General features: G+C 45.6%; 9 protein-coding genes, 1 long non-coding RNA gene and 1 pseudogene across 40 annotated transcripts; 5 read left to right on the top strand and 6 right to left on the bottom strand.

Moving 5' to 3' along the window:
• Positions 1-7,811: 7,811 nt before the first annotated feature.
• CEP250 (centrosomal protein 250) lies at positions 7,812-57,003 on the top strand. 9 transcript variants are annotated; one of them, XM_067012299.1, is made up of 33 exons: positions 7,821-7,912; positions 15,709-16,004; positions 16,469-16,525; positions 17,645-17,727; positions 17,953-18,118; positions 18,851-18,957; positions 19,217-19,471; positions 22,092-22,188; positions 24,266-24,367; positions 24,890-25,051; positions 25,583-25,761; positions 26,069-26,251; positions 27,991-28,135; positions 28,983-29,129; positions 29,808-30,038; positions 30,910-31,088; positions 31,316-31,443; positions 31,629-31,798; positions 37,760-37,927; positions 38,284-38,418; positions 39,687-39,830; positions 40,462-40,595; positions 41,520-41,658; positions 42,605-42,947; positions 43,830-43,951; positions 44,942-45,062; positions 46,127-46,248; positions 46,724-49,339; positions 52,814-52,927; positions 53,110-53,265; positions 53,708-53,809; positions 54,759-54,821; positions 56,374-57,003. In XM_067012299.1, the coding sequence occupies exons 2-33, from the start codon at positions 15,819-15,821 to the stop codon at positions 56,635-56,637; spliced, it is 7,320 nt and encodes a 2,439-aa protein (XP_066868400.1). In that variant the 5' UTR covers positions 7,821-7,912; positions 15,709-15,818; the 3' UTR covers positions 56,638-57,003. The 9 variants fall into 9 exon arrangements, with proteins under 9 accessions (XP_066868403.1, XP_066868404.1, XP_066868400.1 ...); XM_067012297.1 differs by having other exon boundaries at positions 30,895-31,088; XM_059037952.2 differs by having other exon boundaries at positions 7,824-7,907; positions 30,895-31,088.
• An 8,422-nt stretch (positions 57,004-65,425) lies between these two features.
• On the bottom strand, positions 65,426-74,258 carry C14H20orf173 (chromosome 14 C20orf173 homolog). The gene is given in 5 exon segments (XM_059037553.1): positions 65,426-65,621; positions 65,702-65,877; positions 66,108-66,680; positions 66,682-66,761; positions 74,153-74,258. Coding segments are annotated over 5 exon segments (1,131 nt in total).
• On the top strand, positions 74,172-87,693 carry ERGIC3 (ERGIC and golgi 3). Of its 6 annotated transcripts, none has more exons than XM_059038071.2 (14): positions 74,172-74,344; positions 74,482-74,552; positions 74,673-74,760; positions 74,981-75,100; positions 79,118-79,211; positions 80,054-80,219; positions 80,345-80,402; positions 84,340-84,354; positions 84,996-85,027; positions 86,039-86,135; positions 86,212-86,276; positions 86,991-87,127; positions 87,206-87,261; positions 87,466-87,693. In XM_059038071.2, exons 1-14 carry the CDS (start codon positions 74,257-74,259, stop codon positions 87,543-87,545), a joined length of 1,167 nt encoding a protein of 388 aa, XP_058894054.1. In that variant the 5' UTR covers positions 74,172-74,256; the 3' UTR covers positions 87,546-87,693. The 6 variants fall into 6 exon arrangements, with proteins under 6 accessions (XP_058894054.1, XP_066868192.1, XP_058894055.1 ...); XM_067012091.1 differs by having other exon boundaries at positions 86,193-86,276; XM_059038072.2 differs by lacking the exon at positions 84,340-84,354.
• Positions 87,694-89,390: 1,697 nt separating this feature from the next.
• On the bottom strand, positions 89,391-135,487 carry LOC131741055 (fer-1-like protein 4; annotated as a pseudogene).
• Positions 135,488-137,916: 2,429 nt separating this feature from the next.
• Positions 137,917-142,255, top strand: SPAG4 (sperm associated antigen 4). Its single transcript, XM_059038120.2, has 12 exons — positions 137,917-138,242; positions 138,741-138,845; positions 139,181-139,247; positions 139,432-139,493; positions 139,745-139,788; positions 140,125-140,150; positions 140,253-140,361; positions 140,627-140,702; positions 140,854-140,969; positions 141,304-141,471; positions 141,909-141,998; positions 142,086-142,255. The coding sequence occupies exons 1-12, from the start codon at positions 137,933-137,935 to the stop codon at positions 142,233-142,235; spliced, it is 1,323 nt and encodes a 440-aa protein (XP_058894103.1). The 5' UTR covers positions 137,917-137,932; the 3' UTR covers positions 142,236-142,255.
• Positions 142,256-145,282: 3,027 nt separating this feature from the next.
• CPNE1 (copine 1) lies at positions 145,283-182,233 on the bottom strand. Of its 8 annotated transcripts, XM_067013415.1 has the most exons (18): positions 182,043-182,198; positions 176,630-176,714; positions 173,880-174,022; positions 152,734-152,862; positions 152,456-152,635; positions 152,228-152,302; positions 152,058-152,129; positions 151,839-151,919; positions 151,580-151,669; positions 151,376-151,462; positions 151,159-151,245; positions 151,006-151,065; positions 150,793-150,926; positions 150,633-150,687; positions 150,084-150,135; positions 146,217-146,350; positions 145,826-146,062; positions 145,283-145,620 (listed from the first exon to the last, which is right to left on the bottom strand). In XM_067013415.1, exons 4-18 carry the CDS (start codon positions 152,860-152,862, stop codon positions 145,480-145,482), a joined length of 1,614 nt encoding a protein of 537 aa, XP_066869516.1. In that variant the 5' UTR covers positions 173,880-174,022; positions 176,630-176,714; positions 182,043-182,198; the 3' UTR covers positions 145,283-145,479. The 8 variants fall into 8 exon arrangements, with proteins under 8 accessions (XP_066869516.1, XP_058893981.1, XP_058893979.1 ...); XM_059037998.2 differs by lacking the exon at positions 173,880-174,022 and having other exon boundaries at positions 176,630-176,682; positions 182,043-182,209; XM_059037996.2 differs by lacking the exon at positions 173,880-174,022 and having other exon boundaries at positions 182,043-182,197.
• Positions 170,675-174,000, bottom strand: RBM12 (RNA binding motif protein 12). The gene has a single exon (XM_067013414.1). It carries the CDS (start codon positions 173,998-174,000, stop codon positions 171,187-171,189), a length of 2,814 nt encoding a protein of 937 aa, XP_066869515.1. The 3' UTR covers positions 170,675-171,186.
• A 4,467-nt stretch (positions 182,234-186,700) lies between the features above and the next one.
• NFS1 (NFS1 cysteine desulfurase) lies at positions 186,701-205,751 on the bottom strand. Of its 2 annotated transcripts, none has more exons than XM_059038069.2 (13): positions 205,408-205,751; positions 204,682-204,791; positions 203,817-203,933; positions 202,744-202,827; positions 199,516-199,668; positions 196,962-197,055; positions 195,919-196,053; positions 193,226-193,383; positions 192,713-192,818; positions 192,552-192,633; positions 191,832-191,915; positions 191,104-191,193; positions 186,701-187,446 (listed from the first exon to the last, which is right to left on the bottom strand). In XM_059038069.2, exons 1-13 carry the CDS (start codon positions 205,505-205,507, stop codon positions 187,383-187,385), a joined length of 1,377 nt encoding a protein of 458 aa, XP_058894052.1. In that variant the 5' UTR covers positions 205,508-205,751; the 3' UTR covers positions 186,701-187,382. The 2 variants fall into 2 exon arrangements, with proteins under 2 accessions (XP_058894052.1, XP_066869514.1); XM_067013413.1 differs by having other exon boundaries at positions 205,396-205,575.
• On the top strand, positions 205,582-207,180 carry ROMO1 (reactive oxygen species modulator 1). The gene is made up of 3 exons (XM_059038116.2): positions 205,582-205,665; positions 205,853-205,983; positions 206,987-207,180. The coding sequence occupies exons 2-3, from the start codon at positions 205,853-205,855 to the stop codon at positions 207,093-207,095; spliced, it is 240 nt and encodes a 79-aa protein (XP_058894099.1). The 5' UTR covers positions 205,582-205,665; the 3' UTR covers positions 207,096-207,180.
• Positions 207,181-208,497: 1,317 nt separating this feature from the next.
• Positions 208,498-239,414, bottom strand: RBM39 (RNA binding motif protein 39). 10 transcript variants are annotated; one of them, XM_067013410.1, is made up of 18 exons: positions 238,956-239,258; positions 238,271-238,334; positions 236,479-236,528; positions 233,167-234,071; positions 231,706-231,900; positions 229,027-229,092; positions 228,877-228,930; positions 226,667-226,784; positions 225,999-226,151; positions 223,172-223,309; positions 221,346-221,411; positions 218,402-218,606; positions 217,774-217,851; positions 213,971-214,021; positions 211,812-211,893; positions 211,223-211,328; positions 210,378-210,456; positions 208,498-210,289 (listed from the first exon to the last, which is right to left on the bottom strand). In XM_067013410.1, exons 8-18 carry the CDS (start codon positions 226,727-226,729, stop codon positions 210,189-210,191), a joined length of 1,122 nt encoding a protein of 373 aa, XP_066869511.1. In that variant the 5' UTR covers positions 226,730-226,784; positions 228,877-228,930; positions 229,027-229,092; positions 231,706-231,900; positions 233,167-234,071; positions 236,479-236,528; positions 238,271-238,334; positions 238,956-239,258; the 3' UTR covers positions 208,498-210,188. The 10 variants fall into 10 exon arrangements, with proteins under 10 accessions (XP_066869511.1, XP_058894045.1, XP_058894048.1 ...); XM_059038062.2 differs by lacking the exon at positions 233,167-234,071 and having other exon boundaries at positions 238,956-239,414; XM_059038065.2 differs by lacking the exon at positions 233,167-234,071 and having other exon boundaries at positions 213,971-214,003; positions 238,956-239,293.
• A 243-nt stretch (positions 239,415-239,657) lies between these two features.
• LOC136792575 (uncharacterized) lies at positions 239,658-241,377 on the top strand. Its single transcript, XR_010836529.1, has 2 exons — positions 239,658-239,929; positions 241,238-241,377. It is a non-coding gene; the product is annotated as an uncharacterized lncRNA (long non-coding RNA).
• Positions 241,378-242,417: the final 1,040 nt, after the last annotated feature.

Below are 242,417 nucleotides of genomic sequence, written 5' to 3'. Positions count from 1 at the left end.
GGCAGTACAGATGGCAGCATTTACCCACAGTTTTTTTTATTTTATTAAACTTGTGGTGACCCAGAGACAGAAAAATATCAGTACCCACTACACCCCTCCCCCCAAATGCCGTTGACTGAGCTCAGATTGTTACTTCAGGCTTTGGGGACACTGCTGCCCTGAGCTCACTCCTTAGATGGAGGCAGGTCCAGAGTGTACCTCACTGCCACCCCAGCAAAGACAAACTCAGTTTTGTTGGGAGAGACTGGCTGAGTCCAGAGGTGGCAGCCCCAGCCTGGGGCAGCAGCGGCCCCTGCAGGAGGCTGGAAAAATGATTTCCCACACAGTGCTTTTCTGGTAGTTCTGGAAGAAGTCTCAATTCCAGCTGGACTCATGGAGGGAAACTGTTCCCTTTACCTGGAATACCCTCCTTTCACTCCCACAACGGGAGGAAGTCCTCCTCATCCTGAGAGCTTCAGCTGAAAATTTACCTCCTCCTTTCCTGGTTAAGAATCCGCCTGCCAATCCAGGGGGCAGGGGTTAGAGCCCTGGTCCGCGAAGATCCCACATGCCGCGGAGTAACTAAGCCCGTGCGCCACAGCTACTGAGCCTGCGCTCTAGAGCCCGCGAGCCACAACTGCTGAAGCCCACGCGCCTAGAGCCCGTGCTCCGCAACAAGAGAAGCCACTGCAAAGAGAAGCCCGAGCACCGCAACGAAGAGCAGCCCCGCTCGCCGCAACTTGAGAAAGCCCACATGCAGCAATGAAGACCCAAAGCAGCCCCCAAAAAAGTTTCACCTCCTCCAGGAAGCCTTCCCAGATCCCCAGACAGAGCCAATTACCCCTTCTTGAACGTTTTGCTACAACACCTGTCACACTGTGAGAGGTATAGCAGCAGTAGAAGCAGTCAGGTACGCTTCCTTCTTAATCCGAGATTCTTTGAGCCTACCCGGTAGAGATCTGTTAGTACACTAAGATTGGTTTCCCAGCACAACCTGGCACAGAGTAGAAGCTCAGTAAGCATTTGATGAATGAAAGAAGATGAAACTCACAGCCCGGGTGTCCAGGTGCTCAGCCAGACTTTTCATGGTGATACGTCCAGATCCTTGCTGATCTTCAGAGCACAGCTGCATAACTTGGCCATTTCAAGTTTCATCTGGTGCTCCTAGGTCAGAAACTCCAGGAGAGCTCTACCTCCCCATCTCAAGGATCAATACACCACCAGACACTCTTTAGGGGGAGCTTTAAGGAAGAGCTGAATTCCTTACTATTCCTCCGGTTGCCCAGATTCACAACACTTGGCTTCCCTTTTGACTTGTCTACTTAAGCAGTCATCTCTGGGGTTCCTTCATCCTCTCCATCCCCACCGCCTCACTGTCTCAGTCGTCCTCACGGCCTGTCCTAATATAATTCCCTTATAATTGGCTTCTAGGCCTCCCGGATCTCTCCGTTCCAACCCTCCCTCTCTCTAAAACCTGCCCATTGAAAAGTGCCAACTCATGTGCCCTCTCCTCCATGAAGCCTTCCCTCATTCACCAGAAAATACACACTCCTGATTTGCCATCACACATTTTCTGTGCCCCTTTCCATTTGGCAGCTCAAAGATTATCCAGTTCTGCCTCTGCCCCCCGTCTCCGACACAGTTCATTACTTCTACTCTGTGTACTTTTTTCATATTTAAAAAATCATAACGTAATTCCTTATAGCAGTAATAATTTATTTACATACCTGTCTCCCCCATGAGATTATGACTAGACGGCACCATATTTATCTTTCAATTATTCCCAGGCCTGGGCACAGGGCCCAGCACATAGCGGGTTCTCAGTGTGTCGTATGGATGAATGAATCTCTAACCGGCCCTTATATACAAAAGCCATCATTTTCTACTTTAAGGTATAGTTACTTGCAGACATGTCGTGCCTTCCCTCCTGGACTCTGAGTTCCTGAAAGGGAGGGATTCTCATCTTGCCACGAATTAGGTACTTTGTAAGCCTGAGTGAGTGAATAAATGAAGGGATGAATAAATCAAAAAAATCGGGAATTCTCTGGCGGTCCAGTGGTTAGGACTCCACGCTCTCACTGCAAGGGGCCCAGGTTCAATCCCTGGTCAGGGGAACTAAAATCCCACAAGCCGCGTGGCCAAAATAAACAAACAAATGAACAAAAATAAATCAAACAATCAAGATGTCCTTGAACATGGTTTTATAAAGAGTAAGGGCTCTTACAGGACAAACAGGCCTGGTTTTGAATTCTAGTTCTGTTATATGGTTTAGTATATTATATATCTTTGGAAGCCTCTAAACCTCTTTGAAACTCTGAACAGGAATCATGACAGTACCCACCTCACAGGGTGTTTGTGGGGATTCAATTAAATAAATTATAAAAAGTGATTAGCCTGGGCTTCCCTGGTGGCACAGTGGTTAAGAATCTGCCTGCCAATGCAGGGGACACAGGTTCGAGTCCTGGTCCGGGAAGAGCCCACGTACCGCAGAGCAGCTAAGCCCATATGCCGCAACTACTGAGCCTGCATACTGCAACTACTGAGCCCGCATTCTACAACTACTGAAGCCTGCGCACCTAGAGCCTGTGCTCTGCAACAAGAGAAGCCACCGCAGTGAGAAGCCCACGCACTGCAGCGAAGAGTAGCCCCCCCTCACTGCAACTAGAGAAAGCCTACACACAGCAACAAAGACCCAATGCAGCCAAAAATAAATAAATAAATTCATTTAAAAAAATAAGTGATTAGCCTGGTACCCGGCAAATAATAATAGCTTCTATTTATTGGGCATATACTGGAATAAACTAGACTCTGGCCTTTGTATTGCACTGCACTTTTATCTTATTTATCTTCACAAGAACCCTATGATGAAGTTACTCTCAGTACCCTGATTTTGCAGATGAAGAAACTGAAGTTCAGAAAGGTTAAATTACTTTTTAAGCCTAATTCCCACTCGGACACATTTTATCCCAAAGAATCCTAACCTAGCTTCTAGAAACACGAAAAGTGAAAGGGTGGTAGGGGGCAATTATGGTATTCTTGGCTTTTAGTCAAGGTCTCATCCAATGGGCTGGGACTTTGGGAACATGGAGGAGTCTCTGAGCAGGGCTATTATTTGAGGACCAGGGAACTCCAGAAATGGGGTGGGACTCGGGGAAAGGGACTCTGGGCTTGCTTAGAAGGCCCTCTCCAGGGAGGAGCCCAGGGGACTGGCCTGGCTCTCACTATAAAGGTGACTAATCACTTCGGTCCCCTCTGGTAATTGCAACCAGATGCTGCCACTGGCAGCACTTCAGTCACAACATGTTTAATTACTGGGACGGAGAGTCCCTTGCCCACCCCCCCATGTCCCCCTACCTCCCCTTCTCTTGTCAGCAATATTAATGTCAAACTCGAGGTAGAAGATGGGAGTCTTGGGAAGCCACTGGCATGGAAACAACCTTTACAGTCCTTTCTACCGTGTAGAGCCTTTAACTTTTTTACGTTTCCCTATCCATCTCACAGGCACTCCACAAAACATCCTCTTAAAGTCGGCAGGCCAGAGTATTTTTTATACCCATTTCACAGATGAGCAGTTAACTGAATCAGCAGCAGCAGCAGCAGCAGCAACATCATTTTCCAAACTCTTAGCAGTTTTCAAAGTGGCTTCACATTCTTTATGCTATCTGAATCTCCTAATTCTCGGAGTCAGTTCAGCATGGGTTAGAGCTGGCTAAGAGTATGGGTTCCAGGATCAAACAACTTGGTTTGTGTCCTGGCTCTGCCATTAACCAATTGGGTGACCTTGGGTATTCATTCATTTATGTAGTTAATTATCCATCAACTATACACTGGGTGTCTACCATGTGTTACATCCTGGGCCTCAGCACTGTATCTAACAGTGGACTACCAAGTCTGTGCTCACATTCTGGTGAAAAAGACAGACAAACAAGCAAACAAATGTATAATTTCAGAGAATACTAAGTGCTGTGAAGAAAAGCAGGGTCAAAGGGATGTCTATTTTAGATAGGAATGTCTCTTTGAGGGGGTGATGTTTGAGCAGAGATCTAGATGTAGTGAGGGAATGAGCCGTACAAAGGGCTGGGAGAAGATCATTCCTGGTGGAGGGAACAGCAAATGCAAAGGCCCTGTGGCATGAATGTGCTTGGCATATCTGAGGAACCAGGAGAAGCTGGTGTGACTGAAGCAGAGTGAGCATGGGGGAGGTGATAGAGAGGTCAAATCATGTCAGGACCACATTGAGAATGGCCTCGGAAACCAGAGAAAGGAAGTTGGATTTTATGTTTAGTGCAGTGGGAATTTTAGTGCAGAGTTTTAAGCAGGAGATTTGTCTAACATAATGATTAAGAGCTGGACTACCTGCCTTTAAGTCCTGGCTCCCTAATTTACCAGCTGTGTAATCTCAGGCCAATTATTTAAACTTTCTGTGCTTCAGTTTCCTCATATACAAAGTGAGGCTAATAATAATATACCTGCCTCAAGGTCGTTACAAATTTTTGTTGTAAGTTCTTAGAACAGTGTCTTATGCAAAGTAAGCGCTACATAAATGTTACCTATTATTGATATCTTTAAAAAAATCACTTCTCTGAACCTGTTTCTTTCCCTGTAAAATTAGAATAAAAATATCTGCTTCACAGAGTGCTTATAAGAACTAAATGTATTTACATATGTAGAGCACCTTTCTTTCAGTAACTATCATATAGTAGGTACTCCATAAATTATGGTTAAAAAAAAAAGTCAATTGTTAATATTGTCCTTGTTCACAAATGAGGAAATTGAGTCTCAGAGGAGTTAAGTGATTGACACAAGGCCACACAACCAGAAATGATCACGGTAGGACTCAACCCAAACTCATGACTCCGAATCCAGTGCTCTTCCCCACAGCAAGGAAGGATTGATCTTTCCTGGCATCACCTTATATGAAAGGGATTGCCTAGGAGGAGGGCCGGCAGCCCCTGGACCTCCATCTGTGCTTTTTATAATCTGTGGGGCATGGGCCATCCCCATCGAGGGAGCCCAGAGAGCCCCAGCAGGAGCAGAGCCGCCTAATCCTCCCCCGAATCCCCATCATCATTCCTGTTTGTGTTGTTTGAAACTTCCCAGGAGCTGCCAACTCCTCTAGGATCTTCTCCACCAAGCTCTCAATGGCTCCCCCAGCTGAGCTCCTTGGGAACTGCACCTTGTAAGAGCACGTGGGCACTCCAGCGAGGTCGGTCCCTCCTACTCCCTGCAGATAATATAATCTGGAAACTGCATGTGGGTGTATGTGTGTTTTTGCCTGTGGCAGGTGTGGTGCACAAACAAAGCAACCACACATTTTCACTTTTATTCTTTACTTAAACTATTTTTATTTTAAAACTTCTTAATATTTAAAAAATGGTTTTTAAAAATACAATACATTTCAAAGAAATGAGTCTCCTTGGATTTATAATTAGATAATTATAATATAATACAGAAAACATTCCCTGACAAATTCTGGGAGAGCAGGACAAGCCCAACACGGCAGCACTCTCCTGGGTCTGCCACCAAATCAGTTAGCAGACTTGTCTCTTGTTGATAGATTTCCTGGACAGGAGGTAGATCCGGTCATTATGCTCCCCAACTGCAATGGGGTTGGATGTGGTACCTCAAACCTTCCTGGAACTCCCCTCTTCTGATCACTTGGCTGAAGCGGTTACATCTTCCCCGAGAAGGGTAGGGACTCACAGCCAGAAATATCTACACACAAATTTTCTATCCTCCATTCTCTTGACACCATAGATAAAGGATTTAAGAACGTTAAAACAGATTTTAGGCTATTAGAAAAAATATATATAGATAGATATATATGGGTTTTTAGCCCATCGCTTTGAAATTTCACATATGTAAGTTTAAAAAGAAAGAAAGTTGGTCAGTCCAGGCAGCCTCTTGGTATGGGGCAGGGGGAATATCTATAAATAATGAGCAAGCCTGGGGTGCGGGATCCACTTTACAGTCCTGGAAAAGGGTTGAGATAAAAAGCATGTTCCCAGAGACGGAATTTAGGGCATAAAGAAAGAGCTCCAGTTCACTTGGAGGGGAACAGGGTTGGTTTTCTTTCAACTGATTCGTTGTCTCTCCCTCCAATCCAGCCTCCTTTGAGGCCTTCTCCCCACTCTAGTTAATCAGACAGGTTTGAACATGGCCAGACTCTAACTGTGGCTGGATTAAGTCTTTCCCTACAGGGCTCTTGGGCCCCAAGCAATTCAAGTGCTGTATATGAACACCTTTTTTTTTTTTTTGTCCCAAACATTCCTGGCACTTCATAGGATGTTTGAAGGCTGATGTACTCTCAAAGCCTACAGAATCTCTAGGGGGGATGCTACCCACTCTCACACCTCAGCTAACTCCACTTTCTCCTCTGGCCCAGACAAAATACCCAGTTGTACTACTTTATTATGTTTTAATACAATTTCCAACTTGTTGTTAATACATTGTATTATTATCCAATACTAGCACATAACAAATATTCCATAAATGTTTGTTGGATGAATGAGTGAATAAGGGAATGAATGAATGAATTCTCTTTTACAAAAATCAAAGATTACTGTTTGTTTTAATCCTCTTTGTTTATTCTTCATGGTCTTAAGGTGTATTTTGTAGTTTGTTGATGGATTTTATGTCATTAACCTTTGTAACACTGAGTCTGACTCCATTCATTCATTTCATGGATGCTTATTTAGCACCTACCTTGTGTCAGTCTCTGTGTTAAATGCTAAGAATAAGTCAGACATAGCCTCCTATTCTCATGAAGCTTAAATTTTCAAGGGGGAGAAAGATAATAGGTAAACCAAAATAAGTAAGTAAAAAGTACTATGAAAAGAGTACTGCAATAGGAAATGATAGGGTATTACTTTACATAGAATGATCAGGGAAGACCTAGCTGAGGAAGTACCATTTGAGACCTGAAGGAGGGGAAGTTGTCACCTAATCCAAGAGTTTGGGGTAAACTGGTTTAGGAGATGGCAAAGTATGCTAGAGATACACAATCTTATACAGTGTTTCTCAAAATATGTTCCCAACGCATCAGGAATCACCCAAGGTATTTGCTTGAATGCAGAGTCCCGGGCCCCACGCCTGGTTTACTGACTCTCTAGTGGGGGAATCAGAGAGTCTGCACTTTAAGAAGTTCCCCAGTTTTGTTTTTTTTAATCCCAACTAAAACTTTAGACCCACTGAATGGAGAAGAGAGGCAGGTGAATGAAAGTGCATTGATAATTTATGCACAAAACGCTATGGACAAAACGCCTCTAGAGTCCTCTGGAGAAAATCAGGTTTACGCACAAAATTGGACAAACTGCAGTTCTCCGGACGGATGCAGGACATTCAGGCAAAGGAAACACCCTGTTCAAAGCCATGTGTGTTCAAATGACACTGAGTAACTATGCTGTGAGTGTTGTGTTGCCTGAAGCTGTTTGGGGATCGGGGTCTGAAGATGAAGTTGTATCCCGACGAAGCGCCCTTGTTAATTGTACTCGGGTTTGTGGGTGGAACAGTGCGCAGGCGCACCTAGAACCAGGGACCATACACATGCGCAATGTGTAATCCCGAAGCCAAAAAAGGTATGATTGAGGGCAAGTTTTTTTCTGTTACTAAAAGTTCCCTTGCTCGAATCCAGCAAGCCTGGCTGTCCCCATTTCTGGCTAGGGAATCTAAATATCTCTTAATATTATCCCGTTTTTCCTTCTGGGCCACACTTTTAAGTCGGCTGCCAGTACTCAACATGGCGGAGGCCCCTAGGTGGAGCAGTCCGTCCTTAGGAGGGGCGGGGCCCTCCGAAAGGGCGGGAGTTTGAGGGGCGGGACCTGCGCCCCAGCCCCTTGGTGGGTCCCCGCCCTCGGTCGGGCCTTAGCTGCTGCTTCAGCCGGTGCGGCGCTGAGGAGCACCCGAGGAATCTGCGGGAGCCGAGTTTGGTGAGGTGGGGCCTCAAGGGCAGGCGGGAGGTGCCCGGGTTAACGGTCTGAGGCCCAGAGGCCGGCCCTCTTAGAGCGCCTTAGAGAATTCCGTTCGGGCAGCGGCCTCCAGTTCCCCAGGAGGAACTCGAGGCCCAGAGAGGGGCTGGGACCTGTCCTAGGCGGGTGCGTCCGCGTGCTGCTGCCGCCAACACTCTGCACTCCAGTCCGCGTAAAAAGGGATCTTCCCGAGCCCGGGGTTGTCCGATACGGCGCTGCGCTCTCCTAAGCGTCCCGCTCCTGGCTCCCAGAATTTTGCGGCTCTCTCTGCCCTTGGGGCTTTGCATGTAATCTGTCCGAAAGTCCAGTTCTACTCGCCACCCTACTCTGGAACGCTCATTCTTCGGGACCCACCTTAAATAGCACTTCCTCGGAAATCTTTTCCAACCGCCTTCTGAAAGCGCAGTTAGCTCGCTGCTGGGTTTTTAAACTCATTGCACCGAGTTACTTTTCCTGCTTCTCTTTTACAGCCCGTGCACTTGTTGGGGCGTTATGCCTTGCCTTTTTCATCTGTATCCCAGGGTCTAGCATGTGATGATCATAATAATAGCCAATATTTATTGAATAGTCACAAAGGTGCTACGAAATGCATTACCTGTAAAGGCCCATTTAATCCTCAGAGCAATTCCATAAGGTGGGTTCTATATCTTCACATTTTATGCGTGAAGAAGCTAAGGCACTCTTAGATCAATTTGCCTAGAGTCCCACAACTAATACGTGAGTGGAGCTGGGATACGAATTCTAGGCTGTCCGTCCCCAGAGCATGTAATAATTCCTAGATTGCCTTTGGGTTTGGTAAATGTCTGTTGAATTGGTGTTTACATTCGGTCCATGAGTTATGGAGGCCAAGATTATGATGCACATGAGAAAGCTTAGAAAGGAGAATTGATGTTCCCAAATGTACGGAGTGAGCTCATGAGGAGCTAGAACCTGGTGCTAGCCCTGTTCCTTCAGTCACACTCTACCTTTCTTTGGTCCTTTTCCATCAGAGAGCCAAAGACCTAGACCTCATCATTTCACACCCTTTAGAAAGTGTCCCTCCCAGAGCTGTGATTTCATATTTCATGATTTAGGGGGCAGCATTTTGTAATGGAAGGGTGTAAAGTTTGGAAGCAGATTGGGGTTCAGTATTTGCTCTGCCGCTGTCCAGTTTTACCCCTTCCGTGTTTTGAGCCTTAGTTTTCTTGTCCATAAAATGAAGGCAATAATTTCTTCTCAAAGTGTTTTTTATGAAGATTGCAAATAATTGTGAGAGAGTAAAGTGCTGTACAAACTATATGATCTGTTTCTTTTGGGGTTTTTTGTTTGTTTTTACCTTTTAGAAGGTTATAGAACTGTCAGCATTTTGCAAGACCTTTGATATGGATCATGTTGCCTAATGTTCTTATATCCATTCATTTAGTCATATATCTAATGAGTACCTGCTATATACCAGGCACTGTTTTAGGAGCTGAGAATACAGCAGTCAACAAAACAATATTCTTGCACTTGGGAAATTTATATTGGGTTAGATATAGTACACATAATACTCAGATAGGGACAGATGAAGCATGGTAAGATAAGTAGAAAAATACCAGGGACTTCTCTGGCAGCCGTGTAGTTAAGAGTCCCCGCTTCCACTGCAGGGGGCACGGGTTCAGTGCCTGGTTGGGGAACTAAGAGATCCTGCGTGCCACGTGGTGCGGCCAAAAAAAAAAAGAAAGAAAAGAAAAATACCAGTTTGTGTGGAGGGGTGGTGGTATTTTATATTGGGTGGTTAGGGAACAACTTACTGAGAAGGGGACATTTGAACAGAGAAGGTGGCAAGGGAGCCAGTCATGAGGATAACTGGAAGAAGAGGGCCTGGATGAGAGTGTGGCTTGGTGTGTTCCAAGCATGTACAGCAAGGAGGGCTGTGTGGCTGGAAGGATGTGAGCAAAGGGGAGAGGAGTAAGAAATGGAATTAAAACACTTGGAGGCTGGGATCAAATAATTAGGACCAGGTAAGCCAATACAGTGATTGTGGTTTTTACTCTTGATTAGCCACTGGAGGGTTCTGAGTGACCGAATCTGTCACTGTTTTAATATTTATTTATTTATTGCTTTATTTATTTATTTATTTATGCCACACCATATGGGATCTTAGTTCCCCAACCAGGGATTGAACCCATGCTCCCTACAGTGGAAGCTTGGAGTCTTAACCAATGTACGACTCAGGAAGTCCCTGTCACTGTTTTGAAAGGATCACTCTGACTATTCTGCTGAGAAAAAGCAAATTTTGAAAGCAAGGGTAGAAGCATTGCTACCGCCTAGGAAGCTTTTGCTGTTATCCAGGTGTATTAGTTATCTATTGCTATGCAAGAAATTACCCCAAAATTTAGCAGCTTGAAACAACAGTCATTTATTATCTCATATAGTTGTAGGTCTGAAATCTGGGAGCAGCTCAGCTGACTGTTCCTGGCTTAGGATCTCTCAGGAGATTGCAGTCAAACCGATGTCTGGTCTGCTCCCAAGATGTGATTCCTTACCACTGGGCCTCTTCACAGGGCTGCCTGGGTGTCCTCAGGACACAGCAGAGAGAGTGGGGAGAGAGCAAGAGATAGAGAGAGGGGAGGCCTTTTATGACCTTGTCTTGGAAGTCATTTCTACTTTATTCAGCTTCATTAACTCTATTCCAGATCATGCTCAAGGGGAGAGAGTTTAGGCTCCACCTCTTGAAGGGAGGAGTATCAAAGAATTTATGGGCATACCTTAAGCCACCACATAAGGCAAGAGTGGCTTGGCTCAGGATGATGGTGGGGGGGGGTCAGAAGCGATAGGAACTGGTAGAGCCAACAGGATTCGCTGATGGATTGGTTATAGGCTGTGGGAGAATGGAGTCAGTATAACTGTAAGGCTTTTGGGCTTGAGCAACCAGAAGGAGGGAATTAGCACGTACTGAAATGGGGAAGATTGGAGGAACAAGAGTTCATTTTTGGATGAGTTAACTTTGAGATGCCTGTTAGACATCTATATGGAGAAGTTAAATAAATGTTTGGATTTAGTATAGGAGTGTGATGTGCCAGATGGGCTGGAGATGTAACACTGGGAGTCATGGGTGTATAGGTACAGTTTTAAGCCATGAAACTGGATGAGATTATCTAGAAAATGAATGTAGGTGGAGAAGAGGTCTGAAGCCTGAGCCCTGGGGCCTCCAACCTTGAGATGGTGGGGAGGTGAGGAGGAGCCAGCAGTAGAGACTAAAGGGAGAGAGGCCTTAGAGGTAGGAGGAGGACTGAGAGAGAGACCCCACATACGAGATTTATATAAGGAGCTGTGTGCTAATTTCTTTTTTTTCTGGAATAAGAAACAAATTGTCTCTGCAGACAAATATATATATATACATATATGTATAGTTTCTTTGCTCAGGAAATAAACTGTCTGTGCCCTCAAGTGTTTTTTCTTTTTTGCTTTAAGTGATAAATTCTGTTTAATAATACCAGTTCTCCTCTTAGTCCTTGTAACATTTACACCTCTACTTCAAGTTTAGGTGGTGTTGCTGCTATTTTAAATTTATTTAAATACTCCTTTTGGAAGAATTTGGATGAGAGGAGACAAATATATAATTTATGTCACTCTTCTCTCACTCTTCACCCTAGGTTCAGAGGTCACTGCCCTTCCCAGTCTGGTTCCTAGCAAAAGTAGGAAGTCAGTCTTCCTCATTTCTGTAACACTGTGGCCAGTTACCTGATGCTAAGCTGGAATTCATGAGTGTTTACAGGATAAATTAACGTATAAAAGAAGTGAATCTTTTTCCTTTTCCTGTGGTAATGATAACATCTGTTCAGTGGTTTACAGTCTACAGAGCACACTGACATCCATTATTCTCATTGAATGCAATTCAGGCTGTTACCATTTGCCCTTTTCCTTTCCTGAGGGGCATTGAAACCTACCATTCTTTTGGAGCTATGCTATTTATTTATTCTCTGGCTGATCTGACAGTGTGTTAATGAAAGGTGCTGAACTGTATCTTGAGGAAGCTCAGAACTGAATCTCAATTTCAGAAAAATTCCTGATGTAATTTTTCTCTGTTCCCTCCATCTTTTTATTCCTGTTTTTTTTCTTTTGGCCGGGGGCGGGCGGGGGGGGGGCGTTAATCAAAAAACAATTCAAATCATTTTTAAAATAAACTTTATTTGTTAGAACAATTTTAGATTTACAGAACTTGCATGGTACAGCAAGTTCCTATATACCCTGCACCCAGTTGCCCCTGTTAGTAACATCTTACATTAGTATGGTACATTTTCTACAATTTCACATCATTTTTGAAGTAAATGGGGCATACCAATAAAATATGAACAAAATGAAGTTACTTCATCTCTGTAAGCCTCAGTTTCCTTATCTGTAAAATGAGAGGGTTGGACTAAATTTTTTTTTTTTTTTTTTTTTAGCGGTATACAGGCCTCTCACTGTTGTGGCCTCTCCCGTTGCGGAGCACAGGCTCCGGTCCGGATGCGCAGGCTCCAAGGCCATGGCTCAGGGGCCCAGCCGCTCCGCGGCATGTGGGATCTACCCGGACCAGGGCACAAACTCGTGTCCCCTGCATCGGCAGGCGGATTCTCAACCACTGCGCCACCAGGGAAGCCCTGGACTAAATTTTTAAATAGCTCTAAAATTTTTAAATTATCTGCTAAAGTAAAATAATCATATAATTCTAAAATAATTCCATTTTTTAACTGAAGTGTTACTATCATTTTCTAAAATAATGTATACACATTAACAACAGCCTAATTCTAAAAGAGGAGTTAGGGCTTCCCTGGTGGCGCAGTGGTTGAGAATCCGCCTGCCAATGCAGGGGACACGGGTTCGTGCCCTGGTCCGGGAAGATCCCACATGCCGCGGAGCGGCTGGGCCCGTGAGCCATGGCCGCTGAGCCTGTGCGTCCGGAGCCTGTGCTCCGCAACGGGAGAGGCCACAACAGTGAGGCCCGCATACCACAAAAAAAAATAATAAATAAAATAAATAAAATAAATAAAAATAAAAGAGGAGTTAGAGAATTCCCTGCCGGTCCAGTGGTTAGGATTCTTGAGCTTCCAACTGCAGGGGACGCAGATCAAACTAAGATGTTGCAAGCCACGAGGCGTGGCCAAAAATAAATAAATAAATAAATAAATTTAAAAAAAGAATAAAAGAGGATTTAATAGGAGAATTCCAGGAACTATGAGAGGGCTGCTTATATATTAGGTTTGTATAATATACATAAAATATATGATTATAAATATATATAATATTATATTAGGTTGAATTTCATGAAATTATTATTTTATTAGTTTAAAAAAAGGGCAGATATTGGCAATTTCATGGGGTTTAACCGAATGCTTTGGGGGGTAGGGATTCAAAGGAGGGTTAGGGAGCCTTTGGGGCCTCTGAGACTCTGCAAAAGCCTGGCCCATCCCTCACAGTGTTCAGAGAGAAAAGGCTCTTCAAGTCCCTTGAAGCATCTCAGAGCTACTCTTGTTGTTAGTCGTGTTGGCAATAAGAGCTATTTCCCAGCAGACTTGTGCCTCCAACCAGAAGAGAGAGATTGAGCCAGCATTTCACAGCTGTGGTGGAAAGGAAGGGCAGAAAGGGAGGACACTGGAAGTACTAACCCAGTTGATCAGCTAGGAAGAGGCAGCCTGGGGTGATGGTGCCACTATGCCTTTACTGGTGCCACTCTACTCTTCCTACTTTATGCCCTTTCCTTACTGTCTAGTATAAGCTCAGCAAACCCGGGTATCTGCAGTTGCCCAGGAGGTGATTAGTAAGCTGAGTTTTCCTCTGTAACTCTGTTATAAGAGAAACAATAGCACAAGTGCAATGACATGACAACTAAAATCTGCTATCAGTGTGAGGGAGAGGCTAGGCCAGGGCGGGGGCCTGAGACTAAGGTGAACTGGAGAGTATAAGCCTTATCTAAAGGGGGCAGACACTGTTTCACTGCAGCCTGTTGTCGCCTTGTGGGAACGTGGGTCAAGGGTCACTAGATACGCTGATTATCCAAAGGAGCCAGAAATATGAATTTTTATATGTATTTTGCCAATGGTAAATGTTGGCACCTAACTTAAGTTCTTAAAAACCATTGTATAGGCCACACAATGATTGAAAAGAACCCACAGGCTACATTTGTAACCTCTGGCCAAGGGTTTAGACCTGCCAGGAGTGAGGCCCACATGCATTTCTTCATTATGCATTGTTGACAAGCTACTAATGACCAAAATGAATTAGCTCCTGCCTTTGAGGAACTCACAGATTAGTGGAGAAGATAGACAAATAGTAATGATAAGATGTAACATAGACATTCTCTCTATACATTAAATATAAATATACATATATTGTATATATGGCTATAAAACTGATAAATTATTCCTGGATACATCTGGGGGGACCTGATAGGAAGTGGCATTTGAGCCAGGATGTAGAAGATCAACAGTTTGGTGCATTAAAGGGACATGGGGCCCCTGAAACTCCCACTGTATGTGCAAATGTTACATTTGCATTTGCTATATATGCCATTTTCTTCAGATTATGAGACTGATGCTGCCAAGAAGGCAGCTCTAATAGACCATTTTCTTGATAGGTAGCTGGAAATACAGACGCTCCTCAAACCTGCTGATGAGTGTCTCAGGGCTGATAAGATGAGAGAACTCTACCCCCCTCCTCTGCCCCCAGGTTATCGTGTGTTTTGGAGGCCTAAGAAACTCAGAGGTCATGGAGCTGGGCACCCTCATTTTTGGATGAGGAGCCTGAGGAAGTGGCGTGCTCGAGGTCCTAGAGCCCATTAGAGACAGAACTTGGACTAGCAGCCCAAACTCTTGATCATCTTGTCTCCCCATCTCCTGGGTGTCTCTGAAGTCACTGGTTAGTCTGGCCTCCCTCACCTGCCCCCATTGTCCTGTTCTGGCCCATCTCCTTGTGGGTGAGGAGGGTTTGCCATCCTGCTGAAGCTGGTTCCTTCTTCCCTCTGTGTTTTGGTTCCCCTGCCTGAAATGCCTGCTATTCTCTGTCAGAGAGTCAGATTGCTTTTATTCAAATCCCTAATCAACCAAATGCCAACTGTATGAACTAGGACAAATTGTCTAACCTTTCTGATTTCTCAACTAAGGCTTAGCCTTTGTAAGCTTCAGTTTCCTCATCCATATATAAAGAGTTAAAATAGTACCAATGCTGAAGTATGATAGGAAAGCATTGGAAGGTCTCAAGATTCTTGTGATGCCAAAATGACATGGTATGTGTAAAGCACTTCAAGTGACTGATCCATAGAAGCACTTAACAAGTATTAATTATGATGATGATGATTCACTGTTCACAGCCCCCCAGGTTGGGTTAAATGTCCTTCTGTTGTCTTCCCATACTATCCTGTGATGTCTCTGTTATTACTGCACAGACCACATTGTATTGTAATTGTGTCCATCTCCCCTGCTAGCCTAAAATCACCTTCAGTGATTCATTCAGCAGATGTTTATTAGGCACTGTGCCAGGCACTAGGGATGCAATGGTAAATTAGGAGCTCTTGGTCGAGTGCAGAGTTAAGAAAGTCATGCCAGGAAACACTAGTCCTGTGAGCTTGTGTCATGGTCCAATAAATTTGGGAAATGATGCTCATCACGTCCCCCACCCTTTAGAGATTAGGTCCATCTTAGTATTTGAAAAGCTCTGAGGAGTACTGTACTTTGTCCAACCCAATTTTACCGGACTTAATGAGTATTTGCTGAATAAATTTGAGTCATCTAGGGAGTTCTTTCAACTCCACTGTGTGCTTTAGTCCCCAGCTCAAGAGGAGGTCCAAGGGACACAGCAATGATTAGAGAGCCTGCTGGGAGCAAACAGCCTCTGGCTGCATAGGGACCTGTGGACTTACTGTCTGGTGCCCCCATGGAGACAGGGGGCCCTGGGTTGAACAATATGAAGCCCCGGTCACTGCAGCTGGTGCTGGAGGAGCAAGTGCTGGCGCTACAGCAGCAGATGGCAGAGAACCAAGCAGCCTCCTGGCGGAAGCTGAAGAGCTCCCAGGAGGCTCAGCAGAGGCAAGCAACCCTCGTGAGGAAGCTGCAGGCCAAGGTGAGGCAGCTGCCCTTTCAGGAAGGGGAAAGAGGAGAACACTTGGGGCTGGGGACTGAAGCGGGATGAGGTTTGCAGAAGATGGAGCCACGTGGTGGGAATGTCCTAAGCAGCTCTCCTTTGATGCCTACAACCTCTCCACTGGCCATCTATGATGTCCCCTTCAAAGGTGACCTTCATGAGGGTTAAGTTAGTTGTCTAGGTTTGCTCTCCTAGTCTAGAGCCAGGACCTGATCCTAGGTTTTCTGGTTCCAAAGTCCATGAACTTCCTTCTCCAATACAAGAGCTGTAGAGAACATATGATTAAATGACCAAATGGAAACTGTAAGATGTTATGGCCTCACTTCACTGTCATCACCCAGTCCCTCATTCACAGCGCGTTTGCCCATGACCCTTGGGGACCTTTGCTTTGGGCTGTTGGTACCAGCCATGCCCATTGCCGTGTCCTGCTCTGTTTGCCTCAGGTGTTGCAGTACCGGAGCTGGTGCCAAGAGCTGGAGAAGCGGCTGGAAGCCACTGGGGTGAGTGAGGCTCTTCTGTGCTCCTCCTGAGCCCTCAGGGAGTATAGTTAGGCCTCATTTGCTGACTGAGGGAGGGAGGCTGGAGTGTGATAAGGTGGTATTTGGAAGAAGCCTCTCTTTCGTCAGCCCCTGAGAGCTTCATCAGATACCTTCACAGGACCTAGCTATTCCTGCCCCATCAGACTCCAACCCTTGGCTCTCTAAGGACAAAATGAGCTTTAGGAGACTTAATATTACCAGATTGGAAGGGGTGTGGAATCCGAGAGAAGAGATGCATTTTTCCTCCAGGAGGTGTCAGTGTTTATCTGTCTTGGAGAGATGTGTGCTTTTGCAGGCCTGAAAAAACCGTGTTTGTGGCAGAGAGATTTCTTTGTGCTGTGGGCTGGGTAGAACTGGCTTTCAAAGACCTATCTGCCTTTCTTCCAGCTACCTCTCAGCATCTTCTCACATTACCCTCGGAAGAGTTCTCTCAGAGGAAGGAAAGGACAAGACTTAACTATGTACCGTTCTATGTAGGCCAGGCACCCTTAGGCATTGTCATAGAATTACGTCACTTAACCTGCAAAGCAACTTTCTCAGGGGAATGATACCACCTTCATTTTGGAGCTGAAGACTTTGTGGCTTAGAGAAGTTATAACTTCCCAAGGCCCAAAAATTAGTGTAGTAGAAGCCAAGACCATTAATGAAAGCTGTATTTTATACTTCTTAGGTCAAAAGTTCTTTTCACTACCAAATGCCATCTTTCAGGAGAAGTCACTGGTTTACATTTGGAGAGAGGGATGCAGTGGGTTTACTAGCAGAATGCAGTGATTGAGAAAAGAGACATATTTCTAACAAAGGGGAGAAAGAATAAAAAGAATGCTGGGGAATTCCTTGGCAGTCCAGTGGTTAGGACTCTGCGCTTTCACTGCTGGGGGGGGGGGGAGTAGTGGGGTTATCCCTGGTTGAGGAGGCTAAGATCCCACAAGCTGCTTGGCGTGGCCAAAAATAAAAATAAAACAAACGGATGAACTTAAAAAAAAAATAAGCAGGCTGCAGGAGAAGGGGGCATCAGGGAATTGGTCTGCGGGATGTTCTCTTTGGAGGTAAACAAAGAAAGCTTGCTTTTGTCTGGCTAAGGGACCGGTCCCTCAGAGGTGGGAAAGTGTGGAGGAGCCAAACCTGGAACAGCTGCTAACCCGATTGGAGGAGGAGCAACAGAGGTGACGGGCCCCAACTTTCTGGCCTGGGTGGTTGGCAGGAGGGTAGAGAAGGTTGATGGAAAACCTCTGTCTCGAGGGCTAACATGGATTAGAACCAAGGACTTCAGCCTTAGCCCTCCAGTTCCTGGCAATGGAAAGTTCCAGTGGTTGTCATCTTACTCCAAGAGGTCCAAGGGTTGGCTCAGACCTTTGTTTAGTACTTGCTCCTACCCCTCCCCAGTGCAGGTGTGAGAGTCTAGCGGAGGTGAACACCCAGCTTCGGCTGCACATGGAAAAAGCTGACGTGGTGAATAAAGCGCTTCGGGAAGATGTGGAAAAATTGACAGTAGACTGGAGCCGGGCCCGGGATGAGCTAATGAGGAAGGAGAGCCAGTGGCACATGGAGCAGGAGGTAAGAGAAACAGTGGGCAGGAGTGGTGAGAGGAGGACTTGCAGTCTGGGCACTGCCTGGTCAGTGCTGGAAGGGGTTAACTTCAGGACCTGGATGGAAACTGAGCTGTTGTTAAAGTCTCTGGCCGTCCTTACCGCTCACGCTGGCAGCTCTGCCCTGTTTGGGCTGTCACCTTAGTTCTGTCCTCACCTGCCCAGTCAGGGTTTTGCTGGCAGGTAGCATGACACTCAAAGCAACTCTGTTCCTGCATAGGTTTTAGATGGATCTTAAAGTTTACTGACCCTCCTCATCTGGAAGTCTGCAATCTAGATAGATGCTAAGGAGGTAGCTATTGAAATTAAATGGGGAAGAAATTTTCAGATCCCAGTTAAAGGACCTGGGCTGTTGCTTTGTGTCAGGCATTATGTTAGGTGATTTACATGTTATATCATTTAATCCTCATAAGTCTGTGGTGATGATGGTAATAGCTCCCATTTGTTGAGCAGCTACTGTTTATCCTTTTCTAATCTAGCTCAAAGAAGCCCATATACCATCCTAGGCCCTTTGACCTCTTGAATCCCACTGCTAACTTTACTAAACACTTCAGCATCGCCTGAACAGAGACACCCATTCATAAGCTATCTCCTTTAAGTCCCTCCACTTCCCCCCAATAGTCAGGAGGAATCCAAGACTCCTGTGTTGGCAAAAGATGTCCTCTGCCCTTTGATATGACCTGGGTTTCTGAACACACAGTTCTTCAAGGGCTACTTGAAAGGGGAGCATGGTCGCCTTCTCAGTCTGTGGCGGGAGGTGGTGACCTTCCGTCGCCACTTCCTGGAAATGAAGTCAGCCACTGACAGGTCAGTGTGGAGGTATGACGGGAGGAGGTTTGCCCCTACCAACTCTATTTGCATGACAGTGGGCTGCTATAGAAGGGAATCAGGTTGTGGGGCAAAGGCAGGGGTGGAGAGTTGGTGGGGAGGGTTGGAATTGTTGGATTGTTGGATTGAGATGACTTTTCCCAGACCTGCTCCTCAGGCTTCCCTGGGCCTGACCTCCATGCTCCCTTTCCTGTTCCTGGTCCCTGTTGGAGTCTGCTCTTTCTTTGCTTGTACTCAGAGACCTGACGGAGCTCAAGGCTGAGCATGTGAGGCTTTCAGGTTCCCTGTTGACCTGTTGTCTGCGCTTGACTGTGGGAGCACCACAGTCTCGGGAATCTGATGGATCTGGGAGACTGAATGGGAGCGAGCCATCCCAGTTGATGCTGCTACTAGCCAGGACCCAGGAGCTGGAGAAGGAAGCTCATGAAAGGAGTCAGGAGTTAACAGAGCTGAAGAGTCAAGGGCATCTGGAGAAGGCTGAGCTTCAGGATCGGTGAGATGGCCTGGGTCCTAGGAGGGGTTCGCTAAGAGAAAGTTGACTCCTTTAGGGAGTCAAGATAGGTGGGGGAGATGTGAAGAGCATTCCTCCCACAAGAGGGGAAGGAGATGTGCCAGAGGGAGTCTAGTTTGAACCCCAGTGCCACAGCTGGGGCCGTGTCACTGCCCTCTACCCTCTGACTATCTTGCAGCTCAGTTTCTCTCCTGTTGACTTACAGAGCTGGCTGTGACTCTCCTCTATCAATACCAAACTATTTGCCATTCCCAGAACAACCAAGTTCTTCCATGTTCCCTGCCTTTGTAGATGCTGGCCTTAGCCTGGAATGCCTCTCTCCCTTCTCTCTCTGCCTTATCCTTTAAGGCATAGTTAAATGTCACCTCTTCTATGACCTTGATAGCCTGTTACATTACTGTGCCCCCATATGGTCTTTTTTTTGTTGTTATACACATTTTTTTAAAAATTTATTTATTTATTTATTTATTTATTTTTGGCTGCATTGGGTCTTCATTGCTGCACGTGGGCTTTCTCTAGTTGCAGCGAGGGGGGGCTACTCTTCATTGCGGTGCCCAGGCTTCTCATTGGGGTGGCTTCTCTTGCTGCAGAGCATGGACTCTAGGTGCGCAGGCTTCAGTAGTTGTAGCACGCAGGCTCAGTAGCTGCGGCACGCTGGCTCCAGAGCGCAGGCTCAGTAGCTGTGGTGCACGGGCTTAATTGCTCCGCAGCATGTGGGATCTTCCCGGACCAGGGATCGAACCTGTGTCCCCTGCATTGGCAGGCGGATTCTTAACCACTGCGCCACCAGGGAAGTCCCTGAGTCACTTATTTGAAGCTTCACTCTCTGTTATCACACAGGACAAGACTAAGGACTAATCTGGCTTTTATGACCCATGCCCAAATCTTCCCTCCACTCTGGGGATGGCAGAGTTTGTTTTTAAATTTCACATTAATTCATTCAACAAACCATTAGTGAGCACCGTCAGTAAGGCACTGTGCTGGAAATCAGGAATCAGAAATCCAACTCAGTTGCAGCTCCAGTCCACCCAGGAAGACAAACACAAATATGAGAAGAGATATAGGAGCTCTAACAAAAGGCAAGGTGAGGGACAATCATCTGAAAGTCTCAATTTAATTCGACAATCTACTAAAGAATAAAAAAGAGTTCAAGACAGAAGCAGGAATTTAAAAGATTACATAAGAAGTACGTTTTTACTTCTCACAGGTTTGTTGGGTTTTTTTAAACTTTATTTTATTTATTTATTTATTTATTTTTGGCTGCGTTGGGTCTTCATTGCTGCACGCAGGCTTTCTCTGGTTGCGGCGAGCAGGGCTACTGTTCGTTGCGGAGCTCAGGCTTCTCGTTGTGGTGTCTTCTCTTGTTGCAGAGCGTGGGCTCTAGGCACACGGACTTCAGTAGTTGTGGCATATGGGCTCAGTTGTTGTGGCTCACGGGCTCCAGAATACAGGCCCAGTAGTTTCACACAGGCTTAGTTGCTCCGCGGCATGTGAGATCTTCCTGGACCAGGGATCGAACCTGTGTCCCCTGCATTGGCAGGCAGATTCTTAACCACTGTGCCACCAGGGAAGTCCCCCCTGTGGTCTTTTGACGTGCTTGTTACAGCATTGATCTCGTTGATTATTTAATGTTGTTTTGTTTTTGTTTTTTTTTTGGTTAGGCTCTTTTATTTTTTGGATTATAATAAAATAGATTTTTTAAAATTGATAAGAAGGGCAGGGACATAAGCAAAGAGCCCCATTTGAATCTTGGGGCAAAGTTCAGTTTATACCCCATGGCTAGGGTTGTGTCACCACCTATTGGTGGTGTATGTAAATTGCAGTTTGTTTGGGTTGTGAAGGCACTGGGAAACACAAGGACAGAGACCATGTCTTAGTAAGTTTTGTGTTCTAGTGCTTTGCACTTCACCTGTGATATAGTAGACACTTAGTAAATGTTGGTTGAAATATACAATAACTAAATGAATGACCATACAGTGAGTTAAAGCTCTTAAAGATGATACAGAATAAAGTTATGAAGACTTTGAAATAAAAAATTAAGCTCCTTGATAACTTCATTCAAGAAATATTTATTTAGCTACCTATATAACACCAGGTACTGAGCTCCAGGATATGGTGTTAGGTGATAAAGATGCCTGGTGATTTCCCTGAACTTTGAGGTTAGTATCAGGGAGGTTGACCATAATCTTTCCCAATTCGCCCTCCTTTTTCTCTATCAGAGTTAGAACCTTGGGCTTGAGGGACCTTGGGACTATCCCATGTGGCAATTCTGATGTTCTTGTTGGCTTCAGGGTGCTTGACTTCAAGATCAAGCGGGGTCTAGAAGGGCCTGGTCCAGGGCTTCCTTCAGCTCTCGGGCCCCCAAACACGTGTTCCAGTCTTGAGATGTGGTAAATCCCTGCATGCATCTGAGTGGCTTTTGGCTCCCCCTCCCCGAGTTCAAGGCTATAGCATCATGTGTTCAGGGAGTGCACGGGCTGGGGGCACCCAAGGGACTCTGGGGATGTGGCAGTTGGGGTGTCTGGCTTGGGTTAAGGTGTGCTGCATAGCTCTGTCCACATCAGTGGGTGCCCAGGTAACTGTGCTGTGCTCTTCTCTTCAGGGTGACCGAGCTCTCTGCCCTACTGACCCAGTCTCAGAAGCAAAATGAAGATTATGAAAAGATGGTAAAGGCTCTGAGAGAGACAATGGAGATCCTGGTACGTGATACTTTGTTCTGGGAGAGTTGGGAGTGGGCCTGTAGATTCCTGTCCTTTATGGACAGAGAGTGCAGGATACTAGTTAAATGTTCCTTAATGAAATCCCCTAAAGCTAAAAAATTAATTTTCGTTGAATCTGAAAATTAATTAACTCATTCATTTATCCATGTAATAAACATTAGCTGTCTACTGTCCCTACTATATTCCTAGGGAAACTACAGCAGTGCATGCATGCAGTGTGTCCTCCTCCGAGAGAGTGAGACACATGAAGAGGCACACTAGCCAAGTAGGAGGGGGGGATGTTTGGAGAGATTCAAAACTTAGTCATACGGGAAACACCTGAGGAGCATGAATGTGGTTAGCGTAGAGAAGGAGGACTTGAAGAAGACATGATAGCTGCCTTCACATAACTGAAGGACTGATACCAGGGGAGAGAGTTGGCTTGTTTAATGTTTGCCAGGGGGGCACAATCACTGCCAGTGACTGGAAGTTACAGGGTGGTAGAGCAGCTGGAGCTGCTCGGTAGTTGAACAGTCTGTCTTATGAAGGAGTGAGGTTTGTGTCACTGGCTTCACATCTGCCAGGGATGTTATCAAAGGGATTCTCTAAGTTTGGACGTTAGAACCTCTGGCTTGATCGCACGTTTCCTTTCATCTCTAGGGATTTTCAGATCTCTGATTTTAGGCAAATCCTGCACCCCCTATCCACATACATATCCCTAGTCTTCTCATCCAAGCTAGGATCAGCTGGGAGCTAGACATGCTTATGCCTTTTTGGTTTCTTTTTGTTCAGGAATTTGCAAATTCAGATATCCGCAGGGCCCAAGTAATATAAATGAATGAAGTGGGTTCAGCTGTAAGAATTCTGATTTTTCAGTGCTGTCATATTTAGTTTTCAGTATAACAGGGAACACTTGACCTCAATAGTAAGGAAACAGTGAGGAGTAGTGAGGACTGCAGGACCCTGAAGAATATATGTCCCATCTGGAGGAGGCATCCACTATTCAACTTCAGTAGATTATTGCCATGTAGGGATGGGGTGGCCCATATGTTAACTTTTTGAGAGAAGCCAGAAATTCAGATTTTTATGAATTTTTATGAATTTCTCAGCTCAGAAAAAAATCTCTCCATTTACAAATGTTGGTTCAAATTTTGTATAGGCCAAAAAAAAAAAAACCATAGCTGCAAATCTGCATCCTTAAGCCTTCACTAGCACAATAAGGTAGGAAGGAGGAGGGGACATTTTGAGAGTTCAAATTTATTGCTGGCCTTGGGGCTAGAAGTTCCTCTTGCCTTAAGTCTCAAGTGCCAATTTGCTGTTCAGAGACAGCAGCCATCCTTCATCCAATGATAGCTCACATTTAATGAACATTTGCTTTGTCACAGACACTGTTTTGAGTAATTGACATGCGGTTTTTTCATTCAAGCCTCAAAACAAATCTATGAAGTAGTTGCTGTTAATTATTCCTTTTTTTTTAAGTTTTTCCATTTTTAAAAAAATTTTTGGCTGCGTTGGGTCTTCATTGCTGCGCACGGGCTTTCTCTAGTTGCAGCAAGTGGGGGCTACTCTTCGTTGCGGTACACGGGCTTCTCATTGCAGTGCCTTCTCTTGTTGCGGAGCACAGGGTCTAGGTGCATGGGCTTCAGTAGTTGTGGCACATGGGTTTAGTTGCTCCGCGGCATGTGGGATCTTTCCAGACCGGGGCTCGAACCCTTGTCCCCTGCATTGGCAGGGGGATTCTTAACCACTGCACCACCAGGGAAGTCCCTTATTCCTATTTTAAAGAGAAGGAAGCTCAAAGAAGGAGTTGCCTAAGGTTACCAAGCTAGTAAATGATTGAGCAGGAACTGTTATCTAGGCAATCTGTTTTGGAGCTCTTAATCCCTTAATCTGAATTCTTAATCACCACATCACATTGTCTTCAGAATCCTGGGACAGTGTTAGCATTCACATGTGGTCAGGGGAAGAGTGGGATTGACAGAATAGACAGAATGAGACTCTGGTTAATTTGGGGCCTGGAATGATAAATTCTCTTCTGAGAGTTTGGCTTATAGGCTTTATTTGGTTCCCTGTCCAGGAGGCAAATCACGCAGAATTAATGGAACACGAGGCATCTCTAAGTAGGAATGCCCAAGAGGAGAAGCTTTCTTTACAGCAAATGATCAAGGACATAACCCAGGTACTGGTAAGCCTCCGGTTCACCGTAACCGGTCCAGCCTCACCCTCCCCAGACCTCCCCGTCCTCTCAGGTGTGCCTAGAGGAGTCTGGACTTAGGGTCTTGTGGGGAGGAATTGTCTGAGTATATTTGAAGACTGGAACCCTAAGGAGTAGCTAAGTTTTCGTGTGTTGGCACTGCCTGCTGAAATGCCCTCTTTCTTACTGCTAGCTGCAGTTCTCAGGCAGCAGCTGGATTCTGGCCTTTGCTACCTCAGCAACCTCTTCTTCCTTCATTTATTCCTTGGGTATTCAAGGGGTGCTAGTCTTGTTGCTCATTCTAGGTTTGGGTGACCGAAGGGGAAGAGTTGGTTTGAGGAGTTGAAGGAACCAACCCTTTTTGCTCTTAAGATACCCTCCTCCCACCCCCCAGGGAGAGGACCTGAGAGAGAAAGCATCAGGTTTGTCCAGGCTGGCATGTTAGTCCTCTACATGGATTCTAGGCCTTGGTCAGTAGGATGGTGACCCTGCTGTGTTGGATTTCAGGCCATGGTAGAAGAAGAGGACAATATGGCCCAAGGCTCTGGTCATGAGAGGTCCTTGGAGTTGGACCCTAGTGGCTTCTCCTCCCGGTTCGATTCCCAGGAGCCAGACAAGGCTCTTTCTCTGGTGCGTTCAGTGCTGACTCAGAGACGCCAGGCTGTGCAGGTGAGAACCCCAGCACTCCTCCTCAGCCACAGGGATGGGTGTCTAAACTGACTCAGGTCCCAGGTACCCTCCTAGCCCAGACTTCCCCTTTTGCTACGTTGACCAGTCACAAGGTGTTTTGTCAACACCCCGAAGTGCCCATTAGAATCTCTGTGTCTGCCCAGTTCTGCTCGTTGGGAGCAGGCACACTCTCTGTGCCACTGGCACGCTCCACTTTGATGCAGTCTTTACACAGCGCTGTGCAAAGTAGAGCCCCAGGGGAGTGTGGGTAAGCGTTCCCCAATTCTAAGGGTCCCAGCCACACTTACCACCCCCACCATTTTACATTTGAAGATGATGGACTCTGGGAGCCACAGAACCCAGTCATCTCTGATGCTCTGTCTCCTTGACTGGTCTCATCTCTTTTCTTAGCTTCCATTTGTTGCACCAGCCGCCAACCCCCTTGCCCAGCCCTACTTTCAGGCTTATGACACCCCTCCTCTGCCCTGCACTCTTGTTCACCACCTCACTTCTGATGCTCTCCCTCCGCAGGACCTAAGGCAGCAGCTGTCAGGCTGCCAGGAAGCTGTGAGCTCCTTGCAGCAGCAGCATCATCAGTGGGAGGAAGAGGGTGAGGCCCTGAGACAGCGGCTACAGCAGCTCACTGGGGAGCGGGACACCCTGGCAGGGCAGACTGTGGACCTGCAGGGGGAGGTGGACTCTCTCAGCAGGTGAGCGGGGGGCTGTTCATCCCCCCCTTCCTCCCAGGCTCAGTCCCTGCCCAGCCCATGTGTTTGGTGGGCTGACCCTGTTCTTCCCTAGACCCAGAGCTGCTCAGGGCTGCCTTGCTTTGTGTTCTGCTGGTTCCTGCTCACTCAGTTTTGGGTCTTTGTGATGATAAAAAAACAGTTTCCTGCCCAAAAGGGAAGATGAGATATTTAAAGGAAGCGTAAACCTCTCTCCTTTGACCCTGTACTGTCTGCTTCCAGGAGGGCTTTTAGGTTCCAGGGTTTCTGCTCATGTCTGGTCTCCTTCCAGGGAGCGAGAGCTCCTGCAGAAGACCAGGGAGGAGCTGCAGCAGCAGCTGGAGGTGCTGGAGCAGGAGGCATGGCGACTGCGGAGGACAAACATGGAGCTTCAGCTGCAGGGCGACTCTGCTCAGGGCGAGAAGGAGGGGCAGCAGGAGGAGCTGCACCTGGCCATCCGTGAACGGGAGCGCCTGTGCGTGCTTATGACAGTCCCTGCCCCCTCCCCACTCTGAGAAAGTGGAGTAAATTGAAGCCTGGTGTTCAGTGGGTTCAGATTAGCTTACTGCTCCGTCCTTTGCAGAAGGATGAAAACAGAAAGTTCATCCAAGCATTGCTGAACACCCAGAAGGGCCGAGGCCCCGTGGGGGGTACAGAAATAAATAAGACACAGGCTCTGATCTCAAGCAGTTTGCAGTATAATGGGGAAGTCAGACAAGTAAACCATGGCCAGATGAAGTATGAGCTAAAAAAGAGCTTCAAGGTAGGTCCTCTGGGAGAATAGGAGTAACAGTTAATTACTGAAAGCTTCATGGAGGAGAGGGTAGCCGTTGAGCTGGGCCTTGACATATTTTGATTGGTAGAGAGTGGGACAAGGGCTAAAGGAACAGATTAGCAAAGAAAAGGAGTCAGGAACGTTCATGGCATGTTCAGAGGAGGCCGAGCTGGCCAAAGTGTAGGACTGATCCTGGGAAGTAATGGGAAATGAGCTGGTCAAAGAAGGGAATTCCAGAGTAAAGGGACCCAGCTCATTTGTAGATTCCCCGATACGATGTCATAGGAAAAGCAAGGACTTTAGAGCTGGGATGAAGCTTGGTTTAAATTATGGCTCTGCCACTTGGACAGATTATTTGTAAAATGGGGCTGATAATATTTCCCTTGAAGGGTCTTTGGGGAGATTAAAGCAGTGTTTTGCAAAATGCCAGCACAGAGCCTGGCATATGGTAGGTCTTTAGTATCTGGTAGCAGGGGCTGTATCTTCTTTTTTTTTTTAAATTTATTTGTTTATTTTATTTTTGGCTGCATCACGTCTTAGTTGCGGCATGCGGGATCTTCATTGCAGCATGCGGGATCTTTTGTTGTGGCGCCCGAGCTTCTCTCTAGTTGTGGTGTGCGGGTTTTCTCCCTCCAGTTGTGGCGCACAGGCTCCAGAGCACGTGGGCTCTATAGTTTGTGGCACGCGGGCTCTCTAGTTGAGGCATGCAGGCTCAGTAGTTGTGGCGTGCGGGCTTAGTTGCCCCACGGCATGTGGGATCTTAGTTCCCTGACCAGGGATCGAACCCACGTCCCCTGCATTAGAAGGTTGATTCTTTACCACTGGACCACCAGGAAAGTCCCTGTGTCTTCTTCATCTTTGATGCATCCCCTCCTCACCTGCTCCCTAGCTCCTTCTGCCTGATAGGCACGAGTGATGGAATCTTGAATGACTGCTTTAAGCATCATGACTTGCACAAGGAGTGGTCTCCCCTCTACTAAGGAAAAGGAGAGACAATCCACAAAGATAGTTTTATGTTTTTAAATTTAATTTGTGTGACTCGATAATACACATTAATAGTTTATAATTCAAAAGTCAAAACTATTTTAAAAGGTATGCAGAGAGAAAGTACTACTTCCCTCTGCTTCATTCATCCCATATTCCTTCCTTCTGTTTGTAACCATTTAAATTAATTTCTTATTAATATGTCTAGTGCTGCTTTATGCAATATATGCATATATCCTTATTTCCCCCAATTTCTTGCATAAAAGATAGTGCACCACATATACTGTTCTGTGCCTTGCTTTTTTCATGTTATGTATCTTGGAGACCTCTCCTTATCAGTTTTTAGAGACCACCTTCATTCTTTTGCATCGCAAAAGCAGTTACATTCCTGTTATCTTTTGGGGTGTGGCCACTCCCTGAGATTTCCTCTAGCCCCCTTCTGTTTCCCATCTTAGTCAGGAGACGCTGGCAGGCCTGGAAGCCAAACAGTCAGAGTCACTCAGTGAACTGATCACCCTTCGGGAAGCCCTGGAGTCCAGTCGCCTGGAAGGGGAGTTGCTGAGACAAGAGCAAACAGAAGTGACTGCCGCACTGGCCAGGGTGCGTGGGCCTCCCCCTCTCTGGCTGGGTGGGGCGGGCGGCTTGGAAAGTTGTGTCTCCAGGTAAAAGGTGCGCAGCCTGCCTCGTTCTTCATCCTGCAAGTCATGGCCCTTCCTGTTTCTTGCCTCAATGCCTAGTTTCTGCTTTAGGGTTCTGTCCCTCCAAACAGACTCTCTGTATTGGAATTAGAATGGTTTTCTAAAGTGTAAATCTGGTCATGTCAGTCTCTTTCCTAAAACCATTCATTGGCTTCCCAGCTCCTTGGTACCACATTCAAAGCCCTCTGCCACCTGCCCCAAACTGTTTCTAGCCTCCTCTTCACTCCAGATCCCTGTCCTAACGCCTCATATACCTTCATTCCTGCCACATAGCACTAACTGCATTCTCAGTTTTACCTGTTCTTTCGTGATTTTAATACTTTGTATGTACTCTTCCCTTTGCCTGGACTGCTTCTTTCCTCCCCTTTTAACCGCAAACTGTTCCTCATCTCTCAATACCCAACTTAACTGTCGACTCTTCTACCAAGCATTTTTGATTCTCTCAAATTGAATTAATGCTTTGAGTTCCCAGAGCGCTTTGTGCTTACGTTGGCTATGGTGTCATCACAGTTGTAGTTGTTTATAAATCCTGATGTCTGGGCCTCTGTAATGTGAGTTCCTCTCTTACTCTCCAACGAATGAATGGGTAAGTGAATGAATAAATGAAGGGAAAAGCTGTTCAGAATGTAAGGGAAGGAATGAAGTGTTAACTGATCTCTGTACAAGGAAAGCGGCAGATGTTGGGGATGTGAGCTGTTCACTGTTGCAGGAAAACTGGAAAATGAAACTCTTTAACTCTCTGCTTTTAGGCAGAACAGTCTATTGTGGAGCTGTCGAGTTCTGAGAACAGCCTGAAGGCCGAGGTAGCTGATCTTCGGGCTGCAGCTGTCAAACTCAGTGCCTTAAATGAGGCTTTGGCCTTAGATAAAGTTGGGCTGAACCAGCAGCTTCTCCAGGTGAGCAAAGATTTCTCTGATCCACAGGGTAGGGCTGGGCCCTGACCGAGGGCAAGGGAGAGACCGACAAAGCTGATGCCTGTAACAAGGAACAGTTCTTAAATGGATCAGCCCAAGACAGATCAGCTCCCAATTGTAGTCCTGGAATGAGCAAAAGGAATATTTATAGTGCAAAGGAGAGCAAAGATTACAAGGCCTGGGCTCAGCCATTAAAAATAGACCCCTCCCACATCTACAGCAGAACTACCTTTGGGCTTTAGGGTAAAATCATCAGGGCAAGGCCCATGTCCTCTGGAAGGAAGACTGGGTTTTAATCCTGTTGTATGAGATAACAGCAATCACAGAAAAGGATCTGTTGAAGAGCCCAAGTCTCAGACTTTTCTCTAGAGGTTACAAATTTAACACGTCTCTTCACTACCCCGTTCCCTTGAGCCCCAGAAATGTTGTATGTTCCCTTATTCTGAATTCTTTAAGAGCAGGATTTTGCCTTTTTTCTCTCTGTCCCCAGCATCAACCCATCTAGTACCTGGAGTAAAGACCCCAGTGTGCATAGTCCTCCTCTCTCGTAAGCACTCCTGTGTTCATCTGTGGAGAACAGGTTCATATCTCACTTGGATTTCTGTCTCAGCACTTCATCTCTAAACCGTAACCCTTTGTCCTTCCCTTTTTGGCCAGTAGTTAGAACAGGAGAACCAGTCTGTGTGCAGGAGGATGGAAGCAGCAGAGCAGGCGAGAAACACTTTGCAGGTGGGCCTGACAGAGGCCGAGAGGAACAGGGAAGCCCTGTGGGACAAGAACACCCACCTGGAGGCTCAGCTGCAGAAAGTGGAGGAGACCAGGGCTGAGCTGCTTGCAGATCTCAGGGGCGTGCAAGACGAGAAGGAAGAAATTCAAGGGAAACTAAGCGAGGTGAGAAGACAAAACTGCTACCATCCCATTAAGGATGCTCACTGTACATGCTCATTGTACATACATGCTCACTGTAAAAAATGAAAACACTACAGAAATGATTCAGAAAGGGAAAATCACTTCCTAGAAATGACCAGTGTTACTAGTTTGGGGTATGTCTTCCAGTTTTTTTGAAAGAATTCCTAGAGGAATCCTTCACTGATTCTCCATTGCTTCACATCCATCAGTTTGAATTAGATGCCTCTCCTGTGTTTTCTGATAATACATCGTGTTTATTCAACCACCACACCCTTCATACTATATTATAATTATCTGTTTTATGTGTCTCCACCGTTAGACCAAAAGCTCCTTGAAGGCAAGACTATGTCTTATTTGTTTTTATAACTCCAGCTTTTAGCCCAGTGTGTAACACATAGCGAGGGGCTCAGTGAGTTTTTTCTGAACCAGTGCCCCAACTCAAAGGTCATCTTTCTTCTCTACCAAGCTTCTCATTGCCCTAGTAATTATACATAATCTCCCTTCCCAGAACCTTTTTCTCAGGGCACTGATCACTTTCTTCCTGGTATTAATGTGTGTGTCTTACCTCTCCTTAAGACTAAACACTCCTTAGAGGTAGATCTCTTGCAGCATAGCACAGGGTATTATTGCTCAAAGGAGAGCATGTTTCCTGGGCTGGGGACTCTGTGGGTTGATCAGGGGAATAGATAAATGGTACTTGGTGTGAGGTGTGAGTGGGCAGTGCTCAAGGCTCACAGAGCTGGGTCCAGAATCTTGAGGAACCCATGGCCCTAATCTGGTGATAGCAGCCTTGGGGGGATCCTGCCTCCCTCTGTATCCCATCAGTTCTTCCCCTCAGGCACATCACCAGCAGGAGGCAGCCTTAGCTCAGGTGGAGCAGCTGCATCAGGAGGCAAAGCGACAGGAAGAGGCGCTTGCCCGGGAAGTCCAGGAGAAGGAGGCTCTAGCGCGGGAAAAGGCAGCTCTCGAGGTGCGGCTGCAGGCTGTGGAGCGGGACCGGCAGGACCTCTCTGAACAACTGCTGGGGCTCAGGTAGGGTCCAGATCTGGTTCTGCCAAGGGCAGAGAGAGCTTTGCAAGGCAAGGGGGAGCCAACCTAAGTTCCTTGCCCGAAGTATATGGGGCCTAAATGAGTTATGAATTTGTAATTGCCCCCCGCCCCCGCTCCCAAATTCTCTCAGTGACCAGTAGTTAGGACCCAGTTCCTCTTAAGGAAGGGGCTTGATGGGTAAAAACTCTCCCAATTCCTGAACCTGACAGCTCAGCCAAGGAGCTACTGGAGAGCAGTCTGTTTGAGGCCCAGCAACAAAATTCTTTGATAGAGGTCACCAAGGGGCAGCTGGAGGTCCAGATTCAAACCATCACTCAAGCCAAGGAAGTAATCCAAGGTGAGAACCCAACTGGGATGGGTGCACTTCATTCCACAGGGTTCCTGAAAGCTAGGAAGACAGTGGAAAGCTATTGGAGCCAGGCCCAGGGCCTCTGAGATGGGAGTTCCTCCTGAGGTCTGGGGAGAGGGGTGAAAGATGGAGGGCAGAGGCTCAGAGACAAGATCCTGTCCCTGGCATCTTAGGGGAAGTGAAGTGCCTGCAGCTGGAACTGGACACTGAACGGAGCCGGGCAGAGCAGGCACGGGATGTGGCAGCCAGACAGCTGGCCCAGGCTGAGCAAGAGGAGCAGGCTGCCCTGCAGCAGCTGAAGTCAGCCCATGAGGAGGAGGTGAACCGGCTCCAGGAGAAATGGGTAGGTGGTGGTTGTGGCTAGGGGATGGGAGAGACAGACAGCAGCAGATATTCCTGCTTATAAAAGTGAAATCTGAACAGGACTAGCCTGGTTGGTCACCATGGTACAAAATCCAGCTTCTAGCCAGTAAATGAGTTAACATATGGAAAACACTAATAATAGTTCCTGGTATACGGTAAGCTCTATATTTGTGTGAGGTATTGTTGTTGTTGTTGTTTCTGTATATATAGAGACTTAAGAGTGGATTCTGGGATTTAGGATTGATAAACTGGCCCCAGGGTATAAAGGGAGCAGAGGAATGCCTTGGACCTATTATTGCCCAATTCAGAACTGTGTTTCTTTTGTCTTTTAATTATTTAATTTAGTCCATTTGCTTTTATTGTGATTATAGGCATATTTGGATTTATTTCCACCATCTTATGCTATTTGTCTTGCCTTTTTACATCTTTTGGGGAGGGGAATTCACCTTTCTTAACTTCTTTTAGAGGGTTATATCAGATTATTAAATTGTATTCTTTTCTCACCTCTTTTTTTCTCTCTACTACTTTGGATGATATGTACTCTATTTTTTATTCTTTTAGTTGCTCTTTAATATTTTAAAATACATACTTAATAAAATCTCAAGTTAATCAGTATATTTACCCTTTTCCTGAATGACACAAGGACCAGAGAACATTTTACCTGCATTCACTCCTCAACCTATCAACTGTATTTGTCATTGTGTTTAGTTATTACTAGTTGTTAACACCATACGTTATGTGTTTTGACTATTTTATACAGTCAATAATTGTTTAGATACACTGAAAATTTTATGAGGTTTTTTTTGCTCACCATTCCTCCTTGCGTGTCAGGCTTTCTATTTGGATTTGTTTTCCTTGAAGTAGAATTTCCTTTGGTGAGGTTATGTTGGTAGTTAATTGTCTGAAAATGTCTATTTTACTTTTATTCTTTTTTATAGCTTTTTCTTTTTTTAATTTTATTTTTTTATTGAAGTATAGTTGATTTACAATGTTGTGTTAGTTTCAGGTGTACAGCAAAGTGATTCAGTTGTACACATATATTATGTCTATTTTTTTTGCAGATTCTTTTCCCTTATAGGTTATTACAAAGTATTGAGTATAGTTCCCTGTGCTATATAATAGGTCTTTGTTATCTATTTTATATATAGTAGGTATATATGTTGATCCCAAACTCCTAATTTATCCCTCCCACTTTTATTCTTTTTTTAAAAAATAAATTTATTTATTTTATTTATTTATTTTTGTCTGCATTGGGTCTTCGTTGCTGCATGTGGGCTCTCCCTAGTTGCGGCAAGCGGGGGCCACTCTCTGCTGCAGTGTGTGGGCCTCTCACCGGGGTGGCCTCTCCTGCTGCGGAGCACCAGCTCCAGGCGCATGGGCTTCAGTAGTTGCAGCACGTGAGCTCAGTAGTTGTGGCTCACGGGCCCAGTCACTCCGCGGCATGTGGGATCCTCCCGGACCAGGGCTGGAACCCGCGTCCCCTGCATTGGCAGGCGGATTCCTAACCACTGCACCACCAGGGAAGCCCCGACTTTTATTCTTGAAAGATAGTTTCACTGGGTATGAAATTCAGGTACAAATTCTAAGGTAACCGTTATTTTCTGTCAGCACACTGATCATTCCGTTGTTGGTATTGAGAAGCCTCTAATTAGTTGTATGTTAGAACTTGGTGTAACCTTCAGATATCTTAACTTTCTGTCTTACATTTTCCATGTGTACTTTTTCTACACTGTATTCTGGGTGATGTTTTTTTAGATCCCTCTTCTATTCACTAATTTCCCTTTTCAACTGTGTCTTATCTGCTTTATAGTCTATTCACCAAGTTTTAAATTTTATTTATTAAATATTTTATTTCTCAACATTCTGTTTGGTTATTTTTTCAAATCTTCTTGGTCATTTTTTAGTGTCTTCTCCCTAATTTATATTTGCAGTCCCCTCTTTTATTCTTTAAACACGTGAAACATACTTTTATGCTGTCTAATAATTCCAACACCTAAAATATTTTTGGATCTCTGTTATATGTTGTTTCCCTTGGCTGTCACTGATGACCTTGGCCCCTATGTGTTTTGTGATTCCTGACTGTGAACTCATGTTCTCTGGAAATTTTTCTGTGGGAATCCTTTTAGGCCTGAGGCCAAGGAGATTTTCCTCAGAGATTTGCTTTTGCTTCTCTGAGGAAGCTGAAGGACTAGCATCCCAAGACCGCCTTAAAGTACAATTTCTGTTTAAAGTTTTTGGGCCACATTCAGGCCCTGAATCCACATGAAGACCAGCTTATGGTTATGAATTCTCAAGTGATATATATATATAACCCTTTGTGAAGGTTAAAACAAATTTTCTTGCTATTCCCTTCTGTACAGTGTTTTGTTTTCTCTCTCCCCCACTTTTTCTCTCTCCCTTTTTCTTCCCCTTTTCTCCCTCTCTCAGGTTTATCCATTTACTGAGGACTGTAGCCCAGGGATGGGGGGTGTTTTTCTGAAGAGCCACACTGGGCCTTGTAGACCATACAGTCTCTGTCACACTCACTCTTCTCTGCTGCTCTAGTGTAAAAGCAGCTGTAAACAACATGTATGTAAATGAGCATGGCTGTGTTCCAATAAAACTTTATGTATGGACACTGAAACTGAATTTCATATAATTTTCACATGTCACAAAGTCTTATTCTTCTTTTGACTTCTTATCAACCATTAAAAACATAAAAACCACTCTTAGCTCACGGGGCCAGGTTTGGCCCACGTGCCATAGTCTCCTCACCCCAGATAGCCCTTTGGAGGTCCAGCCTTATGTCCCCTATCAGGCTCCCCACCCTTTGTTTTCTGTTTTCTTTGCCCACATAGCCAGAAAATGAATTTCAAGGTTATTAGGTATAGTAAATACCTCCAGTGGAAAGCCTGTTCTGTGCTCATTTACCTCTTTAGATCACAAGTCTTCCTTTGATTTTGGCTCCAATGAAATTTTCATTATTTTCCTGCTGGCTCAGTGATACATTAAAATATATACTTAATAGTTAAATTGGCATTTTTTTTGTTTGTTAGTTTGTTTTGCCCTTTTACAGGTGGAGGGTTCAGAGAGCTTGTTTGTCAGATTTCTGGAAATGGAAGTTGACTTGTGCTTTGTGTGTATTTGTGGTTTGATAGTTATTACAAGGCAGACTTGTTGGCAAGATGGTAGCCAGAAGTTTGCCTCTTTTTAGAATTATGTGCCTAGATTATAGTAGGTACTTCAAAATATTTATTGAATGACCAGTGTCCAGAGGCAGTTCAGTTTCCCAGCAAGAATCAGGCATACCACCCACTGAAAACCCTACAAGTAAAAGAAGCTGTAAAACTTCTGAATGATATGCTACCACCTGACGTAGACTTGGTATCCGTGGAAGGACTGACCATCTCATGACCACACCTGAATCATGAGAAAGTCTCTTCCATCTTTTCTTTTCTTCTCAGTCAGATAATCCCCCTGACTTCTGATTGTCTGACTTCATGATCTCCCTACTGATTCAAAGGGTTGAAAGCCCTCATAACTCTTGAGAGTCTGTTAGTTTTTTGTTTTTTGGCCACACCACACAGCATGCAGGATCCTAGTTCCCTGACCAGGGATTGAACCCAGGCCCTTGGCAGAGTCCTAACCACTGGACCGCCAGGGAATTCCCAGAGAGTCTGTTAGTTTTAACAGTGCCTGCCTTGTCCTGGAATCCTACCAATTAGAAAAACTCCTCTTAGGGGTTATATTCTCCATTCTTCCATCTAGTGTCTGAATCCCCTTTAATAGCAGTGATAGTGGATACTTACTTACTGAGCACTCTCCCATGCCAGGTACCATGCTGAATGCTAGTCACGTTATTTCAGATAGCCTACACAACCACCTAGTGAGGAAACTGAGACTTAGAGAAGTCACTCAGGGTTACCTGGCTAAGAAGTGGTAGAGCAGGGATTAACCATTTCTTAGCATTTATGCTATGTCCACTTCTACAATATCCCTTCCAAGGGTTGCTTAGCTTCTGTTGTATTCCATCCATTGGCATGCCCATTTATTTTTAGATAGATCTAGTTATTAGAAAATTATTCCTTAAGTTGAGCCAAAATCTATTACCTGAAACAAATCAGCCTTAGATTTGCTTGAAATACCTCACCAACATGGTTGCTTTCCTCCAGGCATGATACACATCACTCATGAACCAGTGTGCAGAGTATTCTGATCCACAAACTAGGCAGCAATGCTTGACTGTTACTTCCTGGACATCACAGAATTAGCTCTTCTGGTAGCCATAACACACTTCTAACTCATATTGAGCAAATAGGTCAGTTTTGTTTTGTTTTGTTTTAACACTTAACTACTATTAAATTCATCTTTCCCATATTCTTACAGTTGGCTTTTTGAACCAGAGTGTATGATTTGATATTCATAGCTGTTCTATTAACTGTGGTATTATAGATCACTGTTCTTAAGCATCTTAATAGTCCAGTAGCTGAAATGTGATTCATTCAAGCAATGCTGAGTTCTTACTGTCTGCCAGGCACGATGCTGGCCATTGAGGATACAGCAGAGAGCAAAGGAGACATGGTTCTCCTGATGGAGCTTCAAGTCTTGGGGGAAGATAGGTATTAAATAAATTAATACATAAATGAGTAACTGATGATGGAAGTTCTATGAAGAAAAAGAACTGGGTGATAGAAGAAGAACAAAGCGGGACCGTTTTGAGCGTATGGTCTGGGAAGGCATCTGTGAGGAAGTGTCATTTAAGCCATGAGTGACGGTGGGGTGGGAAGAGCGGTCCAAGGAGAAGAAAAGCATGAGTCAAGGCCTTGAGGAATGGAGGTGTGTGGTATCCTCCAGGACCTGAAAGGAGGCCAGTGCAGCCAGAGTGTAGCGAGCGAGGGGAGAGTGCACAAGACAATGTTGGAAAGGGGTGAAACACTAGAGGCCTTCCCACTAAACGTGGATAACTACAGACTTACAAACTTTTTAAAGGAAAGGTGATGAAGATGATGAGAGCTATTGGCTACTGAATGCTTTCTGGGTGCTCAGCACCACTTAAAGTGCTTTACACGACTTTCTTCACTCGTGAGAACAACCCTAGGAGGACCCTGTTGTTATCCTCATTAAAAAAAAAATTTTTTTAATTTTATTATTATTTTTTACACAGGATTTATTTATTTATTTAGGCCACACCGTGCAGCTTGCGGGATCTTAGTTCCCGGACCAGGGACCAAACCTGCTCCCTCAGCAGTGAAAACGCAGAGCTCTAACCACTGGACCGCCGGGGAATTCCCTGTCCCCGTTTTTATAGATGAGGAAACTGAGGCACAGAGATGCGATAGAAATGAACTGAGGTCACACTAGTAGTACTGGGGTAAAGACTGTAACCTAGGCAGCCTGGCTCCAGTGCCCTTCACCACCATCCTGAGATACTAATAGAGGGGCTGGATTCGTCTAGGAGATCAGGGAAGGTGTCGGTCACTGATGGACCTCTGGGAGGACCGGGATGCCCCATCTGATACAACACTCTTGTATAGGAGACAGGCTTGGCCTGGCTTTTTGGGAGGCTAACCCTGTCACCCTGAGCAGGGGAAGGGGGGACAGCAGAGAGCGAGTCCGCCACCTCAGTTCGCTGTGACAGCCACCAGCCATGACGTGCTTGCTTTAAAATAACAGATATTTGTAGCTTATATGAAGGACAGTTGCGCTTTAGAAAACACCTTCCCATGTATTATATCATTTGATTTTTTTAAAATAAATCTCATTTGATCCTCGTAAAATTTGGCGAGATGGGCAAGGCAGGATGATTAGCCTCACCTCGCAGATGAGGAAGCAGGCTTGTCACGTGAGGCACCAGGGTCACACAGCTGGTGAGCAGTAGTAGGCTTCTTGCCCCAATCCGGCTCTCCTTGTGCCTCCTCTCCTCACCCCCGCGGCTCTGACGGTGCTTCCTTCGTACGACCAGGAGAGAGAGCGCTCCTGGCACCAGCAGGAACTGGATAAGGCTCTGGAGAGCCTGGAGAGGGAGAAAGTGGAGCTGGAAACGAGGCTGAGGGAACAGCAGGCAGAAACGGAGGCCATGCGGACACAGAGGGCAGAAGAACAGGCCGAGGCCGAGAGCGCCCTGTGCCAGGTGGGCAGCTGCGAGGACTGGGCTGCACGTCCACCCTGTGATCCCCCTACCTTGGGCCACTTCCTTTCCCACTCTGCTCCCCGTGAGCAGGTGATCGGTACCGTCAGCTGCACGGCCGGCGGTATGTCCTACTTCCTGAGGGAGGGCCGTCGTTTACCACATCCTGTCAGCTTGCAAACCAGCAGCAATCTTCGTACTTCCTGGCTCTCAGTCAGTGGGTCCAGGCCTTCCTTCGCCCTCAGCCCCAACCCCATTTGTTAGAAGAGCCCTAGAGCAGCTGGCCTGTACATGTGGCCTAGTGGGTGAGCATGGTGACCCCTAACCCAGCAAGCCCTCTCCCTCCTACCCCTCCACAGATGCAGCTTGAAACAGAGAAGGAGAGAGTGTCCCTCCTGGAGACACTGCTGCAGACCCAGAAGGAGCTGGCAGATGCCAGCCAACAGCTGGAGCGGCTGAGGCAGGACATGAAGGTTCAGCAGTTAAAGGAGCAGGTATGGAGGGTGGTCTGGGCAAGGGAGAAGAGGCAGCCTTGATTTATTCATTCACATTGACCTGCTCTTTGGCACTCCTTTGCACCGGGCCCTGCCTAGGTGCTGACATTTGACCAACAGAAAGATGTGGCACAACGGTGAACCTGACAGTCATGGAGTTCTAGTGGCAGAGCAGACACAGAATAAGTGAGATAATTACAGGTTGTGATAAGGGCTGTAAAGGAAATAAATAGGACGATGTAATTGAGAGTGATTCAAAGGAGGCCTCTTTGGACAAGGTGGTCATGGAGGGCCTCACTGAGAAAATGGCATTTGAGCTGAGCCATTAAGGTTGACGAGCCAGACCCGTAGAACAATAAGGATGAACCTTGAAAGCATTATGCTAAGTGAAAGAAGCCAGTTACAAGAAGCCACACAGTGTATGATTCCACTTGTAGGAAATATCCAAAACAGGCAAATCTACACAGACAGAAAGTAGGTGAGTAGTTGGGAGTGAGGATGGGGGATGGGGAGGGTACAGGATTTCTTTCTGGAGGTGATGCAAATGGTAAAAAATGATCATGGTGACAGTTGCACAACTCTGTGAATATACTAAAACCATTGAATTGTATGCTTTAAATGAGTAAATTGTAGGGTATGTGAATTGAATCTCAATAAAATCATTAAAAGGAAAAGAAAAGAAGCCAGCCACTTGAACAGTTTAGGCAGAGGATATAGCTATCATAAGGGCCTGGGACAGGCAGAAAGGGCCTGGGACAGTTCAGGACAGACAGGAGGCAGCACGATAAGCTTGGGGGCAGGAGCCCTTTGTCAGCCGTGGTAGGACCTTGGACTTTGTTCTAAGGGCAGTGGGAACATGCTGGATGGTATTTAAAAAGCAGAGTGGGGCATGATTTATTACATATATATTTTTAAAATACTTTAGCTGCCGAGGGGAGAAGTTTGTGTGTGTTTGTGTTTGCGTGTGGGCATGGTGGCATGCAGTGGAAGTAGGGACACCCAGCAGGAGGCTGCTGCAGTGGTCTGGGTAAGGGACCCTGGCCGAGAAAGCCTGGGTGAGCAGTGCACTTGGTGAGGGAGAAGAGGGAATAGGAGGTGAGGACTTGAGGTGACAGAGTATCATGGAAACAACGTGGATAGCTGGGCCCTGCCTCAGCTTTTGGCAACCCAACGAAAAAACCAGTATTTATACAACACGGATTTCTGTAACATGGATTTCAAGACCAAGGAAGCTTTCTTCTGCTCCCTGCTGTCTTCTCCCTTTGCAGGAGACCACTGGGATGCTGCAGACCCAGCTCCAGGAGGCTCGGCGGGAGCTGGAGCAGGCAGCCCAGCAGCACAGAGACAGCCTTGCTGCCCTCCAGGAAGAGGGCGGCACCCTGCTGCAGGATAAGATAGACCTGCAGAAGCAGGTCCCTGCTCCTCTCTCCCAGCCCAGCACCCTTCCCCAGCACAGCCAGGCTCTCCCACTCCCTCTGGCAGGACGGGGGAACCTTGGCTGCTTGAGCCTGGGAGGGGGAGGGGAAGCCCCAGTACTGAGTGGAAAAGTGAAGGGTGCTCAGAGCTGTGCACGTGCCTCCCAGATCCCTGGGGTAGTTAGTAACCTCTCTCAGTGGGCACCACAGACCTCATATTTTCTTGGCAGCCCCATAGATCCAGCCTCCCCATAGATCCAGTATTTTTATCCCAGATTGCTTTTCCTTCTCAAAATCCTATATCAGATGATGTTGGGGTTATTTATTTAAAAAAAAACACAATCACTTGCTCATCACTTGGCCTTTGGACAGAGCTACATTCAGCCAAGGTTTTTATTTGTGCCTGCCTCTATACAGCATATGCGAGGCTGGGGAGACAGGGGACTAGGCTGGATGGTACTGGCAGAGGGAGGTGGTTAAGAACAGCATGTAAGGGTTGGCAGAACCTGCAGAGCTTTGAGAATGGGCTGGTGACTCTGGTAAACCTTGAAGGACCCTAAAGCCCTAGGTGAGAAGCATCCTCCCACCAACCTTCCTGCCCTTGGTCCTCGTGCCCTTGACTTTCCAGGTGGAGGACTTGAAGTCTCAGCTGGTTTCCAAGGAAGACTCCCAGAGGTTGGTGGACCAGGAGGGTCAGGAGAAGCTGAGAGAGGCCCAGGAGTGTAGCCGAATTCAGAAGGAGCTGGAGAGAGAGAAAGCCAGGTAGCCTAGACAGGCTGTGGAGTTGGCTTTTGCCTGTCTGGGTCCAGGGGTCACTGTGAGGTTGACAGTTTGCTCAGGGCACCTAACCTCTCTTGTCTCCAGCTCTGGGTTGTACAGGTAGCTGTGTGGAGAGGGCACGGTCCTTGTCTCCAAAGCTCATGCTTCATTCATTTAGCAGATATTTAGAGAACACGTAGCGCGCACCAGACAGTATGCCAGGGGTTGGGGATATATTAAGACAATGGAGTCTCTGCCTCAGTAGAATTTATAGTTTTGTGGGGAAGACGTTAATCAAATAACCCCCAAAGGAAAGTATTGCAGATTATGTTCCCTGGAGTCTGAGGAGGGAGAAATCCTTTTGTTGATGAAACTAGAGGCGGGAAGACAAGGTAGGAGACTGGTACAATTGTCCAGATAAGAGAACTAAAGCTGAACCGAGGTAGGGTCGTAGGGAAGAGGAGGAGGGAAGTGGTTTAAAGGGTGTTAGGGGAGTTGGAATCAGTTATTTGTAGTCTTAGAGTGGACTCAGGTGGGATGAGGGGAGGATGCTGTGATGTGGTCAAGACTTCTAAGTGTGCATGGAGGTGCCATTCAGTGAGCTGGGGAACAGAGTAGGAGTGACTGGTGGGAGGGGAGGTGCAGAGGGGATGGGAAGAATTGGACATGTTGAATTTGAGGTATTGTATAGATATTCCTGGAATTTGCCAGAGAAGAATAAACTGAGGTTGAAATGAAATATTATATGCATGAAGGACTAGGAGCACTCAGTAGGTGCTCGGTATATGGAGGCTTTTATTGTTATCCTGGAATCATTATCATCACTGTTTCTATTAATTATTAATGCTGTGTTAGAGCAGTCAGATGAGAAGGTAGTTCTTCATTCCCTGAGAGAATGACCCAGCCCTCTGAACCCTCTCTTTTTAGCCTGACTCTGTCGCTGGCGGAAAAGGAACAGAGACTCCTTGTTTTACAAGAGGCTGACTCTGTTCGACAGCAAGAGCTGAGCTCCTTGCGCCAGGACATGCAGGAGGCCCAGGCAGGGCAGAAAGAGCTCAGCGCCCAGGTATTTCCCACCCCACAAAGAGCCCTCTTCCTTGGTGGAAACCTGCTTCTGGAGTCGGCAGGTGATTGCTCAGTCACACTGGGACCTCAGCAGCCCCGGCAGGAAGGGGAAGCCAGGACCGGGCTGGGTGGGGCTTGGGAACCTGACCCAGAGTTGAGAACGGACCCTGTGGGGAACCTGATGGCCAAGAACACAGTGCCCAGAGGGGCAGAACTCACGCAGGCCTGGTTCAAGCCCAGCCGCTGCCAAGTGTGCCTGGTCTGCCTGGCAAGACACAGCAGGGGGAACAAGTATTACTCCACATGGGGTCAGTGGCAGCCTCTTGCTTCCAGGGACTCGGTCTGCTCACAGCAGGACCCCAGACCTTGTGCACAGAGGAAAGATGGAACTGGGAGGAGAATAATGAGGGAGTAAGAGCTAGATGTAGACTGCGGCAGATGAGGACCCAGGTGTGCTTGTTAGACGGTCCTGGGTGTGACTCCCAGCTCTACTGCTTCCTGGTTGTGCAAACATCACTTTATTCAACCATAAAACAAGGATGATAATTCTTAATCATCACAGGAGTATATAAAGTGTCAGGAACACAGTAAGCATTCAATAAATGGTAGCCATTATTATCGTGACTGGTCTTTTAGGCTCAGTGTCAGCGTTTCAGGCAGATTTCTAATCATAGCAGGGGGCTGGCATAGTTGCCAGGGGGACCAGGGCCAAAGCCCATTTGCATAGCCCAGGCCCATGTGTCAGGAGTCTGTAGGTGGGCATGTAGGTTAGACCTAGGGTCACACTCACTCCGGAGCCCTCCCTTCCTGCCGGAGAGCTGAGCCTACTGAAATCCTCCCAGCCCCAGTCAAGGTTTACACAGGGATTGAGTGGGGTCAGGCCCGGGAGGGTCTGGGGAGAGGGTGTCCGTTCCCTGCTCAGAGTGACCATACTTCCTCTCTGGCAGGTGGAATTACTGAAGCAGGAGGTGAAGGAAAAGGAGGCTGACTTTCTGGCCCAGGAAGCACAGCTGCTAGAGGAGCTAGAGGCAGCTCGAGTGACAGAACAGCAGCTACAAGCTTCCTTGTGGGCCCAGGAAACCAAGGCAGCCCAACTACAGCTGCGACTGCGCAGCACGGAGAGCCAGCTGGAGGCCGTGGCAGCGGGACAGCAGCCTGGGCACCAGGCCCAGGTCCAGCTGGCCAGCCTCTGTTCTGTCTTGCAGCAGGCCCTGGGGTCTCCTTATGAGAGCAGGCTTGAGCTGAGTGGTGGGGGAGACTCAGCTTCCTCCCTCTGGTGCCCTGAGCCAGGTGAGGCAGCCATCCAGGAACTCAGTCCTTTGGTCAAAGCCAGGCCTAGCTCCCAGGGTAGAAGGAAAGGGAATGCAGTTCCTTAGGCAATACTCATCAAGGCCAAGGCCACAGACTCTGGGATTAATTCAATCAGAGTTTGAACCCCAGCTCGGCCATTTGCTAGATGTGTGCCCTTGGGCAAGTCACCTCTCCTCTTTGAATTTGATTTTCTCAACTATAAAATGAGGGTGTTAAAAGTACTTACCGGGACTTCCCTGGTTTCGCAGTGGTTAAGAATCCGCCTGCCAATGCAGGGGACACGGGTTCGACCCCTGGTCCAGGAAGATCCCACATGCCGCGGAGCAACTAAGCCCGTGCGCTGCAACTACTGAGCCTGTGCTCTGGAGCCTGCGAGCCACAACTACTGAACCCATGTGCCACAACTACTGAAGCCCACGCGCCTAGAGCCCATGCTCCGCAACAAGAGAAGCCACCGCAATGAGAAGCCCGCACACTGCAACAAAGAGCAGCCCCCTCCATCCGCAACTAGAAAAAGCCCGAGCGCAGCAACGGAGACCCAACGCAGCCAAAAAAAATAATTTTTTTTTAGAAAAAGTACTTACCTCTTGGGATTTTTTTAAGGAGTTAATGAGATGACAAATAAAATCGTTCACACAGTTCCTGGCACTTATTAAATGCCTAACAAATGATAGCATTTTCTAGTGCATATCACAGTGCCTGGCACGTAGGTATGCAGACAGGGCATGATGAACAAACTGCTGAGAAGGGGTTCTTTGAGGAGAAGAGGGATGGGTGGGAAGGCCAAGGCCAGGTCCGGGAGGTATGGCTGTTTCTTTTCATAGTGCAGCCAGGTCAGGAGGTGCTTCCTCATTTTTTCAGACCAGAATGGGGCTAGGATCCTCTTTAAGAGATGGCCCCTCCAGACGGCTCTCTCAGCTGAGGCGGTGGCATCTGCCCTCCAGAAGCTTCACCAAGACCTGTGGAAGACGCAGCGGGCCCGGGTACGTGTCTCTGTTCTCCTTCCTTAGGCTCTTAACCTACACTGAAAAAGACTTGTGAAGCACTTTGACCTGTTTTATTTCTGACGTAAAGTTGGGATGAGTTCCACCTCTATCACTTACTACCTGGCAACTGTGAATAAAGCATTTGGCTTCCTGGGCCTTGGTTTCACTAGTAAAGTAAGGCAAATCATGCCTGCCTCACAGGGCTGTGAGGAATAAATGAGTGAGGGACTCGAGTGAGCCCTGTAAACTGTGATACTCTGTGTAGGTCTGTGATACTGTTTTGCGTCATTTTCCTCTCAGCCGTGAATTGTTCTTGTGTGCCAAGACCTCCAAGAAAAACCTGACAAATTGGGGATCACTGAGGTTTGAAGTTGCCGTTCATAGGAACATTCTAGGCCTAAGACTGAACTGTCCCCCAGATCCTACCTCACAGTGAACCCATCAGTCAGTAAAAATTGAGTGTCACCTATATGCCAGCCACTCTGAGCTGGGGATACAAAAAGGAGAAAGACCTGCTCTCTGCCCTCAAGAAGGCTTGTGACAGGGCTGAGCAACCAGACTGCATCCTGAGATAAAGCAGAAATGATAGAAATAATTGGATCAGTAACAGATGTACATGATAATAATAGGAGGAAGGGACAATTGGGAGGGTCAGAAGGAGGGAAGCAATGACCTTTGAGCTAAGCTTTGAAGTAGGAGTTTGGGGAGAGGAGAGGTGACCCTGGGCTAAGACTTCAGCAGGAGTTCTGTTTCAAAGACAGACGAGTCAGAAGGGGAACCCTAGGCTCCAGCCAACTGGAGCAGAGCCTGCCATCCCTTCCAGGAGCCAAATGCACATGAGTTCAGAGGTAAACAACCCAGCAATCTGAGAGTAGGTCCGTGATGGCAGACCCTGACAGAGGCTGAGGAAAGAAAGGGATCGGGCCCTGAACTGGGGCGGCTTTGTGGACGATGAGGAACTTGAGTTCCACACCCTTTCTTTCCCAGGATGATCTGAGGGATCAGGCCCGGAAGCTGGAGCAGCGTCTCACTGATGCAGAGGCTGAGAAGAACCAGGTCCACACAGAATTGCAGGCTCTGCAGAGACAGCTCTCCCAGAACCAGGAAGGTGAGAAGTTTAAGGCAGGGGTGGGTTTGGGGGAGAAGAAAGAGGAAAAGCAGGAAGCCCAGAGGGGCGGGATCAGGCCTGGGAGCCACTCCTTACTGCTGACCCACAACTGTGAGATTTACCTAGAGGCGTCTCCAAAGGGGCGATGACCCCCGTGAACTATTTTTTGTACTTTGCTTGGCCTTTGAGAGCCGTCCTGGAAGAAGGGATTAGGAGGAACAGATTTGGTGAACTGAGGGAAGTTGCTAGCTAGGCTTCTGTTTTTTCTGTGAAGATTTAAAAACTGACAACCTAAGGTCAGGTCTATAAGAACACTAAAATTCTATATCTTTCATCATTTATCAGTGTGACTTATTTTGTTATCTCCAACTATGTTCTCAAATGATTAACCTTTTACAGCAGAAGGATTATGGGCTTGTTTGGGAGATAGGAAGAGGGGGGAATCTGGGGAGAAACTGCCACAGCCAAGGGCTAGGAAGGGTGGTGACTACTAGGAAAGGAAAGGAGAGGGGAGGGTCTTGTGACTCAAGGCTCAACTGTAGAAGGGAAGAAGACAGCGTGGGGAGTGGGTCTGGGTCTTAAAAGTATCCGAGATGGTTCCCTGAGAGCCACACACATACAGTTGGGTTCTGGTGCATTTTGCAGAAATGGAGGGTACCCAGCAGAGCAACCCTGGTTTCTAGGAACCTCTGCAAAATCATAGAATTAGGGACTGGAAAGGACCTCCAACATCATCTGGCTCAACCCTGTCTGGAATCCAAGGTTGAGAATCCGTGTGATCGGGATGGGAAGTGCTAGGATGATTGTCAGGCCCTGCTGGGCTGGGCTGGGCTGGGCTGGGCTGGGCTGGGCTGGGCAGCAGGTGCAGACACGAGTCTGGAAGCAGCAGGGAGCCTAGACAGACAGGAGCAGCTGGCAGACGGGTGATGCCTCTATGAAACTGGATGTAATTCTCTCCTTCTTGGCCTTTTCCTCCTTTGATTCTATTCCCCATCTTCCATCTGCCTCTACATCCCTCTTTTCCTCCAATCATGGTTCTTCCTCCACTACCTGTCTTCCCAAAGAGAAATCCAAGTGGGAAGGAAAACAGAACTCCCTAGAATCTGAGCTGAGGGAGCTGCGTGAAACTGTGACATCCTTCCAGAGTCTCCTACGGCAAGCAGAGCTCCAGGCAATAGAAGCCCAGGTAAGGTGTTTCTGGTTTGGGGGAGGGGTTGCTTCAGGAGTTAGTCCCTCAGGGCCCAGGATCGAGCCCATCCTGGCCCACGGTCATACCCCATCCATATGTAGTGTCCAGCTTCCTTCAGCAGTGTCTCTGTTTCTCTGGCTCTCTCCACATCCCTGAGGGCCATTATTAAGGCCCTAGTGAATCCTCCTTTAATTACTTTTTCTGAATTGAGGTTGAGATTTTTGTCCCTTTCCCTGAAGGACTAGAGTCTGGGATGACTCATTTGCACCAGGTTTTCCCCTCTGAGCACAGCAGAGCCCAGGGGTGTGGTAGGGATGTTCTTTTACAGTATCAGCTTTAGTGGAACACCCAGTTCCTTTTGCCCAAATCCTTGACAATGCTGGTGCCACAGAGGAAGGAAAGGAACGGCCTGTGTTGGAGTGACAGTTTCAGGGAAGTATAGTTGAAGGTGGTTTTGCATCTTGTTTTCCAGAATGAGCGAGAGTTACTGCAGGCGGCCAAGGAGAACCTGACTGCCCAGGTGGAACATCTCCAAGCATCTGTGGCAGAAGCCAGGGCTCAGGCAAGCGCTGCCGGGGTCCTGGAGGAAGACCTGAGAACTGTGCGCTCAGCACTGAAACTGAAAAACGAGGAGGTGGAGAGTGAGCGTGAGCGAGCCCAGGCCCTGCAGGAGCAGAGCAAGCTGAAGGTGGCCCAGGGGAAGGCTTTGCAGGAGAATCTGGCTCGCCTGGCCCAGACCCTATCTGAAAGAGAAGAGGAGGTGGAGACTCTGCAGGGAAAAATCCAGGCGCTGGAGAAGCAACGGGAAATGCAAAAGGCGGCTTTGGAAGTGCTGTCTCTGGACCTGAAGAAGAGGACCCAAGAGGTGGATCTGCAGCGAGGACAGATTCGGGAGCTGGAGGAGTGTAGGTCTGTTCTAGAGCATCTTCCCACGGCCGTCCAGGAGCGAGAGCAGAAGCTGACTCTGCAGAGGGAGCAGATCGAGGAGCTTGAGAAGGACCAGGAGGCACAGAAGAACGTCTTGGAGCATCAGCTTCTGGAACTTGAGAAGAAGGCCCAAGTGATTGAGTCCCAGAAAGGACAGATTGAGGACCTGAAGAAGCAGCTGGTTACAACGGAACGCCTGGCCCTGGAACTAGAGGAAAACCATCACAAAGTGGAATGCCAGCAAAAGGCGATCGAGGAGCTGGAGGGCCAGAGGGAAATGCAGAGGGTGGCTCTGACCCACCTTACACTGGACCTGGAGGAAAGGAGCCGGGAGCTGCAGGTGCAGGGCAGCCAGATCCAGGAGCTGGAGAGCCAGAGCACCCTCCTGGCAAGAGAGCTCCAGGAGAAGGACCGGGAGGTGACGTCCCAGCAAGACCAGATCAAGGAGCTGCAGAGGCAGAAAGAGCATCTGACTCAGGACCTGGAGAGGAGGGAGCAGGAGATGGTGCTGCTGAATGAAAGGATTCAGGTCCTGGAAGATCAGAGGACTCTGCAGACCAAGATCCTGGAGGAGGACCTGGAGCAGATCAAGCTGTCCTTGAGAGAACGAGGCCGGGAGCTGGCCTCTCAGAGGCAGCTGATGCAGGAGCGGGCAGAGGAAGGGAAGGGCCAGAGTAAAGCTCAGCGAGGGAGTCTGGAGCACATGAAGCTGATCCTGCGTGATAAGGAGAAGGAGTTGGAATGCCAGCAGGAGCGTATCCAGGAACTTGAGGAGTGCAAGGGCCAGCTGGAGCAGCAACTCCAGGGCCTCCACAGGAAGGTGGGTGAGACCAGCCTACTCCTGACCCAGCGGGAGCAGGATATAGTGGTCCTGCAGCGGCACCAGCAGGAAGCCAGGGAGCAGGGGGAGCTGAAAGAGCAGGCACTTCAGGGTCAGCTGGACGAGGCCCAGAGAGCCCTGGCCCAGAGGGCCCGGGAGCTCGAGGCCCTGCAGCACCAGCAGCAGCAGGCCCAGGGCCAGGAGGAGAGCGTGAAGGAACAGGCGGGCTCACTGCAGCGAGCTCTGGATCAGGCCCACGCCACACTGAAGGAGTGCCAGGCTGAGCTGGAGGACCACAAGGGACACGCGCGGAGGCTCCAGGAAGAGCTGGCAGTGGAGGGACAGCGGGTCCAGGCCCTGGAGGAGGTGCTGGGTGACCTAAGGGCTGAGTCGCGGGAGCAGGAGAAGGCTCTGCTGGCCCTCCAGCAACAGTGTGCCGAGCAGGCCCAGGAGCATGAGGCGGAGGCCAGGACCCTGCGGGACAGCTGGCTGCAGGCAGAGGTGCTGCTCCAGGAACGGGACCGGGAGCTGGAGGCCCTACGGGCAGATGGCCAGTCCTCCCAGTGTCGGGAGGAGGCTGCCTGGGGCCAGGCTGAGGCTCTGCAGGAGGCCCTCAGCAAGGCTCAGGCCACCCTGCAGGAGAAAGAGCAGCATCTCCTTGGGCAGGCAGAGCTGAGCCGCAGCCTGGAGGCCAGCACGGCCACCTTGCAGGCTGCCCTGGACTCCTGCCAGGCACAAGCCCAGCAGCTGAAGGAGGCCCTGAGGAAGCGGGAAGGTGAGATCGAAGACCAGGACCTCCGACACCAGGAGGCCGTGCGGCAGCTCCAGGAGGCACTTGCCCAGAGGGATGAAGAGCTGAGACACCAGAGGAGGCAGGGAGAGCTGCTGGAGAAGCCTCTGGCCCAGCGGGGCCTAGAGGATGCGACCCAAGAGAAGCAGGAGGCGAGGCACGAGAGAGAAGAGGAAGAGACGAGGGGCCTTCGTGAGAGCCTAAGGGAGCTACGGTGGACTCTAGCCCAAAAGGAAGAGGAGATCCTGGAGCTGAGGGAGGCCCAGCCAAGGAAGGGTCTGGAGGACTCGCCCCCCAGCCACAGAGCCTCCCCAGGGGAGGAGCCATCTTCCACACTTGATTCTTCAGGGCCCAGGCTGCAGCGGGAGCTGGAGCGACTGCAGGTGGCCCTGAGGCAGACGGAGGCCAGGGAGATCGAGTGGAGGGAGAAGGCCCAGGACCTGGCGCTGTCCCTGGCCCAGAGCAAGGCCAGCGTTAGCAGTCTGCAGGAGGTAGCCCTGTTCCTGCAAGCCTCTGTCCTGGAGCGGGACTCGGAACAGCAGAGACTGCAGGTGAGTCACCCCGTGGGTGGTAAGGGCTGGGGCAGAGCCTGGTCTGCCTGGGCTCCGGGGCTGTCTGCACCTCAGGGTGTGAGAAAGCTGAGGTCACGAGCACCTCAACAGAGTGGAATCCAGGTTACTGTGCCAGTGCGGTGGGGGAAGATGTGGTGTCCACAGTCCCTGCCCTCCTAGAGCTGATGGTCTAGTGGAAAAGCAATTATAATGCAGTGCCTAATTAGGGTTGGTGCCTGACACGTGAAGTTTCGTGTGCTCTGAGCATACCAGAGGGAACACCCCACCTTTCCTGGTAGAAGTGGTGTTGAAGATCAGATCCGAAGGGACCAGTAAGGAAAGAGCTGAGCACAGATTGGGGGAGGGGGAGGAAGAAGGAGGAGAGAGAGCGTGGAGTATCTGTGAGGGAGTTCAGGCTGCCTGGGACGGAGAAGAGGCTCTGGCAAGAGAAGAGAAGACAGCAGGGGGCCATCATTTAGGGCTTGTCAGCATGTTAAGGACCTGGGTGACCAGTGCGAAGTGGATGAAGGGTTTGGGGCAGGGGAGTGACACGATCAGATATATAGCTCAGAAAGATGGCTCAGGCTGTCGGGGGAGCAACTGTAGACCTGAGGAGACTGACCAGGAGGCTGTAATGGGAGTCGGTGGACAGGTGGTGACCTGAGATAGGAAGTGTGGATGGAGACACGTGGGTGGGCCTAGAGGTTCACAGGATTTCCAGCAGGTGATTGCCCAAGAGATGAAGGGAGTAAAGAAAAGACAGAAAGAAATCAAAGGCAGCACCCAGGTTTCTGCTCACTGGGATAAAGGCAGGTTTGGGGACGCGGGGTGGAACAGTGGGTTCAGTTTGGAAATGGAGCGAGGTACCTGTGGGGCCAAGCGAGTGCACACGTCAGCAGGCAGATCTGCTAACGTGATCGGAAGTTAAGGCGTGAGGTTGAGGCTAGGGGCCGAGCCTCTGGAGTTGTCAGCAGTCAGGAGGAGTGGGCTCCTCTAGGTGGGATGTTGAGTGACAGAGGAAGTGACCTTAGGGTCTAACCTTTAGCCTCAGGTCACGGCCACGTCTCAGTCATCTTTGCACCCTGCACTGAGTGCAAGGTCTGCAGAGTGGGCCATCAGGAAAGCTGGGCTGACTAGTGGACATAGTATTATCTCTTTTGCCAAGAGGAACCCAGCCCATTTCTCCTGGGAAGTTGACTCTATATCCTGGTCCTTTGACCCGAGGTGAGCCCTAGAGAACCCCCGCCCTCAGTTCAGACACACGGCCCTGCAGGGACTTGCCTTCTGGGAGCCCCCAAAGCTCTGCTCTGGTGAAAAGGCAATATGCAGACAAGGGGTTACATTTATGAGCTTTGGAGTCGAGTTCTTGGATTTGAAATACAGTTCTGCAGTTTATTAGCTGTGTGACCTGAAGTAAGTGCTTTTACTTCTCTGACTCTTGGTTTTCTCATTGATAAAATACAGAATGATAGTACCAGCCCCATAGAGCGATTTTGAGTCCAAAAAGTGATAATGTGAATAAAGTGCACAGGAAAAAGGCATTCAGTAAGTGGGACTCCTTTCCTGTTTCCAGGCCTGTTCTTACGGGCACAGAAAAAGTCAGATACGTAGGTGGGTGGGAAGGCACTTCCTGTCCATACTTTTGAGTTACTGAGCAGTAGTTACTCAGTAATGAAGCTCAGGTCAGGGTCCTCCCATACCCGAAACACTCAGGGACACCTTTCAGAAACAGCCCTTCATCACAGTAGCATCATTTTTTTAAAATCGAAGTACAGTTGATTCAGTTATATATATATATATATATATATATATATATATATATATATATATAAGGAGATATATTCTTTTTCAGATTCTTTTCCCTTATAGGTTATTACAAGATGTTGAATATAGTTTCCTGTGCTATAAAGTAGGTCCTTGTTGTTTATCTACTTTATATATAGTAGTGTGTGTACGTTAATCCCAAATTCCTAATTTATCCCTCCTCCCCCTTTTCCCTTTGGTAACTATAAGTTTGTTTTCTACGTCCATGAGTCTATTTCTGTTTTGTAAATAAATTCGTTTGTATCATTTTTTTTTTAGATTCCTCATATAACTGATACCATATGATATTTGTCTTTGTCTGGCTTACTTCACTTAGTATGATAATCTCTAAGTCCATCCATGTTGCTGCAAATGGCATTATTTCATTCTTTTTTATGGCTGAGTAGCATTCCATTGTTATTTACTGCCTCTTTATCCATTCATCTGTCAATGGACATTTATATAGTAGCACCATTTTTTTTTTTTTTTTTTTTTTTTGCGATACGCGGGCCTCTCACTGTTGTGGCCTCTCCCTTTGCGGAGCACAGGCTCCGGACGCACCAGCTCAGCGGCCATGGCTCACGGGCCCAGCCGCTCCGCGGCATGTGGGATCTTCCCATCTTCCCGGACCGGGGCATGAACCCGTGTCCCCTGCATCGGCAGGCGGACTCTCGACCACTGCGCCACCAGGGAAGCCCAGTAGCACCATTTTTTACTTTAAGCATTTTACAAGCCAGGAACTGTTACTCTCACTTTCTTCTACAACAACCCTGAGAAGTAGGTTTTATAGTTGAGGAACAGCAGTTAAGGGAGGTTAAGTAACCTGTCCAAGGTCATCCAGCTAGGGTTAGACCTAAGCAGGCTGGCCTCGTACTACTAAGCTCCTTCTCTCTCCCAGACAGCCTCCACCCACACGTGTACTTTCTGTTCCCCTTCTCTGTCTGTCCTCTTGACCTTTACCATTTATGAACCCTAGGGTGCCTAGAAAATATCTAGCGCTAGTCTATCCATTTATCTAAAGGGGTTTAATCCCAGAGGCTTAATCTACGCTTCATGTGGATCTTAGTTCCCTGACCAGGGATCAAACCCATGCCCCCTGCATTGGGAGTGCGGTGTCTTAACCACTGGACCACCAGGGAAGTCCTCATTGTGGTCATTTTACAAACAAGGTAATTGGGGTTTGGAGAGAGCTCATATCTTGACCCAAGTCATATAGCCAATACGTGGTGACACGATCCCCGGCTCTATGTGATTCCTGAGTCCATGCTCTTTCCACAACACCTAGTGCTCCCAGTTGTCGCTTAGCTTAGGGGAAATCTAAGATGGGAGTTCCCTGGTGGCCTAGTGGTTAGGGTCTCACTGCCGTGGCCCTGGTTCAGTCCCTGGTCGGGGAACTAAGATCCCACAAGCCACACGGCGCGGCCAAAAAAAATAAAAATTAAAATAAAGTAAATAAATAAAATGAGACAGGTTTTAGTCCTAGTCCACCATGTATCCTTGGGAAGCTCCCTCTCTGCTCCTTTGTTTTATCCACCTGTAAAATGAAAGTTATTCACTAGAATAACTCAGAGGTGCCAGGAAAAGTAAGACTATAACCTGATGAGAAAATTGTTGAAGGTGGAGGGTGGAGTGGGTCTTGATATGAGGTCGTCATGGTGTGACTCACCCCAGGATGAGCTGGAGCTCAGCAGACAAGCTCTGGAGAAGGAGCGACTCCACAACCCAGGCCTGACCAGCGGAGCAAAACAGGGGCCCAGAGGAGACCCCGGTGCCCAGCTGGAAGAGGTGAGCTGGGGGCCTGGTGGGAGCAGATGGCCCAGGAGGGAGCGCCTGTCCAGGGGCTTGTCCCCTTGCCCTGGGAATTGGGTCCCTGAAGCCCAGACCTGCCAGGTTAGTTCTTTGCCCTCTATCTGTCCCCCACCTGTGTGAGGGGCTGCCCGGGTGAGACCGACAGGTCTCTCCTTCAGGTCTCGGGGGCGAAGGCTGAGCCGAGTCCTGAGGTGGAGGAGAAGCAGCTCTGGGAGCAGAGGCTTGAACATCTGCAGCGAGCGGTGGCGCGGCTGGAGGTTGACCGAAGCCGACTGCAGCACCACAATGCCCAGCTGCGGACCACCCTGGAGCAGGTGGGTGACTCCTGTCCTCAGCTCCCTCCCCGGTCCGCTGGGCATGCATCTCCACTTCTCATGCAGCCCCCAGAGCAGGGGTTAGTAAACTATAGCCCAGGGGCCAAATTCGGCCCACTGCCCGTTTCTGAAAATACAGCTGTTTGGAGACACTGCAGTAGCTGTGACAGATCGAATGGCCCAGAGCACCTAAAATACTACAGAAAAGGTTTGCTGGCCCTGCTTCAAAGGCTCGGGAGGCCGGCCCCACCTCCTGTGCCGCAGCAGCACTTTGCACTCAGGGCTGCCCCAGCAAGTGCTCTCCTCAGCCCAATTCAGCTTCCCGTGGCTGCTGGCCCCTTACACTTGCCCCACCCTCACACCGGCCTCCTCTCAAAAAAGGCGGCTCTGCTCCAGACCCAGAGCCAAGCCCAGCCCTGACTTCTCACTCGCATCTTGGCAGGTGGAGCGAGAGCGGAGGAAACTGAAGAGGGATTCCCTGCGAGCATCGCGGGCGGGCGTCCTGGAGAGCGGTGAAGCCACGGCACCATCACCCACCCAGAAGGTTTGTCTGTTTCATTGACTGCAGCCTCAGGAGAGCCCAAGCCCAGCCACTAGAAACAGCCCTCTGCAGTGCGTATCCCAGGCTCCCCTTGCAAGGGGAGGAGCCACTCCAGCCATTCCGTGGGGCCCCTCCTGACCGGGCTCTGCCCCACCCAGCACTGTCCCTGACCCAGGAAAGAGGCCCAACATCAGTGGGCGGGGCTGGAGTCAGCCCTGCATTCTGAGGAACACAGCCTTCACTGATATGCAGTCCACCTGCCCCCCCAGACCAGTGCTTCAGGCTCCCAGGAGCAGGCCTCATGGGGCTTCTGGTCTCTCCCTGCATGTAGGTGTTGGGTGGTGCTTGCCAGACCTGGATGTTCCTAGGAGCTTGATAGCAGCTTCGTAGACCTCTTAGACTTCCTTGCCCTTTGCAGTACTGAATTTACAAGATAAGGGTCCAGGGTATTTCCTGGGGCCAGAAGGATCTGGGGGAAGACACCACAAACCAGCACTCTTTTAGTTGAGTTATACCCATCAGTAGACAGCCCTGGGGCCTGGCAGGTAGGGACTGTTTCTGGTGGCTGAGCACCTCCTAACCCTCCATCCCCCTTCCTTCAAGGAAGGCTTCCCAAAGGACAGGCCCCTTGTCTTACTTGTCCTCTGCATCCTTAGCTCACGGACCAGGGCTAGCACGAAGCAGGTGTGTGCTGAACTTTAAATCAAGAGGTACCTCAAAGAAGCCAGTCCCATACAGGCCTTTGGGACATTTGGCCTCAGGTCTCCATTGGGTTGGTTTGGGCCCTCTGGGGCTTCTCCTTGCCCCAGGGCCATGGTGCCCCAAAGAGTTCAATCTGAGTTCAGGCACTTCTGGCCCATAGCCCTTGCCCTGGTCCCCAGGACTGTGAGGAGGCCTGCACACACCCTGGTGGGTGGGCTGTTCCAACAGGAATGGCATTTGTCTTCCACAGGATGGAAGAGGAGGACAGAAGGGCTCCTCAGATGCCAGGCACATGGCTGAACTGCAGAAAGAGGTACGTTCTGGAAGGATCCATTTTTCTAAGCCCTTCTTCCTTCCCATGCACTCAGGCAGCAAGGCTTTGGTGTCTGCTATGTGCTTGGCCCTTTGTGCACCTCCAGCAGGGAGAGGGGAAATAGTTCCTGCCTAGAGAACTTCAGTCCTCGTGGGAGGCAAGCAGAGCCCCATCTCAACTCCACCTCCCACACTGAGTGGACTTAACCTCCCACATGCTTAGAGTGGGACTGGGGAAGAAAGCACACTCCAGGCCCCAGACTTCCTACTTAGGAAAGAAAAGGAAAAGGCAGAGGAGCAGATGAAGAATCTAAGAGGACAGACTAAAGCACGCAGAAGCATCCTGGCCTCCTCTGCCCTCCTGTGCACCCAGCGCACCAGGCAGAGTTGCCTGGCACCAGTGCCAGGATCCATACCCTAGAGCTCAGGCCAAGCTCAGGGAAACTGTGTAAAGTGCCTTCTTGCCTCTTAGGCCTCCCCTAAAGGTTCACCCTGTCTTTCAAGGCCCAGGAGTAATTAGAACTGTAGAATTTTGATTTCTGAACCTGTTTCAGAAATCAGTAGTCACTACTGGCAGGGCCTGACTATACAGCTAGACCTAAGCTATTACTTTGAATTTTCTTAAACTCATACAAAGCAATCGCTGAGACAGGGCCCAGACTAGGGGGAGGCAAGACAGGCCTCACTGTTGACCTGGAGCTCCTCCTTAAATTTTGCACCCTAGGAGCATCTGTTGCCCCACCCTAGTCCTGGATGTGCCCTGACCTCCCAATAACTTCACCTCCTGGGGCCCTCAGTATACTCATCTTGAGAAATGGGTCAATCAATGATTCTCAACCCTGGCTGCATGTTAGAACCACCTGGGGGGCTCTGAAAAAACTACTGATGCTCAGGCCTCACACCTGTCTAATTAAGTCAGAAAATTTCTTAAAACCTTCCAAAAGGGGCACGATGGAGCTTTCTGCAGGGGTTAAAGCATTCTGTATCTTGATTGAGATAGTGGTTATATATGGGTTTGTATGTTATGAAATTGGTCAAAATGTACTTAAAATCTGGGCATTTTATTACATGTAAACGTGTGAATAGTCTGGTTGTTTTTTTTGTTGTTTTTTTTTTTTTTTTGGTATGCGGGCCTCTCACTGCTGTGGCCTCTCCCGTTGCGGAGCACAGGCTCCGGACGCGCAGGCCCAGCGGCCATGGCTCACGGGCTCAGCCGCTCCGCGGCATGTGGGATCCTCCCGGACCAGGGCACGAACCCGTGTCCCCTGCATCGGCAGGCGGACTCTCAACCACTGCGCCACCAGGAAAGCCCTGGTTGTTTTTTTTTAAGCTCTCTCTCTGAGTCTTCTGGGCAGCCAGGGTTGACAATCACTGGATTCTCTGATTCCCAGCAGCCCGTCCCCCAAACGCTGTAAGGCCTGATCCTGAGATTCGTGGGTGAGGCGTTCTTTCAAACACTGGTCTCACGGGAGCCACAGGAGCCAAGCAGGAGGGGTTGGGGCAGCTTCGAGGCCCTCCGCTGCTCTAACCCTCTTGGTTTCCCTGCCCCCCAGGTGGCCCTGCTGCGAGCGCAGCTGGCCCTGGAGCGGAAGCAGAAGCAGGACTACGTCGCCCGCTCAGTGCAGACAAGCCGTGAGCTGGCGGGCCTGCACCACAGCCTCTCTCACTCCCTCCTCGCTGTGGCCCAGGCCCCCGAGGCCACTGTCCTGGAGGCCGAGACCCGAAAGCTGGACGAGTCCCTGACTCAGAGCCTGACATCCCCTGGGCCGGTCCTGCTGTGCCCCAGCCCCAGCGCTGCTCAAGGCGCCTCCAGGTAGCAGCTGCAGCGAGGGCAGGACATGGGCCAACCTGGGAGCACACAGACAGACAGATGGCCGTAGAGCGGGCCGTGGCCCCTCCACACAGCTGCTGTTTGCCAAAGAAAATTCTGACTCTGTTACCCAGCCTGGGAACCCCAGGTCAGCTGGAAGTCCCAGGAAGAGGGAGGGAAAGCTGCAAGGCTGGGGGAAGGCCCTCACTCACATGGGAATGAGGCACATCACACTTGCTGCCGGCCTGCAGTCACCCAGAGAGCACCTTGCCCTGGCCAAGGGGCGTCTGCTGCCTCTCGCCTGGAACTCATTATCCAGCCCTTCACCCTCTCGGACACCTCCCCCTCCAGCAATAAACCCTAGGTCTTTGCATTTGTTCTCTGCTGCTGTCTGTACTGTGTAGCTGGGCAACAGCCATACATCAAGGGCATCTATTAAGGAACTCACTGAAGATTCCTGTCAGGTGGCATGCATTTGTCATCTGCCTGCATTCTGATAGAGAAGGGCTACAGAAGATACACAAGACAAAGCCCCTGCCCACAGGAAGCTTGAGCCCAATTGACAATAACAGGCAGATGAGTCAGAGACAGTTGTTTGTGCTGCCTAGAAGTGCTGTAGAAATTCCAGGGGCTGAGGCAGGAAGGCATGAACTGGCCCTTGGTGGCTGGAGAGGAGTTGGGAGGTTTGCTAAGCATACTGGTGAGAAGACTGGTCTGCCTTAGCAGGGTGTGTTTGCGTTGATGGATGAGGAGGGAGGGCCCTGAGATCTAGATTTGAACTCATGGATAATGAGGAACCATCATATGTTCTTGACTTTAAACATGTTCTGGGGACTTCAAAAACACTGAGTTGGCTTTTGGCTACAGTCAGCCTCTTGAATTCAGAAGTTCTATCTGACTTCATTCCCCTTCTGCGCTGGGTAAAAGGCCTCGGGGTGTCCCTTTCTGGGCATATCAGCTGCAACCGACTGTGGCCCCCTGTAGTCCAGCCATAGCTCAAGCCAGGAAGGAGGATGGAGTGTGGCAGGACTTGTCACTTATGGCCTGGCCCTGGTTTAGGCAGCGTACAGGCTTAAGACCTATTGTTGACAACTTCCTCAAAGCCTAAGAGAGAACAGTTTTCTTTCAAGAAGCAGGCATGGGACTTCCCTGGAGGTCCAGTGGGTAAGACTCTGCAGTCCCAATGCTGGGGGCCCAGGTTCGATCCCTGGTCAGGGAACTAGATCCACATGCATGCTGCAACTATGAGCCCACATGCTGCAACTATGAGCCCACATGCCGCAACTTAAAAAAAAAAAAAATCCCGCATGCCGCAACTAAGACCCGGGGCAGCCTAAGTTAATTAATTAATTTAAAAAATATATATATAGGGCTTCCCTGGTGGCGCAGTGGAAAAGAATCTGCCTGCCAATGCAGGGGACATGGGTTCAATCCCTGGTCCGGGAAGATCCCACATGCCGCAGAGCAGCTAAGCCCGTGTGCCACAACTACTGAGCCTATGCCCTAGAGCCCGTGAGCCACAACTACTGAAGCCCGTGAGCCACAACTACTGAAGGCTGCATGCCTAGAGCCCGTGCTCCACAACAAGAGAAGCCACCACAATGAGAAGCCCGCGCACCACAACTAGACAAAGCCCGTGTGCAACAACAAAGACCCACCACAGCCAAAAAGTAAATAAAAAATAATGATAATAAAAATTTTAAAAATATAAGAAGAAGCAGGCATGACCTTCTTCCAGCCCTCCAACCGTAATCTGTGATTCCTCTTACCTAGGCATGGGGATGGAGCTAAGGCCCGCTAAGAACGTGGGAGTTTAGGAGCAGCACCACAGTCCCCCAGACCTACTTACCCGGGGCTCGGGCCCCATTATATCCCGTCACACCACACACAGTGGAAAGGGGGCTGTTCACAACTGCAGGAGCTTGGTTCCAAAGCCCATGCATGGGACTCTGCACAGATGCTTAGTAAAAAAACGTTTTAAAGCCCCCAGAGCTAAATCTGGGGCCCCCAAGATGCCAGCTGGTCCCTGCCTCTAGTCACATCCCTGTGGCTCAGAATCCTTACCTGGCCTTTTCGATGGTAGGAGTTCTCAGGGACAAACGAGATTTCTCTGGGTTCCTTACCTTTTTGGGTCCCCCAACTCTAGTTCTGTAGCTTGGAGCCTGACAGAGGGACCCTGTTGTTTACCTTGGAGTTTCTTCTCACTTCCAGTATCTGTAGGTTGTAAGCCAAGGCCTTAAGCCCCACACACCTTCTGGGAGCAGGGAGAGAGCTTTCAGCAGATGAAAGGCATTTTAGAGGCAGCCAAGCGAGGTCTTCACTCAGTAATAAACTAATTTATATCTGCTCCTCACTCCGCATCCAACCCTCAGTAGCCCCTCACCCCCACTCTAGACCTCAGGCTAGGGCCTCCCCTCCCCACCAGATACCTGGTCAGGGTTAGTCTTCAAGTGTAGACTACGATCTTCCTCTCACATTCTTAGCTGTAGATGATTTTCTGCTCCAACTTCCTAAAATACACTTTCTTTGACCAACAGTAGGATCAGCTGTTTGGAGGGTCCCACCAGTAACAGAGCCAACTGCTCTTCTTAGCAGCTCCAAACCCAAAGAGAGAGACCTGAATTGGAGAAGCATGAAGGAAAGAATATGGGCCTTCCAGGCAGGACCCAACATTGCCCCAAGGCATCAGGCCCAGAGCTCCCTTTCCTTCCCTTTGTCACATGCAACAGGGCATAACCAGAGCAGTGAATCCAGTGGGTGGGCACTGTCTCTGACCATCCAGCCAGTTCTCACGGATACAGTAGAGGGTGGTGTGATTGATCTCCAGAACCTGGGGGAAAGGAGGTCAGAGCTAAGCACTCAGGTCTTCTCCATCCACAAATCCTCCCCCTCCCTCCAGCCTTCTCCCTTCCTGCTTTGATAGAGGCTGCTACAGGCCCCAAAGTCCTGAGAACAGAAGGGGGCGAGAGCTGAGTCAGAGTCTGGGCAATGTTCTTGTTGCCAGGGAGCGCTGGGTCTGGTGGGTATGACACCCTGTTCTCTCAACAAGCCTCCATGCTTTGCATGTTACAGCGACAATCACTTTGCAACCTAATTACCTTTTCTCATCTGCTTCCCGCAAGGGGACTAGCAGGGTGGTCTCTAACTCCGTCAGGAGCTGCAGGGCCCATCGGGAGTGCTAGGCAAACCAGGTAGCCACCCTGCTGGTGCAGGCAGGCTATGCAGATGCTCTGGGGCCAGCAGCAGAACTTCCAGAAGTACCTGTGGAGGTGGGGAGACGCCACCCACAAAAGCAGCAAGGCATCCTCCAGCCCGAGACTTCACATACAGGCCTCATCTCAGCCCATGGGACAGGTCCCTTGGGCAGTGAGTCGGTTCAGTTGTTCGATCTTAGGACAGATGATGCCTTTAGCTGTTCCCCCTGCAGTACTGCACCTCCTACCTCCTGTCCCACGAACCACCAACTGGCACTTGCTCCCGGGGCTGAGGGAGGGACCAGCTGAGCAATATGAAAACGCTGAGTCCTGAAGAGCCAGGGGAGTGGTGAGCAGAGGCGGAGAGGAGCAAGGAGCGGGGGCCACCAGCGTGCCCCGAGCCGTGAGGTCCCTCTGCGCAGTCCTGGCGTACAGGCTCCGCTCCGCTCACCACACCGAGAAACGAGGCAAGGGAGAAAGAAGGACAAGAACAAGGGGTCTCAAGGTTCTGGGGCCCTGCAGTTCACTCCCCTGCTCTCCTGAGACCAGGGTTTGCCTAGACCCTGACGGAGGCGAAGGCAAGGAGAGAGGCGTCTCCAGAGAAGAAAGGACTGTGCTCCTGGCCCCTCTGTTCTCACCTGACTCACATCAGTAGCCTGTCACGGAGTGGACATTATGACCTCTTTCTTCTTAGTCCTTTGTCATTAATGCCCCCAGCTCTTTAAATGCCTTCATAGGGCCTGAAGCTTGGCACAGGTGGAAGGACTTGGAGGCAAGAAGTTGAATGGGTCAGGGGTCAGAGGAGAGACGTGAGCAAAGGCTGTGAGGTGGCCATCTGAGAGTGCGCGCTCGCTGTTCCCAGCTCATGGTCATTTGTGTGGAGGCAGAAAGAGGTAAGAATTAGTATTCAAGTTTAGTTCTTCCTTAATTACCACTACTTGTTGGGTGAGGGAATCAGGGAAGGCTTTTTTTCAGTGCCTGATAACCCATACTTTGCTCCTGCACCTCCTGTCTTGGTTTCCTGTCATTACCTCTCCTGTATCTGCAAATTCCAGCCCTACCAAGAGTCTAAGGCTTGTTGCTGGCCAAGGCTAGGCTCACATCAGAGCTGGCTAATTCCCTTGCCTTCTGCTGTTGCGTGACGCTCGGCAAGTCATGCTGGAGCCTTTAGCTATAACTCTCTTCCCTGCATAAGGGGTCGTCTCTTCAGCTTGTCCACCCGACCGCAAATAGAGAAACCCTGTGGATGAGATCAGATGGACTGGTTGCTGCCCCCTGCTCCTAATCCAGCTTTTCATTCATCTGGCAAATACCCATCAAAGCTATGTGTCACAAAGCTCCACAACATGCACTGAAAGGAGGAGCTCGACTCCAGGGGAGACAGACCATGGACGTAGAGAAACACAGCATGACCTGGGTGCTGGGAAGAGACTCACTGGCCACTTGTAATGAGGCCAGGGAAAGTGTCACAGAACATCTTGGAGGAAGAGAGGGCTTGAGGGCCCTTTCAGAGTGTTTGTCAAGCCGATTGGTTACACTGGGTGCATGGCGTCAAGGGCTGCACCCGCAGGTCCCGGGAGCAACGGCAGCTCTTGGAGTTGTACCAGCTAGACCGGTCAGGTGAGACCGCTCTGACCAAAGAACAGGAGCATCGGCCACAGGTGAGCATCAAGGCAGCCCACCAGCCTCAAACCCACCATTAAGCCTTCATTTCTGTCCCGTGGGACAAGTCACAGGGCAAGTGGCAGGCTGACTCAGACAGCAGGCTCCGGAAAAAATAGGAAGCTGTGGTCACAGCCTCCACCAGCATCCAACTGCCCTGGTGGCCTCCATCACTTCCTCAACCCTCCTCACCACACCTCCTTATAGCACTTCACCTCTCACCTCCCCAGCCACCTGCTAAGCCCTACAGGGTGCTGTGCTGGAGGATGAGGGGAGGGAGGGGAGAAGTGCCTTTTGGCGTGTCCTGTGGCCTCCCTGGAGGAGAAGGGGTTGATGCCCAATGGGGTCCTTCCTGCCAGCCCATTTGTATCAGGGACCCCACCGCACAAGTCACATTGTGAGTTCCTGAATGTAGGCTTTGTACGTAAGATCGCCTTCACCTTGGCATTCAGCCCAGGGTCCAGCTGGCGAGGGAGGGCTTGGAAACCAAGTATGATGGGGACAGGAATGAAAAGGGCAAGGCTACATGCCAAGGCTAGTGTGGTGCGTCTCTGAGAGGGATGCCAGCTATTTCCGATGCAGGCTTGTTAAGCATGAGGCAGACAGGGGAAAGGAAGAGCCTTTTGGCCCCTCTTGAGAAAAGAGCCTACGAGAAAACCTTGTGATGTGCTTAAAAGCAAATTTCTATTCATCCAAACTGGGGGGGGGGGTAGTTTTTTTTGTTTTGCATTGTTTTTAGGCCACATGGCTTGCAGGGATCTTAGTTCCCCGACCAGGGATTGAACCCAGGGCTCTCAGTGAAAGCGCTGAATCCCAAACCACTAGACTGCCAGGGAATTCCCTAGATTTTCATTTATTTAAAATGAAACAATTGCATGCACATGGTTAAAAATTAAATAGAATAGAAGGCAGCAGTTTCCTACCCCATTCCTTTTTTTTTTTTTCTGGCCATGCCACGCAGCATGAGGGATCTTAGTTCCCCAACCAGGGATCCAGCCCACGCCCCCTGCAGTGGAAGCGTGGAGTCTTAACCACTAGAAGGCCAAAAAATCCCATCACCCCATTCTTTTTTAACCCCTTTCCAATTTTTTTTTTTTTTTCGGTACGTGGGCCTCTCACTGCTGTGGCGTCTCCCTTTGCGGAGCACAGGCTCCGGACGCGCAGGCTCAGCGGCCATGGCTCACGGGCCCAGCCGCTCCGCGGCATGTGGGATCTTCCCGGACCAGAGCACGAACCTGTGACCCCTGCATCGTCAGGCGGACTCTCAACCACTGCGCCACCAGGGAAGCCCCCCTTTCCAATTTTTTAAACTTTATTTTCGTAGAGGGTAACTTTGTTCCTCTAAGTAATGTTTATATGATGCCATATGGGCCCAGGATCTGGAACAAGATGGTGATAGGTAGCTGCACTGCCCACACCTTTGGGGATTCTTGGACTCTGGTTCTGAGCCAGACACCTGGCATCTCAGTGCTCTTAGGGAGGCGGGTAAACGTGCTCTCAGCTGTACCAGGGATATTTACATTTTGTTAGGTTATGTGTGTTTGTCGGGCAGCCAAAGTAAAAATGTAGTGGATTTGTTTTGGATACCCAGCAACTGAAAACCCTCATTAACTGAGGCTCTTTGCCTACCTTGAACTGCTGTTTCTACCAAGAATGCAAGATAAATGCTTGCCCCCTGCCCTCGTTTGATGTAACAGTCTTCTCCAACGATTGTTTTTATTTCTCTTTGAGTATCATTATGGACCCGAGGATTTTTATATATTCACTGTGATTCATTCGTGACAGTTGCTTTTTTTTTTTTTTTTTTTTTTTTTTTTTTTTTTGCGGGCCTCTCACTATTGTGGCCTCTCCCGTTGCGGAGCACAGGCTCCGGACGCACAGGCTCAGCGGCCATGGCTCACGGGCCCAGCCGCTCCGCGGCATGTGGGATCTTCCCGGACTGGGGCACGAACCCGCGTCCCCTGCATCGGCAGGCGGATTCTCAACCACTGCGCCACCAGGGAAGCCCGACAGTTGCTATTTTTGATGCTCAAATTGTCCCAAATTTGATGTCCAGTTTTTCCTTGTACTTTTCCTGTTCAGACCTGGAATCTTTTAATGGGAAAAAAATATTTAGAAAATGAAATCTGCATACCAGAGTTGATCATTGCCTCTGGGATGTTACGGTTTTTAGACTAGCAGAAAATGTGTTTTGAAAATTGTGAGTTCAAGATGGTGATGTTTGCACAACAATGTGAGTATACTTAATGCCACTGAACTGTACACCTTCAAATGGCAAATTTTATGTATAATTTACCACAATAAAAATAACATAAAAATTGAGTTCATAATGATATTTGCAGTTTGAATTTAATGTCACAGGGTTTTTATTATACCTGTCTGATTTTGTATTTGGTTCCTAATAATATTAATATAGTTACTTATTTACTTTATTCTGTGATATTTATTATGTAGTTTATAATATTATAATATTATAAATATTTAATAAATTACAATATTATAATAAATCTACTGAGTGAAGTTTAAAATTCCTTTGTGGTTCTTTTTGTCCACAGAATCTACCCTACAGAGAATACACAGTATATTGAATTCTAAAGGGACTTGAACTACCTCTTTCCCTGGTGGTTATGTTATCAATCTGATATACAGTTAGGTCCATTTGATGTGTTTTCAACTTTAGGGTTTGCTTTTTCCTCTTTTTCATTTAATTTTATTTTTTGGTCAGGTAAATATATATATATGAGTAACGATGAAATGTTCGCTGTTGAGAATCTAGAAGAGGATGTAACCGTTTAATGCCACAATGTAGGGTTTTATTCAGTAGCAGAGTGACCTTCATCCAGGGTGAGTTTGAAGCCCCAATCCCTCTCTGACACTCCAAGATCCCCTTGACTACCTGTCAGCCTCCTGGGGCCTCCAGTGGGCTGAACAGGCTGGGGACCATCTCAGTTGTAAATAACAACCTTCCCCTCACACTGCAGCTTAAGAATGACCTGTTGCTCTTCTTTAAAACTTGCATGTTGCTCTTGAACCAATATTCTTCATCCCAGTAATCGGACCACCTCCTGAGCCGGTCTGTCCCCAAATCAGACAAGGATACCTGGAAAATGGGGTAAGATAGGAGAGGGTTGTGGGGCAGCAGGCTGGATCCTGCCCTGCTTCCATGCCCCCCAATCATTCTTTCAGCAAACACTCACTTAACATCAAGGGTGACAGGCCGCCTCCCGGAGCTGGGAGGAGAACGGAGCTCACCTTCCCCAGGGGAGACAGACTCTGAACACACAGAGGGACCCCAGAGCCCAGAACAGACAGCACCAGCTAGCTGATTCTCATCATATTGGAGGAAGAGAGCACTCCTCGGGGAGACAGGCAGAGGGAACAGCGTCTGAAAAGGCACGAGGCAGATGGTGTGTTTGGGGAACACTGAGAAGCCCATGGTGTGAGCCTGGGAGAGAGGAGGGGTGGGGGGAGGGGTCAGACCATGCCAGGTCTTGGAAGCCAGACAGGAGCTTTTAAACTCTATGCTGAAGGCATAGCAGGGAAAAGTTTTAAGTGAGAAAAGGACATGAATCTTTAACTGGGTCACAGGTGTGCAAGGCACAGAACAGAGCCACGAGCCCCTGGGATGGATAATGACCCTTTTATCCAGCCTGTTGCCCTGGGTGCACCTGAGGAAGGTGGAGCTGATCACCAGGACCTGGGGAAGAAGGGGGAGAGGGCCAACCCGGGGCCCTTCCCACAGCAGCCCGAAGCTACGTCTTCCTGCCTCTCGTCCCCTTACCTGGTCTTTTCTATCTTCCATTCTACTAGGGAACTGGACCATCTTCCAAAATCTAAGGAAGAAGTCGGAGGTGGGGGAGTTTCAGCAGCCCCTGAGACCTGTGAAGGTCCTGCAGGTGCTCCCAATAAGCCAGCAGTGACCTCTCCTTACCCCCCATACTAAGAATGTCTGGGTTCCCAGACCATCACCTCTTCACTCAGAGCATCTGAAGTCCATGCCAGAACAAAGAGCTTCAGGAACAGCAGCCCCAACTGGCTCCAAGAACCCTGGTCCCTATCATTCCTGCGGGAGATGGAGGGTCCTGTGGTTTGTTTCCCCAGCATCTCGAAGCCCTGAACAGGGACCTGGTTCATCCTGGGAAGGAGAGCAGAAACTGACAAAACTCTGGGGGCAGGCCTGGACGTCCAGTCCCCTGCCCCCTCCTCAGTGCCCACCTGGAGACCGCGGTGTGATTGGCGCTCCTGCCGAGGCTGGTGGCCCACAGGATCTTCGAGTTCCCCACCGATGCACAAGTTCCACAGAAGAGATCAAAATGGCTCACTGATGGCCTGGGAATCACCTTGAACAGCTTCTCCCACACTCTGCCCAGCTCGCTTGCTGAGTTCATGCCCTGAAAAGAGCCGGAGGGAGGAGACTGGGGGTTGAGATCCAGGTATTGGCCCCCGGTGGAAGGAAAGCAGAGCTGGGTGGGTGAGACCTCCATCCGGAGGTCAGGGGTTGAGGCTGTGAGGATAGGAGGCACACGAAGCCAGGGCTGGGGGCAGGAGTTTGGGCCAGGAAGTGGGAGGTGGGCTGGGCCTGGAAAGGAAGGGATGGGCTGGCCCAGTGTTGACCACTGACCCACCACGAGAGCACAGCGTCAGGGCTGGTGGGCTCTGCTGCTCCCATGATGCATCCCATCGTCTTCTCGTAACCTGCATCAACCCAGTTCCCTCCGGCCGTGTGGTGGCAGACAGAGTCGTTGAGGGTCCCGGATGGGCAGCCACATGTCCTGAATTTGAACGGAGGGCAGCTGCAGCGCCATGGTACCACCTTCATCCGTTTTTCCTGGGGTGCCGATTCCGGCTTCAGATCCAGGCAGGCGGCCATCAGGAAGATGCACGGGACAAAAATCTGCCAACAGCGCTTCATGTCCGGCCCAGGCAAAGGCTCCAGTGGCAGGCAGCTGACTGGCTCCTCTACCTGGGACTGGGAGGGGTGAGGAAGTGAGGCCACAGATAGCCCCCCAACCCTCTGACTTGTTGGCTTCCACGGCTCCCCAGCCCTCCACACCACACCTCCTCCCAACCCCTCATCTCCCACTTCCCTATCCATTTGCTCACCTCCAAAGGGGACTCTGGCTGGGCCTGGGATGAAAGGTGTGAGAGCAGAGAGATAACATACTGTGTGTGCCCTATCCTCCCTGCAGGAGGAAGGCTGAGCTCTCAGTGGGGTCTTCAGCGCCACTGGGTATATCATGGCTCTCATCACAAAGTACACATTGTGACCTCCCTCCTTTAGGCACAAAGCCACCACCCTAGCCTGTCTGTTACACACAAGCTGCCTGCACGGAGTGCAAGATCCACGCGGATAGAGACTGACCTTGACTGTCTTCTTTTTTTTCCTTTTTTTTTTTTGTGTGTGTGTGTGGTATGCGGGCCTCTCACTGTTGTGGCCTCTCCCACCGCAGAGCACAGGCTCCGGACGCGCAGGCTCAGCGGCCATGGTTCATGGGCCCAGCCGCTCCGCCGCATGTGGGATCTTCCCGGACCGGGGCACGAACCCGTGTCCCCTGCATCGTCAGGCGGACTCTCAACCACTGCGTCACCAGGGAATCCCTTAATTTATTTTTTATTGAATATAGTTAAATTACAATGTTGTGTTAATTACTGCTGTACAGCAAAGCGATACATATATATATTCTTTATCATATTCTTTTCCATTGTGGTTTATCACAGGATATTGAATATAGTTCCCTGTGCTTTACAGTTGGACCTTGTTGTTTATCCATTCTATATATACCACTTTGCATCTGCTAATCCCAAACTCCCAATCCAACCCTCTCCCATCCCCCTTCCCCTTGGCAACCACCAGTCTATTCTCTATGTCCCTGATTCGGTTTCTGTTTCACAGATAGGTTCATTTGTGTCATATTTCAGATTCCACATATAAGTGATATCATATGGTATTTGTCTTTCTCTTTCTGACTTACTTCACTTAGTGTGAATCTCTAGTTGCGTATTTTCAAATTCTTAATGGTATCATTTGAAGTGCAGAAACTTTAATCTTGGTGGAGTCCAATTTATTATGTGGATCATGCCTTTGTATCATATGATTTGCCTAACCCAGGATCACGAAGGGTTAGGGGTTACCTAGCTTCAACATAGTTTAGTGATGGAGCCAATGATTGGTTGTAGGTTACGCTTAATTAAACAACTTGAGCTTATAAGACTTCTGCCCTTTACCAGTAGATCTCCATGTGGTTTGGAGAACACATTGACAATTCAGGCAGTTTACAAATTCACCCCCCTTTTGCTTTCTGCATGTTCGGGGTCTCACTTTCAGCCAGGGATGACTAGATATCTAGGACCCTCTCCAATCTCTTCTGAGCATGTGTATAGGCTTGTGCAAGTGGGCAGCCTTCCAGACCACCAGGGATACATGAAAGCTTATTAAGACCCACTATGGCTATCTTGGTCCCAGATCACTCTGTTAAATTTCCGGTTGGCTTACTGGTCTGTTGCTTGTTCCAACCAGTATCATGACCTCAGGATAGCTGCACGGTTGGCTTTCCTTGATTGCTTGCCACTAGATTGCTATTATTTTCAACAACATCCACAGGCAAGGGTTCTCCAAGCTCTGCTCCAAATCAAATCGGCCCCTTCCAAGGGCAAATCTCCTAGTGCTCACAAACGTCACCACTCTGGTAGGACTGTCACCACAGCTGGAGTGGGGAAGATGGGAACAGTCACTGCCTAAAATGCCATGAAATCTCTTTGTTCTTACTGAGGTTTGATAGGTTCTCTCAGATAAATGCTTCTCAATTTGATGTATGCCTTTGGTCAATTTCCAGAGTCCTAAGGTGATTGTTATGACAATTTTGTATAGTTTCATCATTGTTTTTTGTTTTTGTTTTTGTGATACACAGGCCTCTCACTGTTGTGGCCTCTCCCGTTGCGGAGCAAAGGCTCCGGAAGCACAGGCCCAGTGGCCACGGCTCACGGGCCCAGCAGCTCCATGGCATGTGGGATCCTCCCGGGCCGGGGCACGAACCCGCGTCCCCTGCATCGGCAGGTGGACTCTCAACCACTGCACCACCAGGGAAGTCCTCATCATTGTTTTTTTAAAGAGAGGATTTGCTGGGCTTCTCACTCATTCTGGAAGCACCATCCCTTAACAATATGCTCTCAAACCATTGTTAATTTTTCTCTTCTATTATTATAAAATATTTCAAGGACACTGTAGTAAACAATGTAATTAACAGCACTAGAGTTATGAATATAATGACATTATATTCATTATATAATGAATATAATGACATTCATGTAGCCACTATCCATTTTTTTCAGATCTTAACAATTCCTCTGTTTTTGGTGTTGTGGTGTCTAGGTGTGAATATGTGCTTATTTGTTCCATTTGAATAGATTCGGGCTTGTTGAATATGAAAACTCATGCCTTTCATCAATTCTGGCTAATTCTCAGTCATATCTTTCCAATATTGCCTCTCCCTCATTCTCACTACTTGCTCCTACTAGAACTCCTATTAGTCATATGTTAGATTTCTTCATTCTGAAACTTTTATACCTATGATCTTATTTTTCTATACTACATGCTCGGTAATTTTTCCAACTCTTTCAGTTCCATATTTCTCTCTTTAATTTTGTCTAATTGGCAGCTTAACTCACTGATTTTTGAACTTAAATTACTATATTTTTCATTTCTAGAAATTACTTTACATTTAAATTTATTTTAAATTTATTTTCAAGTATTCCTTCTTTACATTTTTATTGTTTCTTAAATATCTTTAATCACTCTAAACTTACTGCTTTATAGTTTTTATCTGAAAGTTCTGTGATCTCAAGTTGATAAGCATCTAATCATGCTGATGATGTTGTCTGTGAATCTTGATCATGCTGGATTGTGTCCTCATATGTTTGTAACATTAGATCAGGTGCTCATTTTTAGCAGCGTTTTATCCTTGAGAATGCTATGTGGCTTAAATTGTGTGTGTTCCCTCAGAGCAGTTTCATGTTTGCATCTGCCAGGTACCCTCAATTTTATGCTAATTTCTCCACTTTGGAGCTTTCAGACTAAGCAGAGAATATAAATCCAAACCTCAAATGTGAGGACAGGCCTGTGATTATGATGTCACAGCAATGTCTAATTTTTCTGTGCTCTTGTGTTCCTATCCAGGACACAGGTTGAGACAATCTCAAGCATTCTCTTTTTCTCCCTATACAAGTGGATAATTTTATTTCCAGACTAACCTTTTCCTATGGGTCTAGCTCTATCAAGACTCCATCTTTTTACTGAGGCCTCATTTGGCTGTCATCTCCTCTCTATGTAGGCATCAATATCCAATACCCAAAGAAGACCCCCACCCCTAGCTATTGGGTTGGCCAAAAAGTTTTTGGCCAACCCAATATTTTGACAATGATTATAAGGCAAGTACAACATGGGCATGGGGCAGTTCAGGCCACATTGATTAAAATATACTTTGTGAAACCATTTTTTTCCCCATCTATTTAACTCCAAAAAAATGTCACTTCCTTCCAAAAGCTTTCCTAAAACTAATGTAGCATCTTACCAAATTACAGCTCCTAACACATACTATACTCTCCGAGGAACAAGATTATTTACATGAAAGGGCTTTGTAAACTGTAAACATCTATGTTAATATAAGTATTATGTGCTAACAAAAAAAAGAAAGAGAAAGGAAGGAAGGAAGGAAGGAAGGAAGGAAGGAAGGAAGGAAGGAAGGAAGGAAGGAAGGAAGGAAGGAAGGAAGGAAGGAAGGAAGGAAGAAAGAAAGAAAGAAAGAAAGAAAGAAAGAAAGAAAGAAAGAAAGAAAGAAAGAAAGAAAGAAAGAAAGAAGAAAGAAAGAAAAGAGAGAGAGAGGGAGGGAGGGAGGAAGGAAGGAAGAGGAGGGGAGGGAAGCCAAGCCTGTAGATTACTGACACACTAGCTCCATTAGCCACCCCTCCCTGTCCCGTCCCCAGAGCCACAAAGCCAGCTCATAAATTTACTGCTTTTTTTCAAAACCTTCACTTTTTTTTTTTTTTTTTTGCGTTACGCGGGCCTCTCATTGTTGTGGCCTCTCCCATTGCGGAGCACAGGCTCCGGACGCGCAGGCTCAGCGGCCACGGCTCACGGGCCCAGCCACTTCGTGGCATGTGGGATCCTCCTGGACCGGGGCACGAACCCGTGTCCACTGCATCGGCAGGCGGACTCTCAACCACTGCGCCACCAGGGAAGTCCCCCCAAACCTTCACTTTTAACCCCTGGGAATTTCTCCTCCTTTGTCACCACTCAGCTATACATTCAAAGGGATACTTGTTATTCAGCATTTCAAGATGTTTTACAGCAGGAAGTCTCCCGGTATTAAGTCTGTATATTACTGGAACTAGAACCATTATAATTAATTTTCTCACTGATCATTGTTTTATGATATATGTAATGACTTAAATGACGTTCTACAAACATTGAGAGAAGGTTCTTCCTTGAATGGATTGTATCAGTGTGAATAAAAGGTATTTGCCTGAGACTCTTCTATCCAGTGCTACTCAAACTTGAGCATGATTATCTGGAAACCTTAATTAAAAACAGAATGCTGAGCCTCATCCCCAGAGTTTCTGATTCAGTTTTTGGCATTTCTCACAAGTTCCCAGGTGATGCTGCTGGTCCAGGGACTGAACTTTGAGAACCACTGCCTTAGCTTAACATATCCAGGGCTTCCCTGGTGGCTCAGTGGTTAAGAATCCACCTGCCAATGCAGGGGACAGGGGTTCGAGCCCTGGTCTAGGAAGATCCCACATGCCGTGGAGCAACCAAGCCCGTGCACCACAACTACTGAGCCTGCGCTAGAGCCCGTGCACCACAACTACTGAAGCCCACGCACCTGGAGCCTGTGCTCTGCAACAAGAGAAGCCACCGCAATGAGAAGTCCATGCACTGCAACGAAGAGTAGCTCCCGCTCGCCCCAACTAGAGAAAAGCCCTCGTGCAGCAATGAAGACCCAACACAGCCAAAAATAAATAAATAAATTTTTAAAAAGAAACATATCCAGCCAGCAAAGTATTTTACAGAGAAAAACTGGTTCCTTTCATAGAAGGAATTATATTTCTGCTTTCTAAAGAGGGGCTTATAATGTTTTCCTTCCACAGCCTGCAATACTTTCCTAACTGGTATCTCTGTTTCCGTTCTATCCATCCCTCAACCAGCAACTGGCAAGATCTTAAATTAATTTCCTACTTGAATCCTTAATGGCATCCCACTGCATCAGAATAAAATCCAAAATCCTCACTCATCTCACACATTTTCCAGCCATTCTGGCTTTTTCCTGTTCCCAGAACTTTCCAAGTTCCATCTTGCCCCAGGACCAGTTTCTCTTCCTGGAACACACTACTCCCTCCTGTTTGTACCCTCAGCACTTCACCTCCTTGGCTCCTTCCCTTTCTTCCAGTCTTATTTTAAATATCATTCATTTGGGGGCTCCTTCCCTGACCCCTGTATTATTGAAGTCCCCAAGAAGCTCTCCTAATTAGGCCCTGAGACCCCCTAACACAGCTGTGTCATGATTCTTCCTTCTCAAGGGAAGCAGTGGGGTTTCTACACTGCAACTATTGTTTTCAACCCAGATACACTGAGATCTCTATTTCTCCCAAGAGAAGGAGAACATGTAACACCTACAAATATACCCATTTCTTTAATGATTCAGGAAAAGTTCATTTATCAGTGTCTCAAACAAGGTGAGAGAAGGCTGTGACTGGGCAGAATGAACTAATGAAAGGGCCTGAAACCTTCCCCTTCTCTGGTCAGGCTTCTAGGCTACAGCTACAGGTGACCAGTGATCCCCCTCTTCCTGCAGCCCTGTGTGCAGAGTGAGGCACTCCTGTGCAGCCCCCCGCTGCTCCCAAGGCCAAAGAACCCCACCTTGAGGGAGAGGGCCGAAGCATTAGGGGGAAGCCTGACATTGTGAGGAGCAAAGTTTCCAACTGGTCAGTACCTTTGTCTCCTGTGACTTCTGTGTCATGGCCAACTAAAAAGACTCCATAAAGGGAAGGACTATCTAATTCTACAATTCCTAAAGCAGAAAGTCTCCCACCCTTGTTGTCCCTATTACATTTCTCTGCTTTTTCCTGCACAGTACAAGGCACATTCTCCTTTAGGTAGTTTATTAATTACTTTATTATTTTTTCAAGATATTTTTATTGTGGTAAAATACACATAAAATTTACCAGTTTAACCATTTTTAAGTGTACAGTTCAGTGGTATATATTTTTGTTTGTTTGTTTTGTTTTGTTTACCTCTCCCTACCCCCACTGAAAGCTTCTCAAGAGTAGGTATAAACCATATCTTTTCATTCACCATGGTATTCCATAACACAGGGGAGACCTGGGAAATAGGAAGAGCTTGATAAACATGTGTTGAAGGAGTGAGTCACTTAGCATGGCGCCCCACTGAGGAAGGAGGGATTGGAAGTTAAACGTGAATAGGCACAGAATCGACATAGACATACAGCAGAGAGGAGAGGACAATTTCTGTCAACATTGTCCCTGGGCATCCAACTGAGAATAGACCTCTCCTGTACTTGGTGGTGGTAGCTAATGCGTGGAAAAGACCCAGGCTCTGGAGTCAGAAAAACCAGGCCTTGAACCCCACCTCTGCCCCATTAACTACCCCTGCAACCTTGGGCAAAGTCAATCCAGCTCTTGGCTTCCTCATCTATAAAATGGGATTTGAAATAGCACCGACTTCCCAGGGTTGTTCTGATGTAGAATGGACGACAGCAGTTGGCATGTTGTCAGTTTTCAGTTAATATGTATTCGTCCTTTCCTTCTCCCCTTCCTAGCAAACTGCAGCCTGCGGGCAGAAGCAGGGACTCAGCTTCTCCTGAGTCGGATTGCCAGAATGCATCCAGCTTGTGTCCTTCCTCCTTTTCCTGGAAGCCTTCCCTGACCCAACGTGTCAGTCATTTTCTTCTGTGCACTCTGTCCACAGTCCCCTGTACCACCTCTTATCAAAGTTCTGGTCTAATGCCACTGAAATGATTTGAACCGCGCACCTCCACTAGCCGTGCTCCGGCTGTTTCGGTAAAATCAACCCCAGGGGCCCTGGCTCCCAGAGTACTTTGAGGTCCAGAAGAATGGGTTGGAATCAGGCCCTGCCATTAATTCCTATGATCTAGGGCAAGTTACTTAGCTTCTCCAGGCCACAGTTTCTCCTTCAGAAAATGGATATAAAAGTCACACCTACTTTACAGAGGTGATTCTCAAGCTGTAACTGCAGGGAATCACCTGGGAGCCATTCCTAGAGTTTCTGATTCATCAGGTGTGTGTCGGGGCACGATAACTTGCATTTCTAACCAATTCCAGGTGATAATGGGGCTGCCGCTTGGGGAGACTGAAAAACCACTGTTCTAGGAGCTTCCAAGTTGTTCCAGGAGTCTCATGTGAAACTCGAGGCGCAGTTCCTCGCGCAAGGCAAGCGAATGCTGCTATTACTGTGACTACCCGGCGGAGTCCTCCTCCGGGGACCCAGTTCCGCAAAAGACCTACCCCCCACCTCCCCTTCCCCCGCTCCCTTTCCGCTGGAGCCCTCCTTAGCCGCTGGACAAAAGTGCCAAGAGCGCGGGTGGGCGGGGCGGCCTGAGTGAGAACGCGGGCGAAAGGTGGGGCCAAGCGTACGCATTGCTGCGCCTGCGTGCAGAGAGGAGGCGTGGCTCAAGCTCGGCCGGAAGCGGTAGGCTGCAGGGGCGGGTCGGTTGGCGTCCTCTTTCCGGCTGGTCCCCATGGAGGCGCTGGGGAAGCTGAAGCAGTTCGATGCCTACCCCAAGACTCTGGAGGACTTCCGGGTCAAGACCTGCGGGGGCGCCACGGGTAAGCCGTGGCGGGGTCGGGGTGGCGGGGAGTGGGGTGTCCTAGAGGTTGGCTGGAGCGCCTGGAACCTGCCCGGCCTGCCAGGGGCTGAGGGAGAGGAACAGAGGCCGTCCTGACCCTCGCTCCCTGCCCTGCAGTGACCATTGTCAGTGGCCTTCTCATGCTGCTACTGTTCCTGTCCGAGCTGCAGTATTACCTCACCACTGAGGTAAGGGGCGGGGCCTAGTACGTGGGCGGGGCTTGGCGTTCTAGAGGTAAGGCGCTTTAGGGATGGGAACGGGGTAAAACAGACTTGGGGCCAAATCTTACTGAGGTCGTCCTGCCCCAGGTCCATCCTGAACTCTACGTGGACAAGTCACGGGGAGATAAACTGAAGATCAACATCAATGTGCTTTTTCCACACATGCCGTGTGCCTGTGAGTACCTCACCATGGGTGGGAGTTGCAAGTCCCAGGGTTCTCAGATCGGCTTCCAGGTTCACACCTCCAGCCTTAGGTTCTGGACATGACTCCAGGACACCCTCCTTCCCCTAATCCACTGCTGCCCCAAGACAAGCCCAGCATTCCATTACCCTCCAAAACCCAGATTCCCTTGCCCTTAGGTTCCCAGTACTTTACCCTGATTTCCTGCTTCCAGATCTGAGCATCGATGCCATGGATGTGGCTGGGGAGCAGCAGCTGGATGTGGAACACAACCTGTTCAAAAAACGGCTAGATAAGGATGGCTTTCCCGTGAGCTCAGAGGCAGAACGTCATGGTAACTGGGGGGAAGAGTCCAGCTCTCAAATCCCAGAGCTGGACAAGCCCAAGCACTACCTTCTGGCAAGTGGGCTGTGACTGGCCCAGTGACAAATGAAATATCTAGGACCCAGAGAAGTCAAGTGCCTTGCCTAGGGTCCCCCAGTTATTAAGAATCAGAGTGGGCTGAAATCCAGTTTTCTAGCCTCTAAATATTGAGAAGAGTACTCTTCAGGGCTGTCATTCTTAGAGGTCCCCAATCCCTGCCTGTTGTGGTCTGAGTAACAGAAATTTGAGGATGGGTCCTATGTGCTGTTGCCTTGGCAGAACTCCTCTAGGTGGTCCCACGCTTCTCTGGGTGTTGCTTCCCTGTCCCATAGACTGACTTCAGCCCTGAATGCTCTTCCCTCTTGGAATGAAGGATGGCTTAAGGTTGAGTTTGTTCTTAAGTTAGATTGCCAGCGTTTGGATGTAGCTTCCTCTCTTGCCATCTGTGACCTCAGCTATTAAGTGGTGATAAACAGTTGTACCCACCACGTGGAATTGTAGGGTCAAATGAAGTAATATGTGTACAATGCTTAGTATATAGTACAGAGTGTCTGTTCACTTTTAGCTTCCTTTCTTCTCTCTAGGTGTCCTCCCAATGCCTCCATTAAGTCAGTTTCCCTCCATAACAAAACCTTCCTGAAAGCTATGATTTTCACACCTTAGGGATTGCTCCGTTGGTGAGCTTTATCATTTATTTGTTCAACAAATATACGTTGAACACCAGTAAAACTATTAGAATTGGCTGTAGGATTGGACGTGGGGTCAAGGTTGATTCCAAGGCTTTGGTCTGAGGAAATGAATGACTTGATGACCAGAAAGGAGGAAGAGGATTTGTGTGTGTAGGTGGGAGAGGTGGGGGAATATATATATTCACTACTGTGTAACAAGTAACCCCAAAAGTTAGTGACTTAACACAACAAACATTTTTTTTCAGTTTCTGTGGGTCAGGAATTCAGGAGTGACTTGGTTGGGTTGTTCTGACCATTGCAGTTGGCAACACAGAGGTCACTGGAGACTGAAAGGAATACTGTTGGGGATGAAAATCTAACCAAAGAGCAGAAAAGCAAGTGGAGACATCAAGTATAGATGACCCTTCGAGACAGAGCGGAGAAGTGGGGTAGAGGCTAGAAGAGAGTGCATGCGGGTTGGTAGGTTTGCTGTTGAGATTAAGTGAGGTTCTATTGCTTCTCTTTTTTTTTTAGTGGAAATTGAAAGCAAAATCATTAGCTAAGAGTGGAGAAAGGGGAAGGGATTTTGGAAGCCCAAGGAAAGGGGAAAAGATAGAAATTAGTCATTGTGGGGAATGGGATAGTGAACTGATTGTTGAAAGGAAGTAGGATTGCCAGGCAGTCTTAAGGGAGGCACAGGCAAGAAGTAGGCACAGGGAGTTGAACTCAACTTGGATTTGAGTTTTGCTAGACTTGTACAACAAAGGGAGTGAGGAACAAATGACTTGTGATTATGTGCAAGAGAATAATTGCAGCAGTGGACCAGAGAATTTATTTTCCAGCCTTGTAGAGATATAATTGAAATATACCATCGTGTAAGTTTAAGGTATACGACATGGTGATTTAACATACATATTTGTTGTCAGATGATTACCACAGTAGGGTTTGCTAACACATCCATTACCTCACAGTTACCTTTTTTGTGTATGTGGTGAGAACATTTAAGATGTACTCACAGCAACTTTCAAGTATACAGTACAATATTGTGGGGTTTTTTGTGTGTGTGTGGTATGCGGGCCTCTCACTCTTGTGGCCTCTCCCATTGCGGAGCACAGGCTCCGGACGCACAGGCTCAGTGGCCATGGCTCACGGGCCCAGCCGCTCCGCGGCATGTGGGATCTTCCCGGACCGGGGCACGAACCCGTGTCCCCTGCATCGGCAGGCAGATTCTCAACAACTGCGCCACCAGGGAAGCCCCTATAGTACAATATTGTTAACTATAGTCACCATGCTGCACATTATATCCCTAGAACTTATTCATCTTATAAGTGAAAGTCTGTACCCTTTGACCAACATTTCCTCTACCCCCCAGCCCCTGGCAGCCACCTGTCTACTCTCTATTTCTATGAATTTGTTTTTTTAAGATTCTGCATATAAATGAGATCATACAGTATTTGTCTTTCTCTATCTGACTTATTTCCCTTAATATAATGGCCACAAGGTTTATCCGTGTTGTTGCAAATGGTAGGATTTCCTTCATTTTAATGGCTGAATAATATTCCAATATATGTATATGATATATATAAAATATTCTAATATATATGACATATATAATATTCATTATATATATACACACCATATACACATACACACACACACAAACAAACCACATTTTCCTTATCCATTCATCTGCTGAGGGACATCTGGGTTGTTTTCATGTCTTGGTTCTTGTGAATAATGCTGCAATAAACATGGGACTACAGATATCTCTTCAAGATACTGATTTCTTTCTTTTCTTTTTTTTTTTTTTTTTTTTTTTTTTTGTATATATACCCAGAAATGGGAGTGCTGGAACAAATGGTAGTTCTAGGAACTTCCATATTGTTTTCCATAATGGCTGTACCAATTTACACTCCCACCAACAGTGCACAAGGGTTCCCTTTTCTCCACTTTCTCATCAATACTTACTTCATTTTTGTTTTTGTTTTTTCTAATAATAGATATTCTAACAGGTGTGAGGTGATATCTTGTGGTTTTCATTTGCATTTCTTTGATGATTAGTGTTGTTAAGCACCTTTTCATGTTCCTGTTGACCACCTGTATGTCTTCTTTTGAAAAATGTCTATTCAAGTCCTTTGCCCATTTTAATTAATAAATTGATTTTTTTGCTATTGAGTTATATGAGTTCCTTACATGTTTTAGATATTAACCCCTTATCAGATATATCATTTGCAAATATTTCTCCCATTCCATAGGTTGTCTTTTCATTTTGTTAATTGTTTCTTTGCTGTGCAGAAGCTATTTATTTTGATGTAGTTGCACTTATTTTTACTTTTGTTGCCTGTGCTTTTGGTGTCATATCCAAAAAACCATTGCCAAGACCAATATCAAGGAGTTCTTTCCCTATGTTTTCTTCTAGGAGTTTTATGGTATCAAGTCTTACATTTAATTCTTTAATCCATTTTGAGTTAATTTTTGTGAGTGGTGTAAAATAGGGGTATAATTTCAGTCTTTTGCATGTGAACATCCAGTTTTCCCGGCACCATTTATTGAAGATACTGTTCATTCCTCATTCGGACCATAGAATTTAAACACGGAGGGAAGTGAGGATGTGAAGTGGTAATAGTATCAGTGGTGTCAAAGAATTGGTAGATTCTGGGTACCAGAGAGAGTGATGTGGGAAAATGAGGATAAGATTGAAGATTGGGATACTTGAAATTGAATTTTGGAAAGTTTGTGGTAACTGGTAATAACTGAGTATGGAAATGCGTGGCTGAGGTTGGATGACAAAAATACAACAGTTATTGGAGGACAGGAGGTCAGGGTATTGAATATGGAAACCGCCAGTTATATTGAAGTAGTTTAAGGCAGGGAGCCAGGTGCAGAGACAGCAGTCTGAGGACAAGCACCATGGTTAAGGGCTTACACTTTGGATTTAGAGCTGAAATCTGCCACTTACTGTGTTGCATTGGGCAAAATCACTTTTCATCTCTGAGCCTCAGCACCTTCTCAAGTACTATGGGGATAATAACCTCCACCTTCACAGTCATTGTGGGGTTGAAAAGAGACAATATATGTAAAGTACAGCGACCTGTACTCAGCTCATATTTCGTATTCACTGTTATTGTTTTATTACTATTACCTTTATTAAAAGAAATAATATATGTGTAGAGATGCTTAGTGCCTGACACATAGTATACATGATATAACTATTAGCTGTTATAATGTTTATTAACCCAAAGGGCCCATGCAAGGGTTAAGGGTATAGATTTCACTGTGCCTTCCGCCAGCTGATGCCCCTGCCTCTGCCCTCCCCTTAGAGCTCGGGAAAGTTGAGATGAAGGTGTTTGACCCTGATTCCCTGGACCCTAATCGCTGTGAGAGCTGCTATGGTGCCGAGACGGAAGACATAAAGTGAGCCAGGGTCAGGGGTCGAGGTGGGGGGTGGGGAGCAGGGCCCCCATTAGGTGCTTTTTGTCAGTCGTCCTCAGCCTTTGTTGGACTCTGTGGGTTAGACCAAGAATTTAGACGGGATGGGACAGGCTGCATGCTTTGGTCCCTGATCCTGGTGCAGGTGACTGAGGTTCTGTGGCCAGGCCCTACCTGGGGGCTGCAGAGCTGGGGATGAGGTTGAAGTGGTCCTTGCTCTGGCTTAGAGGTAGTCTCTAGAGTCCAGCTGCCTGGGTTCTACCCATGGGTCCTTGGGCCAAGCTACATAACCCTCTCTTGTGAAGGGGGACCATAATGGCACCTTTCTCATAAGAGTCACATAAGGAATATGTATGTAAAGCAGTGAGATGGAGGGCCCAGCCCAGGTTATTAATTAAGCCTCCCATATATGGTAACTGCTGGTTTGTTTCTCAGGCCCTGACCCGTGAGAGGCTGATTCACCAGGTCTAGGGCAGGGCCTGGGAGTATGTATTTCAAAAAAAAATTTTAGGTAAAATATATATGACACAAAATTTACCATTTTAACCATTTTCGTATGTACAATCCAGTGGTATTAGCTACATTCATAGCATTGTGTAGCCATCACCACAATCTGGTCTAAAACTTTTCATCACCCCAAAGAAAATGGGAATATGTATTTTTAACAGTCCTGCTGCTGCTGAGGAAATATACTTTGAGAACACTGGATGGTCAGGGATGAGGCTGGCAGAGGCTTCATTAGTGGGCAGAACTGCTTTATTTCCCAAGGTGCCGGCACTGTTTCTGTGCCTCTTTGACATTCTCCCCCTGCACCTCCTCTCCTACAGGTGCTGTAACTCCTGTGAGGATGTGCGGGAGGCATATCGCCGTCGAGGCTGGGCCTTCAAGAACCCAGACACTATTGAGCAGTGCCGGCGAGAGGGCTTCAGCCAGAAGATGCAGGAGCAGAAGAATGAAGGCTGCCAGGTGTACGGCTTCTTGGAAGTCAACAAGGTACAGGAGGAGCCGAGGCGGGACAGGGCCGGCTGGGCTGTGGGTTGGCCCCACTCCACTGTGAATCGAGGGGACAAAGGGAAGGGAAGAAACGGCTGGAGAATGAGAGGGCGTCTCCCCTACAGGTGGCGGGAAACTTCCACTTTGCCCCCGGGAAGAGCTTCCAGCAGTCCCACGTGCACGGTAAGTGACCCTACATCAGCTGGGAGCTTTAGCCCCTGGACACCTGGCGAGTTTGAGTGCCCCTTCGACTGCCTGCTGCTCTTTTGTCTTTGGCCCAGAGCAGACCCTCAACCCAGGGCAGCAGTTTGGTAAACAGTTAAGAGCACAGGCTGAGGAGCCAGACTGCCTGGCTTCAGATTTCACTTTTAGACCTTACAGGCTGTCTGAAACTTTGAGAAATTTCCTTAACTTTTTGAGCATCAGTTTCCTCCTTTTTCAAGCGGGGATGATAGTACTCATCTCCTATGCTGTTTGGGCAGGTTAAAGATGATAGCACAGAGCCTGGCTTGTGGTAGGTACTTATTTAAATGGTGGCCCCCAGTATCAAATGACCTGTGTGTGAGGCTTTGGGGGAAGCAGAGCTGGTTTGGAACCCAGGTTCTGCCTGTCCCACGCTGTGTCGTATTTAGGACGTATTGAGCCCTACTCCATTTCTTCTTCTATAAAATGGGCCTGAAATCGTGCCTACCTTACAGGGTTGTTCACAAGGATGAATAAATGAGATTTATTCTCATTCATTTATTCATTCGTACATTCACTAGATATTTAGTAATCACCTGTTGATTTATTCTCATTCATTTATTCATTCGTACATTCACTAGATATTTAGTAATCACCTGTTGTGCGTCATGTGCTAGTCTAGGTGCTAAGGATACAGCAGTGATCAAAACAAAGTCCCTGGGACTTCCTGGTGGCACAGTGGTTAAGAATCCACCTGCCAGTGCAGGTGACACGGGTTCGATCCCTGGTCCGGGAAGATCCCACATGCCACGGAGCAACTAAGCCCACGTGCCACAAATACTGAGCCTGCGCTCTAGAGCCCGTGAGCCACAACTACTGAAGCCCGTGCGCCTAGAGCCTGTGCTGCGCAACAGGAGAAGCCACCGCAATGAGAAGCCCATGCAACACAGTGAAGAGTAGCCCCTGCTCACCACAACTAGAGAAAGCCCACACGCAGCAACGAAGACCCAACGCAGCCAAAAAAAATTTTTTTTAATGAAAAAAAAACAAAGTCCCTGCCCTCAGAACATTCTAGTAAAGAAACAGACAATAAACAAGTATGTAAAATATATGGTATATCAGATGCTATTAAGTAACTCAAACCCAAAAAAGGCAGGATAAGGATGATGGGGCCGAGAGGTTGGGTGAGACGGTGTGTGAGTACCATTCCATATCGGGTGGTCAGGGGAAGACTGATGGATGACATATGAGTGAAGACCTGAAGAAACTGAAGGGACCGGCCATGTGGATGACGGGGGTGAAGTGTTTCAAGCAGAGAGAATAGCAAATGCAAATCCCTAAGGCAGGAATGTGCTTGGTGAACTCAGGGCACAGTGAGGAAGTGAGGGTGGCCGGAGCACAGTTAGCGGAGCTGCGTGGGTAGCAGTAAGGTGCGGGAGGTAACGGGGCCCAGGAGGGCACTGCAGGGACTCGGGCTGCTGCTTTGCGTGAGATGGAAGGCTGTCGTGGGGCTCTGAAGAAGAGGCGCGTGATCTGACTTAACTTTGAAAAGACAGGCAACCCTCTGCTCTGTGGAGAAGACAGGGGCCCGGGTGGGGGTTGTGGCAGAGAAGGATAGAGGCAGAGAGGCTGATCAGGAGGCCGTTTCGGCGATCGGTTCAGGCACCAGGTGATGGGGGCAGGGCCGGAGTGGTGGTAGATGTGGTGAGAAGTGACTGTGGGTATTTTGAAGGTGGAGCTGCTGATGGATGCGAAGGTGAGGGAAAGAGGAGTCAAGATGATTCTGAAGTTTTCTACTTGAGTAGCGAGGAGGATGAAGTTACCGTTTAGTGATGGGGGATGACTCAGAGGAACAGGTTTAGATGGTTGGAATGGGGGGCATAAAGCCTCTTTCAGCATGTTCAGACCAATGGGATGTGGGTGTCCTTTTAGACACCTCAGATGTCAAGTAAGAAGTTGGCCATTCAAGTCTGGAGTTTAGGGGAGAGGTCTGGCCTAGAGATACAAATGTTGGAGTCATCAGTGTATTAAAACCATGGGACTGAATGAATCACCTTATGGGTGGGGGTGAGGGTAGATGGAGAACAGGAGAGCTCAGGAGCCTAAGCGCCGGGCCCCAGCATTAGAGGACAGGGCATCAGGAGAAAGCATCAGAGGAGACTGCTAAGAAACACCGAGGAGATGAGAGTGTGAACCAGGCATCCTGAAAGCTAAGGGATAAAAGTGTTTCCAAAACCGTATCAGATGCTTCTGGACATCAGGTACAACGACCATTGGATGTATAACGTGGCAGTGGACCTTAACAGAGCAGTTTGGGTGGAGTACCAGGGAGTACCACTGAGTGGTTCAGGAGGGAATGGGAGAGGAGTTGGAGCCAGTGAGCAGAGGCAGCTCTTGTGGGGTTTGTTCTAAAGGGACGGGAGAGAGCTGGCTGTGGCTGGAGGGAAATGTGGAGTCAAGGGGGGTTTTGTAAGATGTGTGATGTAGCAGTGTGTTGATATGCTGTCAGAAGTTACCTGCTGAAGAGAGCAGAAGCGGTGCTCTGGAGGTGAGAGAGACATTTACTGGAGTGAAGTCCTTGAGAAGGAAAAGGAAGACAGAATGTAGTGCCTTAGAGGTGTAGAAAGCCCCAACTTGGCAACAGGAGGAAGGGCAGATCTACACGGGTATGGGTAGGTTGGCAGCTGAGTGATGTGGAAATCACATCCCAGGAATTGTGACAGGACCATCGTATGGGAGAGCATGACAGTGGCTAAAGCTCTTGAGAACTGGCATGGGAGGACTGACCGGCAGTTCTGTGTGGCTCTCCAGCAAACAGATGGGGATGGGAGGTGGTATAGTGTTCCAGGAGCTGCAGACCTGGAAACTTTTAGGCAAGATCAAGGGACAGTGATCTGGAAATAGCATTATGGAGCAAGGAGGACCTCTCTTAAGGCCAAGGAGGAGGACGGGTGTGGGAGAGAAATAGTCACTGCTTGGGGTCTGCAAGGGAAATAGTGCCTTCAAAGGAGAGCTGGGCTGCCGCCAGAGCACAAGGTGGAGGGAAGGTTTGGAGGTTGAAGATGTCGAGGTTTTGCTGATGAGTAACAGGGCACCTGGAAGGGTCTGGGAGGGATGGGAGTCTGGATTATACTAAGGGGATGTACAGAGCTGCATGGTGACGAGTCCAGGGGATGAGAGATGACCTGGCAGTCCTGAGCTGCCCGGTGACGAAGGACAGCAGGAGTGACAGGCCTGATGAAGATGGCCCTGCTGGTCTTTAAGGCAGTCGGGGATGAGGCTGAGTGTTGGAGAGGAGCAGGCAGGTAGATCTGCAGGGGGCTGGGGAAGGGTGGTCTTACTGGGATTAGGAAGACGATCAGCGTGGAGCTGTGGGCGCAGGGCCTGCAGGCACTCAGTAAGAGGTGGTGCGTCTCTGCTTCTCTGTCTGGGCTGTTGTCATAGTCAGGGAGCCCAGGGCAAAAGGCACTGCATATCCTAGAAGGATGTTCGAAACACAGAACTACAGTTGCCCGAGGCCAGAGGCTGACTTGAAGGCCTGGGAGCTAGTTTCTGACATTATGTTGATTGGGAGAGAAAAGGGGAAGATTGTAAAGTTTACCAAGTACTTTCCCATCTTAGATCCTGCCTGGTCCTCAGGACAGCCCTGTGCAGAGGGGAACACCAAGGCTCAGAGAGGACAAGTGATTTGCCCAAGGTCACACAGCTTCTGCCCCCAAGCCCCCTTGCCCTCTTCTCTGGCCGGGGAAGGGCTCCTCTGGGGAGGGGACCAGGAGGAGGCTTGTTAGCTGAGTCCAGACCCTGCTGCCGAGGCAGGAATATCCAGTCTTCCCTTCTATCACATATCTTGGTCTGCAATTCTCATAGTTCTTGTTGTGAAGCTCTGAATCTTTTTTCTCTTCCTCTCTTCTCTCTTCTTCCCTCCCCCATGCTGCAGTACATGCTGTGGAGAGTAAGTGGCCCTGCCCTCCCAGGGAGGCCAAGCCCCCATTTCAGGGGCAGCCTGCCCTCCCAGGATGGGCGGAGGTGTGGATGGGCGGGATGGCTGCCGACTGACTATAAAAAGCAGTGGGATGTATCTTATAGGTGGGGTTCCTTGTAGCAGGGAGGGATCAGGGTTAGAGGGCAGGAATAGCTTGTTCTGGAACAGAGGGTGCAGGTTGCCTGTGGGATTTCCTTTGGTGGGTTGAGGGTGAGGGCAGAGGAGGCAGGGAAAGAGCTTGGACCGCATTCTCAGGTCCCACCTCACTCTAGGGTTCAGTGATTGGCCATCAGCTCTCGTTAAACCTGAGTCAGTGGGTTTTCTTTCCTGAGATGCAGGCAGGGCCTTGGTGGGAGCAAAGGCCTGGAGTGATGCCCGTGAAGGGCTCCCTATGTTTGTGAGGGAGGAAGTGGGGCCTGTGGAGGGCATGGACGCTCATGCAGGCCTGCGGCAGGCCCTCTGGCTGCCCTCAAGCGGGGCCAGACTGGTGAGTGAATGAGGGGTGGAGGTCGAGCTAGGCGGGTCACAGTCCAGAGGGAGGAGTGAGGAGGCCCAAGCGAGGGTGTGGGGAGCCTGCTCCACGTGCTGACATCTTCTCCCTTCTCTTCTAGTCCATGACCTGCAGAGCTTCGGCCTCGACAATGTACGTACCAGGTAGAAACCATGGAGGGCGGGTGGAGGTGGAAGCATGCTGCTGCCTTCATTCTCTGTAGAGACATCCTGGGGTGGGGAGCAAATATAGAAAAATAAACCATGTTCTGACAGGGGGTGCGGTCCAGGGGTACTGGCGGTGACTTTTGAACTGAGATCCGCGTGGGCTGGAGACGGGATGGGCTTGGACAAGAGCATCCGGGAAGAGGGAGCCTCCTGAGGTCAGGAGGGTTGGGGCACTTCTAAGGAACAACAGGGCCATGTGGTTGGATGAGGATGAGGCTGGAGGGTTGGCAGGCCGGCCGGGGCGTCTGGACTTTCTCCCAAGCAGTTGGGAGGCTGTTGGCTTACCTTAAGCAGGGTTATGACATAATCAGATAAGCACTTTTTTTTTTTTTTTTTTTTTGCGGTACGCGGGTCTCTCACTGCTGTGGCCTCTCCCGTTGCGGAGCACAGGCTCCAGACGCGCAGGCTCAGTGGCCATGGCTCACGGGGCCCAGCCGCTCCGCGGCACGTGGGATCCTCCCGGACCGGGGCACGAACCCGCGTTCCCTACGTCAGCAGGCGGACTCTCAACCACTGCGCCACCAGGGAGGCCCGATAAGCACTTTTTTTAAAGATCCCTCTAGTGGCTAAGTTTGATCTAGACGGGAGCAGGACAGGAGCCGGAGCTGGGAGATCTGGGGCGCCTCCAGGCAAAGCCAGCACCTGCCACACAGGGCCCATGTCCAGTCTGTGCTTGGCTAATGGGTGGGTGCAGCCAGAACCTCAAACTCTGGAGCCCCAGGAGCCCCCAGACCCTGAGGAAGGAGTTCGTAGGTGGGGTGGGGGTGCCTGTCTCAAGCAGGTTCTCCTAGGCAGGGCCCAGCCCTTGGCCCATCTCCACACACCCACTCCCCAGACCCAGGTGCCCCTGTCTGCTCCTGTCTGAAGAGCCTTTGAGAGGGAGGGGCCTGTCGGGGCCTCGAGTGCTCCGAGACCCAGGAGCTGGTGTTGCTTGCAGATCAACATGACCCACTACATCCAGCACCTGTCATTCGGGGAGGACTACCCGGGCATTGTGAACCCCCTGGACCACACCAACGTCACTGCACCCCAAGGTACCAGCCCGGGAGGTAGCCCCCAGCTACCCAAGCCCTGCCTGCACCCACGCCCAGTGCCCTCTTCTCCCTGCAGCCTCCATGATGTTCCAGTACTTTGTGAAGGTGGTGCCCACGGTGTACATGAAGGTAGATGGGGAGGTGAGTCTGAGGGAGCTCAGACATCCGGGCACCCTCTTGGTGCCAGGCACTTGAGTTCCTTCAAGCTGGGAAGCGAAGTCCTGCTCTTATCCCCATATGATGGGTGACAAGCTGAGGCTCAGAGAGGGTAGGTGATTTGCCCTCACAGCCAGAGCTCAGGCCCCAGGCTGTCAGATTTCAAAGCGCTTTTCCTACTTGCCCAAAGTACCTCCATCCACTCCTGCCGTGTCCACTCTCTGTCTGCCTCACTGTCCCCTGTTATCTGCCCTGAGCCGGGAGCTAGCAAGGTCAACCCTCCCGTGCCCCTTCCTCGCGTCTCTGTTGTGGCCTGTGGAGCAGCATCTCCGCAGACTGGTAGAATGCATGGGGCTGAGCAGAGAGGAGGTCAGGCCCAGCCTCGCCAGGAGATTGTGGTACAGCCTTGGAGAGTTGCTTCTCACCCCTGGACCCCCATTGAAAGGGTCTACCAAACGTAGCTGGGATTGAGAAGCTGTAAAGAGCTGGTGACTGGAGGGGAAGCTGGGATGGTCAGGCTGGGAGAGGGCTTCTAGGTGGTCCCCAGGCCTTGCAGTGTTTGTTTCCAACGTGGGGCCTCGTTTTCTCCTGCACACAGTCAAGGCACTGCAACGTCAGGGGTGGGAGCAGGGGTGGGGCGGCAGGGTTGGGAGCCAGGTCATAGACCCGGCCCTGGCCCAGGCTCCCCTCCCGTCCCAGGTGCTGAGGACAAATCAGTTCTCTGTGACCAGACACGAGAAGGTCGCCAATGGGCTGATGGGCGATCAGGGGCTTCCTGGAGTCTTCGTGCTGTACGAGCTCTCGCCCATGATGGTGAAGCTGACGGAGAAGCACAGGTGAGGGCGGGGAAAGGGAGGGGCCTGGGCCGGCAGGGAGCGGGGTGCCTTGCTGACCCTCCCCTGCCCCTCTGCCAGGTCCTTCACACACTTCCTGACAGGCGTGTGCGCTATCATCGGGGGCATGTTCACAGGTTAGAAGCTCGAGGGTGTCTGTCTGGGGTTCAGGGTGTGGTGGGGAGTGTAAAGCTTGACTCCCCCCACTAGGTTTTGGCTGAGGGAGGAGGGGCACTTCAAGGGCCAAGGGGGGATGCTGGCCTGGCCAGTCAGGTGATGAGGCCTGGAGGTCAAGCCAAGAGCCCGCCTGGGCCAGTGCCAGCCCTCATCTCTCTCCCCAGTGGCCGGCCTCATCGACTCTCTCATCTACCATTCAGCTCGAGCCATCCAGAAGAAAATCGATCTAGGGAAGACAACATAGTTGTCCGTCCCTTCCCACCCAACCAGTCCCTGTTTTTCTTTGGCCTCGTGGTCATTTTCCCAGCCTCTTACCCCACCCACCCCGCACACCCCCTCTGCAAAGAGTCAGTCGCAGCCCCAGGTTGGTAAATCTATCGATTGTGATAGTACTCGCTGGTCTCTGTGTGGTTCTTGGGTCTGGCTGGAGCGTGGGAACAACGCTCATCACCGCCACTTATCGAAGGCAGTCAGGACTGACTGATCAGAGCCAGGTGCCTCTGGGAGCCCCACGTGGACGTCCCCTGCTTAATAGGACTTGATTCAAACCAGACTGATGTTCACTCCACAGCCCCATCATCAGTCCCTCCCACCGTGGCCTTCAGGCCTTTGGGGTTCAGCCCCAGGGCTTAGATGGACCTGTCCAGGAAGAGCTTCTTGGAGTCATCCTGGCCCCCAGCCTTGTGAGTTTCCGACCCCACTGGTAATAGGCCCTGGCTGCAGGCTGGGGATTGCCACCTCAGTGGTGGCTAAAGCTGGGGCCCCTCCCTGCCACCCTGGGCTCAGTCACCTGATCCCCTCCTGCTCGCTGACCCTGCGATGTGCCAAGCGCCTGCTGGCTCCTGGTGCCCAGAGGGGTACAGCCAGGTCCTTTGCAATTTCCTGGGTGGACACTGAACTGAAAAAAGGGGAGGGAAGGTAGTGGTGGTCATTCTGGAGCAGGGCTAGCATCAGACTCTGGCCCTGGACCTAGTCAGGCCTTCCCATTACAGCCCTTAAGATGTGTGGGGAACCGGCCCTGAGACCTCACCACTGCACAGCCCAGGGAACTAGGGACATTAGTAGCTGGTCAGTTCAGCCAGTCATTTCTGAGGGAGTTTCAGTGTAAGAAAGTAGTGGGGGGAGAAGCGGAGGACAGAAAGCAGAGTAGGGCAATGACAGCAAAACTTCTGGAGGCAGCCGGACATGAGACCCAGCTCTGACGTGGCCACTTACAAGCTGTGACCTTGGACGTGTTATTGGTGGGCCCTTGTCTCATTTATGAATTGCGGGTGATATTGTCAGCTGTAGTGAGCCTTTTTTGGTCACCCGGGAACCATTCCCCCTTGTTAGCGGTATCCTGGGTTTCCTCTGGCACCTCCCTGCCCAGTTCTCAGCTTGTGTGATTTGGGAAGAGGGCTGATCTCCCACCCTAAGCTCCAGGGGAGCGCCCCAATCAGCATATTCCATCCCACACCCCCACCCCAGTGACCCAGAGCAACCTAGGATCAGTCAGGCCTAGGAAAGCTTTCTTTCCTTCCGGACGTGAGTATGGGGAGATGTGGGGTTGCTGCAGCCATCCCACACTTCCGAGGAGAGACCCTGTCTGCAAATGAGCTTCTCCTGAGGACTGCAGCGCCAAGCTCGGGCAGAGAACCAGTCCTGGTGACATTGTTTGAACCCTGAGACAAACAGCACCTGAAGCCAACCAACTCCTGGGAATTACAGCTGTGTAAGCCAATAAATTCCCTTTTTACTTAAGCCAGCATGGGTTGGGATTTCTATCACTTGCAGTCAAGTGTCCTAAGTGATCTGCCTACTGTCAGGGTTGGTACAAGTTCACGGAGCACAGAAAGCTGTCATGGAACAGCAGAAGCCACAGCAGATGGGGTGAGAGGGACCCGGCCGCTGGCAGGAGCAACAGCAGGTGGGCCGCTCGAGGGCCTGACACCTCAGTGGCCAGGGCTCCTCGGCTGTGACCCTCTTCCGCGGGGCCCTATTCTTCCTGGCAGCAGAGCCACGTGGGCAGCCTCCCATCCTGCGTATTCATCAGTGCAGAGAATCCCAGCACCCAAGGCCACCCAAGAACACATCTGTTCTCTGCCCCAGGGTCATTTATTATCTGCAGCATGCGTTCAGGGGACAGTGGATACCCGGAACGGTTTACACGGAGAAAGCAGGGAACGCCAGGATGGTTCCTGTCGGTGGGAAGGACACCAGGGGCAGGAGTTGAGGAGCTGGCATTACAGGATGAGTGTCCAAGGTCAGTCAGGGGCGGTGGAGGGGGCGGGCGGTGACCTGGCTGATCAGGCCAGGCCTGGTGTAGAAGAGGAGGAGGAGGAAGACAGTGACCGATGCCGCCAGCAGCAGCAGGATGTGCCAGTACCGGCGCCGGACGAAGACGACGGAGGAGGTCTTCAGCGGGTTCGCAAACCAGTTGAAGGAGGTTTTGGGTTGGCTGCGGGAAAGCAGGTGGTGTCGGAATGATGAGGAAGCCCCCCGGCTGCCCCCTCCCCCCTCCCCCAGGCTCTGGCCCCGCCTCCTGCACCGTACTGCCCGCGCCCTTTGCGCCTCTTTCCCACTGGACGTTTCTCAGCCTCCCCCACAGTCAGCAGCTCAAACTCTGCCTCCACCTTCCCCTGGAAAAGGGGCAACGGAAGCCAAGTTCTTAGGCCGGCTCAGGCCGGGCCCCTGCCTCGCCCGGTTCCTGCCCTGGCCGCACCCACCGTGAGGATGTAGACGTTGCCTCCTGAGCCCGGGAACTCTTAATAAGTCTTCTGGCCGGCCCCTCCTCCTCTTCCTCCTCTTCCTGCCAGCCTGAGCCTCTCCTCGGCCTGCGGCGCCCATAGCTTCACTACAGGCCACCAGCCCCGCAAGCGCGGCCGAGAAACAGATTACACCTGGGCCCAGCCCCGGCCCGGACCAGCCACACGGAGAAGAGCTCAGGGCCCTGGGCCCCTCGCACCATGTCCAGTGGCTGCAGCTCCAGGGATCCTGCAGGTCCAGAGCTCTCTGGGTTAGGCAGGAGCTCAAGGTCTATCTGAGACAACCTCCCCTCCCTGAGAGTGACACCAAGGAAAGCCAAGCCCAGAGGGAGAAAGTGACAAGATGGTTAAGAGCATCCTGGGGGAGGGGCAGCACAGCGGGATTGTAAATCGGGGCATCCAGGGTCAGAATGTGGCGGTCAGGCCACAGCTATGGATATCACACCACAGCCCAAATGTCAGCAGGTTGTCAGACCCTGATGACACAGGGCCCAGGATGGGACCAGACCGCCAAAGCAGGGACTAAAGGCCATGGAGTCAGAGTCCAGTGTAACCCGAGCTCAGGTCGAATTAGAGGACTGAGTGGGAGATTTGGGTGGAAATGGACGTTATGGTGCTCAGAGCTGAATAAGTTCAGTAATTAGGCCAGAAAACAGACCTAGAGTCTGAAATCCAGGATTGAGGGTTGGGTTAGAGTAAGGAACCCAGGGGAGAGGGGACAGGGCAATGAGGGCAGAAATCGGGCCAGGGGTTGAGGCAGGAGGGCAGCTAAGCAGTACCAAGAAAGTCATTCGTTGGCGGAGATGCAGTCATAGTCCCAGACCTGCAGGGCCAGCACAGACGGCTGCCGGAACTCAGCTTCCTCCGGGGCGAAGGGTCCAGGCCAGCAACCGACGCTCACCTCTCGCTCGGTGGGCAGGTAGTCAAAGCGGAGCACGAAGTGCCCGTTGAAGCTCCCCTCCCCTGTCAGAGAGTTGAAGTGAACGTCTGTCTCCTGCTTGTCTTGCTCCAGCCCCTTCACCCAGCTGGAGCCAGGGGAAAGGCACAGGCGGAGGGGATGGGCATCCGTGCTGGACGGAGCCCAGAAACCGGCTCCTCACCTAGCCTGCCCCTCCACTCACCACCAGACTGGTCCCTCCACCCAGCTCCGGGCGCCATCGAGGGCTTAGGGGACAGGGCTCTGGCTCAGCCCAGGGCCCAAGCCCCTGTGTGAAATCTCACCTCAGTGCACAGCCATGTGCCCGCTCGGCCTGTAGGCCTACCTTTTCACAAAGATGTCACTTGACATCTCTCCAGTGAGTGGGTTCGCATCATCCAGAACTACATCCTCCGTGTTCCAGATAATGACTCTGAGCTCATAGCTGAGGGATGTATTGGGGGAGGGTTTTCAGACTCTCGAGAGGGGTCCTGGGAGGGGCTACAGGAAGGACCTGGGCCAGGGCCACTGACATGCATTGAGCACCTGATGTGTGCCCAGCTGGGTGATCAGGATGTCTGTGGTCCCTTGAAGGGACAGCCTCAGGTATCACCGACCACCCCAACCCCCCCGGATGGCACCAGGAATGGTCTGCTGACCCAAGCTGGGCCAGTGGGCTTCTCCCTCCCATAAATTTGGTATCAGGACCCTGAAAGGTTGACTCAAAAAGCATCAGATGCAGAGCTGGAGCCACCACAAGCCAAAGTGCTGTGCAAGCAGAGAGAGACAGTCTGCAGAGAGACACCAAGTGCGGATGACAGCACGCAGCCCGTGGGGGACAGAAGGAAGGGCTGCGACATTCTTGATCCTACCCCAAATAGCCCTGTCCTTGTCTGTCATGAGGTTTCCTGGATATCTATTGTTTTCTTTTGCCCCATATCAATTTCCCCTCACTTGTTGACAGCACTCTGATTTTCTGTTGGTGACTCCCACTCCACCCCCACTACTGTCAGTCTGTGTGATCCTGGCGGGGCGGACCAACCCCTCTCTGGCTCCAGAGGTGGGTATATCACCTACGACATTGCCCAGGACTGGCCAGTCAATGCATTTCAGCTCCCTGATCACAAAGCTTGGTTCAGGAATCAGCATTTGGCCCAAGCTGGTCCAGTAAGAGTCAGCTCGAAACTTTTGCTCTAACTGGGAAAGACGTGTTTTTTTTTTTCCTGCTCAAGTAGTCCGGTTGGTAAGATGTAAGCCTCCACTGTTAAAAGCCACTTTGACCCCAGACTGCGTAAGTCTCCATGAGAGTGACACCAAGGAAAGCAGAGCCCAGAGGTAGAAAGTGACAGATTGCTGACATCTGAAGTGCACACACCCTCCACTCAGGGTAGCTCAGGTCAAAAGGGTGTTAACTGGTATTTGGACTGTTTCAGTTGCAAGTGACAGACACCCAACTCACAATGGCTATGAAAAACAAAAACGGAATTTAATGGCTCACCTACCTGAAGCCTGGATCAGCTCTGCCTGCTTCATGGGGGCCCTTGCACAGGTTTTCAGAGCGCCCTTGTCCAAGATGTGGGCTGTCCAAGATGTGCCCACCCCATGGGAGGATGGACCAGGACTCTCTCTTACCTGATTGGCCGCCGAGGCTTGATGTCAACTGGAGGTGGGGCAGGCACATCTCTGTGGGGAAGATGTCAATCCACACATGAAGGGATCCCTGGGGGCACAGGAAGAAGCTAAAGGGTCTTGCTGGGTCTCACCCCCCCCCCTAACGGCCCTGTGGCCAGAGGTTGTGCCTTGCCCCAGGTGGAGAGAAGAGCTGGGGTCAAGAGGGCAGATCCTGGGGTATGAGGATGAAGGTGGAGTCTGAACTGGGAATTCCAGGGTTGAGGTTAGCCTGAGGGTTCAGAGATGAGGCCCCAGAAGTGGAAGGTTGAGATCAAAAGTAAGATCTAGTGTTCCAAGGTCCAGATCCTAGGAATCAGGGGTAGAGGTCAGGTTGGGAGTGCCAGGTCTGAGCCTTGGTGGCACAGGGGTGGGGATCCTTCAGAACCAGAGTCCAGGGTGTGGGTATGGGGTCCAGGATGGAAGTCCAAGACTGGAGTGGGGATGCTGGGGACCAGGATCAGGAGCCGAAGTCAGAAGTGGCAGCGCCCAGGTGGAGGTCTTGGAGAAAGGGCATCCTGGGGGCCCAGGTCCAGGACCAGCTGGGAGTCCTGGGGTTCCGGGGTTGGGTGCTGAGCCCTCCTTCAACTGCAGCAGCCCTGGGCTACGGCGATGATAGAGGGGCCGTGTTTCTACGTGCCCAGGTACCAGCTGGATCCCAAGCCCAGGTGTCTCCTGCCAGCGCCGCAGCACCAGCAATGCCTAGGCCTCCTCAGGGACCTCACTTGCCACCTTGGAGTCCCCACTACCTGCAACAAGAGGTGTGTGAGCTTGGGTTCCACACAGTTCCCAACTCTCCTCCCTTCCTCCATCTGCCCTCAATAGATGCTCTAGGCTGAGGCAGCTGCTGCATTGGACAAACCCATGGGCTGGGAGGGCAAGTCCACAATGCACAGAAAGCTCTAACAACTTTTGCCAGTGAAAAGCCAGCAGTCAGGGCCACAGTGGGATTGGAGGGTTTGTGGCCTTTGTGCAGACCTTGTTTAGAGAACAGACCACTGGCCATATATGAAGCATGAGCTAAATTCTGCATCCATATTTTATGTTGTATGGGACCCCTGTGTCCCCAATTAGCTATGGCTCTGAGGGGTTCACTAGGGCTCCCTGGAGATCTCACATTCACCAACAAAGACCATTTTCTCTCCACTATCATCCTTACTCGGCCAAAACTCACCTCTCCTCTGCTCTGTGCAGCGGAGAGGGGCTGGTACCTGGGGCCAGGGTCTCTGGCGGTGTCAGAAAGAGTTTGCTGCCCACCTTGACAGCCCCGGCTCAGTATTCAGGTGGCAGGGAGGCCACAGGGTAGGCACAGCACCGCCAGGATCTGCGAAGGCCGAAATGCGTCACTCCAGGCACTGTAGCCGTCCCTGCGGCAGAAAAGGAACGTGCCTCAGTTGGATCCAGCATATGAACGTGCCAGCCATGGCGGGTCCTCAAAGTGCAGCAACAATCGACAAGAGGGGGTAGGGAACGGAAAGCACCAAGGTATGGAATCTGAAGGGCACAAACAGCTGATGGTTGCAAGGCAAATTTAATAACAAAGCATAGCCATATACATACCCCTAAAGCAGGGACTTTGCATAGTCATTGTAAAGCAGGGACTTTGCATAGTCATTGTAAAGCAGGGACTTTGTATAAACATTGTTCTATAGAACTAGTCTTTCATCTTAGGCTTAGTCACCACCTTATCTGCATCAGCTTGTTCCACAAAGGCACCAATTTCCCCTCCAGGGTTGCTTTTCCTAGCTTTAGGGAACAACCAGGGACTCGCATTAACTGAGCAGGTCCCTGGAGCGATCTGGTCAAAGGCCATCTCCTTTTTTACGTTCATACCATAAAGTCCAGGATGCATACCAAGGAGAGTACAATCGGGCCCTGAGCCTTATGAGGGTCTTAATGGCGCCTTTCTCAGAGGGCAATGCTCGCCACATGAACGTACTTGGGCACAGGGGCAGGGATGGGTGTCCTTGAGGACTTGGGATCCAGGTTTGTAACTACTCTGCGGGACAGGTTAGTCCTCGCCTACGGTAACGGTGAAAATCAAATATGCATGCCCGGTGCTCCTATGAAGGAGATACTGATATTACCTGTCTTTCAGATGAGGAAACTGAAGCTCAGGAAAGCCAAGTGACTTCTTAGTTACAGGATCCCAACTCCCAAGCCCATTTCTTGACCACTAAGCTATAATGTCTTGGTCGCAGGGGTGTCCCCTTCTATGAAATCAAAGGATCTGGACAGACAGGTGGGATGCAAACTTGAATGTCTTTGGTCAGACTTAGAATGACTCCTGAGGGCTCTGCTAGACTCACACGTCATACTGGGACGCCAGCCCACAGTTCGCCCTGTGGTGGCTATAGAATCGGTTTTCCAGATCAATGTGGGTCTCTCTGATGAGGTCATCAGAACCCAAGAGGTCATGATCAAACACAGCCACGGTCAGCTCTGGCTCAGCAGGGAGAGAGATGCTGAGCTCTAGGGCCCTGGCCAGGAGAGAGCATGATGAGAACACCTCCACACCCTAGGACGTGGTCTTGTGAGGGGTAGGGGTGTGAGGGGACTCAACAGCTTCGGTCCATTCCCCCACACCACACCAGCTGCCTGAGTGAGAGCCGCAGGGCAGGATGGCAAAGTTGCTCCCCATTCCCAAGCCCAGGGCCCAGCCTCACTCTCCAAAGATGGGGTTCAGCTGCTTGGGGATGTAGCACTCCGTGGTGTCCAGCCGCTCCCGGCCAGCGCTCACCACCACATAGGGGTCTGCTTTGCCGTTGGCGTCTGCAGGAGCCAGGTTGGTAGCCTAGGGAGACAGTATGGGGTGGAAATGAAAGAAATGTCATTGTCATAACCCAAGGTGGCTCTTGCCGGACCTAATCTCCGATTGAGTGTAAACAGGAAGTTACCAGGGAGAGATCTTCCACCTCAAGGAGTTAGCTGAGAGGTTGGACAAGATGACTTTTATTTACTTTTAAATTAATTATTGAAATACTTAAGACATACAAGTAAGTATAACAAAAGATATAATGAAACAGAAAATATGTGGAAAGATGTATACCCTTATACATCTTACTATTCAATTTGTAACTTTCCACATTGTTTGACCTTCATTTTTTACAATGAGCATATTTTACTTTTTAAATTAAGAATATTTTAACTAAATAAAAATAATTACAATTTTTTAATTGTATTAAAAAATAACACAATGGGCATGTGTGTGCCCACTTCATAAATTAAACACTACCGACAAATGTCCCCTGAGTCCCCTGACCTGACTTAATTCCCTTTTCATCCCTGAAGTAGCCAGAACCCTTTTTTGGGGGTCTCTCACTCACAGAAAAAAAAAAGGAAAAATACTTTTACTACATATACATACATCCCTAAGCAATATATAGCACTTTATTGCATGGCTTAAACTATATGTAGTAAACTTACTTTTTCTGTTTTTGATAACTATGGAGTTAAGTAAATTAATAACTTATGAATAAATTACTGAAGTATAATTTATACACAGCAATATATTTTTAGTCTTTTTACACTCCTACCTGCCATGTATGAGAGTTCCAGTTGCTCCACATCTTTCACAACACTTGGTATCGTGAGTCTTTTTATTTTCGTCAGTCTAGCGCTTGTGAAATTGTAGCTCATTGTGGTTTTAATTTGCATTTCCCTGCTGATGAAGCATGTTGAGCATCTTTGCATGTGCTTATTGGCCTTATATATATATTTGCTTTTGTGAAGTGATTGTTCAAATTTTTTGCTCCATTATTGAGTTTTGAATTTTAAAATATTACACTTTTGGGCTTCCCTGGTGGTGCAGTAGTTGAGAGTCTGCCTGCTGATGCAGGGGACATGGGCTCATGTCCCAGTCTGGGAAGATCCCACATGCCTTGGAGTGGCTAGGCCCGTGAGCCATGGCCGCTGAGCCTGCACGTCCAGAGCCTGTGCTCCGCAATGGGAGAGGCCACAACAGTGAGAGGCCCGCGTCCTGCAAAAAAAAAAAAAAAAAAAAAAAAAATTACACTTTTAATTTCTAAACATTCTAACTGGGCCTTTAAACTTGCTGTTTATTTTTAATAGTCTCTTGTTCCTTGCTCATTTTAAATTCATTCTTTTATTTCTTTAAACATTTCATATATACTTATTTTACATTCTCTATCTAGTCATTCCAATATCAATGACCTTGGGGGTCTGAATGTGTTGTTATTTTTGCTAATTCTTACTCATGGTGACTTTTTTTTTTTTAAACATCTTTATTGGTGTATAATTGCTTTACAGTGGTGTGTTCATTTCTGCTGTATAACAAAGTGAATCAGCTATACGTATACACATATCCCCATATCTCCTCCCTCTTGCATCTCCCTCCCACCCTCCCATGGTGGCTTTTTTCTTTATATTTCAGTACTTTTTAATCATGATTCATATTTGGTTTAACTCATGTTGAGGGGCTGTTGTGGGTGTTCTCTGCCAGAGAGAGCTTGTTTTCACTCCTGCCAGTTTCCTGGGCAAACTACCAACCTGCAGCCACTTTAAATGTTTTTTTTGTTTGTTTGTTTTGCGGTACGTGGGCCTCTCACCGCTGTGGCCTCTCCTGCTGCGGAGCACAGGCTCCGGACACACAGGCCCAGAGGCCATGGTTCACGGGCCCAGCCGCTCCGCGGCACGTGGTATCCTCCCGGACCGGGGCACGAAGCCGCGTCCCCCGCATCGGCAGGCGGACTCTCAACCACTGCGCCACCAGGGAAGCCCTGCAGCCACTTTAAATTAAATCCTCCACTTGAGGTTTTGGGGATCACACAGATGGTGGGAACTCAGGCCCTGAACTGTATTAGAGCCAGCTTGTGGTCATGGATGCTAGGGGAGACTTTTCCCCTCTAACCAATGCCAAGTTCAAGACAGGCAAGTTTCCTTGGTGTCTCCTTCTGACTTTCAAGTTCCTATTTTTGTTCATCCTTATGCACAGGGTGTAATTTGGGGGGCTCCACTTTATATAAGGCCGTTCTGTCAAACTCCTCCCCTAGGTAGCCCCAGGACTTCATCTTCTGTCCTCACTGCCTGTCAACCATCCACGAGGAAGATGAGGTTTCCCAGGTCAGCAGTAACTGTGGGGTGAAAGCCAGCTTTAGCATTCCTTTTCCCTAGGTCCCTGTTATTAACTTTATTTTCTGTAATTTTGATGCTCTGGTATCTGGACCCATACTGACCCGGGAGAAACTGCACCTGCCAGGGCTACTAATTCCTAGAGTTAGCAAACAACACACCTGCCAGAGCATCTTTCATATATAAACCAACCAATCCAGAGCCCATACAATGTCCAACCACCTCCTCTATCTGGCTCTTATACTCCAGGAAGTAATATTCCTATGCCCTAATCATCCTCAGGGCCAGGTTTCAGACAACAAGAGACAGTGAGACAGCCCCTGTACCCCAGAGCCCACAGGGATTATTCAAACTAGCCAATCCTAAGCCTGCTTACACTGCCTTGCCCTGCCTTTCCTGCAGAAACCACAATAAAGGCTCTGGCCCTCACACTTCCCTTCCTCCTTTTGCCTCTGGACTGGCCCTCATGCTTCCCCGTGTGGCCCTGCAGGGTACAGCATGCACCCCCACCCCAGAAAATTGAAACAACAGACTATCTTTTCAATGGCAACCATCTCCTGATCTGTTGGCTTCACCAAACATGGATAAGAACAAAATCCTGGGTACGTTTTAAAGCAGTTCCTGCTTTTATTTTGGGTTTATTTTTCCACTCTAAAATCTCTTACTTTCTTGGAAGCTCAGCATTGCATTTAAAAGATTTTTTAAAATAAATTTATTTACTTATTTATATTTTATTTTTGGCTGCATTGGGTCTTCGTTGCTGTGCACGGACTTTCTCTAGTTGCAGCGAGCAGGGGCTACTCTTCGTTGTGGTGTGTGGGCTTCTCATTGTGGTGGCTTCTCTTGTTGCAGAGCACGGGCTCTAGGCACGTGGGCTTCAGTAGTGGTGGCATGTGAGCTCAGTAGTTGTGGCACACGGGCTTAGCTGCTCTGCGGCATGTGGGATCTTCCCGGACCAGGGTTCAAACCCGTGTCCCCTGCATTGGCAGATGGATTCTTAACCACTGCGCCACCATGGAAGTTCTAAAAGGTGTTTTTAACAGTATGAAGATTCCTCAACAAACTAAAAATAGAGTTGCCATATGATCCAACAATTCCACTCCTGGGCATATATTCTGAAAAAACTATAATTCAGAAAGATACAGGGAGGGCTTCCCTGGTGGCACAGTGGTTAAGAAACCGCCTGCCAATGCAGGGGACATGGGTTCAAGCCCTGGTCCGGGAAGATCCCACATGCTGTGGAGCAACTAAGCCCGTGCGCCACAACTACTGAAGCCCATGCACCTAGAGCCCATGCTCCGCAACAAGAAAAGCCACCACAATGAGAAGCCCGTGCACTGCAAGGAAGAGTAGCCCCCGCTCGCTGCAACTAAGGAAAGCCCGTGCAAAGCAACGAAGACCCAATGCAGCCAAAAATTAATTAATTAATTAATTAATTTTAAAAATTAAGGATCACAAGATGAAGGAAGTAGCCTAGATTATCCAGGTGAGTCCAATATAATCACAAATGTTTTTATAAGTGAAAGAGGGAGACAGGAGAGTCAGAGAGAGTGATCTGAAGGTGCTGCTGCCTTTGAAGATGAAGGAAAAGGTCGTGAGCCAAGATACACAGGCCACCTCTAGAAGGTCAAAAAGACAAAGAAATGGTAACTCTTCGCAAGAGCCTGTGGAAGGAATGCAGCCCTGCCAACACCTTGATTTCAGCCCAGTAAGACCTATTTTGGACTTCTGCCCTTCAGAACTGTAAGATAATAGATTTATGTTCTTTAAGTCACCAAGTTTGTGGTAACTGGTCACAGCAGCAACAAAGAACATCTTCCCACCAGCACCACTGCCCCAGCCCCTGTCTAATCTTGCCAATCTCAGGGAGGGAAATTGGTTTCTCATGGTTTCAATTATTTGCCTGTCAGATTACAATTAAGGTGTAGGGGTTTTTTAATATGTTTATTGGCCACTGGAGTTTCTTCTTCAGTCAACTGCCTTTTCATGTTTTTTCTCTTTTTTTGTCTGCTTCTTACAGATTTGTGGGAGTTACTTATACATACTGCAGACACTAGCCCTTTACTGATTATGCAGAGAGTAAACACCTGACCCCAGTCTGTGTCCAGTCCATCATTTAATTTAAAGTGTTTATGGATGCTCAGAAGTTTAGTCTGAAGGTAGTTACATGTATAATTTTTTTCCTAATTTAGGAAAACTAACCCCCACACAAGATCATAAAGATATTTTAATATTTCCTTACGGTTTTCCTTTTCATAATCAAATATTTGATTTAGCTGGATTTTTTGGTGGATGCTGTAAGTTAGGAGTTTCATTTTATTTTTTTTTCCACATAGATAATCCGTTTTTATGGGACCACTTATAGAACAGTCCCATTTCCCCCCAAACTGATCTACAATGCCAACTCTGGTATAAGTTTCTATCTATGTCTGTTTTTTTTTTTTTTCCTTTTGGCCGTGCCAGGCAGCTCACGGGATCTTAGTGCCCCGACCAGGAATTGAACCCGGGCCCCCAGCAGTGGAAGCACAGAATCCTAACCACTGAACCACCAGGGAATTTCCATCTGTGTCTGTTTTTTTAATCTCTACCCTGTTCCACTGGCCTAATCATCTATTCCCATGCCTAAACCACACTTTCTTAATTACCATAGCTTATAATAATTCTTGTCTTCCTACATTGTTCTTCAAAATGGTCTTGACTATTCTTGGTGCTTCGTTCTTCCATAGAAATTTTTGAATTAGCTTGTTAATTACAGGGTAGCAACCCTTAGCCTTGTGCCTGGCTTATAGTGGACACTATGCTGCTTGAATCCCATTCTCCCTTTCTTCCCACCCCTTAACTGTCCACACTTTTTAGGTAAACCATTCCCTTTAGGTTCTAGTTTATCCTTCCTGTATCTCTGGGGCACAAAGGAACAAACGTGTATTTTCTTGGATCTTCTTCCTTCTTACATGGAGAGTAGCACACTGTAGGTATTCTTTTGTACTCTGATTTTTTTCAGCTTATACTGTGTCCTGGAAATCACTTCGTATCTGTTGACAGAGATCTTCTTCATTTTATTTTACAGCTGCATAGTACTCTGTTGTACGGACATAGCATAGTTTATTCAACCCTTCTGCTATGTATGGGCATTTAATAAGATTTGATTTTTAATGGTCTTCCATCTTTAGAATTTTATTTTATTATTTTCAAAACTGCCCAATTTTTATAGCCTTTTGTTCTCTGCGTGTGAAATCATTTTAAACTGTTTTAAACTGCGAAGTAATTTTAAGCTGTTTTATATTTCTAATATTTGAAAATTCTAACATCCAAAGCCCTTAGAGATCTAATTCTCTTTTGTGTTGTGTCTTTCTGACAAATTTTCCTGAGATTGTTTTCTTATATATTTTATAATTTGGGATTGTGAACCCAAATTTGGTTATCTAAATCTAGGGAAGTCTGTGAAGCCTGATTTGGGACTCCTTTAAGCCAATCTGTCAACTTTGAGTTTTGTGGACTAAGCAGATAATAAAAATTCAAGTCTTGAATCAATGTGAGGGCAAAACTCTAATAGTAAATCCTCAGGGAAGGCATTTTTTCTATTTCCCCCAATTGGAACAGAGGCTGAGATAGAGCATTTACCTTACAGGCTTCTTTCCCAGCGGGTGGGCTTCCTCTTGCCCACCTTTCACTGAGAGTAGAGCCCTTCCTGGGTGCTGCTTCGTGCAAGGGTCTTGGTTGTGTCTCCCACCTTGTATAGGCTATTAAATATTAGAACCTAAGGCTTGGGGTCCAGGTATGGACAAATCCTCTCAAGAGAATCTGACTTCAAGGCTTGTACAGGGATTCCTGCTGTTTCCTCATTTTGGCCCATTGGGAATTCCCTTTCTTATGAGCTTAACGTTTGTTTAAAAGATTGTTTATCTAGCATTTCTAGATCTATTATATCAAGAATTTATTTCAGACCATCTGGTCTGCAATGTTGCTAGAAGTAGAAGGTCCAGATGATGTCTACTATATCTAATGTATGCACTAGGATGCTTACATTGTGGTAGAAGAGTGCCACAGAATGTCTCTTTAAATTACATCTTAGTCAGAATGCCTATATTTAAACTAGATCAAAGTACAGCATCTGCTCTGTGCCGGGAGTGAAGGGGAGGCAACCCATTCATTCCCCTCACTCCCTGAGATGCCTTTAAGGAAACTTCAGGGCCCTGTCTCAACAGGGACGGGAGGACCTGTACAAAGGTATTTGACGACAGGCCATCAGAGTTGTGCTCTGCCTGGAATTGTACTCCCCATTCTATGAGACTAGAACTACAAATAATTAAGGGAATTAATAATAATTAGGGGATCTAAGCTCTAAATTCAGGTTCTGCCGTGAGCAAGATGTGTAACCCTGTGTCTCTTAAGTTTATGCCTAAGATTTCCCATCTGAAAAATGAAAAAGCTGGACTCTGATCCCTTCAGTCTGTAGGTTTTGTGTACATCACCTTTGCCGGAGTCAGAGGCATGCCAGGCCAATGGATGCTCACCTTTACAACATATACTCTGACTAGGAGCTTGATGGGCCGATTCTGTGGGATCCCCATGGAGATCTGGGGATCAGAGAAGGACGCTGCCTCTGATTCAGGGTAAATGACGTAGGAGCCCTGGGTGGGATGGGGGGTGGGGTATGGAGCAGAAAAAACACTGGTAAGACAGTCTTCTTCCTGCATCCCCACTTGTGCTCCCTGGTCCCCCATTGCTTCCCCCAAACATACCTTGAACTTGCCCACAAGGTTTCCAGACCCTTCTTCCTCTCCATCTCCATCCTGACCCACCTTGCCCTCGATACAGGGGAAACACATTCAGCCAGACTTCAAAGTGGTTAAACTCTTCTTCCAGGGAGCTGTTGTAAATCTGAAAGGCGAGGGCCTCGGTGACAGCTCGATGTCCAGAATCCGAGCAGAATCCCCTCTTCCAACACCCAGTTACCTTCAGAGTGGCGATTGCTTCTTTTTGGGACACAGAGCCTTTGACTTCAGCCTTACCCTGGTCTTGGGCTTCCCCATCCACAGAAAGGAGATTGCCCCCATCTGGGAACAGCAGAAATGTCCCATTAGAAATACTGGTGTGGAGGGAGGGAGGGAGACAGAAAGAGGAAAAACAAGAAAGCCAATCTCTTACCTGAATCCCCAGCATCATCCATTTCATCCTCATCAAAGTTGGTCTGAGGAGCTTCCCTGGTGGCGCAGTGGTTGAGAGTCCGCCTGCAGATTCGTGCCCCGGGCCGGGAAGATCCCACATGCCGTGGAGCGGCTGGGCCCGTGAGCCATGGCCGCTGAGCCTGCGCGTCTGGAGCCTGTGCTCCGCAACGCGAGAGTCTGGAGCAGTGAGAGGCCCGCGTACCACAAAAAAAAAAAAAAAATGGAGAAGGTAAATCAGGAGAGTATAAGCATCCATTTTGGGCTTCTCTGGTGGCGCAGTGGTTGGGAGTCCGCCTGCCGATTCAGGGGATACGGGTTCGTGCCCCAGTCCGGAAAGATCCCACATGCCGCGGAGCAGCTGGGCCCGTGAGCCATGGCCGCTGAGCCTGCGCGTCTGGAGCCTGTGCTCCGCAACGCGAGAGCCTGGAGCAGTGAGAGGCCCGCGTACCGCAAAAAAAAAAAAAATGGAGAAGGTAAATCAGGAGAGTATAAGCATCCATTTTGGGCTTCTCTGGTGGCGCAGTGGTTGGGAGTCCGCCTGCCGATTCAGGGGATACGGGTTCGTGCCCCAGTCCGGAAAAATCCCACATGCCGCGGAGCAGCTGGGCCCGTGAGCCATGGCCGCTGAGCCTGCGCGTCTGGAGCCTGTGCTCCGCAACGCGAGAGGCCGCAGCAGTGAGGGGCCCGCGTACAGCAAAAAAAAAAAAAAAAGTTGGTCTGAAAACAAAGCGCAGGTCAAAGATTCTTCCCTACCATTTACCTCCTTAATCTACGCCTTTTCCAGGATAGGGAGTTGGAAAACTTTAGCTCAAGTTCCAGCTGGGTAAGCCACTTGCATTTTCAAAGCCTTAGTTTATCATATAGTCCTGATATGTAACCACCAGGTACATGTGGCTATTGAGCACTTGAAATGCATCTGGTCCAAACTGAGATCTGCTGGAAGTATAAACTACACACCAGATTTTAAAGACTAGTATAAAATAAGACTATAAAATATCTCATTATTGAGCTTTCCTGCTGGCACAGTGGTTAAGAATCCACCTGCCAATGCAGGGGACACGGGTTCGATTCCTGGTCCAGGAAGACCCCACATGCCACAGAGCAATTAAGCCTGTGCACCACAACTACTGAGCCTGAGCTCTAGAGCCTATGCTGCACAGCAAGAGAAGCCACTGCAATGAGAAGCCCTCGTACTGCAACAAAGAATAGACCCTGCTCACCGCAACTAGAGAAAGCCCACGCACAGCAACAAAGACCCAACACAGCCATAAATAAATAAATAATAAATAAATAAAATCTATTAATTAAAAAAATCTCACTATTAATTGTTTATGATGGTTACTTCTTGAAATGATACTGTAGATATACTAGGTTAAATAAAATATATTATTAAAATCATTTTCATCTGTTTCCTTTTACTTTTTTTAATGTGGCTACTACAAAAGTTAAAATTACATATGTGGCTCACACGATATTTCTGTTGGACAACACAGCTCTAGATAATGGAGTTAATAATACCCTGCTTCTCAAATTGTTGTGAAGATGAGAAAAGATGGCTGTAACAAAGAGTTCTGAAAAACTGTAGAGCTCCATGTTTGATGAGATCCTTCTTCTTACCATTTACCCTCCTCTGTCTCCAGCACCTCAACCCCCAGAACCCTGCCCCTGGAGCTCCTGCAGAGATGCATAGTACTTGGACCACCAGTCAAGCTCTTCAGGATCTGGGATGTCCTCCTCCAGCTCTGAGCCTTGATTCAGGAGGCCTCCCAGGGGGAGCTTCTTCAGAGGAGCCTGAGGGAGCAAGAACTCAGCACCTCTAACCTAGCACCACCCCAAGCCCCACCAGTCCTTTCTCCACCCATCCCCCATACTCCATTACCTTTAGGAACCGCCTGGGTATCCCCACTTCAGCCAAGAAGGGATCCCGGGATCTCTGTTCTGAGAGGGGATAAAAGATACCAGGAGAAGGTCAGGTAAGTAGAAGTCAGACTCAGTGCTCCACTAAGGGTCCCCTGGAGTCATCTCAGCCAGGAACCAGATGGACTTCTGTCTGGTGGCCCCTAAGGGGAAAGCCTCTTACCTTGAGGTACCTTGGGCACCAGGTCCCCTGTCTCCTCCTCTCCTTCTTCCTTAGGGGGATCCTCCTGACCCTGGAGTGTGAATCTCAGCATATGGGGGACAATGTGGGAACCCACGAGCACTGTGCGGCCAAAGGCCCGGCACTCAACCACCAGGATGCTGAGGGGGGCTGCAGATAAGGCTTCTCTGGCAAGTCCTGGGGGTAGGGAGAGAGGACCTGTGTCTGCAGACTGCAGGGGGAGGAGAGGCAGCAGCAGAGATAGATGAGAAAACAGTGTAGCTAAATATGCATTCAAAGCCCACAGCCTCACTGAGTCATCTCTGGTGAGTCATTGCTTTCTGAACCCATTTCCCAGCTAAAAGGGGAAACAATCCTGGACTGGAAAGACTATTGTATCAAATGACATAACAGTACAAAAGTACTTTGGAACCTACAAAGCGCCATCAGAAATATGAGGTTGTTGTTGTTATTATCATTATGTAAAGGACCAATGCTCAGTTTGCTAATATAGATTTAGAACCATAAAACTACGTAATGCCCTTTAATCCAGAAATTCTATATCTATCAATGGATCCTAAGTGGGGGGCGGGGACAACAGTTATAATACTGTATTTTTGGCTTTATTTTACATATATGTGACAGTTACAGCACAAAAGGGGGGAGGAATTAATGGAGTAATAATGGAGAAAAGTATTTCTATTTTACTGGAACTAAATTAGTATTAATCTGAAATAGATTGTGAAAAATCAGTATGCATACTGTAATCCCTAGAGCAACTACTAAGTAAATATCAACTAAGGAATTAAAGCAGTATACTAACAAATATCTATGTAATACAAAAGAAGGCTGTAAAGGAAGAACAAAAAATATGAGACTTATAGAAAACAAATAGCAAAGTGGCAAATGTAAATCCAACCATATCAATAATAACATCAGGGCTTCCCTGGTGGCACAGTGGTTGAGTCCGCCTGCCGATGCAGGGGACACGGGTTCGTGCCCCGGTCCGGGAAGATCCCACATGCCGCGGAGCGGCTGGGCCCGTGAGCCATGGCCGCTGAGCCTGCGCGTCCAGAGCCTGTGCCCCGCAACGGGAGGGGCCACAACAGTGAGAGGCCCGCGTACCGAAAAAAAAAAAAAAAAAAAAAAAACATCAAATGTGACTGTATTAAACAGTTCAAAGACAGAGATTGTCAACTGGATTAAAAAAAAGATGCAACTACATGCTGTTTAAGAGATGCTCTTTCGTGAGATACATACAGTTTTAAAGTAAAAGGATTGGGAAACATATGCCATGCAAATACTAACCATAGAGAACTGGAGTAGCTATATTATCAGACAAATAGTCTTTAAGACAAAAAAGAGAGACAAACTAGAGACAAACAAGGATATTTTATAATGATAAACATCGATTCATAGGAAGCTATAACAATTATAAATATATATGCACCTAACAACAAAAACTGAAAATACAAGTAAAAAAAGACAAAAAAATAAAGGGAGAAACAAATAATTCAACAAAAGTTGGAAACTTCAATACCATATTCTCAATAATGGATAGAACAACTAGACATAAAATTCCCAAGGAGGCTTTTTTTTGGAAGGCTTGAATAATACTATCAACCCAACTTGACCTGATTGGTATCTGATATAGAACACTCCACCCAACAACAGAAGCATTCACATTCTTTTCAGGTGCACAGTGGAGACAGGGGTGTTTTCCTGAACTTGCACTATGAAATGGGAAATGAGAGGAACACCCCTTAGAAGTTCAGTGAGCAAACCACTTTCAGTTTCATCATCTTATAGCACAATGAAGTTTTTTTGTTCGTTTGTTTTTTTGGTTTTTTTGGGGGGTGGTTACGCGGTCCTCTCACTGTTGTGGCCTCTCCCGTTGCGGAGCACAGGCTCCGGACGTGCAGGCTCAGCGGCCATGGCTCACAGGCTCAGCCCCTCCGCGGCATGTGGGATCTTCCTGGACCGGGGCACGAACCCGTGACCCCTGCATCGGCAGGCGGATTCTCAACCACTGCGCCACCAGGGAAGCCCCCACAATGAAGTTTTCAAACTGAAAACTGCTGCATGTGAAACAGTCATGAATAGTATTGAGTTTTCGTTGTTGCTGTTGCTGTGCTCCCCCTTGCAGTCGGGAACCACTGTGCTTTGTCCCAGTCACTGCCTTGCCCCGGCACGGCACTCTTCAGTTTACAAAGCCCTTTCACCAAAATCCTTTCTCTCATTGGCTCCTTATAGCACCCTTTCGTCCCTTTTATAAACAAACAAACAAAAACTAAAGCTCAAATCAGACAAGTGATTTGACAAGCTCCTGAGTGACACTGCCAGAATTTGACTCCAAAGCCCATACTAGAGTACAGTAATTACAAATTAAACAAAGAATGTATTTGTCCTCATAGCGCCTGGTGTCTCAGATTCCTTTGGACTCAGGCTTCATGACTTTTGGCTAATCCACTCAATCAACAGAGCCAATAGAGCACAACCAGTTCATGAATTAATCCAGGGATCAGCCAAGTATTGCCTGTAAACCAAATCTGGCCTGCTGCCAGTTTTTGTAAATAAAGTTTTATTGGAACTGCCATACTCATTCATTTCCTTGTCACCCATGGATGTTTACATGCTATGATGGCAGAGTTGGCTAATTGCAACTGAGACTGTATGGCCCACAAAGCCTACAATATTTACTATTTGGCCCTTTATAGAAAGTTTGGTGACCCCTGGGTTAATGTAATAAAACCAGCTGGGAATTCCCCATCTCACTGCCCTCTTTCATTTCTCAGCCCAGCACTTCTGGCCCCCAGCCCATGCCCTCACCACTGTCAGATGCCTGATGAGCTCAGTGAAATTGGGGTTCTCACGGTAACTGGTCAGGACCTCGGACTCCACTCGCCGACCGGCCACCTCCAGCACAATGTGGGGTTGCTGCACCTCAAACAGATGCACATGGCCAAGGCCCCTCAGACCCCAGAACAGTACCTGGGGTTGGGAAGTGGGAGATTCAGGGGCCTGTACCTGACTGAAGGACACCCAAGTGTAGGGAAGGGAGGACGATGTGAGTGACTGGTGCTACCTCAACATGGAACTCCCTAAGCACCGGGCGCACGTGCGGTGGCAGGGATAGGCGTCCGGAGAGGGGCTCAACCAGGGCAGTCAGGTCCTGGGGCTCCACATCACTAGGCACTGAGGGCTGAAGGGAGCAAGAGATCAGAGGTCAGAGAGGAATAGGCCAAAGGAGCGAAAGCCTGGGCTCGGGGAAAAGAAATGGAGGACTGCTGGTGAAATATAAATCCAGAGGAACCTGGCAAGGCTGGATTGATGGGAGGGGTGTGTCTCAGGAAACAGCCATGTACAGGAAGGAGGATGGGTGTCTGAGGCATAAGGATCAACCCGGGCTTGGGTTCCCTGGGGTTGGAGGCCTGGCAAGGTGACCCTAGGGTAGGTCTACTTCAAGTGTTACCTGGAGTCAGGATGTCCGATGAGGGGGTCCCAGGACAGACCAGCAGCCTGCATTCTCTGGGGGTAAAGGAGTTGGAGGGGTAACGCTGGGACATGCCCACATCCCTGGAGCTGGATGACCTAAACAAATAGCAGAAGCGATCCACGGTGTGTGCCAGCTAGACCACAGCACTCTGACCTCAAGTCGGCTACTGTAGTCCAGTTCAATGAGTTCAAAGGTGGCGATGAGCTCCCCGGCTGCCCAGGGCCCCTTCCTCAGGGGGAAGAACTGCAAATCGGGACGCTGGTAAGGGTCCTCCATCAGCTTTACCCTCGGGGCGGCCAGCGTCCCACCCAGGAACACAGAGGGGTCCTTCGGGGAGCAGGGCAGTGAAGACAAAAGTAGAAGAGGCTCAGGAACCAGGGGAGGGCACATCAAGACAAGAAGATGGGGTCCTTGGGGTTGGGAACCCAGGTGGAGCCCAGGCCACACTCACAAACTTATGTGGTCAAAGACATTGACAATCACCAGTGGGGGCTCCTCCTGCAGGTGCTGCCTCTTCCCGCCCACGATTAACTGATCAAACACCACGAGTTCATCCTACAGAGGGCTCAGCGTCTGCTCCAGGACCTTGAGGGCCACGCAGGGAAGGAGGCAACAGCAGTTGTCAGAAGAACTCCCCACCCTTAAGACCCTCTGGTTCTACGCCACCCCCTAAATCAGGGCAGTCTGATCCAATATCCTGTCCTGAAAATCCAAGGCAGGAAGAGAGACTTAAGACCCCGCCTTGTCTCCCAGTGCTCCTCCACCAACACCCCAGCCCAGCCCTCACCCGTGTGGTCTGGCACTGGGTAGAGATGAGGACTCAATCAAAGGGGTCCGAGAGGGCTTCCCTGGTGGCGCAGTGGTTGAGAATCCGCCTGCCGATGCAGGGGACATGGGTTCGTGCCCCGGTCCGGGAAGATCCCACATGCCGCGGAGCTGCTGGGCCCGTGAGCCATGGCTGCTGAGCCTGCGCGTCCGGAGCCTGTGCTCCGCAAAGGGAGAGACCACAACAGTGAGAGGCCCGCCTACCACAAAAAAAAATAAATAAATAATTGTTAAAAAAAAAAAAAAGGGGGGGGTCCAAGAGCCCACTGTCATCTGCTGCCAGCATACCTCGGGCCTGGTACAAGGGAGCCCGGAGCTGGAAGTAGCTGAAGTCTGGAGTGGAGAGAAGGAAGGGGTCATGTTAGCTCAGGGACCACTGGAGTCCCTGACCCCAGACCCCTCCGATCCAAACCCCCAGCTGAGCATCTAGCCCCACACCTCAGGCAAATGGAGAACTGGGCCCGCCTGCCCCACACCCCGCACTCACGGTCCCGGTCCAGGCTGAGGGGCAGCCCAGCTGAGGGCTCAGGCAGCAGGTCCAGGGGGAGCTCTGAGGTGCAGGCCTTGGCCTGCTTGCCCAGCTCCAGCCCCAGGAAGAGCTCCAGCTTGGCATGGACCTCGCCAGCAGCTGCCCCAGGTGCCTGCTGCGGGGAGGAAGCATGTTAGGGACCACCTCTTATTACCCCAGCTAGGCCAACCATCTTGCTCCTCCAAGGCAGGCCCCTACTCTCTGCATCACCAGATCCCTAATCCAAAGAGTACTCCTGTACCCCACCCTCTTCATGCCCTCCATCCGATGCCCCATCACCCTTAAACTCCCTCTCATTCCCTATCCCCCCTGTCCCAACACTGCCACGTCCTATAGCCCAGACCCCAGACCCCAAAACTATGCTCTGAGCTTGCTCTCCCCTACCCCACCCTCACCCATCTGTCCCCTCATCCCCAACACGTTTAGATTCCCTGTCCCTTACCCCTGTGGTCACAGCTTCTCACCACTAGGGACCCCTGCTGGTGTCTCTCCCAGGGACACCTCATTTATAAATCTTTTGCCTCCAAATCAGCTGCACTTATAAGGAATTAATTAGTCACACTCCCATTTTCATAACCCTGCTCATCTGTCAGAGCCTAGTCAGGAAAAGGGCCAGTTCAGGCCCAGAGATGACAATATTTGAGGTTTATCTCATGTCAAAGCTCGCCTGGGTAAAGGTACAATCTCCTTTTGGCACTTTGGATAATTTAAAAGAGTTTGGTACACTTTAAAAAATAATAATTTTTAAACAATTTTTAAAAGTTAAAAAAATTTTTAATTAAAACATTTTTTAATTGAAAAAAATTAAAATCTAAAAACTTTTCGACCAGAAACTTAATTTAAAAACATAGTTTGGAGGGAATTCTCTGGCAGTCCAGTGGTTAGGACTCCACACTTTCACTGCTGAGGGCACAGGTTAAAGCCCTGGTCAGGGAACTAAGATCCCGCATGCAGCATGGCGTGGCCAAAAATTATAAACAAATAAATAAATAGTTTGGGGACCCCTGTTGTGCACCACATGGCTCCACCCCAGTGTCTGTGCTGCCCTATGAGCCTCAGCCCATTCTAGTCCCAGCACCCTCGCCCCCGGGACCCCTCACTGTGAGCAGCAGACTCTGGATCCTCCCGCAGCCCCGGCCCCGATCCTCCTCCACCACAGAGAACAGCACATCCTGGGCGGGGACCCGGGCCCAGGTCACATGGCGCCGCCCCTGAGCATCCAGACCAGCACATCCAGGAGGGATTGCTGGGGCTGCAGGCAGAGAACTGGGTTACGGAGGTGAATCTGGAGTTGAGATCACCTGCTCCCACAGCTGCCACTGGATGGACGGACCAAAGTCCATCTCCAGCCCTGACCTCCCCCTCAACCCCAGATCCATCTGGCCACCTGCCTCCTGGACATCTCTCCCCTGTGGATGCCCCCACAGGCCACATCAGACTCAAAAGTCCAACCTGACTTTTATTTTCTGGTCTCTTTTTTAAAAATTGTGTTAAAATACACATAACGTAAAATTTACCATCTCAGCCACAGTTAAGTGTACAGTTCAGTATGACATTCACATTTTTTTTTTTTTTTTTTGGCTGCCTTGGGTCTTTGTTGCTGCACGTGGGCTTTGTCTAGTTGACGCAAGTGGGAGCTACTCTTCGTTGTGGTGCGCGGGCTTCTCATTGCGGTGGCTTTTCTTGTTACGGAGCACGGGCTCTAGAGCGCAGGCTCAGTAGCCATCCCTACCGCCCACTCCAGAACTTTCTTCACGGCAAAACTGACACTCTGTATCCGTTAAACACAGAGACCAAAAAGCCCAATTGCCACTTTTGAAGAGCCTGGAGCAAAAGCAGGGGGGTTGGGAGCAAAAGCAGCGTACTGCTCATGTCCCCTGCACACCACACCACCTAAGGGGTGGGCAAAACACCTAAGCCACCCTTCCAGGCCGACCCCTGGACACACCCCTACCCTCACCCCATATAAGGAAAAAGCTCGCCCCACTTTGGGGAGCGAGCCGGCAAGGGAAATTGTTATTTGTTGTCACTGCCCCCTGCTACAGCAGGGGCCCCAATAAAGCCTTGCCTGAAAAAAAAAAAGTGAGAAAAGAAAATAAGAAAATGAAAAAAACAAAAAAAACACCCCACTAACTTTCCATTTCCCTCTCTCAGCCCTGACAATCACCACTCTACTTTCTCTCTATGAATTTAACTACTCTGGGTACCTCATATGAGTGGAATCATTTGTCCTTTTGTGACTGGCTTTTTTTCACTTAGCATAAGGTCTTCAGGGTTCACCATGTTGGAGCCTGTGTCAGCCTGATTTCCTGACTTTTCCCTCCTCTCAACCTGATCTCTCCCCAGTGATCCCCACTGTGTGCCCATTCACATCAGCTAAGTACCTGAGCTGGTGTCAGCCTTCTCCTCCAACATCTAATCACCAAGTCCTGCCAATGTCCCCCTTCCTCACTCTCTTAGATCAAGACAGTCCACTCTTGTCCAGACAACTGAGACAGTCTTCCTGTCTTCAGTCTTCCCTTCCAACTCATTCTCTCATAAATGGCTGGCTTGCTCCCATCCTCTGGGTCTCAGTTTAAATGCTGTCTCTGCAGAGAAGTCTTGCCTGACCACCTTATGTAAGCTGGTTCTCCCCTGACCCCTTAGCTTCTATAACATCTTCTTTAGCAATACCTACAGATCATCATTATTTTTCTCATGCATTTAAGATGCCTAGTCTGTCTCCCTCACCAGAACATAAGCCCCAAAAGGGCAAGAAACATGACAGGGGTGGATCCCCAGGGTCTCATACAGAACCTGGCATAAAATAGGACTTCAAATATCATTGAGTAAGCAAACAAACAATAGCTAGAACTGATCACTCCAAAGCTGACCCTCTCCTTCCCCTATTTAAAATCATCATGCCTTGTAAATCAATGAAGTTACACCATACACAAAAATAAACTCAAAATGGCTTAAAGACTTAAATATAAGACAGGACACCATAAAACTCCTAGAAGAGAACATAGGCAAAACATTCTCTGACATGAATTGTACCAATGTTTTCTTAGGTCAGTCTCCCAAGGAAATAGAAATAAAAGCAAAAATAAACAAATGGGAACTAATCAAACTTACAAGCTTTCGTACAGCAAAGGAAACCATAAACAAAATGAAAAGACAACCAACAGACCAGGAGAAATGTGTGCAAATGATGCAACCAACAAGGGCTTACTTTCCAAAATACATAAACAGACCATACAACTCAACAACAAAAAACAACAAACAACCCAATGCGCAGAAGACCTAAATAGACATTTCTCCAAAAAAGACATACAGGTGGCCAACAGGCACATGAAAAAAATGCTCAAACATCACTATTATTAGAGAAATGCAAATCAAAATTACAATGAGGTACCACCTCACACCAGTCAGAATGGCCATCATTTTAAAAATGTACAGGGCTTCCCTGGTGGCGCAGTGGTTGAGAGTCCGCCTGCCAATACAGGGGACGCAGGTTCGTGCCCCAGTCCGGGAGGATCCCGCATGCCGCGGAGTGGCTGGGCCCGTGAGCCATGGCTGCTGGGCCTGCGCGTCCGGAGCCTGTGCTCCGCGGCGGGACAGGCCACAACAGTGAGAGGCCCGCGTACTGCAAAAAAAAAAAAAAAAGAAAAAGAAAAAAAAGAAAAATGTACAAATAACAGATGCTGGAGAGGGTGTGCAGAAAAGGGAACCTTCCTATGTTGTTGGTGGGAATGTAAATTGGTGAAGCCACTATGGAGAACAGTATGGAGGTCCTCAAAAACTAAAAATAGAGTTGCCATATGATCCAGCAATTCCACTCCTGGGCATATATCCGGACAAAACTCTAATTCAAAAGGATACATGTACCCCAATGTTCACAATAGCACTATGCACAATAGCCAAGACATGGAAGCAACCTAAATGTCCATCAACAGATGAATGGATAAAGAAGATGTGATATATATATACAATGGAATACTACTCAGCCATAAAAAAATGAAATAATGCTATTTGCAGCAACACGGATGGACCTAGAGATTATCATACTAAGTGAAGTAAGTCAGAAAGAGAAAGACAAATACCATATGATATCACCTTTGTGTGGAATCTAAAATATTGCACAAATAAACTTATTTATGAAACATAAACAGAGACTCACAGACATAGAGAACAGACTTGTGGTTGCCAAGGGTATTGGGGGGTAGGGGAGGGATGGATTGGGAATCGGGGATTAGAAGATGCAAACTATTATATATAGAATGGATACACAACAAGGTCTTACTGTACAGCATGGGGAACTATATTCAGTATCCTGTGATAAACCATAATGGAAAAGAATATAAAAAAGAATATATATATATATGCACATATCTGAATATATGTAGTATATATATATATGAACCCCTTTGCTGTACAGCAGAAATTAGCACATTGTAAATCAATTATACTTCAATAAAATAAATATTTTTAAAAATTATCCAAAAAAAAATCATCATGCCTGACTTCCATCTCCAGTAATATCATGAACTAGGAATTAAGACCTACCTCTCACTAAAACCAACTAAAATGACTTGATAAAATATTTTAAAATATTTATTAAAGGCAGTGGTGAGATAATAAGAATGCAGAATTATCATACCAAGCCCTGAATGAAGATAGGAATCCAGAGAAGTTAACAGAGCATTTCAGCAACTTTTGCCACAAGGGCATTTGCCAAACCTGGCAACCGTGAGCTTTTCATGACCTGGCAATGAGTAAAAACAATATAAAGAGCTCAGATACCATTCAGAACAGGAGTCTCATAGGAGATATCTCCCCTCCCTAAAAACTAGAACCCCAGAGAATCACACCTTCAGGATAAAGATAAACCATAATTGAACCTGCCCCACTTTCTCACATCCAGTGATCAACAAAGAGAGTTGTCTGGCTGAGTGTAGTGGAAGTTAGAAATTGTCCCTGAAAAGAAAAACCATAAGCCAATTTTTTTCACTGTGCCTGGGTGTCGCTAAACATCAAATTTCAGTTTAAGGTGATCAAGGGCAGAAGCAAAGTCATATGTTGTCTGGAAGAATGTACCTTTATTCCAGAACTCAAAGAAGTCCCACAAATAATTTTTTGAGGAAACTATAATGAATAGCTCACAGTTTAAAGCAACTAAGCACAGAAGGAAACAACCATGAGGAAGTATCAGCAGAAACAGAGAGTGAGAACAAACCCCCAAAAACCGACTACTGGAATCATCTGACATTATGAAAACAGCTCTACTTACTATTCTTAAGTGAAACAAAAGACAAACCTGATAAATACTTACTGAGAATAATAAACATTGAAAAATAACACAGCGAATTTGAAAAAAATAGAACTTACAGAAATAAAAAGTGCAGGGACTTCCGTGGTGGCACAGTGGTTAAGAATCCACCAGCCAATGCCGGGGACAGGGGTTTGAGCCCTGGTCCAGGAAGATCCCACATGCTGCAGAGCAACTAAGCCTGTGCACTGGAGCTACTGAGCCTGCGTTCTAGAGCCTGCGAGCCACAACTACTGAGCCTGTGTGCCACAACTACTGAAGCCCACGTGCCTAGAGCCGGTGCTCATCAATAAGATAAGCAACCACAATGAGAAGTCCGCGCACTGCAATGAAGTGTAGCACCCGCTCACCACAATTAGAGAAAGCCTACATGCAGCAGCGAAGACCCAACGCAGTCAAAAATAATTAATTAATTTTTAAAAAAAGAAAAACAAAACAAAGCAAAAAAATGTGCAATGATTGAAATGAAAAATTCAACAGATGAACTTATACAGCCTCTTGATTTTCTATTTAAAAGCCAAAGCAACTCAACAGGAAAAAGAAATCTTTTCAACATATGGTGCTAGACTATCTCAATGTCCATATTTTAAAAATAGGATTTTGACCCATATGTTACACCGTATGCAAAGACTAACTTGAGAACAGTCAGAGACCCAAATGTAAAATCTAAAACCATAAAACTTTTAGGAGACTATCTTTATTCTCCTAAAAGCATAGGAGAATATTTTTGTGGCTTGGAGGTAGTAAAATTTTCTTACACAGGTAACAGAAAACAATAAATGTGAAAGAAAAATTAGTTAAAGTAGACTTCATCAAAACTCTCTGGAGATATTATTTATTTTAGCCCCTACTGTTCTTTAATACAAAACTCCAGGCACATATGAAAAATTATAAGAATAGGAAAAGCAAAAATTGTGACCCATGGTCAAGACAAGAATAATCAATAGAAGTAGACCCACAGATAACCCAAATGCTGGAATTATTAGACAGTGATATTAAAATAACTGTGATAAAAATTCTAAAGGTATCTAGTGGGAAAAGTACAGAGTTTAAAATGGATAATTTCAACAAACGTAAGAAAACTGGAGCCAGATGGAAATAATTGAATTAAAAAAATGTGATTGGAGGCTGCAATATACCACTTTCAATAGTGGATAGAACACCTGTACAGAAGATCATTAAGGAACCAGAGGACTTGAACAACATTATAAACCAACTTTATAGACCTAACAGAGATATATAAACACTTCATCCAACAACAGCAGAATACACATTCTTCTCAAATGCACATAGAACATTCTCCAGGATAGACCATATAGGTCACAGAACAAGTATAATACATTTTAAAAGATTGAAATCGTACAAAGTATCTTTTTTTGACCAAAGTGGAATGAAACTACAGATCAATAATAGAAAGAAAACTAGAAAGTTCACAAATGTGTGGAAATTAAACAACACACTCTTTTTCTTTTTTTTTTTGTGGTATGCTGGCCTCTCACTGTTATGGCCTCTCCCGTTGCGGAGCACAGGCTCCAGACGCGCAGGCTTGGCAGCCATGGCTCACGGGCCCAGCTGCTCTGTGGCACGTGGGATCTTCCTGGACCGGGGCACGAACCCATGTCCCCCACATCGGCAGGCAGACTCTCAATCACTGCGCCACCAGGGAAACCCAACAACACACTCTTAAACACTGCATCAAAGAAGAAATCACAAAGGAAATTAGAAAAAACTTATAGGTGAATGAAAATGAAAATGTAACATAGCAAAACTTATGATATGCAGCAAAGATAGGGCTCAGAGGAAATTTATAGCTATAAATGCCTACATAAAAAGAAGAAAGAGGGTGTTCCCTGGTAGCACAGTGGTTAAGAATCCGCCTGCCAATGCAGGGGACATGGGTTCGATCTCTAGCCCAGGAAGATCCCACATGTCGCAGAGCAACTAAGCCCACGTGCCACAACTACTGAGCCTGTACTCTAGAGCCCGTGCTCTGCAACAAGAGAAGCCACGACAAAGAGAAGCCCACCTACTGCAACAAAGAGTAGCCCCCGCTTGCCTCAACTAGAGAAAGCCCATGTGTAGCAACGAAGACCCAACACAGCCAAAAATAAAAACAAATAAATAAATAAATTTATTTTTTTTAAAAAAGAAGAAAGATCTCAAGTCAATAACCAAACTATATACCCTGAGGAATTAGAAAAAGAAGACAAAACTAAACCCAAAGCTAGCAGAAGGAAGTAAATAAAGATTAGAGTGGAGAAAAATAAACTGGAGAATAGAAAAACAAAAAAAAATCAATGAAACCAGAAGTTGGTTCTTTGGAAAAATCAACAAAATTGATGAGCCTTTAACTAGACTGACAAAGAATAAAAGAGACAAGACAGGGCTTCCCTGGTGGCGCAGTGGTTGAGAATCTGCCTGCTAATGCAGGGGACATGGGTTCGAGCCCTGGTCTGGGAGGATCCTACATGCCGCGGAGCAACTAGGCCCGTGAGCCACAACTACTGAGCCTGTGCGTCTGGAGCCTGTGCTCCACAACAAGAGGGGCCGTGATAGTGAGAGGCCTGTGCACCGCGATGAAGAGTGACCCCTGCTTGCCACAACTAGAGAAAGCCCTCACACAGAAACAAAGATCCAACACAGCAAAAATTAATTAATTAATTAATAAACTCCTACCCCCAACATCTTCTTAAAAAAAAAAAAAGAGGGCTTCCCTGGTGGCGCAGTGGTTGAGAGTCTGCCTGCCGATGCAGGGGACACAGGTTCGTGCCCCGGTCCGGGAAGATCCCACATGCCATGGAGCGGCTAGGCCCGTGAACCATGGCCGCTGAGCCTGCGTGTCCAGAGCCTGTGCTCTGCAACGGGAGAGGCTACAACAGTGAGAGGCCCACGTACCACAAAATATAAATAAATAAATAAAGAGAGAGAGACAAGATATAAATACCTAAAATCAGAAATGAACATGAGGGGCTTCCCTGGTGGTAGCAGTGGTTAAGAATCCGCCTTCCAATGCAGGATATACGGGTTTGAGCCCTGGTCCAGGGAGATTCCACATGCCACAGAGCAAATAAGCCCGTGTGCCACAACTACTGAGCCTGTGTTCTAGAGCCCACGAGCCACAACTACTGAGCCCACATGCCACAGCTACTGAAACCCGCACACTTAGACCCCCGTGCTCAGCAACAAGAGAAGCCACCACAATGAGAAGCCTGCGCACCGCAACGAAGGGTAGCCTCTCTCACTGCAACTAAAAAGAAAGCCTGCGCACAGCAACGAAGACCCAACACAGCCAAAAATAAATTAATTAATTTTTTTAAAAAAGAAATAAACATGAGAACATTCCTAGAAACATAAAATTTACCTAAACTGACTCAAGGAGAAATAGAAATCTCAACAGACAAAACAAGTAAAGAGATTGAATTAGTAATCAAAAACCTCCCAACAAAGAAAAGCTCAGGACCAAATGGCTTCACTGGTGAATTCTACCAAACATTTAAAGAAGAATTAACACCAATACTTCTCAAGCTCTTCCCAAAAACAGAAAAAGAAGGAACACTTCCTATGTCATTCTGTGAAGCCAGTGTTACCCTGATATGAAAAACACACAAAGACACCATAAGAAAAGAAAATTACAGAATAGTATCCTTTATGAATATAGATATATCCCTTAGGAATAAGTTCTGAACAAAATATTGGCAAACTGAATCCAACAGCATATAAAAAGGATTATATACCATGACCAAGTGGGATTCATCTCAGGAATGCTAGAGAGGTTCAACCTAAGAAAATCAATCAATGTAATTTACCACAATAATAGAACAAAGGGAAAAAACACAAATGACTATCTCAACTAATGCAGAAAAGGCATCTGACAAAATTCAACATCCTTTCATGATAAAAAAAAAACATACTCACTCAGAAAACTAAGAACAGAAGTTAACGTCCTCAACCTGATAAAGGGCATTTATGAAAAACCCACAGCCAACATCATACTTAATAGTGAAAGAATGAAAGCTTTTCCTTCAAGATTAAGAACAAAACAAAATGGAAAATTACAATTTTGGAAAAACTGTATCTCTTGTATCAGCCATTGTAAGCTTGACAGCTTCCCAACACTTAAAAGATTTTTCTAATGAGATTTGTGATGATATTAACGAATGTGATTTCTTAATACTGTATAATGAACTGCATGAACATTTGGAAAGTATGCATAATTCAGGGAACCAAATTTCCAAATAACCTATGTATGATGATTCAAAGTCATTCAAGGATAATAGATCCATTCAAAGTGCAAGACAGACCAATGGATTTTTTTTTTTTTTTTTTTGAGGTACGCGGGCCTCTCACTGTTGTGGCCTCTCCCGTTGTGGAGCACAGGCTCCGGACGCGCAGGCTCAGCGTCCATGGCTCACGGGCCCCGCCGCTCCGCAGCATGTGGGATCTTCCCGGACCGGGGCACGAACCCGTGTCCCCTGCATCAGCAGGCTGACTCTCAACCACTGCGCCACCAGGGAAGCCCAGACCAATGGATTTTAATATAACAGAGTATAAAAATTCTTTGCCAGATATTTGCAAAAAATGTAAAGCAATGCCATTGTTCTCACTACATTTTTTGTTTTGGAGAATATACTTATTTTTCTAAAAATATATTTATGTTTCCCTATATAAATATACCAAAAAATGTAATAGGTTTACTATTGTTATTTTAAATGAGTTAATAATTTTTTATTTCTGTGGTTTTAAATTTTTTCAATTTTAATTTATATAATAGGAAATATCAGTAGATACATCTATATAAACAAAAGCTCATTTGGATCCCCAGTAATTACTAAGGCTGTAAAGGAGTCCTGAGACCAAAAAGTTTAAGAATCACTGCCCTAGAGAAACTCTTCCACTTACACCCAGGACATGTATAAAAATAGTCTTGGAAACATCGTTTCTAATCACTGTGCATTGGAATCAACACACATATCCATCAGTAGTGGCATGGATAAGTGAATTATAGTGTAGTCATACAGTGGAATATTATACAGCAATGAAAATGGACAAATTATAGCTACATACAATAAACATAATATTAAGTTTTAAAAAAAGCAAAATAATATAAACAGTATTATACAAAGTTTGAAAAATAGCGAAACTAACCTATATTATTTCAGGAGGCATATTCAAATCAGAAAATGTTTTTATTTTTTTTTTTTTTTTTTTTTTTTTTTTTTTTTTTTTTTTTTTTTTTTTGCGGTATGCGGGCCTCTCACTGTTGTGGCCTCTCCCGTTGCGGAGCACAGGCTCCGGACGCGCAGGCCCAGCGGCCATGGCTCACGGGCTTAGTTGCTCCGCGGCATGTGGGATCTTCCCGGACCGGGGCACGAACCCGCGTCTCCTGCATCAGCAGGCAGATTCTCAACCACTGCGCCACCAGGGAAGCCCAGAAAATGTTTTTAAATGTCAGCTGACAATAGAAGGTTTTCATTCCAAATAAATAAAGTAATTTTGGGACTTCCCTGGTGGAGAAGTGGTTAAGAATACGCCTGCCAATGCAGGGGACATGGGTTCAAGCCCTGGTCGGGGAAGATCCCACATGCTGTGTAGCAACCAAATCCATGTGCCACAACTACTGAGCCTGCCCTCTGGAGCCCATGAGCCACAGCTACTGAGCCTGCATGCCTAGAGCCCATGCTCCGCAACAAGAGAAGCCACCGCAGTAAGAAGCCTGCACACCGCAACAAAGACCCAATGCAGCCAAAAATAAATAAATAAAATTTTTTAATTAAAAAAAATAATTTTGCACTAAAATTCACTTCAATAAGGTCTCTATTCTGCATCTCCTTCCACTACTCTGCCTTCCAGCTGCACCTTTGCACGTGCTCTCCATTTTTTCATACTTGCCAAACTCCAACTTGCCCTTCGAGATCTGAGACCAATATCCAAACTCCTCACTGTTTGACCCTGAGGACATATTGGCCCCAGCGTCAAAACTTTCTGTGCCTCTGGGAATGACTGAGCTTCAGAGTGGGGCAGAACTGGCTTTGAATTCTAGCTCTGCCACTTAACCAGCTATGACATGGGGCATCAGTCACTTTCCCTCTCTAAGCCTCAGTTTCTGCACCTGTCAGATGGGGGTGACATCTTCCCAAGGCTGTTGAGTCACACTAGGTAACACATGCAGATGCTTAGCAAAGGAAGCTTTCTATAAATGTGAACTTCCTTTACCCTTCCCATGTGTTGTGTTCAGAGCTTCAAACCAGGAAAGTTGTGCCAAGGAAATGTACTCTCAAACCTTCTTCCAAAGAGATCTTGCATGTTCCCTGTATCCCTGCTGGGCCCTAGAATGTACATTATCACCCTTAGCTGCTCCAAATGGAGCTTAGTCCTATGCTCAGATCAACAGGTCCCATGGCCTGGTATCAATCCACAGGACAAATGTTAGGTCACCCCTGCCCAAAGACCTCCGGTAGGCTTAGGAGAAAGGGTATTCAGGGTGGGGAAATGGGTGGGCGAGGCATTAACTCCTGGGTCAGGAAGCGCAGTTTCACCAGGAGCTTCTTGGCCAGTGCCACCTTCTCTTGCACGTTGCCCTGTCTCAGGCCCCGAAGGAGCTGCAGTCCTTGCTTTGCCAACAGGTTCCGAAAGGGCAGGAAGAGAACATGAGTGGAGGGTCCCTGCTGGGTGCCCCTGATCCCCCTTCCCCAGACTGTACCAGGCTATACACCAGCTGTTTCCCTCGGCATCTGCATCGATCCAGCGCATTGGGCCGAGTCATTGTCCTGTGCTCAACACCGTGGCAAAACTGTCTGCAAGAGCAGGAGCGGACGTGGCAGGTGGGAGTGAAAGGAGGGAACACTGACCCTTTGGGGCCACCTCCCTCAGAGCAGACCTCCCATGCCCAGCCTCTGTCACAGGTCCTCTCAGTCTTGTTCTCAAGGAGGCATCCTTCCTCAGCCAAGGATGGATTCTATATTTCAACCACTACCCAACTCATCAAGGCCAGCCTCACTTTGGAGACCCAGAATGTACTAGCATTTAACTATTTACTGCCCTGGCTACTCAAAGTGTGGCCCAGGCCCAACAGCATTGGTATTACCTACTTAGAGATGCAGAATCTCAGCCCCACCCCAGACCTGCTGCATCAGAAATCTGCATTTTTATACCCTGGAGGATTCAAATGCATGTTAAAGGCTCACGTGGGCTGTACTTGACAGTTCCAACATTGACCAAAGATAGTTCAAACATTACATGCTCAAACCAAGTGCATGAGTTCCAATGACTGCCCCAGGCCCCCACCCTGAAAGCGAACCCTGCTTCACTTCAAAACTTCCAAGTCATCCTTCACCGCTCTTTCTTTCACTCACATTCCACATCGATCCCATCAGCATATCATTTAGGCTCTACTTTCAAAATATATTCGAAATCTGACCACTTTCCCCCTTTTCCAGGACCACCCTAGTCCAAGCCACCATCACTTCTCACCAGGATTATTGCAACACCCTCCTAGTTGTTCTCACCACGTCCACTCTTACCCTCCCTCCTACAGAATATTCTCAATATAGCATCCAGAATGAGTTTTTCGATGCTTTCCAGACCATTTCACTCCTCTCCAGAAGTTTCTCATCTCAGAGTTAAAAATAAAATTCCTTTTTAAAAAAAATTTATTTATTTTATTTTTGGCTGCGTTGGGTCTTCATTGCTGCACGCAGGCTTTCTTTAGTTGCGGGGAGCGGGGGCTACTCTTCATTGCGTTGCGCGGGCTTCTCATTGCAGTGCCTTCCCTTGTTGCAGAGTACGGGCTCTAGGCGCACAGGCTTCAGTAGCAGTGGCACGCGGGCTCAGTAGTTGTGGTGCACGGGCTTAGTTGCTCCGCGGCATGTGGGATCTTCCCAGACCAGGGCTTGAACACGTGTCCCCTGCAGTGGCAAGCGGATTCTTAACCACTGTGCCACCAGGGAACCCCCAACCCCCCAAATAAAATTCTTTAAATGGCCTAGAAGGCCCTACATGCTCTATTTCTCTTTGTCTCCCTGTCTTCACCAAATATTACTCTCCCCTCACACACAGTCCTACAGTCACACTGGCCTTTTTGCTGCTCCCTGAATACGCCAAGCCCATTACTCTCAGCGCCTTTGTATTAGCTGCTCCCTCTGCTGGAATGTCAGGCCCCTAGGTCTTTCCATGGCTCACTCTCCCCTTCTTCATTCAGGTCTTTGCTCAAATGTTATCTCTTCACAGACCTTCCCAGGTCATCCCCTCTAAACAGTCCCTGCTACTTTCTCCACCCTCATACTCTGCTTTATCCATCTCTCCAAATAGAATGTAAGGCATGGGGCTTCCCTGGTGGTGCAGTGGTTAAGAATCTGCCTGTCAATGCAGGGGACACGGGTTCGAGTCCTAGTCTGGGAAGATCCCACATGCCGCAGAGCAACTAAGTCCATGTGCTACAACTATTGAGCATGCACTCTAGAGCCTGTGAGCCACAACTACTGAGCCCACGAGCCTAGAGCCTGTGCTCCACAATAAGCCCGCACACCACAACAAAGAGTAGCCCCCTCTCGCCGCAACTAGAGAAAGCCTGAGCACAGCAACGAAGACTCAATGCAGCCATAAATAAAATAAATAAATTTATTTTTTTAAATACGTTAAAATAAAGAAAGTAAGGCATGGTGGGGACTTCATTTTGATTACCACTGTAACCTCAGGGCCTGGCACCTAATAGATGCTCAAAAAATATTTGTCAGGTAAAGTAAAATGATTTTTGAAACATGATATTTTGGTCCCTTTTTGCCCCCTAATGTTGTCTTAACTTTCTATTATGGAAATTTTCAAAAATATATAAAATAAGTGACTCCAAGGATTTTTCACCTAATACTGCTCCCAGAGCTTATCTTTTTAACTTAATAATGCTCTTTGCTCCAAGACTTCTATTGGCAGAAATAATCTGACATAAAATAACACAAAATGAAACTGACAAGAGTCAAAACTGCACCTATTTAAATGTCAATTATACCTCAATTTAAAAAAAACAAAACTGCACTTATTGGGACTTCCCTGGTAGTCCAGTGGTTAAGACTCTGTGCTCCCAATACAGAGGGCCCGGGTTCAATCCCTGGTCAGGGAACTAGATCCCACATGCCACAACAGAAAAAAAAAAAAAATCCTGCATGCCGCAACGAAGATCTCACATGGGGCAACGAAGATCCTGAATGCCACAACTAAAACCCAGCTCAGCCAGATATATAAATAAATAAATAATAAATAAAAACTGCACTTATTAACATTTGCTATTGATTAAAAATTGACAGAAGAAAAAAAATCTTCTTGACAAGATTTAGATCACAAAATTGGATTCAGGGAAATTAGATCTGGTAGAAATAATAGCACCCCCCCCCACACACACACAGAGATCACACTGGATAAAGCTATAAGAATTGAAATACAGGGACTTCCCTGGCGGTCCAGTGGTTAAGACTCTGCACTTCCACTGCAGGAGGCACGGGTTCAATCCCTGGTTGGGAAACTAAGATCCCGCATGCCATGCAGCCAAAAGAGAAAAAAAATTTTTTTAATAATAATGCTGTTTTTTTTAAAAAATGAAATATGATTTGGACAAATCTTTCATTGAAAGTTCCCTGCCAAAGAATAATTTTAGTAATAAAATAATTTCAGTAAAATGATAATGGAAAGAGTTTAATTGCACCTTATAGAAAATCAAGCAAGGAATTAAATTGGATTAAAGTTGGTTGCTCTTTTGGAGACATAGAGAATGTAGACAGAGAAGAGAGCCCTAATGAGCCCTAAGACATACCCATATGAACATTTGGAACATTCGGAGGTAAAGAAGAAGCAAAAGAGATGAGAAGGAATGGCCAGGGAAGCCGAAGGAAAACCAAGGGTATGGAAATCAACACCAGAGTCTTTCAAGAAGGAGGGTGGGGTCAACTGTGTCTACCGATACTGATACTGAAAGGTTGAGTAAGATGAGGACAGAAAATTGACCAACAACCCAGTCCTTGGCTGAGTCCTTGACCCTCCCTCTAAATGCTGGAGCTTGCCAGGCCCTTAGATTTGTTTGTTTGGGGGTTTTTTGGCCTCACCGCGCAGCATATGGACCAGGGATCGAATCCAGGCCCCCTGCCTTGGAAGTGCAGAATCTTAACCATTGGACCACCAAGGAAGGAAGTCCAGATTTTTCCTTTTTTTTTTTGTTCCCTAGGTGATCTTATCCAATCCCATCTACATATTAACACCCCCCAATTTTACATTTCTAGCCCTGAACTCTCCCCAGAGCTCAACTCCTATAGCTAACAGCCTGGCAGACATATCCATTTAGAAGTCTAACAGGCATCTATCTCAAAGTTAACATGTCCAGGGACTTCCCTGGTGGTGCAGTGGTTAAGAATCCGCCTGCCAGTGCAGGGGACACGGGTTCGAGCCCTGGTCTGGGCAGATCCCACATGCCGCAGAGGAACTAAGCCCATGCACCACAACTACTGAGCCTACACTCTAGAGCCCGTGAGCCACAAGTACTGAGCCTGAGTGCCACAACTACTGAAGCCTGCGTGCCTAGAGCCCGTGCTCTGCAGCAAGAGAAGCCACCCAATGAGAAGCCCGGGAACCACAACAAAGAGTAGCCCCCGCTTGCTGCAACTAGAGAAAAGCCCGCATGCAGCAACAAAGACCCAAGGAAGCCAAAAATAAAAATAAATTAATTAATTTTAAAAAAAAAAGTCAACATGTCCAAAAAGGGGCTTCTGATATCCCCTCCACTCCCATCAGAACTTCTCCTTCTCTTGTCTTCCATAGCTCAGTAAATAGCACCATCTACATAGCTGTGCAAGTCAAAATCTTGGGAGTCATTCATGACTCTCCTCTGCACATTTTCCTCCTCCCCTAAGCCTATTCATTAGCCAGTCCTGAGGCGTCACTTCCAAAGTCTCAACTGCTCTTGAATCCATTCCCGTCACCCTGTATCCACTGCAACCACCCTAGATTCATTTCATCATTATCGGTCACCTGAATTATTACAATGCCCTCTTTAGTAATCTCTGTTTCCTATCATATCATCCCTCCTACACAGATCCTTTTTAAGGATAAATTAGAGCATATCCCTTCTCTTTTCAAAACCTTCAGTGGCTCCTCATTTCACTCAAAGAAGAAGCCAAGGCCACTACAATGGCCTATGTGACTCCCACATGCCTCTCCCCACTATCATCCTCCTTTATCCCCACACCCTCCAGCCTCAGCTACTCTGTTCACTCTGCTGCACTCACACTGGTCCCTTGCTCTTCCTCAAACACACCAGGCATGCTTCACCTCAGGGCCTTTGCACATGCTATCCTTGCTGCCTGGAACACCCTTACAGACATGGCTTGCTCCTTCATCTTCTTAATGTCAGCATCACCATGGCTTCCCCTTGCCACCTTTTCTAAAATTGCAATGCCTCTCTGAAATACTTCCTTGCTTTATTTTCTCCCTAACACTACCCTTATCGTACTTCTTATATTTCTGCCTTGTTGTTTACATGTTTATTATCTGTGTCTCCATTCAGCCTCCACCCCCACAAGAATGTAAGTTCCAGAAATCTTTGTGGACAAGAATGCTTATTCACTGTTATTCTTGTGCCTAAAACAGTGTCTGGCATAGTCAGTCTCATAAATATTAGTGAATAAATGGATAAACAACCCTTTTGAGAAGAGGATCAGAAAAACACTGAAGTACCTGGAGCAGGTTATGGAATCCAGGGCAGTGAAGGTCAAAGATGGAAGTGACTAGAACAAATATATGTGGTTACAGTAATGACCTGGTAACTAGGGACCAGATGATGCTGCAGGAGAGAAAGTGGACAATTGCAGAGCTAATTCTTCCAGTAGGTGAGAGGAGATGAAATCAGGATCACAGCTGTGGTTTGGGAAGCAGGTCACCTCCTCTGCTGTAGCAGGAAGAGAAGGAGAGCAGATGGTTGCAGAAGCTGGCAAGGCAGTAGACTGGATGGAGGAAGGTGAGGCTTCTATTTTCTCCATGAAGTAGGAAAGGAAGTCATTAGCTGGAAGGAGTGTGGAGGAACAGAGCAGGGGAGATTTGAGGAAAGGGGGAAATGCATAAGCCTATAGGAGCTCGGCAAAGGGAGTTTATTGGAGGGGAGTGGCCTAACCCTCAATAATTTCTATCAAGTTCCCTCAACAATCATCTCCTCATTCTTCTGTACAGTGCTGAGTAAACACGGTTTCCAGAGCCCTTGGGTCCAGACGGCCATCATGAGTTTCCCTCACCCTGGAGTTGGCAGCAAGGAGGGGGAGGCTCTCAGCTCACCTGCTCCCAGCCACCAGCTCTTCCAGTGCCTGCTTCAGCCATGTGCAGGCCCCGGAAGTGGGCCTGTGCTGCAGACTCAACCTCCTGCAGCCCCTGGGTCCTGCGGCACCAGGTGAGGTCAGACTCCGACCTCTTTTACACTACACCCTCATCCCGAGGCCCCGCCTACTCACAACTGCACCTCTTGGCCCCACCCTTTGACTCCAGCTAGTTCTCTGTTCAGTTTTTCAAGCCCTCTACTGGCTCCGCACCTGTGAGGCCAGGACCCCAGTAGCTCTACTCTTGTTCTTCCTGGGTCCAACAATTCTGAATTCCGGCCTCCCACAATTTCTGGCCTTCTCAATTCTCCCAGAAGCTGTGCTCTTTGGCCTTTGGGCCTTGCACCAACGAGGTGGTGAGTAACCCTGGTGCTTTACCCATTAGCCCCCCTCCAGCACTCCCTTCACAGGCCAAGGCTCCCCAAAGCCCCTATATCCTGGACTCTCACCAGCCTCTCAGCCACTTTTTGCATGCAGTTAGTGCTCTGCAGGCTCCACGAGTGGTCCTCCCAGTGGCTCCACACGTGCATGCAGGGCTTGCGGTGACGCAGGGGCAAGCAGAAGTATGGCCTGGGTGGGATGGAGAGGAGAAGAGTCTGGGAGGGGCAGTCCTGGCGCTGGGAATCCTCCAATGCCTTTCTTGCTGCCATGAGAAGCACGAACCTGCTGCCTTCCATGGGCTCAGGCCACTGAGCAGGGTTCCCCAGCTCCTCCTCCTCCACTGGCCCGACCCCCACTTCCAATTCCAGCAGAGGCTGTGCCTCCCCTTCCGCACCCTCTGCTCCCTCCCTGGCCCTGGACCCTCAGCTCAATTGCTCCTTCCTGAGACCTGCGTGACCTGTCAGGAGCAGCAAGGGTCAGCGGGTGCCAGACTGAGAGTCTGAGGGTCCCCTCCCTCAACCTCCTCTGCCTCAATAGAAGTCAGAGCCCACCCCTTACTGAAGGTCAACTGTTCCTTCCAGGGGCCTAAGTCTGGAACAAGAGTGACCACCCTCAAACCCATGGCCCTTGGGATTTTGGCTAGGCCGCGCACCAATGGAGATCTCGAAGCTGATGGGCTGGGAGGCCATGGCGGGGTCTATCATGGTGGCCTTGAAGAGCACAGTGAAGAGCAAGTAATCTTTGCAGGGCTCCAGGGCGTTCTGGAAAAGGCGGGTCAGGCTGGAGTCAGCCGCCACCCTCCCGATTTGCAGCCCAGGCTATGCTTGGCTACAATGCCCACAGAAAGACATTGCAACCAAGTCCTAGAAGATTCACTGCTGGTGTCCTCCCTTCCTCTGCCCCTTGTTGTCCCAACCCATTGGGCACGGGGTTTAGTCCTCTCTGGCTCACCTTTGATTTGTCAGCCCTCCTCCTTCCACATGAGCTCTTGTACACGTGTGTACACACACTGCAATCTTCACTCAGGCCCCCAAGTTGAGACAATCCCTACCCCTATGTTTCATGCCTGGGAGCCGGTTATACACTCCAGAGCTGAGAGTGACCCTGCCCCTTTACTAAACTCCAGCCCCCACCTCTGGCAGCGGCAGCAACTCCTCCATCTCCACCTCCACCTCCACCGCACTAGGAATCTCAGGCACATCAGCACTGGAGCTGGCATCCGGGTGCTGCTGAATCCCCGCTGGAGTCTGGCTGCGCGTGGCTTTCTTCTTCTTTCCCATGAGCCGGGACAACTTGGACCCCCGTGGGGCCCGGGGAGGCTCAGGTTCAGCTCTCCCTTCCAACACTTCCATGGACACAGGCACCAGCAGGCGGCTGCGGAACCAAATGCCTTGGCCAACGCCTTCATTGAGACTTTGAGGACCATCTCGGAGCCCCCCACTGGGGGGTGAGCCATAGAGAGGGACCCAGGCCGGGCCAAAGGTGGGGTTAAACCCCGCTGTGGAGGACACAAAAACAGTGTTTTGGAGGGAAGCATGGAGCAGGTGGGTACTGGGTCAGTCTATGCACCACACCCATAATTATTTCCTTTAAGGTCAAAGGGGAAGGGGTGTCAGATTGGGCCTCGGCTGCTCTGGAAGGGAAGCCTGCGAACAGCTGCGGACCGACAGCTGTGGACCAAGACCTGGGAGCATTTCTAAACCTGTTGTATTCCCAAAGGTGCTGCGGACAGGAGAGTTGCCCTAGGGGCGGAGCCAGAGTCCTGGAGGTGGAATCAGGACTCGGGTGGAGCTACAGGTGACCCCCTAAGGGTCCTGAGTAAAAGGTTAATGTGGACAGGGCTTGTTTTCGTGCGTGTAAATCTGTAGGGAGAACAGGGCTGGAGTGATTACTGGATATTCAGCTGTAATTAGGATTTTGTCAACGGAGGCAAACCTAGGGTTAGGGTTTGAAGTCTGCGGGAGACAGGTGAGGTTCTGAAGGAAGGAGCCGGCTTGCAGCAAGGTTATGTGGCGTGGACCTGACTTTCTAAGCGGAGCTAGGTCTCGAGGATGGGGTTTGTCGTCGGGGGCGGGACCCAGGGCAGACAGCGCCCAGGCGGAGGCGGCACGCGTCGGCCAGATGCGCTCTCCAGCCTGCCCAGGAGGCGAGATCTGCCTCAGGTCCAGCACGTGCGTGGCGAGGGCCACATCGACCAGGGGCGCGTCGTCCCGTAGCTGCAGACGAAGGCCGCGCGTCAGCGGCGGCAAGAGCTCCACGAAGCTCAGCTGCTCGTTCCACTCGGGCGCTGTCGCCTCGCCACGCAACGACGTCTCGCCCTGAGCGCGGCGGCGAAGACAGGCGGAGAGGGGTCAGCGCGGATCAGGGCCTCGGCCTCCGCCGAGTGGGGACGGGAGGGACTTACCTGCTGCCCCAGGAAAGACACCCGCACATAGGGGTCCATGAGGACGCGCTGGTCGTGCAGGGCGCGGGCCAGGCTGCCCAGCAGGCCGGGGCGCGCCGGAAGCCCCTCGGCGAGGTACACGCGCACTCGCAGCCGCGCCCACGGCCTCTCCGCTGGCACCCGACGCGGCAGCAGCAGGTTCCTAGGGGAGCCGGGCGCTGAGGAGTCCAGAAGCCCGAGGCTCGGCCCCTCCCCCTCTCCGCATCCCGGAGGCCACGCCCCGTCCTAGTCTCCCCTCCCCAACTCACCCCAGCTCACTTCTCGATGTCCGAACTGGACCCGGGGGTGGCAGCAGAGGGGGCAGGTCCCCGCGCGCCCTCACGGACAAAGTGACCTTGACGAAGCCTTTGGTGCCGGCGCGTGTATCCCGGGGGTCGTGCAGAGAAGCCCATCTCTGATAGAAGTGGCCATCTGGGGACGGAGAAGCGGGCCAGGGGTCAGGGGAGACCGGCGGGATGCGCAGGGTGGTCGTGGGGCTGCGATCCGAGTGTTGGACAACGGCCGGGGTTCAAGCCCAGCTCAGGAAGGAGGAGCGGGAGTGCGTGGAGGTCAGACGTCGGAAGAGATTGCTGTCTCAGCTTCCCTTGTCCGTGCAGAGGAGTCTCAGTGAGGGGAGGGTTCAGTACCTGGCTGGTCGAAGATAATGCCCAGGTCCATCCTGAAGGTGCCTATTCGGGTGGCCATAAAGGGGAGGGTCTGCGAATGGAAAGCCTGGGGAAAGGTGGCGTTAGTCCTGGAGCTTCGGCATCTCCCCTTTTCTGACGGAAACCTCTCACCCCTACCCCCCTCACCGTGATCTCCAGCAGCAAGTCCTGGAGGTGAAGCCGGGTCTCATGAAACTCAAACAAGAAGTACTGGGTTGGGCTTCCCTGGTGGCGCAGTGGTTGGGGGTCCGCCTGCCGATGCAGGGGACGCGGGTTCGTGCCCCGGTCCGGGAGGATCCCGCGTGCCGCGGAGCTGCTAGGCCCGTGGGCTATGGCCGCTGGGCCTGCGCGTCTGGAGCCTGTGCTCCGCATCGCGAGAGGCCGCAGCGGTGAGAGGCCCGCGTACCACAAAAAAAAAAAAAAAAAAAAAAAAAAAAAAAAAGAAGTACTGGGTTGAAGTGGGGAAGCGAGAGAAGTGAGAGAAGGTTATACGTGAAGGGTTCACGCCAGGTGCTCCCTGCCACTGGCAAAGAAAACACTCTCCTTCCCCACTCTTCCTCACCACCACCGCCCCCAACTCGGAGACCACACCTCTTTGCACCCTTTCCCGCAAAGAGCCCTTAGCTTCAGGCCCGCCAATAGGCTTGCTTCCACCTAGGCCACGCCCCCTCCACACATTTCTTATCCTGGGTCCCGCCCTTCCCTCAGGCTCCCCCTTCCTTGGTTGCACCCACTTCGCTGAAGAAGGGGCAATTTGTCCCGCGCTGCGTGGCGGACACTCGGCGTTGCTCCCCAATGCGCACGGCCACATAGGGATTAATGTTGACTCCCACCAGCTTCCGGGCCTCGAGCACCGTGACCCCCACCTAAAGGGTGAGGAAGGAGGAAAAAGGAAAGCCAAGCCTGCCTCGGTAAGAGGGAAGAACGGGTGTGGAGGGCGGGTGGTATTCCCCCAAGTGTTCAGGCCTGGAGGGGGAGCGGTACCTGGAAGTCCTGGGCCCTGGGTACCTGGAAGGGATCCCCGCGGGCCAGGCCCCGAGCTCAGCTGCGGAGAGGCTTACAGTCAGCTCTCACTTCACTTCTTCCCCTCCACCCCGCCCTCCACACACACACCCTTGCTTGGTGCTGGCGGTAAGTTCTGTCCCTCTGAACTTTTGGATTCTGAGTCCTTCTAGCCTTATCTTGCCTCCATCTCAGTCCTACACAGAATTTGACTCATTCCTGGAGCCCTAAAACCATTCATTCATTCAACAAAGATTGATTGAGCACCTTCTATGTACCAACACTGTTCTAGGCACTGGAACAGTGCAGTGAACAAAGGAGGCAAAATTCCTTGCCCTCATCAGGATTTCATCACTTTCATGGGTTCCAGAAGCCATGTGTGAGCCAGTGTAACTGTGTGTGAATGTAGCAGTGTCTATGCCTAGGAGTGAATGACCCTTGACCCCAGAATATCCACTCCTCACCCATACCCTGAGACCATGTGTTTGTGAGGGTGGACAGGCATGGGCCTGCATGTATGAGCGAGTGAGGTTGACACACTGGTAGGCTAATGGGAGCAGGTGTTCAGTGGGTACAAGTTACCTCTTGAGGGGGCTGAACGCGATGCCAGAAAGCTCCACATCAGGCTCATCCTCCAGCTCCAGCTCATTGTCCCCATCGTCCTGCTGACCTACTCCTCGAGCTAGCCTGAGGCCCAATGCCACTGCCCACCGCTCCAGCCGGGCCTCCCCAGGCCTGGCAGGAAAGGCCGTCAAGGAACATGTCTTGGACTTATCACCCATCTCTGGGCACCCATCTCTGACTTCCCGACTCTAGGACCCACCCCTGCCCCTTGGTCTGACCCCTAACCTGGGAAACCTCTAGTTCCAGAATTGACCCCTGATTCTAGGACTGACTTCTTACCCTGGAATTGGTCCAGTACTGATCCCAGACCCAGGGACTGACCCCACATCACTGGCTCCCAATCCCAAGACTGACCCTGTAATCCCAGGTCATCCCCACATACTTACTCCAGCTTCTGGAAGCCCACATTGGGAATGATCAGCTCTGATCTGGGAGAAGGAGAAATGACAGGAGAGGGCCAGGCCTGACTACAGAGCTACAACCTGGGCAGCACGGGTCCAAGGGTCACCATATCCAGCAGATCCACAGTGGAATTGGGTGCCACTTCTCCCTTACCAAGGCCTGCCTGGGCCTTGGTTAGGTGGGTGGGAGGGTTACCTGTCCCGAATGGGTGCTCCAAAGTCCTCTTCTGCCCAGGCTCCAGTTTCACCCTCTGGGGGCTGGTACTTCAGGTCAAGCTCCACCTGGATCTAAAACCAGATACACAGTAGGCCTTGGGCCCCTCAAACTACCCTGATGCTAAGAAAAGCCCAAAGACAATGCCTTTTATTCCACCTATAAACAGAGACCCTCCTGGCCTGCATCTCTGATGACTTGTGGTTCCTCTATGATCATTAATAATAGTGAGTACTCATAAGCTATCAAGAACGTACCTGGTGCAAGTAACCTCTTTAAGGGGGCCAACACAATTCCAAATTATCTCATCGCTCTTGGAAATCCATTAATGTGGCTTTCACAGCTCTGCGTGATCTGGTCCCTGCCAACATTTCCAGCCCCATCCCTTATGGGGTCTGCTCCTGCCCTGCACCCTGGTTATGCTCTTTCAGGGCACTGGGCTTTTGCATATGCTGGTTCTTCCTCCTGGAACATTCTCTCCTCCCACTTATTTATCTCCTATCATATCCTTCAATTCCAAGCTCAAACATTACTTCCTCAGGGAACCTTTTCTGAACCCCAAATAGGTCACATCCCTCTGTTATACATTCTCCCAGCCCCCTACCAGCTCTTTTGTAACACCCATCGGTGGCAATTTTACATTTATTTGTGTGAATATTTGTTTAATGTTTGCCTCTCTCTTCAGATACGGAGCTCTAAGAGGGCAAGTCCTTATCTGGTTTTGTTCACCACTCAATCGTCATTGCTCAGCACTGCACTAGGCTTATAATCAGAGCTCAGCAAATGACAACAGACTGAATGAAAAGCTGGACATTTTGTACAATTCCACATAAGGTAAGTGAGGAAACAGCCTAGAGAAGCTGAATAACTTGTCCAAGTTCTCAGCTGGGAAGTGGTGGACTCGAGATTTGAACCCAGGTTCATTTCTACCAGGCTGTACTGCCCCTCCATGAAACACCAGGAAAATCCAGCCAGGTTCATCTTCGTCCCCCACAGGAGCTATGCCTGGTACAGGGTCAGGGAGCAGCACGGAGCTCCTTATCTTCTCCCCTTGCCACACAACCCTGGCCCTCGGTGCTGAGCCGGAATCTTGGCCTGGGGGCTGTAATGAAAGGCGCCCTGTCTCAGGGGCCTTGTTACCACTCCTGTCTGGGTCTGTGTTTTCCCCTCGGACAAACGGAACCCTCTATCTAGGGGGACTCTCAGGCTTGGGGGTGGCAGGCTGGGGGCTGACGGAACTCACCAGGGACACGTGCAGATTCTCATCCACTAGGGCCTCCTGAAGCACCAAATGCCCTGCAGTCTGTAGCTGCTGCAGGGAGATCACCAGCGTCCCCAGAGACCTGGGGGTGTGGCATGAAGCAGAAGAATGACCCAGGAGAATGGTTGCAAGCCACCCTCTACCTCTACTTGCATCCTTGGCTCCCCAGGCCTGCTCACTTGGGGCTGAACACACGGCTGCAGTTGACCACCTGTACAGACAGTCACTCCCAGCCAGTGGAGCCCCATAGTGTGGCCAACGGAACAGCTGGGAATAGGAGGAACCTTGTGACACCCAATGCTGGGCTGACACTGACTCCCTAATCCAGAGCCTATTCCCAAGCCTGAAATAGGAGCCAACCCTAAAAACTGAGAGCTAACTCTATGACTGATCTCCTAAACCTGGAACCAACTCTCCCAAACTAGGGCTGATCTGGGGCTAACTACTAATCAAGAACTAATCCCCTCCCCCTGTCTTGATTCTGACTTGCCCAAACTGAGTCTAACCTCTCTAGCTGGAAATCAACCCCACCTCCTGAGACTATACCTCCCAAAGCCAGGAATAAACCTCCCAAACCCAGGATGGACTCAGATGGGGCACTGATCAGCTTCTCCCCATCCAGAATCCAACCCCACTGACCTCACCGATATTTGTTTCTTGACCACAGTGAATTCTCCTTGTTTTCTGGATAAAACCTGCTCAGAATTGAATCTAGTCATTTATCAGCTCCTCCCCCCAGACACAAAACATCATCCCTCCATTCACCCTTGGCCCAGGGTCTAATTTCCCTGGACTCACCCTTAAAGAGACATGGAAGATAGGGAGGGAAGGAAGCAGAGAGTTGGAGACATTGGGCTTCGGGAGAAAGGGGACAGGCTGTAGAGATGCCTAGGGATGGGGTGGGGGGCCTGGGGAATGGAGGAACTGGAGCTCCCCAGTTCCAAAACTTCTCAGAGCACCCCTTCAAACCTCACCTCGAAAGCTGAGCCTCACTTGTTGGTCATGGGTGCCCGGCAGCCCTCTCAGTCACCGCACACACACGGTCAGAGCCATTGTCCCAGGGCCATTGGCTCTGCCTCTGCCTGCTTGCCCTCCTGCCCACTTGCCCACCCACCTGAATCGCCTCTGACTCCCTGGACTCACCCAGCAGGTTCAGCAATCCCTGCCCTTTAGTCAAACACAAAATCAGCAGGCCTGGGGGTCACGGGTAGGGAGGAAGTGGGAAGACAGAGAGATAGGGGTAAGGTCCCTGTGGTCAGCTCAGTCCTCCCTGCCTGCACGAGCTTCATCCTCCTTCCTGCCTCCTTGTAGGGTGGGAGCTGTGACAGGGTGGGGATGGAGGCAAGGGGAGAGGGCCAGACCCCAGGTTGGTCTCTGCTAGCCTGTGAGGACTCAAGGACATGGGACCTCATGTTGCTCCTTGTTCACCTCACTGTCCTCAATGCCCAGCTCAGGGTCTGGCACATTGCAAGCCCTCAAAACACTGCCTGAATGGATGTATTAATAAATGAATACCCTAGCTCCCAGCATTAGCATGGAGGCACTCAACACATTTATTGAATTAATGAGTGATTGAATGTGTGTCCCTAGCTTGTACATAGCAGGTGTTCAAAACACTTCTTAATCAAAAGCTAGAGGTCCTTCACTTGGGGTTTACTGGTGAGTACTGAACTCCAGGGCAGGATTTTGGAATTCTAATCTTTGGTCTCAGGAAAATCCTTTCCCCTCTCTGGACCTATTTGCCTAGCTGTGTAATATGCACAGGATGAACTGCACTGCTTTTCAAAGTATGGTCACTAATCAGGATCACACATGTGATTGTTAAAAATGCACACTTTGGGCTTCCCTGGTGACGTAGTGGTTAAGAATCTGCCTGCCAATGCAGGGGACACGGGTTCGAGCCCTGGTCTAGGAAGATCCCACATGCCGCAGAGCAACTAAGCCTGTGCACCACAACTACTGAGCCTGCTCTCTAGAGCCCGTTTGCCACAACTACTGAGCCCACATGCCACAACTACTGAAGCCTGCACGCACCTATATCCTGTGCTCCGCGATGAGAAGCCACCGCAATGAGAGGCCTGCGCACCGCAATGAAGAGTAGCCCCCGCTCACTGCAACTAGAAAAAAGAAAGCCCGCGTGCAGCAATAAAGACCCAACGCAGCCAAAAATAAATAAATAAATAATTTATTTTAAAAATGCACATTCTGGGACTTCCCTGGTGGTCCAGTGGTAAAGAATCCGCCCTACAATGCAGGGGACGTGGGTTCAGTGCCTGGTCGGGGAACTAAGATCCCACATGCCTCCAGGCAATTAAGCCCGCATGCCACAACTACTGAGCTCGCATGCCTCAACTAGAGAAAACCCTCGTGCCACAACTAGAGGGGAGCCCACACACCGCAAGGAAGAGCCTGAGTGCCACAACTGAGACCTGACACAGCCAAAAATAAATAAAATATATAAATAATAAATAAATCTTAAAAAAAATATACATGAACATTCCTGCACCCACTCTAGAAATGCTAAAGTAATATCTCAAGGTGTGCCTGGGAACCTGAATGTCTATAAGCTGCACTGGTACTATCCTGTTACACAGCAGGAGTTTGGGAACATCTGGTCTCTTGGCTGTGATCATGTGTGATTCCTCATTCCCTTCTAGGTGATTCAGATGGTCTGAGTGTGGATATGGAGATTGGTGGGTACTGAATTCTCACCCCACAGACCCCTGGTGAATATGTGTCTGGGAGAGGAACCCACAGACCCCTGAGGTCAGAGTTCTCTGGCCTAATGACTAGGATGAGAGGAGGGGCCTGAAGGGTTGTAGAGCAAAAGAGACTAAGAAACTAAAAAGAACTTATTGAGAAGTGCTGTGGGTGATCCCTTGCTCCTTAACATTTATTCGTTCACAGATATTTGAGCACCTACCACATGCTAGGCCTATCTAGGCAGGCGCTGGAGGATACAGTAGTGAACAAAACAAAAATCCCTGCCTTCACAAAAAGAAAGGAGGGAGAGAGAGAGAGAGAGAGAGAGAGAGAGAGAGAGAGGGAGGGAGGGAGGGAGGGAGGGAGGGAGAGAAAAAAAGAAAACACATAGCATGTCAGTAATAAGTGCTAAGGAGAAAAACAAAGCAGGAAGGGGGATAGAAATTCTTTTACGCAGAGTGTAGTTTTGGACGGGGTGTTCTGGGAAGTGCTGTGATGTCATTGCTTGCTTTAACCTGGGAAAGAATAAGAGAAACTGCCAAGGCTCCCCAGTGACGTCACGACTAGCTCTGTGACGCCACACCAGAGCGTTCGGCGGAGACCCTGGTCTCCTCTATGAAGTCAGCAGCCAGGCCCAGATATAGGGAAGAGGGTTGGGTCAGGCCGCGGGGCACGCCGGCTGCACGCAGAGTCCCTTGGGTTCCCGGCGGCGCGCACCTGCTGAGGGAGGGCCGAGGGCCTTGGAGGCTCAGGCAGTGACATTGGCGTCCGTGAGGGGGGCAGCCCGGGGTCAGGATGCGGCGAAGCCCCCGCCCGGGCTCTGCCGCGTTCCCGCACAAGCACACGCCCAACTTCTATAGCGACAACAGCAACAGCTCTGTGAGCGTCACCTCGGAGGACAGCTGCGGGCACCAGTCAGCTGGGCCGGAGCCCGGGGAGCCCGAGGGTAGAAGAGCCCGGGGCTCTAGCTGCGGTGAGCCCGCCTTGAGCGCGGGAGTGCCCGGAAGAACCACAAGGGCTGAAAGTTCTCGGCTGAAGCCGGGGCCTCGGAGCCACAATGGGCCTACCGCCTGTGGCGCGGCAACCGTGAGGGGCGGGGCCTCGGGTAAGGGCGGGGTCGAACCCGGGTGAGAGGAGGGAGTAGGTGGGGCCTAAGGGGTGGGGCTTGGCGCGGAAGCGGGATAAAACTACCTGGGCGCCTCCTAAGGGGCGGGACCTGTAGGGTGAAAAGAGGAGGCACTAGATAAGATGTCCCAAGGGAGGGCCTCGGTGTGGTGGACGGGCCGGGGGAGGGGCGGGGAAAGTCCTGTGATTGGGCACCACTGAGGAGGCGCGGCCTCGGTGTTAGCATGAGTGGCTACCAGGGAAATAGGGCCGTATCAAGACCTAAGGCTGGGGGCGGGGTCACCGTTTGAGAGGTGGGACCACGGCTTGACTGAGCTTTCCGGGCGCGGGGCCTAAGAGTGCTGCGAGAGACCCTGCGGTGGGACCAAAACCTCTGAGGCTGCTCTGCTTCTGGGCTGGGGAACCTGCGGCCAGGTGCCGGGGAAACAGCGGGCCTGCGGTGCGCAAGGCCCCAATGGAGACCCTTGGGCTCCCGCAGAACCGGCTGGCTCTCCCGGTGTCCCTGAGGAGCAGCTCGACCTTCTCTCGACTCTGGATCTGAGGCAGGAGATACCTACCCCGCGAGTGTCCAAGAGCTTCCTGAGTACGGGCCGGGCCAGCCCAGATCCCCTCTGGCCCCCCCTCTCCTAATTCCATTTCTCACCTTTGGAGCCCTGTTTTCAGTTCTGAGCCCCTGGCCCGTGTCTGATTCTCCAGCCCTTTCTCTGAGCCCGATCCATCTTCTCAGAGAATGAGAATCCAACTCATTCTCCTTGCCCGCAACTAATTCTCCTAGCCCACACCGCTGTTTCTGAGCCCCTTTCCCCAAACCCCCTTCCTAAGCCCCTTCTGAACCTCGAACACCACGCTCTGTGAGCCCCTCACCTCTCCCGTTCCCTAAGCCTAGTCCCTTCTCTGAGCCCCCTCTCTTCTCCTCAGGCCCACTCTTCCAGGTGCTGAGCGTGTTGTTATCCCTGGTAGGAGGTGTGCTGGTCAGTGTGTACAGGTCAGAGGGAGGGAAAGGGGAGCCCCAGGGGCTGCTCCTTGAGGGGGTGGGGAGCAGGGCCAGACCCGGCTGAGGCTTGAGCCGATTCACACCTGTGTTCACAGGAGCTGGGTCTAGGACACTGGGGTGGGGTCTGTGGGGTTCGCTAGGGTATCGGGGCCTCAGCGTCCCTCCTGTTCTTCAGGGAGGTCTGTTCCATCCGCTTCCTGCTCACGGCTGTGTCACTGCTGAGCCTCTTTTTGGCAGGTGAGAGGGCGGTGAATTCCCTAGGGCCTCAGCCCTGGCTGCTTTGGAGGCAAACCTGGCACATTTTCTCCTGTATCCTTCAGCCCACTCAGTCTCTTTAGAGGCTCACAGCCCCTCACAGTCCCCTTCAGAGCCTTCTAGTGGCCCCTCAGACTCAGCCCCTTCAAGCCTCTTCTCTCTCCACTGTCCCCTTTATGCCAGGGAAACCCTCTCCCTTCCCTTCCCCTGAGACCAGCCCCCTCTTTCTCCAGCACTCTGGTGGGGGCTCCTGTACCTGGGCCCTCCTTTGGAGAATGTGAGTCGGGGAGACTGTCCCAGGGTGGGTGGTTGGCAGGCTGTGAACCTGGAGGTTGTGTGGAGTCCCCTGGGCCACTGGGAGCGGGGCAGTGCTGGAAGCTATAACCCTAAGGAAAGGCTGGATATAAACAGGAGATTTCTGAGGGATTGTGCCCAGAGGTGGTGCTTGAGGGTCTGTCTCTGAGAGGTCCTGGAAGGTCAGGGCAGGGGGGCAGGGGTTGGCAGTCCTCAGAAGCAAGGCCCTTTGAGTCTGGCCTCCCACACTGAAGTGGGAACAGAGGTGGGTGGGAGCTCAGCCGCACTGTATTTTGTCCCTCCCTTCTCCCTCCAACAGGAACCTAAGGAGATGCTGACTCTAAGGTGAGAGAGGGCACCTGGGGTGGGGAGTTGGGGGCCTCAAAGGTGCTGAAGTGTCCAGGGGGACAGGGAGCCAACTGCACCGTGCCAACCTTCTGCCTGCAGCGAATACCACGAGCGTGTGCTTTCCCAGGGGCAGCAGCTGCAGCAGCTCCGGGCTGAGCTGGTTAAACTCCACAAGGAGGTGTCCAGCGTTCGCGCAGCCAACAGCGAGGTGAGACCCGCAGGCTCATCCTGTTCTCAGAACCAGGTCCAGGAGCTCCAGCCCCAGGAGCCTGGCCCCGTGGCTCTGCCCATTGCACAGTCCCAGCCCACCTTGCAGCTCCGCTCCCTGGGTCCTGAGCCTTAAGGCCCTGCCTAGAGCCCCACCTTTGGAATTTCTCCCGGGGCCCACAAAGTCTATGCCCAGAGAACTCTGCCCCACTATAAAAGCTGTCCGCAAGCCCCGCCCCTCCAGGCCCCGCCCTCTCTCTTTTCAGAGAGTGGCCAAACTCGTATTCCAGAGGCTGAGTGAGGACTTTGTGCGGAAACCCGACTATGCGCTGAGCTCTGTGGGTAAGACCCAGAGACACTGAGAGACTGAGACTCAGGGACACCGACAGAACTATGCACATGACCGGCTCCAGGAGACCAACCTCAGACAGACCGTGCCCCAGCTGTTGGTCAGGCCTAGGAGCCCCTGAGTGGTTGCTTCTCCCTGCTCCAGGAGCCTCCATCGACCTAGAGAAGACGTCCCCCGACTATGAGGATGCGAACACTGCCTACTTCTGGAATCACTTCAGCTTCTGGAACTATGCGCGACCGCCCACGGTTATCCTGGAGGTGCGCCTGGAACCTAGATCCCAGAACAGGACCTGGGGCGGGACTTTGGGGAAAGGAGCCCCGCAGCTCCCTTGGGGTGGGACCTGACTGAACTGAGGTCGTGGCGCCAGGCGGGGCCCTGCTGGGCAGAAGTCCTGGAGGCAGGGCCTGGCTTGTCTGGGGTGAGGCTCTGGGTGAGGCCAAGGACAATGTGATACTGGAGAGACCTGGCCCTGCTAGGTACTGGGGCCCTGGGTGGACACCGGGCTGGGGGTGGAGGACTGGGCGGGGCCCATGCTGGGGTCAACCTGTCCTGTGGTTCTGATGGGCTGTATGTCTGTCCGCCCGCATGCAGCCAGATGTGTTCCCTGGGAATTGCTGGGCTTTTGAGGGCGACCAGGGCCAGGTGGTGATCCAGTTGCCGGGTCGTGTGCAGCTGAGCGACATCACTCTGCAGCATCCACCGCCCAGTGTGGCACACACCCGGGGTGCCCAGAGCGCCCCACGTGACTTCACAGTCTATGTAAGTGGGGCTGAGGCCAAGGAGGTGGGGGATTTTTGCCTAGAGAGCACAAGGCAGTCATGAAAACTGAGACTACTGAGTCTTTTTGCTCACTCATCAATAAAATGGAGATACTACCACTTGCCTCTCAAGGCTGCTGTAGGTTATAATATTCAAATATTAGTTATGGTTTATTGGGTGCTTACTCTGTGCAGAGTACTTTACATGGATTATATATCCTTGCATCCACACAACAACCTATGAAGTGCAAGTGTCCGAACTAAAATTTGCAACTCAATTTCTTTGAGCCCACATTCCACACTATACTACCCTAACACCAAAAAATAAATGAGACTATGCATTACAGATACTGAACACAGAGTAGGTGCTAAACAAAGTTACTCTCTCCCTCCTCCACCTGTGCCTCACTGTTTCTCCACTCGTTCTTCACTTACTAGGGCCTCCAGGTTGATGATGAGACTGAAGTTTTCTTGGGGAAATTCACCTTCGATGTGGAGAAATCTGAGATTCAGACTTTCCACCTAGAGGTATGTTTGTCTCACAGTGAAGGAAGATTGGGGAGGAAGGCAGCCCTTGGGAGACCGGGCCTTGGCATGATCCATTTGTCTCCCCAGAATGACCCCCCAGCTGCCTTTCCCAAGGTGAAGATCCAGATTCTAAGCAACTGGGGCCACCCCCATTTCACATGCTTGTATCGAGTCCGAGCCCATGGCATTCAAACCTCAGAGGGGTCAGGGGACAGTGCCACAGGGGGGGCCCATTAAACATGCTGATTGTTGGAGTAGAGTGGAGGTCTGTGCTGAAAGCAGCTCGATCAGTGCTGGGAGGTATCTTGCAGGAAGGGGGGTGTGCGGCGCTCTAGTTGCCTTTGGTATATAAACATGGTTGGGGGGTCTACCAAAATGCCCTCTTTGAGAAGTCCACATCAATACAGTAGCAGCAGTAGATGATGTTTATGGAGTGTTTACCATGTGCACAAGACAGTACTCTGTATGTTATATGCCTTACCCTAACTAATCTTCACAACCACAGAGACAGAAGCCACTCAGGTCAGGAAAGTTGCTCAAGGTCATACGGCTAACGAAGAGCTGAAACACAGCAGGACCCCAAGCCTACCATCCTCTTGCAGAGCTGCCAGTCAGCATGAAGCCATGCTTGTGCACCTCAATTCTCACCCCAACTCTTGCTAGGTGCAGGTGGAGGAGGAACTAACTACCCCTTCAGGTCGAAACTAGGGAGACTTGAGAACCTCTAGGAAGCATCTGAGTCAGAGTTGATGCAGGCATGGTCGCCTTTACTCAGGTTGTCTTTACTGGGACCTGAGTGCCCAACTATGCTAGGCACAGTACAGGTGGTCTAGTATTTACCAGTCCCTGCCCTCAAGGAGCCTGACAGGGGAGAGACGATGCTCCAGAAAACAGGAGAATTCATTGACTGATCCAAGAACTCTTCACTCTAAGGGTCAAAAGTGGAATTGGAGGGAAAAAGAGGGAGGAGACGGACATTAAAGGGTTAATGAGTTCTACCCAGGCCAGAGGAGAAAAGGGGAACAAGTGTGAACAAAGAAACATGCAACATCTTGACTGTTAGGATCCTTTGTAGTGTGTTCATGTTTTGGAAGAATATATAGACTATTAACAGTGGTTACACCTCTAGAAAGTGGAATGCATGAGTATGTGGGGGGAGTAGAACATGCATCCATCTGTTTAAATTTTGGGGTTATTACTCTTAAAGCCTAAGGTTTTCTAACTTGTGAACTAATACAGCTTTTCTAGAGGGCAACTTCATAGTAAGTACCAAAGCCTTAAATTTTTTAATACTTTTAAATCACTGCAATTCCACTTCTAAGCATGGATCCAAAGGATACCTAGATATAATCTAAGTTAATACTTTAAGGATGTCCATCATACTGTTTATGAAGGAAAAAACTAGAAGTAGTATCTAAGAAGTACACTACAAAAATAATACGGAGACAATAGAAATGGTAATATAAGGAAATGTTTACTGTCATGAAAAGTAAATAATGATATATGGATAATTTCTTAAAAAGCAAGCTAGGTTGGTAAGAGTTACATAGACCAAAAGATACTATAACTGAAAAGACAATAGCCTTGGAGGAAATATTTTCAACATTAATAACTGAATAACTGTAACAGAATAAGGGCTATAAGGACAACAACAATCTATAAAAAGGCTGTTCAGTCAGAAGAAATACAATCGACAAATAAACATATAAAATGATACCTAGCCTTCATAAATAAATTCAAACTAAAAATGAGATTTTTTTGCCTGTCAAGATTAACAAATTGGGTAAAAAATTGTTATGAAAGGCAATTTACAATATCTATTAAAATGTTAACTATTCCTATCTTTTTTTTTTTTTCAAAAATTTTATTTATTTTTGGCTGTGTTGGGTCTTCATTGCTGCACGCAGACTTTCTCTAGTTGCAGTGAGCGGGGGCTACTCTGTCACGGTACGAAGGCTTCCCACTGCAGTGGCTTCTCTTGCAGCATGTGGGATCTTCCCAGACCAGGGCTAGAACCCGTGTCCCTTGTATTGGCAGGAGGATTCTTAACCACTGCGCCACCAGGGAAGCCCTATTCCTATCTTTTGATTGAGCATTTTCACTTGTAGGAATAAATCCTTCAGAAACATTCCTGTAAATGCACAGATAAATGTAGAAGGATATTCCTTACAGCACTGTTTGTTATAACAGAAGAAAACTAGAAGGGACCCAAAATCTTCATAAATTAGGGATTGGCTAAATAAGCTATAGTACACTCGTACACAGAGTAATACATAAACATTAGAAAAAATGAGGTCAGCAATAAGTTCTAATGGATAAAATACCCAAAATATAATAAAAACAAAGTGCAAACAGTATAGTATCTGTTTAGGGAAAAATCTGTCAGACCTAGAAAATACACCCTGCTCCATAATCTATTTTATACAACATTTATATTTGAAATAATTTTGTACTAACTAGCACACATTTAAAAAACATTTAAAGCATACTAAAATAGTATGTATGGTATGATCCCAATTTTGTAAAACAAAAAACATGTATCACTCAAAATATGCATAAAGTATTTAAAAATATGCACCAAATATTTTATTGGGACATAGGAGTTTGGGTGATATTTATTTTTTCCTATAATGAATATACATATTTATTTTCTAGTAAGAAAAAAAATTAGCTATTAAAAAATTCAGGCTTGGGGGCTTCCCTGGTGGCGCAGTGGTTGAGAGTCAGCCTGCCGATGCGGGGGACGTGGGTTCGTGCCCCAGTCTGGGAGGATCCCACATGCCACGGAGCGCTGGGCCCGTGAGCCATGGCCGCTGGGCCTGTGCGTCCAGAGCCTGTGCTGTGCAACGGGAGGGGCCCCAACAGTGAGAGGTCCGAGTACCGCAAAAACAAATAATAATAATAAAAAAAATTCAGGCTTATAGCCTATTTTTAGGACTAGAACCACCACTGCTCCATCCCTCCAGGAAGTCTAGCATAGCCCCTGCTCCATCTTAAAACTCTCCCCTAGCACTTTCCATCTTGTCTGTGTTCACCGCTCAGCTCTGCTCTGAGGCAGGGCAGGCTAGGTGCTTGGCTTACATTCAGTCTTTGCATTTTCAAAAACAGAGTCAGTGTCTCTAGATATGTGGCCAGGAATACCCAATTTCTTTGAGTGGGGCTATTTATTATATAAGATGAATCCTTCACTCAACAATCCCTAAGGTCAACAGATAAGCTCAGAGAGGAGAAGTAAACATGGCTAATAGCAGATTCCCACCCAGAAACACAGAGTGGTAGCAAAGTGTGGTCTTCATTGATCTTTATTGAATGAGAGGCTCCAGGGACAAGCAGGTGAGATCAAGAGTGGCTATAGAAAGTATAAAAGTAAGCACAAAGTATAAAACATAAAATGCTAGCACTAGGGAATGTGTGTTCAGGGTTGGGGGACCTTAGGAACACAGGACTGAGGACTGGCCACAGTCTACCCCTCCAAGGGAATCTAGGCCTGAGGGACCTGTGCAGGGCCCTTGGCTGCAGGTGGAAGTGGTTTGAATGGGGCCCAACCTTGGGCCTTGAAGTAGGAGACCAGTTGCGTGGGTACTTCTGCAAGTACAGTCTGCGCCAGTGCCTCTCGAGGGGCCTGCCAAGGAGAAGAGGGGCAAGTTCAGTGATGACCCATGACAGCTTCCCCAGGTCTACATTTCATACCCCAGAAAGGATACAAAATCCAACACCCAACCCTGCCCCAGGCTCAGATGAAAGGGTAAGTATCCCCACTCATATCAGGGAGAGATGGAAGGCTAAACTCCCAGATCTATTCTGTCCCCAAGCTTGTCCCTACTCACATTCTGGAAGCGGCGGTAGGGCACAAACTGCACTATATCACGAGCAGCTGCCTCCCCAGAGCGTGTACGCAGCGGTCCACCATCAGCGTCCAGCTGCTCCATGGCCTCGAAGTCAGCACCACCCACACCCACGATGATCACTGACATGGGCAGGTAGGAGGCACGAACCACAGCCTCACGTGTGGCCTCCACATCTGTCACAGCACCATCGGTCAGCAGCAACAGCACGAAGTATTGCTAAGGGCAAGTCCATTCATATACTGAGGCAGACCCTCTAAACATCCCAGCCACATATTCCCACACTGAAAAGAAGTCTCCTGTTACATAGCCCTCAAAGGAGCCCCTGAGCAAGTCCCCCCTCCCCACACCCACTACCTCCCATGACCCTCACCGAGGCCGTCCTCTGATGTGCAGCCTGGGCTGCAAACCTAGCTACATGGTTGATGATGGGTGCAAAGTTGGTGGGGCCATAGAGCCGAACTTGGGGCAGGGCCTGGCGGTAAGCATCCACAATGCCCTGGATGCCTAGAGAAGAAAGGCAAAGAATACCATAAAATACTGGGCCTCTCAGGGTTCAGCGAGTCCTGACATCACTCTATACTGGCCAAGGAGATTTAGGAACCTGGGTGCATTTCATTCAATCACCCCTGTAGCCACAGTTCTTAACCCTCTCCTACAGATGAGAAAATTAAGGCCAAAGAGAGGAAAGGCACATGCCCTAAATCACAGCTCAAATTAAAACCCAGATTAGGGGGAATCCCCTGAACAAATCTAGGCGTGCTGAGAGCATCAGATTATAACCCACTTAATAAAATAATGAATTATAACCCATTTAATAACATAAGAATACACAGATATTAAATAACGGGAGAGAAGGAAAAGTTCTTCCTTAATAAATGTAGAAGGAGAAATTATAAAATTATTTGACAATCAGAGATAACTGATTCAGGTAAGGATCATCAATGGATTCTAAAACTAGAGGGTAAAAATTATGAGTGACTGGATATTTATACAGCCTCAAAATATCCTCCCAAAGGATTCTTATTAATTATTAATTAAAAGGAAAAAAACAGACCCACACACCTATGGTCAATTACCTTTGATAAAGGAGGCAAGAATATACAATGGAGAAAAGACAATCTCTTCAGTAAGTGCTGTTGGGAAAGCTGGATGGCCGCATGCAAACCAATGAAGTTAGAACACTCCCTCACACCATACACAAAAATAAACTAAAAATGGCTTAAAGACTTAAATATAAGACAGGACACTATAAAACTCCTAAAAGAGAACATAGGCAAAACATTCTCTGACATAAATTGTACCAATGTTTTCTTAGATCAGTCTCCCAAGGAAATAGAAATAAAAGCAAAAATAAACAAATGAGACCTAATCAAACTTACAAGCTTCTGTACAGCAAAGGAAACCATAAACAAAACGAAAAGACAACCAACAGACTGCAAGAAAATATTTGGAAATGATGCGACTGACAAGGGATTAATCTCTAAAATATACAAACAGTTCATACAGCTCAATAACAAAAAAACAACCCAATCGAAAAATGGGCAAAAGACCTAAACAGACACTTCTTTAAAGAAGACATACAGGGACTTCCCTGGTGGCACAGTGGTTAAGAATCCGCCTACCAATGCAGGGGACATGGGTTTGACCCCTAGTCCGGGAAGATCCCACATGCCGTGGAGCAACTAAGCCTGTGTGCCACAACTACTGAGCCTGTGCTCTAGAGCCCACGAGCCACAACTACTGAAGTCTGCACGCCTAGAGCCCGTGCTCCACAACAAGAGAAGCCACCGCAATGAGAAGCCCGTGTACCACAACGAAGAGTAGCCCTTGCTTGCCACAATTGGAGAAAGCCCACATGTAGCAATGAAGATCCAATGCAGCCAAAAATAAAAATAGATACATTTATTAAAAAAAAAAAAAAAAAAAAAAGAAGACATACAGATGGCCAATAGGCACATGAAAAGATGCTCAACATTGCTAATTATTAGAGAAATGAGGCACATGAAAAGATGCTCAACATTGCTAATTATTAGAGAAATGCACGGAATTCCCTGGTGGTCCAGTGGTTAGGACTCTGTGCTTCCTCTGCAGGGGCCATGGGTTTGACCCCTGGTCAGGGAACTAAGATCCCACATGCCATGCAGCATGGCCAAAAATTAAAAATTAGAATTTACACACACACACACACACACACACACACACACACACAGTGGAATACTACTCAGCCATAAAAAGGAGTGAAATATTGCCATTTGCAGCAACATGGATGGACCTAGAGATTATCACACTAAGTCAGTCAGAAAGAGAAAGACAAATACCATATGATACCACTCACATGTGGAATCTAAAATATGATACAGGGACTTCCCTGGTGGCACAGTGGTTAAGACTCTGAGCTCCCAATGCAGGGGGCCTGGGTTCAATCCCTGGTCAGGGAACTAGATCCCACATGCATGCCGCAACTAAGAGTTCGCATGCCACAACTAAGACCCAGAACAACCAAATAAATAAAGTGAAATATTTAAAAATATGATACAAATGAACTTGTGTACAAAACAGAAACAGACCCATAGACATAGAAAACTAATTTATGGTTAACAAAGGGGAAAGGGGATAGGGGATAGGGGAGGGATCAATCAGCAGTATGGCATTAGCAGACAGAAATTACTATACATAAAACAGATAAACAACAAGGTCCTACTGTGTAACACAGGAAACTATATTCAATATCCTGTAATAAACCATAATGGAAAAGAATATGAGAAAGGTATGTGTGTGTGTGTGTATAAACTGAATTTATTTATATATATATATATATATATACACACACACACACACACACACACACACACTGAATCACTTTGCTGTACACCGGAAACTAACACAACATTGTAAGTCAACTATACTTCATAAAAAGAATTTTTTAAAATTACATATAAAGAAAAAAACAGTACTTGTATAGTACAGAAACCTGGTAGACTCTACCTTAACCAAGTGATCAAAGTTAATACGACTGGTAAGAGGATAAATCAACATCATGTGCCTCCTGAACACACAGCATGGCTTCTGTGGTATTCCCGCCAAAAATGCATAATTTGAATCTAATTATGAGGAAATATCAGGTAAACCCAAACTGAAGGACATTCTACAAGTGATCTGGCCTTTAATCTTAAAAAATGTCAATATTATGAAAGACATGAAGAACTCTGGAATATAACTGAATGAAATGTGTGATCCAAGATTTTCTTTTGCTATAAAAGAGAAGACAACTGGAAAATTTTGAATAAATTTTATAGATTGGGTAATAGTATTGTATTGATGTTAATTTCCTGATTTTGAGAATTGCACTGTGGTTATATAAGAGAATGTCTTTGATTTTAGGGAATACTGAGGTATTCAGGAATAAAGGGCCATGCGGATGATGATGAGTGCAAAGTTGATGGGGCCATGGAGGCAAACTTGGGGCAGGGATTATTCACCACAGTTCTCAAACATTTCTGGAAAAAAAAATGTATATATAGAGAGAGAAAGAGGAGGAAGAGAGAAAATCTGAGTGAGAGAGAGAATGACACAGCAAATGTAAAATGTCCATGTCTGAGGAATCTGGATGAAGGTAAACAACAGCCCCTGTGACCCAGGCCCTGACCCCTGATCCCCAGTGACCTGAATCCCTGTTAACTATTCTTGCAACTTTTCTCTAAGTCTGAACCCATGTCAAAAATAAAAACCCAGGTCAGATCAGATCAGGTCAAGTTTTCCACTTCAGCTTGTTGCTCTTGTGTGGGTGCTAGGGAAACACTGGGTTTGGCCCTCTCTAGACAAAAGAGTGTGGGGCAAAAAGTACCCTGAATAGAGCTGCAAAGAAGCACCAAGGCTTCCAGTGATGCCCTGTGAGCTTCTAGGAAAAGATAATAATGATAATATAACAGCTATCATAGTTTAGAGAACACTTAGTATGTACCAGGCTTACTGCTTCAAACTTTATATGCATCTTCTTAAATATTCAATATCCTATAATATTTAGTCTTATTATGAAGCCAAAGCATACAGAAGCTAAGCAACTGGCCCCAAGTCATATGATTAGCAAGTGGCAGGATGAAGATTTGACTCCAGAAGCCTAGCTCTAAAATCCACTCCTCTGGCCAATGGAGTCAGGTGTCTATCTCCCCACCCCCGTTCTCCCTTGCCTCTCTAGATATGGACAGATATACCTTACGCTGGAGGATCGGGGACTTACCTGCACAGTAGGGGTTATTAGGGTTGAAGTTCAAAGCAAATTCATGGGAGACCTGAGGGCAAGAAAAAAACGAGGTTCTTTCCCCATGACCACTTTTTTTTTTTTAACATCTTTATTGGAGTATAATTGCTTTACAATGGTGTTAGTTTCTGCTTTACAACAAAGTGAATCAGTTATACATATACATATGTTCCCATATCTCTTCCCTCTCGCGTCTCCCTCCCTCCCACCACTCTCCCTATATCACCCCTCTAGGTGGTCACAAAGCACCGAACTGATCTCCCTGTGCCATGCGGCTGCTTCCCATTAGCTATCCACCCTACGTTTCCCATGACCACTTTTGTGCTAAGAAAAAGGGCATTATGGTATGTACCAAGCAACATACAGGAGGTATTTAGTCCTGAGCATTTGTTATATACATGCCTGTAAGGATACATCCCTACAACTCCTCATAAAGCTGGGTGCCAAGCAGTTAAGTTTACCACATCCCCCAAAATCAGGATCCTAAAACTAAAAAACAGGAGTAGGTGAGGGGAAGAAAACACTCACCTGCCAGTCAGGGGGTACCTGGGCCCCAAATCCAAATGCTGGGAACAGCTTGTCCCTATGGGAAGACGGTGAATGGGGGAAGAAGCAGTGAGAGGATCATGAGCCCAGAGGCTAAAGCATCTGCAGGGAGTGGGGATGGGCAAGAGACAAAGTTACTTACGAATCATAGTCCTGAACCACGCTGCCCACACTCCACAGTGCTGTCAGGTACTCATTGACCCCTGTTGGGCTCAGGTAGTGCAGGGAATCAGGTGAGGAAGGGTCTCCATTGGAGCCTGTGAAGTCCACGCCCACCTGGGAGGAGGGGAGGAGGGGAACTGAAGGCCATCTTGCGCCCCAGATCTGTTCTCTTGCCCCTGATGAAGCAACTTACAGTGAAATTGATTTGACAGCCTCCCATCACATAGTCCAAGAATGAATATTCTGTTTCTACCTGTAGATGAAACCAGGGTCATAGCTGGAGTGAAGGAGTTGGGGTCATGGAGCTTAGAAGTCAGAGACTGAGTCACATGGGCTATTGTCTCACCTGACAAATCTTGACACAGATAGTCCCAGAGTTCTTGTAGCTTTTCTTTTTCTGCTGTTTCTCAAGGTGGATGCATTCAAACTCAGCCTGGTAAGGAAAGAAAAGTTAAGAGTAGGAACCTTCTAGAGCATTAGCCATGATTGGAGCTGCTCTGCCCTCCCTCTTCCTGGAGCTGCAGCCCCTAGGCCCACCTCAATACCCCTGAGCCAGCACTCACTGGGACTGCTTGCAGCTCGGCCAAGCTGGTGTGGAAGGTACCAATGAGGTCATGTGAACCATCACTGTCATAATCTGAGCATCGCACCTAGGAGGGAAGGTGTGTATGTGTATATAAAGACCAGGAGGCAGGTGGCAGGTGAGAATAAATCCCTCCCCAGGCTCTCTGCCCCTGCTCAGTCCACTCAGGAGGCAAGCTCCTCACCTGGATGGGTGTGCTGGGGTCTCCCCCACAGAAATGTTGAAGGGGAACAGAGAAGCGCTTCCAAGTAGGGTTCAGGTTGTTCTTGATGACCTGAAGGTGGAGGGCAAGGCCTCTAGTGAGCTCTGCGTTGGCATGTGGGGAGCTGCCATTCTTCCTACCCATATGCAGACTCTTTAGCCCTGTGCTCCAAACCCTGGTAAACACAAGCCCCAGGAGATTCTCTCCTACCCCATCATACCCAATCCCAGGGGTCTCACACCTCAGATCTGTATGCCAGGTGCCATTTCCCATCACCCTGACGGAAAAACTCCAAGAACGGATCCGATTTTCCCAGGAAGTCCTGTCAATATCACAGAGACCACAGTTAAGACTCAGGCACCTGACAACCACTACGAAAGACCTTCCCACCCTTCCCCCTCCAACACACCATCCCTGTCTGCTTAATTCTTGAACTCCCAGGGCCTCCTTCCACACACACCTTCTTATCTAGGTTTCTGGCCTCCACCTCCATGGTCACTACACGACTATCCTTCAGCTCCTGAGCTGAGACCTAGGTAGGGGAAGAAGCAGGAGACTGTATCATCTCATGAATTCCTCATGGATATAAGTACACAACCACCCACAAACCCCAGCAGAGTTCCTCCTTACCGTGATGGTCCCTCGCCCAGCAGGTTTTCCAGGCTTCAGCATCAAGGGTAGAGTTAGTAACCGACTGGACACAATCTGGGGCAGAGCGGGGGTGGGTGGGGTACCAAGGACTCAGACAAGGCTAGGTCCTGTTTGACCCCAACCTCCAAGTTCCAAGCATTCTGGTTTATCTGACAGCGCTCTTACTTAACCTGTGTCTGAAGGATTCTAATCCCTGGCTCTGCATACCTGTCCTAGGGAACACTCAGCCCCTCCTAGGAAGTCATCATCCCCCAGCTCAGGTGTCTTGTTGTCTATGTCATAGATGCCAAATCGGAGCTTTTGGACTGTTTCAAAGTGGTACTCAAGCTGCAGAGTCTTGGAGAACTCAGGGCTCGAGCAGTTCCGTACTCGCTCAGTCCGGCCAAGCTGTGGGCAGAAGCCAATAAGCATCACAGTCATGCATCTTCCAACCCAAAACAGTCCTAGCCTCCCTCCACAACTTTATCCCCCATAGTCCTTCTCACCTCAGCCCATTTGCCCCCTCCCACATCCTGTAAAAGGACGCAGAGTGGGTCAGACTTGGAGCTGATGTCCTTGTCAATGAGGTGGTCACATGAAATGGACAGCTGAACCAAGGTCACGCAGTGGGCCATCTGGGGGGAAAAAGACCTGAATCAAGCACCTTCCTCACCCTTCCCTGACTGTAGGTCTCAACTTGTAAAGTCAGCTGGCTTCAACCAGGCAGGGCTGAGCCTGTGTCTACCCCCATGACACCCAAGGAAGAGAAGGCCCTATAGCTTCCATACTCCTCCAATCCCCCTGGGTAAGCTCAATGGGATGGGAGATGGTGGTTACAACCAACCCTGGTCCAAGAATATGACGGGAAGATGCAGAAAAAGTGTACTGGCTTCCGTCAACAACTTTGACCCCAAACTAGTCCTCAGCCCAAAATTGGTCCCAATCCTAATAATGCTCCCCAGACCCAGACTCCAACCCTGATCTTCTCACAGACCAATGAATCTCACTCTGATGCCTTTACTGGCCCCAGACCAGACCCTAATCCAAGTTCCAAGCCCAATATTGCCCCCAATACAGCCATGATCCAGATTCTGCTCCCCAAAGTCTCTTCCTCCAATGATTTCCCACTAACCCTGGGACCTTACATCTTGAGGCAGAGTTATGATCCCCACACTGATTCACCTAGCCTATAATCAGCCGTTCAGGTCCACCTCCTCACTATTTGCACTACCTAGTCCAAGTCATCATCATCTCTCACCAGGCTTATCCTATGCCATCCTCACCTCTACTCCCTCATCCTCACACCAACAGGCTACTCTCAATACAGCAACCAGGGTGATCCTGGTAAAACATAGGTCATGTCACACCTCTACCCAAACCCAATAATGATTTCCCATTGCTTAGAAAAAATCCAAACTCTGCATTGGCCTACAAGGTTTTGAAAGCTCTAGATCTCTCTAACTTGATCTCCTAACACCTTCTTGCTCACTCCATTCTGGCAACACAGGTCTGCTTATCATTCCTCAAATATGCTTGTTTCTAACTCAATGCCTAGAATTTTCTTCCCTCATATAACCAACACGGCTTGCTGTTCCCTCACATTCTCTCTAACGCTCTATTCAAAATCATCTTCTTAGGCTTCCCTGGTGGCACAGTGGTTAAGAATCCGCCTGCCAATGCAGGGGACACAGGTTCGAGCCCTGGTCTGTGAATATCCCACATACCGCGGAGCAACTAAGCCTGTGCGCCACAACTAGTGGGCCTGCACTCTTGAGCCCACGAGCCACAACTACTGAAGCCTGTGCGCCTATAGCCTGTGTCCTGAAACAAGAGAAGCCACTGCAGTGAGAAGCCCACGCACCGCAACAAAGAGCAGCCCCCGCTCGTCACAAAAGCCCACGCGCAGCACCCAATGCAGCACCCCCCCTCCAAAAAAAATCATCTTCTCCAGTTTGAAGGAAAAGGTTCTCCTTTTCTGGCCACTCTAAAATTTCAACCCTACTACCACTGATACATCACATACCCATTTCCTGTTTTTCCTCTTTAGCATTTATCACTGTCTAATATACCATATATATTTATGTAATTTGTCTTCCCCACTAGAATGTAACCTTCATGAGGGAAGGCATATGTCTGTTCTATTCACTGCTCTGTCTCAAGCACTTAATAAATATTTGCTGCATGAAATCCAAAAGGCCATCTCCAGCCTCTGCTCCCAGCTTAGCCATCTCCAAACTGACTGGCAATCAAACAGCACCAAGCTTCTCCAATTCATCCATTCCCTGTGCTAGAAACACTATCTTCTTGCATGGATCACCATGACTCCCACATAAACCCTGCCTCCTAAGTCACCATAACAGTTATCCTCAGACTCCTCACTAACCCTATGTCCCCGTTGACCAATACGCCTGCAGATCATCTGTACCAAGAGTGCAGACGAGGTCAGATCTCTAACCCAGCTTCACTCAGCATTCCAGGTTTCCCAGCACTATACCCTAGGACGCCTCCAGCCTCAACCTCCCCTAAACTGACCCTCAGTCAATCCCTCTCCCAACCCAGCCCCAGTTAGTGCTATTCCCATCTTAGTGCCTCATGGTCTCTGTCTTGAATGCTGTTATCAACCAAAATTGGAATGATTCTTAGAGTTCAACTTGCTTCACATACTGTCCCCTCCATAGCACCTCAGTCTCTGCTTGAATGCATCCAATGATGGAAAACCCACCACTCTTATAATCCAATCATCAGAAAGTCCTGCTCCATAAAGTCCTACCCAAACTAACCCAAGTCTGTTGAATTCCCACTTCTACACATTATTCCTATTTCTTCCCATCTAAAATTCCACAAGAAAGCCTTATTCTGACTCCCTCTGAGAACCATCTGATACCTGGAGGCAGTGAACCGCAAGCTAAAATCTGGAAAAATAGCCCCAGTTCTTTTGAATATTGCCACTAGAATGTGGCTTTTAGACTTCTGACCAGCCTGATCACTGCTTTGGAGGTTCCCCAAGGACAGATCCAGAGCACAATACATACTCCTGAGGGAACAGAACCACAACTTCCCCCGTCATAATCTGACTCCATGCTTCTCACCTCACACATTCTCTCAGGCAGTGTTCGCATAGTACACAGACAAAGAAGAATGATCATTTCACCATTGCTCAGAACAGTAAAAAACCTGAGACCACTTAAAAGTCTATCAATTAGGTGGTGACTAAGTAAACTACGGTACTTAGTCAATGGAATGCCAAGTAGCGGTAAATAAACAATTAAGGCAGAAGTATATTGGTATCATATGAAAAAATAAAGTTGCAAAAAAATGGTAAGAATATAACCCCATTTTAAACTTCAACTGTATGTGTATATACAATAAATACATATACAAAATAAATACACACAAAAAATGGAAGACACACCAAATAAATGCAACTTTTAGGTACACCTCAGAGGAATGGAATAAAGGTGAGAATTTTACACTCATACACTTCTGTATTGTTTCAATATTTTATACTGTTTGTTTTGTATTTTTTAAAGGGACTCATTAGCTTTTTGCCCTAATCCACACCTCATGTCCTCATGACAATTCATTCTAACCCCAAAGCCTCTATACCTTCACTTCAACAACTTCTACCTAACTTCAGGCCCCATTGTTTCTTGCCTCCTCCCTGGTTTTTCATCCTTACCAGTGCCTTACCCAGTCATCCCTGATGCCAGCTTCCAGAAAATCTCTAACTAGAAGCCCTGTATAGCTGCTCATGGCCCTTAGGTTCAAAGCCTAACTCCCTAGCATGGCCACCTTGTGGCACAACTCCAGAGGGCCCATCTATACAGAACTAAGTAACTGTCTAATACAATGACCCTGCATCTGTAATTCAACCTTCAAAGCCCTTCTTAGACTGTTCTACCTCCTGCGGTTCCACTGTCCACCCAACTAGTCATCCAAAGCTATTTCTCGTTTCTCAAACACACACACACAACACACGCTGATACCTCTGACTTTTCTGCCTAGCAAATGCCTTGTCATCCATGGTTATGCTGTGACATTATTCTTATATGAAGTCTTGCCCACCTTCCCCAGGTTGGATTTATCTCTCCTCTGGATGACTGCAGTGGTTTCTTTACCAGTTTTTCTGTATGTGTGTGTGCGTGCATGCACTTGCATGCACGCAGACACACACACACACTCACAGCGTTTATTAGCCAAACAGAAACCAGCTCATGCCTCTTCTCTGCTTAAAACTCTGGAATGGCTTCCCAAAACACTCAAAATAAAATCCAAAGTTCTTACTATGGTCTACAAAGCCCTGCAAGACCTGACCCTCAACCTAACTAATAATCTAGTCATGCAAGTACGTTCCAGCCAAGTTTCACTTCTGATGCACATACACTCAACATCAATCTCATTCCCCATCTCAGGGGCTCTGCACTGTCTTCCCCCACATACACTCCAGAAAACAAATAAGCTGTATTAGAGTAGGAACTATGTCTGGTTCGCCTACCTCTACATGTACAATACCTACAACAGTACCTATCCTATAGTAGGTACTCAGTAAATATTTAGTGACTTAACGGTGAAACCACTACATCAGAATTTTTACTTTTGTCTGTCTACCCTCATAATCTTGACTCCTTGGAACTAGGGCTAGGTATTGTTTCTGTATCCCTAATACTAGTGCTTAGTTGGTACTCATAACCATTTACTGAATAAATGGTAAATGTGCTTCTGCTCAACTCAAACCTTCACGCCTTTTCCATTTGAACTAATGTCCAGCAGTAACGCAGAAGTTGTACTCTTCTACAACTAAGCTTTAAAATTTAAATGCAGGACTCCTAGAATTCAATGCCAAATGATAGTCAATTAAAAAATGGGCAAAAAAATTGATCTGATACTTCATAAAGGAAAACATATGAATTGGAAATAATCAAAGGAAGTGATCAATAGCACTAGTTATCAACGAAATACAAATTAAAACCACAATGAGATACTACTACATACTCATCACAATGGCTAAAAGTAAAAAAATGACAACACCAAATGTTAGCAAGGATGTGGAATTCTCATACGTTGTTAGTGAAGGCACTAAACGTACCATTTTGACGGTCTGGCAGCTTATTAGAAAACCAAACGTATATCTAGCCCGAGAGCAATTACACTCTAGATTTTTATCCAAAATAAATAAAAACATTATGTTCACAAAAAGACTTGTACATGAATGTTCATGGCAGCTTTATTCATAATAGCCAAAAATCGGAAACAGCCCAGTTGTCCATCAATATGAGAATGGATAAACAAACCGTAATGTTTGTATATGTAATAGAAAACTACTCAGCAAAAGAATAAACAAACTATTAATATCTGCAACATGGATGAACCTGAAGCATAAAATGCATAGTTACACTTTATAGTTTTATGACAGGCAAAACTAATCTATGGTGGAAAAATTCAGAATAGCTGTTGTTCTTCCTGTCCCCCAGGGGAGGGGGAGGTATTAACTGCGAAGAAGCAGAAGAGAACTCTAGGGAGAATGTGAAAGTCCTTTACCTAGGTAGGAATGTGAGTCACAGGTGAATTTGTCATTTTCATCCAATGGTACATTTAAGGTATATACATCCTACTGCATGTAAATTTTATCAACTCCTGCCCCAAACCCATAAACAAATATTCAGCTCACGATAAGGCATACTAAAATATTTATGGGTGAAGTGTGCTGATGCTCGCAACTTCTTTGAAATGCACCAAAAATTAAAATGGTTTGCTGAATGGATAGATGTGGTAAAAACAAATATAGGAAAATATAAACTGTAGAATCTAAATGGTGGATATATGGGAATTCACTGTATCATTTTTTCAACTTTTCTGTATGTTGAAAGTTTTCATAATAAAATGCTGGGGAAAAATTTAAATGGAGGACTACAGGTTTACCCCTGATAAAGACTTTGTTGTGGGCCTTCCCTGGTGGTCCAGTGGTTAAGACTCCGAGCTTCCACTGCAGGGGGCATGGGTTTGATCCCTGACCCCACATACCATGCAGCACGGCCAAAAAAAAAAAAAAAAAAAAAAAAGTTGTGAACTATGAGAACATTAGCAGTAATTAACTGTGGTGGTAAGATTACAGGTAACAACTGGAGCTGCTGCCCTTCCCCTCACTCCATAACTTCGGAAAGATCCCAGAAAGAGATGATTTTGGTGGGGGCCAAATACAATGCAGAGGGTCAGGAGCTTCCTCCTGTGCTAGGCCTCTATTTCTGATAGACTGTTCTTTTCTAGTCTGTTACCATTTCTACCACTTTCTCCACAGCTGGTCCTATTCTATCTTTTTCCAGTTTCTTCTCTGCCCAGACTAAAACCCCAACCAGAATGCTGTGGGCCCACATATGCCTCAGGAGCACATGGGGCTAGATTTCATTCTGAGAGGTCAGAGCTTCCTGGATAACTAGTTTTTTCACAAATCTGACTTTTACTTTCTCATTGGAATTAGTGACTCTTATAAGCAAATCTTTATAATGTGCAGTTTTCTATCCTTTGAGTCATATTCCCTTTAAATCATCTAATGCATGGGATTACTAATATCTCCTAAATCCTATTTATCTCCTTTAAAATTTACCTCCGAACCTACCTCTGTTTGGAAATCTTCTGTAATTAAAACTAGTTCATGTCACTCTTCTGTCCCCTATCCCTTTAACAGCTACATACTTTACACCAGCCTAATTTACCTTTCATCTAGTGTCATTAATGTCATGGGATGCTGATCCTTTATCAGACTGGAGCTTTACAAAAGTTTATTAAATATTACATTTAAGTGACTCAATAAAAGGAGTCTCAGAAATTTTTTTCATTTATTTTTGTAAGAGAGATCTGGCTAATACTTGCCAGGTCTTTGTGCACTCTCTTCTGAATCAGCATATCTTGCCTGGATGTCTGTAATAGTCTCCTTCTGGTCTCCCCATTTCCACTCTCAGTCCCTTCCAATCTCTTTTCTATGTTGAAGTCAGAGATCTTCCCTGACTCCAAACCAACAAAACCCAGCTTCTCATAAACCTATCAAAATGTGTAACTTACTTGCTTATTCTATTTCCCCTACCAGATTATTAAATTCAATAGGGGATGGACCAGATCTGTCTTATTTCCATTCCAGTGACTCATACATAGCAGGTGCTTTATAAGTAACTGCTGAATTAATGCTAAAAGAAAGGAGTGATAATCCAAGCAGTCTCAGAAATAACCCAAATCTAGCCCTGGCCTGCTGCGGAAGCCATCAAGGGAGAAGTAAGCTTTCCAGGAACATTCAATACAAAAGACTAGCTTGTTATCTCTGTTTGCACCCACAATCCACACCTTTCCAATTTGGGAAACTGCAAATGGAAACAACTGAGTATTCAGCACCAACCTTTCCTGCTTTTGCTTTCTACCACTTGGGAGTCTCATTCCCTTCACTCGCCCTTGTAGACCGCTTTCCTCTGCTTACCCCCATCGCCAGCCAACCTTAGTGCTTCCCAAGCCTCGTACCCTGGCAGGGCACTTTCTCCAGTATTCCTTAAAGAAGCTATACACACTCTCATTTTTATAACTTAAAATTCACAAAATGTCAGAAATTAAAAGGAACTGAGTGATCATCTTATCCAAGCTCCTCAATTCAAGGCAGAGAGGGAAGAAGTGATTTGGCTAAGGAGACATACATCGTTAAGTAAAATGAGGACCAGAACTCTTACTCTGACTCCCACCTAGTCTTAAGACTTTGGACTGTAGCTAACACCCTTCTCTACCGAAAGAACCTCCCTTCTTATATTTAAAAGCAATCTGATATAGTGGGCAAGAGTATGAGTTCTGCAGTGAAGTAACCAGGCTCCAAGTACTGGCTTTACTCCTTTCTAGCCACAATGAGATACTATTACACACCCACCAGAATGATGTCCTATCTCTGTAATGTGGGCAAAATTTTTACTCAGGTGTAAAGTAGGGGATATTATCTATTTCTAAAGATTGACATAAATAATATATGCAAGATGCTGAGTACAGAGTCTGATACTATTATTACCAGTAAGTGTTAGCTATTATTATCCTTCAAGCCTAGCTCTCATATGCTTCCCTTTTCATGATCTTTCTAGCACTCAACAACTTCTTACTCCGGACTGCTATACTATACTCAAGCCACACCACAATTGTACCCTGTCAATGTTTCCAGCTCCTGTCAATGAAATAACAAGCTTCTTTAGAAAAAACACTGCTTCAGTATCCCCTATATCACACAGCACAGACCCGAAAACATAATGGGAATTCAAAACACCTGAGGAAGGCTTGCAGCAGAGTGCCGGAACAGGCTTGTACAGTTTGCGAGAACTGTAAAGGAATTTTGTAAGCAGGTGGCCTTGTTAAGTTTTAAACCACAGAAATTGGGCAAATGCTAAAAATCAGGGCTTCCCTTCGCCCAGCTAGCCAGTTTACTAGCACACAACTATTGATAGGAAATCTCACTGCCAATTGGCAGTAACTCACCCTTCATTTTCTTTAGCTTCCCCTCTCCTACCTCGGGAGATTCTATCTTGGCTCTTCATAAATCCAAGAACAGATCTTTCCTCCTGGATCTAGTTGGATCCAATTCAGTGCCAACTGAGCTGAAACTTCAGTCCTTCACGCTCAGGAGTTACACTGCCTTCCTCCATTTCCAAAAGCCTAACAAGGCAAGGCACCAGACTTCAACCCCATTGCCAGGCTGTGAGGAGGAACAGAGCACCCATCTGTATGGCAGGATCACACATTCACAAACCAAAGCTACGCTCTCACTCCAGTTGCCTACCTTGGCACACTGGAGCAGCTGAGATGCTGGATCAAATCTTGAAAACCCATCAGGAAATTCTCCATAAGCTCCCAATGAGAACACCACCCCATGGAGTACTCTTTTCTCGTTAAGACTGAAAAAGACAAACCACGCCCATCACCACCACTCTTCTTTTCCCTCTCTGCCTCAAGGGACATGATGAAGGTAGACAAAGTATTTCTACCCCTGCCTCTCCCTCTATAACTCAGGAATTCCCCAAATTTAAATCAGCAGCCTCAAGGACAGTCCTCTTAGGTAACGAACTGAATCAAATATGCAAATCCTTACTACAAAATTACACATTCTTTATTCATACACCTGACAAAGAGCTACTAAAATTGTGTTTATAAGCAAAAATCTTAAGCAATAATTTGATTTAGACCCATATACTACTACGAAGTCTGGCTGCCATGCAGCATTTGGCAATATTAGAAAGCTTAAAAAGTGCATGTTCACACAAAAAGTGAAAAGTGGGAAAATAACGGTATAGTAAATGGTCACAGGGTTTCCCATCCCGCTGTATTCTACAATGGTCAAAAAAGTTTGGAAGCTACTGATACAACTCCAACGTCCCAAAAAGACTTATCCAAAAATGGACAAATCCAACCTGGCTTGAGGAGAGAATTAGATATGGGAAAGAAGCAAACCAACAAGGAACACATGGCCTTCCACCAAGACAGAACTGTATCTGAGTGGACATTTTTCCCCTCGACTTTGAATGTGCTTAAACAAAGCCACCACCTTCTTACTTCAAAGTAAGCATTTGGAGCATTGGCACAAGGCTGGAGCCCCTTCCCCAGCCAGCTCGGGACCCATGACAGAAGAGTGCTGCCACTGGCCTCCCATATCGCCCCCCCTCAAAAGTCAGGGAGAGGAAGGAAACTGAGGAAAGGAGGGGCTCTGCCTCTGGAGTCATGCAGACAGATGATGATTGAATAATCTCTGTTCACCCCTTATCAATGAGACTGGGCAAGTTATTTTGCTTCTCTTTGCCTGGATTTCTCCATCTGTAAAGTGGGGATAATAATAATGCCAACTTTAGAGGGTTATTTTGAGAATTAAATGGGGCTAACCATGGAAAGTGCCCCCTGCCTGACCCAGTATAAGTGCCCTACATGTGTTAACTGCTCCTCTCCTCAGTGCTCATAAACGGATCCTTTTACTGTATGGTATCATCATCTACTTGTTGGCTGACGAGACACCCAGGAGGAATGCCTCAGTCTACCTGCTCCAGAGGACCTAAATGGAAGGAAAGGAACAGCCTCCAAAAAGGGAAATGAAGACCCTTCCCTCTTGTCTCTGCTAATGAAATTCTCAAGCTTAAGTGTGGAACTGCTATCATGAGCAGTAGCCAGACCAAAACTTTTAGTTCCACTGGCCTCTCTTTTAAGGTTCAAATTAATTACAGATTTCCAAGAAGAAATGAAATAGCTGGGTTCACAGAATCACAGAAATTTAAAACTGAATATGAGATTATCTAATTTAACCCCATTTTGTTAATTAATCCCATTACTACTATTGAACACAGAGAAAGGAAATAACTAGCCCTGGGACACACAGTAACTTGGATGAACCACAACTCGCTTCCCTAAGGATGTGATTTCCATCCATTTTACCAACAGCTCACACCTTGTAATCCAGTTCAATCTGAAGTCCACTTGGCCACTAAAAGAGCAGTGAGGCTCATGTGGCCTCTTCCCATGATCTACACTAATCTTCCACACAGATCAAAAATAATTCTGCACCCACCACACATTCTCCCTATTTGTCTGCCAAGGCAAAAGAATCAAAGGAATAGGGCTTCCCTGGTGGCGCAGTGGTTGAGAATCCACCTGCCGATGCAGGGGACACGGGTTCGTGCCCCGGTCCGGGAAGAGCCCACATGCCGTGGAGCGGCTGGGCCCGTGAGCCATGGCCGCTGAGCCTGCGCGTCCGGAGCCTGTGCTCCGCAACAAGAGAGGCCACAACAGTGAGAGGCCCACATACCACACAAAAAAACAACAACAAAAAGAATCAAAGGAATAAACTTCAAATAACAAGCATGAATACAGCAAATAAAGTAGAAAATGTGACTTATACCAAAATTTTCAAAGAACACCTACTGGGCAGCCACCTTTGCCCTCATCCTGCCCTGGTGGAATCTATCTATGTTCTTTGAATGAGACACCTGCCTATTGTCTGCAGAGTGTCTAAGACAACAGCACTGGACCACCTTCCTTACCATCTCTAGGGCAAGGGCATCAACAAAAACGTGTGCATCTCCAGTGTTCAGTGTGACCAATGGCACAAAAGGTATTGAGTTAATGAACAAAAGCAGCAGACCAGAGCCCCTGGAAAAGAAACCAACCTACTGTTGATAATGCAAGCCCCCTCACTGGAATAAATTTACTTGGGATACATGGGAGATCTTAAGATGGGTTGATCTTCAGAATTCATTATGTTAGGGAAGTTGAGAAATTAAAGAGAGGATTTCAAAAATAAAGACACTACGTTACAGACACACAATGATTTGCCCACTTGCCATTGTGGATGGGGTACAGGGTGGAGGGGAGAGATTTTAGTTCTGTGCTGCTTCTAGTGCAGGATTAGTAATTTTACAATATAAAACTGTCACCTAGTTAACCTCCAGTGTTGCCCATAAAAAAGGTAACTGAGGCAAGTTCTCAAAAACAAAACTAACCTGCAACACAACAGGAGGGGTAAAGGTTCGGAGGAATGCAACAAAATTTGAATACCCAGAAGTGAACAAACAGCTGAAAGAGGCAGCAGAACTAGGAGAGAAATGGCAGGGAATGACTTTTTTAATATTCTAAATCTGCGCTGTCCAAAAGGGTAGCCCCTAACCACATGCAGCTACTGAGCACTTGAAATGATGCTTAGTTCGAATCACAATGTGCTGTAAAATATACAACTGAATTTTGAAAACTTAGTACAAAAAAAATGTAAAATAGCTCAATAATCTTATATTGAGTATAAGCTGAAACTAACATTTAATATCTACTGGGTTAAATTAAATATATTTTAATTTTTATTGGAGTGTAGTTGCTTTACAATGTTGTATTAAGTGTATTCTTAAATTTCATTTGTTCCTTTTAACCTTTTGTAAATGTGGCTACTAGAAAATTTTAAATGACATCAAGTGATTCTTATTTCTACTGGATAGTGCTGCCTAACAAGATCTCCAAAGATCAGACCTGGGAGAGGAAATCTGCTGCTGCATTGTGAATCTACAGTTGTGCTGTTCGACACAGTAGCCACTAGCCACACACAGCTATTCAAATTTAATTACCATATTAGTGCACATGAGAACATTTCCATTGGAGAAAATTCTATTGGACAGTGTTGGCCTAGAAGAACAAGAATCAAAAGGTGGACATTTCATATAGAAAAGCTAAAACTCTGTATCAAATTGATCTAAAACCACAAAGGAATGAATTTCAGGTAGACAACTATGCATATACATGGTTAAATTGATGGGGAAATTCACTTAATTCTGAGTTGTTTATGAACATATTAGAGCATTCGTTATCTGGCAGCTAGTCAAACAATTATTAAAAAGATAAAAGGTTCTATCCCTCTGCTAGGCCAGGACATCCCTAAAACCAACCTTTGCCTTGCCTGCCTACCTGCTCTGTAGACCATTCATCTCAGTCATACCAGTTAGGCTGCCAGAACCTCAAGCTATGCTGTTATGGGACAACATTAAGAGCTTTCAAGACAGGCACAATTTTAGATACTGCTACTGTGCTCCCTCACACAATCATTTCATTTTACTGAACTAACAGTATTGTGTCCCCAAGAACCCTGGTTAGAGATCGCACCTTCCCTCAGCTTATAGGATTCCATTACACTTATTTCTGTCTGACCATTCAGCAGCTGGCCAGGAAACCCTTTATCTAGTTCTCGTGGGTCATAAGTATACCCTGAACATGTATAAGTACAACTGAGCGCTTACTTGTATCATTTAGGACTTTAAAGTCTTGAAGAAAAGGCTTTTTTTTTTTTTACTTCCTTTCCCAACACAATGTGTTAAGTGCTAGGTGCACAACACCGCTCAAAACATTTAATTAGCATGGGTTACAGCTATGGCTAAGCTGTATATCCATGTGAAATTGTCTTAAAAGTTTGGAGGTAACAGATGTTTCCAATTCCAACCTGTCAATTCAGTGGTCACAGAATCAAAGGTAATTAGCATTATCTACTTCAGTAAGAGGTGCATTTGTCTTTCCACTACTTAAGCCAGATTTATAGCCAAGGGATCCTGCTGGGCCCACACTACAGAAAGGAGTTATGTATAACGGATGTGACACTTTCTGTACTGCAACCCAACGTGTGCAGAAGTGTGGAACAAAAGAAAAATGAGGAAATTAGCAACAGCACCTGTTAGTACGATTTAAGACCCCTTAAGTAGCTGAACTTCTTTACCCTTCTTAAGACTTTCCCACTCTTCGAGGACTAACAAGTGATTTGCAGTACAATGTGGTTGTTACATTTGCTGTGTAGCACAAATGCATAAGTGACAAATCTTATTTCACTAATCAAGAGCTGTGAGTGAACTCACACCCACCTACCACCCCAATTAGGAGGTTAGGGCTACAGAGACACCAGTGAGGGGGCTTCAGTCTAAGTAAAACTCATAGTGCTGGTTACCAGCAGGCTTACTATACAAGCAGGTAAAAGAGGAAAACTGAGAGCATCAAAATAGAGAGGGAATCAAACACCAAGGGGCAGTCTGTTTGAACATAGCATAGCTTGCTATATTGTAATACTGGGATGTGTTATGCTTATTCAACATCTTTAACTCTGTCCATATTTAATTATGTGCTCTTGCCGGTCATAGCTCTATTTTCCCCAAATAGTCACCTCCTCCTTCTCTCAACATGAAATGGCAGGCCATCAGCTGACTAGGAAAAATGACATGAAACTATTAAGTCACTGAAATCAGAGTCCAGATGTCCAGAACAGCTAGGGTGCCAACTCCAATGCTCTGCTGTGCTCTTTAACCACTTCTCTACAGCTGGTGTCTGCTTAGTGTCTATGACCTAATGGTCAACATTTTTGCTGGGGAGAGGTTCCTGGGACTCTTGACAGAATTCAAGGAATATGGTTAATGAGCACTACTTCCCTGTCCTCAGAGTTTTAGAGTGCTGCCCTCTGTCCCTGGGGCTGGAATGTTTGCATCAGGTGGCTTTTTGCCCCTTCAGTAGTAGAGCAATATGTAGAAAAGCAGTTGCCACCTTAGTTGCTTGTTGCTAGTTATGTTGATCCAGAAAAGGACCCATATTCTAGGATGCTTGTGAGATCCTCTGGCACAAAACAGCTCAAGGCACCAAGGAATAGCAAGCACAGTACAGAATTAAGATTTACATGAGCAGGCACCAATAAGACATGAGCTTGCTAATTTGTTGAACAGAAGAGTTTTCCCAGAAAAGTCACTACAGCATTAGAGAACTGTGCCACCACGAGAGTACACTCTTTCCAGAACATTTTACAGTTAAGTCAGTGTGATCTAAAGATTTTATGCTAAAAAGAAAAAACCGATATCAAACAATTTTTTTAATTAAAAAGGATAGCCATAAGTTTGGATTCTACCATATCCCATAAAAGCTCTACTTTTGGGGGGTAAGGAGAACGGTGGCGATGCACAAAATTGATAGACTATTACTTGCTGTAAAACAATGGAAAGCAGACAACAATGAATTACAGAAGTTGAGTGATCGCTCCTGAGCAAGAAACGGAGACATATTAGCACATAGTCCACCCCTTTAAGATGGTAAACGCCATTCTGGATATCCTTAGGCAGCCGATTTCACTCTGTGATTTTTCAAATGCTTAGTCAAACTGTCGTAATTTTAAAAACAGATCAGCAACTACCTGGAATTAATTATGTCTAGTCTAAACCTCTCTAAAACAAGTTGGGTATTCAAACTCAAATACAGGCTAAAACTTTCATGATAAAGGTAAAAGTTACAAACATTTTTCAAGAGTTTTGGTTAAAAGGAACAGCCCACTAATTTCTCTGCAAGTCCAATCCAGATTTTTCTTTTTTTTTTAAAGACACTCTGCGGAGTTCATGGAAACTTTTTATTTGCTAATTTTTTCAGTAGAAGTTGAACCAATGTGGAAAGGACAAAACCAGAGCATCAATGTTGGCCAGCAGCAATACTTTTGATTCCTCTCCCCTCTTCCCCACCTCAAATACCTCACATACTAATGCAAAAACAAATAAGTAAACAAAAAAGAAAAACAAAGCTTTAGAGGTATGTACAACTGACAATGTATTCTGAAAACTTGTTTTCCCATTTCCTAATCAGTTTTTAAAAAACAATTCACAGCCCCCTTTAAAACTCCTTTTGTGAAAAGGAGCATCTCATTTCCAGTTCTGAGTCCACATAACAAAGTGACTTGCTAGCAAAACTCACGTTAAGTCTGAAAAGGTGGATACCACAGATTTGACCTAGAGTCAAGATTCCTCCCTGCAGTTCCAGGTATCCTCTTCTTTCCACACTTCAGCATTAGCAGACAAGGATAAGCAACAATTGTTACCTCCAAGATCACCAAAGCCACCTTTCCAAAGGCACAAAATATTTTCAGGAGTTTTTTTAAAAAACCCCAAATACCTGATGGTATAGCTCAGTAGAGTACTCGTGTACAGTTAAAGCATTAAAAGCATCAGCCTGTTTTATTTCGTGACAAGTTTATTGAACAGTATTCAAGACTTCATCTATATAAACAAAAATCTCTGCAGAATGAAGCCAAGGCAGTATTTGCTGGCACTGTTGTGGCCATATTGGCAATGAGTTATTTTATTGTGTTTGGTTTCTAAAGTTTGGACTACTACAGAACTGCCAGTAAAACAATTTAAATGTTTGCAAGGTGGGAAATAATTTTTAAAAGTGATCACTGCCAGAAATTCTTTCCAGAAGATTTGACTAGCAGCAATGTTACATTTTCTTTACTCATTTTTAAAGTGTTCTTCAACTGATGAGTAGATTTATTTTTAAACACTTGACCCACACCTGTACACAATGACAGAATCCAATAAAAGGGACTGAGTTTGATTAAGGCTTTCGTGCATCCTTATTTTTATCTAAGGTATTTCCACCCAAAATGTATGTTTGCTTACTTCCATACACAGCCCTAGATTTTCATCCAGTGGGTTAAGACTGACCTAATTATACTGTTACCTCTCTGAAATTCTGAATAAAGTTTCCTAATGGAATTTCCACTATCAATGCTTTGACAACTTGGAGCACAAAGCTAGAAACTACATTTCACTTAACAGTGTTGCATTAAAAAAAAAAAGCCACTAATAATTATACATTCAAACTACAGTGGAAACACAGAACACACCTCCAAATTTTGCTTACGAACTGTTTCACTAAAGTTCAGAAAAAGTTTACAAGTTTGCTTATTTATAAAATACATTTTGTAGATTTCTCTAACCCTTTAAGCTAAAAACAAAAACAAAAACCAAGCAAACAAAAAAATGGGGAGTTGGGGGGAAGGTTTAAACCTAATGGAAAAGTTTCTCTTCTATTAATGTCAGTCACCAAAAACAGGCAATAAAATTTACACATAAGATTGAAAATATCATGATAGTGTTTACAAATACACACCACTTTGAGCGAAGCTTTACAAATCCTTCATACCATACAAAGCAAATGAGAAAATAATGTAAATTTTCACCCCAAACCTAGTTCTTACGAGAAAATTTGCAGGTAAGAGAGGTATGAATAGTTGCACAGAACATATTTTCAAGAATTTTTTAAAAAGTCAAACTCCAATGCCCAGAACAAGATGAACAGTATGCTTAGCAGTTAGCACTATGTTAATAAGTCTCAGATACACAAAAATCAAGTACCAGAGGGCAAAGCATTTAATTACATTTCACAACAAGAGAAGCACTGTTGTGATTCAACCAAATATGAAACACAATTCTCTCCAATTTCTACACAAACCACTATTTTCTTAATTTATTTAATTTGATGAACAATGAAATCAAGTTTTCCTTTTCAGCATTAATCTAAAACGTAGAAATAACAAAGTAGTTGCAATAAGGTATATGAAATATTTAATAAGAACGTACGAACACATAACCAAAATAAACTGTGAAAAAAGATAAAAAGACTTTCATCTTCAAACAACCCATTTTTCTAAAATGAAAATAGTCAGCTTTCCAATGGGGAAAATAATTTGCAGTTGAAATAAGACTCCCAAGCAGCGCTGAAGTTTTTTGCACTCTGTCTTTGGAATGGGAAATGATTACTTAACAGAAAACTTAAATTGAACAGCATATACAAACATCATATTGCTTTTTTAGTTGAGGAGGCAATATCTAGTGATCTGTCAAAGCAAATTTGTATTCGTGAATTAGCAAAAGACCCACAACACAGCCATTTCTTCTCTTTGAAAGTCTAAATAATCCTTTCCCTAAATAAAATATCCTGTACTGTCAATCCTCTAAGATTGTAGTGATGAAAAAGCTTTCCATATCTTAGCACACAAATTAAACTGTTGCCACTCTTAACTCTAAATTACACGACGCTGTATTTCAGTGTTCCACTGTATTGCAACACCCAAAAGGCACTATTTTTCTTAAATAGAAAATATTTCTTTTAAAAGGCTGACCCCTTTGCAAGTAAATTGATTTGTAGGAAATGTTGAGGATGTTTCAAACCAAGACAGAGGCCCATGTAAAAGACAAAATTTGTTTTTCATGATATCTCACCAATCTCCCATTCCATGTTTATAATATAATGTGACACATCTTTAGAGCATTTTAACTAAGAAGAAAAGTAACCATAAGTAGAGCCTTTTGTGGCAGTGAGCAGGACGTTGTAAGGCAAATGTTTTCGTGACAAGGACAATCACCAACCAGAACCCACGTGGTCCTCCTGCCTTAGTCCTGAATGCCAGAGTATGAAAGGGCAAGGACGCTCAATTCTCTCCCCTCTGGCAGCTGCACTTGTACTCAGTATAAGGAATTTTTGTAACCAGGCTCCTGATCAAACAACTAGACCAAAAAGCCTCCAATTAACAGGATTAAATATATATTGATCTATGGACCAGCTTATGGATCTTTTATTCTGTTAACACTACTGCTAACAAAGCTAACAATTTCAACTACAATTTTAAAGACCTATATATAATAATGCTTTCTTATGAATAAACCCTTTTTGTTTAGTTACAGGTCAAAATTTCACATAACTTTGGGACAGAAGGAAATTGCCAGAACATTAGTCTATCTTGGGCAAGACTTCAAATCAGGCATCTTAAACAATGACCATTAAAAGTGGTTTCTGGTTTTTGATGCCATCCAAACAACATAAACGATTTTTAAACTGACTAAACTAAAACTTGGCGGTCAAACCAAAAAGGCTCTGGTAGGTAGAAGACTCCATATTTTATTTTTGTGGCAAACGTCTTATTCCACACAGTTTTAAGTGTGACTGACATTAGAATTCAAAGTTCAAGGTTATAGCACAAACCAAGTGTGGAGTTTTATATTAGAAAAACATCAACAAAACAATTCTGCTCATTTACAAATGAGTCAATTAGGCAAATAAAGCAGCAACTTCAGAAGGACTGTCTATACAGCAAGAACCCTCAAGAAGCAATAAAGGTACATACAGTGAATCTGTATACAGAGATTTTATTCAATTTTAAAAGAAAATGAGGACTTTAGACAAAGCTTTGACCCTATAACAAAGCAAATCTGTCCAGCTTTAAACCAAATTCTAAGAGTAGCCAGCTTCTATTTTTCAGCAGCTGGCAAAAGCACCCTCAATGAGCTCTATTGACATTTCTATTTTCTTCATCCCATATGGTATAAAACAAAACCAATCTAGACTCCTGGATAAACTTTATGTGGTCATTTGAGTTTTACAAATGGTTTCTCTAATAGTATGCCAAAATCATTTTTGTGTTCTCTCCGGACAGCTTTACTGTAACATACAGCAATGTTTATCCTGGTAGTGAGTCTTCTGTAAACAGTCAACCAATGCTCTATGTTATGGAAACCAATCTATATGCAATTGAAACAATCCACAGGCTCTACCCTGGAAACACTAGGAAAACAATCTGAATGCATTAATCACAGCACTATGAAGACTATATCTACCCTATGAAGAATTGATGTGAACAGCTACCCTAATACAAGTTTTACTTTCCTAGAGCCAATAGGTCTGTCATTTAAGTCAATGACAGCAGCTGTGGCTTCATCCCGAGATTCGAAAGCCACCATAGCTTCACCTGTGGGCATACCTTTTTCATTGTATTTTAAACACACTGAGCCTGGGATCACTTGATAGCCATAAAAGAAATCTAAAATCTCATCAATAGACACAGTGAAGGGCATGTTCTGTACTTTGATTACTGTTGGTCCTGGTTTTCCAGAACTAGATCCAAAGCCAGGAGGACCACCAACATGGACTGGGCCTGGGCCTGGGCCTGGGCCTGGGCCTGGGCCAGGGCCAAAGGCTGGAGGCCCACTCAAATGCCCAGGGGCACTTCCAAGGCCAGGAGGGCCACTTCCAAAGCCAGGGGGCCCACCTAAGCTACCAGGGCCATTTCCAAAATTCTGAGGGCCCCCTCCAAATCCTGGTCCACTTAAATTATTTGGTCCACCTCCAAAACCTGGAACATCCAGTCCTAGACCAGGCAAACCACTATTTCCAACTGAAGGCATTCCAGGCCTAGCATCACCAAAGGCCCCTCCTAACCCTGGAGGAGGGAGTGGTGGTCCAAAGGCATTTGACCCACCAAAATTACCAGGGAAGTTAAATGGAGGCCCATTGTTGGCCTCCTTAGATCCTACAGTCAAGAAGGCATGCTCTTCACCTCCTGCACTAGGCATTCCCGCACTGGGTATTCCCACACCGGGCATTCCTGCAGCAGGTATTCCTGCATTGGGCATTCCTGCATTGGGCATTCCCGCATTGGGCATTCCCGCACTGGGCATTCCCGCACTGGGCAGTCCTGCACTGGGCATTCCCACACTGGGAATTCCTGGAACTGTGGGATTACCTGGCACAGGCATCTTTAATCCCTTTTTTCCTTGGGCAGGAGGATTTTTCTCAATCTCTCTCATATCTTCTAGAGTAACTACATGAACAAAAGCTTCTCTCCCATTAAGTTTTTTACGGTGTAAGCGTTCAGACTTACGTGCATCATCTTCATTTTTAAACTGAACCAATGCCTGTCCTAGACCTTGCCCATTGTTATCAACAAGAACATGTACAGCATTTTCATCCACTGGGATTCCTTCTAGGAATTGGAGAACATCCATCTTGGTAATGCTGAAGGGAATATTTGTTATATGCGCACAAACTTTGGCAGAGGTGACATCCCCCTCCGGATTTAACATCATTTCTCTCTGGTCATAGCTGAAGTTCTGCAATCTTTTTCGAATCATATCTATCTTTTCTAGCATACCTTTCTTGGTAATTGGATGAACTTGAATAAAGCGATTGCCCATGTATTGTTTATGACGACACAGAGCAGCCTTATAGTCAGCCTCATTCCTGAACTCTACGAAGCCTTCACCCGTTGCTTTCCCGTTGGGTCCATAAGCAATATAAATACTATCTTCCACAATATCCAACTTTTTAAAAAAATCAATAACATGTTTGTTTTCTGCTTCAAAGGGTAGCCCTTTCAAGTAAACACAAAAACCAGCCTCGTGTGGTGATCTTGACCTTGACCTTTTCTGCCCACTGGGCGATTTTGACCTGGGAAGTGCCTGAGGAGGGGGATGGGTTTGTCCAGAAGGTCCTATACTTTGCTTAAAAGTGATATGGCCTCCAGCAGCTACCCACTGTCTCTCTGTGGCAGGACTAATTTCCACATAGCGTTGAATCATCAGCATTCTGTTTCGCTTCAAAGCTTCAAATGTATCTTGAGGGGAGAGAAACTTAACCAATCCATTCCCATTATTTCGACCTACATGATCTTTCAACAAATGCACTGCATCAACACGGAGCCCATGGAAAAAATCTCTGACATCATTTTCCATTGCAGAAAAGGGCATTCCATGCACACTGACATACAGATCATCAGGGTTGATGGGAAGTGGTTTCACACTGCTTTGAGAGTTCATCTGGATAGGGTTAACAGGATTCAATGGACCCAGAAACACAGGGTTCAGGTTATTGTTCAGATTCATAGGTGCTCCAGAGCCATTCATTCCAGCAGGTAGAGGTGCCACAGGTGGCGGGTTCAAGGGTGGCATGCCTGACATGGGTGGCAGTGGGGTCATGGGTGGCACAGAAGGGACTGGGGGTATTGGGGGCACAGGAGGCACAGGAGGCAATGTAGGTACCGGGGGAGGAACTGGTATTGGAGGAATGGACGGCATTGGCGGCAAAGATGGCATCGCTGGGATTGGAGGAATTGGTGGAGGTGGGACTGTGTTCATTGGAGAGGCTGTGCTCGGAATGGTTGAGCTAAACGTTGGGCTCCCAAAGGAGGCCCCCATATTTGGAGGAGCCGTTCCTATGCTGGCTGTGGAAAATGTCTGTACGTTTTTGCTGCTTTCATGAACAGAAGTGGCGGCAGTAACTACACTGGGTGAGGGATTATTAAAGTTGGGTACTGTTGTAGGCAAGTTTACCCTGCCACTCATTCCTGAACTAGGTGGAGGTCCTGATCTACTAGCATTTGCTGGTGGTATATCTAAGTTGGCAGTTTCAAAACGCCTACGACTCAGTTCAATCATATTCTGCATTTCCGTTTTACTACTCAACAATAGTGTTACTTTTGACCCTTTAATTGTACCACCTGTGCGCATCATACCAAGCCTTGCATCTTCATCAGTGGCAAAAACGATGAAAGCCTCACCCAGTTCACCCCCTACAATATGCACGCCCCCATCGGGGATGGTCAATCCAGAGAAGAAGTGGCGAATGTCCATGGTCCCCGCCACAATTGGGAGACCTTGCAAACGGATGACCACAGCCATGCTGCGCTGAAACCACACACACCTGCAGATGAGAAAAGGCAACGGCCAGGTCAGACTCCTGTTTATCACACCAAGTTTTCAGCTACAAGAATGACCATCTACCGTATTAGGCCCTCAAACTATCACAAGCAATGTCGTTTTTTAAATTTGGATATTCTAAAAACTGAATATTATATGCCGTTTACAATATAAAACCCAATTTCAACATCCAAAAGGCATTAATTCTGAAAACACTTAGAAGTTCAGCCCCAAGACTCAAAAATTTCAGGAAAAAACCACCATAGGACAAGAAAATCACCAATTATATCATCATTCAGACCACTAATTATTCAATAAGATTTAAAAGAAATGTGTAAGTCACATCAGGAAACAAAGTTTAACAATCTACAGGGGAAAAGATACAAAGGATGTATCAAAGTTAATATTTAAAACTGGCTCAGCATCTTCCTTATAAACTTTTGACAACTTTGTAGAATTATTGGTATCATTTTATATGGCTTAATCTCAAAACAACAAAAACAAAGCGGGAATAATAATGAGTTTCAAATAATACTTAACACTAAAGCAGATTCAAGTCTCAAATGAGAACTGATTTCATATTTCATCCTAGGATGAGACCACTTTATTAAAGAAATAGCTTTATTTATTAAAGAAAATGATATATGGAGTTACATATTACATATAAGGTTAATACATACTAAGTATCCAGAAGAAGTACTGAGTAAAACAGCCAAAACATTAGTTACCTGTAGTCATCACTCCCCAAACTAGAACCTGGTTACAGTGCCATTCACCATGTCTATTTTAATTAAAACCCAGGTCCAAAGACTCATTCTCAAGCCCTCCAATTAATAAAAAGTCTTGTTTATCCCACAGGGGAGGGCTGATAATGAAAAAGAGGGATTTTTAAAATTTTTGAACTAGTGTACGAGCTTTATTCAGTGGTTGTGACCCAACATAACTCCTGTGGAATTTCTGGATACTCACTAATCTCTGTAGATAATGTCCATTTTGATATAATGAAAAAAGAAAAGTTTTTCCCAGACTTAAATAAAATTTCAGTATTTCAATTCATATGGTTTCTAAGAGTAAATGGAAAGGCAGCCATGTATAAAGTAATCCAAAACAAATTCTTGCAAGTGAAAAAATATTAATTTGAAATTTATATGGTCAACAACAAAGGGTGTTTTCCAAGGCATTTTAAAAATCAACTTTTACATATAAACCTATATTAAACTGGCTCTGTGATCTTAGGAAAATTATAAATTATTTGAGCTTTGGTTTCATCACTTCTCAAATGAGAACATTAGAAGAGCAAAGTTTCCTGCTCCAAGCACTAAGAATTCTACAACTCCATGAAAACAGTTTTTCAATGTCAAATAGTACATGAATACTAATCTAAGGCAACAAAATCTGCAATTATATCTCAATATTACAATTGCTGCACACAAAAGAGAAATATATTGTTTGGCTTTTACACTTTTCTCACACACACATACACAAAAATAAAAGCCACCTTCAAACTTAATTCAGAAAGATGGACTGGCAAACCGAAAACGAGACCATATAAAACATTAGAAATTTGGGAAGGGGCAGGGGGAAGCTTTTCATTTTTGGTCTGCAAGCATCAACAAGAAAAATTAATACTAAAAACGTCACACCAACAGACTCTTTTGCCCTTATTTACTGTTTAGCAGTCTTTAAGAAGTTCATCAAGAAGGTTCCGATTCATTAAATCAAATTCTCACTCATTACTAACTCTAGAATATTGGCTGTACGCAAAGATGAGATAGAATTCCGTTCAACTTCAAAAATCACTTAATCACTAATTGGGGGAAACATCATGGGTAATCTAGATCCCCAAAACTTGAGAGAGAGAAAGAGATGTTAGTTTGCATTAGGACAATAAAATGGAAATTTGATATGGTCCCAAGAATTAAGCACAGGGCTAAAGTGACATACGCAATTAAGTCTTCAAACCATCTGCAGCTGAGGGAAGGGATTTAGTGAAAGTCTGTACAAGGTCCATAGTCTGCCCAGATTACCATCTAGAAAAGGGCTGAGTAAACCAAAGCAGTGCACAAGATTTATTCATAAAGTCATCTAAACAGGAAAAGTTTTTAGGTTCTGAAAAACATCAAGTAAGATCTGCTATTCTGCTACAAAGTACCTGTTTGACAGATGAGTCATTTCAACCTATCTTGCTTGAGCCTGCCTTAGTTATTTAACAAGAAGTTAGATTCCAATCACTAAGGTTCCACCTAAAGTCAATTTGTACTCTAAAACATGACCCATTTTCTAAATCTATTCCGCAAAGGAATATTAAAAAACCGTACCAATAACAAGCACCCATATTTGTAGTCAGTCTAGAATGCTACTGAGGGAAAAAAACAGCTACTTACTGCCTAATAATCAGGAATTCAGCAGGAGAAATGCATCCACAGAAAACAGACTCCCAAAGGAAGCAACAACTGTTCAAGACACCCAGTCCACCCCTCTCCCATCCCTCAAATAAGCTGATTACAAACAAAAAACCACAATTTAGTTATTACACATATTTTCATGTTATTTAATAAGCTATCTCAATTTATTCTGTATAAAAATAAACCCTCTATTCAAAATCTCTTACCTGAGAAAACAAGAGATGTATTTTCTTAACAAGAAGTAGAGGCCAAGTCAATCCTGTGGGCAACCAATTAAAACCAACTTTTAGACTGCAATAGAGAATAAATGGAGGCAAAAATCAATGCAGGAAACACAAAACACGCACAGGCCACACTGAACTGTATATTAAAGGGCGAGTCTGAAACCACCGGAGTACATCATTACAATGCATTAGGAAAAAAAAAAAAAAAAAAAGACATGTACCAAAATCCCACACGCGTATTATTTGGTATTGCTTTCAAATTGCTTTCTCTCAAAGCATTATATATTTACATACATCAAGAATGTGTCATAAATTAACCCAAGAAAGAATCAATCGAAAATTAAAACAGTCATAAAGATCAGCTTCACAGCTGGTAATTGCTTTAATCACTTGATGATTAAACCAGTCCAGAAAATTCCATAATACAAGTCCAACGGCGACCTATTTCCTCAGGTTCCCACCAAATTTTTGATGAAAAAGCACAAGTTCACATAGTAACAGTTCCTGGACAAATTAACTCATCAATTCAAGGATATTCATGGAAATTACTGCAATTACTCTTTCAACATATTTTCCTTTACACCAAAATAGCAATCGAACAACAACAAAAAACATAAGTGAAGTGAAAGGTCTGGCCTATAAGGACTAATTCATGGTTAAAACCACGAGAGTTCAATATATTAAGGAAGAGTGCTTTCTCTTCTAACATCAAAATGGTTCCAAGAAACTTCTTAAAAAAAAAAAAAAAAGTCCAGCATATTAAGAGTCCTTCCAAAGTAAAAACAGGTCACTCATCTTTCACTGGAATTTCTGCCAAACTAGTGAAGTTATGAACAATTCACAAGCAATTTATATGACCAAATGATTAGATAACTATATTCAAAAGAGTAGAAGAAAATTGTCACTGTTAGGTATAAGATTACCCATAGACGCCTACTTAGAATGATGATGCTTATTTTTAACTATCTTTCAAGATCAAGATACCACCATTGAGCTTAATATTCATCACCAGAAAGACATATTCAAACGTTTTAGCATTACTCCAAACTTTTTCTAAAGAACAAGCTAAACATCACCTAGACAACCACTCAAATTACTAAAGAACAGTGAGATTGCTTTGCCACAAAAAGCTATGCTGTATGTCATAAGCAACACCTTCAGAAGCCCAGAGCATTGTGTTAATCTTTTAAATGTTGTACAATCGATCCTAATTAAATCTAGAATTTTAAGTCTTCATTTAAAAACAAGCCACATCTAGTAGTTTATCTAACAGGTCACAAAGGGAAATGTAAAACAGAAAAAAAGCTTGCTTTACATAAAGTTTACACTCAACAATGAAGAGCATGAATTATTGCAATATTTTTTTTTCTTAATGTACAAGTTTAACTCTATGAGCCTCAAAATCAGGGTAATTTTTTAGTTAAGCACTTGAGATGACTCCTACTGAAGATTCCAATTCAAAAGGTCGGGTGTGGGGCCAGGACGCATGGCCTGAAGGTAAGGGAAACAGGTTCCTCAGCCCCTTTCCTTCCAGATACAAGAAGGTACCATATGTCCACTGGAGAGGAACAAGTTCGGGGTCAGCCAGTTAAGCCCAAAGAGAACATTCTAGGTCTACTCCCTAAGATGTTTACAGGGTTGCCAGAAATTACTAAACAAGGAGGAAAGCTGAAAGGTCCAGCTGAATTCAGCAATCCCTAGTTCAACTCATTCATTTTAAAGTACAAAATCAATCTAGTCATAAATTTGTTAATCTTTTCTATTTCAGCACAAGGGAAACTACACCTCACCCCATGCCAAAGGAAAGTACACAGAAAGCTCAGGCTAGCAGCCAGAACTTCACCACTCTTGGTGTTATGGCTCTTCCTTCAAATAGAAATTGAGAACTCAAATACTTTTGTTTTCAACACCTCACTTTGAAAGGGGCACAATAATTTAATAGAAGTATCACTATTTTCCAAGAACCTACTTATTCCTGCATTCTAAATGTCAGCTAGCAACTGAATGTAGGATACCAGTCACTTCAGTGACCTTTAAAAATTCACTCAAGTCACCTTTAAACTTTGGTGAATTTTAGAAAGACAAGACTGAAACAACTCTAAGCAACAAAACACCTAAAATACATGTTTTACCTATTCAGAGAGCATAACAGAAAGAGAAAATGGGCTTGATTTGCCATTAAATCCATTGATGTATTTCAGAAGATCTATGACAAGAAGCTTTAGTATACTTTTGCACTTTATCTTGAGAATTAAGCCACATAGTGGCTTTGTTTCTTACAAATTCCAGATATATGCACAATTACAAATATCTACTACAAAAGTTTAGCATATTATTATGACAAGAAAGATTTTCTTAAATACTAGCCATTCCAAAAACTTGGAATTTCAGGATAAAATGTCTGACAACAATGCTCTTTATCAGGAAGCCAAGGCAAAAATCAGAACTTGACCATTTCCACTCTTCATTTGGTAATAAACATCCAAAAGTGAATTTTAACTTTGTTCAACAGTAAGTCTTTGATCAACAGAACCAGGGTACAGCAGACCTAAGTTCTTCAGATTCAAAAGAAACAAAAATCACCCTTCAAATGTTCACCACAGAGATGAGCAACAGAGAACCAATCATAATGGGCACAATGCTACAAGCAGCAGCATCACATTATGGTATGCATTATGGAAAAAAACACAGCTTCATCAACTTGATTTTGTCCCCATCCCCAAATGGATCACATTTCAGGTTCTGGGACCACTCTTAATAAAACAATTCTCTGACACTGAGGGAGATATAAACCTTTGATAGCATGTTACTCAACTTTCCCATTAACCTCAGTCAGTACTCAAAGGCAGCAAATCAAAAGACATTTCTAAATAAGATATTTATTCTCTTGCCCAAAACACTACAATATTAAGTTATTTTTCAATCCCCCCAAATGCCAACAAGAATGTTCGTTATCTTACTTGCTTTAAACTTCAAAGAAACAATATTCCTTCTAACCTAGCCAACCACATTCACCCTCATTACTGGTTTTAAGGCTTTAAACTTAATGAACTAAACTCTACGCAAACCAAAATGTATATGTGTGGTAGTAGTAAAATCTGATAAAACTAAAGATTGAGTGATTTTTCTTAGTTGACCTAAAACACTTAACAATATTCACTTATTCACAAATATTTATCAAGCACTTATGGGCCAGGCAGAAGATTACAGAAATGGATGACAGTCCCTGCATTTTAGGGAAGGATATCTAAAAACATCTTTTGTGCAACGGTTACTGACAGAAGTTCTTCCTACCTCATCTACAGAAGAAAATATTCAACTGAAACGATGGAGTGACTATCTACAAAATGGAATAAAAACAGCATGAACGTTGTCAGTGGATTTCAGCACCTGGAACACACTGGCCCACAAAATCAAGTTTCACATCTACAAATTGCACCAACAACCCCCAAACTCACGCAAAAATCAAGTCATTTGGTATGTCAAAGAAAGTGAAAGAAGTCTTAAGTTTTCTGGTATTAGCACATAACAGTATGTTCCAAGTAACTACCACAATGGTTTCTAAAGCTTCACATTTTTCACCTAACAAATATGAACATAAGAAAATTTGAAATTATGCATCACAATCCATAAACAAAATAATCAATATATAATCAAGCATATAAATGATATAAAAATGCATTCTCTGCGTCATTTTTTTCCAGTAATCTAAGCACATCCTCAACGTTTATATAAACACGCCAAACATTTTTCTTCAAATATTAATTACCATAAATTTTTTTAACCACCTGTAACAGTTCTTCCCAATTGTTTTAATATTCTTGGAAAACGCCTGAGCACAATTTCCTTCCACTAAATCCAGAATCCTCCACGCTATCAAAACTACCAAATTTCAAAAACAAATACAACTAGTCTTGTATTATATTTCTATAATTAAAAAACAAAATCTAACAGGAACGGCCTATATGTCCACACTTCTAGGATTTTTTTTTTTCAACTGCAAAGGCTCTGAAATGCATTAACAATGTAAACTAGATAACAAGTCCAAGGCAATTCATGTTGCTAGTACTGCATTTTACAAAAATTATACCATTTACAACCATTCAAGCAAGAAGCTCTAAAAGAAATACTCGTCACAAGTCTCTCCTTCAACAAAACCTTCAGTTGCAGTCACATTTTTTTGTTAGTAGCTTATATTGACGGGCATCACCCTAGTCTTGAATAATATAAAATGGTTCCTGCCAACTATCCCAATTTACATTAGGTCATCTCTGGGAATCCGGAGTCAAAGAAGGTTTTAGGGTCCAGAAACCTCTCTTACGGAGCCTGCTATTTTCAGTGTACAAATCTCGGCAGGTTCAGGGCTGAATAACCCTCACCAGAGCTCAAATTTTTCACTATAAATCACACATTGGAAGCACACATACAGTCCATGCACTAACAATCCAGCAGCTAAGCCTCCTGCACTAGTGACCACCCCCGTCATTAACCTGCAGATTCTCAAAGCCCCTCGCACCCACTTCACGTGGCCGCAAACCACCACCCCTAGCCTTCAAAAGAGAAACTCAGTTCACTCTCCATCAAAATAGCCCAGCCTCCACATCCCATTGGACCTCCTCCTTCTTCGATGCTAGAGGCTCTCTCCCAAGGGACGCGTAAAGGTGATGCTCTTAGCAGCCCCCTCCCTACTCGGGGACCAAGAGGCCCGGGAGGCGGACTCACCCCACGCTACCGGGGCCGGCTTCTCAAATTAACGACACCGCGGAAGGTAAGCCCCGCCCCAACGCTGGGCCTTGGAAGCGTTTCACTGCAACCGCCTACACTTTTCAGGCCAAGAAGGCGGCCAATTCCGACTTCCTTCCTACACTCACGGGAGAGCACCGACTACAGCTCCCTCCCCCCAGGTGTGTCCAGATTGTAGTCCCCTTTTTCTGGTAAGCCACCGGGGTCTCCTTTCCACTTCCGGTGGAGGGAGTGTCCTCACTACGATTATCTCCTCACTTCGGGACACAGTTATAACCTCTGTCCCACGTGGGGACATAGAGAATCTTGCTCATTCGGGATGTAGTGTGTTTTCACTGCAGTTCCCGTTCGTTCGCAGGCCGCTGGGCCACCCAGTTCTGGCCTCCTCCCTCTCAGACCACGGGGGCGTCCTCGCTACAGCCGCGTCCCCTCTTCGGTAGGCAGGCTCCTCCTCTCTTGTGTCCTACTTGCAACCTCTCAGAACCGAGAGGCACAAGCGGCGCCCCAGGCCCCCCGCAGCCATGCCCCGACCCTTCAGCGTAGGGCGCTCGCTGCGGCGGGCTCCGAGGCCTCCGAAGGCCCCGCCCCGGGCCACAAGGGGCGGCTCGAGCCCCGCACAGCCCCGCCCGTTCCGGGGCTGCGGGAGTCTTACCGGGGAGAGCTGCGCGGCACCCGAACCCAGACCCGAGTTACCCCCCGCGCGAGTGCCTCCGCCCCGCGGTCGGTAGCCCCAGCCCGAACGGCTTCCCGGAGCCCAGAGCAGCCACCACCTCTTTCGCCGCTTCACAAGATGGCCGCCGGCCCGCTCAGCAGCTCCGCGTTCCAGAAAGGGCGGGATGGAATGGTTGACGTCACGGGGCGGGGTGGGGCGGCGCAAGCGCGCGGAGGTTCTCGGGTAGCTTCCGGAAGTTGCCCGTGTTTGAGGCAGAGGAGCTCCGTGACTTTTGCTTGGTAGCTCCGCCTTAAGGGAGTGAAGCTGCTTGTTGGAATCCGAACAGTATCTGGCGTTGGGCTTCGTGCAATTGCTTCACTTCTTTGAGCCTCTGCGAAAGGAGGGAAATACTGCCTACCTCGCAGAATTGTATTGAGGATTAAATGGACCACGAAATGGTGCCTAGTTCTACTGATGATGCCCTGACAGAACCAAAATCTGATTCTTTTTTTCCCATTAAAAAATTTCAATCTAGGACTTCCCTGGTGGAGCATTGTTTAAGAATCCGCCCGCCAATGCGGGGGACACGGGTTCGATCCCTGGTCCGGGAAGATCCCACATGCTGAGGAGCAACTAAGCCTGTGTGCCACAACTACTTGTACCCTCACTTCTGGCTCAGTAAATTCCTTTTTTTTTTTTTTTTTTTTTTGTCGCACCACGGCATGCAGGGTCTTAGTTGCCCCACCAGGGATGGAACCCCTACTCCCTGCAGTGGAAGCGCGGAGTCCTAACCACTGGACTGCCAGGGAAGTCCCTGGCTCAGTAAATTCCTACCGCCCGCGTTGCCATCCCCATCGCTACGCTCCGCGGCATTTTGGTGGCGGGTAGGGTGCTCTCTCTGCCCTTTCCGATCCGTCTTCCACCACCAGTAGCGATCAGCCTACTGACTCCAGGCAATTGAAGGTCCCCGGCGGGAGGTGAAGGCCTGCGGGACAGGACTCCGACTCGCTGTCGACCTAAGGGGTACGTTCTGGAAACGGTCTTTTCACCTCTTCTACACTGCCTATGGTCTGAGGTCCCTGGAGACCGGGGATTAAAGCGTCCTGGCCGAGGCTACTCTTCCGAAGACCTAAAATCCGGTCCCATACTGAGTGACCATTCCTGCCCGATGGGGTGGCAGTGTTCTTTGGCCCTAGCCTTGGGACTCCTCACTTCCAACGGCTGGCGCAGTTGGCAGGGACAGCTCGTTGGGGCGAATCCAGGCACGCTCTGAGATCCCCCTTCTCTTTCCATCCTCCCTTGACGACCGTCCATCCTGATCCGCCAACATTTCCAGGTACTCCAAACGAGTCGCCACAAAACCAGTGAGTTTCCCCCTCTGGGTTGGCCCGAGACCTGCTTCCCTTCCTGGTCTTGGGGTGATCGGCCGGGCCTCAGGAGGCCTCTGTCAGACAGAGGGAACCTCAAGAGGTCCTCTATTCGGGAGATATCCCAGTCTAGCGCGCAACCTCAGGTCCCTCGAGGACAGGGCAGAGGCCTGTTTCCCTCTAGGGATGACTTTTGTTGTTTGTTTGGTTTTGTTTTGTTAATATTTATTTATTTGGTTGTGCCGGGTCTTAGTTGCAGCAGGCAGGCTCCTTAGTGGCGGCTCGCTGGCTCCTTAGTTGTAGCACGCGGGCTCCTTAGTTGCCGTTGGAACCTGGGTCCCCGGCACTGGGAGCACGGAGTCTTATCCACTGCACTACAGGGAAGTCTCTAGAGATGCCTTTTCAGTAGACGCTGTGCCTGGTTAAAGTCCAATATGGGTCTAACACCCTCTATTCTTGCTGACTCACCTTTGGGATGTATTCTTAAAAATTGGACTTGTAAGTTCCCTGGCAGTCCAGTGGTTAGGACTTCGCACTTTCACTGCTGAGCCCCGGGTTCAATCCCTGGTCTGGGAACAAAGATCCCAAAAGCCTCCCACAAGCCGCACAAGTGTGGCCAAACAAACACAAAAAAAAATTGGACTAAATTTGATTTCCAAACTCTCTCCAACTTTTGTTTCCGGATCAGGAGGTCTGGCCTCTCAACAGGTCCCTAAACTATAACACCATCCTGCAGCTTGATCTCTTTTGTTGAAACTTGGGAAGGACTCTGAGGTCCCCTACATTCAGGCCTTCATGGCCCTGTCACAAAACCCCAAATTATGACAAACCCCTGTCACATATGCCTCTCCAAATTCTGCCCTCCAAGCCTGACACAGATATTCTTCAACATCCCTCCTTTAATATCCCACGCACTCCTCTTAACCCGCTCCCCCTCCTACCGCTCCTCCTCCCTATCCCGACACCCTCTCACCTTCCCACCCCCATTCAGGTGCCTCATATCTGAACACCCTCAACCCCCTGAAAATCTTTTGTCTCTCCATGAGGTGGCCAATGGAGAAAAGGGCACTATTCAAGTTCACGTCCCCTTGCCTATGTCTGACTTGTCACAAATCAAAATTAAATTGGGATCGGGACCCCACCAATTTTATTCGGGAATTCAGAGGAACTCATGGTGGCTTTCGATCCGACCTGACAGGACATCTATGTTGTCTTGACCACCTGTTGTACCCTAGAGGAAAAGTCCCTTATTTGGTCCCTAGGGTGGGCTTGGGCAGATGAAGCACATGCCTGCACCCCTGACAATGCCCATCCACCTGGGGCTGTCCCTGATACAGAACCAAATTGGACATATCAGGCCACCGACACAGGGCCTACATGAGGACGAGGCCGCTGAGATTACATGATTACCTGCCTAATTGAGGGGATGAAAAAGGCTGTCATCAAGCCAGTAACTTACAACAAACTTCATGAAATAACCCAGGACTTCTCTGAAAACCCTACCTTATTTCAAGCCTGCTTAGCCAAAACTATGCATAAATACACAAACCTAAACCCTGAGAGTCCAGAGGGACTAGCTATTCTGGCCGTTCACTTTACCAGCCAAGCTTCACCTGATATCAGACAAAACTCCAAAAACTTGAACAGGGACCCCAAATTCCCTTTGCCGTCTTATTAGATACGGCCTTCAAGGTCTTTAATAACCAGGAGGAGGCCTCGAGAGCCCAGAGGACTAAACAGGAAGATGAAAGAGGTAAACAAACAGCAGGCCCAATATATGGCAACCACAATTGTTAGCTTGCTGTCCATTTGGGGCACCCCCATGGCTTGTCCCAGCCAACCAAAGGGGACAGCCTCCCTGGCCCATTCCTGCTTCCACTGCAGCCAACCAGGGCTCTTCAGTTGGGAATGTTCCAAGCCTCTAGGGCCTTGTCTCAACTGCAAGCAACGTGGCCACTGGAAACGGGACTGTCCCTCTCTCCCTCAAGGGGGTGGGCCATCTCCCACTCAAAGGCCCCATGTGCCACAGGGAGGTTCCCAAGCCCCAAGGGCCCCTTCCCAGGGACAAATGCCCTTGACGCCCAAGGGTGACCAAAAGAGACCATAAAAGAAGCCCAGTTTCTCTCCCCCAGCAGACCCCCTCTTGGTCTCACTTGCTGCTCCCTTGCAGTGTATTCAATAAATCTTGCTTTCTACCCTCACTTCTGACCTAGTACATTCTTTTATCACCTGCGTTGCCAGCCCCATTGCCACACTCTGCGGCAGTAATGCCATTAGCAGCAACATGGATGGACCTAGAGATTATCATACTAAGCAAAGTAAGTCAGAAAAAGAAAGACAAATACCATATGATATTACTTATATGTGGAATCTAAAATATGACACAAATGAACGTATCTACAAAACAGAAACAGACTTACAGACATAGAGAACAGACTTGTGGTTGCCAAGGGTGGGGGGGCGAGGATTGGGAGTTTGGGATTAGCAGATGCAAACCAGTATGTATAGGATGGATAAACAACAAGGTCCTACTGTACAGCACAGGGAACTATATTCAATATCCTGTGATAAACCATAATGGAAAAGAATATGAGAAAGAGTATATATATGTTTAACTGAGTAACTTTGCTGTACAGCAGAAATTAACACAACATTGTAAATCAACTATTCTTCAATAAAATTTTTTAAAATATCTGTGTGATGTACTCTAAAATTTTTTCTCTCACCCTTTTTAGTGCTGGTAACATCCCAGCTGTGGTTTCAGACCCACAAATGGAAAAACTCTACTCTGGCCATTTTGGCCTTCTCTCAGTTTCTTAAACACACCATGTTTTTTCATGCCTCAGGCCCTTTGCTCTTGCTGCTCCTTCTTATTCCTCACTCATCCCTAGCTCTTTCAATGGCTAGAAATCATGTTTTTGCTTAATTAACACCTGCTCAAAGAAACTTTCCTAGTACACCCAGCATGGTAGGTTTTCTCCATTACTTCCCCTTACCACTCTATTTCTGCCATAGCACTCATCACAATCTATAATAGCCTTTTTGTTTAATTCTTACTTTCTGTCTACTAGAATGAAAGCTCAATGAGGGTCCTTTTTGGTCCTGTTAACCAGTTTATACCCAATATCCAGAATAATGTCAGGTACCTGAGAGGCATGCAAATAATTGTTGACTGAAGAGAAAGGCAAGCAGACTCAGCTATGAAAATCAAGTGGAGTGGTAGTCTTACTCCATGATTCCCAAGTACAGCTTGGAATTCTCCCTGAACCTCTCATAAAGTCACAGAATAAATAGAGGAAGGTGATTTTATTTCTCTAATTTGCAAATTAACAATTTTTTAAAAAGAAACATAAATCAGTACAATAATAGGTAGAGTCATACACATATTTCTGGCTTCATTAGGTCAAAAGAAAGGAAGGACAAGAACACAAAGGAGACAAGCCTTCTAAGAAACTTGCTGTTCAGCCTATAGTCAATATGAAAAGGTAGCCTTTGGAGCCACAAAAAAGATGAATCGTAGATGATTATACCTGATTCTGAAGGAGTCAATCTCTCTGATCAGCAGTAAGCAACAACTCAAATGTCCAAGTAGAGCATCAGGGTCCCTGAACAAAGAGCCTTCTTCTGGTTCCTTGGGCTCCCCCCACCAAGGGTATGGGCTCCCCAAGCAGTAGCAATATCATTCATAGCAAATGTCCCTCCTGTTTCAGGATGAGAACATCCACTCACTATAAGACCACAGAAGGACTCCTGGAGAGAAATGGGTAGTGTTCCCCACCAAAGGAGCTGAGGCTGGAGAAAGATAGTTTTCTCATGTTTCTGTCTTGGAAGCAGGCCAATGCTGAAGTCAACTGGGCTATACCAATTCTGGTGTGAACATGGAGCAGCCACTGGGGTTAACAAGGTACCTGGCTGTGCATGCATTGATGAGGCAAGAGAAGCTGGGCAAGCACAAAGTCAGAGGCCCACTCTTCTAGTGTTGGGTCCACTTGATGCTCTTGAGGTCAATGCCATCCTGCACCATCTCCCAGAGAGGGCTGCCAAAGAGAAGAGGTATTTGGATGAGTGAAGGCTTAGGAAGCAGCCAGCACTGGCTCCTGGGCTATAAGCCTTGACTTGCCTCCATCTGCTCTTGTCTCTCCTCTACCTCCTTGCCCTGATAGACCCCAACATAAGAGGTTATCAAGTCTTTCTCAGCTATATGTAAGTGCTTGTCAGCTCTAGCCTCTCCCCAGCTGCCAACACTAATAACTAGGTACCCCAGGCTCAGCTCCAATGGGGCCAAGCCAACAGCGTTAAGTGTGGTTACATTCATGAAGCTCTCATCCCAGTCGTGAGAGGCTATGGACACAGTTTCCCTGGGGGAATCAAGACCCTTGGAAGGTGTGTAAGCAGCAAGTTTCAGCCTCTCTACTAACCACCCCCCCACACACACACAAATGGACTTTTCAGCACTTGTTTCTCCATTTGTTTGGGTTTTTTAAAAAAATTAATTTATTTATTTGGCTGCGCTGGGTCTTAGTTGTGGCATGTGGGATCTTCGTTGCTGCGTGCAGGATCTTTAGCTGCGGCATGCAGGACTCTAGTTCCCTGACCAGGGATCAAACCAGAGCCCCCTGCATTGGGAGAGCGGAGTCCCAACCACTGGACCACCAGGCAAGTCCCCTTGTTTCTTGGTTTTGCTCTAGTTCTCAGAGATAGAACTTAGCCCTAAATCACCTGAATATGTAGCACCCTTATCCAGTTCTCACCAGATTCATCTCACCAGATTCATCTCCCCAGAGTTCACTATGCTTCCAACATCCCTGGCTCCAATTCAAAAGGATCTTTTGGATCTTAGACCTGGGCATCCCATCTCATACAGGAACTGCTGCTGAGATATCTCTGCTAAGCTCTGATCCCCTTCAGCTTGAATGCCTTAGATAATGTTCCCAGACCAGATATTACTTCAATGTGTTATGACCATGGGATTTTGGCTTGGATTTCTCCAGTTAACTTTCTTCTACCCAATTTCATTCTATTCTTGGTTTATCTTTCTCCATTACACTATGCACTCCCAGAATGCCTTTCTTTCTTTCTTTTTCTTTTTAATTCATTTTTGGCCATGCCCCATGGCATGCAGGGATCTTAGTTCCCCGACTAGGGATCAAACCCATTCCCCCTGCAGTGGAAGCACAGAGACTTAACCTCTGGACCATCAGGGAAGTCCCCCAGCACACCTTTCTATTTGACATTTTCCAAATCTCTTTAAAGTTAGCCATCTCCTTCCTGTCCCTTCTTTTTAGGGAAGGTCACTTAATATCATAGGCTCACAAAATAAAACTCTGGCTAAGGGTAATGAGACCAGGTTGAATTCAGTTTCTAAAGGATCAGAAGGAATAGGGTGAAAATGCTGAAACCACACGGATAGGAAGAATAAGTCTTTCCTGGCAGCATAGTCAGTAGAAATGTGTTCTGAGTGTGCCAGAGAGTACCAGAAAGCCAAGCCAAGGAAGAATCTAAGCATGCTATAGATATTTAAGCAATACAATTAGACCCTGCAAAGGAAAATTCAGAGCCCAGAAAGGCCTGGGAGAGCTCACAAAGGGAAACAGGTATATATACCTGAACTTTCTCACTCTCACCAACTAGACTAAGAGAATCTTGAAAGTCAAATAGAGCCAAAACAGAGCTCTGAAAAAGTCCAGAGACCTTGATGTTCCCATAAGGAAACAGAGCTCTATGGCTACTAGGGGAACCCCTGGTAGCAGCTGGCTGGTAAAGCATCTCTTGACCTTTATAAGCATCTTTACAAAGAAAACTGAGTAATGGTTCTTTTTAAAAAAAAAATTTTTTTTTAATTTATTTTTAATTTTTTTGGCTACATTGGGTCTGTTGCTGCATGTGGGCTTTTTCTCTAGTTGCGCCGAGTGGGGGCTTCTCTTTGTTGTGGTGCATGGGCTTATTGCGGTGGCTTCTCTTGTTGCGGAGCATGGGCTCTAGAGCGCAGGCTCAGAAATTGTGGCGCACGGGCTTAGTTGCTCCGTGGCATGTGGAATCTTCCCAGACCAGGGCTCGAACCCGTGTCTCCTGCATTGGCAGGCGGATTCTTAACCACTGTGCCACCAGGGAAGTCCTGAGTAATAGTTCTTAACCTTTTGAGTATCTTATGAAAACTACGAACTGTCTTCCAAAGAAAATGCACAACTGTAAAGCACTTAGCATACAATTTCAGGGCTATCATGTACCTCCTGAAGTCCAGCCATAGAACCCAAATTCAGTTCCCTATCTTAAAAAAAAAAAAAAAAAAAAAAACGAATAAAAAGAATCCCTATCTTAAAGAGAGTTTTCCTAAACTTGGTCTACAAATCACGAATTTTGTATTGATATTGCTGCAGTGACAACTATTAATACTATCAATAAAATAATGGGTGGGCTTCCCTGGTGGCGCAATGGTTAAGAATCCGCCTGCCAATGCAGGGGACAAGGGTTCGGGCCCTGGTCCAGTAAGATCCCACATGCCGCGGAGCAACTAAGCCCGTGCACCGCAACTACTGAGTCTGCGCTCTAGAGCCCATGAGCCACAACTACTGAAGCCTGAGCGCCTAGAGCCTGTGCTCTGCAACAAGAGAAGCCACCACAGTGAGAAGCCCGTGCACCACAACAGAGCCCCACTCGCCACAACTAGAGAAAGCCCGCACACAGCAACGAAGACCCAACAGTCAAAAATAAAAATAAATTTAAAAAATTTTAAATAAATAAATAAAATAAAATAACGTGGAATTCCCTGGCAGTCCAGTGGTTAAGACTCTGCACTTCCACTGCAGGGGGCACGGGTTCAATCCCTGGTCAGGGAACTAAGATCCTACAAACCATGCAGCCAAATAAATAAAATTTAATTAAATAATGAAAAACATCTGAATTTATTCAGTTCTTTAGGTTTTTTTTTTTTGTTTTTTCTTTTTGGCTGCGTGGGGTCTTCTTTGCTGCATGTGGGCTTCTTCTAGCAGCGGTGAGCAGGGGCTACTCTTCGTTGCTGTGCACGGGCTTCTCATTGCGGTGGCTTCTCTTGTTGCAGAGCACAGGCTCTAGGTGCATGGGCTTCAGTAGTTGTGGCACGCGGGCTTCAGTAGTTGTTGCTCACAGGCTCTAGAGCACAGGCTCAGTAGTTTTGGCACACAAGCTTAGTTGCTCCGCAGCATGTGGGATCTTCCCGGACCAGGGCTCGAACCCGTGTCCCCTGCATTGGCAGGCGGATTCTTAACTACTGCGCCACCAGGGAAGTCCAGTTCTTTAGTTTTTTTTTTTTTTTTTTGTGGTACGCAGGCCTCTCACTGTTGTGGCCTCTCCCGTTGCGGAGCACAGGCTCCGGACGCGCAGGCTCAGCGGCCATGGCTCACAGGGCCCAGCCGCTCCGCGGCATGTGGGATCTTCCTGGAACAGGGCACGAACCCGCATCCCCTGCATCAGCAGGTGGACTCTCAACCACTGCACCACCAGGGAAGCCCAGTCCTTTAGTTTTTAAAGACACCTTTTCATACTCTGAAAACAAATAGCCAAGAGGATCCACTTTACTGCTTTGTGGTATCTCTAAATCCTAAAAGTCAAGGATTCTCAAACTTTGGTTTCTGGCAGTGTGAATACACAGCCTAAGGATAAGAGAGGAGCCAGCACAGCAATTTCTTCCAAAGAGTGTCTGGTACAATAGTGCATACCTCATTTCTCGAAGACGCTTCACATGGTAAATGCACTTCTCCACTGTGTAGTCTACTTCCTCCTCTGTAGTGAAACGGCCGATGCCAAACCTGAAAAAGACACAGAGAGGAGCTCCTCATCAGACCTGTGGCACCAGGGTAAATTCATTCAGCAAATATTCAATGAGGATCTACTCCACAAAAGACACGGAGAGAACATGGTCCTTCCCCTAGAGGGCAGAGTTTCTCCGAACATGGTCTGCGCCCCCTGAGAATCACTCTAGAAGAAGTTTCCTACTCCTCCTCCAAACCTAATGAATCAGAATCTCTAGTGTGGCACTCAGACTTCTTCATCTTTCACAAACTTCCCAGGTGACAGTCGATGAGGCCTGCAAACCACTGCTCGAGAAACTTTCATGAAGAATGAAGAAGGGATAAGTTTAACTAAATTGAGGAAGACTCTAACAGGAGAAGAATAATACAAAAGAGGATGCCTTTCATAAATGCTGCAGCTCGGGCTTCCCTGGTGGTGCAGTGGTTGAGAGACCGCCTGCCAATGCAGGGGACACAGGTTCGTGCCCCGGTCTGGGAAGATCCCACATGCCGTGGAGCAGCTGGGCCCGTGAGCCATGGCCGCTGAGCCTGTGCGTCCAGAGCCTGTGCTCCGCAACGGGAGAGGCCACAACAGTGAGAGGCCCGCGTACCAGAAAAAAAAAAAAAGAATAAATGCTGCAGCTCAAATGACTGACCTGATAGAAGAGTGAGCTAAATCCTCATCAGTGCCAATTGCTCGAAGGACATAAGAGGGTTCCAGGGATGCAGAGGTGCAGGCACTGAGGAGAAAGACACAAAGCCTTGCTCAGTTCAGCAATAAATCTGCTTTTGGCCACAAATCTCCAGTCTTACTCCCACCCCCAGACCCCTGAAGTCATACCATGGAGACAAAAGAGACATTCTAATCTGACACAGCGAAAGGGCCAGATGCTGCTAGCTGCTCTGGCCCCTGTGGAGGATAACCTCCTTGAGAAGGACACTGCCAAAGCATGACAGAGCATGATACCACGTGAGCTAGGTGTGACACCAAGAGGCAGCAGAGCACCAGGTGCTCACTCCCCTACAACTGAATGCATTATCTGTACAGGCCTGGACAGCAGCTAAACCCATGGTGGCCTCTGAAGCATCCTTGAATTCTGGAGGCCTATAATAGAACTACCAGAATAACACCAGAACAGATACATGCATCTCCTGGGACCACAAAAGGCACAAAACTCTACCACAGGAGGCCCTCCTAGGGTGGCAAACTTTAGCTTGCACCCAGCCAGCTAAAAATAGGTGCTTACAAAATGACTTTTACTCTCAATTAAGAGCTCTTGTGCCTGTTGTCTCCACAATGGGAAGCTTATTAACCTAACACTTAAAGCCAGACTAATTGGTCCTGCCACAGTCCCTGTCTATCCAGTCCAACTCACCTCCCCGAGGATAAGGCAACATCCTTGAGTGCCATCAGCAGACTCTCCCCTTCCACATATGCAAAGGAGAGGTTGATACAGCCTGGAAGAGTGAATTACTATGAGAGAAGGCTCAGAGTCTCCAGCTCTTCCAGATGGGGACAGAATGGGCACGTCTGTACCTGGGTAATGGTGCTCAGGGTCCCCATTCATCACCACGTCTGGAAGGCTCTTCATTATCTTCTGTGTCAGTCGTTCTGCTAACTTGGAGATCCGCTTGTGGTCATACTGAGGAGCAGGCAAGGGAGGACTAAGCATAGTGATCATTAACAGCTCAGAAACACATGGGACGAGGAGCCCTGCCCGGTGCCCAGAAGTGACTGTGCATCTGACCCACCTATTGCCCTGTGTTGCTCATGGAGACCACTGTATCCCCAGCACTGAGCACAGAGATGCTCAATAACTGGACAGATGGTTTCAATAACCCAGAATAAATGAGCTGATAACTACTGAAGGGCCTGGATTTTGGAGTCCATAACACCTCCCTCAGTAAGATGCCAGCAGCACTGGGACAATGATGGTTTTCTTAAACCTCTTCTTCTGGCAAAGATCTGACCCAGTCATGCCCAAAAGCCTCAACACAGGAGACCCAGCACAGGGGAAGAATCTGTGGGAGGGAACTGCTCTCCGCATACCTCCATCTCTTGCTGTGCCACCTCACACGCAGCCCCCATCCCCACCACCAAGGGTGTAGGGACTGTCCCAGACCGCATGCCCCGCTCCTGCCCCCCTCCACTCTGCAGGGCCTCCACACGCACACGGGGCCGGCGGCGAATGTAGATGGCACCAACCCCTGGGAAACAAAGTTTATTACAAAAAAAGAGAAAAAGGAAAATGCAGATGAAACAAAATATCACTTTTCAAAGGGGTCAAAATATTCTTTCAACTTTTCTGTAAGCTTGACATTTTTCAAAAAAAAAAAAAGGATTGGGGGAAAAGAAGAAACAGCAGCAAAAGCATAATACTTATCAAAATTATTTTATACCAGAAGGAGTGATAGCCAAAATGGTTTAAAGTAGCTCCCTATGCATGTATAAAATGACATCATGCAATGCAGCATTATTCATAATAGCAAAAAATTGGAAACAAATTAGATGTCCATAATCAGGAAAATGGGCAAATAAATTATGGTACATCCATGCCTGAAATTCAAAGGAGGTGTATAAAAGAATGAGGAAGCTCCTTCTGTACTACCACTATAAAATCTCCAAAATACATTGTTAGAACACTGGTGAAATGTGAATAATGTCTGTACTTTAGTTAAAAAAAATAAAAGATGCATTGTTAGGTAAAGATGCAATGAGTGTAACATGCTACTGTTTGAGTAAAAAAGGGGAAGGGGGGAAGTATATATGTGATTATAAATTTATTTATCTATTTATTTATTTATTTTTGGCCACGTTGGGTCTTGGTTGCCGTGCATGGGCTTTCTCTAGTTGTGGCGAGCGGGGCCTATTCTTCGTTGTGGTGTGCGGGCTTCTCATTGCAGTGGCTTCTCTTGTTGTGGAGCACAGGCTCTAGATGGCGCGGGCTTCAGTAGTTGTGGCACATGGGCTCAGCAGCTGTGGCTTGTGGGCTCTAGAGCACAGGCTCAGTAGTTGCAGTGCACGGGCTTAGTTGCTCCGCGGCATGGGGGATCTTCCCAGACCAGCGCTCAAACCCGTGTCCCCTGCACTGGCAGGCAGATTCCTAAACATTGTGCCACCAGGGAAGTCCCATATACGTGATTATAAATGCATAAAATAGTTCTAGAAAAATACGCAAGAAACTGTCTCCCTAGGAGGAACTGCATGGCTTAGAGACAGAGGTGAGAGACTTTCCACAGTGTACTTTTTTGCAGCTTTTGAATTTTGAACCATATTACCTTGCCTAAATAGAATAAAAATTTTTAATTAAAAAAAAAAATTAAAACCTGAGGGAAAAAAAGGGGAGAAGTCAGAATGGAAGTAAAAATTAGCATAATCTCCTAGGGTCTATCAAAACTTAAAAATGTATACAACTTGTGACTCAGCAAATCTCTTTATAGGAATTTCATACCAACATATGAGCATAAATGTACAAAGATATTCACTAAGTAGCCAAGGGTTCTGAATAGAGTGAGCACTTGCTGAAGGTCACCTTCTCCCCCACAGCACAACTACTGACTATTGAGGCAGAGACTACAGGTAGCATAGCAAGTAAGGCAATGGTTCCCAAATTTATTATGAAGGACCCTAGTTTTAAAATAATTTCTGTGCCAAACTGCATTTATTAAGAAATATTTCATTTCTCCATTAAAATCAAATCAAATTCAAGTATCCTACACTGTCTGAATCTCTGCAGTTTCCAGGTTCAGAGAGTCAGTGCTCAGATACTACATCTGGATAGTGAAGGATACCATGTTATCTAAATCTATTTAGATCCTGAGTTCAAAAAGCAGGAGTTTGGATAGTGAGGGATACCTGTACACATTTAAGGGCTGATCAGAGCTTCTGCTCAATATGAGTTAATTTTATCAAAACAGATTTATCTACAAAAAAAGCCAATAAGCCAATTTTAGTTAAAGATAAAACACCTGTTGGGCTTACAAAAACACTCTTTACAACCTCTGGGAGCCTTTAGAAGAAGCCCCTCTTATATACTTCCAGGAGTTATACCTTTTTCCACAAGGTGTACATCCAGATGACACACCCCGCAGACACAGCAAGCGTACCGGCATAACCAACCACCACAGGCCCTCACCCAAGAGACAGAGGAGGAGTTGTTCATTTTGGATGGCTACCTCCATAAAATAGAGGACAATAGTCTCTTCCCAAAGATTGGGGTGCAGAGGCAGAATTCCAGCTAGAAAACATTCCTAGGCCAACAGGACCATAGGAAACAGACAAGTATCCTTGAGAGATTAATAGGAGCAAAGACTACTAAAACTAGGAACAAACACCAAGAAACATAAAATCCCATACAATCTTCCCCTAAGGCTAAAGCAAGACACGAGGGAATGAAGAACTCAAAGAATATTGATCTGCAAATCACAACGGGGTAGACAAGATAACTGGACTTATCCAGCTAATTTGATATGACAAAACCTTTGTTCCTCAACCAAATTAACATCTACATGAAAGTATTTTCTAAAGAGACCAGTGAAGAACGGTCTGCTATATAGAACTGCTAGAATCCACCAATAAGCACATGTTCCTAGCTATTGCTAAATGACACTTGCATTCTGCAGGGCACTCTGAATATACAATTTCCTCTGAGAGCAGTGATAGTCCCAAATGAATCCCAGGAACACCTGTCAAAGAGTTTGCCGGGAGGCCCAGAGAGGAGGAACTCTAGGAGGGGGTAGTACCTTTCGGACCATAGATTTTGTGACCACTGATGCTCATGAGATCAATTTTCATGTCGTTGACGTCGAGTGGGATTTTTCCAACAGCCTGGGCTGCATCAGTATGGAAATACACCTTTCTGGAACTGCAAATGTGCCCTAAGAAAACAACAAAGTGGAAGAACCAGAGCACAATGTTAGGAAGTAACCTGGCAGTGGTCCCACAATGTACCATGAGTTCTAAGGCAAAATTATATATGGCATTGGCCACTAGCCACATAGTAAATCACTTCTCTCTCTTTCTGTCTCTGTCTCTCTCTCATTCTCAGCTCTAGTGTCCCTGACTAGAATGAACAAGAGCAACTGCAAAACACCCAATCAAAACACCCCTGATATTCTGATTCATAAGACTCTTCCTACCTCATTAACACTGGCCATTCAATATATCAGATTAACTTTTAGATCCTTTTGATTTAAAAGAAGCAAAGACTGGGGGCTTCCCTGGTGGCGCAGCGGTTGAAAGTCCGCCTGCCGATGCCAGGTACACGGGTTCGTGCCCCTGTCTGGGAAGATCTCACATGCCGCGGAGCGGCTAGGCCTGTGAGGAGCCATGGCCACTGAGCCTGCATGTCCGGAGCCTGTGGTCCGCAATGGGAGAGGCCACAGCAGTGAGAGGCCCGCGTACCGCAAAAAAAAGAAGCAAAGATTAACAGATCTATTTGCTAATGTACCTAAGAGGTTACAGGGCGAGTGCCTCTGGCTCTATGAGTATAGTAAAGAGATGTTCTAAAACAAAAAAGGTAAAAGAGGAAGAGAAAAAAGGTGGAGGTTTTTTGTTTTGTTTTCTGCACCAAGTGCAGTAAAATGCAAACAACATAAAGGGTACTACACCTGGATTCAAATACTAGCTATGCCATTTACAATATGTCCTTGAACAAGGAACTGAAGCTCTCTTTCTCTTAGTTTCCTTACCTCATTCTATAAAGTGTTATAGCTCCTAGTCCAGTCCTGCTCCTCATATGGATCCCAGTGGTGGGCAAGCGTCAGGGTTCACCCATGATACTCACCTATTTCTGCAATGGGCTGCTTCACTCCAATCTCATTGTTCACAGTCATGACTGAGACCAGACTGGTATCCGGCTGGATGGCAGCCTCTAGTTCCTAAGAATATCAGGAGTAAGGAAACTATATAGTACCAACAAAGTCCTCCCTAACTCAGAATGTATGCAAGCTTAGTCTTGAAAAGGGGCCTTTCACTACATACCTACCGGAGTGGGTAAAATTAAAATAGTGACAACACAAAATACTGGCGAGGATGCAAAGAAACTGGATCACTCATGTACTACTGGTGGAAACCTCAAATGGTACAACCACACTGAAAAACAGTTTGGTAGTTTTTGTTTCTTATAAACCTAAACATGAAATTACCATATGACCCAGTAATTGCACTCTTGGGCATTACCTCAGGGAAATGTAAACTTAAATTCACACCAAAAAACCGATACATAAATGTTCATGATAGCTTTATTCATAATAGCCAAAACCTAAAAAGAACCCAGATGTCCTTCAACAAGTAAATGGTTAAAGAAACTGTGTACTTCCATTACATAGAATACTATTCAGCAATAAAAAGGTACAGACTACTGAGACATGCAACAACTTAAATGACTCACCAAAGACTTATGCTAAATTAAAAGAGCCAATCCCCAAAGGTTACAGACTATATTATTCCATTTACATAACATTATTGAAAAGACAAAATTAAAGAAATGGAGATGAAATTAGTGGTTTTAAAAGAAGACCACGGACTTCCCTGTGGTCCAGTAGTAAAGAATCCGCCTTACAGCCCAGGAGGATCTGATCTGGGTTTGATCCCTGGTCAGGGAACTAAGATCCCACATGCCGTGGGGCAACTAAGCCCACGCACCACAACTACTGAGCTTGCGCGCCCTGGAGCCTGCATGCCACAACTAGAGAAGAGAAAACCCGCAGGCCGCAACTAGAGAGAAGCCCGCGCACCACAATGAACAGCGTGCGCGCCATAACAAAAGATCCTGCATGCCTCAACAAAGATCCTGCATGCCACAACTAAGGCCTGACACAGCCAAAAATAAAATAAAATAAATAAATAAATAATAAATAAATCTTTAAAAAAAAAGACCATGAAGCATCATTATGGTGACAAGTTACGTGAAACTACACATGTGATGAAACTGCGTAGAGCTAAACACACACATAAGTGAGTACAAGTAAAACTGGGGAAATCAGAGCAAGATGGATAGATTCTATCAACATCAATATCCTAGTTGTAATATTATACTATACTTCTGTAAGATGTTATCATTAAGGGAAACTGATAGAGGGTACATGAGATCTCTCTGTATTACTTGTGACAACTGCATGAGAATCTATATTTAAAAATTAAAAGTTTAATAAAAAAAAAGAGGGGGAGCCTTTCCTACATAAGGTTGTCAGAGTAAAAAGCAGCAAAGAACAAAGTAAGTAGTAAAAAACAAGGCTACTATTTTCAACACTGAGGTAGGGACCACATTTGACTAAAATATTTATCTTAAAGAAACTAGTAATCAACCTCCCAACATCTATTATGCTTTCCCTGACACTGGTCTAATGTAGGTTCTCAATGTTATGTTTCTCTCAGCTTCTTGTTTACTTCCTTTATTTCATATATCCCAATTCATAATTATTTCATTTATGTGTTTGTTTACATGTTAACTGTCTCCTTCATTAGAATATAAGCTCCTTGAAGGAAGGGACTAACATCCTACCTAATGGTGAAAGCTTTCATCTAAGATCAGGAAGAGGGCTTCCCTGGTGGCGCAGTGGTTGAGAGTCCGCCTGCCGATGCAGGAGACACGGGTTCGTGCCCTGGTCCGGGAAGATCCCACGTGCCGCAGAGCAACTAAGCCTGTGAGCCATGGCCGCTGAGCCTGTGTGTCCGGAGCCTGTGCTCCGCAACGGGAGAGGCCACAACAGTGAGAGGCCCGCATACGGCAAAAAAAAATAAAAAAATGTAGATACATTTAAGATCAGGAAGAAAACGAGGGTATCTGCTCTCACCACTTTTATTCAACTTTGTACTAGAAGTTCTTGCCTGGGCAACTGGGCAAGAAAAAGAAATAAAAGCCCTTCAGGTTGCAAAGAAAATAGTAAAATTATCTCTAGTTGCACATCACAGGGATCTGTCCACAAATTATATGTTATGATTTGTCTAGGGATGCTGATATCCAAAATTTGGTGGAGAAGATACTTGGACCCAAAATTGACATATAAAGATATGGGCCAAAAAGGGAAATATTATTCACAAAAACTACACCTACTCTTTGGAAGGATGAGAAACATCAGTGCAGCGAAAAGGAGGCCAGAGCTTTCCTGTGGCGGCTCTCACACAGACCAGGAAGCACCAACAAAGCTGAGAAACAAATCTTCCACAGAAAAGGAGGACGGTACACACTCAAGGGGAACATACTCTGAGTCACACTGCAAGGCCTATTTCTCGAAACTCCTCCCTCACCATTAGATCTAGTCCTTCAAGCTCCAGCTGAGGCTGAAGAGATAGATTTATAGGCTGAAGTCAGGCTCCTCCTATTTTGTCCCTCTTACCTTCAGGTCGATGATCCCACTCTTCTTCACTGGTAGGTAGGTGACCTGAAAGCCCTCAGCTTCCAGTGAACGGCAGGAGTCCAAGACACATTTGTGTTCTGTCTGCGTGGTGATCAAGTGCTTTTTCCGTGATCTATAGAACCTGGCCACCCCCTAGAAATTGGTAGTGGTGAAAGGAAGAATATACTCAGAGAGACAGCAATGACTTCCATCCTAGTTGTAAGGAGTAAGTGGACAAAGGCAGTAGGCTCCAACATCAATTCTCTGACACCAATTGCATGTCCTATAATTCAATTTAATTCTGACACTAACTATCCCAAATTAGTGCAAATCCCACAGGTTAAGAGCCTCAGTCCTGCAAGACTGCCTCCAGTTCAGATGCCAGCCGCAAGGCCTAGGTGTCACAAGTCACCCACCCATACTTCCCCAGCTGGCTACAAATACAGGGCTTCCCACAGTCCCCTAAGGTTCAATAATTCTCTATGATTCACAGAACTCAATGAAAACACTATATTACTATCATAGCTTTATCACAAAGGATACAACCCAGGAACAGCCAAATGGAAGAGATGCACAGGGTGAGTTCTGGGGCAGGGAGGGGCACAGAGTTTCCATGCCCTCTCCCCATGAATCTAAGAATGCCACTGTCCAGTACAACCATGGGTTTGCCAACCTGGAAGCTCCTCTGAGTTTTGTTTTCCAGAGTTTTTATGGGGGTTTCATAACACAGGCACAACTGATTAAATCATTGGCCATATGACTGGACTCAATCTCCAGCACCCCTCTCTTCCCCAGATGAAAGTTACAACTCTCTAATCACATTCTTGGTCCTTCTGGAGTAGCCAGCATGTCCCTTGAAACTATCTAAGGGCCCACCATGAATCCCTTCATCACCAGAAACTCAGGTATGGTACAAAGGGGCTTGTTATGAATAACAAAACACATTCCTAGCATTCAGGAAACTGCCAGGTTTTAGAAGCCCTGTGCCAGGAACACAGGACAAGGACCAAATATATTTTGTATTGTACCATAGGTGGAAAATGGGGAACACTGCTGTCCTTGCATCCCAGGAAAAGTCTTTCTCTTTTATTTCTATTTAAATACAAAACATGCAAATATGGTGATACCCAAAGCTGGCAGCGCAGAAGTGAAACTCATAGACACATTCCTTGCTGATGGCATTATTTACACTATCATCTCTTCAGAAATCATTTATAAAGATGTCTTAAAAGCTGAATTCACACTCTTTACTGTGATTCCTCTTTGGGGAATTTACCTTAGGGCAGCGGTCCCCAACCTTTTTGGCACCAGGGACCGGTTTCATGGAAGACAGTTCCTTCCATGGGGGGGGGGGGGGGGTCCAGGCAGTAACGCGAGCGGTGGGAAGTGGCAGATGAGGCTTCACTGGCTTGCCCATCTGCCACTCACCTCCTGCTGTGCGGCCTGGTTCATAGACGGGTAGCAGTCCATGGCCTGGAGGTTGGGGACCCCTGCCTTAGGGAAATATTTCAATGGATAGATGAAGCTTTAGAGACAAAATATGCTTTAGTTATATTTACAATCCTTAAAAAAATAGAAAGATTAAACACATCCAACAACAGAGAAATGAACAGTAAACTGTAATAACACAACTCCATGAAAAATAATATAGTTATATTAAAAACTATGGAGTTTGAAATGGAAAAACACAGGATATGTTATTAATGGTTACAGAAGAAAAAAATGTGGCATGCTACAATATATGAAAATATTAAAAGCAAATTCATATGTAGGTATAATTTGTTTTCTAGAACAATACTAAACAGACTTGAGGTCAGAATAGGGGAGGAAGAAGTGGAAGACCTACATTTTATTTTAAACCTTTCCATAGGGTTAAAAAAAAAAAAAAAATCTCACCACATATGCATGAATTCCTTTAAAAAAATTAAAATAAATAAAATGTGCAACCCAGCCCCTCCCAGAGCTTATAAGAATACTATTTTAAAAGCAGAATATGAAACTAATTCGGCCAAAATTATAACTACATAAAAACTGTATGTTCTTGAGGACCAGGAACATAAAAATGAAAACATTTTAGAAGTTCCCTCCCAACCTCTTATCTCACTTACCCGAAGTGTTGAATCCTCTAATAGCAGACAGATATTTACTCTACCCATCCAGGAGACTAGGGGAAAGCTGTCGCAACTACTCTAGCAATCCTTGGCCTCTAGGTTTGGGAATCTGTGGAAACCTTCAAAGCAAACATTTTCAAAGTTCTGAAAATGCTCCCCATTCCAGAAACCATTCGCATCTTTGGAGAGACCACACCCCTGGATCTGTGGCCTCTGCAGTCCCAAGGAAGGACACCTTCCTTCTAAAGGGATCAGGCAGAGTACTGATGACTCTGGAACCTGGCCCAGGTCTAGGCCTCCTTCACTCAGTCCGAGGTCCGAAAAAGCTACACTGGCAATACAGGTGAGAGACAGTGGTGAGAGGGGGTAGAGCCAGAGTTGAACCTACAGCAGCCCACAATTTCTCAGAGGCTTGGAATTTACACAAGTGACCCTGGCAACCAGACCCAGTCAGACGTGATTATGTTCTGTGAAACACTGACAGGACTACTGAGGCTGGAATTTTACTTTTGTTAGCACCGAAGATCTGCAGGTCCTAAGGATAGAGTGACTAATCTCAGAATGGGTGATCAAGTGAATGTCTGCAGAAGGCACCACAGCAACCAGTGCAAAACGGGGACATCTAAAGAAAACAGGAGGAACTTAATGCAAACAGATCTCATCAGAAAGAAAGAGAAGGCTGAGAGGAAGGCAGCCCTGAAATCACAGATATAAGTGTGAAGCTGGTAACAAGAAGCAGAGAAATATATCCAATTACAAGTGTATTCTGGACTTCACTGTGACTAGATCAAAAGGATGGGGAAAAGGGTTGAGTCACCATTATTTACTCTTTGAAGTAGCTGCCGTCCAAAACACCACATGGTCGATGGTCCAAGAGCCACCTCCTTTCCTATCCAACTACCTCACTGAACTCAGTTCAACAGGAGCAAAGACTTAAGATGGAGTAGACTGCAAAGGGCTGAAGGAAGCAACAAATCAGAAAGAGTATGTGTCTGTATTTTCTTCACAATAGGGTGAAAGTGGGTGGCTGGGAAATATATATGAGCCTAAATGATGGCAGGACACCACCTCCCAGGTCAGGAAAGCCCAGATATGCCCTTTGGGTCCCTTCTCTTACCTTAATTGCTATGTTGTTGGATTCAGTAGCGCCACTAGTGAAGATAATCTCACGAGGATCAGCCCCAATCAGAGATGCTACTTGCTGCAAGCCAAGAAACAAAAATAAGTAGCATCGGTTCCGTAGGCAGGAATGCAGCTGCAGAGACAACTAAGACAAAGGTCTGGAGCAAGAAGAGCTCCACTGCATTCTATCAACTGCTCAAGAAGCAGCTCTGTACCCACTAGAATCAGACAAGGGGACATAGTAAGCTACATCCAGATCCCAGGCTCTTTTCCAGCCCAATACAAAATAACTTTGGTGTTTTTGAAAAAGCACTTATTGAGCTCTTAGTATGTCTACAAATCATGTTAATAAACACATCACCAGGGCTTCCCTGGTGGCACAGTGGTTGAGAATCTTCCTGCCAATGCAGGGGACACGGGTTCGAGCCCTGGTCCGGGAAGATCCCACATGCCGCGGAGCAACTGGGCCCGTGTGCCACAACTACTGAGCCTGTGTGTCTGGAGCCTGAGCTCTGCAACAAGAGAGGCCACGACAGTGAGAGGCCTGCGAACCGCGATGAAGAGTGGCCCCCGCTCACCACAACTAGAGAAAGCCCTTGCACAGAAACGAAGACCCAACACAGTCAAAAATAAATAAATAAATATATATATATAAACACATCACCAGAATTGTCTGATTTAACCCACCCAATAATCCTAAGAAGTAGGAACTACTACAATCTCTATTTTCTTTTTCTTTCTTTCTTTCTTTTTTTGGCCATGTTGGGCGGCTTGCAGGATCTTAGTTCCCCAACCAGGGATCGAACCCAGGCCCTTCCCAATCTCCATTTTCAATGTGAGGAAACTGAGGCTTTGAGAAATCAGATAACTTGCCAAAGGTCATGTAGCTAGGAAATGTGGGAACTAATCAAATGCCTTCAGAGGGACTCCAAAGGCCTGTTCTTTGAATCGCTTCCTGAGAGAGCCCCAAGCCATTTCCACCTCCACCCACAGCTACAAAAAAAGAACTGCCTCCCACAGGCCACTGACCCTCTGACATCAGAACCTCCTAGAGTCCTCTGTACTAACCTGGCGAGCACGTTCCATGGCTGCCTCACTCTCCCAGCCATAAGCATGTGTCCGGGAATGTGGGTTCCCATAGTAGTTGACTAGGTAAGGAAGCATGGCATCAAGCACCCGAGGGTCCTGAGCATAACAGAATAGATCAGTCTCCTTGAGCCCATAGTTAACTCGGGCCCCACTCCATCCCCTGAGACCTGCCCAACCTGCCTCAGCACACTCCCAACCCTTCAGACCCTGCCTAGATTAGGCCTCAAACATTCTTCCATCCCCTCAGGTACTAACCAAATGTTAGCCTAATATACTCCCCTACCAACCCATCTTAAATTAGATTATTCTACCATCTGCTCAGATAAACTACAAACATTGCCCTGTCCTGATAGCCGTGTCTGCAGGTGTTTCCACAGGACATGACTCTGTCATGTCCTGTGGTCTTGTAGATCACAAGAAATGTGATCTACGAGAGCACAGGACATGACAGAGTCCACATGTTGATGAAAACGTGCATTAATATTCAAGTGTTTATCATGAGCCAGGTGCTGTTCTAAGGGCTACTTTATGTCTTTTAACCTATTTAATTCTTGCCCAAATTCACGTAGTAAGTAGCAATCCAGCTAATACCAGAGCCTATGCTTTTAACTACTACCAGACTGCCTGCACTGAGTGATGTGTCCAAGACCAATAGCTAGTAAGTAGTAAAGCCATTTCTAGAGGATTACAACTTAAGCCTCCTGACTCCTGGCTTATTGCTTTTCCCAACACACAGTTCTCAATGGCTCTTACTTCTACAGGGATTCAGCCATTTCTGTGCATTGCCACTTCTACAATATAATTCCTAAAGACAGCTTGGGGAAAGCTGCCCCTCGATCCTTACCAGAGAAGTTGTAGCTTGCACATCCATATACAGAGGTCGCAGCACTGATTCTGCCTCCGGAGCAGTGGCTACATCTGAGGGGACAGCAGACTGGGGAGCATGGTCTACAACTGACAAAAAATAGAACGGAGTGGCCACGTGAGAGGATGCAACTCTGCAGAAAGGGCATCCAAGACAGCAGAAGGTAAAAGCTGAATGGAAGTGAGATAAATTTAAGGGATGCTGAGGTCGAATCTCAGTGGAAAACGAAACAAAACATCAGAAAACTTGAGCCAACTGTAAAAAGAGGTAAGGGAGAGAGACAGGGTTCTTGGAGGGGGTTGCTGAGACAACATTCAAATTGCATCGTTGGGAGTGAGGAGACCTCTGAAAGGGCAAAGCCACTGAGAAGGAATGTGGAGACGGTATGTAAGATCTCCTTCAAAGGTTACTGGCTGGACGACTGGCATCTGTAAAACTTGGCCAGGAGAGGTCCGAAGGCCGAGCATCAAGGGCCCTGAGGGCCTGCAGGGAAGGATCTGAAGTGCGGGAGGGGGGCGCGCGGCAAAGTCAACCGTTCGGAGGGCCGGCATGAGAAAGTTTGAGGGGTGCAGCCAAGAGGAAGGGTCAGAGGGTCTGGGTGGCGGGCGGAAGAGGGAGATTCCTGAATATGCAGGTGTGTCCCCGCGCCCAGGGGAAAGATCCTCGCTTCCGGGGAGGTGGCAGCGAGCGGACCCCGGAGCTTACTGCACAGGCGCAGCCCCCGAGTGGGTGCCTTCGCCCTCGGCCACGGAGCGACGGGGGCAGCCGCGGCCACCAGCCTCCAAGAGGTTCTCAGTAGCATCATCTCGGTGGCAGCCCTGCGTCCGAAGCGACTGCTATCCCCAGCTACAGGCTCCCGGAAGTACTACTCCGCGCCCCGGAAGCGGTTCTTTTGGCCGCGGGTGCGCTCCGCCTCGCGTTCCGTGTGAGACGTAGAGCTGAGCTACCGAGGCCGCGAGCAAGGTAAGGTGGGGGCACCGCGGCGCGGGGACTCGAACGCTCAGAGGGTGATGGAGCCGGGCTACACCCTTCTTTTCCTTCCCGGATTTCCCCGAATTCCCGGGCCCGCTCCCTACCCCACCTCCTACGCCCCCTGCCCGACTCGGGCTGGCGGCTAGGCCCGCGCTCCCCAAACCTTCGAACCCCGCAGATGCCGGTGGCCGTGGGCCCCTATGGACAGTCACAGCCAAGCTGCTTCGACCGCGTGAAGATGGGCTTTGTGATGGGTTGTGCCGTGGGCATGGCAGCCGGGGCGCTCTTCGGCACCTTTTCCTGTCTCAGGTGAGGGGCGCGGGCCGTGATCTCTGGGTGGGAGTACCGGACTTCCCCCGCCCCATACCACTCGGCCTGCCGCTGGAATAGAGCCTACTTCTTTCCAATTCCCTCGCTGCCCTCTAACGAGCGAGACTGATTTCCTAACCACCTTCAGTCTGGGAGGACAGGTTGGAAGCCTAAATGGTTGAGAATATGAGATCTGACTCAATCCACGCTCTGGCCCCTTACTCATTCCTTAGGTAAGTTGGAGCCTGGGTTTCAAGTGTAAAATGAGGTCAGTAACCTCTACATCATATAGAATTATAAGGCTCAAATCAGACCACACTTAGCACACAATCTGGCACATATTAAGTGCTCAATAAAAGGCTATTCTTACTGTCTTACTGCTGTTATATTTATTTCCAATTGCGCATAGCGAAACAAACTTGATTAAATTTACTAGGAACAGGATGTAGAAATTAAGCAGATAAACTCTACACCCTGTCATTTTCACACGTAAAAGAGACTATTCCCACTTTTCAGATTGTAAATTTTTATTTACTGAGCACTTACTGTCAGTCACGGTGCTAAATGCCGTTATCACAACAGTGCCGTGAATGCTGGGATCCTCATTTTACACTTGACATAGCCTGTAAATTGCATCCTTAGTTCTTGAACCCAGGTCTGACACCCCTATCATTGTTTTAACACTAGGAAACCATCTAAAAGACAGAGATGTCTTATTGGATCATAAACCAGCACAAAAAAATGGTTTCCCTGTCCAAGTACTTTACACTGCTTCTGCTGCCTCCCACAAACAGAAGTCAGTTGATACATTCATCGGAATCGGAATCCACCTAGAGACCCTAATGGACCCTTTTCTTTGGCATTACACAACCCATATGGGAAGAGATAATGTCCTGCCAGACTTCAGCAGTGCCCATTATAAAGACAAATTGGAAAAGGGCAGTTAATGTTCCTCCCTGTATTTTTGTTCCCAATTGGCCCCATCTTGGTTTCCTCCTCTCAGGATCGGAATGCGGGGTCGGGAGCTGATGGGCGGCATCGGGAAAACCATGATGCAGAGTGGCGGCACCTTTGGTACATTCATGGCCATTGGGATGGGCATCCGGTGCTAATCAGGGCAGTGGTTGCCCACAACATCCACCCCCTTCCATCATTCCCAGCCCATGTACTATAATAAAACAAGTCTGAGTATTCTGAGTTTCTGTTAGAAGCATTTTTTTCTCTCAGCCTGTTACCCAGCTTGGTTAGAGAGAGATCTTTGGAGGTGAGCTAATGAGGTTTGGAGTCTTGTTTCACAAGACCTTTCTCTGTTAATCCAAAGTTGGAGGGACTTCCCTGGTGGTCCACTGACTAAGGCTAGGTGCTCCCAATGCAGGGGACCCGGGTTTGATCCCTGCTCAGGGAAGTAGATCCCACATGCCACAACAAAGACCCAGCGTAGCCAAGTACTTTTTTAAAAGTTTAGAATGATTCTGCATGCCTGGGACTTTTCATAGATTCTAGTAAATCCTTATTATTCAACCCTTTAAGGTTGATGCTATTAGTTTTTCATCTTTAAAATGTTGTCTAGATTTTCCTCAAGGTCACAAGGTTAGCTATTACATTGTTCACCCCAAAATTGTCCTTCAGATATGACTTGATCAGAAAAAGAACAAATTCAAACCAAGTTTGTAGCCTCTCGGCTTCATGAATCCCAGATGATTTTTCTAACCAGCCATCAATGAAGATGTAAACTTTACCAACTGACCCCCCCCATTCTATTAATTGGCTTAACGTAGTTTCCCTCACCTGTACAAGCAACGTATTCCTTGATATTGCTCTAAACTGAGTTCCCCTCAAATATTTCTACATCATTAAGAAGATGGTAATAAATGTTATAATAAACTACACTGGAATATTTGGGGGGGGCATAAAGACACTCAGATCTAACTGCAATCAAGGACACTCCCAGAAGTTATAGCACCTAAAAAATTCACAACCAAATTGGATGTTGTCTCAGGAATTACTTAAAGGATCTCACTCCGAATAGCCATTTGAGCTATTTTCTATTTGACTAAACTCTTAACAAATTTGCTTTGAACGTCATTTACAACCCAAATTTATCTTTGGCTGTGTTGAGTCTTCGTTGTTGTGCACGGGCTTTCTCTAGTTGCGGTGAGCAAGAGCTACTCTTCCTTGTGCACGGGCTTCTCATTGTCGTGGCTTCTCTGATGGAGCACGGGCTCTAGGGGCACAGGCTTCAGTAGTTGTGGCACGTGGGCCCAGTAGTTGTGGCGCACAGGCTTAGTTGCTTTGCGGCATGTGGGATCTTCCTGGACCAGGGCTCGAACCTGTGTCCCCTGCATTGGCAGGTGGATTCTTAACCACTGCGCCACCAGGGAAACCCTACAACCCACATTTCATTCTTTGGTGGTGGGCAAATTTTTGCCACCTGATAACAAATGAGATTAAATAACACCTGAAGGCACCTTTGCTAGCCCAGTTCCCTAGAAAGGAATGACAGAACAAACCTGATAGTACTTGATCCAAGAATAAATTTTTAATTACTAGGAAATAATTTGGAAAGAAAAAAGTTGGCATAATGTATGTCTCTGCCACCCAGTAACACTGCTGCCTGGTGTTCAAAAACAAAGTTAACTTGAATCTTGAAATTTTTCTTCAGGTTAAATAACTGAAGCAAGTAAGGGAATTACAAACATCCCTCAAAAGGGTTGGTAGAAAACTGTGATGCCTCCAAATTCAAACTGAGTTATCTTGATATCTGAATAAACCTGTAATACATATGATTCAGCCCTAAAAAAAATCAATACAGTAGTAAGAGAAATTCAGGCAGGTGAGGAAATCAGTATTGGAAGGAGCAATTAAGAGCAACATCCCCTACTCAAAAGATTCAAACTAGACACAAAAACTTGAAGCAGAGTTCAGAGTATAAATCATGAAGGGTTGCTGCCCAAGTAAAGCTCAAAAATGCAGTTAAATCAATTTGGGAAACCAGTCTGAACTTACACCATTTTCTCCAGTATTTACTTTTAAATAACGAGGCATTATTTTTCCCCACAAAGATGTCCAGAAAACATAGGAGAGACTTAAGGATGCCCAGGTTTGAGGCCTGGTCAAATCAGTTTGGTTTTCTTTTTGGTAAATTCCTCAGTTTTGATATAATACCCTAAATAAGTAGTACAGTAGTAAGACTGATACAGAGGAATGTAGAGGGACAACTTGAGGGCAACAGTTTCACTAAGAATTTTCCCAAAGAGGCAAATAAAAAGTCAAAGAAACTAATATTCGATTTCCAAGTTTCTGTGACTTTAAAACATTTCAAAAATGAAGATTTCTTGTGGCCTTTTTAAGAGAATTTTATTTGAGTGGTTCTTACAAAGATTGTTGCAATATGAAAGTCATTTGTTTGATAGAAATATCAAGCTGTCTTGTCAAACACACTGAAGTAACCCAAAAATATATTTCAGAGCTCACAGAGCTTAAAAAGAGCAAAGATTATATGCAACCAGACAAAACCTATTTCTGCATTTCCTATTTCTTGCTCAGACTGCTTTGCTTACCAAACTGTCACTAAACATCTTGAGGAAATGCAGGGATCATTTTGTTTGGAATCTTAGACACACCAGAACACATAATATTTACAAAGAAACTTTTACACATACATTAATTGAAAAGATACCATCCAGAAATGTAATTTTGAAATCTCCTTTTCTTGCCAGTTGATCAGAATGCAAGATGAGATGTTAATCAAACAGCCCTTTTAGCTGTCTTGAATTTCCATAAACTATGTATTCCAGAAACCTCTGCTAAACCATTAACCAAATATCAACATTAGTGAAATGTAACTGCTGTGTAAAAAGTTAGGCTTCTGAAACATTAAAAACATCATTACATCCCTGTCTGCCTTTTTATGTTAAGCACATTTGTTCCCCTAGAGCTATTCCTATAGATCCTTAATGTAATTTTCTACATGTACATTTAAAAGGCAGAACAAGAGAACAGCTTTGTATACAGTGGGATTTGCTAGTTAGGGAGAATGAGCACACTGCATTCCTGTTAACATTTTTATTTTTTTCAAGGTAACAGGAACTGTATACAAATGACAGTAGACCCTTGCCTCTTTATTTTTATCTAAATAAAAGATAACTCAAGATGAATTCTCAAGAAAGAAAAAAAGCTATGTACATAAGGGACTATATTTTCCTTCATCGTCTACTTGGAACCAGTAGTTGTGTTGCTGTCATGGAATCAGGAAAGAGGTTGTGGTAAGTTGGAAGAGGTACATACGCTGCTGTTATCATTTTACCTGTTGAAAGAAACACATATGGTCGTTTAGCTTCTTCACTTAGATTAGACCATTAAAAACAATCACTCAGAAAAAAGGTCAAACTCACCAGCAAACCACCTGCCATGCAATGCATTGACAGCAGCAATGGCTGCAGCAATTGATGGGCACTTCACATACACATTGCCCTAAAATACAACAAAAAAGGTTAAAGGTGTGATATACAACATGTATTCCAATAGGTTTATTCAAGTTACCTATAGAAAAACTGCTCTGTAACTGCATAACTGTTTCACTAGCTAATATATATAACCTAGAAATTTACTGAAAATAGTTCATCATCCCCCAAACTGGCCTTGTTACTATCTTCTATGATGTGAAAGCTGAAGAATGAAATCAAGGTGCCAGAATTTCATGGCAACATCTGAACACTAACCAGCAACAATAATGCTACAAGATGACCTGAACTATTTTAAAAGTGTCTTTATTTTTGGGCTTCCCTGGTGGCGCAGTGGTTAAGAATCCGCCTGCCAATGCAGGGGATACGGGTTTGAGCCCTGGTCCAGGAAGATCCCACATGCCGCGGGGCAACTGGGCCCGTGAGCCACAACTACTGAGCCTGCGCGTCTGGAGCCTGAGCTCCGCAACAAGAGAGGCCGCGACACTGAGAGGCCTGCACACCATGATGAACAGTGGCCCCCACTCGCCGCAACTAGAGAAAGCCCTTGCACAGAAACGAAGACCCAACACAGACAAAAATAAATAAATAAATAAATAATTTTTTTTTTTTTTTTTTAGTCTTTATTTTGTAGGGGGTGTATTTAGTCAGTATGCTAAAGCTTCTCTCAGGAAAAAAAACAAAAATCCCCAATACGCTCTAAGGAAAAACAGTGATCATAATATGCCCCAAGTATGTATGAAAATTAAGACACAAGAAAGTAACAATCAAAATACCTGAGCTGAATTTTTGTCAACATAAATATGAATAACTCCTCCATGTTTATTACATTCTTCAATCACATCATCTTTAATCTCTGTATCCCATCCAACTTCTTCTTCTCTGTAACAAAGTATTAAACCTATGAGACACTACTCAAACTTATAAAATGATACACATATATTCCAATCTGTATAAAAAATCTTAAGTGTGTTAATTTAAAAATCATTTCTGTTTAACATTTAAGTGGTTAATTGACGTCTTTCAAAGATACTTATACCAAGTTTATCACCATTTCATAGGACTAGGAAAAGAGTATACTGGTGATACAAATAAATACTGATACAAACTTCACAGAAAACTACTAGATATAAATGGAAAACATAAAATCTACAAAGCTTTCAAGTGAATTCCAATCTTACAAACACATTCAAGGGAAACAATTCATAATGTGCAGAATAATTATACTAAAAGGATCAAAATTGTGGCAGTGTTTGAACTATGAAATATGTTGAAAACATGCTAAACGTTAACTTAGACAAGTTTATTTCACATTAAAGATTTCACAGCATACCCTCTTGAACTTGACCAAAGTATATTACTTACGTTTGAGGGTTAAACATGTTAGACAGTTGGAAACACTGTGTTGCAAGAGGTTGAACAGAGGCAGCTGCAGCTAATGCTGAAGCTAAAGAAAAAAAAAAAAAAAAAAAAAAAAAGAGAGCGGGAGAAATCAGTTTCATGGAAAATGCATCAGAATATCCCTATGAATAAAACAAAGCCCAATATAACCACTGGACCCAAAGGGTGAAACTAGGGTAGTCAGTCACTTCACTAATTCACCATATTCAATAATGCTATCAAACATCAGTATATATAACAATACCCCATTTTAGCTGCCAGAAAGCTAAGGCAACTTAGTATTTGAGATAGCTGATCCTAAGTTGGGACTTTTGTTTTTAGAAGGGAAATTAAACCTTAAGTGTAGTGAAAATTCATTCAATTAGACAAATATTAATAATACAAACAAGAAAATAAAAACAAAACTGATTTTGTAGGACTGCTGGAGTTTATACCCTGAGAAGCAGGGAATGATGCAAATACAATCTTAAAATGCCAACTAAATCTATACCATGTTTTATTTCTTATGTTTCTGCCCATGAATATATAATTACATATTTTCTTTTAAATATAAACATTATAAAAGGATGAAGTTTTAAAAATAATATACATAAAACCATCCAAGTATTTAAGATTTTACATCTTAAGACTATAAAGTCTACTACGACATCAAATTAATATTTTTTAAATGATTGGGTCTGTTCTAACAGGAGAAACACTAGAAAGAGTAGTATGTATCTATAATAGTCATTGTTAAAAATAAATTACTGGACACTAATACTTAAGAGCAAATTTAAACCAATGTTGGTTTTAAGTTTGAAGTGCATTTTCCAACACAGTTGCTCCATTGCTTTTATGTGACTTAGAAAACATTACCAGTAGCTGTTACAGAACTCACCGTAATCATAATATTTGACCAAATTTCATTCCACTACATAACAATAATAAACAAAGCTATGGATAAAACAGTGCATTAGAAATTATGGTAATTAAAATGAACAATAACCTGAGGAAGTATATGAAACATTCCACTGAATAAAAATGAGGGCTGTGCATGAAATACATCATAAAAAAGATAGTTTCTGATAGTAACAAGTGCTTTTTGCTTCTTTATAGTTTACTTCAATAAACAAGTATTTGTCTTTCATAAAACTTTGTATGAAAATAAAAATGCTAAGATAACTAACGTCAAATTCTATTGAAGAAAGTTGAAGATGCAAGTGTGCTTATATTACAATAAAAAAACGAAGCCCACTGGGTACCTTTATCATAAACAAATGGAAGTAAGTATGCTTGGAAAAAACACTAGAAGGTCACTGTATGCTATGAATACTGAAAAATATTAGAAAATGTATCATGGAAATATTCCAGCTCAACCTAGATGAATGCAGAACACAATGAATTCAGCATAGAAATGTAACTAAGAGGAAAATCCACCAGTTCTACTTTTAAAAATCTGTTAGGAAAAAAAAAAGATTGAGTACAATTGTCTCTTTTGCTGAAAAAATTAAGATACACATTTAATTCCTGACTATCAAGGAACAAGACCTTTTTCATATAGAATCATTTACCTAAACAACTTTAAGTATATCCTGTAAGATACCAAATTACCACAACAAAATGCTATATTAAATGGCAGAGATTTACTTGATAATTGAAAACTAAGAAAACAATAGCCTATTTTATAAATTGTTTCACAGTCTCTGAAATCTGCATGCAATTTAGTTCTGGATATCTAAATTGCTTGGTACTGCTTACACAAATCACTGGAGTTAGTTTTTCCTAACCTTATATTAAGTTCACAGACTCCATGTTCTAAAAGATTTGTCTACTAAAATGACAAGTTTCATTTTCTGACATCTATATAAAACGTACAATCAGAACACAAAGATAGGCATACAAAGCTGGAAATAATTCTAAGCAAGCTATAGCAAAAAAAGCGTGGGCATTTATCATCTTTATTCATGTAATTGTAATGACTTGGATTAGGCCTTCTGGCTTACTGTTAATGACACTGTATGTCATTCTGACAAAACTGGGCCCAAAATACAAACTACAGTAATAATTATGATATAATATATATACACAACTGTGTCCTGCTACATTAACATCCACTTCAAAAACAAATAAAAAACTCAACTCACCTTCAGTCTGTTGGGAAAGTCTTGTTTGCAAATCTATAACAAAAGAGAATTCTACAGCTCAGTGCAGGAACAATGAAGAGCCTCAACTAACAGGGTAAATGTCAGGAAAGCATTAATAAAAGAGGACTATGGTAGCAGGGTTTATCAAAATGAACTTATAGTAAAACCTGGCAGCCAAACCTCCTTCCCCATTCCTCATTGACAAGGCTGTGGGGCCTTTTTCTTTCCTCCTATCCTAGGAAACTTATGCCTCTCTATTCCTATCCCTAGAACTCTTCCACATCTCAAAGGCATTCCACTATACTACTCTTCACATGGGAATAATGGGAAATGGGGAAAGGGAAGCACACCGGTCAGAAAATGCATGAAAACCCTGATCTTGAGAATTCAATTCCAAGTACTTGGGATATTCAACTATTTATTGTTCTATCAGTGTCAGTAAGCATTTTAAACTTTAGAAGTTTATGGTGAAAGAGTAAATACTGCAGCAGTACATGTCAAACACTTTATCTACCGATTAAGTAGTGAAAGACCTCATTCTAACCATATATATATATTAAGTTCTTTTAAGTTTTAAGTTGTCATGTCCAGCCCAGAAGGTGGTAGTTTTATTAGGTCTGATTTCCTGGCCTATTCTGGAAATTTAATGAGGCAGGAATGAAATCTAATCAGATTTACTATAATATATGTAGTACAAGAAAAATCTAAACATCTAGTCTGTATTAAAAATAAACAGAATGGTGATTTCTACCAATATATTTTCTCATATAATCATTAAAATTCTACAAGAGAAGGCCAATTAAGAGAAAGCTGCCATCAAGTGAAAGCAGCAGCAAGTGTGAAAAGTAAAGAAAATGTCACAGTATTCAAAGGTATCTTGAAGTTTAAAAATTATAGAAATATACAACATAGAAACTGTTTTAATTCAGTAACCTAATTTTCAATAACACGTGATTCAACTGAAATACTTTATTACCATTTGGGCTTCTAGTTGAGTATACAAAATGATCATAAAACATGGGCAAAAATGAAAAGGGATCTGCAGCCCAAGTCACATGGGGATGTAAGAATACCTGGGTCCTATGTGCTCAAAATCAGCATCCCAGGGAGTTGAAGAAATGTTAACTGGTGTATACTGAAGGAACTTGAAGATATGACCATAGGAACATTGTCAATTAACTTTAAATTATAATTTCTCCTTTATTCCCTAAAATGGGAAAAATTTTATAGGTATCAGAAATCCATGCTATATTAAGTGTATATAAATCAAAACTTCAAAAATGGTTCTTGAGGTCATTTGTAACAAGTTAGGAAACAAAGCATGGGTTTCATAAAGATAAGAACTAACTTATCTTAGAAAAGACCTGTTAAACTTCCAGAATAAAGACATGGGGATATGATAGGCCACTCTTGGTTTCAAAAAACAACTTTTAAGAACTTCGGCAACAAGGGCCTCAAATATTGACATCAATACTCAGCGGTTTATCTAATTTTAACAAGGAATGTGTAAGGTTTTAACGATAGGAGAAAAATAGCCAGTTATGTAAATATTTACCTTAAAATAGAGTGTTGATTATTAATTCAGTAGTAATAGCAATTTACCGGAAGTTTTAAGAAAACAGAACCGAACTTTAAAATCATCTATCAACACTAAAAAGGGGGAATATAACAAATAGTTAACTAAATGGCTATTTTAAGCAATCCATATGGACATTTAGAATTTTCAGCCTTAATATAAACTACCCAGAGTAAGTGTGCCCAGGGAAGTATAGTCATTCTTCATTCATCATGAGAGAAATAATGGCTTAGGGAAGTAATAATATCTAACACTGAAAAACTATAATTAGGCCAAGATATTGTTTACAAACCAAATCAACATATTTGATACAGCAGCCAGGATACAACAGAAGATTGTTTAGAAATGAATCATATGTATTTGTATTAAATCCCTAAAGGCACCAGCCTCTAGTGAAATACCTAGAATATGGTAAACAGCCTAGCATTTTTCTAAATTATTGAAAGAATGACCTGAACAATGGGAAGCAATACACAGATAATAGTCTTCAGGTAAAACAGTAACTGTCAAACCAGAGACTAGGATATATTTCTGAAGTGATGGGTTTCCTTTAGTATCTTCAATGACAGTACGTGACATTCTATGACTACGTGTTCACTGCAAAGAAATTAAATGTCTAATACTTGTTTAAAAAGTCAAAACAAACAAAACAATAATTTAGAGAAACCTGGAGTCATTAAATGATTCATAAATACAGAAATGCATTAATAGTTATAATTGTTCTCATATGAATACACTAACATGATTGTCAGTAATTTTAAAGAACTACCTATCAGATTTCAAAATGTCAGTTTGAAAGGAAGCACAAGACCCTAAAAGTACTCACAAACTTTCAAATATTCACTAAAAAAAGGAAAACACAGAAGCGCCCCCTATAAAGAATAATGCAGACGCAGAAATGATCCTGTTAATTAATGGCTTTTCAATTGAAAAGGAAATCATGAAGCAACCACACAGAACTTTTTATATATTCAGATGCAGTACCATAATCTTATATTGCCATACTTTCTTGGGTTAGTGTTTCTTGTCATCTAAAGTACAAACTACAAAGGGTTCTTCTCAGATATTCTAAAAGCAAGGCTTCATTCAACATCTCAAAATTTAATGCTATCCTAGCTCATAGATTTGGGTTAATTTCAAGTACCTGAGCCACAAAGGAAAAGAAAACAATGTGATTCATAAACTAAACCCACTGTTACATAATTGTAAGAAACTATCAATTCTCTCCCTCTTTTCCTCACCTCTCCAGGCACTTCATTCTATAACTCAAAATCTCAAAATACAGTTGACCTCTGAACAACTAGGGGATTAGGGACACCAACCATCTGAGCAGTTGAAAACCCGTATGTAACTTATAGTAGACCCTCCATATCCATAGTCCTTCCAAGTTCATGGATTTAACAAATTGTGTGGTATTTACAACTGAAAAAAAATCCATGTGTAAGTAAACCCTTGCAGTTCAAACCCATGTTGTTCAAGGATCAACTGTAGTATGTTCTAATTAGGAAAGCAGTTTTCTCTGCACTCTTAATACTGTAATTATTTTAAATAAAGCTTGATTCAAAGGCCTCTGGTAGCTTTCCAAACAAAAACATTACAAAAACCATTTTTCCTTTGAAACAATATAAACTTTTTGGTCTTCAATAAAAGTGACACATTTAAAAAGATCTAACAACTTAAAGGGACCTCCCTGGTGGTCCAATGATAAAAGAATCTGCCTTACAGTGCAGGGGACGTGGGTTTGATCCCTAGTCAGGGAACTAAGGTGCCACACGCCACGTGGCAACTAAGCCCACACGCCTCAACTACCGAGCTCGCATGCTGCAAGCTACAGAGCCCACACACCCTGACACCTGCACGCCACTACTAGAGAAAACCCGCATGCCACAACTAGAGAGGAGCCCACGTGCTGCAAGAAAAGATCCCGTATGTCGCAACTAAGACCTGATGCAGCCAAAAATCAATCAACCAATCAAACAAAACAAAACCAAAAAATGGCAATTTCAACTAAAAATTGGTATGCAGGGTTCAAAAATACCCTGAGTTTATTATTAGTGGATAATTATGTCCTATATCACCACTTCCTTACATGAACTCTTGAAATCTGTAAGTTAAAAGTACTTGATGAATTGAATTCTCAGTAAGTCCTTTTAAATGCAAAAATTTGGCAAATTTTCGAATTAGGTGAAAAAACAATGATTTCAGATAGAAAAGATTCAATTCCTACCTGCCACAGCACCAAATGCCAGAGAGCCACTCATTTGCAAAGCCTGCTGTGCTGCTGGTGGGATCTGTAAGCCTGTACCTGTAAAAGAATAGGTCTTAATGTCCCTGCTTTGTTAAGAGCGGGAAAATCCTAGTTTTCTGGCTGCTTAATACCAAAGTCACTTCATTAAAACAAATTACAGTGGTCTTTGGTAGCAGGGCAGGTGAGATTATTTCCAGGATCTCCTCGGATATCAAAATCCACAAATGCTCAAGTCCCTCATATAAAGTGGCGTGATACAGTCTGCCCTCCGTACTCACAGATGCAGAACTCACAGACATGGGAGGTCAACTGTACAGGCAGGACATAGTATTAAGCACTGCAACTAAATTTATTCTGAAGTATGAGGATATAATTATTATAGAAAGCGAAAGAAATCCTGTAACATACGCTGTGGTACTCAAAAAGCACCATCATAAAGTAGATTCCATTATAATTAAGGCAATGAATTTCACCTATGAAACCACATGTGCTGCCCAAGGGTAAGTCAACACCAAAATAAGAAAAAATAATTTTCCATTTATTTCTGCATGGTTACCTTTCTCATTACGGTATCAACATATCATTCACAACACTAGGATAAACTTACCCTCTGCGAGTCTAGCCATTAACTGGAGACGACCAGTTGTTCCCAAGTCAATTCCAGTCCTTTCTAGTTCATCACTGTCCAAAAATGAGCTGGCACTGGAAGCATCAGTACGTTCAGTAACATGACCAACTTTCATTGGCCTTCCTGCTAGCTCAAATCCATTAAGTTGTTCCAAAGCTTTCTTGGCACATTCTGAATCAGAAAACTATACAATTGAGAGGAGGATAAAAAGTCCAGTAATTACTTATATATGCAAGGTAAAGAAACCCTTACTTATTAAAGCTAGTATATTCAATAATTACATCTGCAAGGATGATAAAATAACAAGTCCAAGCTATAATATAACTTAAATTATAAGACCACCAAAGTTTATGCATATTAGATTTACTAATGTGGTGGTTTTAAAGGGCAAGACATTATCAAGTAATGACACCTGTCTTTGGGAATAAAGAATCTCAGTAACAAAATGTGAAAAGTAGTTTTTCAAACATCAAAACCCTTTTTAATATGCTGGAATAAATTAAAATGTTGCTTCTTTTCTCTCAAAGTACACTATTCAGGAAAATTAAAAGTTCAACTCAGATTTTTAATACAAAACTTAATTTTTAATACAAAATTCTGGGTCATTGTTTTATTGCCAGTTAACTATTAGTCTTAATTTCAGGATGCAGACACAATAAAACTTTAATTCACACAATCTGGTTTTAATATAATGGAAGAACGGGCTATATTCTAATTCCACAGCTTCATCTTTCATCAGAATGTTGAATTGTTTAAAAATAATTTTTTTCCATTATTGAGATGAAAACAATTACAGATAGTAGTTACAAAATATAAAAACATTTACACACACAACAGAACCATGTAGATTTACATAATCTTGCTTTAAAAAAATATATATTTCTTTATTTATTTGACTGCACCAAGCCTTAGTTGTGGTAGGTGGGATCTTCATTGCCACATGAAGGAGCTTCAATGTGGTATGCAAACTCTTAGTTGTGGCATGTGGGATCTAGTTCCCTGACCAGGGATCAAACCCCGGGGCCCGTGCATTGGGAGCTCGGAGTCTTAGCCACTGGACCACCAGGAAAGTCCCTACATAATCTAGCTTTGCATACAGATGAGTAAGTCATAGGAAATAGTTCATACTTGATTTATGTTAAAAAATTAAAATACTTTGCAAAATGTCTTCATTGTTTACATGACGTTTAGTAGTGTTCTAGTGAAAATATGGCCAGTGAGCAAATATTCAAGCACTAAATCCAGCATACAGAACACTAAATACTTTAGATAATAGTAGGATGAAATATTTGTAAGTTGCATGTAAAATCCCTTCAACACCTTTTTTTTTGGGGGGGGGATCATGCTAATGTTACTAGTAACAAAATAGCATGTTGGTGTTTTATAACTTTTTTCTTTTCACTAACACACACTGAGGTAGATAAAATCCCACTGAACAGTGGAACATATCACTACAGAATAGGTTTCAATTTTATTTAAAATTGGTTATAAGACACAATAGTAATTTCTTGATAATATCTGGGATCTCTGCATTTTTAAAATTTTTTGTGTACAATGGCAGCAGTGGTAACAACTATTTGTATTTTAAACTAAAAATGTGTTTCCAGCACTTTCCAAGGTTAAAAAATAATTTGAAAAACTGTTCTCTCATGTAATTGGATTGCATCATGAACATTAATATATAAAGAGTTTACTTTTAAAAGGGCCCTCCTTTCACAATTATTCCAAGCTGCCATTTCATACCCTATTCAGGCACTGGGCTTCAATCGTCAGCTACACACACTTTTAAAAAAATAATAATAATAAATAAATGTATTTATTTATTTATTTTGGCTGTGTTGGGTCTTCACTGCTGTGCACGGGCTCTCTCTAGTTGCGGCGAGTGCGGCCTACTCTTTGTTGCAGCGCATGGGCTTCTCATTGCGGTGGCTTCTCTTGTTGAGGAACACTGGCTCCATGTGCGCGGGCTTCAGAAGTTGAAGCATGTGGGCTCAGTAGTTGTGGCACGCGGGCTCTAGAGCGCAGGCTCAGTAGTTGTGGCGCATGGGCTTAGCTGCTCCACAGCATGTGGGATCTTCCCGGACCAGGAATCAAACCCATGCCCCTGCATTGGCAGGTGGATTCTTAACCACTATACCACCAGGAAGTCCCTACAAATAATTTTAATAAGGCAATCCTGGTCATGGTTGTCCGATGTGTCCATGTTGAAAGTAAGAGAATTCCAAAAGGCCTTTATGCAACTAACATCTTGTGTCACAAAAAAAAAACTGAAGAGGGCTTCCTTGGTGGCACAGTGGTTAAGAATCCGCCTGCCAATGCAGGGGACACGGTTCGAGCCCTGGTCCGGGAAGATCCCACATGCTGCGGAGTAACTAAGCCCGTGTGCCACAACTACTGAGCCTGTGCTCTAGAGCCCATGTGTCACAACTACTGAGCCCACATGCCACAACTACTGAAGCCCGCATGCCTAGAGCCTGTGCTCCGCAACAAGAGAAGCCACCGCAATGTGAAGCCTGTGCACCGCAACGGAGAGTAGCCCCTGCTCGCTCCAACTAGAGAAAGCCCACGGCCAGCAACAAAGACCCAACACTACCAAAAATAAATAATTTATTTTTAAAAAATTAAGGATTTTTAAAAAAAGAGAGACTGAAGAAGTCCTAAAGGAGTGAATGACTTCAGTTACATGAAGAGTTGGCTAAGCAAACTGACCATAAACAGAATGATAGCAAACTGCTTTAAGTTTCACATTTGGTGGACACCTTTAGCTACTAAGAATTGGCTAACTAACAGCAAAATAAGTTAAACCACTTGAAAATATTAACCTTACCTCCTTCCTCACTATCAATAACCAATAAAGCTTTGCACTACACTACTCAAATCAAAAACTTTTAAGTCATAATGTTACTCATGGTCAACTGCTTACCGTAATAAATCCGTATCCCTTGGATCGACCTGTTTCACTATCCATCATGAGCTGGATACTTTCAATCTAAAAATGAAAACCACAATTATTATTTATATAAATGAAAAAGGGGGGGCAAAAGTATTTTACCCCTTGAAACATGATTTTAAAATGGCTCCCCCTAAAACATAATAGAAAACATACTACAATCCCTCATGCCCCAAAAATCTTCTTTCTAGAGGCCGAGGAACTTCCTAAACAGGAAGTTATGCACTGGGGAATCTTTTGCATCAAAAACCACTAAAAATCTGAAATCCTTTGCAGAATACAATGTTAAAAACGAAATCAACCTTTTTTCTTCCCCTTTACTAAAGTACACCAAATGTTAATTCTCAATTATGCCAGACACAATAAATTGCCTCAAATGTTGGAATAACTAAAAATAACAATTGGATGTGGTTGATGGTTGCACAACACTGTGAATATGCTACAAAGCAATGACTGTTCACCTTAAATGAGGGAAATGTATTTACATCACAATATCCCAACAAACTTGGCCATACAAAGAAGCATGAAAAATTAAAATACAGCACCCACATATTATATTTCATGTTCTGGTTGTTTCAGGAACATATCCATTTTGTACTGACTGACCAACTCATACAATTATGATTTGTGCACCATTAATATGTGTATATTTCCAACAAATATAAAGCACCCACAAAATTAAACACCCCAACTTTATCATTATTGACACATAAAACAGTTTAACAAAGGGGTTGAGTGGGGTAGTGAAAGAAAACAATGAAACGTATATCCAAGGGCCATAAAGATTAAGTAGTGGACAAGGTACGACAGGAACCAAGATTTTTATTCATGGGCACACAATGAATTTTTTAAACCAGAGCACAGCCTACTAATAACATTTATTCTAACCATCTCTTCTAAAATGAGGAGAACTAGACTTACCCTGGTGATTCTTACGAAAAAAATGCATAAAAATATCAAATTACTATGTTTTGTACCAGGAACTGTCAGTGTTGCAATTCAACTGCACTTCAAAAACATATGGAAAAAAAAGATCAGATCTGTGGCTACCAGAGGGGTGAGGGGTGAAGGGTGGGGGGTGGAGGGCGGAGGAAAGAGTTAGATAAAAGTAGTCTAAAGGTACAAACTTCCAGTTATAAGATAAATCAGTACTAAGGATGTAATGTATTATTAACACTGCTGTATACTATAAATTAAGGCTCAAGAGTAAATCCTAAACGTTCTCGTCACAAGGGAAAAAAATTTCTTTTACCTATTTCTTTAATGTTCTATCTGTATGAGATGACAGATGTTCATTAAACCTATTGTAATAATTTCATGATGCATGTAAGTTTAATCACTATGTTGTACACCTTAAGCTTAGACAGTGCTGTGTCAATTTTATCTCAATAAGAAAAAAAATGAGGACTAAATGGGCATAAACAGTCTAATTCCTTACATATTAAGTACAGAGAAGCTTATATACCCCTAAATTTTCAGTAAGAAAAACTATCCCAAGAAACAAACCAAGAAAAAAAAGAATCTCTTGCTCCAATGCACAGTACATTTTATCATTCAGGTTGATTTTTTAATAATTGAAGTTAATACTATGCATTTCACTGTAGCATTACAAATGTTGACAGATTCTGTCTTCAAATGCTATCTTCAGGGAAACTACCTTTATCTAAGTTGTCTCAAAAACTTTATAGAACCACTCCAATCCTAACATTAATCTCTTAGAAACATGACAAAGCAAATAAATAATTATGCAGTTACATTTGTTTCAAGATTTAGGATCCACTCAAAAACTTGGGACTTACCCTTCCAAAAGGCTCAAAGATCCCCCGAAGCATATCTTCAGTTATGTTAAAGTGTAACGAGCCCACATAGAGCCTCATAGGTCCAGCACTTCCCTTTTGCAGATTGTTTGCCATTGCTGCAGCTCTGTTTTTTTCTGCCTATAAGTTAGTTAAGACAACACATAAGGCACATCACACACATCCATTTAGAATGAATAAATACCATTTTGAACAGAGTAGTAAATCCCACTCATACCTTCGGTTTGCTTAATGACAACTGATACCAAATTATGCTAAGTATAAGTCATACATAAAAGAATACTGGGGGACTACACTGGTGGCACAGTGGTTAAGAATACGTCTGTCAATGCAGGGGACACGAGTTCAAGCCCTGGTGCAGGAAGATCCCACATGCCATGGAGCAGCTAAGCCCATGCGCCACAACTACCGAGCCTGCACTCTAGAGCCCGTGAGCCACAACTGCTGAAGCCTGCGTGCCTAGAGCCTGTGCTCCACAACGAGAAGCTACCGCAATGAGAAGCCCGCGCACCACAACAAAGACCCAACGCAGTCAAAAAAATAAAAACAAATTAATTAAAATACATATATATATAAAAAAAGAATATTGTATGATTCCACTTACGTGTGACTAATGGCACTGAACAAGTACACTTAAAATGGTTACAATGCCAAATTCTTAAACAAAAATTTTAGATTTTACTATATGCCATTTTACCACAATAAAAAAATTTTAGATTAAGTTTTAAGAACATATACAAAACTCATATAAAGCAACTATGCAAGGTATTTCATATATAAAATGTGATCTATCAACACTACATTACTTCCCTGTTGTCGCAGTGGTTGAGAACCCGCCTGCCAATGCAGGGGACACGGGTTTGAGCCCTGGTCTGGGAAGATGCCACATGCCACAGAGCAACTAAGCCCGTGCACCACAACTACTGAGCCTGCGCTCTAGAGCCTGTGAGCCATAACTACTGAGCCCATGTGCCACAACTACTGAAGCCGGAGCACCTAGAGCCCGCGCTCCACAACAAGAGAACCCACTGCAATGAGAAGCCCACGCACCACAACCAAGAGTAGCCTCCATTCACCGCAACTAGAGAAAGCCCACACATAGCAACAAAGACCCAATGCAGCCAAAAATAAATAATAAAATTTTTTTAAAATTAAAAAAAAAACCTACATCATGCCAATCTAAAGCAGCATCCTGGTAACATATGCCAAATGTGGAAATATAAGATTATCTCCTGGAAGTGTTAAATACACTCATTATTCATGTGCTCTCAATATCACTGTTACTCAACGTACAGTACACCAACTGGCTGTCCATCTTAAAAGGACTTACGTCAATATAAATCAAACCAAGTAAACCATTCAGTTCAGCAGTCATTTTTTCCCATACCAAGTACTTCTCAAAGGCAATAGTTATCAATTTATATTCTAACACAAACTCCTTTATTTTAACAAACTGGGGCATAATAGGAAGTTAAAGTTAAATGAATTCAAAATCTTATTTATCAATGTGATTCTTCTGAGCCCTTTGCCAGGCCAACGTACACACTATTAGGTTTGTCCTCCATCACAGGAAATGAATTGAGCAATGATTCCCCCCAGCCTGCTTCCTAACAATTATTTTCTTATTGTGACATATAATCAAATGATAAATACCCAATATTACATATTTCTAAAACACTATGTAGGACCTACTATCATCTTTTAGAGATAGAAGGTAGTAATCTGACCACAGTTACAGCTTAACAGTGAAACTGGAATTTCACTTAAGATCTGATTACAAATTTTGTGCCTAACTATAAAATGATGTAAAAGCTTGATGAGTAACCAGATTTCTCAGGAGTTATGAGGAGTATCTGTTTCAGGAGTTTGAAAAGGAATGAACAGAACTATTGTTATTTTGTATCGCTCAAAAAATATTCTTTAAATCCTTAGGAATTCCCTGGCGGTCCAATGGTTAGAACTCGGCGCTTTTGCCACTGCCATGGCCCGGTTCAAACCCCTCATGGCGGAACTAAGATCCCACAAGCCGCTCATCAAGGCCAAAAAAAAAATTCTCTAAATCCTATATTCTTGATTTAAAAAATCTAAGTTATCAGGTAGTCACAGAAATCAACTTGTTTCTTAGTACAAAAAGGTACTGATGAAAAATCCAAAAAATACTTTCACGTTAATATACTCAATAGATATATCCCAACTTTTCTATACATAAATGAACTAAAATATTAACACTAATTTCATTTTTACAAAGACAACACTCATTTATTGTGGAGCATCAGCAAAGAGGAATTAAATCATAACTTGGATTATCTTAAACAAAAAAACTTTCTCCAAATTAGTCTGAAACATCTTACTTTCAAGAAATGCTAGAATAGCTAGTTGTTCAAACTATTCTTAACATTATATAAAATCTTTCACAACTATGTATTTTAAAACAGTGAAAATATTAAACTTACTAAAAATGTCAAAATCATTCCATTTAAAAGACAGGAAGGGGAAAACATGTTCTTAGATGCTTCTATCCCCAAATAAGAAGTTATCACAAATTAGTAAAATTCTAGAACAAGTTCTCAAGTCTTTTTCATGAAATAGGTATTTACAACTTACATTAAAATGGAATAGGATGTTATTAAGAATACACAATTATCAAAGAAATCAAGGCAAATTTTTTTTAAAAAACTACCCTGAGAACATCTGACTTATGGTAGGAAGTGGTGATTGTCTAAGGCTCAAGACATTACAACACAACACTAAGCAACAGCAGGTTTCTAACACTACCAATGATCAAATTCTTAACCAAGAAAAAAGTTACCTGTGACGCCTGTACTATGATTGGCACTCCTAAAACCCGCTGGCCAGTTAATCCTATTGCTAGAGGCACTGAGCTAACATCGACAAACTCCACATAAGCAATTCCTTTGGAACGTCTTGAATTTCTATCAGAAATCATCCTCACATCTCGAACCTAAAAAGAAAACACAGTTTAGGTTCTGTTTGTGCAACCATTCACAGTAAGTATAATAATTTCAAAAGACAAGAGGCAAATTAATGATATTACAAAGCAAGCCATTAAAAAGTTTTTAAATAGGTAAATTTGTAGGCCCAATTCATTTATCAACATACATCAATTCCAACACTATTAACTTCCAAGTGAGGCAAAAAGAAATGGTATCAAAAATAAATTCCCTGGACTTCGTCCAGTGGCTAAGACTCTCCACTCCCAATGCAGGGGGCCGGGTTCAATCCCTGGTCAGGGAACTAGATCCCACATGCTGCAACTAAGATTTGCATGCCGCAACTAAGAGTTTGCATGCCGCAATTAAGACCCAATGCAGCCAAATAAATATTTTTTTAAAAATTCCCTAACTAAACTCCACCAAACAAAAAAATGTTTTCTCATTTTATCTGTCACACTGACAATTACTAAAACGTTGTTTGCAGTTTCTACTTAAATTAGCTCTGTAAATAGGCTTAGATTACCTTTCCTACTGTGGAGAAAAACTCTTCCAAATCTCTTGGCCGAATTCTTGCTGCCAGCTGCATGCAGAAAACGGTCCTTGCATCTCTTTCCTCAGGAGTCAGATTATCAATAGGCTCCCTAACAGGGGTAAAGAATATAGAATTAACTTTATAACTTATTCTTTTAAGATAACTTTTAATGGACATTTTCAGTAAACAGAATAAACTTTCCTGAAACCAGTTTGTCACTACTGCCAAGCCCATTTTAACTATGATGTATATAAAATGTCCATAAAATAATTCAATGTGACTCAATGTCTTCAATATAACGACAATTTCTAAATGTTTCTTCTCATAGTATCTTACATTATCAGGACCAAAGTCCACTGGCCTCTCAATCTTACAAATGGTACTCTCTCCAGGATAATAAAGGGCCAATCAGAAGCCTGAGAGTTTAATGACAGTCACAAGTAATAACCCGAGTCCACACTAATGTTGGACTGGTCCAAATTAGTAGAAAGGATGTTTCCCCAAAAGGAAATCATAAAATAAAATTAAGTTTCATAATCACAAATGACAAACTTGTGAGTAAAACCTCAAATGATGAAAACTATTTGACTCTTAAGAATTTTTTTTCACAAACTGAGACAGATACATGGAATACTGAGGCAGTTGTTTATCAGAATTAGATCAGTCTTACTAAGACTCTACAAATTGAATACCCGAAAAAATACTTCTTGACGGTTATAGAATACAGAGACAGTAACAATTAAGTCAAAAATGAAAAGCAAGAGATTATCTAGACAAATAACAATAGTGGGATTTAATTTACTCATGCTTACAAATAGATGGTGTACACTTCTAAATTTACAGAGGAAACTAAAAGTGCCCAAATATGTGAGAAAAGTAAAAGAGCACAATAGATAAATTTAACTTAACGAATGTCAAGGAAAAATAACAATGTCTACTGACATTATTATAAATAATTCTACTAAGATTAAGGTTCTAAGTAAATCCTTAAAAACGTTAAGCATAAACATGCTCTTTCTTAACCATGTTCTGGACATTCTCCAGAAGAACTTTACGAAACTCACGTTACATCCCTTTGAGAAATCTGCAAGTAATTTTAAACCTATTACCGTAAAACAGAGGTACAAAGCTGACTATATCCGAAGAATGAGAACTAAACGGGAGATTTCCCATGAAAGAAAACTAAATATTAAATAAAAACTCAGTATCTGTTACAAAGAGAGCCTTTAAGAACATAAAGGCTATCACTAAAATCCTAGGATTAGAATACATCAAACAAGAAGACAGACTCAAAAGTTAAAAGGTACCTTTTAAGGGAAGCCAGAACATCAGTAAAAAACAATGCTATCATGCTAACAAAACGTTCCTTGAACCAAAATGGTAGACTGGATAGATAAGTTTTATCTTTTTTTAAGAAGAAAATACCTCAAAGAAACACTCAAAAACATAATATTACTACTTCAAAAGTCAATTCGGTTACGATTTTGGAAATTAAATACTCTTCTCAAGTAAGGGAGCCAAATGATAAAACTCATGACTATTTCAACTACTTTCCCACAAGTTATTTCAATAACTTAAAATTTATTAACTCCAAAGGTGAGTCAATTCTAAAGTTTTCTACAGCTACCATTAAAAAATTTTAGCTACTATAAAAGGGAAATTAAAGCACATGTAACATCTACACATTAAAGTGGTAATTTCTGCTCTTTTCTTCTCACATGCAAGTTATTGAAAACTTAGAAATTCACATTAATCATACTAGGATTAGACTTCCCTGGTGGCGCAGTGGTTAAGAATCCGCCTGCCAATGCAGGGGACATGGGTTCGATCCCTGGTCCAGGAAGATCCCACATGCCGCAGAGCAACTAAGCCCGTGCGCCACAACTACTGAAGCCCTCGCACGCGCCTAGAGGCCATGCTCCACGATAGGCCACCGTGATGAGAAGCCCGCGCACCACAACGAAGAATAGCCCCCGCTCGCTGCGACTAGAGAAAGCCCGCGTGCAGCAACGAAGACTCAACTCAGTCAAAAATAAATAAATACATAAATCTTTTAAAAATTAATAATACTGGAATTGCAAAACGAATCAAGATTTAATATGATCCAAATTACCGTAGTCATTAAATTTGGCATAGCATAAATTGTAAAAACTTTATAAAAGCTAAAAGTACAAAACAAAGGAAATAGGGACAGCAGTTACCTCACTGGGCTCTTGTCTTTTCTGAATGGACTTTTGCTTCGGGAGCGTCGTCTGCTGCAAAGTTAAAAAGTTTCAAAAGTTACCCAAACAAGTACACCACATTAGTTCCTTGAAAAACAATTTAAACAATTCAGAAGTATGTTTAAAAACCTTAATTTGATGCTATGAGGCAACCCAATCTTTCCTCGGATGGCACTGTTAAATTTTGGTCCGGAGCTAAAAAGGAAACACAAAATTACACTAGTTACAGGGTTAGGGTCTTGCTAAGATCGCGTTCATGCGCTCTCCAGCAAGTTTAACATTGTTTAGGCTGCTTGCTTTCCACCTCAATTATGAAGAGGAAATAAAGAGACTTTTTCTTCTCAACTCTATCCCAGGCAAACTGCTCTTACAGTTATCCATCCTGGACCACTGAGAGGTGCCAAGACCAAAGGTTACAGCCTCAAAATTTTTAATTATCTGAAGATGCTCAATTTTCAGTCTAGTTCTCTTTAACTACATATTTATGAATACATTCCTGAGATTTAGGGGAAAAAAAAAACAGACACAAAGTGAAAATTATCCTGAACTTCCCTCACACCAGGACTAACTATAATTAACAATTTGGTGTGCATCTTTGCAGATCCTTCCCCTAACGTATACACATGTGCTCATATATACATACATATACGATATTCAGGTGCGTCTTTCTTGTCTGAGGAACTTTTTTTTTTCAGGCCACACGGCGTGGCTTGTGTGATCTTAGTTCCTCAACCAGGGATCGAACCCAGGCCCCAGGCAGTGAAAGCGCAGAGTCCTAACCACTGGACCGCCAGGAATTCCCTTGAGGAATTTCTTTTGAAAAATAAAGGAACTAATTCTTTCCATAATCATGAAACTCCAACTTTTTCATTTAACATAAGTCTCCAAGACTGCATATAAGCATATGTAGCATGTCATACAATTCAGTTTTTTCGACAAAACAGTCCATAGTGAAGATGTGAAGAAGTTCATCAATCCCTCAGGAAAATTCTTTTTTCGGGACTTGACATATTAAAGGAGTGTTTTCGAAAAAGATCACAAAATTAACTTTTTAAAAAGCTTTATTCTGTAGCCTAGAATATTCTAAAAAGGCCCAGTAGTTTATGGCCCTTTTATTTTGAAAGACCAAACTAAGTTAAAAGGTCAGATCAGATGTCCCTTAGTGCTCATCCTGCTATCCTTTACCAGATGGGTAGCAAATGAAAATATATGGTGGTCTTCAATCCACATTTGGATTTGTTTTCATGGACTCTACATGCACATTTAACACCCAAGCAGTTCCAAATAAAATTGTACTAAATGGGTCCTTTGCAAAAGCACACTGAAAGTGATCATTAAGAATACATATTTACTGGATAAGTAAGAAAAGTCTATAAGCTATTGTCTTTCCCCTTCAATTACAAAAGTTTCAGTTACTGCCTTCGTAGTTAAAAATCACCTGAAACCAAACATAAGAACCAAGTGAGTTTTAGTCAGACCAGAATCACAGGCTGACTTCAAGTATTCATCACTGATGAGATAATAGTATTTAGAATTTATTAAAGTAATCCTTCCCCCCTATTTAGTTCATTCTGGTAAAGAAGAATGCAGTAAATTTTGATAAATTGGACAAAAAGCAAAGTATTTTCTAATAAAGCACTCAGACTTAAAATAACATTGTGGTCCTTTTTAAGCTGTTAAAAAGTTTATAAAATAATCAGCTAAGAGGACCTTAGAGGACAAGGAGTGGAATCCCTTTTATTGAAAAACCTGAATCAGAACTCCAAGTATTACTAACTTTATTGGCTTCAAATAATACCAAAACATTTCATCAATAGCAGTATTGTGGGTGCTCGAATTTACATTCTCTTCTCATTCAAGACTCAATACCCTGTCAGTGGTTACCTCCTTCTTAAAAAAGATGAGAAAACTAAAGCTTAAGAATGTTTCTTAGAACGTTTAACCAATTTAAAGAGCCAAGGCTCTGATTCAGGACTGTTGTCTTTGAATTCAATCTTAAACCATTCAAGTTTTAACGTTAAAACTGTTAATTTTAACATACCCCACAGTTTACAACAGTATATTCACTAACAGGAAGGAACATCATAAATCACTAGGGATTGTTAGACTGAACTGCTTAAAGAGTTGCAAGAAGGCTCCTTCCAAAGTCATTAATACATTTTAGCTTTTTAAAAATTACTATTAATGAAACATTTCCAACATGTTTAACCACATCAGAATTTCCAGTGATTCAACCTTCAAAAGCAGTTTTAGTGCGTTCTTACTATTAAAACACCTTAAATACAAAGATGTGTGATCATTATCAAGAAGCATGCACTAAATTCACAACTGGTCTGTCATTTCAGCTGAAAACAGCCACACAGACAAGATTGTTAACTATATTTTTGACTGACTAACATATATTTTGCAATTTGTATCCATATGAGCTTTAAAATTTTAAATAATTTTATGTTCAGTAAAGGATACTGTGATAACTCACAAACCTTTAAGCTTTCATGTATTTGGCACTACAATATCAAATCTTTTTTAAAAAGCACTTTAGTGCTTTAGTTTGAATTGGCACACAGTAATAATATTTTTAGATGGAGTAACAGAAAATGTTCTGCATGCCTAGTAAAACAAACTTATGTATCTGTCCACACACTGCATTTCTACTGAACTTTTCAATGCCAAAATCCTTATTTAATACTTTTTAACTGATCATATTGAAAAATAAAATTCCACAATTCAAGTCACTCCAGTTACACTGCCATCTGGATACCCAGAAAAATCTCTCAAACCAATATTATCATAAGTATAGTTACATACTAAGGACTTCTGTAGCGGCCTCTGAATCTGCGATCTCGACTTCTTGAACGGCTCCGTCTCCTTTCTTTGCTTCTACTTCGCTTCCTTTCACGGCTTTTGCTCTTTTTCCTTTCTCTATCTCTACTTCGCTTCCGTTCCTTACTTTTGCTTCTTTTTCGTTCATGACTACGACTTCTGCTCTTGCTTTTTTTCCTCCTGAGAAGAAAAAAGTCACAATTATCTTGCTGATTTAAGAATCTGCAAAAATATACTTCCTTTTATGGTCAGATATATTTTGCTATTTTTACTATCATACAATGATATTAATCATCACTTATGGAAAAATAATTCCTAGGTAAGGCAAACAACACCCCACCTTTGCCTTCTACTACTGAAAATCAGCAGCCAGTTGACAATGAATCATTTGAGTGAGAGGGACTATAATGATCTTTCTTGAGAGTCAGCTAGAGCTTTAACAAGGAGAGGACTTATTGGTAGGTATAAATCAAAACCTGAACTTTTACATGTTTTTTTTTTTTTGGCCATGCTGCACAGCATGCAGGCTATATCTTACCCTGACCAGGGATCGAACCCCATGCCCCCTACAGTGGGAGCAGAGTCCCAACCACTGGAGTACCATGGAAGCCCGGTGAACTTTTAAATAAAGTCTATCATATCTGGCCAACTAAGTATAATTGTAATCCAAAACATACAGTAATAAAATCAAAGTTACGAGAATACTACATTAAGTATTAGTGTTGGATCATATAAAAACGTTGCCATTAAATACACTAATTTCTCTTAAGTAAACCAATTTTGACCCAATTTGCACATATGAATATTATATACTTTCAAAGGGCCATACAGGCATCACTATTTCGGTTTTTATGGGCAAAATTATTACAAATAATGACAAAGGACAATAAAACTAATGCAGTAAAATGCAATCTGACACTCCTAGACTTCAATGACCACTTCAGATACTTTCTTTTTCAAGTTACAATGAGTATACCAGATATTGAAATATGCCATTTTTATGCCAGTTTATACAAGCCTGTGGGGTACAACCAAAAGGAAGAATCAACACCTTTATAAATCTTTATAAATTCTCAAGCTCTGAAAGGTAAAAAAGCCAGTCAGTCGTGTATCTTCCTCTTCATTTCTGTATTCCTCACAGCATACCACCCACTCATTCCATAATTTTTATAATCTGTACCTCTGTCATCACCCAAATTTTAGAGGTGCCTTCAGATATTTCAATATAAATTGAATGACATTTCAAATTAAACTTATCCACTTAAATGTCATTTTGTAGTGGCTAAAAGATTATGAAACATTTTGACAACTACATCATTTGGAAATTGAATTAACTGTTTAGTCCTTATCAAAGCAGTTAGCACAAGAGCAATTGAAGTCTGCCTCAGAGAACCTGTAAGCAGGTCATCTTAGAGTGCATTGAAAATAGAAAATGAAGACACCCACCTTCTGGAATCTTGAAACCCACACTCCAATCACAAGGAGATGTAGAGCTTTCCAAGGAGGCAGAAACTTTGTCTAAAATTTCAAGATAATCCACCTGACTGTCAGAAATGTATATGCTAAGTAGCACATGACAGAAAATTAGGCTACACTCATTACTTATACAGACGTCATCAAAGCAATGCCCAGAAGGGCAACAGATAACATTCCAACTTTGTTGCCTAAAAACCTGAAACTGTCTCTTAGACTAAAGAATTATCTGAAATAGCTATAATCAAAAATCCTAAATATTATCAATTAGGGGACAAAGTAAAAACTCCATCCCCCACAAAAAGGACAAATAAAGTTTTGCTCTACTCATAAATGGTCCATTGCAGAGAGGCAGCCAACCTCCCAAATTACCTCTTTTTAGGCCCAAAATTTATTGCGCCAAAGGAAAGGACTCGAAAATTGGAGAGCTAATTTCAACTTAAGGTCTTCCTAGGACTTTTTATAAATGAGTCCCCACCCACATCTGAAGGCAACCCCAGACAGGTAAAAAGACAGCAACATACTAAGACATTCAGAAATATAATCCTCTTTATAAAGCCCAGACAAAAATTTAAGGGTGCAAGAAAGCAGTGTACTTCTCTATAACAAGATGAAGCTTCAAAGAACATTTATTAAGTTAACTAAAGAAGGGTTATCAAAATCCACACTAATAGTCAAATCCTGTTACAACTTAAAAGGGACTTTCCAAAGTCTTTAGTGGCAGTGGAATTTTGTACTGAACATCATTGAAGTAAATCGTCCACTGGGCTGGGCCTTTGGACTTTTTGGTTATATGGCCTCTGCTGTAAAGGTGTTTTGCTATAACTGGATTTGACCTCTTCCATGTAAGAAGATCTAAATTTTAAATGCAAAGTACTCTGGAAAATAAGAAAAAAAAATAGAAAAGTCATTTATTCCAAAATTTATAGATAATCCACACCACAGTAGCCAATATATTTCAACTGTGTCATTTATTGTTTTTTATCCTTTTTTGAGAAATTCCAAGAGCTTAACTGAATGGATGCTGGTTGAGACTTTGCAAAACTGGTTATACTAACAAATAATACTCCCATGAAGGCAAGCTCAGGTACTTAAAAAGGCATACTTTGAGGTCTTGCCAAGCTCAGGGGTATAGTTTTTCAGAAAGAAAGCTAATAGACAACCAATTTGCATTAATATTAAACTTAGTTCCTTTTACTATTACCTGTAATCAATTGAGTGTATGTAATGAGAATTACTATTGTTTAAAAGAAAACATTTACTAGTCAGTCAACTCTCAATTTCTCATAATGTGCATTTTCTTACTACCCTGAAACTACATCCCAATACTCAATGGCTTTTTAAAAACAATGAAGTTTTAGGATGGAAAATGCACATGGCACGTTCCTTTGGTTAAGAGACCTAATTTATACTAAAAACTAATACACAAGAACATTGTTTGTTTTATAATTTATCCCTAAATACAAAAAATTTTTTCTAGCTAACTTTCAAATTAATTTGAATGACTAATTCCCTTCAGAAAAAAAATGGGTGAAGTTACTGACTGACCAAGGGAGTCATTTATTTAATCAACTTTGAGAATGAGGAGAATGAGAAGTCTGACAGAAATAATTTGTACATTTCAAAAGAAACTAGATAATAGCTTAAGTTCTGAAAAGGTTCTTCCCTTAAACAAAGAATCCTATGGCCAATTAAATTGTCCGTTCTCCTATTTAGTCCCATTGGACTTGGGACTTGATGCTAATTTCCTTGTAAAAGACTGGTAGTCTTAATGAGCTTAGCTGTAGCATGACTAACAAATATAAACTGGAGATGGTATTAGTAGCAAGGAATGACATGTAAGAATGGTACAACAAAGAAGGTATGTGCCCTATAGTGTAGGTCCTCATTCTTTTGGCACTTAGAGTGAGATCTTTATCCATCCACTTGGCCTGATATCTAGAGATTGGGTAATTTCAATTTATATGGTTACCCATTCCTGGGTTTTCTTTTGATTACAGAATTGCAAATCACAATGATTAATTAGGAAACTTACTTTGGTAAAAGGTCTAAAATCAGAGGACATTACACCACGCAAAGATTGGTTGACTGCTTCAAATTATAACAATTCAAGACTAAACCCAACCCAATACCCTTAACGTGATTAGTGAGGAACTATAACAGACTCCCACCCAAACAGAAAAAATATATATGTCCTACAAATTATATCATTATGATCCATTACTACAGTATTCTAGGGGTAAGAATACCGGTGTAGCAAAACCTGGACAATCCAGTCTATGTCCTCATCTATTTTATGAAATTATATTAACCTACCTTACAAACTTGTGAGAATGTTGATGTAGTATATTATAAAGCACTTAGAGCTCTTAGAAGAAAGCGCCAAGAAGAACCAAATAAGTGGCTTATTCTACATCATTTTTCATTATGTATCATGGGGTCACAAACATGACAGAACGTTTGAATATGACATCACGAAGGCTAATAAAACATCTTAATGCTTATAATACAGACCATGTGATGTTAAGACTCAATGATTTTAGAGCTGAAGGAAAAGTCCAAGAACAGGATCAAATTTTATAAAGTGCATCTATTTAGACTTCTTGTATACTATACTCTGTACTAGTCTGTATCAGAGTTCCTATTAAGAGTTACTTCTTTAACCCAAATGACACGCATAAATATTCAGAGTTTTTGGAAACTCCATTTTCACTATTAAGTCTATCAGAGTTTAAAATGCTTAAGAGGATGAAAGCCATGTAAGAGAAACATTAAGAAGTACTTAAGTGTGCTGTAACATTACTACAAAAAGAACCTTTAGGAGCATCAAGGAGCATAAATAATTCACAGCTCTGACTCCTTCAGTAATTCAGGGCAAACAATACTTCTCCACAGCCTGGTTATTACCTTCTTCTTTCTAACCATCTTCAGTGGATATAATAGTTTTATTGATAACATCAAATAATATTAAGCCAAAGTTAATAAATTTAAGACAAAAGACAAGTTCTAACACTAGAACTCTGATCCAGATTGTCATGGATGGACTTGGAGGGCAAGGTGTCCAAAAAGTCCCTGACACCAATTCCTGAAATTACGGAAAGAGTCCATAGTTTTACATCCTCAAATAGTGTCTCATCCCAGAAGGTAAAGAACCTACTCTTCTAAAAAAGGCAAAGAAACCCTTCAGGAGAGAACCTTGGGTTTGATGCTTTAGCCACAGGAATACAACTTAAAGTCTCAATCACATATAGCTCCCCCCAACCCAGGTCCCTTCTTAAAACTTACTTTTTGCTACGTTCTTCATGGCCGTTGGCACTGCTCAACTTGTTCTCATCCTAAGCAGGGTTGATAGAAGAACATCATGAGGACGAAGTGGTAACATTTCAAGTTGTCAAAGGGTAAAGGGAATAGGAATAAGAAAATACAAAACAATTTTAAAACTAATTATTTATTTATAGTTTAACATGGAAGGCTATAAAAAAATTTAGATGGGTATGTGTTTAACCACTTTGTTGCTTACATATTAAGTCATCAAGATACAAAAATAAAAATGCATATTAACACGTTAAATTTTATTTTCTTACATAGTTAGATAGTAAGTTATCCAGATTTACAGTGTTGCAGTGGTTAAATAGAATTTCTATAAAACATGAATGAAGTCCTGTTTTGAGTTTTATTCCATGTGCTATGGCCCCTTTGGTCAGTACCATGGGTCTATTTCTGCCTAAGCCCCATGTGGCCATGCTAGCAGCCAGCCACTATCGATTTCCTGTGACCGATGCCATTCCTGAGATCTTCGCCCATTTCCGTTGGAGGGTTGGGACTGTAAGAGCTTGATGCCACCTCTGTCACACATCTCGCCCTGAAGCAAACAGGGATTCACACTGCTTTAGTAATGTTGACTCCCAAGAACCCAAGAAAGTCAATTAATAATCGACCAGTCCTATTTCCATACCTGTTTACATGGAATTACATCCATGTTAAACTAAGACAGAATCTTAACATTAAAATAGAAAGTAGCGCTTCAAGAGTCTAAGCATTACAAAACTACATACACTATTCAAAGCTTTAAAGAATTCATCCAAATTGGTACCACATGGTCGAGCTATACACTCCAAAACAAATGTATTATTTTTAAAAGGTTTAGCGCAATGTTTACTTTAAAGTTTGATCACATCAGTTATAGGAGTATAAGTGCTAACTTACAAAGCTTACAGTTTGTGACATAAGTGATAATGCATGCATACTGCTATTTTCACCACCAACTGGTGAAAGAATGAAAAGACACTTTTACTGTGATACTGAAATGGGTCAAAGACTGTATTATTAGTCAAAATAACTCCTTTGTAGTTTTTTTGTGTGAAATATTATGGCAGGGACTAATTAAAAATAAAATATGGAGAACAGTTAAACAGTCATCAAGTGACTCAAGTTGTGATATTGCCTCTTTTGCTTTAAGAATTTTTTTTATTCAGGGATCCAAGAATTTTAGTAATTTTTAACTGAGCAGATCATCACCTGCCTGTTTTAAGATTGACTACTACCAGTCTTATGTATAGGATAAATTTTTAAATCTCACCCATTTCTTCTTGTAAGACTTGTCTTATTTAAAGATTTGCTTGCCACAGACTGGTTATGCTGTGTTATTCTTGGACCCCTGCTGCTTTCCCAAACCACTACATTCACCTTTTTGCTATACCAAACTGGAGCTGGTAATTCTTAGTTGAGTCATTTTACCTAGGGGACCACGGTACAGCGATAAGTCACTCAATTACTACCTTATGATTGACAGTTCACACTGGAATCAAAGGTGAATTCATGGGAGTAGAGGTGAGATATCGTTAGGCAAGTCTACAAAGAGAGATAGATGGGCATTTATTCATCACGCTGAAGTGAAACTACTGCACAATATTATTACATCAATAGCATATATTTACTTTTGTAAGTTACACTTAATGCATCTCTGATAAGATAAATCAAGAGGGCTCCGGGGAGGTTAGTTTACATTTCAGCAGTAGTTTCGTGAATAATGCTAAATTAAGAAATAGATAAACCTCACCGACTTGTTTTTTCTCACCTTCTTGTAGGGAGCCTCAAGCATTGCTTCAATATCAATATCGTCTGCCATTTTCTCTGAACGCCTAGGTAAAGAATAAGAATGAAACATTCAGTGCGTAAACAATTTTAAATTTTGCTAAATTTCCTTCTTACCGGACATATTCCAAAACTTCAGAGACACCCCACAAAACGACTAAGGTGGGACGACGCACTTTAGTAGGCTTGACAATTAAACCTGAAATGTCCCCAAGACCGAACACGCCAAAGCAGATTAAGTATCCGATTTTTACAAAGCCCTTAATGCCTCAAAAAACAACCCGAGAGCATCGATCGAAAGCGCCTCCTTCCGCGCAAAAACCCGCGCTGCCATTTTAGGGGCAAAGGGAAACTCCCTCGGTTGGGAGGAGTTCGGTGCCAAGGCAGCATTCGGCTGGCGCCATGTTGGGAGGTCGCGGTCGTCCCAGGCCTCGAAGGGACAGATCGCCATCTGCCCGAGGCCTCTCTGGAGCCCCTGTCCCCCGAAAACCCTGAAATCTACCCGACCGGAAAAGAAGGGCGCGGTCTTCGAAATGAAGCCTATTTCCCGAAAACCTGCCCCCCCCAACCCCGTCGCTTAAGACCGCCTAAGGAGTGCCCCTCAACCCATCAAAGAACCACACCTCAGAAAAGCCCTGCAAATACGGGGGTCCGCGACGCCTCCTTACCTGTGCGGGCTTTCGGGGCCCCTGCGGTGCTCGTATTCGGAAAGAGGGGGGTTGCTACTGCCGCCGCTGTTGCTACTGTTAAGCCGCTAGGCCCAGGCCGCAGTACCACCCAGCCCGAATTTCGGGCTCCGAGGGCGGATAGGCCCAAGCGAATCTAAAAGAAACAATGGGATTAGAAGAGCCCGCGCGGGAGTTCAGGACGGCGGCTTCGGCAGCGGAGGATCCACCCCTGCGACAGCGTCTGCAAGCTCTCTGAAATGGCGGCCGCGGCTTCCCTGTACTCACATTCACCAACACACATACACACACACAAACACACGGGGCCTCACAGAGCCCTCAGCACGGGCTCTCGCGAGAAGCTGCTCTTAGCTTCAGTCCGGAGCAGTGGAAATATCGCGAGATCTAGGCATAGGGCCCAGCGACTGTGGCCTAATCTCGCGCAATGATTGCGCCACGGATATTCCCATCCCCCACCCAGAGAGCCGCTTTTGACTCCCCCCTCCAGATTGGCATCCACGTCTCGCGAGATAGCGCAAGTTGCTTGCGCAAAGACAGTTGGTACGCTTCCTGTCAATATTCTAGAAAACTCACCGCTGAGTGGAACGTGATGGTCACCGCCCCCTCCTGGCACCTCCCAACGGCTATCAGAAGGTTTCTCCCTCAGCGCTGACGGCTCTCCCCGCCCTCCCGCAGCTTCCCACCTAGATGTCTGTCAAGGTCGCCATAAAGCTACCTAGTACATATGGCGATAGACAAAAACGGAAACGCTCATATATAGATTATCCGCCGGGGTGAAGATGGAGTGAAAAGCATGTGAGAGAGAAGTCGAAAAGAGACGTACAGGCGTAGGGGGCTAAGGGTGTAGCATAAAAAAATTAGATTTCTCGGCCTTGTGGAGCCAAGTGGACTAGGCACTGCGGCGACTGTCGAGCTTCAAAACAACCTTGGAAGTAGTGGAAAAAGGCAAAGAGAAGGTGAAAAAACACCGCTTCTCTTGGCAGTGGACCAGCTTTGTGACCCTCGAATTTATAGTCTGGCCTTGTGTTGGGGTTGCTATTGTTTTTTCAAAAATGTCCCCCATCCCCCTGGAACTTGGCTCCTCGCCTCTGAAGTCGCCCAGATGCCTGGCGGTTAGAGTGTACATTCACCGCTTGTTCTTTGGTCTACACGGTGAAAAAGAGCGGAGGGCAGAGAGATCATTGACTATAAGACTTTTAACTCTAAGATAAAAATGCTTGAAAAAATTTGGAAAGATAACTTAAAAGCAAAAAATCTTGAGGGAGAAAATCTTGAAGTCTGTTGACAGCTTAATGATTGAGGGCAAAGATTTGAAATGAGTTTGTACCTGCTTCAGCACTGTTTGACCTTGGGCAAGTAAATTAACCTCTCAGAGCCTACCCTCCCTTTCCTCTTGTGAAGAGTATAGTATAATTACTTAACTTCTTGATCCTGACATAGGCCGATAATGCTCACTAGTGAATTCTCAGCGCTAAGCCACACATCCAGCCAGGTGGACGTGTAATAAATAAATGAAAATGCTGAAAGCCTAATAGAGTATAGTGAGGATTGAATGAGATAATAGCTGTAAAATGCCTGGCAAATATTTAATCCTCAAAACAGTTTACTTCTGTTATTTCTAAACAAAATTATTTACAGGAAAATATAGAGAGGCTTTCCATTTCGGATTAACTTTCCACTCAGGTGTTTCTTTTAGAGGGTTAATAGATTTTGCATAATTAGTAATAGTCCCTTAACTTCTTTTCCTGAAAACTCAGATCCTCTTTTCATTTTTTATTGTATTTTTTAAAATATTTATTTATTTGGTTGCATCGGGTCTTAGTTGCGACAGGCGGGCTGCTTAGTTGCGGCTTGCCGGCTTCTTAGTTGAGGCACGTGGGCTCCTTAGTTACGGCATGCATGTGGGATCTAGTTCCTGGGCCAGAGATCAAACCCGAGCCCCCTGCATTGGGAGCATAGAGTCTTATCCATTGCGCCACCAGGAAAGTCCCTTCATTTTTTAAATGTTGAAAATCACATTATATTGACGCATAATGTATCAGAGAAGACAAGCTAGCCTTTGCCTCTCTTTTCCCTTTAAGTGTTGTGACTTGTTAATTATGCCAATATTAAAGCATAGGTGGTGGCTCCTTCTTAATTTTTTTCTTTCTTTGGGAACATGACAGAATTTGACCTTAACATCTAGACTTCTTATTTGAAAAGAGAAAGGAACAGCTCTAAGTCACTTGAGTATTGAATATCCCTTAATTTGTTCTCTGTTCCAGGAATATCAGAGTGAACCTGGCAATTGAGCACACAATCAAGGAACACCTGCTGGAAAACTCAGTCTCTAAAACAAAAGTATTTTTATATATTTAAAAGAAAATATTAAAAACATAATATGCTTTTCATTCTCTTTGCAAAACGTCTCTCGCTCTGTCTGGCTCGTGGACTCATTGCCCTTTCATCATTTTGTTCTCGAGTCATTTGCTGTGAAGGTCATTGGGTTAAATCATCACCAGAACCAAGAATATCATTCTATCTTTTTTTTTTTTTTGCGGTACGCGGGCCTTTCACTGTTGTGGCCTCTCCCGTTGCGGGGCACAGGCTCCGGACGCGCAGGTTTAGCAGCCACGGCTCACGGGCTCAGCCGCTCCGCGGCATGTGGGATCTTCCCAGACCGGGGCACGAATCTGTGTCCCCTGCATCAGCAGGCGGACTCTCAACCACTGCGCCACCAGGGAAGCCCTCATTCTATCTTAAAACTTATGAAGAGGAGACCACAGCATAACTAAGCACCAGGGATAAAGGAGGTAACATATTATGCTTATTGAATTTGGCTGAAAATTAAATATATTTTGCTAATGTGAGTTTTTTAATGTCCACATGATTTTTATGGACAGGGGATGCTATTTTTCACACTTGCATTTTATTTTTTATTTGTTTTTGTTTTTCACACTTGCATTTTAAAAGATAATATTCAACTTATATAGTAAGTGCATTTTTATCCAGTTTTCCTTGAGTCTTTAAGACTGACTTAGAAAATGTGTTTTATTTATGAATCTCACTAAATAAAATTTTAGAATCATCTTCACTTTTGCTGTTAATATTGAGTTGAATTCCAGTTGAATGGGCTAAACTCCCTTCAAAAACTCAGTCCCATTTATGTTAGACAAGTTTCCTCAAATTTAGTATGCTTTTATCAATTTAACATGATGTATTATTTCTTAGTATTTTAAAACTTTCCCAAGTATGTAAACAATTCTCCTAAATCTAAAAAATTAAAATCACAAATAGGGTGAGTTTTAAAACTTCTTAAAGTATTCTAATGTAGTCTCATACTTTTCCAATTAAAATCACAAATCTCAAGTCAATTACTCAATCACATTTTTTAAATTTGAATTTCTAGTATGCCAAGTTCCCTTAAACATTACAATTTAAATACAGATCCATACAAACTATTCT

Source organism: Kogia breviceps, chromosome 14 (genome assembly GCF_026419965.1).
Source record: "Kogia breviceps isolate mKogBre1 chromosome 14, mKogBre1 haplotype 1, whole genome shotgun sequence".
In the NCBI taxonomy this organism is placed as follows: Eukaryota; Metazoa; Chordata; class Mammalia; order Artiodactyla; family Physeteridae; genus Kogia; species Kogia breviceps.
This window is presented reverse-complemented; position numbering and strand designations above follow the sequence as displayed.

Excerpts from the sequence above, each read along its gene's own strand:
- ROMO1 (XM_059038116.2), top strand. The coding sequence starts at position 205,853 with ATGCCGGTGGCCGTGGGCCCCTATGGACAGTCACAGCCAAGCTGCTTC. Across the intron at positions 205,984-206,986 it reads GGCACCTTTTCCTGTCTCAG|GATCGGAATGCGGGGTCGGG; the intron begins GTGAGGGGCGCG and ends TCCTCCTCTCAG.
- SPAG4 (XM_059038120.2), top strand. The coding sequence starts at position 137,933 with ATGCGGCGAAGCCCCCGCCCGGGCTCTGCCGCGTTCCCGCACAAGCAC. Across the intron at positions 139,494-139,744 it reads GCTGAGCCTCTTTTTGGCAG|CACTCTGGTGGGGGCTCCTG; the intron begins GTGAGAGGGCGG and ends CTCTTTCTCCAG. Across the intron at positions 140,970-141,303 it reads CGCCCACGGTTATCCTGGAG|CCAGATGTGTTCCCTGGGAA; the intron begins GTGCGCCTGGAA and ends GCCCGCATGCAG.
- RBM12 (XM_067013414.1), bottom strand. The coding sequence starts at position 174,000 with ATGGCTGTGGTCATCCGTTTGCAAGGTCTCCCAATTGTGGCGGGGACC.
- ERGIC3 (XM_067012091.1), top strand. The coding sequence starts at position 74,257 with ATGGAGGCGCTGGGGAAGCTGAAGCAGTTCGATGCCTACCCCAAGACT. Across the intron at positions 80,220-80,344 it reads GCTTCTTGGAAGTCAACAAG|GTGGCGGGAAACTTCCACTT; the intron begins GTACAGGAGGAG and ends TCTCCCCTACAG. Across the intron at positions 87,262-87,465 it reads CATCGGGGGCATGTTCACAG|TGGCCGGCCTCATCGACTCT; the intron begins GTTAGAAGCTCG and ends CTCTCTCCCCAG.
- CPNE1 (XM_059038002.2), bottom strand. The coding sequence starts at position 152,862 with ATGGCCCACTGCGTGACCTTGGTTCAGCTGTCCATTTCATGTGACCAC. Across the intron at positions 152,130-152,227 it reads CTGGGCGAGGGACCATCACG|GTCTCAGCTCAGGAGCTGAA; the intron begins GTAAGGAGGAAC and ends TCCCCTACCTAG. Across the intron at positions 146,351-150,083 it reads TAATAACCCCTACTGTGCAG|GCATCCAGGGCATTGTGGAT; the intron begins GTAAGTCCCCGA and ends TTTCTTCTCTAG.
- CEP250 (XM_067012297.1), top strand. The coding sequence starts at position 15,819 with ATGGAGACAGGGGGCCCTGGGTTGAACAATATGAAGCCCCGGTCACTG. Across the intron at positions 18,119-18,850 it reads AGTGGCACATGGAGCAGGAG|TTCTTCAAGGGCTACTTGAA; the intron begins GTAAGAGAAACA and ends CTGAACACACAG. Across the intron at positions 41,659-42,604 it reads AGAAAGAGCTCAGCGCCCAG|GTGGAATTACTGAAGCAGGA; the intron begins GTATTTCCCACC and ends CCTCTCTGGCAG.
- RBM39 (XM_067013404.1), bottom strand. The coding sequence starts at position 236,903 with ATGGTACTGACCAAAGGGGCCATAGCACATGGAATAAAACTCAAAACA. Across the intron at positions 226,152-226,666 it reads TTTTCTCCACAGTAGGAAAG|GTTCGAGATGTGAGGATGAT; the intron begins GTAATCTAAGCC and ends TTTTCTTTTTAG. Across the intron at positions 218,607-221,345 it reads AGGGATACGGATTTATTACG|TTTTCTGATTCAGAATGTGC; the intron begins GTAAGCAGTTGA and ends TCAATTGTATAG.
- NFS1 (XM_067013413.1), bottom strand. The coding sequence starts at position 205,507 with ATGATGCTACTGAGAACCTCTTGGAGGCTGGTGGCCGCGGCTGCCCCC. Across the intron at positions 192,819-193,225 it reads TGGCACAGCAAGAGATGGAG|TATGACCACAAGCGGATCTC; the intron begins GTATGCGGAGAG and ends CCTGCTCCTCAG. Across the intron at positions 192,634-192,712 it reads CCCTGAGCACCATTACCCAG|GCTGTATCAACCTCTCCTTT; the intron begins GTACAGACGTGC and ends TCACTCTTCCAG.